Raw genomic sequence first — 280,568 nt, 5'->3', positions numbered from 1 at the left:
TAGTGGGACAGCAGGAGGCAGTGGTGAAGGCTGGTTGGCTGAGTTCCCAGCAGTGGTTCAAGAATGAAAGAAAAACGAGGCTAGTTTACAGGCAGGGCCGGATCCCCAGCTGGTGTGAACTGAGAGCAATGGAGCTATGACAGCGTCTACCGGCTGGGTATCTAACCAACCCATTTTTTAATCAGTTTAACTAAATCAGGGGGAAAAAATTGTGTTAAATCTATGCAAGCCCCAGTGTGTACCCAGTTACAAATGGTGTTTATTGGCATTGCTTGTACAGGAACAATATAACTAACCCCAATACATTTTAATTAGCTGCAAAGCCACGTGCCTACAAGGGGCTTACACTAACGTAACTAACTTGTCAAGTATCAGAGGGGTAGCCGTGTTAGTCTGGCTCTGTAGAAGCAGCAAAGAATCCTGTGGCACCTTATAGACTAACAGACGTTTTGCAGCTTGAGCTTTCGTGGGTGAATACCCACTTCTTCGGATGCAAGCAGTAACTAACTTGGTTTTGCTCGATCGGTGCAGAGATTGAGCTTAGATGAGCCCTGGGAGCCAGGAAGAATCCAGCTCATGCCATTCGGATCAGCAGTCAATTTGCCAGTTCAGATCCCCCTGTACCAGGTAGGTCAGGATTTTGCACTCTTCCCTCTCGCCGGTCGCTCCTTTGTGCTCCGGCCACGCTGCCTCGAATCAAAATCCAGCTGACAGTATACGATCCCATCCTGAATGGTGACAGTTAGTAAAATTAACCCCACTCCTGTATCGGTATCAGCTGTGGCAGGACTGACCATCAAAGTGAGCTTACCCTCCCCAGGCCTTATTAAAATTTCCTTCTTCCGCCTCTGCCTTCCCTATCGATGGTGTTTTGTCTAATTGGAAACCGTCCCTGGAGTCTGACTTTCAGAAGTTGGTTAGTGACAACCTTTGCTCTTACAGGGCCTTTCCTGTGCAAATTTCAAAGAGCTTTAAAATATCATTTCTCTCTCTTTATGGTCCTTATCTGCCCCCGCCCCTTTATTCTAGTATCTGAGCACCTGGATTATTAATGTCTTTATTCCTGCCCCCATGTGGGGCAGGGTTATTTCCCCCATTTTACAGAGGGGAACTGAGCCACACCGAGGCTAAGTGACTTGCCCAATGTCACATGGGGAATCTGTAGCAGAATTGACACCAACCGGGTCTCCCAAGTCCCAGGTTAGTACCCTAACCATTGGGCCATCTTTCCTCTCTCTGTTAAGGGCTAATGACCTGCTCATACCATGAGACAGACTCTGCCCTGAAGATCTTACAACTGCAACCAATGAATGAAACCTCCCAGAATTCCCCTGCTTCTCCCTATTTTGCAGATGGGGAAACTGAGGCATGGAGCCATTTGGGGACTTGCCCAACATCACACACAGAGTTGAGATAGAGCCCAGTTCCCTCCCCCACCCCCGTTCTGCTACTTTTGCCATTAAACCCACTTTATGGATCAATCCATCTAGGTCCCTAAGTGAATGGGAGCATTTGAAACGTCTGGGACGGACAGCGACAGAGAAAGTTGGTAAAGGGCCGTACCTGGTGCTCCTCTGGGGCTGGCGGTGCTGAGCTGCAGGCCTGGAACCCTGACACAGACAGAGACATTTGTAAGGCCCTGTTTCATTGGCATTTCCCCAAAAGGAGCATACAGACTAATGGGGCCCCCGCGCAGTGTGTGGGCATTGCTCCGCCGTGCCCAGCGCAGGGCAGACAGACAGATGGTTGTATTCAGAGATTTAGCACCCATAACTTGACAAAATATGGACCAGGAATAACTTGATCAAAAGCATCTAAGGGATCAGGGACCGGATCCTCAAAAAGATTTAGGTGCCTAACTCCCATGGGGACCTATGTCCTTTAGGTGCTTGTGAAAACGTTGCCCTGGGGAGAGCTGGTCTCACTGAAAGTCACTGGGACTTGGGCCAGGTCTCTACTACAGACTTCTGCCAGCCTCGCTGTCGTGCAGGGGTACGAAGAGGAGCAAGCCCTGCCTGACGCAGCTGTGCTGGCAGACGACCCAGTGTAGACTCAGTTGTATCAGCAAAACTGCACTTTTCCCGGTGTAGCTTTTCTCGCGTGGGGGAGCTGGAATAATCGGCCCTGGTAAAAGCACAGCTTTGCTGGTATCAGCTGTGTCCTCACGAGGGACCCTTTGCCATAGGGATGTGACTGCACCAGTGAAGCCTTCCAAGTGGAGACCTGGACAAAGTCTCATTGAAAGTCAGTGCTCACAAGGGCTAGATTTTCAAAGGTGTTTATGCAGATAGGCGCCTATTGGGATTTCTGAAAGCACCGCAGCAGGTGAAGTGCCAAACTCCCATGGGTGTCAATGGGATTTAGGTGCCTGGGTGCGTTTGCAAATCCCACGAGGTGCCTCTCTGTGTCTCTAGGTGCTTAAAGACCTTTGAAAATCTGGCCCTCGGTCACTTTTGAAAATGTTCCCCTCCACCCACAGCAGCTCCATGGGTCCATTGCTTCCCTTCATTGCCAAAATCAAACTTTTCTCCAGAGGCGGGAAACAAGTTACAGAGGTCAGGCCTGATTCGGTCTGCCCTGCACCGCGTGCAGACAGCGGCACCGATCGGAGTCAATCAGGACTGCTCTGATCCGGTAGCGTTTCGAACCCACCTTGCCCAGGGTTACATAACCATCCCAGGGGCCCAAACCCCCTCCCCGTTACACCAGTTTGGCACGCATGTAATTTCATTGACTTTAGCGGGGTTGCCCGGATTCACAGCAGGTGAGTGAGAGGAGAATCAGACATGCTGCAGGGCAGTGGAGAATCAGACCCTCGGAAAACAAAGCTACTGAGATCAGGCAGTGTGACAAATAGAATCACAGAACCGTAGGCCTGGAAGGGACCTCGAGGCAGGACTCAGTATCATCTAGACCATCCCTGACAGGTGTTTGTCTAATATACAGTGTGTTCAGTCATCCCAGGAGCGGCTAATGCCCTGGGGTGAAGCACAGGAATGGGATTTCACTCTGCAGGCGTTTCTGGGATGAGCTGTGTTCATTACCTCGAGTGGAAGGGCAGCAAATCCACACAAGGCTCAGAGACACCATCAACAGCACCAGGGCTCCCCCCACTGCCAGGGGAACGACGTACTGAAAGCATCCATTGTCAACGCCTGGGGAGGAAGCAGACACACCTGGCTCACTTGGGTAGAGACGGTCATGATTGCACAGCGTGTAAGGAGCTGGGCAGGACACGGTTTGCCAGTCCCCTGAATATTCTCCAGACACTGAAAAATGTTCCCGTCCCAAATCAGGAGAAAAAAGTCGATATCTCAAACTTCTGTGACCCAAAAATCCAAAACAAACAAAGGAACAAACACCGGGTTTGGGTCAATGAAAATATTTTGTTTCAATTTTGACCTTTTCTTCTTAACGTATTTTTAGTCTGAATTTACTAAAACGTCTCCGTGAAAAGGTTTCACCTGAAAAGCTGAAACTTTCCGGTTCAGCAACGTAGAAAGGGACATTTCCACGATTTTGAAGCTTTCCTCCAAAAGTTTGTCAAGTTTGTCCAGACTGACCCTGTCTCCTGAACTGTTTTGGTTTTGACAAATTGACACGTCTTGGCACAAGAAGGTTAATTGAAAAATTCCCCACCAGCTTTACCATGTAACATTTCACCCTGATTTTTTAGCTCTGCAGAACAAGCCAGCAGGAGCCTTCGATCCATTTCACTCTCCCTTTTCATTAGGCCAATGAATAATATTCCCCTGGGTCAGTGATTTAGCCTGTTACCAGGACCTACTCTGCAGCTTCTGCCACTCCTCTCCCTTCTGTACCCCATGAGAGCCCCTCTCCCAGGGATATTTGGTACTATTTCACCGTGGAACATACTTCACATATGGGCTTTTTGTGCACATTGGATCAGGCCAGTATAGTCTTTTTCCGACCTAACTATTCCCATCACGATGTGAAGAGGTGTGATCCCTCACTGACAGGTGCTCCTACTGTAGGCTTTTACCACTGCCGCCCGTTTCCCCCATGGGAGTGGCTTTGCTAAACCGGTACAAAGCACAGCTTTCCTGATGTAGCTGCATCCACACCGGAAGCACTTTGCCTGTAGAGCATACTGGGATTGCGACACCAGCAAAGCACTCCTAGTGTAGACATGGCCTCAGAAAGAAGAGTGCCTCTTCTTTCCCCTCTCAAAGTTCCTTGCACGTCTCTCTGCACCTAATTAACTAAGAGGTTCATACATTCCAGCTTTCTGTGATGACTATTTATTTTTTTAATTTATAATTTCAAAGCAGCCTTGACTGAGGGCGCTTCCTGTGGCTATAGCTTAGATCTTACTCCCCTGTAACTCCAGAAGCAAAGATAAAATCACTCACGTTCACTATACCTGGCACTTTTCTTAACACTGTTGCCAGAAGAGTTGAATTTGACTTCACAGGTGAGAATTTTCGCACTGGTCCAGGTGTCCTTCGGGATGCTAATGTGATTTATGAGTATTAAGGATCCATCCTTTGCTTTCAGTGATCGCATTAGTGCCTGTTCCTGCCGATCCCCAGAAATATTCCAGGAAATTTGGACTGGGTTGTAAACTCCATGGACAATGCAAGCCAGATCAACCGTCCAGGTGGAGATGAGACCGGGGAGAGATGGAGCAAGAAGCAAAACCCAGCTGCTGGTGGTGTAGCTGTCTGAGCAGAATAGAGCAGAGAATTTATTGTTCCATCCTGTGTCTGACTCACAACAGACCTGCCGGCTGTTTATTATCTAATTAAGGGCACCGATTTTACCTTGTTACAATTGTACACTTCCACTGAAGTCAATACAATTACATTGGTGTAACGGATGGGCTCTTAGGAATGTTAATATCGTGAGATGGGGATTGATTCAAAGTAAAAAAATGCTGCGAAAAGAAAAGCATAAATTTGGCTAAATGTATTCATGGCTGTTAGGTCAAAAACATCCCCAGTCTGGCAGCTATAAATAGTGATGAGAGTAAAACTAAAATGCTTTGAGATCTACTGGTGGAAAGCACTAGGTATGTGCTAGGTGGGTTTATTATTATTATTCAGGAGCTCTTTAAAATAAAGCCTGTCATCTTTGACCATTAATTAATTTTTAATTGAAAACCCCCAAAACTGCAAAATCAGCTGCTTAGCAGCTTTGTTTAGTTGTCGTTTTTCAGCTTAGTTTCCCCTTTTCAGCCATTTCAGCTTTGAAAATTGTACTAGGTTGTTCCATTTTCCTGTTGTTGTTTTTTTAACATCTCAGCGTTGTCGATCACTTTTCCCCTTGAGTTACACCATTATCTTTCCTTACCTCCAACAATCAGTGTGGATCCATTGTCAAAAATCAGATAGCTGCTGGATTTAACTGCACAGTAATAGTTACCAGAGTCCTTCTGCTGGACGTTGTAGATTTCCAGTGTCATGCCGTGTCTCTCGGGTTTGCAAGCAAACGTACTTACATTTTGATCATTTAAGCATTTCTTGATGCAGGTGGGCCCCTCACCTTCTCTTCTCCTGTACCAATAAACCGAAATGCCACCTCCTTCCAGTTTTTCTTTGGAAGAACAGGGGATCTTTGCCGTAGCACTAACTTCGACAAACAGGAATCGCTGAGTGGGGTACAGAGATAACTGTGCTCCCAACGCTGCAGAGATAAAACAGGGTACAGTGATTAACCTCCATTCGTCCTCGGCTACAAAATAAACTGGACACTTAGAATCCAAATGAATTAATCTTCATAACGTTCATGCTCTGTAACGGTGCCTTGTCAGAGATCATCCTAAAACTATATCAAAGCATGTGGATCTTTTAAGCTCTCTGAGCCTATAATAGCTGTTCCGTTTTCTCAATTCTAAATGTAAATGCTCTAAGAAATGCTGAAGGATTTTACCCATGGAAGACAAGAGCAGGTATCTGAGAAGCGGCATGTCTGTAGGAGTAAATAATGACCATCCTGCAACCCCAGCTCAAGGGCTGCTGTCTACTATACTGCAAAAGAGTCCAATAACATGAGCAGTGAACGCCTCCCTGGGGGATGGGCTGTGGCAGGTATTTGCACAGAAATCACGCTGGCCGGGGCATGTTCCAAGAGTAGATCGCCCCATTACTTGAAGGTGCTGGATTATTTCTGCTAGCCCCAAATTGCCCTCCTGGTTTTTGCTAACGATCACCAACAACTGGGACCTCGCTAGGGCGACCAGACAGCAAGCGTGAAAAATCAGGACAAGGTGGTGGGTAATAGGAACCCATATTAAAAAAAGCCCCAAATATCAGGACTGTCCCTATAAAATCGGGACATCTGGTCACCCTAGACCTAGCACACGACGTCTTTCTAACATTGCAGCATGTTGATTCTCCCAGACAGAGAGACGCACCACCCATTACAAATATGTCCTTTGCTCACATCAGATCTATACCTTCGAAGTGCCTAAAACTGAAACCGACTCTGGGAGGAGGCCGGCGGTGGGGGCTGCGGACCCAAAGAGACGGACTATCCCATTGGAACTGTCACCCACCTTGTCTGGTTCTCACTGGTGTTAAATGAGCAGAAGCCGTGATGGCCCCATGCTGCTGTCTGCTCATTTTAGGCCCTGAACCTGCACTGAGAGTTGCCTGGGTAAATCCCTGTTTGCACGGAACCCCATTAAAATCATGGGAGTCCACCTGGGTGCAGGAGTCTGACCAAGCAATTTTCAGGGCAGGATCAGGGCCTTAGCTTGTATGTCCAGCTACATACTATGTGAAGTTATTGCTTGTGTTATGCTGAAGTAAAGTCAGAGGATCCTGGTTCCTTCAGACTCATGGAAACAGCACAGGGGCGCTGAATGTCCATCACCGCACTGACTGACCTGCTCCCAGTGCCATCACTTATGCCAATGCAAAATGGTTTCCCCGCTTTATTTGACTGGAATGGTAGCATTGTGCACTCACGTCGCCTGGGGGCAAAGGACTGCACATGCTGGGAGTGAGGCCCAAGAGGGGGGTGTCGTGAGTCAGGCTGGGCGAAATTTTTCATCCAAAACGTCTGGCGGGTGAACAATGCTGATTCAGTGACACCGAACGTTTGGCAAATCTTTGCCAAATGGTTTTGATTGAAAAACAAAGAAAGACATTTGGAGAAACTCGAAACGTTTTGCTTTTTCGGTTCAAAAATGACTTTTCCTCCCTAACATTTGTGTGAATTTTATTTAAAAAAAAACACAAATAAAAAATGTATAAAAGTGGTCAGAAACAAAACATTTCATTCCACCCACAATGTTTTTTTTTAACTTTTTGATTCGCAGGAAATTTTGAAACATTTTGTGTTTAGTTTGGCTTGAAATAATTTTTTCCCCCATATTTGCCAGTGAACTAGGAAATCCATTAGACGTCCCACTCTGGTTCTGAGCTTATTCCACCAAGCGAATAGCTGAAAATGAACCGGCTTTGCAAAAGTGCCTAGCTCAGGCCCAGAATTGCTTGGGTTGCTTCGATTATGATATAGATGAAAAAAGGAACGACATTTTACTCATCCATCAAAAAATAATGACTGACTTCTGGTGAAAAGTGGGGTGGAATTTTGCCAGGCTGTAATAAACAAAGAAACAGCAGTGACTATTGTAGTAACACACAGGGGCTCCTATCGTGCCAGGCATAGCACAAACACACAGTGAAAGACGGTACCTGTCTTAGATATTCGTCTGGCCCCAATTGCCATAGTATCTGAGCAGCTCACAGTTCTTCATGGTATGGATCTTTACAACCTGCTTGTGAGGGAGGGCAGTGCTATTACCCCATTGTACAGATGGGGAAACTGAGGCATGGCACGACTAAGCGATTTTTCCAAGGACACCCAGCAGGTCAGTAGCAGAGCTTGGAATAGATCCCAGGTCTCCTGAGTCCTCATACAGTGCCTGGCCTACTAGACAATGCTGCTGCTCCATGTGACACTTTCTGAAGGAACAGAGGGACCAAGGAAGCATAGCCGTCCTTATCTGGTTCGTTTGCATCATCTGGCATTTTATGCCCCCAGTTCCACAGGCTGCATTATTTCAGAAGTGGAAATGGAAAGAATGCGTATTGGATTTCGGAAAGATTTGACGATGCAGGCTATAAAAAACCCTGACGGTGCAGTCGTGCTTTTTACTGGCCTCATTTTAAATAAAAATGCAACAAGCGAAGCCACATCACAGAGTCTGTGGTCTTGGACAAAAGGGTGAGTCAGAGACCCAGCAAGATGGTCAAGGTGAGAATTCAAAGAGCTCATGTCTCTGCACGCTGAATGGAAAAAGAGATGCGGCCAGTTCTGTATCATTTCCTTCCTGGTCTCGCCTTCAATGAGAACACAAAATAGGATGCCCAAAGTTGGGGGAGTTTTTGAAATACCGCAGGCTGGGTCTGCGCTGATGGGGGAACTTAAAGGAAATGCAAGAGTAAGAGTGAGCGCTGCAGAGCTGGGCTGATGTCACCTATACGACAGGATGCATTTGTATAGCATCTCTCAGCATGGTCTCAGAGGGCTTTGCAAAATGATCTCTCTACTGCAAATGAGAGCCAACGGGGAGTGTACTGTCTCAGAAGGCAGGGAACAGGCTCCAGAGCCTTTCCCTTCGAAGGCCTTGTCTAGCACCGGCTGGGGATTTTCCAACAAAAAGATTTTTCTATGGAAAATGCTGATTTGTCCCAACCGAAGCTGTTCACAGGAAAAGTTTGGTTTCAACGAATCTCCCAGTTAGAAACGTGGGAGGAAGGAACAGGTTTGAAATTGTCAGAACATTTTGACGTTTTCGAAATAAAGAGTTTCATTTTTCAGTTCAAAGTCACTTTTTGTTTCAAAATTTCAGTTGATTTATACGACAAAAAAGGTCAAAACGTGGGAAATAGGACAAAATTGAAATGTCTGGTGACCCAATATGAAAAAAAATTCAGCTATTAGTTTGCAATTTTTTTTTGAGATGTCAAGTTTTCATCCCAATTCCGGGTGGGAAAAAAATGTCAAAAATCTCAAAAACTCTCACAGAATGGGAAAACCATTTCCCACCCAGCTCTAACCTGGTCTACAAACCAAAGCTGTCTTGCTTTAACTACACCAGTATAGTTAGATCAGTACAACTCCCCTTGTCTCGATGTAGTTATACTGATAGAAAACTGCTGATCACACTACAGCTCCTTTCCATATGGAAAGGGAAATTAGCTATCCTATATAAGGCATCTTTATACTGGTATAACTGTATCCACACTGTACTGTACTGGCATAACTATTCTGGTAAGAAATCACACTGCTAACCAACATATTTATACCCGTGTAACTTTTCAGTGTAGATCAGGCCTACGTCACAGGTTCAAATCCAGTTGTCATTTTGATGGCCACCGTGAAATGTTGTAGGACTCAAACTAAAACTGCTCAGAGCCTGCACCTGTCCACTTGGCATTTACTTGTTTGTAGTCAGGGCAATGAAGCCAAGACATGGAAACAGAACTCCCATCTCCCCCCAGCTATGGGCCCTGCAGCTCAGGGTTGAGACTGAGGGGCGAGGCGGGGAATTTGCCATGCTGTTCTCTGGACTGACAATCAGAAGACTCCAGTCTCCAGGACTGTCAACTTCTCTCTTCTTAGCGTCAGTAAAGTCACTTTTTAAATTAAAAATGGAAAGCAGCAGAGAGTAAATGCACCTTGAATTCAATTCTAAAAGCTGCAATGCACTGACAGCTCAGAGGGAGCCGGCAACTGCAATGGCAAAGGTCTCCTGCAGCCCCATTGATCCATCCCAGTATAGAGTCGAGGCACATTAATGGCCAAAGACAGCCTCAGCTCTGGGCATGAAACTCCCTCTGACATGAATGGGATCCGGGTTATAGAAGTACAGGTATTTGATCCTACAGATACTAGGGCAAAGGTATTCCATTGAACTCAATGGTGTTAGACACCCTAAACCCTTTGGAGGAGCTGGGCCTACGAACATATAACGATGAATTGATAAACAAGGCTGTGAATATTAACAAAGGCTGATTTTTAGAAATGCTTTTCAGCTCACGTTCACTTCGTTTGGAGACGTGGATGCTCTGAAAATCAGGTCCTAAGGAGTTTAAAACCAGAAAGAACTAATACTTCCCTTTACTGCTCCTGGGGCTTTCATTTTTAAAGTTTATTCCCTTTCATCTTCTATTAGATTGTTTCACTTTTTGCCCCCTGCCTTTTACATATGTGTTGTTTTTTAATTCAGTAGGAAGGTTGCTAGCTCAGCTGATGTTTAAGCAAGGCTGGAGCTCAGCGCCCTGAAATGTTTGTTCATTTCAACCACAAGCTGTGATCAGTGTTGGGTTAGTTATTTTTTATTCAGAGGGTTAATTGGATTGCCAATTCTGGGCGCTGCAATGAAATGTGATTCTATCACAGTGACACCTTGTGGATGAATGGAAATTTAAGCTGGGCGACTGCTAACAAAAAATCCAGGGAGCCATACAGACCCCGTTAAAAATAGTATTGCCAATCCTGAGCATTCAAAAATCATGTCAGGTCAGGCCCCTCAAAATCATTCACTGGCTTACAAATCATGAGATTTTTAAAAAGAACCACTGTGGGGTTCTTTTCATTTGCTTTCTGGGGTCGTAGCCTTTAGGGGTCATATTTTCACAGTTTAGACATGAGAGTGAGAAACTTATTTTTGTAAAAAAAAAATGAAAGTTGAAATTCTCGCATAGTAACTTGACTCTAGGAGCTGGGGCTTTAAGAAAAGCACCCATTAGGCTCTGTAAGAAATATATGAAATAATCACACATTATTAGTTATTATTATTTGTGTAGTGGCAGCACCTAGGGGCTCCAATCTGGGGTCAGGAATCCACTGTGCTAGGTGCTGTACAAACACAGAACAGAAAAAAAGAGCCCCAGCAGGCTCATTAGAAGGATTTTGTCTCGCACCCATTTGTCTCCATGCTGTGCCTCGAGCTGGTGGATACTGTTTAAGGGTGTGTGGATTTTGGGGGGGGGGAGGAATGACTCCCCCCAAAACCCTGGACTTGTGGGGAGTTCAGCCCCAGATCCAAACTTTGCAACTTTAGTTTTCTGTGCATTTTTCATTAAGACATTAGCAAAAGCCCTGCCCAGTCCAGCCCTGCCCGGAGCAGGCAGCATTCTGGGGATGCACCTCCGCTCTGAGCATCCGCGCGCCCACGCGGCCTCTGGCTCCAGGCCGTGGCCCCGCCCAGAAAACTACAACTCCCGCCATGCCGTGGGGCGGGGCGGTTGAGCGATGCCGGCGACAACCTAGCCCGGGGGCACGCGTCCCGCCTCCGCCCCCGCCACGCCCATTGGCCAGCCAGGCCACGTCAATCCGCTGGAGGCGGGGCCCACTGCCGGGCTTTGTCGTCCCCTGCTCGGCTTCCGTAGCGGGAGGGAGCGCAGGTGCGGCAGCCGGCGGCTCTCAGCCAGGGGTAGCGGTGGGGCGGCCTGACCCCAGTCCCCCAACTCTCCCGGGCCCCAGAGCCTGATCCCCCACAGCCCCTCCCCCTCCCCTGGGCCCCAGAGACTGACCCCCCCCGCAGCCCCTCCCCCTCCCCTGGGCCCCAGAGACTGACCCCCCCCCCGCAACTCCTCCCCCCAATCCTGGGCCCCGGAGCCTGACCCCCCCCAGCCCCTCCCCCCAGTCCTGGGCCCCAGAGCCTGATCCCCCGTCCCTCCCCCTCCCCTGGGCCCCGGAGCCTGACCCCCCCACACACAGCCCCTCCCTCCAGTCCTGACCCACCCCCCCCACAGCCCCTCCCCCCAGTCCTGGGCCCCAGAGCCAGACCCCCCCGCAGCCCCTCCCCCCCCAGTCCTGACCCACCCCCCACAGCCCCTCCCCCTGTCCTGGGCTCCAGAGCCTGCCCGTCCCGCCCCCCTCCAGCCCCAAAGCCTGACCCCCCCTCGCTCTGAGCCTGCCCCCCCCAGCCCCAGATTTTGATCCCCCCCCACCCAGTCCTGGGCCCCAGAACCTGACGCCCACCCCCCTGCAGCCATGGGGGCCACCGTGTTCTTCGGCTGTACGTTCGTGGCCTTCGGCCCGGCCTTCTCCCTCTTCCTGCTCACTGTGGCTGGGGACCCGCTCCGGGTCATCATCCTGGTGGCGGGGTGAGTCTGGGGCTGGGGACAGCTTCCCCCCGGGGGAGAGCTGCCTGGGGGGCGGGGGGTTGGTAATGGGGACTTCTCGTGTGGCGTCTGGAGGGGCTGGGTACTGGGGGTGGAGCTGGGGGCTGAGGGGGCTCCCCCATGGAAGTCGTGCTAGGGCTGGGTACTGGGGGTGGAGCTGGGGACTCCCCCATGGAAGTCATGCTAGTGCTGGGTGAATCAAGGGGGGATCCTTGGTGAGGAGGTGCAGGGAACACTCTTCCCCCCCCCCCCCCGCGCATGCATGATCCACCTGGTGGTGGGGTGGGTCCATACTGGGTATCCTCTCTGGGGCAGGAGCTGGACTTGTCTAGGGTCCTAGTCAGGGTGTGTGTTGAGGTGGCGGTGCTAGAGACCCCTGTGGGGGAGCTGGAGGGGGAACCCTTGGATGATCATACTGGCAGCTGGGGGTGGGGACTCATTGGGATGGGGGGTTGCTAGGGACCCCGTCAGGTTGATCGTCACATGGGGGAGGTCTGGGATGAGATGAAGGTTGCCCCTGTCTCTGGGTGACACCTGGGCTAGGCTGAGTCTCCCCCATTCCAGGCAGAGTGAGACTTGAACTTTCTAGCACTGTTTGGAAAGTGGAAAACTAACCCTGCATTTCCTGGCTTCTCACCTTCTGTTTTCTGCCTTTCGGACATAACTCTGAACATTCTTGGGAGGATTAAGTTGCCCCCCACGTCTCCTGGTTTCCCAGCAATTGAGTTCCTGGACTTCAACTCTCGTGTTCCAGAAGGGACACAATGGCCACAGCCTTATCTGCACCTTAGCCATGTAATCTATGTACCAAGGGTACAGGCTGGGTGAGACATCTCCAACGGGTGCCAAACAGCAGCTCCTGAGCTACGGCGCAAGTGTGGTCTGGATTTAAACCACCTTTGCTACTCTGAAGTCCACCCAGTGCTCAGTGTTTGCACTGTCCTGTTGTGCAGGATCTCTTTGGGGTGGGGGTTCGGATTGGCTGCTTTAGCTGCTGTGCAGTGTTCTATGTTGTGCTCTTAAAGAGCCGGTTATGTGTGTCTCTTGGCTGCAGGCTGACCCTGTAATACAATATCCCTCAGTGAGTCTCTGGCAGCCGGGATTGAACATTGGACCTCTGGGTAGAAAACCATAAGGCTCTACTGCCTGAACTAAAAGACCCACATTGGAGCAGGCTCATGAATGGCCCTGTCACCACTATGGGGTGATAGAGCACCCCACCAAGTGGGCGGGGGTTACAGGCTCCTTGTGACAAATGGACATTTATTATTTGCAAAAAAACTATATTGAAACCTTTCGTAAGACCGCCCAGTATTTGCTCCTCTGTGTTGACTGTTGCAGGAGCTGCCAGTCAATCAGTAACAACACCTGGTGATGCCCGTGAGTCAGCAGCAGCGTGAGGTGTTTGCTGCTTATGGAAGGGAGTTGGAGCAGCCCAGATCAATGGTTGTAGTGGGCTGTTTCTCACCGCAGGGATGGGCCTGGGAAGGAGACCCATGTTCTTGAATCTTCCCCATTCTACGGAGAGGAAGTGCTTTGCCCCGAGTTGCTGAGTGAGTCAGTGTCAGCTCTAGGAGTGGAGCCTAGGCCAAACACTTCCTTCTTGCCCCCTGCCTGGGAGAAGCATGGCTCACACAAGCATGATCAAGTGTGGTATGAGATGATAAAAGTTCCCTTACTGAGCGCATGACCCACAGGGAAACTGCTGCAGTGACAACACACATCTTAGCTTGTTTCCCATGTCTCTCTCTTTCTCTCTGACAGGGCGTTTTTCTGGCTAGTTTCCCTGCTGCTGGCCTCTTTGATCTGGTTCATTTCAGTGCAGCTCAGCAATCGGGAGGACTCCAGGCTGCAGTACGGCCTCCTGGTCTTTGGGGCCGCGGTGTCGGTGCTGCTGCAGGAGGCGTTTCGATTTGCCTACTTCAAGCTACTCAAGTAAGAGCACCCCTCTAGGAGCAGCCTGTTTCCCCCTGTGTGAAGTGGGGCCCGTGAGGCTGCCCTCCTGGGGAAGGTGCTATGAGATCTGCCGATGAAAAGCACTAGATCAGAGCTAGGCATTATTATTAGAAACCGCGGGTGGCCCCTGATCGTCGAACCCGCTCCCAAGTGTGTTGCCCCCGTGTCTTGTAGATATGATCAATTAGCTGCTCTTTTTCTCTGCCACTTGCTTGATCAATACCACCTCCCCCTGTATGCGCCAGCCCCCCTCCCGGCGCCTGTCCTGCTTCAAACCCATCGGCCGTTCTCTTTCCTCTGACCCCCAGGAAAGCCGACGAAGGCTTGGCCACGCTCAGTGAGGATGGGCAGTCTCCCGTCTCCCTCAAGCAGATGGCCTATGGTGAGTAAGCTGCTGGGCAAGAGCCTGTGCTTCCCCTCCCCCCGCGTAAGTGACTGACCCCTCCACGCACCGCAGGTCTAGGGTGCCCAGATACCACGGTGATGGGGGTGGTATAAGAGTTGGGACAGAGCAGCCAGGCACTGCTGACTCTGCGTTGCAATCGCTGGCTGGCCGTCCTGCTTCCCTCTGGTAACTTCTGCCACTTGCCGGCAGCCTTGGCAGAAGTTGCATCTTCCTCCCCTTCCCCTCCCTGCCCCAGAACACATTGGACACAGCCCTGCGATGCACTGAATTCTCCAGGCATCTCCGGATGGTAAGTCTGGCTCCTCGCCTCCTGGGAGAGCAGGGGTAACGGGGAAGAGGCCGGGGAACTCCCCCGCGATTGTCAAAGTTATCCAAGTATCAGAGGGGGAGCCGTGTTAGTCTGGATCTGTAAAAGCAGCAAAGAATCCTGTGGCACCTTATAGACTAACAGACGTTTTGCAGCATGAGCTTTCGTGGGTGAATACCCACTTCGTCAGATGCAATACCCACTTCGTCTCTTGCATCCGACGAAGTGGGTATTCACCCACGAAAGCTCATGCTGCAAAACGTCTGTTAGTCTATAAGGTGCCACAGGATTCTTTGCAGCTTTTAAAGTTATCCAAAGCTCATTGTGGTGCTTTGCGCAGCCATTGGTAACTTCAATGCTGTTTGGTCAATATCCTCTTCCTCCTCCTAGTATCGGGGCTGTCCTTCGGGATCATCAGTGGGGTCTTCTCGGTCATTAACATCCTGGCGGACTCCATAGGGCCGGGCATCGTAGGGATCCACGGGGATTCGCCTTATTACTTCATCACGTCAGGTAAGGCAGAAGCCCCTGTGCGCTTGGGAATGATGGGGCTGTTCCCGCCCTGATGCCGTTTATTGGGCTGGGCTCAAAGCCCAGGTCAAATGCAGCAGGAGGAACCAGCTTTCCCTCCGGCTGCAGAAGATCAGGTACACCCAGAACCAGAGGAGACTGTTGGGGTGTGACGCAAGGCTGCCCCGTCCCTCCCTGTCAGCCAAGAGCTAAATATATCACCGCAGCAGCAGCCATCTTGGGAGGCAGTGCTGTCTACTGGTTAGAGCAGGAAACCGGGAGTCTAGGGAGCCATTGTTAATCCTGGCCCCGTTGATGTAAACGGTAAACCTCCTTTTTGATGTCAGTCGGGTTCCGGTCCCGGCTCTGCCACTGATTATTGTGTGACCTTGGGCCCTCACTAAAAAGGTGGCTCCCTGCTGGTGGGGCTCTGAATCTTGATGACTAGCACGTGTCTTGAGAGCCCGGGATGAAAGGGGCTAGAAGAGGGTTATCGTTACGTAGCCTGGAGGAACCGCTTTTGGCTACAGCTGTGAATCCTTCTTCCTAATGAGATGTGACACCTAGGCCCTCATTGTGTAGGGTCGCTAATGATCCCCATAAAGACCGGGATGTTAGCCTCAAATGTATCCCCTTTCCCAACTTCAGATTCCACTGGAGAAACGATTCCCACCTCCTCCTATAAAAGCTTATTGTGTGGGTTGGCTGCTGGGCTCCACTCCAGAGGTGGCTGCATTTCAGTAGCTATGCACAAACCTGTCTGCAAAATGCTTCGGGATCCTCCAGCTGGAAATGTGGCATAGAAGTGGGGAGACTGTGGTAACATGTTGCTGTTGTGAAGGTTTGGGGTGCTGACACCGCACTGGTCTGACCCCCCATCTCTCTCTCTCAGCATTCCTGACCATGGCCGTCGTTTTCCTACACACGTTCTGGGGGGTGATCTTCTTCGACGCCTGCGAGAGGCGGCGGTATTGGTCCCTGGCGCTGGTGGTGGCCAGTCACCTGGTCACGTCGGGGTTGGTGAGTGGGGCTGAAGTCGTTGCTGGATAGAGAGAGGTGATCGGCTCCGACGGGGATGACCGGCAGTGCGGGGATGGCGCTGCCCTGGGCTTTGGGGGGAGGATGGGAGCCGGGGGGAGTGGGAAATGGGATAGTCTGCGCTACTTGTACACTTGTCTTCTGTAATGTCACAAAAGCTCATTCAGGGCTAGTGACTCCCTGTTCTGCCCCTTCCCCTGCGGCAGCTGATCCTGACGTGCTTGTGAGGAGATGGGGCTGGAGGGGGCTTAAGCAGAGTTAATAAAGGATTTACGGATCCCGAAAGCCCCTTGCAAGGGGCTCTGTATTATCCACTAAGCTCCTCATGGTGCAGAAGTTGCAGCAGGGATCAGCATTGCTCTGCTCGGGGTGTGGGGGTTGGAGGGAATGCTGCCCGTCTCCCCCGCCCCCAAAGACTTAGATGTGACAGTGTGGAGCAGACTGCCTGGACCGGGGGCAGTCGCTGGGACCAGGTGCCAGGGCTCTGCAGGGAGACGGAAGGCAGCAGCACTTCTGACTCGCTCTCCCTCCATCTCTCCTAGACGTTCCTGAATCCCTGGTACCAGGCCAGCCTCATCCCCATTTACATCATCACCGTCTCCATGGGCGTCTGGGCCTTCTTCACGGCCGGAGGCTCCTTGCGCAGCGTCCTCGCCTGCCTCTCCTGTAAGGATCTAGCCGGCCCCCTCGGGCGGGTGGGGGGAGCAATACCACATTTGCTGAAAGTGCTCGATAGCGGCACTGATCCACTCAGGAGACTCCCTTGGCCTAAGGGTGCTGTGGGGGGCACTGGCACATGGACAGCGGCTGCCTAATGACACGCTCCAGAACGAGTGGCTCGAAATGATGCAAGCTAGGAAGCCCTCTGACCCTGATCCTACTTGGCCTGCAGGGGGAGGGGGAAGCGAGTGGGATGGGATTAGCCAGGGATTTCCACTAGATTGGGACTGCTCCACCCCTGATGTCTGGTGCGGGAGGGCTGTTCCCCCGGAGCGCAGGCTCTCCTGTGGTAAGACTCCCAGCCAGGCGCTGGGGCTGGGATTGCACAGACGCTGCTCCATCACCAACTGGCTGAACGCAGCGATGGGGAAACAGCCCTAGTGGGTCCTAGTCCTCTCCCAGCCCCACGAGCCGTAGCCCTGGCCCTGCGAGACGTTCGCTCGCCGTTGGCCTGTTCAGTCCTTGCTCTCGCAGCTGAGATCCCCAGCAAGGAGACTGGTGGGGGCCACGTAGTGCCGGTGACGTCCACCCTGGAGCAGCCTCCCCTGCTAGGGCACAGGCTGCGGCTGATCTCAAGCCTCCTGCGGAAGCTGGATTTGAACCTGTGAGCCAGAGGTAGAAGGGTATGAAACCTTTAAGCCACCCAGCTCAGCCAGGCCCCCGGCTGCCGGGGACTGCCTGAGCTACTGACCTTTGCCCTTCCCTTGCAGGTAAACAGGAGGAAGACAACCGAGTGATGGTGTACTCTGCGCTGCAGGTCCCCGTCGAGGACTGAGCGCCTCCTCAGGCCGCCGCCTGCCTGCCAGAGACAGCCAGGGAAGACCAGTACCCCAAGCGCCCTGTTCTCTGCAGCTGGGAGCAGCCTGGGACACCCCCTCCCCGTGGCAGGAGCTGGGGCGTGGGACTCTGAGCCTGTCAGAGCAGCTCGCCCTGCTCATGGGGCTGGGCCGCTGCGCTGGTGGAGACGTGGCTGGGATTGCGAGGCTGAGTCCTGTGGGGCCCTGGCGGTCTCTGTTCTGTGGATTCAGGGGCCTGGGGCACCGCCGGACTTTCTTTCCCTCCTGTCAGCTGCAAAGGACTGAAGCTCTGCTCGGGCCTCTTGGACTGAAACCTGCCCAGAATCGGGCTCATGGCGGGTCTTGCAAACTCCGGTGCCCCCTCCCCGTACGAACGCGCTGCCCGTTTTGGAGGCGAATTGTCCCGCGGCTCCTCTGTCTGACTGGGACTGCAGCAGAGGGTGCTGGAAAGTCCTGTCCGGTAGCACTGACGCCCGTCGCTTTTTAATTGGTCTTTGATTGGCATCTATTTCTCTGTATCTCTGCTGATACCATAGGGTCTGGGTTAGCGCCTCGGTTGGTGGAGCAGGGAGCCTGTCTGGCTGCCTGCCCCCTCCCCTGGGGCCACGAAGGAGCCTCTGAACTCTGAGCCTCGCCCCAGGGTTTGTGGTGGTGAGGGCAGCTGTGGCTTTTCTGTGTTTGCCGCGGTGCCAGTGTGACCGGCTCAGCTGGGAACTCACCCGCCGGCAAAGGGCCTGTTTTGGGGAGAGCTCAGCTGGAACGGAACTCTAAAAGGCTGGGGTTTGCCTTCCCCCTGAGGTGCAACCAACCCTGCTAACGTCCGTTAGCAGCTGGCTGAGGGCGCCCCCTGCAGGGTTAGTGAGCCCAAGATCCCTGGGTGATGGTCTAGAAACTCTACAGCATTCTGGCCTTGGGCTCCTCCCCAGCAACGCACGCATGTGTCTCAGCCTGCAGCTACATGTGGGAAGCATCTGGGGCAAAGGTAGGCATGCATCCTGTGTTGCTCCCAGGCACCCTGTACTGGGAGGTCATGCAGCAGCCATGGGGGGTGCAGCGTGCAAGTCATGCCCCAGAATGGAGGGGAAGGATCTGATTTAGGGTGCGCTGCTGCAGAACGGCTTGCAGGATTGCTGGCTCTGCAAGGGCTAATCTGCGGTAGCAGGCACTGCCCAGCTATCGGCAATACCACGCAGCAGCTCGTCTCCAGAAAACCAGATGCTTCCGGTGCTGTGGAAGAGGGCCGAGCGGTGCTGCTTTGTTCGGGAGCTAAAAGGGTTGCCTCGCAAACCTCATCCCGGAGACTCCCTGAGGGTGGAGAGCAGCGACAGGCCGGTCGCTGTCTGCTACAAGAAGGTGAAAATCTCTGTGTGTGTTTGTTTTTCCCCTAAGTTTGGGAGAAGATTCACTACATGTCTGTAAAATTGGGATTTTTTTAAAATATTTTTTTGATTCAGAGTAAAATCCTTTTAATAGAGACGCTGTGATGACTAATAAAGCCTTCTTTTGTAATGGGGCGGGAGTGAGACCTGGTGTTTCCTTCTGGCCACGTCTGGGGTAAATCCACTTATTTTAGGGGGGCAGGGGGAGATTGTATCCCTGCCTAGGGAATCTCCACTATGGGCCATGAGATATAGGGTGTCCTGATATTTTGCGGCACTCTGCTTTTTTTTTGGCTCTGCTGGTGACCCCCCCCGACCCCTCCCACCCACCCCCGTGTGTCCTGATATTTTCCTCCTCTCATCTGGTCACCCTAGTGAGATAGGCCCTGCCCTGAAGAGCTCCCAGTCTAGACACACTGGGGGAGGAGAGGAAACTGAGGCACAGAGTTCAAGTGACTTGCCCAGGGTCATGTGGCAGGTCAGTGGCAGAGTTGGGAATAGAACCCAACTCTCCTGCACCCCGTCTAGCACCCTCCCGCCTGGGCCATGCTGCGAGACCCCTTGCGACACGCTCGGCCAAGCCTCGGAGACTTGCGAAAACGCACTTTCATTGTGAAATCTCTCCCATCAGCCTGGCTACTTCTTCAGTGCAGTGTCTTGGAACCAGCCTACTTGTGATTCTTACCAAGTCCCTTCTCTCACCTCTTCCAGCTAAGCCTTACATGCTAAACTCCTTAACCCTTGCACCATCCCTGGGCAGAAAATATTCCAAATGTAGGTGCTGCTAAGTGAGCAGCCCAGCTAGCGATAGGGGGTGGGAGTAGAACTCTCTCTAACTAGCTTTCTGTGGCACAGACTTGCTCTTTATTCTCTCTTCCTGCTTTCCCAGCTTCCTGTGGTGCAGAACTTACCCCTCGATAGCCGAGAAGCAGGGTTTGGTGGTGCCCAGCCACCAGCAGGGGGAGCACGGGGCTTTGGCAAGTTCATGCCAATCCTGCAATGCAGGAGGCAGCTGCCTCTCCTAAGTAACAGGCCGTGGTTTGTCTATGCAGCAATGTTTCTGCCATGGTGACTGGGTTCTGGGCATCTGCCTCTAAATGTGCGTTCTGGGTCGTTGGCAGCTGTTAGCAAGAACTAATGGGTGACGTTTCCGTGCCTCTGTTTCCCTGTCACCGAAATCAAGACTCATCATGCTGGCAGGGTCGATGGGGGTTCAGATCTCGGGACTGAGGGTGCTAGAAAACCAGCAAGGCAATGAATGAGGGCTCGTCTGCACAGTGTGTTCATGAAACCAGGTGCGGCGTAAATTCTAGTGCGCACCAGCTTGTCCCGTGGGGCCCCTGCTGGCATGCGCTAAACATTCCCTAGAACGCGCTAATGTAGTCCCCTTTCAAACGGTCCTACCTTGACATGCACTAGGGAACTTTTAGTGTGCGGCAGCGCAGCCCAAACAGCCTGGTTTAGGGTGCAACATGCTGGTGTACGTTGGAATTTACACCCCAGCTGGGGTGGGTTAATGCACCGTATAGACAATTCCAGAGAGATGCAAAGCAGTCCTGGCTCCAGCTGGCGCTGCGGGGCGGGTGCAAGTTCCATTTCACAAATGATTTTTGAGATTTCTAAATCTGGCTTTGTGCCACGTTGGAACAAAAACTGAAAACTTCCAAATTCTCCAGGGAACATCGGTGCTCAAAACCTCTTGATTTTTGACTTCTTGATTTTGTGTTGGGTTAGAGAATATAAGGCAACATTTTAAAAAAACTATGGCAAGTTGTTTCCCAAAACAAAATTAAACGTTTTGTTCCCAAAATGTCACCCTGGGCCACTTCACTACCTACCTGCTTTGTCTGAAACAAAATTCTGGCAGAATGGCCGGATTTTGCAGAGGGTTCAGGTTTTGATAGAAGTGCATCTCCCCCTGCAATATGGTTTGTCACAGCTTGTCCAACTAGCTCAATGTCTGACCCTGTTTCCCTGGCTTAGCTGGGTCCTAGCAGCTCAGCGAGCGACCCCTCTGAGAAATCGGGACTGTGCGTTCTAGGGTGAGCTCTGTAGGTCTGCACCCGACAGCTCAGCTGTACCCAAAAACCTCCCTCAGAGGGGACTGGAGTGAGGGTGATGGAGAGTTGGCTGTGCCCCAGGCAGGGGAAGGGGGCTGCAAGGACCCCCTGGCCAAACACCCTGTGCTGCTGGACAGGGCAGCACTTAGGGACAATGGGTAAATAGGCAGGCCTGGCTGTGGGGCGGCTGGGAGGCCAGGGCAGGGAGAGGAGAAACTTCCCCGTTTGCTGAAAAGGGAGTAATTCCTCCTCCCTCCCTGGGGATCTCTAAGCACCTTGCAGCTTTAGGGGATGAACACTGGGATGTGGGTTAGTTTCTTGGAGAGGGGGAAGGTCTGACAGCAACAGCTGGAGCGACTTGGCCAGGCATTTTATTTCCAGTTAGAACCACTGTGTCCAGACCAGCATCAGGGGAACAACCCTGCCTGCCCCGAACTGCTGCGTTTGCTAGCAGCCTGCAAAGCACCAGAGATGCTACTTCTCCCCGGTGCATTGACAGCCCAGGGACATAGACGGGACTGGCGCAGGGCGAGGGCTGCTGCATTCACTCTTGCATCTTGGAGCTGTCTAGCCTGCCTCAACGCTGCAGGATGGCAACCAGGCCTTCACGGGAGACAGTGCCCGGAGGGAAGGGTCCCCTCAGCCTGGGGAGGTTAGATCCGCGCGCTGCAGTGTCAGGGAAGACAGCGTCCGTGTGCCATGCACCACACCCGCTCTGCAGTGCAACACGCCAGCATCAGGGAGCGCAGCAGTGTGTCATGCACCGTGCCCCCACGCCGCCTTGCTGCTTTGCCAGGCTGCCTGGGGGTTTCATTGCGGGCAAGAGATGTAGGGTTGACACCCAATTAAACCACAGAGCAGGTACAGCCCAGGTAAACAGCACAGCACACTTCCCCTCCCCGGCTCCCACTGCCCTGCTCGTGGGCCTTGGCCTTGAGGCGGAGGTGCACTGGGATGGGGGGGGGTTAGTATGCCAGAGCCCTGGGCTGCTGGCAGTACCAGCTCTGCTGGTGGGTTCATGTGATGGGGGCTGGGTTGAGACCCACTGGCTCGTCTCTCAGACGCCACCCAGCAGGCAGCCGATGGGAACGGCTATGAGCCACTCCCAGCCCCAGGCTGGAACGGCCCCAGTGCCTGCGGGGGGGGCAGCTCTGTGTGCCCTCCCCAGGCTGGGTGGGAGGTAACCCCCGAAGGGAACCTCCTGGGGCTGCATGGGCATTACTCCTACAGCTAGACTGCCTAGCGCGTCTCCAGGCCTGCCAGCCCCTGGGGTGTCTGTGTCGCTGCCCCACGGAGGCCAAGGCAGAGGAGTCGGGGCAAGTTGTGGGGTTCAGGGGCGGTGGCTGTCGCCTGACACTGCACGGCTGGAAGAGGATTTGAACACAACGTCCTTTTGCTCCCGGATCCTCTTCATTCTGGCTCTGAAGGAAGAGACAAGCAGAAATGGTAAGGTAACCCCCAAATCCTATAGGGGCTGTGTGCCCGTGCCACCCCCATAGCAACCCCAAATCCTATAGGGGCTGTGTGCCCTTGCCACCCCCATAGCAACCCCAAATCCTATAGGGGCTGTGTGCCCTTGCCACCCCCATAGCAACCCCAAATCCTATAAGGGCTGTGTGCCTGTGCCACCCCCCCATCGTGACCCCAGTTCCCCAGGGACTGTGTGCCCGCTCCACCTGTGGCTACCCTGTTCTTGCAGCTGGTCACCTAGGCTGTGCACTTGCTGCGATCAGCTCTGGTTAATAACTGGGGAGCTGGGTGGGAGGGGCTCCGAGTTGTGGGATGTCTGCACAGCGTGGGAACATAGGGTGCCAGACACCCCGCTAGTGTAAATCAGCATCACTGCATTGGCTCCAGTGGCGCTACAGCTGATTTGCACCAGCTGGGGCTCTGCCCCCATTGGTGCCAATGGAGTGGCACCCATTTACACCAGCTGGGGATCTGCCCCCATTGGCGCCAATGGAGTGGCACCCATTTACACCAGCTGGGGATCTGCCCCCATTGGTGCCAATGGAGTGGCACCCATTTACACCAGCTGGGGATCTGCCCCCATTGGTGCCAATGGAGTGGCACCCATTTACACCAGCTGGGGCTCTGGCTTGGGGTCTTTGCCAGGCACTGCCTGGCTCTGCTGACAGGCTGCTGGAGTCTGGCTGGGATCTGGAAGCTAGGGGTGTTCAAGGGTCTCTGCCCTTTGTCAGCTCCAGCCCCCTCCTCTCCCCACAGCCTGACACCCCCCCCCCATGTGGGGCAGGGGAGCTGAGACAGCAGAATCCGGGACAGGGCTATCACTGGGCTCAGGCCCCTCCACTCACCGTATTCTCTTCACCCCAAAGTGGATGGTGAGAAAGATGCTGAGGCAGCCCAAGAGGGTCCCAAAAACGATGGCAACGATTTCGCCTGCCCAAGGAAGGAAAGGGGAGGATAAGGGCTGCGCTCGGGGAGGGGGCTCTCTGAGGCAAGAGTGCGAGCAGGGAAGGGAGCGACGTGGCGGGGAGGGAGGGTCCCAGTCATTCCTGGTGACAGCAGACTCCAGTGGCTCCCAGCTGCTCTTTCCTGGATCCCCAGGCGTTTGCCCACCTGAGAGTCACTCTTCCCCATTGCTGATGAGTGGCAGACACGCTCTGCTGAGGACTGTGTTGGAATTGCATGCTATCCCTTTAAGAAAGGGGGGGGGTAGGGGTGTGTATGGGGAGGGGGCCCTTCAGGATGGAGCCAGCTTAAAGAGAGGGGTCGTCGCGCCTCAAGGAACAGCCTGTTTTCTCTCTCTCTGTTTTGGGGGTCTTGCGTGTTATCCAAAGTGTCTGTGCGTCTGCCATGAACATAACACCATGGGCCCCTCCTAGCCCCCCTGTGCAGAACAGAGAGGGCCATACCTGCAGAGTAGGCTGAGGGACCTGCAAGAGAAGAGAGAGGCAGATGTTGACAATCTCTAATGCCCCATGTGGGCCCAGGGCAGCCTCGGGCCCTGTGGTAGATTCTGACAAACACGTAGCCTCCTGGCGCCTGCCAGTTGTCATTCTGCTGCCACAGCATGGGGCTAGAACTCAGACCCTCCTGATCTAAAAGCCCAGCCCTGCTGTCTCTACGGGAGAGTCCCCAGTTGGTGTATGCAGTACAGGGCTCATGACATGCAGGTGAGCAACTCTAATTCTCTCCAGCAGAGGGCAGCGGTGCCACACAGCCAGTCCATTAGTGTGTTCTCCAGTGTTGCATAGTCTGGTCGAACGACTCTAGCCAGGAAGATAGAAGCCCTGATGCTACCACCAGCCCTTTGGCTCTGGGGTTAGAGCCCTGTGTGTTTGGAGCTGGATTCTACCTGGATATAGGTTGGGGCATCGCTCCATAAACTGGTTGCTGCATTTGGGCTGGGGTCTGTGGGGGTAGGTAGAAGCTGAAGGCTTAATGAAAAGGTGACGTCCTGTGGAGAGAAACAGGAGTCAGATCCCCCAGACCAGCTGAAATCTAATGGGGGGCCCTGTTCTCCCCTCGCCGGGCCCTGCAGCCACCCCCCACCTGTGCCAGCTGGGCCCAATGCACTCACCCTCGGGGAAGGAGGAGATCACCACCCTCTGGTTCAGCGGCTGAGGGGCTCGGTAATTGTCCACCAGAGGCACAGGCAAGGAGTTCGCAGCTGTGGTGGAGTACAGCCCCCGCTGCAGCCTCTCCAGCTGGAAGAGAATGGAGTTGTGAGGAGATGCCCCCCCACACACACACACACAAGTCCTGGGGTGCCCCCACACATGCACAGGATGGGGAGGAGATGCCCCCCAAGTCCTGGGTTGACTCCCCACATGCAGTAGGGTGAGACGCCCCCCAAGCCCTGGGACCACCTTTCACACTCTCCATAGCTCAGTGAAGAGACGAGCCCAACCCCCTTAGCCCTAGACCCTGGGATGTCCCTCCTTCCCCCCCTGCCCCAGCTGTCTGTGACTCATGGCACTGGGGCAATCTGAATGCTAACGGGGCAGCTGTCTTAGAACCCCCGAGCCCCACGGGCATCCTGCCCAAACGCCAGCGAGTACCTGGGAGCTGGAAATCTGCACCCGCTGGTGGAAGATGGTCCAGAGCACGTTTTGGGAACAGGGCGGCGTGGTCAGGGAGCCGTTATAGCGGAAATAGTGGCCCAGGTCCCTGGGCAGCAGCTCATGAACGTCAAAGGGCGGGATGGAGACTTTCTGACCTGCAGGGGGTGTCGGAGGGGGCAGTGTTAGGGACACACATTCGCGTCCACCGAGCCAGTCGGACTTTTTGCAGAGGAGCCGAGGTGAAGTAGGGAGCCCCTTGGGTCTGGCCACGAATGGGCCCTGGGCAATCAGCTGCTGTCTGCAGTTGCTCTCACACACGTTTCAGCCGGTCAGGAGCCAACATTGGGAGCTTTGTTCTCTGCTCCCCCGCCCTCCTCCCCCGCACCCACTTGGCACAGGTGCCAATGGCCACACGAGGATGGGGTCTCTTCTGGCCACCAAAGTCCCAAGGGGTCACAGCTGCTGCCTGAGTGAGTGCCTAGGATGCAGATCCTGGTGCTCACCGTCCATCCCCTGATCAGAACCCCGCCCAGCGTGCAGAGCGAATAACGAGGGGCGTTAAATCCCACCCAATTGCACACGCTGCTTTCGGCCAGAGCTCCTTCTCTGCAGCAGTAGCCCGGCGCTGGGTCTGGCGCAGGGGTCTGCAACCTTTCAGAAGTGCTGGGCCGAGTCTTCATTTATTCACTCTGATTTAAGGTTTCGCATAACGGTCATACATTTTAATGTTTTTAGAAGGTCTCTCTTGCTCTAAGTCTATAATATATAACTAAACTATTGTTGTCTGTAAACAAGGCTTTTAAAATGGTTAAGAAGCTTCATTTAAAATTAAATTAAAACGCAGATCTTGTCAGTTTAGTGCAGTGGTTCCTAACCTGGGGTGCACGCGCCCCCCCCGGGGGAGCAAGATGCCCTTTTTGGGGGGGCGAGATGTGCGAGATTTGTTTAGACGGTAAATCATCGAAAACACAAATTAAGCACAGGCATGTGAGTACAACTACTTTGTTTCATCAAGCCTATGTATTTATTAACATTATAGATTTTTTAACGATTGCTGTAATATACAAAGTTTTCAAGTTTTTAAGCTGATTGTGGTGTAATTTTTGAAAGGGGTGCGAGAACAGACTTTGAGAGCTCCAGACCGTCTGTGGGCTGAGCGGGGCCGGCTGTAGTGTATTAAATTGCTCCCCACAAGAATGTGCTACTTATGGTGTACTACTTACTGTTGCCAGGCCGGAGTGGCATGGTAAGGGGACGGGGAACAGGGGTGGTTGGATAGAGGTGGGAGTCCCGGGGGGCCTGTCGGGGGTGTGGATTGGGGTCGGGGCAGTGAGGGGACAGGGAGCAAGGGGGCTTGGATGGGGGGGTGGGATCCCGGGGGGGGCAGATAGAGGTGGGGGGTCCCGGGAGGGGGCGGTCAGGGGACAAGGAGCGGGGAGGGGGTTGGATGGGGCAGGGGTTATGAGGGGGGCAGTCAGCGGGGGGGAAGTGGGAGGGGGCGGGCTGTTTGGGGAGGCACAGCCTTCCCTACCCGGGTGTAGTGCATTAAATTTCTCCCCGTAGGAATGTGCTACTTAGGGCTGCCAGTCCTGGTGCTCCGCAAGCAGCACATTCCTATGGGGAAAAATTTAACACACTAAAACCTGCAGACAGAACCCGAGACTGGTGGCGGGGTGAGGGTCCATTCGCCGTCTCCTGCCGGCCAGGGTCCCGGCCTCTGGCCACCGGCCCCACTCAGCCCACTGCCAGCCTGGGGTTCCGTTCACCCAGACCGGCAGTGGGCTGAGTGGGGGCAGCAGCATGCCAGTAAAAAATTGGCTTCTGTGCCACCTTTGGCACGTGTGCCGCAGGTTGGGGACTCTGGGCTAGACCCACTCCTAGACTCAGGGTATTACCCTTAGAGCCGGGCAGCTGGTTAAAGCAGCAGCCACGTTTCAGTGCAGAGAACGTCCTGGGTAGGCCTGTTGGATTGTTCCCGATGGGGATATACAGACCCCCACGCTGGCTGGGAAAGGGTTAATGAGAGACTGTGAGTTTAGTCAGCCGCACCTGTTACATCTGGGCGAGGCGTCAAGCCTGGAGGGAGGGGTTGGAAGAGGAAAAACCCAGCCCAGGAATGGCTGACTGGAGCAGCATCTCTTGCACTCGCCCCTTGAAAGAAGACCTGGAGCTACCCAGAGGTTGCTAGACACCAGCAGGGCCTTCCTTGGGCAGGTAGGCCTGGCACGGGACTGCCAGTGTGCTTTGTTCCTGGTGACGGCTGCGTTTTCCTTTTGGGGTCTGCGGAGGGGCGTGCCCGGAGAGAGGCTGGGGGAAAGGCCGAGAGGCAGGCTGGGCTAGGACGTAGGCCAGGGAGGAAGCCAAGGGTCTGAGCAGACAGACCGTAGCTGTTTATTACAGGGTCCCTGGGCCGGAAGGGAACTGGGTGGAGAAGGAGGGCCTGGGTTTCCAAGGGAGATGGCATGGAGGCACTGGTGGGAAGGGGCGCAAAGGACTGTTAAGTCTGAAGACCCAACACACAGCAGCTGGACTATCTGTACGGTGAATCAGCTCACCCTGGAAAGGCTGGGACCATGTGCGACCAGGCCAGAGGGCCGAGTCAGGAGATGGTGGCCACCGCAGGGCTGGGGTGGTATCAGCTGGAGACGCCAGAGGAAAAGACTCTGCTATGCCATGCCCACCTGCGAGGGGGTGCGCTGGCAGCGAGTTACCCTGCTACACAGTTTGGGCTCTGGGACTCTGTCCGGTTTAGCCAAAAGCCCAGGGCTGGCATTATCAAAGGTGCCTAGAGGAGTTGGGCACCCAGCTCTCGTCCCACGGATCTCACGCCCTGTCCCAGGGGAGGCTATCTGCTTGTCAAAAACAAGCTGGAGAGGTGAATTATTATGACTTACAAAGTTACAGGTGCCTCTGTGGGGAGAAAATACCAGGCACCAGAGGGCTCTTTAATCTAGCAGAGAAAGGCGTCCTTGGCTGGAAACTGATGCCGGACAAATTCAAAGCCGAAATAAGGCACAAATCTTTAATAGTGCGGGTGGTTAACTGTTGGAACAAACTGCCCAGGGAAGCGGGGAATTCTCCATCTCTATGCTGCTGAAGACTAATTGCTCCTCTGCAGCAGACCAGAAGTGTGTTTAGCCCAATATCAGGGATAACACGGGGGAGATTCTCTGGCCTGTGTGATACAGGAACACAGCCTGGATGGTCTCATGGACCCTTCTGGTCATAAAATCTAGGAGTCTGTGCCAGGATCTAATGACTCTCACTGCTAGGAAATGTGCCCTGACATTTACCCTGTCCTGTCCTCTGCTCAGTCTCATCCCATCCTCTTAGCTTCACCCCCGGCCCCCCAAACAATTCCTCTTCCTGTACCACAGCCAGGCCCCACACCTCACCTGGGAACTGATGGCCTCACCTGCATACTGGATGTTCTTCAGCTGATTGAAGATGTTGTCATAGGCAGGGTTGGCCACGTCACCAACCTGATGGAGGGAATGGAGAACAAGAGGCTGTGGCTTAGCACTGAGCTCCTGGGGGAAGCTCACAATAGACGCCAAGGCTGGATGGCCCACTTATATGGCTGGTTGAGTGGGGGCCTACCCCGTTCTGTTCTATGTGGGGTCTTAGAACCCCCTCGGCACGGCAGTCTCTGAGCACCGTCCAGTCCTGCACTGAGCCACGTGACTGACATCTGTCCCCTGGGGTTCTTTCTCTCACACGCTCTGTCCAGGGGAAGAGGGGTATGTGCAGTGGAATGGTTTGATTTGGTAGGGTTGCTGTTTTAAATGGCCAGCGCTGGCTGCTGGGTGCCTACAGTACATCAGGTAGGAGGAGCGCACCTTGCACTTGGAGCAGGGGCTGGGGACGTTGGTGACGGTCCGTCGTCTCCAGGGGACCAGCCCCTGAGAAAGCTTGGCGGTCTCCTGCACAAGCTTTACCCCCTTCCCCCCAGGCTGGCTGCATTGTAGGACCCACCAGGGCTGCCCGCCTCAGTGGGTCAGGGGCAGGGCGCTCACCTCGATGAGGATGCCCAGCACGGCCAGGCCGTCCGCCTGCTGCTTGGCCTCGGTGACGTTGGCGTAGCTCTCCGAGTTGTAATGCACAATGTGCAGCTGCAGGGAGAGGGGGGGCAGTCTCTTAAAGGCGCAGTCTCTCGGGGCCCCCTTCCTTCTCACAGCCATTAGTGAATGTATCCACGCACCATCCGCTCACGGGGTGAACAGAGGCGCAGGCCTACGGTCGCCCCGGGGGGCTCAGTGGCAGATCTGGGAATACAATCCAGGGCTCCCCAGTGTTCTGCCCACTGGACCACGCTGCCCTTTGGCAAGTCAGGGCCAGCGGGAAATGGCTACTGGGTTTTACAACCCACCTTTTCAGGCCTAGCCTGCTAGTCAGCCTCCCCCTTCCCTTTTCCTACAGCCGACCTTTCACTCCCAATCCCGCTTCTCTCAGGCCCGTGCTGCTCTCTGCAAACCTGCCAGCCCCAACAGGCCTGATCCCGAGAGGGGACAAGCAGCCACACCTTCCGCTGCAGGAGCCATCAGCGCTCCGCCAGCTCCTGAGCCAGAAAGGCCTTGCTCACACTTTCCCTTCCTGGGACTCAGGACCCAGCCGGGTGAGGAACAGCTGCAGGATCGGGGCCCTCGCAGCACTGTTCTCTGTCACGGGGCTGGATCTCAGTGGGTGACCTTGGGGCCCCAGCGCAGGACTGACCCCACCCCTGGGTGGCTGCATTGATTGCTAAGACACGTGCTGGCCTGATCCCCACACGAGCATGGACTGCACCTGAGATGCAAACCCTCCCAGGGAGAGGAGGGTAGGGGGGAGCGGGGGTAAATGCACTGTGCTAGCCCCACCAGGACTGATCGTATTGGAGGCTGGATTCAGACTCGCGTTGCGTCAGACTCTCCCACAAGCGTTAAGCAGTTTAGTGCTGAGCACTGGTGGCTTCCAGGGGGTATAACAGGACCTTTCTTCTCCTCCTAATCCCCCCTCACCTCCACCGGCCCCTCTAATCCCCCAGCCCCAGTGCGGCATTTCCAGGTACAATCTCCCCTGCCACGGCTCCAACTGGAGACCTGGCGGGGCGGATTATCCACCAGATGGTACCAGCACGGAGGGAGTAACGGGTTCCTCCTCCATCCCCAATTAAAACCCTTTGGCTTTAGGGGAGGTCTCGTGGCCTGGGGGGAGGATGGGTCCCGGTAACCCCGTAGATTTCAGTGGAGCTGCACCCAGGGTAGCTTTGGCCCCAATTGCCCGGCTGGTCTGGCTAAGAAGGGAGAGGATAAGGTGCTGGCGGTTCCAAGGGCAATGAGAAAACTGCCCTCTGGCCCCCAACCCTGGGGCAGGAGCACACTCACCTCAGCAGGGAAACCCTCCCCGTTCACCTGATGCTCCGATCCTTCGTCCTGCTCCCCGCTGCCCCAGTGGAAGTGCAGCTGGACAGCCGCATAGGTCTGCGGAAGCCCCCGGAGGAACATGGATGGGGGCAGGGACATCACCACTGCGGGGACATATGCCAAGGGGGTGTTAGTACAAAGCACGGAGTCTCCCAATCCCATACATCCTAGGGCCCTTGCTGCCGATGCCTGTTGGGAGGCTCAGGCCCGGGCGTAACAGAGATGAGGCCGTGCTGGGCCGTCTGCCTCCCACTGGGAACGCTAGAAGGTGCGGTGCAGGGAAAGGCGTCCCTCATGGGGATCTGGGCAAGGAGCCAGAAGGTGCAGGAGAGGCCCCCCTCATGCATCTCGCATCGCCAGCCCCCAGCTTTCAAACAGGACTCGTCCTGGCCTCAGAGTGCTGAAGCCGGCCCCACAACAGCAAGAGATGTGACCCAAAGAATCAGGGGCAGGGTCTTTTCCTGCCTTCTGGTCCCTGGGAGCACTCGGGTCAGGTTTTCAAGCTGTTCTCCCGAACAAGGTGGGCTAGAAACTATTCTCCAAAGCTGAGAGTTTCGTGTCTCACCCTGCCTCCAATGCTAAATATCACAATACTTGCCAGACAGGTACAAGTGCTGGCAATGCTGTGACACCCCTTCCACCCTCCCTGACCCCCTGCACTGCTATGCCCCAGCACACCTCCCTACGCACACACAAACGCAGGGTGCAGTGCCAAAGCAATGGGGCAATCGTTGGCAGCTCCCCACCCGGTGCCATAGCAATGACGCAATGGCTGACCAGTCTGCGGTTCCATAGCAACAGGGCAATGGCTGACCAGTCTGTGGTGCCATAGCAACGGGGCATGGCTGACCAGTCTGTGGTGCCATAGCAACAGGGCAATCATTGGCAGCTCCCCACCCGGTGCCATAGCAACGGGGCAATGGCTGACCAGTCTGCGGTGCCATAGCAACGGGGCAATGGCTGACCAGTCTGCGGTGCCATAGCAACGGGGCAATCGTTGGCAGCTCCCCACCCGGTGCCATAGCAACGGGGCAATGGCTGACCAGTCTGCGGTGCCATAGCAACGGGGCAATGGCTGACCAGTCTGCGGTGCCATAGCAATGGGGCAGCTTCCCGGTGCCATGCAGGAAGCTGGGGGGTCAGAGTCAGCAGTGGGGCACTGCCTGCATTTCCTAGTGAGGTTTAACTGGATGAGTAGCTGCCGAGAGAGGGGGATACGGAGAGGCTGCCGCAGCAGGGGAACAGCAGAGGAGGGGGCTCTCGAGCCAGCAGCGGGGAGGGGGATGGAAAAGGCAGGCCTGGGGGTGCGACGGAGGAGACTGTTGCTCTGAGCGGTGAGATTTTGCGAAGGGGCACGGAGAAGGCACGGACAGTGCTCTCAAGGCTCCTAGATCGAAACAGGAGGGTCCCAGCTAGGGTGACCAGACAGCAAGTGTGAAAAATCGGGACACAGGGTGGGGGGGTAATAGGAGCCTATATAAGAAAAAGACCCAAAAATCGGGACTGTCCCTATAAAATCGGGACATCTGGTCACCCTAGTCCCAGCCCACCTGGAGGTGCTCCTCCATTCCTGGGGTAACGCCCGCCCCACCCCGACTGCAGCCTCACCGGTGTGCCCGTTGTTGCGGAGGGTGAAGGTCCCGTTCCCAGGGCTCCGGTATCCCTGGGGCTCAATAGGCGGCAGGGCCGGGTCGTGCTGCACAGACTTGGTCTCGATATCAATGGGGGACTGGGCCTGCCTCCCGCAGTCCGGGTAGTCATTTGACCAGTGTGTCTGGCCGTGGCGGCCTGAAAAAAGAAAGTGCAGGGGGAGAGGGTCAAGCCCCTTGGGGAGGGGGCGGGGAGGTGTCTCTGCCAGCTCGATTTGTGTGGGGGCCAGTTCTGGCCCCGGCAGTGCGATTTCACACCCCCGCCCTCAGTACAATGCGCCACACACAGCTGTGGCCATGACAATGCTCAGCATTTCGTCAGCGCCTCCCGGCTAGGGATCTCAAAGCCCCCCCAGGAGCTGCAGCTGGAAGGGACAATCCCTGTTCCATGGGGGAAGAACGAGGGCACGGAGAGGGGACGACGTGACTTGCCCCTTGGGTCACGCAGCAGCAGTAAGTTGGACACCCCAGCAGTCCTGACGCCCAGTCCCCTACTGTAATCACCAGATCCCTTTCCCACCACCGCCCCTGAGCTGGGCCTTGAAGCCAGGAGTCCTGGCTCCCATTTTCCTGCCGTAACCACTGGATCACGCAATCTCCCCTGTATAGCACCAAGCTTTTTACAGCTATGCCTCACTTCACTTGTGCAAGGACCAGTCCTATGTCAGGAGAAAGGCTGGGTTCAGTCCTGGCTGCCACAGAGCGTAACATGGGGAGAATGATGCTTTCCAAAGGGGGGTGCCATGAGGATCAATCTATAAATGCTTGGCAGGTGCTCAGACAGAAGACAGATAAAACCCTCAGTAGAGACAAGCTCTAGCCAGGGTTTCTAGAGGCAGTTTGGATTTAGATGTGAAACTCTTTGGTGCCTCTCTTTGGTTTGGCACCAAGACCATTTCTAGTGGCTGCATCAGTCACAATAATCAGCTTTGTATGGCTGCGTTTTTCCCGACGGGCCAGATTTTCCTAGGAGCTCCGGAGCAGAATTTCAGAACTGCTCAGCACCCTCCATTGGAGACGGATTTCCAGAAGCTTTCAGCTCCCACCGTGATATGCCCAGCTGGGTTTTTAAAGACCTCAACAGCTGATAAGCACCCTGATCACTTAGGAAAATCTGGTCTAATTATGGGTGCTGAGCACTTACAAATTCTGGCCTGTGTGGCAAAGTTACCTGGACTCAGCTATCTACCAGGGGAATTAGGCGCCTAAAGACCTTTGAGGAGCTGGACGCGAGAGCCCTTGTTAGAGGTTCTCTTTCTGTTCAGGAAAATGCCGGAAATCAAAATAACCGTGAATAAGTGGTTATAATAACGCACGTCACTGTCTAGGCTATGCCTGTTTCACTTTTCCCGTGAGTGTCCCTATCTGGCAGGGCTGGAACCAGCCTAATTATGCCGCTTTTAAAAGGCGACTCTGCCTCGCCAAGGCCACTACAAGGCAAATCGGGTTTTCTCCAACGCTGGCTGAATGAGGAGGCTTTTGTATGAAGGACCCAGCTTGGGAAGGGAGGCCAGAGCCCCGCAGTTATTTGCATCTGAATGTAATCTCTGCTATGGTAATTAGTTTGCTGGAAACATTTTCCAACCGGAGAAGCACAGATAAAGCTGTTTGCTTTTCCTGCCACTGTGCCATTGTTCTTCCACTGGCCCCGGACCTGAAGTTACCCAGAAAACAAAGATCCTCCAGATCAGATATACCCACAAAATACAGGCATTCTCGGTGCCCCGTCTGGCAGTTGCTAGGAGCTCCCAGAAGCCTCTGGGCCTAGGGCGCCCGACATCCATGTCTGCCACGTAAAAAACGCACAGGCGTCTCATATGTGGCTTGGGTCTGCTGGGGCAAATGGGTTTGTCTGCTGGGGCAAATGGGTTTGTCTGCTCAGCCAAAGTCCCCTCCCTACCTCCCTCCCCCCAGCGCCGGGTAACAGGCAGGCCTCTGAGCGCAGGTTCAAACGAGTTCCCGCTGCTGGCCTTTCCAAGTTCCTGCACAATGCTGTGCTTTCAGGGCCCGAGCTTAGGTGAGGATTACATCTGACCCCCGTGCAATGGTATCAGCCGTGCCCAGCTGGTGCTGGATTGCACTTTCAGATATGCGCTGCCTCTGTGCTAACTGGATTTGTTAGGCTTGCAGGCAGTTAGCTGGCGATCTGAATGGTGGATCTAGCATTGTTACATAAGGGCCCCGGGAACACAATGGGGCCATTCTAGCATGGGAACTAGTTGGGGGAGAATCCAGGAGGCCCAACACTCCCGCAAAGCCAGGGGCCAAGGGGTAAAGACTGGGGTTTGGGGTGCAGTGGTTAGAGCAGGGGACTAGGAGTCAGGACCCCTGGAAACCTGTCCTGCTGTGGAAGAGATGAATCACTCCCCTGCTGTAACTATGCGATACTCTTTTCTAAAGCCTGGGATACAGTCCAGGAGTTCTGAGTCACTGTGCACCTGCTCTAACCACTAGACCATATTGTCCTCCCAGTGCTGGGGACAGAACCTGGGAGTCCTGAAGCCCCAGGCCTCCCTGCTCCAACCCTCCCCTTCCCAATGCTGAGAAAAAAACCAAGGAATCCTGACTCCCAGCCACCCTGCTCTAACCACTAGACCACATTGTCCTCTCAGAACTGGGGACAGAACCCAGGAGGCCAGTTCTCCCTCTGCAGGACATGAGTAACACCCACAGGGGCCAGTAGAAATCAGACCGCTGAGTTCTGTTCCTGGGTCTGGGAAATGGTGAGGCCTATTGATTAGAGCAGGATCTAGGAGCCAGGACTCCTGAGTTCTTTTCTCAGCTGTGGAAGGGGGGTGGGGTCTAGTGGTTAGAGCACAAGACAGTGAGCCAGGATTCCTGAGCTCTAGTCTCTGCTCTGGAAGAAAGTGGTGTACAGTGGTTAGAGGAAAAGGCTGGGAGCAAGGATCTCTGGGTTCTATTCCTTGGTCTACCACTGTCATTCCCTTTCCCCCTGTGTAAATGGGAGTAATGTGTCCCCCCTGCATGGGGTGCTGGGTTTAATCACTGAGGCTTTGCAAAGCACTCGAAGCTCCTTGGCTGGAAAAGACCAGGGACAGGCCAAGAGCCGCTCTGCAGTGCCCCCTGAATGGCCAGGCCTCCTTGGTCTGAGCATCTCACGAGCAGGCGGCGTCTGTGGGGAGACCCCCAGCTCTCTGCCAGGCTGGCAGCAGCTGGAGCTGCTGCACAAATAGTGCACTCAGTCCCCAGTAGGAGGGGCAACATCAATCACCGTCCATTGCCACCTGCTAGCCAGCGTGGGCATGGTGCTGGCGGGAAGGCATTGCATCCTGCCCCGCTGAGCTAGCAGCAGGGAACTGGGGCCTGGGAGAGCAGGAACTGAATGGGAGAAAGCCCAGAATAAAATCCTCTTCCAGCCTTACCGCTATATGTCCAGTGGGAACCTGCAAAGCAAGCAAACAAAGCGCTTAGTCAGCATAACTAACACTGAGTCTGCCTCAATATCCCCTCCCACCTGTAAGCCTTAAAGACCCCCGAGCATTTCCCCCAGGGTCCACGACAAATCCAACCCCTTGCCCTTACATCCTGCCACCCTTGCGGTCTCAGTCAGTATCCTCCTTCACTCCCTCTCCTGAATGAGATTTCATGCGGCTGTTAAAGAGCTGCCAGGTTCCACCCCAGAAGTGGCTGCCTTTCCGTGTTGGGAAATAATTCCCCCAAAGAGCTTTGGGATCAAACGTGTTGAGCCAACGTCCATTGACATCAAAAGAGAGTGGCTTTCAGTGGGGCGATGGACCAGACCCTATTGTTGTTCAGGTTTTTTTGTCCTCTTCTCTTTGAAGTGCCCTGCCTTGCTGAACTGCTCCTCTAACAGCAGGCTGGGAAGAGGTCACCCTGCTCCCGGTGCAGGATGAGCAAACAGTCAAACCCTGGCTAGCACGTTCGGCCCTGCTGCTGTGACGGCTGCTCTTTTTGGCCAACGCGCCGGGGATCGAAAGGGGCACAGGCAGCGACTCCGTGGGCTGGAGCACCCACGGGGAAAAATTAGCAGGTGCTCCGCACCCTCCGGCAGCCAAGCTCCCCCCATCCTCGCCTCCTTCCCCCCCTGTAGCGCCGCATCCCCCTCCCAGCGCTTCCCACCCCCTGCCACCTAACAGCTCTTTGGCGGCACTTAGGACTTTCCAGGAGGGAGGGGGAGGAGCGGGGACATGGTACGCTCAGGAGAGGATGCTGAGAACCTTTCCTAGCTGGGGCTATAACCGAGTCCTGTCCTCTGGGGCTTGGTCACAGATCGGGCTCTCGTAAGACACACTCACCAGGGGCTTGCACTTGCCTTCAGTCCCATCTCTGCGCCGCTTTCTCCCACTACCCCTAAAACTCTTGCGCCCAAACGAAAGGACATGGGCAGAAAAGGAGAAACTGAAGCCGAGGCTGGGCCGGGGCGGGGCGAGATTAGCAGCTCTCTGTTAAAAAGGCAGCCGGTCTCGGTGGCAGAGACTTGAGCTCCACTGAGGCCTCCCTGACCCAAGCTAAAATTAACCCCCCAGCTTGGCAAACACATTTAAAGAGACATTTGGGGGCAGAAAGAACCATGGGCTCCTTTGTGCTTTTCCACCCCAGGGCCAAAGATTCAAAGGGACCTATTCTCTGCCTGCCCTGCACCTTGAGGCAGTCTCTGCCAGCAGCCCCCAGCTGCTCATTCTAATTCAGTAGCACTTTGCACTGGTGCAAAGGCCAATGTGAGGGGCAGGGCAATGGAGAACCGGGCTCAGCGCCTGCACTACACTCTGTAAGCTGCTTGTACTGGCCGCTGTTGGAAACAAACTTTATGGGGCTGATTCAATTCCTAATCCTCTCTTAATGCTAACCAGGGACAGCTGGGCCCCTTTGCCTCCCAGTCAAACCACACGCATGTCTTCTCGTTGGGGTGAATCTTCACCTCCCAGACAGAGGCCTCCCCCAGAAATACCCATGTAAATTATAAGGATCAGAGTCAGAAACTGTGAAGGCAGAAGGGCCCATTAGATCATCTGGTCTGACCTCCTGTGTAAGCCAGGCCGGAGAACTCCTCCCAGTTCTCCCAGTAACTTGTGTTTGACTCAAGGTCTTCCAGAGAGGCCTCCAGTTGTGCTATAAAGACCTCAAGACCTGGAGAATCCCCCACTTCCCTGGGCGATTTGTTCCACTGGTTAATCCCCCTCTCTGGTAAAAAAATAAGTCTGCCCTGCTCTGAATTGGAATTGGTCTGACTTCAGCTCCCAGCCACTGGTTCTTGGGCTGCGCTTCTCAGCTACATTAAGAGTATCCAGTGTTTTGTCCCCGTGAAAGTACTTATACACTGTAATCAAGGCACCTCTTGATTTTCTTTCTGGTACACTCAACAGATTGAGCTGCTGAAGTCTCTCGCTGTCAGACATTTTTTTCCAGCCCTCAAATTTTTTTGTGTGTGGCTCTTCTCTGCCCCTCCTCCAGTGTTTCAACATCCTTTCTAAAGTGCAGACCCCAGAGCTGGCCGCAGCGTTCCAGCATCGGTCTCACCAGGGCGGCGTAAAGCAGTGCAATCACCTCTCCTTCTCCCATCGTGACTAGCATTGCCTACTGCCTTACACCCCAAGCAGCCTGGCTGATTTCAGTGGGCTCGCTTGCGGGGTAAGGGAGCATTTGGTTCAAATAAGAGGGGCGCCGGCTGGCCTGGTACTAGCATGTGAGCTGATGAGCTGACATTTCTTTGCAGAAATTAGCGGGTTGCAGCCCTTTCAGGCCCAGCCGTGACGGTGCAGAGCGGACGTCCATGTGCGTCTCAAGCAGCGCTCAGCTGTTAGAGCGGCTTGTTTGCAGAGCCCAGCTCTGGGACTAGAGGTGGGAACGCTTCGCAAGCCTATTACTTTTGTTTGGTGCGTCTCCTTTTGTGCATGATGGGTTAAATTCGGCTCCTGTTTACCTGGGTGTAAATCCAGAGTGATGCTACTGAAGATGGTGGAGTAACTCCAGCTTCAAACCGGGGTAATTTAGAGCAGAACCTGGCCTAAGTTTTAAAGCAGTCAAATGAAACAAATGATACATCTCCGCTCTGTTAGGTGTTTTGCCTGTAATGTCAGTGAGAGCAGGATCGGGCCCTATGTGGCTCTCTATGTGACATTTATTTGCCTTATTACTATTTTGCTACAGACCTGTCAGGAGCGTTTCACTCCACAAACCCAACGCTCCCAAGGCTTAGAATCATAGTCAGGCCATTAGGGAAAGGGGTTCCCAGTCTGCTCCCAGGCTTGGGCTAATGAGACAGGTTTGGGGCCTGATCCAAAGCCCATGGAAATCTTTCCATTGGCTTGCAGCAAATTTTGGAACCGTGCAAATGAAAAACAGAGAGTCATAGGACACAGTCGCTGGGAACACTCCCATCCTCTGGGACTCGGCGAGTTACTTTTCATGCTAAAATCATGTTTAATTAAAGGTTTCGCTGAAAATTGGAGTTTGAGTAAATGAAAATGATTGTAGAGCGTGTCTGCTTTCCCTTGACATTTTTTTATTTTTCTTCGGAAAACTGAAAATATTTGGCCAAAACCCAATAGGTTGTTTTTTTTTCTCAGCGTTCCCCCCCCACACACACACACACACACTTACTTTTGAGGCAATTTTCAGCTGAAATTTTTCAACTAAAAATCAAAATTTTCCATGGAAAAATCCCAAGCATTTTCTGTCCAGCTGTCCTTATTATCTGTTTTCAGAAAGCCTACTATTCTGCCCACTTGCTGCATCTGCCCTGGCACCGTTTTAGCTACTGATCACTGGTGATCAAGGAATAGAATTCATCTACCCGACTTATCACTTCTACTTGCCATGCTATAATCACAGGGTTAGCTCCACCCAGCAGAGAAAAATCCTCAGGATCCAAATCCATTGAGATACAAAGAGATTTCAGCATTGACACCCCCAACGGCCTTCTATTTTTAAATAATATCTTAAAATCTTTACGCAGCCCACTGAGCTTTGCCTGAGTCAGGACAGCTGCACAGTGTTCGATGTTACCGTTTATGGCCCGCTTTGCTAAATAAATGAATAATCCAGATTGCAGATTGAAAGGTGAATTGGGGAGCCCATATCACGGCAATTTTGGATTCACACAGCTTCCCTTTAGGGTCAGTTTTCTAAATTCTCCACCATTTCGAACATCAAAGTGCAGCCCCCGAACGCCCATAAATCCAGGTGAATTACACATATAGTACACACTCAACCTCACTGGCACCAAAAAGAGTCACAGCCCTGGATGCATATTAATTACAGCGAACATCCCCTTGATCATGCAGAACTTCAGTCACCCCAAGTCCACGCAGCGTCCCCCCATGACATTTAGGCCCCGGTATCGACCACCGGCCCCAATCCTGGAAAGTGCTGAGTCCAGGATGCTCAGCTCTTATCCTGATGGGGATATGTCTGCTGGAATAAGGGACTGCGATTTCCTAAAGGGCCTGGGAGTGTATATATAAACATGTAGCCGATATTTACATTTTTGGTGGCATTTTACAGCTCACCGAGTCTGGGTTATATTTTTAAAGCACAATCAGCAGGGATCAATCAACGGGCTCCATGTAAGTCAACGGGAGTCAGGCACAACGGATTCAGGGGAGGCCTCAGATTCTGCCTGTAAAGAGATCTTTGGCATGCCAACGATTAGCCTGCTTGTTGAACACTTTCTCTCAACACCTTCTAGGCTTTAACCCCTGCTCTGAAGGCTACTCGCTTCAATTTAGCGCACAACTCAATCGGATCCCAGCGTAGGTGCTGGAACTAGGGGTGCTGTCGCACCCGCTGGCTTGCAGGGGTTTCCATTATATCCAGAGTTTACAGTTTGGTCTCAGCACCCCCATTATAAAAATTGCTCCAGCGCCCCTGATCCCAGTGTAATGTCTTTGGAGCAGGGAGCGGAGGGCTCAATCCTGCGCCCACTGATGTTGGCGATGCAGGATCAGGCCTGGAGGGAATAACTAGTAACCCAGGCTCTTTGCAGAAATTCTGCGGGGTACTTGTAAGCGGAGTTTGCTCACGTCTATGACTGGCTGGAAAGCATCACAACACATTTGATGTGCCATTTGTTTAGGAAATTGGTTTCTAAAGCAGACAAAAGAAAAGGCTGAGTGGCCCATGGGAGTTGGAACAGTAGCTCCATTGTGGACACAAGAAAGGAACCGAGTGCTACACTCTTTGGGGGTTCCAAAAAAAAAATCCAGCTCCCCCACACACACCCCCTCCGCAGTAGCACCCAGAGCCAGCCAGTAGCACCCAGAGCTGTGGCAAGGCTGAGCTGAGCCCGACATCCACATCTTTATAAGCAATGCAACTTACTATGATTTGCAGCCAGTTCATGGGAAAAACCCTGCAGGAGGAATAAAGCGAGAAGCATCTTCCAAAGCACAGAGTCGTGGCAGGTGATTTGCAGGGGGGAGTTGATTTTTGGGGGGATAATAAATATGCCCCAGAGAGGATCCCACCCTTCTCTTCCTCAGCTGGAGGGGAAAGGCACAGACTGCTGCCCCGGCAGCTCTGAAGTCTGGTGATCAATGGGATATTCTCCACTTTCCACTTGACTTCAGAACACAGACCTCATGCCACTCACGATTGCCATTCAGGCAGTGCGACAGGGGCGAGCAGTTTTTAAGGTGGCTCCGGGCAGCAGCTCCGTTCCAGCCCTGGGTGATGTTCTCAGCTCCTTAAATACTTTGTCCCAACAATGTTTGTGCTGTGGGACTTCACACGAGGAATCTGGCCCGGCTCAGAGCCCAGGCCAGGCAAATCGCTTTGCAAATTTGTTTTCCTTCAGCTGGATTAAAAACAAAACAAAACAACCCACCCCACGAATTCAGAAGCAGATTTATCAAGGCAGGAAGGGCACATGCAGCGTTGGGATACAAGTGGCTCCTATGTAAAAGATTCCAGCTAGGAAGGATCTTTACAGGGCATCCTGCAGCCAACACATTTTACAACCGACAGGCCCAGTTCTCCATTCTACAGCACCGAGTGGTCACACAGGGACAGGGATGTGCTCCTCTCTAGAAAGGAAAGCTGGAGCAGTGACTAGGATGCTAGTTTAGGGACTTGGAAAACCCAGGTCCAATTCCCTGGTCTGCTGCATTCTCCCTGGGTGACCTAGAGCAAGTCACAGAGTCATGCTGGGCCTCAGTTTCCCCACCTGTACAATGGGGATAGCAGCCCTGCCCTGCCTCCCAGGTGGCTAACAGCCTTATAAGATTGTGATGGGATCAGATCTTACAGTGATGGGGTGTAAGCCCCACCCATGTAAACAAAGGGTTAGCAAGAGTCTCTAAGATCAGTGAGCCCACCTGGCTGTCCAGGGAGGGTGTGGTAAGGCTGGATTTGTTATCGCAGCCAGCTGGGCCTTCTTCAGGATGGAAGAGAGTGAAAGCTCCAGAGGCAGGACTCTGAGGGGCTTAGGGTAGCTGGATGAGAGAACACAGGCCCTGGGAAAGGACCCAGGCTCCAGGGATGTTATCCTGTAACCGGAGCAGGGAGCTGAGGGGAGCCCAGCAGGACCCAGTGCTCAAGCCCGGACGGACAGAGGTTGGTTTGTTTTGTTTGGGGTTTTGACATGGGGAACCCGCTGCTCTGAGAGAAGGGTGGGATTGCAGAGGAGCCGAGGCCGGGCGGAAGGTGCAGCGTTGATAAGTGGAGTTGTGCGGGACACTGTTTGTACACGACATCAACACCCTGCAAGGGGTGTGAGACTTTAGAGAGATGGGCTGGAGGGCAGAGTCACAAGAAGAGGCAGAACACCACAGGGCTGGACTGGCTCGGGGGGCGGTGATAGGTGAGGAGAGCCTGCACCACAAGGAGGTGCACCAGCGGTGAGCCCACTCAATGCAGGGCCATATAAAGTACCAAACAGACAGATCAGTTACTTTACCCATCGCTGAAATGCAGCCTCCTCTGGGGTGGAGTGTTATAGTTTAACAGGACACAGCAGCTCAGGAGGCAAAGATTAGCTATAAGAAGCTGCCTGAGGGGAGTTTCAAGTGGGCAGGGTGGAATGACCAGAGTTAAACTAGTACAAAATTCTAGGTCATTTAAATCAATGCAGACTGAGCAGGTTGGACTGTCTGTGTGGGAAGCTGCACACTCCTGTGGGGCTCAATATCATCTGGAAGGGTAGGGTGCTGCGATGGCTGTGGGGGTGGGTTGTGACATTGCTCAAAGAGGGGCAGAGTTAAGGGCATGGGGTGGGGTGAACCTTACTTCTGAATTTCCTGGTTTTCAGTGGTTTGAGTGTAGGTGAACTCAGCATGCTAGGAGGACACAGTGCAGCAAGGGGCAGCCTTAACGCTGCATTAATGAATCCTTTCGGCAGTGAATTTTGAGTTCTCCTTCCACACTCAGCTCTGCAGTGAGGAAGAGGGGACAGGAGAGGACAATAGAAGGGAGCCCAGCCACTGAGGCCCTGGAACATGCCTGTTACTGAGCAATAGGTCAGGGGGCCCAGGCAAGGGCCCAGCCTTTCACTTCTGACTCTGGTCCCCAGTGGATTCACGCTAGAAAAAATAAGGTGTGCACACAGAAGTGTTGGTCCTATCCCCGCCTCTGCCCAGGCAGACCAGCAGGGGGCGCTGCAAGTCAGGATAAAGTAAGGAGCTGGCTGGCTAGAGGGACTGGGGATGGGAGCTGGAGCTTGTTCACTGAAACCAATTCTGCCCGTGAGTGACAGAAAGTCGATATTGTCTGATCTCTGTTCCGTGGCTCACGGGAAATGGTTCATTGGGCTCACTCCAGTTTCCTGCTGGATCGGGACCCACCTCTCACCAACTTCTGTCAGGGGTCAGAGAAGGAAACTGGGAGCCAGGACTGCTGGGTTATCTTCCCAGGGTAACCCCATGGCAGCCTCACTTTTCTGTGCCTCAGTGGACTAATCTCCTGAATGGGTCCACTCACAATACTAGGACTGCAAGGCGTCTCAATGAATTCACCTTTGCCAATCGCTGTTACAGCAATGGGTAACTGCAGCTTCCAGATAAGGTGAGGCTATTTTAGTAAGTAAAACCCTCGCTCCAGGGAATCAAGATGACGTCCCTAGGCACAAAGCAAAGGACACAGCGCGTGCTAGTATTACTGCCTGGCTTTATGCTCCTGTTCGCTTCCTGCTGAGTTCTCGGCCTGGCTGCAGCTCATAGAAACTCCGGCGTGCACAATCTGCTGGGGAGCTGATATTTTCTCAGGCCGTTTCAAGACGTCAGAAGTGAGGGCGTCATGCTCCTGTGTAATGCTGGCGCAGTACTTGCTCCTGGAGCACCGTGCCAATTTGGCTTAAGATTTACTGTGTGGTTCTTTGGGGAGCCATTGGGCAGGAGTCGCGGGGCAGCAGGGGGAGTGCTGCCTTGCTAAGCAGACCAGTAAAGAGTTCGCCAGGTAAAACTAGCTTAGGTACGTGCAGTCCTCCGAACGATTTAGTGCTGGAATGTGCGGACACAGCCATCCAGCCCCTAGGAGCCACAGTAGGGTGACCAGACAGCAAGTGTGAAAAATCAGGACAGGGATGGGGGATAATAGGAACCTATATAAGAAAAAGACTCAAAAATTGGGACTGTCCCTATAAAATCGGGACATCTGCTCACCCTAAGCCATGGTGCCTAGCGCTCAGGAGAGTGGGTGGGTGGATACAATAGACGTAGGGCTCCCAACCCTTTTCATCACATGGACCATATTCGAATAGCAAGATTATCTCTTGGGCACTCTCATTGGCCATCTGCCACCAGGAGACGGGCCCCTTCGAGAAGGAAGGGGACCAGTGCACCTGGGACTAGTTAATTGCCTCTTGATGGAGTCTGATAGAAGGCGCCCGGTAAGACCCAGGCAGTAGATGAGAACGGGAGCAGCCGGGAGCTGATGAGGGCTGCCGGAGTCCCGAGAGAGACCTAGCCCAGACAGCTGATGAGAGAGCGCTGTGGCAGCAGAAGAGAGTTCTTGGAGAGCTGTCCAGAGCGAGGCAGCCCTGGCAAGGAGACAGCTGGTGCAAAGGGGGAACCAGCGCAGGCTGAGCTCACGAACAAGAGGGTTGACTCTAGAGAGAGGTTCCCGTGAACAGGGCGGTGACCTGCAGGCAGAGGGACCCGGGGAGTGGAAGCCCCGAGTTGAGGGCTGCAGGAGGAGAGCAGCAAGAATCCCAGAGAATTGCCAGAGGCGTGGAGACCTCGGAGTAGGGGCACAGGAGCGGGAGAAGAGGGATTATGGGCTCTCGGGTGGGCAGCCTGGAGATGGGCCTTGGAGGACTGCTCCATCCTAACCTGCCTTATTCCTGAGGGGTTGGAGAATTGGCTTCCTGAAGGTCGAAACTGCAGTAATTATGCCTGGAAGGGCTTGAATTAGACTCTGCGAGGTCGGGGGATGGGGATGACCGTTGGTCTGATCCGCGGTGGAGAAAGTGGGCGACTCGGCCTCGAGGGGATGTAGGGGAAACTGAGGCAGAACTTGACCGGACTGCTGTGATCAGTCACAGGAAGGCACCTGATGGGATGAGCCCAGCCTTCCCACTGGCCATCACATGACCCCCACTTCCCCTCCCACTGGCCATCACATGACTCCACTTCCCACCCCATTGGTCTTTTTTTAGACACTTATTTGGGCCCTACCTGAGCCATCATAATACATTTATCCTCACAACCCCTCTGGGACGCAGGGCAGGGTTATCCCCACTGTACGGACGGGCAAGAAAGCTCCGGAGAGACCCTGCATGGGAGCGTAATTCCCAGCCCGGGTAGATGGATACGTGCCTAAAAATAGCACGGGCCACATTCAACCCCTGCCCAACCCCCTGGGTATGAAGCCCAAGCAGCTGCCCGAGCCACACTGCTGTCTTGCTAGGTCCAGCGGAGCTGGCACACGTCTGTCTACCCCTGCTGGGAATTACACCTCCTGATTGCTGTGTAGACGTACCACACGGGATCTTTGGGGAGAAGCAGGAGCTGAACCAGCGTCTCCATCTCCCATAGCCAAGCTTAGTGCTCTAACCACTAGAGCATGCTTCCTTTCCAAGAGCCTGTCTCCCCTTCTATTCACCACCCCGTGGACCCACCTCAGCCTGTCTCATTCCAACACATAGGAGACACTTTCCATCTAGAAAAGAAGATCAGACGTTTTAATCAGTGCCGAGGAGCAGCGGCCCTTAAGGATTTAAAAAAATAATAATAATAGAGTAGGAAAGAACATGTGGGTAGCCGCGGTGGATAATCGGCATGATGGCTGCTGAGATGTCATGAAATCACGGGGAACCATTTTTAAATCATATGTAAAATAGCCAATGAATCACCCCGGCTCTCCTCGCCAACTGTGTCTTAGGGAAGCAACTTTCCCAATCCCACGTTGATTGCAACAGCTGTGTTTTGATTTAAATTGGGCTGTACTGCCCCCTGTTGGTCAGCGGACTGGCCGTAGCAATACTAAAAGATGTCGGGGAGAAATGGGATTTGGAGTCTCAACACAACGGGGGCCAAATTCCTTTCCATGGCTTGTTAAGGGGGGAGAATATGGGCTTGTGGGCTAACGACAGGCGGAGGAGATAGAAGAGCGGGCCTGGACGTTCGGCCATGGACACAGTGCGGATGGGGCAGTGCTGGCCTGCACTTCCAAGGGGTTGTGAGGTCAACAGAACCGTGACTGCTCCGCCTCCCTGCAGGGCAGGCGCTGAGCCTAGGGAGACCAGATGTCCCAATTCTATAGGGACAGTCCCGATTTTTGGGTCTTTTTCTTATATAGGCTCCTATTACCCCCCCACCCCTTGTCCCGATTTTTCACACTTGCTGTCTAGTCACCCTAGCTGAGCCCCAGTTGCCCCTGCTGCAGAAGGGGGGATCAAACCCACTGCCCTGTTCAGCTGCTTGCAAAGTGCACTGAGATCTCCATTTGGAAGGGCTACTAGTTATACACCCGGTCACCTGGGTACTGCTTGTAAACGTGAAATTGCCATTGAATGGGTGTGTGTCTAGTGGCGTCCCTCAGGGACCAGTCCCTGGGGTTCTTGGCCCTCCGCTACTTCACATTTTCATTATTGACATAGAAGGAAACATAAAATCCTCCCTTATAAAGTTTGCAAATGACACCAACATTGGGGGAGCGGGGAATAATGAGGACAGGACAGGTCATTGATTCAGACGAGCGAGTGGTAAATTGGGCGCAAGTAAACGATACGCATTTGAATTCAGCTAAATGTAAACGCGTGCATGCAGGAACAAAGCATGCAACCCATACTTAGAGGCTGGGGGACTCTGTCCTGGGAAGCAGGGACTCTGAAAAGGATTCAGGGGTTGTGTGAGGGATAATCAGCTGAACGTGAGCTCCCAGTGAGACACTGTGGCCAAAGGACTAATGCTATTCTGGGATGTGTAAACGGGGGAATCTTGAGTAGGAGCAGAGAGGTTATTTTCCGGCTGTCTTGGCCGCTGGTGCGACTGCTGCTGGGATCCTGCGTCCAGTTCTGGTGCCTGCAGTTCAGGGAGAATGCTGCTACATTGGAGAGGGCTCAGAGAAGAGCCACGGGAATGCTTAAAGCATTAAAAATCCTGCCTTACATGATAGACTCAAAGAGCTCAATCTATCGAGCTTAGCAGAGAGACGGTTAAGGGGCGAGTTGACCACAGTCTAGAAGAATCTACATGAGGAACAGATATTTAGTAACGGGCTCATCAGTCTAGCAGAGAAAGGTCTGACACGAGCCAGTGGCCGGGAGCTGAAGCTTGACAGATTCAGACTGGAAATGAGGGGTACATTTTTAACACGCGGGGTAACTGACCACTGGAACAGTTTCCCAAGAGTCCCATCGGACTCTCCATCACGGGCCAATTTTAAATCAAGACTGGATGTTTTTCTACAAGACCTGCTCTAGGAATTCTTTTGGAGCAATCCTCTGGCCTGTGTTATAGGGGGGGGATGAGGGGTCAGACTAGATGATCCCAATGGTCCCTTCTGACCTTGGAATCTATGAATCTACTCCAGCTCTGCCACTGACCTGCTGAGTGACTTGGGCACGTCACTTCCTCTCCATGTTCCAGTTTCCCCCTCCCCCTCTTTGCCTGTCCTGTCTATTCAGGCTGGAAGCACTTTGGGGCAGGGCCTGCCTCTCACTCCGTGACTGTGCGGCGCCTGGCAGAACCAGTCTCAGGGCTTTGAAGGGCCAGCACAATAGTTATAAGAGCATTAATAGGCCATCTCCTGCTAGCACTGGCCAGGCTCAACCCTGCTTTGCTTTTTGCGTTGAGAAATCCCTTCTCTGGAACTAATGGAAAGCTGTATGTTCCCTGTTGGGGGAGGGGACTTCCTTCCCACTCTCTACCAGCCCCCACTGGGTGGGTCTAACCCCAGTTAGCACTACCTCAGGTGGCAATGGGACCTAGTGTTTAGAGCACTGGACTAAACAGACCACTTGGGTTCTGTCCCCAGCTCTGACACTAGCCTGCTAGGTGATCTCAGGCAAGTCACTTCCTCTGCCTCAGTTTCCTCATCTGTAAAATGGGGGTGATGATACTGACCTCCTTTGTAAAGCACTTTGAGATCTGCTGATGCAAAGAGGTGGCGTTACCACACATGTGCACAAAGTGGGCCATCACCTCCCTCAGCTTCTGGGATTCACTCACCTGTCCACCCTGCATTGACGTCATAACACGCCCAGCTGTAAACCTAGATTCCCCGCAGCCTGGCTCATGCTCCGAGCGTTCCCTCCTCCCTGCTGCAGAGGTGGCACTTTCACTAGCACCAGCTGCAGTCTCTCAGAGATGCTGATTTTTAATTTGGTTTCCACCCCTGTGAATTTAGTGCTGGAAAAAGCCGCTGGTTAAGATCCCCAGTGCCTGACAGCTTAGCCAGCCAGCAGGTACGGGTGCAGCTGCAGTCAGGCAAGAAACCCCTATCCGCTGCCCCTTCCCAATGGGACTCAACCCGCCTCTGGAGAGATGCCCTCTAGGGGTGAGGAGGAGAGCTCTATCTCATCGGCCTCTTTTCTGAGGCTGCCAATTAGAGCTAATTGTGGTGGCATCATTAAGAACTGGGTCGAGACCTACTAAACTCATTCCAGACAGATCACCAACCTGCTGCTACTGACAGGACCTTGGGTGTGAGCTGGGCACCCGGCATCCGTCTTGTTCATAGTCACCAAAGCTACCAGAGCCGCCACCCAGGGCTGAGGTCCCAATGCACTGGGGCACAGTCCCCACACAGCAAGCGACTGTCCCTGCCCCCAGAAAGCTCACAATTGAAATAGACAAAGAAGAGAGGCAGAGGGGAAGTGATTTGCCCAAGGTCCCCCAGTGGGTCAGTAGCAGAACCCAGGTTTCCCAGCTCCTAGTCCAGCGTCCTAGCCACTAGACCATGCTGTCTCCTGCCCACCTGTCCCCTTTCTCCCCAGTCATCTAGTCCCCATGTTCCACCTAATGGGCGTACCGCATGTTCCAGCCAAGGGATGGGGACACTACTACTCTGAGTCTGGGATGGGGGCCTCCTGGAAGACACTGTGGGTAAGCCAATGCCATGCTTCAGGGCCTACAGGGGTCAGGAAGGAATCTCCTCTCCTTGTGGCATGCCATGGCAGGAGGGAGTGGGATTCTTCGCTCTTTGGGGGCAGACACCATCTTTTTGCTCTGTTTGTGCAGCACCTAGCACATGGGGTTCTGGTCCGTAACTGGGGCTCCTGGGTGTTCTGGTAATACACATAATAAGGAAGTATCACGTACTGACCACTGTCAAAGCCAAAGTGTCAGGCTTAATGGACCACAGGTCTGCTCCAGTAGGGCAGATCCTACTGCCTTTTCATCTTCAATCAGATGCAGGATTCATCTTCACTTCCTGTCCTAAACTGTTGTGGGACATTGCTCTGAGCTGTTGAACAACTACCTGGGTTCCACCCCAGAGACAGCTGCATTTTGACCACCCATGGGATGCAGCAGCACGACTGTAGGTACAGACTGTCCAGGGCTTTGGGCGCCTTTAGAAAGGTACTTCATAAAAGGCAAGACTCTTCTTCGAGTCCTTGGCTTTGTTTCTACCCATTTGCTCCACACCTCTGAATATCCTTTTAAATTTGCAATCAAACCCAGCCAGCTCTGCCTCTGCCCCTCACCCGGCATCGGCCCTGGTTCCCAGTGACTCTGAGCCTGGGCTTGGGACGCCGTCATGCCTCCTTCGCAAGCTCCCTGCGTTTAGCAGTTCAGCAAGTTAGAGCAGCTTCAGGGCTGCTCTAATTTCCATTCCGCTCCCTATGCCCCCTGGGAGGCAGAGAACAGTGCAGAGCGCTCCAGCCACACCCCGCATCCCGGGTTGGGAGCAGGGCGGGTGCAGAGTGTAAAGAGGTCTTAGGGCATGTCTTCACTGGCAACGTTAACATGACTCCACGAGGGGCGTAGCTCCCAGCGCCGGGGCACTGTCTACACTGGTGCTTTACAGCGCTGAAACTTGCAGCGCTCAGGGGGGTGTTTTTTCACCCCTCCGGAGCGAGAAAGTTGCAGCGCGGTGAAGTGCCAGTGTAGACAAGCCCTTAGAATCGGGCCCTTTTCCTTAGCTGGGTTTGTTGTGCCCGAAGCACTGTCCGTGCTAAGCATAAGGAAATAATAACAATTAATAACATCACTAATGGCCAACGGTCCCCAGATCATCCCTTTATCACGCTGATGCCGAGTTAATCCAGTGCCCTAATGCCTAGGACCTGTCAGATCTGTGGTGCTTCCTTCCCCCTTCCAAACCCAGGGCCGCTAGGCAGAGCCGGGCACCCTAGGGTTCACCCAGTGTTTGACCTGGCCCCTTGCTCCTGCAGCAGCCAGGAGCTCCTCCACCCCCACCAGGGCCCATGGGTGACGTCAGAGCAGTGAGGATCCATGACCACAGCAGGCGGGAGGCGGCAGGCCCAGGGCTGAGCTAAACACGCTGGATTCTCTGTCACTTGGAGTCTTTACGCCCCGATTTGAGGCCGTCGGTAAGTCAGCTGGAGGCCAGGGGTCTGTTACAGGAGCTGGGCGGGGGAGGTTCTGCAGCCTGCGACGCGCAGGAGGTCAGACTAGATGATCACGATGGTCCCTTCCGGCCGGAAAGTCTATGTGAGCGGCACAGACCTGCCGCGGGGCGAGCCCAAGCGCGCCCACGCTCGCGCGCCCGCTCGCTGTTATGTAACCAGCAGGCCGGGCTGGCCGGGGGACAGAGCACACCGCTCCATCTGCCAATCACACGCCGCTGGAGGAGGCGTCTCCGCCGGGCCCCGCAGCCCTGTGGGCGGGGGCGAGAGCCCATTCAAGGCTTGCGCTCTGGTTACTCACGCTGTCTGCTGACAGCCCTGCCGCATGCCAGGCCATGTGAGCGCCCTGCCACTGCCTCCCCTCCCCCCAAGGCCTTCTTTGAAAAAATCTGCTCAGTGTTTGCTTTGAAAAAAACCACCCAGGCCTCAGACACTTCCCCCCCACTCACCCACACACGCTTTTTGCAGGGATTCCTGCCCTTGTCCCTGGGACAATCGCCACCTCGGCTCATCAGGACTGAGCTTGCCTGGAGTTTTCTCACCGAATGCGCTGCAGGGAGGGGGAGGGGAGCGCTGGCTCTGGGGAGAGGCACCACGGCTCAGGGGTGCTGCGAGGTCACCAGGAAAGAATCCTTAGGGAAAGGCTGGCAGCTGGGAGAAGCATCGGACCCTTTCATCCCCTCTGGGGCAGTTTGCTTTCAATTTCTTCCCTGGCAGGGTCTTTGTCTAACTCCTCTGGGGTCTGTGCAGAGGGTGCAAAGCGAGTGTAAAATCCTCCCGGTCTGATCTGCTCGGTGTAAAGGAAGGCGTCCGGTGAGAGGGAATTGGGATCCCGGGTGCTTGTGGTGTCTGGAAAAGAAGGGGATTTTTCCCGGCGATTTCCTTTGCTCTAGCAAGTCTCATCTGACCATCAATTGGACCTCTGAGAGGTGCCACTAACTGTTGGGGGTTTGGGGCACAGACACCCCCAAACTTATCTGCAGCAAACTCCATTAAACTCTGGTCAGGTTACTGGAGCCATAGTTCAGGCCTGATGAGAGCTGCTCAGCTCCTCAAACGTCAGCTGAAGTGAAGTGGAGCAGTTGGTGTTCATGAGCTGGTGAAGTGGTTACAGCACCAGTGCAGGAGTTAAGAGACCTTGTTTTAAATCCCTGCTCTGCCACAGGCTGCCTGGGTGACCCTGGGCAAATCACTTCGTCTTCCCGTGCCTCAGTTTCCCCCACAGAGACAATGGGGATAATAGCACTGCCCTGCCCCGCGGGCTGTGGTGAGGGTATACCTTAACGATTATGAAGTGCTCTGATACAACAGTGGTGGGGTAAGAAAAGACCCTCAGACAGAGAGAACCTGGAAAATCAGGCCTTTAGTAACTAACACACATGACTGAGTCAGGACTCCTGGGTTCCATGGGACCTGGGTAAGCTGCTAAGTCCTGCAGCCCTTGCTCCCCTAATTTAGTGCCATGGGAGTTGGGTGTGTGAAAAGCGCAGGATCACCTAGCAAGGCTCAGTGCCTCAGTTTCCCCATTTTGTAAACACGGAGAACGGTACCCACTGTTGGGAGGCTTCGCTGCTGTTCATAAAGGGCTCTGAGATCCTAATAGAAAGCAAAGGACTAGGCACTTCTGGGAGGATGGGGGCGACAACCCTCTTACCGTGACCCCCACACTTTAGAAGGTGGGGTGGGGCAGCCCTCCAGTTCTTTTCTGCCTCTCCTTCCCACGCACTCCTCCCCCACCCCCGAGCAGCCAGAAGTAGGGGGCTGTGACACAGGGCAGCAAGGCCCCAACTCAAAGCCTTGGGCTGGCTCAGAGCCAGCAGCCCCCCAAGAGACACCCAGGCTCTGCGTCCCGTTCCCAGCCCCTGCAAGCCCCCCGCTGCAAGCCACCCACTCAAAAAGGAGCCAGCTCCCCTGACGCAACAGCCCAGCCAGGCGTGCTCTTCCCCCAGTTGGCTGGCAGCCACCAACCTGGCTCTGTGTTTATTTATTTACGCCTGTGCTGACTAAACCACCTTGTTCCCAGCAGCTGGGGAGGGGCCGACGCAACAGAGCTGGGAGAACGCTATGTCCTCTTCTCAGATTTTTTGATTAAACTCGCAACTACCCCTTATGTAACAGACTCGAGGAGGGATCAGCGCACGTTTCCAGCACTGCTCACTTGGTGCAGATTTTCCTGGCATCCGTCTGCTGCTGGGGCTCAGATCCTTCTTCCCACTCTGGAGCCTGCCTGTCTGTCCTGGGTCAGCGACTGAGTGTTATTGGTGGTGCCTAGGGCAGGGTCAGCTCCCTTCATTACAAACAACTGCTAGCATGGGGGTGCGCTAGCTTCGTTCCTCTCCCCAGGAATGCAAGCCAAGAAGCAACTACTGTATTGACCCGAGAAGAATCATCCGGGTTACAAACTGTTCCAGTTCTTATGCTGCCAGCTTTGACATGGATCTGTTTCATAATACTCAGCACTTATATAGCACATTGGCCGGGCGTGTTGCCGTGCAGGCATCAACCCGACTTCCCAGCCTGCCTTGCTCCTTTGGGGTCATTCATTATTATACTCAGTTTATAGGTTGGGGAAACTGAGGCACAAAGACTTGAAGAGACTTTATCAAGGTCACATAGCTGTTCGTGGACAGAGTCGGGCCTAACACCCAGGAATCCTGACTTACAGTTTCCCCATTCTAACCAGTAGTCTGCACTCTCTTCCAGTGCCAGGAATAGAACCCAGGACAGCCATTCCCTTCCTCTAACCACATACCCTCTCGGGAATACTTGTTGTCTATAGTGTGCCCTTATATAACTACTCATATGTCTCCTTGGGTGTGGACTAGGTAACCCTTTGCTGACCAAAAACTGCAATGGCAACATTATTTATTTGGTGACAGGTTTCAGAGTGGTAGCCATGTTAGTCTGTATCAGCAAAAAGAACAAGGAGTCCTTGTGGGACCTTAGAGACTAACAAATTTATTTGGGCATAAGCTTTCGTGCGCTAAAACCCACTTCATCGGATGCATGGAGTGGAAAATACAGCAGCAGATATATATACACAGTACATGAAAAGATGGGCGTTGCCTTACCAAGTATGGGGGTCAGAAAAATCACTATTGTAGTGGTAATGAAGGTGGCCCATTTCAAACAGTTGACAAGAAGGTGTGAGTAACAGTATGGGGAAATTAGTTTTTGTAATGACCCATCCACTCCAAGTCTTTATTCAGGCCTAATTTGATGGTGTCCAGGTTGCAAATTAATTCCAGTTCTTCAGTTTCTCATTAGTCTGTTTTTGAAGTTGTTTTGTTGAAGAATTGCCACTTTTAAGTCTGTTATTGAGTGACCAGGGAGATTGAAGTGTTCTCCTACTGGTTTTTGAAGGTTATAATTCCTGATGTCAGATTTGTGTCCATTTATTCTTTTGCGTAGTGACTGTCCGGTCTGGCCAATGTACATGGCAGAGGGGCATTGCTGGCACATGATGGCAGATATCACATTGGTAGATGTGCAGGTGAACAAGTCCCTGATGGTGTGGCTGATAGGTTAGGTCCTATGATGGTGTCATAGATGCCGACTCTATGGGTGCTCCGAGGCTGGAGCACCCAGGGGGAAAAATTGGTGGGTGCTCTGCACCCACTGGCAGTGCCCTGCCTCACCCTCCCACCCCAGCTCACCTCTACCTCTGCTCCGCCTCCACCTCCTCCCCTGAGCGCACCGCGGTGTCCTGCTTCTCCCCACTCCCTCCCAGCACTTGCGCTGCGAAACAGCTGATTCACACAGCAAGCGCTGGGAGGGAGGGGGGAGGAGGAGGAACGTGGTGCCCTCAGGGAAGAGGCGGGGCCAGGGCAGGGATTTGGGGAGGGGTCCAATAGGGGCAGGGAGGGGACGGAGTCGGGGCGGGGCCGGGGGGCGTGAGCACCCACCGGAGCCAACGAAAGTTGGCACCTGTAGATGGTGTCCCTTGAACAGATATGCAGACAGAGTTGGCACCAGGTTTGTTGCAGGGTTTGGTTCCTGGGTTCTTGTGTGGTGTGTAGTTGCTGGTGAGTGTTTGTTTCAGGTTGGGGGGCTGCCTGTAAGCGAGGCCTGGCCTGAAGGACAATCCTTCACTCTCACAGAGCTTGGAAAGAGACAACCACTTATCAGTGCACAGACGCTGCATGACAGTTTGGGCTGGGAAGTAAAGAAAACCCCCATACCTGCAGAGGGAATCCACAGGGAGACTTAACCAGGGGGAACTCCAGGGGAACAGCCACAGCCCTTCCTTTGCTAAATGGAATCTTTAATGGCCAAAAGAACAGGAGTACTTGTGGTACCTTAGAGACTAACATGTCATGAACTCAGGTCCTTGTCTCACCTGAGATGAACAGAAAATGGTTTGCAAGGAGACGCCTTGTCTCTTGCTCTTGATAGCAGCTAGCCTCACTGCAGGCCTGTGTTTTTAAGATTTTGCCTGGATCTGTTTTGTGCTCAAGAGTCCATGTTATAAGAAAAAGCACAGGGTTAGTTCCCCTCTACTTAACAAGCTGTACCACAATAGCACCACAAGCTGCAGAAGTCATTGGCCAGGGTTTCACTCTCTTCAGCTTTCTGGACATGGATGGAGCATTGGTGACATCAGACCACGAGCAGTCACAGCACTGCCAGTGGATTTTAAACATGGAGGCTGCTGGAGAATCACGGTTCCACTGCGAAGGAACGGGCTGGAAACCCAGAGAGGAGGCTGAGTTTGCACAGTAAAAAGGAATTGAGACCTCCGACTCCGCTAGATTCTGCACAACCCTACAAGATGCTCAAGAGAGACACAAGCAGCACTAGATCCCACAGTGACAGGCACAGTATAAAAGATATCCAGATAGACAGATGGGTGTGTATGGCGATGGATGAATAGATACACAAAAGGGTATGAATGTGGATGGATGGATGGATTCATATGGTGAGGGAGTGAGAGAAATCAAATCAGATAGATGGAAAGTTTTTCTAATCTCTGTTGTTTTTCCTTTGATTTTAATCAGTTTAGTTTTCAGGGATGCTGTCGAGGTAACAGAAAAATTGTATATGTATATGTTCCAGGTTTTCACCTCATTGATCCTGGCTTTCCTCTGATGTAGTACACATTGGAGTTTATGAAGTTCTCCCTGGGGAACAGAATCAGACCCTTGCCTGTGTTATCACTAACTCCATCTTAGAGTCTTAAAAGAGAGTGGTTAAAGAAAATCCAGCTTGCTTTTGGCACCAATGAGGTTGGTTTCCTGTTTGCATTTCACTCAGGTTGGACAGGAAAGGTAAGCTGATCAATATCACTTGTTGGTTGCAGTCAGGTTCAGTGCAGGGCTCTAATGCACAAGGCTGCCATCACTGCCCGAGAAGCATGGAACGAACCAAGCTCTCATTGAATAAATCACAGCGACATCTCTATTCATGTTCAGTTTTGTAGCATCTCTCTCTCTCGCTCGCTTTTTGTGTGTGTTGGTTTTCATAAGTAAATCTCTGTTGGGGACCCTAAACAAGGCTGATGCTGTCCCTTTAATGTTGTGTGCATTGAATAAACATAGTGGACTATTTGAATCACTTACAGAGAATAATAATCAGAGAACAAATCCTACTCCAAAGAGGCTGCATGCATACTAATCAAAGCATCGAATTCGTCCATGGTGTAAATCCACAGAAGTGAGTAGATTCACCCTAGAGTGAATCTGACCCCCAAATCTACTTATGCCCAGAATATTCAAATTTCCCAGCATTGTACTTAGGTATGTATTTCAGTTTATAAATATCAAACACGGACTTCCAGCTGCAGTACAGGGAGAAAGAACAGCCATATTCCTCTTAGAATTGTTCTTTAATTGAAGATAGTTACAAAACACAAATGAACTCCCCTTCCATTCATATTACAGCAACAGCCAAGGGATCCACTCAGGATCGGGGCCGAACAGTGTCAGGCATCTTCTACTTTCCAGCTCTGGAGGAAAGTGAGGTCTGGTTTTTAGAGCAATGAGAACACCTGGGTTCTGTTCCCAGCTCTGCCACTGACTCACTGTGCGGTGAGATGCAAGTCACTTCCTGTATCTTTGGCTCAGTTTCTCCCTCTGGAAAGTGAGGACGGAGTAATTGATTACAAATTACTGGATGGGAACATTAATAGGAATTCAACCCAGAGATGGAACAGACCGGTTGGAACTGGATGTACGATCTCCCCTCCAGTGCAGGATCATTCCCTACAGCATGTTTTAGCACATTTAGGCCAGCTTAGTAAGTGCTGAGCATCACAGCCTGTAGAGGGGGAACAGATCGGCAGTGACAGATCACAGGTTACCTTTACATTATGTGCACAACTGATACTGATGTCAGCAGCCGGGAACATAGAATAATAGACCTCTGCCAACCCACAGCATATAACAGCACTTTAAAACAAAAGCCACTTTGCTGACGCTTTTGCCACATCCCAGGGCCATAAAAGAGTTGGCTATATGCCCCCGCATGCAGTCACAGTGGCATGACACTGGAGGTCATGAGCATGCACGCAGCAGTAAGGTTTATTATGCCCATTAAGGCCCTAATTCAGCAAAGCATTTAAGCACATACATTACCTTTAACTCCCCTCTGAAGTCAGGGGACTTAAGCATGCGCTTAAGGGCTTGGATATATAGAGACAAGCTCCAGGCTTTGCAGTGCTGTGTGCCCTTTATTCCTACTGACTCATTACCAGGACAATAGTATCTGCAGCGCCCAGCGCCTTACAGAGCTGAACTTGCGTGTGGGACGGCACTGGGCCCCTGGCCAGCACCCACCTTTACCACGTAACCTCAGCAGGAAGCACAAGAGGAGTCATTGTTCATTTAAAAAAGCCATCAGACCAAAGAGACTTTGGGGAGCGTCATCTTTTGAGGCAAATAGGTTCATGTGCCTAGCCTGGGTACAGGGAACGGGCTTCTTGTACCATCAGGCCGAGGCAGCTGCAGGGCAGGTTAAGGCTTCACCAGCTCCTCTCCACAACTCCCACCCCTCTCCTCCCCCATCTCTTCTGCTCTTCCCTTTCTTCCCTTCTCTTTCCTCATCCACCTGTCTCCTTCCCCTCATGCTCCTTGGCCCTGCTGCTGTCCCTTTAGCAGCCCCCATGCACATACCCTGCCATACCCCTCTCCCCATCTCCCTCCCACCCATGAACTTCTCCCATCCCATTTCTCTTGCTTCCCTGCAGCATCCCCTGGCCTCTCCACTGACTGTTTCCCCAGCCATAACCCCCTCCTATCCCTGCTGGGGATTGCAGCCCACCATCCCCTCTCCTGTCTCCCCAGTCCTTCCAGCCCCTCTCCTCTCTGTGTCCTCCAGCCGCTTCCTCTTCTGAGCCCCACCTCCACTGCCTCCAAACCCCCTGTGGTCCTCTAGTCCCGCCATTTCTCTCCTCCCCCTAGCCCCTATGGTCTCCTCTTGTGCCTTCACCAGCTTCCCCTCCTCTGCCCCATTTCCCTCTATGGATCCCCTATCACGCCCCCTCCTCTGAACCATTACCCCCCATGGATCCCCTATCACGCCCCCTCCTCTGCCCCATTACCCCCATGGATCCCCTATCACGCCCCCTCCTCTGTCACATTACCCCCCATGGATCCCCTATCACGCCCCCTCCTCTGCCCCATTACCCCCCATGGATCCCCTATCACGCCCCCTCCTCTGCCCCATTACCCCCATGGATCCCCTATCACGCCCCCTCCTCTGCCCCATTACCCCCCATGGATCCCCTATCACGCCCCCTCCTCTGCCCCATTACCCCCATGGATCCCCTATCACGCCCCCTCCTCTGCCCCATTACCCCCCATGGATCCGCTATCACGCCCCCTCCTCTGCCCCATTTCCCTCTATGGATCCCCTATCACGCCCCCTCCTCTGCCCCATTACCCCCCATGGATCCCCTATCACGCCCCCTCCTCTGCCCCATTGCCCCCCATGGATCCCCTATCACGCCCCCTCCTCTGCCCCATTACCCCCTACGGATCCCCTATCACGCCCCCTCCTCTGCCCCATTACCCCCCATGGATCCGCTATCACGCCCCCTCCTCTGCCCCATTACCCCCCATGGATCCCCTATCACACCTCCTCCTCTGCCCCAGTACCTCCTACGGATCCGCTATCACGCCCCCTCCTCTGCCCCATTACCCCCCATGGATCCCCTATCACGCCCCCTCCTCTGCCCCATTACCCCCCATGGATCCCCTATCACGCACTCTCCTCTGCCCATTGTCCATGAGTCCCGCATCACGTCCCCGCCCATCCTGCCCAGCCCCCTTCCATGCGGCAGGCTGACACAAAGGGGCGTGTCCTTTCCCATTGCCCCGCCCCCAGACCCCTGCGTCTAGCTCCCGCAGCCACATGTAGGGGCGTGGCCTCGAGCCAGCCCCACCCTCCCGGCCAATCGGTTCAGCGCCGCTCCGCCATTGGGCTGCGGGGGAGCAGCCGAGCTCCAATTAGGGGCACGGGGCGTGGCTCTAGGGCGGGGGCCGGCGACCCTGAGTGGGCTCGGGGAGCCAATGGGAGCGGGGCGGGCGGGGCCCAGCGGGAGGCACGTGCCGGGCCGCACGTGGCCGCGTGGCGCCCGCACTGAGCCGGGGGCGGGGACCGGGCGCCGGGCTGGGGACTGGGACGGGCAGGGTGTGGAGCGGAGCCGGAGCCGCCCCGGGGACAGAGCAGAGGGAGCGGAGCTGGGAACGAGATCAGGTGAGGAGCTGGAGGCTCGCTGGGATCTAGGGGGCCGGACGGACGCGGGGCTCGGGCGGGGAGCCGGGAGCCGCTGCGGTGTGAGAACCCCTGGCCGGGGGGCGGACACCAGGGATCGGGACCCCCCCGTTCGTCCCCGGCCGGGATCGGGCTCCTCCCCCCTCAGCCAGCCCAGGACCCGCCGGCACCAGGGATCGGGCTCCTCGCCCCCAGCCCGCGACCCGCCGGCACCAGGGATCGGGCTCCTCCCCCCCACCCCCAGCCCGCGACCCGCCGGCACCAGGGATCGGGCTCCTCCCCCCCCACCCCCAGCCCGCGACCCGCCGGCACCAGGGATCGGGCTCCTCCCCCCCCCCTCTCCCCCAGCCCGCGACCCGCCGGCACCAGGGATCGGGCTCCTCTCCCCCCCCCCCCCCAGCCTGCGACCCGCCGACACCAGGGATCGGGCTCCTCCCCCCCCAGCCCGCGACCCGCCGGCTCCTGGGATCGGGCTCCCCCCCCGCCCCCAGCCCGCGACCCGCCGGCATCAGGGATCGGGCTCCTCCTCCCCCCCCCCAGCCCAGGACCCGCCGGCATCAGGGATCGGGCTCCTCCCCCCCAGCCCGCGACCCGCCGGCATCAGGGATCGGGCTCCTCCCCCCCAGCCCGCGACCCGCCGGCATCAGGGATCGGGCTCCTCCCCCCCAGCCCGCGACCCGCCGGCATCAGGGATCGGGCTCCTCCCCCCCAGCCCGCGACCCGCCGGCATCAGGGATCGGGCTCCTCCCCCCCAGCCCGCGACCCGCCGGCATCAGGGATCGGGCTCCTCCCCCCCAGCCCGCGACCCGCCGGCATCAGGGATCGGGCTCCTCCCCCCCAGCCCGCGACCCGCCGGCATCAGGGATCGGGCTCCTCCCCCCCAGCCCGCGACCCGCCGGCATCAGGGATCGGGCTCCTCCCCCCCAGCCCGCGACCCGCCGGCATCAGGGATCGGGCTCCTCCCCCCCAGCCCGCGACCCGCCGGCATCAGGGATCGGGCTCCTCCCCCCCAGCCCGCGACCCGCCGGCATCAGGGATCGGGCTCCTCCCCCCCAGCCCGCGACCCGCCGGCATCAGGGATCGGGCTCCTCCCCCCCAGCCCGCGACCCGCCGGCATCAGGGATCGGGCTCCTCCCCCCCAGCCCGCGACCCGCCGGCATCAGGGATCGGGCTCCTCCCCCCAGCCCGCGACCCGCCGGCATCAGGGATCGGGCTCCTCCCCCCCAGCCCGCGACCCGCCGGCATCAGGGATCGGGCTCCTCCCCCCCAGCCCGCGACCCGCCGGCATCAGGGATCGGGCTCCTCCCCCCCAGCCCGCGACCCGCCGGCATCAGGGATCGGGCTCCTCCCCCCCAGCCCGCGACCCGCCGGCATCAGGGATCGGGCTCCTCCCCCCCAGCCCGCGACCCGCCGGCATCAGGGATCGGGCTCCTCCCCCCCAGCCCGCGACCCGCCGGCATCAGGGATCGGGCTCCTCCCCCCCAGCCCGCGACCCGCCGGCAACAGGGATCGGGCTCCTCCCCCCCAGCCCGGGACCCGCCGGCAACAGGGATCGGGCTCCTCTTCCCCCGCCCCCCCCAGCCCGTGACCCGCCGGCATCAGGGATCGGGCTCCTCTTCCCCCGCCCCCCCCCAGCCCGGGACCCGCCGGCATCAGGGATCGGGCTCCTCCCCCCCCCCCCCAGCCCGCGACCCGCCGGCAACAGGGATCGGGCTCCTCCCCCCCCACCCCCAGCCCGCGACCCGCCGGCAACAGGGTTCGGGCTCCTCCCCCCCCACCCCCAGCCCGTGACCCGCCGGCATCAGGGATCGGGCCCCTCCTCCCCCGCCCCCCCCAGCCCGGGACCCGCCGGCATCAGGGATCGGGCTCCTCCCCCGCCCCCCCCAGCCCGCGACCCGCCGGCATCAGGGATCGGGCCCCTCCTCCCCCGCCCCCCCCAGCCCGGGACCCGCCGGCATCAGGGATCGGGCTCCTCCCCCCAACTCGCTCAGCCTAGGACTCGCTGGTATCAGGGATCAGGCTCTTCCCCCCCCCCCCTCCCCGGCATCAGGGATCGGGCTCCTCCCCACCCCCCAGCCTGTGACCCGCTGGCATCAGGGATCGGGCTCCTCCCCTCTGCCCCTGGCCAGGATCAGGTGAAAGGAGCCTGCGCCCTTGGGGGGGGATCAGGATTTCTCCCCCCCCCACACCCGGCATGTGCGCCCCCTGGGAGGATTCTCTTTTCTGACCGGAATGTGGGGATCCAGACACGCACCCCTCTGCTTTTCTGTGGAGTGTCTGGATCCTGGCATTGTCCCTGGGCACAGAGGAGTCCAGTCCAGATCCCGGGGTGCAAGCATTGCAGCTCCCCACCGATCCCAGGAGCAGCCCTGACCCCTGGGAGCACGCATGGGGCTTAGAGCAATGGAGTGGGGAAGGGATTAACCTGCCCTGTGTCTGAACGGTGGTGACCTGAGTGTGGAAGGGAGGGGGGATATGGTGACCAGATGTCCTGATTTTATAGGGACAGACCTGATATTTGGGGCTTTGTCTTATATAGGTGCCTGTTACTCCCCCACCCCCAACCCGATTTTTCACATTTGCTGTCTGGTCGCCCTAGTGTGCAGGGCGTTCTGCACGAGGGGTGCAAGGACTGTGTGTGCCTGAATGGCAGGGAGGGGCGGGCTGTGAATGGCAGTGACTTGAGTGTGTAACACGTGAGTAGTGTGTGTGCTGGGATGAGTGCGTGAATGGCGGGGGAGGGGGGGCATGCAGGGCGTGCATGTGTGTGTGCGCGTTGGAGAGGGAAGGGCCAGGGAGAGTGTGTTCCTGCTTGCAGAAGGGGAGGCAGGGGCTGCGTGTGTGAGAATTTGACCAGCGTGCAGAGCTCATTGTGTCGCGTGGCATGGGGACAGCCGTGTCCATGATTGCAGCAGCCATCCAGACAGCACGACTCTTGGTGTCGGATGCGTGTTCAATCTAGGTCAGCAACGTGCGGTGGTGGCTGGATGTGTTGCAGGCAAGGTGCTTGCTAGGCTCTGGATCCAATACTGGGTGAAGGGAAGGAGGAATGACTCTGATTCTCAGGGTGGTGAACCTGGGCGGGTTTAGTGGAAGGTTTGCTGGGGAGGAAGGAACTGCCGTGTGGGCTCCTACTTGAGATCTCCTACTGAGTTCCAAGAATAACGGGTCGGTTTCTTTAGCAAAGGGACTGGAGGGTGTTGCTGACTCTGAAGTTAGACTAACACAGCTACCCCTCTGATGTTAGAGGGGTGTAACTGGTTTTGTCGAAGCGGGGATGCGGCTGAGGCTGGCGTGTGGCACCAGAGGGTTGATTACTTCGGGAAGAGACACGAGGTATAGGGAGAAGGGAATGTTCTGTAGCAAAGAGAGCGGGGACCCCCCACTCCTCCACTGAGTCACCGCCAAGTCACTCTGAACCGCAAAAACAGCTGATGGCAGTTTGTAGGTTAACTTGCCCCTGTCGCTCCCCAGCTGCCTTGGATAAAACACCTGCTGCGCTTGGAAACCTCTCCCTTTGCCTGTGCCGCTGCAGAGAGAGCCCAGCACCAGACCAGGAAACACCCAGGCAGATTGAATTCCCAGCAAGGTGGACACGGTCCTTCATCCGTTTATTGAGTCCCGGAGGGCTACCTGTGTAGGTGCGTTGGGCTAGACCTAAAAACCAACAAGACGTGTGTATACCAAAAATCCTGTGTGTGTGTGTGTGTGCAGGATGGCAGGGATCTTAGCGATGCTGTGTATCTTGTGGGTGGTTTGGGATCTTTGGGGGTGGAAGCCACTTGTGACTATTTCATGACATTGGCTCGGTGAAGCATGCCCTTAGAAACAGCCTCTCCAAGACTTCTCCCTGCCTGCCATTCTCTGTTGGCCAATTTTCGGGTGAAATGCCGCATTTCTCCCTTGGGGGTTGTTGATTTCTCTCCAGCCGTTTGGCTGGCAGCAGGGTAGCTGCTGTGGGTTGGCAGTTGGCATCTGTCTAAAACGGCAGGAGCATAAAGCGTAGAAGCTTCTTATCTTTGTCTCCATGCTTGAAAGGGTTACAGATTTTTGTCTGCCTGCAGTGATGGGGAGCGTGGGAAGGCTGGAGCCCTGCCTTCCCTACGTTTATGATCCTGTGTTGCCCAGTAGCTGGGGCCAGTGCTCTGTTACAGAGACTGCAGGTGCTGACTGCATTGAGTCAGCCAGATAGACCCTTTCGAATCAGACTGGCACACCCTGCTCTTATCTCTAGTGTCTTGGAGAAACCTTTTATCAGTTAGATGTGTGGTTTGTCCTCTGCTTATTTTACCTTCAAGGGCCGGGTTTAACTCTTCCATTGAACAGCTCCAAGATTCTCTGACTTCTTTAAATTCACTTGTTTCCTGTCTGGTGGGCACTTGTGTTTAAGTATATTGACTTATGAGCCGTTCATTTTATACCAGTCCAAATCGAAAGGACACGGACTAATATCACTCTAGTGTTACATTGTTATTGTTCATATTTGTACCCAAGGGTTGCTAACGTTTTCGCTTAGTGAACATTTTCTTGATGCACCACAGAAGTGGTTTAACGGGTCAATTTGGTTCTGCAGAAAAGAGGTCTTACTAAGAAGCTAAGACCGATCAGAGAGGGAGTGTGTGTGTTTAATGCCAGTTTTTGTTTTGTTTGAAACCTTTCCCCTCCTGTGTTTGCAACCCAAACCTTGCAGCACCTGTACAGGAGAGCCAGAAAATGAAACACCATGTTATATGTTTCAGTTTGTCCAAGTGGAAGCAACCCTTCTCCAAGGGGGAAGGTCCTGGTCCCTGAATAGGGTTCCTTCTGCTACCTTAATACACATAAGAATTGTGTTCCCCCTTCTTAATATTTAGCAGACTGTGCTGTAAAACCAGGCAGGAAATGTAGCTTTTTCCCAACTGATTTTGAAACTGCCTGTGTCCGTGGCAATGAGGTTGCTAGGAGATTTTTGTTGTCCATATCCTGTAATGCTTCTGCGTGGAGTAATGCCACCGATGGCGGCCAGGGAAGCCTGTTGTGAACTTTGCACCCTCACTAGTTCAGGCTCCGTGCATGTCACGCCGCCTCACGCGCCCATCAAGTGTCTGGGAGCTGACTTGGGCACCCACCCGCTGCATCCACCCACCCTTCTGGCTGCCCCAACAATGAAACCTAGTGGGTGCCTTGTCCGGGTGCAGCCCCTGATGGGAACAGATTGGTCACGTCTGGACCAGCTTCTGCTGGCAAGCTCTATCCAGGAACTGCACCTGCACAGGGTCCATATGGCTCCCTTTGTCTTTACCCCTTTGTTTTCAGCCACCTCCCCGCAGTGAACCAGCGGAGAGCTTGATTTTTAGCTGTCCCAGAGGAAATTATTCCAAAGCCTCCTATAAACTTGGCTCAGCAGCAGTGCTAAGAGATGCTGGGCTGCTGTAGGGTCTGGGGATGCCAGGGAGGCAAACGGTAGGATCTCGAAGGCATCTTTTGTTGCTGTTACTGGCAGCTTCTTCATTTGTTTGCCTGTTTTTGGTCCCTGACAGGTTCCCGCAGTCATGGAGTCCCCCAACAGCATGTCGTCCTGCGAGTCTCTGTATTCAGTCGACAGTGCCGCCAGCGACGAAGAGGACAAGTGTTACGACTTCGGCGTCTTCCTGTCGGACAGCGAGAGCGAGGTGGAGAAGGAGGCAGGCGGGTTGAGCCGCCGGAGAGACGCCCGCTCCAGAGGGGAGAGGAATCTCTTTTCTCCCAAGTCGGCATGGACTAGCCCCAGCCTGCCAGGTCGGGACTGCAAACGCAGGACAGCGAAACCCACTTTGCAGAGCTCTGCTAGACAACGGCCGTCGAGTCAGTGCGGCCGGTTTTCCGGGGCGTTGGAAGGCAGATACCCCTCCGCCTGCGCATACTTGATGGACGGGGATGGCAGCCTGGCCGGGAGGATTCTGAGCCAGAAGAGGGTGGAGAGCGGACGGAAGCATCTGATCCGTCCTGCGGGGGAGAGGGAATACCCCAAGTATGCTGAAAAGCCCGCTGTCCACGGGTTAAAACGGCAAAGGAACGGGGAAACGGAGATGAAGGAAGCTCCAACGTTGCCCTTGACCGACGGTGACCGGCTGTTTGCCCAGAAGGTGAGTTCCATGAGAATATCTGGGGGAAGCGGGTGTCAGCAGGGAGGGAGTTACCTGGGAAGGGCTGAAGCATGCGATCAAATGGGACATGAGGCCTGATCCAGGCTGCGATTCCTCACCTGCCGGCTTGATGCGCCAATGCCATTGGCAAAGCCTTGCCCTCTTTGGACCTTTGATGGCACCAAATAGCGAAGGCCCTGTACACACTGAAGCTGGTGGGTGGAATACGTGGTGTGAGCCTGCTGGACATCTGTCCGTCTGTGTTGTTAGTGTCAGGGTGGTCGTGCCTCAGTTTCCCATGTGCCATGGCCAGTGCAGACTCAGATATGAGCTGGGCACCCTGTGGACTGGAAAAAATTGAGGGCAGTGGGGAAGGACTAGCATGGGGAAGGAAAACAGGTGGTCAGCTTCATCGTAATAGTGAAAGGATGGAAATTGGAATTCTTGCCGTCACTTGCATTAGCACTATGAGCCCTTCAGGATTAGTGGTGTTAAGTATTGATACTGCAGCAACGTGTAAGAGCCCCAGTCGTGGACCATACCCTGGTGCTAGGGGCTATACAGACTCAGAACAAAGACTGTCTCTGCTCCCAAAAGCTTACAGTCTGAGGAGGGTCATGAACTAAGATGTAATAAGTGCATTACTGGGGATTAAAACGAGTGCTTTAGAGTCACACCTCGCCGCCCTGCACAGGGGTCCTGCATCAGGTGCAAATCTAGCCCCAGGGATGTGCCGGGGAGAGGTGCATGCGGAGGGCCTGGGGGGAGCCCAGAAGGGAGATTGTCCCGAACGGGCTGGCTCACTTTCTGTGCTCCTTCTCTGCAGTGCCGGGAACTCCAGGGCTTCATCAGGCCTCTCGCGGAGCTTCTGAATGGGCTGAAGAGAGGTCGCTACAAACGAGGTAAGTGCTGTTCCTCGCGCTTGTCCCTCCCCAGAGCGTCTGACGCCGCCACGCGGCTATTGAACCGCAGGGAATTATTTCCCCTCTCTCCCGGTTTTGATCCCTAAATCAGAGGCCAGTGGCCATCTCCTGGCTTCTTGCTGGAGTGGCGTTCAGAGAGTGGGAGAATTGGGGACCAGTGAGAAACAGCCGCTGCCTGGCTCCGGGAGTCGCCCGCTGCGCGGTTTCCCCTGTGTGAGCTCTTTGTGTGGCTGGTGCAGGGGTTTTTTTTTTCCCCTCACCTCCTTTTCTTCTTAATCTCGCCCTCTTTCAATCAGCCCTTTGTTCCTTCCGGAGCCCCAAAAGGAGCAGGGCAGACAGCTTTACCCAGCGCTCGTCTGTGCCGAGACATAAACGGCCTCAGGATGGGGCTGGGTTGGGAGCAAAGGAAGGCGTGGCGGGGACGGGTATGATCCTCCGGCCGGGGAGGGGGATGGGATTGGCAATTAGCTGCCCACGCGGCAGTTGCCACTTTAGAGAGAGAACAGAAAACCCCAAAGGGCTCGATCTGCTCCTGGCCCAGTGCCATGGTGAGAGACCGGGGCGGTTTGTAAGAGCTGAGCGCGTTGGGTGCTGAAAACCCAGCCGTAAGTGTCACATTGGGAGCGGAGCGCGTTGGGTGCTCTGGCCCCAGTTGTGCCGCTGCACGCTTGGCAGTCTGGTTCTGAGATCCCATCCCCGAGGAAAGCGGTGGCATCTCTCATTCGCTTTCCATGCTTCGCTGCGCATATAGATTAAGGACCTGTAATCACCACCCTGGGGAGGAAGAGGGGCTGCTGCCTCCTATAACGTGCATGTGTTGGACTGCAGAATTCCTCACTCTCTATAAGGGTGTATCCAGGGCTTTACCCCAGTGCTAAAGATGCCTTGTCCCAGGACCAGATTCTGAGCTCTGTTACGCTACGGTAACTCCTTTGACTTCCGTGAATTTACTCTTCGTTGATGGGATTGAGATCAGAATCTGGCCCTTCATTATGGATTCATTAACACTTGTAAAGTGCTCTGTAAGTGGTAAGGATCTTTCAGCCTGAATGTTGTTGAGATCCCCCGCTGGTATAAATCAGTGCTGCTCCGCTGAAGTCAGCAGATCTGTGCTGAGGATCTGGCCCAATCCCTCTGACTTTTTTCCCAGCGTGGGGTTGCCATTTCATCAGCTTTGCCCTATGGCTCAATCACCTGTTGTAATCAGATTAATATGTAAACACATCTGCTAGCAGGCGGCTGCCCTGCCCTGGAATGGGAAGGGATTTGAGGATCGAATGGGTGTCGCAGCTCTGAGATCCTATACATTCTAGGATACTAGCTACGGATGCTTTACCATTGCTCAGTACTTAAGAGGCTAGTGCGTTAGGTACCCGACACTCATTGTTTTCCCTTTATTCTCCTGCCCAATCTGCCCCCGAAAAGAATTGAAGGGCCAGATCTGGTCCAATGTGTAGTCGGTTGGCACTAGCTTATTCCCCTTACAAGATCTTCTTCCCTAAATTCCTTCTTTCCGTTTATAGCACTCTCCTGAGCCCTCATCTTAATTTCTGCTCCTGGGTTGACTGTGCTAAATTGCCTAGTAAAGAAGGCCATTGTAAGCTGCATTGATCGCAGCCTGAGCTGAGAAATTCCCAGGGCACTGCTTGCTCTTTGTATCGCTGCTTTCCTGCCCTAATAACACGCTGTTGGAAATATGAAAGAGCAGGCTTTCATTGACGCTCCCGCTCGGCGCTGGGAGCCTGCTCTCCTTTCTCTCTCAGCGGGCTGTGTACACGTGTCTCCGTGCGTGCGAGTTTCCATCAGCCGGACACGTGTCGTGCTGCCTGCTTGTGTCACGCCCACTCTTGGCTGTGAAGAAATGATTATGGCTCGGGATAAACGTGCAAGAAGGCAGCTGGTGTGGCGTGATACCTGCCCTTCAGAAAGTCATCACATGGTGCTCATAGGGCCCCGGGGGCACCTGCTTCTCCAGCATACAAACCTTTTCCATGCTGGCTCCTTTCCGGGGGTGACTTCTCCTAATACAACAGCCTCCGCTGCAAGGAGCAGAGGCTGCAATTCACTGTATCTGCAGTGGGAGGGCAAAGACATGACAATGTCTCAACCCCCCTGCATTGTGCTGGCCTTTTCCTCCAGCTAATCTGAGGGCTAGGTTCTCGTGTCTGTCCACGCTGCATGTAATTGGCGTGATCTCTCCATAATCTCCCCTGGGTAATCAGAGTCTGAGCAGTGTGGAGGCTGAATCAGCCTGGCCCTGGCTTCCCAAGCGACTGTCTTCTCTCCAGGCGCCCTAGCGCAGTAAAGTTGGGTCGGTTTGTCTGTAAACTAATAGCTGGGCCTTGCTCTGTTTCTCTCCCCCCTCAGGGTTAAGCAGCTTCCAGCGGAGCGTGGCCATGGACAGGATTCAGAGGATAGTTGGAGTCCTGCAAAAGCCAGAAATGGGGTAAGAGTCTCCTCCGCAAAATCATTCTAAGAGCTCAGCAGAGGTTGGTGTGTGACTGGCTGCGGGAGGGAGAGCCAGACAGTGCACAGACTCTGTCCAGTGTTTCTAGTGTCAGCAAACTTCCCGCTGAACTCCTGTGCTGTTTCATTGAGAACGTCGATGCCCCAGGTCGCTTGCAGTTTGACCTGCAGGTGCCCCAGGTTGAAGACCCCCGGGGCTGAGGTCTGCCTTGGATGTCAGTAAAGTAATAGCTGGACTCTTCCTGGCAATATCACTCTGCTACTCCTGGTGGTTGATTCCCCCACTGGCAGCAATCACTCATGACTGGTAGCGCTGGACTGCACCGTCGCACACAGCCTAGGAAATGCCTCTGGGCTTTCGAACTGAGCCAAGTCCTGGCACATGTTGAAACCGCAAATCACTTGCTACCCTCGTCTCTTTTCTTCACTGAAATCTCTAATCCCGTGGCAGAGGGAAGCCCTGGGGAGGAAGGGAGATGTTCCTTTTGGGCAAAGGGGGGGTGGGTGTCAAAGTACTGAATTTCTGCTATTCTGTAACTTGAAATTCAAAGCCCAGATCTTAAAAGTTGAGGCCCATCTTTTTGTTGGGGGAACTTGGCCTGTTTTGGAGGCGTCTCTGAAAGAGAGGCAGCCGTACGGAATAACAGGGCAGTCTCCTTGCTGCAGGATCCTGACTGTCTCTCCTATCTCACATTAATTGTGAGATACCCGCGCGAGGCGCCAGGCTGTGACCGATCCTGGGCTCAGCAGGGTAAAACGGCACAACGGTCTCTCCTGGCTTGAGAGGAACCCCCTGTTTCTTTTCTCATCTTGCAGGGAGCGATACCTGGGCACCCTGCTGCAGGTAGAAATGATGCTGAAAGTTTGGTTCCCTCACGTCGCCTTGAACAGTTCCTGTCCTGATTCCAATCCAGCCGAGCATGCGCGCAAGCTGGCGAAGGTAAGGGGGCTTCCTTGCTGGGTAACCGGACTATTCAATCCCCTCCATCTGTATATGGATTAAAGGCCACAGGTGAGGCTCCCCTAGGCCTGTTCTTGTCCGAGCGATGTGCTGTTTGGCAGGGTTGGAGGTACCGGCCCTTGTGGGAATTACTAGTAGAACTGCAGCATGTAACAGCTTTGGTCCAGCAGAATGGGGATGGAGCTGGGTCTGCGGCAGGCGGCATGCTGGCTGGGGGGAGGAACTTCTGTGGCACATGCTGCACTGGGGACAAGGGTGAAGTGGGTCCTATAGGGGCTTGACTGGGGTCTGTGAGGGCCATGTGTTGCCGAGAGGTCTGTCGGGTCTCCCCATGGGAGCTGTGGGTGCCTCCTCGCCTGCTCTTGCCACGTCTGTTGGCCTTGCAGGGAGCTCCGGCAGGTCGGCCATATTGGCTGTAGCAGTCAATACCCTCTCAGCCTGAGGTGCCCCCTTTCTCCCCTCTCCTCCAGCAGTCCCACCCCAAGCCTTCAGCAGTGGACAGCTACGGAGGAAAGCCCGCAGTGCCCAGCGAAGACTCTGCCCAAAACCCCGCCGTGGAGAAGCTGCACCACACGGACCCGGCCGCAGCCGACGGCAAAGCTGACGCGGTGTGGAGGGAGCAGGCCTGCTTTCTGGCCGACTGGTCTGCCATGAACTTGACCTGGATGCACACCTCACCCATCTGCAACCCGCCACTGGGGCTGGCGAACCTAGGGCACTTGAATGCTGCTTTCAGCCAGGCCCTGCTCGGACCAAACGCTTGCGGGGTCATTCTCTTCCTCCACAACAACCTGACGGCCCCTGCGCCCTTCTTCCGCTCCACCTCCGTCACTCCCGACAAGAGCTCGCCCGCCTTCTGCCACCCCAAGCAACCTCCGGGTACGGGAGACCCCCCGAGATGCCAGAGTCTGCCCGGGGCCATGGCAGCAGGGAGCTACATGCTTAGCCAGCATCCAGGCAGCCACTCCAAATCTTTGCCTCACTTGCCCATCTCCAGCAAGGAACCCAAGCCAGCAGCTGCTTGGACTGGGAATCGAGAGTCAGAACTGCTGGCTAGGAAAGGGCCCGTGTATTCCTCTTGATGCTCGGCTTGAGGCACTTCCCAAAATGTGTGAATTTTATTTCTTTTTTTATTTCTGCTTTTTTTGTTTTTTAAAGTAAAACATTTCACGCCTGTGTAAAAGTCTGATAAACTTCCAGGAGGGAAAAAATTAATGTTATTAAAAGGTTTAAACCAGAGGAGTTTCCAGATGAATGTGATCTTTGTTGATTAATGCTCGACGGTGGAAATACACTTCCCCTGCCCGCCCCTCCGTTAATACCTGGTCGGTCCTGCAGCACTAATGCTTTGTGCTTCTCTAGGGCCTTTCTGGTCAATGTGAACTCCCTTAACTAAGACTCGCAGCCTCCCCTGGGAGGTAGATAAATTGTCGTGCATATTTTGGGCGTAGGACTGAGAGCCCAAACTCCTGGGTTCTAATTTCAGTTCTTACACCCATGGCTGTGGGACAAGTCCACTCTCTTTGTGACTCAGTTTCTCCATCTGTAAAACAAGGAGAGTACTTGTGTACAACACAGTTAACCTAGCTAGTAGGTCCTGCTGACTGCAGAGTAAACTGAGACCCGTCCCACAGCTTGTAGCATCTCTTTCACCAATACATATCTAACTAGATGATACTGCACCTGGCACATCTCTAGAAGGCTGAGGGGAGAGACAGAAAGTGCAAACTGCTAACGGTGTGGCATGCCTAAGTATATTATTAACACCATCTCCCAGGAGAATGGGCTGCCCTTGTATAAGACAGGCGTGGCTGTGCATCGTTGGATCACGTTCCCTGGCATAACACACCCTCCTTGCACGTTTCTAAACCAGGGGCACACAATTCACATGCATAGTTGAACAAAGCCTTTGCCTTAACACCTTCTGTTATGGTGCCTTTTGGTCTGATGGATCCCGTGACATCAGGCAAACTGAAGGCTCTCCTCACCTGCTACCAAAGTGCACCTAGTTCTGGAGTGGAACATGTAGTCACTGTTGGCAGGCAGCAACACTACTAAAACGTGTTGCAGGGCAGGAAGTGGAAAAACAATGCCAGAAATGACAAGGGGATTGAGGCAGGCGAGGATGGGTATTTGGGTTGGATGCCAGAACTCTGGCAATAATTGGCATGGGATCTTTAGTGATGACAAGGGGTCAGATTATGTTTGTCTTGTCACCCAAGAAACCGACTGCAGCGGCAGCGCCTCCCATCCCCAAGCTACAGCACGGCCTCAGGACGGACTTGGAGGTGAGAGCCGCATTTTTTATTATTTGTGTTACCATAGCCCAGGAGTGCCTGGTGCTAGGAGCTGTACAAACACAGGACAAAAACAGTCCCTGCCCCCAAGGGACTTACTATGCAAGTACACAACTGAATTGCAAATGTGTTCTCCGGCATCTTGAATTTTCCATGTCTCCCACCTCAGTACTAACCCAGCCTAGGCCACATGAGAGAATGGGATTCCAGCAACGGATGCTGTAGTCGCAGTGGAGCGGGTAAGAACAGCATTTGCTGTTACACTGAAATCCTAAACCAGTTCAGCCTGAGTAAATGACAGATGCTCATTTACTTGCTAACCAATGGTCCTGATTACTTGGGTCTTGGGCTTCTATTGTCAAAGCAAAAAGCCGCCTTGTGTTTTGAAAGGCATCTGTGCTTGATCACCCAAAACACCTGTCCACACGAGGCAGAACACGCTGCAGGCTGGATGCTGCCCTTAAAGCTGTTTGATTTTAAGGGGCGGTGGGAAGGCTCAAAGCGACCTGCACTGTGCTTGAAGAACATGCTGCGATGTGGCTTTCTCAAGTGCTACACTGCATGACAATGTGCTGCTTGTGTTTTGTTGGGGTTTTTTTTTTTTAAGAGAGTTAAAGATGAAACCTTTAAAGTTGGCTTTAATCCTACCTTTTCTTATTTAAGCAGTGGCATGTGCTGATCGGTTAGCTGCCTTCCGATGTATGTTGACCATACAGGGGTAGGGTTTGAAACTCTAAACTAAGCCTTGATAAAATGGCCCTTCATATCTTTTTGGAATAAACTGTGGAAGAAAACATGGATTGGAACTCAGTAAACACAAGTCGGAGATTTTGTGAAAAAGAAAGATTCAGTTTGCATGGTGGGGCACTTTTTAAGAGGGTGAGTGGGAAATGCATGTTATTGGGCACTGGAAGGAAAAGCTGATGGCAGAAGAACATGAGGCAGAAAACGATGCTGGATGGCCATGTGGTAGCCTGGGTGGATCTAAAGGCCTATTCATCCACCAAGAGATTAGCAGAGGATCCTGCAGAATGGGCTGCCATGGTTGCAAACCTCCAGGAATGGAGAAGCCACCTAAGAAGACAGTAATCTGTCCATGTAAAGCAGGCAGTTATTCTCGCTAATAACAAGTTGGAAAGTTTTTTCATTAAACCCCAACCCGATTTTTTTTTTCCTACTGTCAGTTTTCCAAAAACACAAAAACCCTCGTGGATGATGGAAGCATCCGTTCCCGCCACAAAGCTGTGGGGTGAAAAAGCATTTTGAATGAAATTTCAGCCAGGTCTGCACACGAGCCTTCTGGATTAGATTGATTGATTGGATAAACAGGCACCATTCAGCCTTTGCACTGCAGTTGTGGCTGGTCACCCCAGTCATCGAGCAGGCAGCTGCTGTGCAAGGTGCTGTATGTTTCAGTGCTATTAGGGGTATTACGGTAGCACCTAGGCACCCCAGTCATGGATCAGGACCCCACTGAGCTCGGTGCTCTAGAAACAACTGAGAGAGGCCTCGCCCCAAAAAAGAGCAGATCATTTAAATGTGATAATGAGAGAAGGGAAAATGAGCCACTCCCACAAAACAGGGACGAGCCCACAAATCCCACAGGCTCCCCTGTAACACTTGGGTGTTGTCTCTGCACCCAATCTGCAGGGGTAGCAGCAGGCCTGGCCCCTGGGAAGGGAGCCTCACTGCAGCCTCAGTGCTCAGCTGTCTCTCCTGGGAAGGAGGGTATTAGCTACGCTGCTTTGAGGGAGAGGGCGCGAGCTGCCCAGAGGAGACATTGCCCCTACTTTGTTTGGCCAGCTGCCTCTGAAGCATAAAGAGGTGAAGGTGAGGGCTCCATTAGGATCAGCTGTTGGTCTCCTCTGCAATCTCCTTCCATTGTTTGTGCTTGGGGATTAAGCCTAGGCAGGCGCGTGGTATCACGTGGCAGAGGGCATGCAGCTGGGAAAGGATCCATGCCAGCACCACGGGCTGCGCTCTGCACTGATGCACCTGCACAACTGGTTCCTTGCACGGCGGCATGCTTTGCGCAATGTGGGAGAACTGGATTCAGCCGAGCGGTTGTGCTTTAGACACCCTGTCAATGGCCGGGCCTCGGCGTGTGCCCCAATTTGCAGAGCTAAGCAAATGCCTAGCCAGAGCACGGATCAAAGCTCCTACTTCTTTATTACCTCCAGGGAAGCCAAGCTCAGAAGTTTAGCCAGGGCTTGGCGTTATTTATGTCACTGGGGAGTGTGAAGAACAAGGGGACACTGACATTTGGGGTTTGCAGCACCCTCAAAACATCAGCAATGCCAGAAGCAGAGAGGCAAGGCTGAGTGCTCAAAACCTCTGAGCTGAAATACCAGACTCCAGAACCATTCAAGTCCCAGCAGGGGCCATTCTGCCCTTCCAAAATAGACCAGAAGAGTGCCATGCAGTTTACTCTCTATGGGTCCTTTGGACGAGACCTTAAGACACCTGCCCATGCGATATGTCTGTTAGTTGCTGCCCTCCGCTCAGAAGTGAGCTCCATTTCTTTGGCACTGTATGTACTATAAATTAAGTGCCGGTGAAAAGTGCCCGTCTAGGTGACCTCAGTACTAAAGGCCTCACAGGGTGAACGCTGAAGACTGAAATCCACTTTTCAGCTACAGAATGACGCAGGTTTGCATGGCAAGCTTCCTGCACCAACATGCTGCAGCCCTGCCAGGAAGGACAGCGATGGGAGGTAGGAAAGAGGCGCCATCATGACGCTCTGGGGTTGGGCCCATTCAAAATGTGTAGCTAGTTCAGTCTCGGTGCCAACTCAGCCTGTGGGCCTTTTGCTGAGCCAGCCACCCAGGGGCCAATCAGTGCCAAGTGTCGCGATGGTTTCTCTGACACTGACCCCTGTCCATCAACAAGCAATCAGACAGTAACGCCTTTCAACTAAAGCTAGATTCAAACTGGGCAACTAGAGGGAAAAGCCAGTCAGTCCCCCCGCTACCCGCAGCTACAGAATATTGCAATCCCTTTCCTCTTCTCGGCGGCCTCTCGTCAGTGCAGGGGGGTGGAAGGAAGAAAACCAATTCCTTTGAAGTGTGACCTTGGAATCAGATCTGTTCATGTCCAATGCCAATCACTGGCATGGCCATGTCCGCATCACCCCACCCCGCCAGCATGTATCATGAGCCAGTTGCTCTCTGCTATTAGGCAGGATTTTATTCTCCGTACAAGCTGTAGTTTTAGGCAAGACAACCCCACGTGGGCCTCGGCCTTCATTCCCCAAGAGGTGCTTGAAACAGCCGTGAAGGGTCCCAAGCAATCAACAACTGTCAAAGGCCCAGAATTTCTTCTGTTCAAGGGACTCCGAGACCTTTGCTGGCCCCTACCATGGTGGTCCTGCCATGGTTCTGTCACGCGGCTTGTCCGCTCTATATCAGGTGATTGCTGACTCGTTGAGTGCGTTGCAGAGTCTGGCCAAAGTCCCTGCGTGGATTTCACCTTGATTTTGGTCATGGGGGAATTCGGCCCTTTTGTCTTGGGCAATGATGGGTGAACCAAGGTTTAGATTAACGCCCAGACATTTGGCTGATGACATGAACGATCCAAACCACTTGGTTCAGAGCCAGTCATTGTCCAAGGAAGCTCTTGCCTATGCGATTTGTGCCACTCGTGATTCCCTGTTGGAACTGGGCAGTGCCAAAGGGTGGGGGGGAAATCGTTTTTAAATCATGAGTGAACTGGATGTTTCCAAGGTTTGGGGCCTGAGTTCGAGGGTTGGACAAAGAGTTCTTAAATAATACACATCCGTTCCTGCAAGCGTCCTGCGAGCTGCTCTATGCTGGCAAATCCCGGTGCTCATGCAGAGCCATGGGGCTGCATGTGGCCTCAGAGACTTGTTGGCATGGAGCAGCTGGGCATAGCATGGCCTACACATGATTGTATAGAAGGCCACTTGCTCCCTCCTCTTGGCCTTTTTCACCTTCCCTTGGCTTGTGATTAAGCTTGTCTTCAGATGCCCTGGTGCTGTCCTAAAGGTGAAGATCTAGGGGATGGGGGTGGGCCGGTAGGACACTGTCAGCGGACCGAATTAACCCCCAGTTCAAACCAGCTGAACGTCTGCTTTGCCCACAGCATTGGGGAGCTCGCTGGAGGCTGACTGCACAGAGCACCCTGCCTGGAGCCTTGACAGGGCATGACACTTTCCTGGTGCCGGATGCCAAGTCCGTACACACCTTCGCGTCAATGTAGCCTCGCCAGTCTCCAAGGCCACCAACCTCCATGAAGCGCCTGGGTGCTGTAGAAGGGACGGGAGCGTGTGATGGAACCAGGGCTGCCTTTGCTTAGCTACCGCTCCTCCAAAAATGAAGAAGACAACGTTGATCTGATCCTGCACCGAGCATCCCCACGTCTCAGGGAAATCCATGAGAGTTTCCAGTGCTCAGCACCCCCGAGCAAGCTGCACAAGAAAACATTCCCCCTGGAAAGGCAAGCAATTCCTTGACCACGGACGGCTTAAGAGGGACATGTTTGCATGGCCCCAGTCTCCAAAGGGTTGAATTAAGCCCATGGGCAGGTAAGTTTGTGGGAAGAGGAATGGAAACCGACAGCCCTCTTGGACTGAAGCTTTTTAAAAAAGGCTTTTCAAGTCCAAAGTGGAAAATAGAGTTGTTTTCCTTGTCGAGACACGACTTATGCACTGGCTAGGCTGCGTGGGGCTCTTTTCCCAACCCCCGTGCTGGGCTTGGGGACTGCTGATGTGAATTATTGCAGATGAATGCTCAGTGGAGCAAGGGAAAAGAGGAGGCAGGAATTAGACTGAATGGCCGTTGCCATGGAGACCCAGCAGGGGGGATGCTATCCTTCAAGGAACATCAAACTCTTCTGCTTTTAAGGAATACTACTGCCTGGCTTAGCCGCCCTGTCAGGGTGCCCTGGGCTAATGGGATGCAGAGATGGCAGGGTCAGAGTCCCTCTAGTACCCGGGAGCGGAGACCACCAAATGTTTACAGCTGTCTGGTCCAATTAGCCTCACAGCGGACTTAAAATCCTACATATGACCTCCACCAGAGTCCAGGATCACAATGAGAGAGGGAAGGTGCTTGGGAACAAGCGAGTGCGGTTGGTATGTGCATGGGGCCATGGGACGGGCGTGAGAGAGTGAGCGCAGGTGCTTGGGGTGGGCAGCACATGCGGGCAAGGCCAAATGGTGGCCCCCCCCCGTTTGTTAAACTTTTGAATACCTTATTTTTTTATGGCATTTGTAGTCCATTTCATGACTTTGCATGCATGATTTAGCCCTGTCATATAAGAGGATAAATTTGCACACCGGGATCTGTAAATGGGTATTTATTTGTGCCATATATAAGCAAATTTAAAAAAAATTCATTTCCTCTAAGCTTATAGAAACTTTTTAATGTTAATAAGAACTGAAATGTACTATCATCAATACCGGAAACATGTTACTTCCAACATTTGATTTTCCCTTTTGTTGCTAACAACAAAAACAGCACCCAGAGCCCCCCAAAGCCTGGCACCCCAGGTGGTCGCCTGCTCCTAAATCCAGTCCTGCATGTGGGCAAGGCTCCATGACATTGGTGCTAACTACGCCCTCCTTGGCCATCTTAGCAGAGCGGCCAAGGCATCAATGGGCTATGGACACAGCTCTCCTTGGCCTCCTGGTCAGGATTGAGACACGCTGATCAGCTCACAGTGGGCGTCTCACCTTGTTCTGCCGATACACAGAGGATTTGGGTCTCCAGGGCTGCGGGCATCACCTTAAATTCACACCCACACTCATAAAAATGTGGGTCTTCTCTGACAAATAACGTAAAACTGTCCCCTCCATACTCCCCAACTGTTCCCTGTGAGTTTGAGTCACTTCTGCCACCAGGACCTGCCTGAAAGAGCGCTTCACCCCGCTGGCTCTGTGAGAGCCGCCCAAGCTCCTGGCAAGCGAACTGGAGTCCATTCTGCCTGGCGCCTCCTCAGCTAAGTTCTGACTGAAGGATCTTTATTACTGCTGATGAGGTGAGAGGCAGAAAGATGCCCGGCTACCAATTCAGACCCCACAGGTTCGATTCGAAGAGCTGCCTGGCCAACTAGAAAAATATCTTTTGGCTTGTGAACTGAGCTGCTATGAGAAAAGATGGAGAAAGAATAAATGGGGGGAGCCCCATGAGGTCGCTTTCCTGGCTAGAATGTAAAGGTAAGTGATGACTGAGGTGAGACTGTGTCCTTTTAATGGGAGTTTTTAAAAAAGCCCCAAACCCAAAAGACCATTTATGGAAGGTTGTAAAGCACCAATTTTTTCACTCAAAGGCCCCCTACTGAGCTCTTCCGCTCTGCTGAGCAAATCTGGATGGAGGCGCTTTTTTAAAATGTGGATTTTAACCCAATAGAGTGGAATGCCTCATAGAGAGCCATTCTAATTGGTGTGTTGTGCAAACCCATCTTAGTCCATAGATTGTTGACCTGGTAATAATAGTAATACTTAGTATGTTGCCTTTCTGCAGTGCTGTGCAAGCATGACCCAATTTAATCCTAACTACCTCTGCTGCCAGACTGGGAAATGTTACCTTCTCCATCTTACACACTGTGCAGGGGAGACAGGGGGAAGTGAAGTGACTTGGCCTAGGTTACAGAGCAAGTCAATGGTAGAGCCAAGATTAGATCTCCAGAATCCTGGCTTCTACGCCTAGTCTCAGACCACGCACTGACTCCCACCATCATCCCTCTTCAGATATTGTTTCTAAATAATCACCCCTGGTAATATTCACCCCTGAGAGAATTTCTGTGTCAAATGTTATTGAATTTATACACCCCACTTGTAAACTCCCCTAGCAATAGGTCTGTAATCGAAAAGCTGCTATAGCATTAATGTGATATTGATCAGACTCAGCATGAATCTGAGAGCCAGCAGGAGATGTGACAAAAATCTTTGCCTGCTCTTTTCCCTTTCTCACCCACTCAGCAATGAACAGCTGTATGTTTAAAGTTCGCTTAAGTTTTAATAACTAAGGCCCTGATCCTGGAAGCCGCTCTGTCCTGGCAAACCCCTGCGTTCATGTACAACCATGGGGGTCTCCACGTGGCCTCAGAGATTTCTCTGCCTGGAGCAGCTGGGAATATTGGGGCCTGCAGATAGAGTCTGATCTACAGCCCATTGAAGTCATTGCTTTTCGAATGAATACGATTGGAAGGTCCTGAAATGTGTGATTAATCCATATCTTATTATGGCTCATTGCTGAGCCCCGGGATGGCTGGACCATAATGGGACACTGAAGCACCAGCGTATGGCCAAGCAAGTCTGTTTTCATGGTATCCATGGTCCCTTCTGATTCCAGAAATCTCATGTGTGAGCCTGACATCATGAGATTTCCAGCCCAATTTTACTGACACGAAGTTTTGGATCAGCCAGAGAACAGGGTGTTGATCTGAACCAAACCCAAACTAGGAACCTTTCTGAGGTTCATCCAACACTTTTAATGAAGTGGGATTGGAGAACAGAACCCTGAATGATTTAGGGTTTCACTACATGACAGGCTGCCTCTCTCCTGGTGTGAGCCAATGGCTGTTGTGATCAGTGGCAGTGCCTGAGGTGAAGTCTCCCTGGTTTAAACTGGAAAGGGGCTAGTGGCAGAGTTATTTCTGCAAAGGCAACTCTTTCCTTGCCTTGGTCCATCAGATCGTGGCCTTGTTAACCTCCTTTGCATATTACAAGGCTTATATTTTCTCCCAGGCATTTGATGAGGCTAGGAAGGCAGGTGGAAATCTGTGCAAACCAGGCTGACTGGGGGCGGGTGTGGGAGAGAAACAGTGACATCCTTTATTGTGGTTACACTGAAAACATGTAAGGGCTTGCCTACACAGGGAAACTGACTGGCATAGCTATTGCAGAATATGCTCAATAAGGCAAGGAGTGAACTCCTTTTTCGCCACAAGCAATGGGACTTCTAGGGTGTAGGTGACACCCACTGGTGAGACGGTGTATGGGTAACTTGCCCAGCATGCTGTATTGTTCCATGGATAAACAGAGGACTTCAGTTCCTGGGGGGTGTGGGGGAGTCTATCTGGAACATATCGCCAACGCTTGTTTTTCTACAGGTCCCTGTCAGTTTTGACACTTGTCCCTTAAAAGGGACATTTTGCTCCAGTGCTGCTCCATAGAACAATGACTTTCTCCATATGTTAATGTGCTATTGACCAAACTCCGCATGAGCTGACAGAGGAGCCCAAAGAGTATGTATGACAAACATTAGCCTCAGTGATGGCCTAGTGCTTCGGCTAGCCCTCCCCCAGTTTATAAAACACTGGTTGTTGAGCAGGGAGCAAGCTATCTCACAAGTAATGGTTTGGTGGAGTTTGATGAACAGACAGGGGCAGATAATGTGCCCTTTCAGAGCTTGCTCACCAGAAATGCATCTCTCATTGGAGGATCTCAAAGCATTTTACAAACCGTAATGGATTCAGTTCCTAGGCCCCAAGGTAGGGTTAGTACTATCTGCCCTATTTGACTCATAGCTCCAAAGAGAATAAGGCCAGAAGGGACCCCTATGTTCATCTAGGCTGACCTCCCGTATAACAGAGGCCACAGAACTTCCCCAAAATAATTCCTGTTTGAACTACAGCTGGTCTTTTAGAAAAACATACGATCTCGATTTAAACATCGCTAGTGATGGAGAGTCCACCATCACCCTCGGTCCTTTGTTCCAATGATGAATTGCCCTCAGTGTTAAAAGTGTGCACCTTATTTCCAGTCTGAATTTATCAATGGGAATACTGAGGCACAGAGCTATAAAGTGACTTGCCCCAGGGTCACACCGCGGCTCAGTGCCAGAATTGGGAATGGAACTTGTCACAGGAGATGGCAATTTTCTGCAATATCTTTAGGAGATCTCATTGAATGAAGCTGAAATGGTGTTGGAGTCCATTGTATTATAAATGCAAAGTTTATGTCATATTGTGGATTGTAACTTCTCTAAGGGGGAGATGTGACCACTCTAAACCCTGAGCAATGTTATGAGTTTTAAAGGAAGCTCTGAAACAATATGCCAGACAAGGATAAACTTTTGGGGCAACTTTTGGGTAAGAGGGTTTCCCAGGAAATCTTTAGAGGGTAGTGTATGCACATGTACCTTCTCTGGCTATGCAAGAACTCAGCCTTTTGAAGCTTTGTCCAGAGGAAGGGACCTTTGGCCAATGATCAGCTATTACATAAGGACAAGCTCAAAGGCCCTAACTGGGAAAAAAGGAAAGAACGAACCATTCGTGGGCATGCTTGTTCTGTGCTAACAGCTGTTATGAAGCTGTAACCACAGACAAATCCCTTGCTGGGGGTTGAAGAACTGATCACTGCCCATAGCCCTTACTGGAGTAGGGGGTGATCTCTGGTAAGCTTCTTAGCATGTGTAGGTTACTTTATTGTTTTAATATGTTTTCTCTGTAATGCTTTCACCTTAAAGAATAAATGTGCTTGCTTAAAAAGGGCTGTGCAGTAACAGCTTATACCTGTGGGCAATTGCACTGTTTATAGCCCCCAAGGAGAAAGCATAGTAGGCCTGCTTAGGCAGTCTGACTTGCTGGGGAACTCACAGAATAGGAAAGGAACTGTGCAGCCTGGAAAACCCTGGTCAGAAGGGAGGGAGATGTGGGTCTTTACCCAAGAAAGATGACAGCTGAGGAGCCTGGAGCGGGTGCCTTTGCTGGATCACAAAGGGGGAATACAAGTGCAGTTGCCATGAACTGTTACAGAACTCAGAAATCCTGGTTCCAGTCCCCTTTCCTAACCACAAACACTTCCTACTAGGGTGATCACCACTCCTGTGTTCCAAAGCATGCATTCATTCAGTGCCTAATGTCCTGCATCCCTTATCCATAAACACACTTCTATATCAACAAGGGATCATACGTTAGAGTACTGTTCTGTTTGATTTTGTACCACAAATTAAACATCTGGTAAGAAAGGGCTTGTCCCTTATAAATGAGCTTTGTTCCATATTTTGCACACATTCATTTTCTTGAACTCTAATTTATCCTTCTCTAGGGATTTCTCCTTGACATAGTGGAGAGGGTTGTGTGTTCCAGTGACCCTGAGAGCTATGCCAGTGGGAGTTTTAACTCCTTGTAGGGCCACCCAAGTCAGACAAGTCAAAGGGTATTGGTCTTCCAGGTTGGGGAACTGAACAATAGACCAGTCTAGCCTCATAAAAAAAATTAAGTTATAGAAACACAATAAATTAACCATTCTGCAAAACAGCAGGATTGACAGGGATGGCAGAACATTGTCCCTTAAGCTAGTGGTTCTCAACCTTTCCAGACTACAGTACCCCTTTCAGGAGTCTGATTTGTCTTGTGTACCTCAAGTTTCATTACCCTTAAAAACTACTTGCTTACAAATTCAGACATAAAAATACAAAAGTGTTACAGCCCACTATTACTGAAAAATTGCTTACCTTCTCATTTTATCTGTGTGAAATTTTAGTTTGCACTGACTTCAGTAGAGCTTTTTATGTGGCCTGTTGTAAAACTAGGCAAATATCTGGATGAGTTGATGTACTCCCTGGGAGACCTCTGCATAGCCCCAGGGCTACATGTACCCCTGGTTGAGAACCACTGCCCTAAGTGATGTCGGACATTATAGGAAGAATTCCGAATCTAATCTATTAATCACCTCTCTGTTTGTCTCTACCTAGCACGCTCATCGCTGTGTCACATTATCTACTTCTCTTTTCTTACTGTATCCATCTCTGTGACACTTCTAGCTAATTTATTTTATTTATGGCATTATAACCTTGGCACTGAAATATAGCTGGTTGCCTGACTTTCTCATAATAAGGGTTTGATTTAAACCAACACATTTTGAACTCTTGAGCAATAGTCAACATGGTTTCTGTAAAGGGAAATTGTGTCTTACTAATCTATTAGAATTCTTTGAAGGGGTCAACAAACATGTGGACAAGGGGGATCCGGTAGACATAGTGTACTTGGATTTCCAGAAAGCCTTTGACAAGGTCCCTCACCAAAGGCTCTTATGTAAATTAAGCTGTCATGGGATAAAAGGGAAGGTCCTTTCATGGATTGAGAACTGGTTAAAGGACAGGGAACAAAGGGTAGGAATTAATGGTAAATTCTCAGAATGGAGAGGGGTAACTAGTGGTGTTCCCCAAGGGTCAGTCCTCGGACCAATCCTATTCAATTTATTCATAAATGATCTGGAGAAAGGGGTAAACAGTGAGGTGGCCAAGTTTGCAGATGATACTAAACTTCTCAAGATAGTTAAGACCAAAGCAGATTGTGAAGAACTTCAAAAAGATCTCGCAAAACTAAGTGATTGGGCAACAAAATGGCAAATGAAATTTAATGTGGATAAATGTAATGTAATGCACATTGGAAAAAAAACCCCAACTATACATACAACATGATGGGGGCTAATTTAGCTACAACGAGTCAGGAAAAAGATCTTGGCGTCATCGTGGATAGTTCTCTGAAGATGTCCACGCAGTGTGCAGAGGCGGTCAAAAAAGCAAACAGGATGTTAGGAATCATTAAAAAGGGGATAGAGAATAAGACTGAGAATATATTATTGCCCTTATATAAATCCATGGTACGCCCACATCTCGAATACTGTGTACAGATGTGGTCTCCTCACCTCAAAAAAGATATTCGAGCACTAGAAAAGGTTCAGAAAAGGGCAACTAAAATGATTAGGGGTTTAGAGAGGGTCCCATACGAGGAAAGATTAAAGAGGCTAGGACTCTTCAGCTTGGAAAAGAGAAGACTAAGGGGGGACATGATAGAGGTATATAAAATCATGAGTGATGTTGAGAAAGTGGATAAGGAAAAGTTATTTACTTATTCCCATAATACAAGAACTAGGGGTCACCAAATGAAATTAATAGGCAGCAGGTTTAAAACAAATAAAAGGAAGTTCTTCTTCACGCAGCGCACAGTCAACTTGTGGAACTCCTTACCTGAGGAGGTTGTGAAGGCTAGGAGTATAACAATGTTTCTTATGTTCTTATGTTCGCTTAAATTTCTGTGGTATTGCTCATGTGCAACACTATGAGTTTTCCCAAGATCCCACCCCAAACCACACACCCATGAAATCCACAAGGTTTCTTGGGAGAATAAGTGGAGGAGAGGTCTGCCCTGAAAATATGGGAACTGCCTAACCGTGCCTTGTGCCCCAACATCCCCCTCCCCTGCACACCAATCTCTCCCTGCCTTGCGCCCCAATATCCCCCTGCCCTGCGCCCCAACACCTCCCTCTGCCCTGCACCCCAGCATCCCCCTGCCCTGAACCCCAACACCTCCTCCTACCCCCCCCAGTAGGCGGGCCTGGTTGCCATGGTTTCCCAGGCGGGATGGGGGGGCGGTGCTACGTTGCGGTTCCGGTTCCGGTGTCTGTGGCTGGCCGGCCCGCGGGGCGCTCGGGCGGGGTGAGTGTCTCGCAGGGCCTGGGCCCCCCGTGGGGGCGGCGACCAGGGCGCGGTTCGGGTGCTGCGGCCGGAGGCCGCTCGGGATCCCCGGGCTCGCGTGGAAGCTGGGCCCGGCGCCGTAGTCGGGCCCCTCCTGGGCAGGCTGGGCTCGGCCTGCCCGGGGCGAAGCGGGGCCCAAGCCCTGGAGGGGAATAGGGGGATGCACCCCCCCAGCCCGGGGAGGGGTGAGGGACGCCCCCTCCCCCCCGCCATGGGTTCCCCCTCCCAGCTATGCGGGGGTAGGGGTTTATGGCACCCCCAGCCCAGGGAGGGGCAGCAGAGGCGGGTGGGGGCATGACATCCCCCCCCAGCCGAGAAAGGGTGGGGGGCGGAGGAAGAGGGGATAGAAGGATCCCTCAATGAGAGGGTGTTGCTTGCACCTTGTGCAATTAATAGTACTTAATACGTGTGGGATTTTTGGCAAACGTTTTCACAAACGTTTCCTTGCCATTGGAGAGCAAATGCTCAAACTAGCCCAAATCCCCTACGCACTTTACAATTGTTATTTTTTAAAGCATGTCTTGAAAGGGATAGTAATTAAAAATGTGATCAGTGCAGCACAGGCCAAGCAAGGCCTGACCAGAGGGAATCTGGGCACATCTAGTAGCATTTTCAAGAATTCTGCTGGTGTGCAACAGTTTGCTGTTAATAGGGTCAAAAGAGATCTGGTTAAAAATTACTAAAGAAAAGGACCTTGGGCTAGAAACAAATCAATTGCTCTGCACCATACACATCAATTGGAAAAGGCACAAGAAGTGTCTGTTTAGAAATCTGTTATTTATGCTTAAGTTTTGGGGCTTCTTTTCCCCCCAGATCTCAGACTTCACTTCAGTGGCCTCCCCGAAGAGCAGGTTATCTGCGAGGCAGCCAAAAACACAGCACAGAGCGCTCTAACTCTGTGATTTAAGCTTCTTCAGGAACAGCTACGCCCAAAATGTCACATCACCTGAAATTTATTGCCAGAACGGTGATGGTCCAGAATGGGAATGTGGATGCTGCTTACAGGATACTAAACAGGTAAATGTTAACAGCTGTCAGACTCCACTCCTGAAGTGGCTGCATTTTACTGATGAGCACAGAGTCCTCTGTACTTGTTTGTGGCAAATACTGTTAGGTTTGTCTCTGGTTGGTTACTTCCATTCAGATAAATTGTGATTTGTATTTCTTTGCATACTGTTAGAGCAAAGAAACACTTGAGCAAATCGTATGCTCAACCCCTACTGGGGAAGAGAGATTTCTAACAAGTAGTAATAGTTTTAATTGTATGTGGTCTAGTGGTTAGAGCAGTGGCTTGGGGGGTCAGGAGTCTGGATTCTATTTTTGCTTCTGTCAATTGAATGATTGTGACCAAAGTGGATGGCGACACTTGAGAACACAGAAAAATCGGAGGTAGGGGCTTTAACAAGTACTGGTGAGTGTGCATTTTCTGTTCCCTGACTTTAAACTGCAGTGAAGAGAATCCTAAGTGGCTTTACAGGGCTATGATCCTGTTAGGCTGTTCTATCTAGTCTGAAACAAGTTGGCTGGTCCTGGGCCTGGCAAAAGGTCCAGGTCTCAAGTAAAGGGAAGAACTCGTTAATCCTAATTAATAATAACTGAGCTTCAGTGAAATGGAGTTCAGCAAACTTGGGTTCATCATGTATGTGAAATGCACAAGGCAACCACAGTCTCTCAGCTTCACTTAACATTTTCATTTTGTCACATGAAAATGAGTGTCCCAACACTGTGTTAATTAAAATCACTACATTTAAATCTGTATTACCTTTTCCCCTTGAAATGTAAAGTAACATTTAGCATAGATTAAAGCCAGTAAACCTGTGAAAGGATGAATATTTCACATTGATCATTTGAAGGGGGACGGACACAAAAACCATGTGCATGTATTTAAAAGGTGTAGATGCCAGTGAGTGGAAGGACTAGTTGAGAGCAGCACAAAAGGGTTATAACTAGAAAATTGGGGTGATAATTTAAGGAAAAGGAAAATATTGGCTGAGTACTAGGAAGTATTTGCTAATATCAAGATTTTGGACTGTGACATTCTATAGGATTTGAGTGAAGCTCATTCGCTTCAATTAGAAGGGACAGTCCACTAAAAACTGGACTGGAGAGAGTTATCCTGCATTGGCATTGGGGTGTACTAGATCAGGGTTTTTCAACAACCAGTCCCTGAGATCTCCCTGGCACAGTTTAGGAAGGCAGTAAGCCAGTCTCCTGGTATCAAAAAGGTTGAGAAACATTGTACTAAATGGCCCACTAAGCCTTTTCCATATTGTATGAAAGAAGGATGATTTTGTGGACTAGAAACACGGCTTCATTTTCCTAATCAGCTGCTGATATATCATCTGGATAAACCTGACCTGCCTGGCCTTGGTAAAATCACTTCTCTCTGCACCTCAGCTTCCCGCCTGGAAAATGAGAATAATGCCCACCTTGCAGATGTGTTGGGAAGCTTTGAGATCCTAAGATGGAAAGCGTCAGAGAAGGATAAAATATGATTGTTGTTCATGCCTATGAAGGATGGCACAGAGGTGGGAGGCTTAATTTAGAACAAAGAGAAATGAAGTGTGGAAATTCAGCTGAACTTTTAATTCTTGAGGAAATTGCTGTCATGAAAATTAAAATGATGTAACTTGCGTGATGGCTTACGGCTTGATCCTGCATTCCTTGTGCACCCCAAACTAACACTGACTGAATTCAAGACAAGACCTTCAGCTTGCAGTATCTGTGATAGAAACGAAGGTCTCCAGTGTGTAGGGATAGTAAACTTCTTGCTGTGTTATTAACCCCCTTTACTTGTTGCTCAGAAACAACAGACTAAAATGCTTCAGTGTTTTATCATACAATATTTGATCACTGGGCAGTGTCTGTATATTGGACTGTGACACTTGTTTTCTTATTCCGAATGATGCTGTGAAGGGACATTTGTGTGACCATGAGGTCTGGCATACATGTGGTAGGATGCCATTTGTTTGGAACACTCGAAGGCGTTAAGGATAATGCTCATCAGATCTGGATGAGGTCTTAGGTGAGTGGAGAACTCTGTCTTTGGGAAAGAAATATTAATTTATGCCAGGCCTTTTCATTTCAAGATAAATTGTCAAACCTCATGGCTGGACCCTGGTTAGAATGTAATGTCTTTTTCACTGCCTTTCCCTTATTGTTCTCTGGCCATCATTTGATTCTTCCAGGTTAATGTGAGTTCCTTGGGCAGTGCTCTACAGTGAGGGGGTGTAGATCTCCATCCATCAGAGAGGAGGCATAGCCTGGTGTATGTGATTTACCTTGTAAGCTGCTAGGGAATTTTCCTGTGTTTGTGCATTGCCAAGTATATCGTCAGAGCTCAGTAAATAATGGGCCTGAACATAGGAGCCAGGGTTCTGTGATCGATTTCTGGCTTTGACAAGAACTCTCTCACTGCTTGTGAGACAAGATCTGTGTTTCTCCATCCGCAAAATGTAAATACTGTACTTCCCTTCTGTAGATTAACCAATGTCTGCAAATGTAACATGCTGTATAATAATAATACTTTGTCTTTCTCTAGCACCTTGCATCTGAGGAACTAACATTAACTAAGTCCTACAGTTCTTTTCCTTGCCCCATGAGATGGGTGGTTTATCCCCATTTTACAGATGGGGAAACAGTGTGTGGGGTGTGTGTGAAGTGACTTGCTCGAGGAGAGAGTCAGAGGGTCAGTGGTGGAGCTGAGACTAGTATGAAGATTTGATGCCCAGTGATCTGCACTAACCACTACACCACTCTGCCTCTGGGGATTCCCCTGAGTCCATGTTTGTGTATTTGAGGGTCCCTCATTGTAGGCATATGGCTATATAGACTGCACTAGAATAATGGGACCAGGGCTCTTGATAGCATAGGCATTGTATCTTCTACTACGGTTGAGTGAGTGAGCCACAAATATAGCGAAGCTTGTCTAAAGCTTTGTCTACACTGCCAATTGAACGACAAAACTTTTGTGATTCATAGGTGCTTAAAAAAGCCCTCCATCCCGAAAGACACAACTATTATCGTGGCAAGTGGCAATGTAAATGGCTCGTTGTCGGCAGGAGTGCGCTCCTGTCCACAACGCGTTACCCCCTCGTAGGGAGTGGAAATATTTTGTCCACAAAAGTGCTGACAAACAGCGTTTACACTGCCTGACTTTTAGCGACATGGCCAAGCTGTGTAGTGTAGACAAATCCCTAATGTCCCATAAGCCCAGCACGTATATTTTAATATTGCCTTACTTTGGGATTTACCTCCTTTACTAGCATGTGTGTTTGTATCTTCATTCAGATATCTACTAATCTGCGGTAACTGGTAGACAATGTTTTGTGCTGTGTGCCAATGTTATACTTACTCTTCAGTCTCGTGATCATACTGACCTCTGCTGGCCTCAGTTCTAAAAATCCAGACGGGCAATATCTTTTCTTGGTTAGCTCTCAATTTCATTGTGACATTGATTCATACACTGTGAACAGGCTTCAGCGTCTGTTAAGTGCTTTGATCTCCTGGGCTAGTGTTTTGAGGCCAGGAGTTATGACTAAAACTGTGATTTCTTGCACATTGTTATGTGTGTGTTAGGGTCCTCTGTTTGCGTTATTCCCCTCCTGTCTGATAATGAGACTGTCTTTGGAAAAGATTGGACTTTGGGCCTGGGGTTTGTTTAGCATAAAACCTCTTTTCTGCCGTGTAAGGCAAATACTTCATTTACCTGGGGGTGGTTTTGAGATCAGCTCTGCATCGTCATAAAGAAGTTTAGAAGAGACAGCTGCTTTTATTTCAAAGGCAGAGTATAACCTTTATTCTCCCTTGCTATGCCCTGTTCTGCAGTATGCCATGTATCCGTTGGTCAGCCCCCTTCACCCCAGAGCTGGCTGCCTTTCAGCGGTGCTATATGCATGTAGTTTGCAATGTGCTTTTATATCCTGTGGATTTGAAAGGTGCTGTAAACATGTAAAAGGTTATTAATTATAGGATTATGTTCCTAAATATTAAAGCCTTTTATTTAAGTCTCCCCCATAGTCCTGATTTTCTATCTAGCTACTGCTCCCAGGTGATGTGAAACTGAGAACTTTGCTGAAGTGCGGAGCTGGATTACACTAGAGTCCAGGAAGTGGTGTTTAAGAACCTGGTATGGCTCTGCAAAGTCACGTATTTCTGTATCCAAAGGCTCCCTTTCTGTAACAAGTTTTGCAAAGCTATGCCCTGTACTTCAAACCAGTGTATACATGATGCCCTATAGGCTGGCTCCATGCTACACTGGGCTTCTTTGATTGCTGTGCTATTGCAGCACGGTGCATGCCAGGTCATAACCGGGTTGGAGCTGGCTGACCAGGGCTAGAGGGGTCTTAAGTACCAGCTGCAGTTGGAACCATTCAGCACTCATTAGCTCATTGAAAAAAAACGTATTTGCAGGTCAGTTTCTGGCCCTCAGATCCTTGACTGCATCCCTTTTTAACAGCAGTATACACAATGTGCGGCTTGGTATTTCTTCTCTCCTTTCTGTGCCCAGCAGATTTGCAGATCGTGGTTGTTGGTTTAAATATAGATTGGACTGCAATTACACCATAAGTATGTGTTCAGAACTGTACAAAGGGCAACACGTTTTAAAATGCCTGTGCAGCTGGTGAGCTGAACATGTGTATCGCTCAGCCCTTGCCCGTGGGACTAACTAAGCGCACGATGTTACATAACAAGCGCTTGATGCAGAAAAACTTGCTGCCTTCCGATTGGCTGCCCTTTTGTGACAAGGAGGGGAACCAGAGACAACTGAGCTGTATCTTATTGGATGCTGGACACTTGTGGGTGGGTTTTTCAGTCCATTGAAGACTATTTATCTTACACACGTTATCTGCTGACATACAGGCTGCGTGCATTGCCATGTGAATGCTTAGTCTCTAAAAAGGCTTCTATTCAAATCTGAACTTTGTTAAAGGGAAACTGTCAGATTAAAAAAATATTTTTTTAAAAAGCAGATTTCTTTATTTGTGATGCTAGCAGTACTTTACACTCTGTTACCTCAAGAATCAGGGGGTAGCTGTGTTAGTCTGTATCCACAAAAACAACAAGGAGTCCAGTGGCACCTTAAAGACTAACAGATTTATTTGGGCATAAGATTTCGTGAGTAAAAAATCCTCACTTCTTCAGATGCATGGAGTGAAAGTTACCCATGAAAGCTTATGCCCAAATAAATATGTTAGTCTTTAAGGTGCCACTGGACTCCTTGTTGTTTTTTGTTTCCTCGGGAGTAATGTTGTTTTAAAATCTAACTTATGTCATTATTTTTTTTACTGATGGGTTTTTTTATTGGGTTTATTTTGTTTGGGCGACGAAAACTAACTAACCAATTTCACGTTTTTCTGGTCAGTTCCATTTTCTGGTTCACATGCCCTGTCAGAGACCTTGCAGTGTTTGAGTTCCCAACACCAAAAGGAAATTTTTAAATCTCAACAAAAAACAGTTTTCATTGATTTTTTTTTTAAATAATGTAATTAAAACTCTGTTGTTAATAATCAGGTTTGTAAAACCTTTTCTTTCCATGCCTAAATTGCTGGCCTAAATGACTGTAATTGACATGCATCCGACGAAGTGGGTATTCACCCACGAAAGCTCATGCTCCGATATGTCTGTTAGTCTATAAGGTGCCACAGGACTCTTTGCTGCTGTAATTGACGGTGTCCCTTTAAAATCTGTAACAGGTTTGATCAAGGCTGTATTACTGGACAGGTCAAGCATCAGTACAGCAGGTTGCTAAATCTGTATAAGCTCTGTCTGAATTAGCCCTTGATGTGCTCTTGATAAGAGATTCACAAGTAGACGCATCAAGAACTTCATATGAAAGGAAGCTAAACAGCAGGTTTCTCTAGGTAGTGGTGAAATCCCCCTATTGTGCATTCTGATTTTCTTCAATCCTGAAGAATAAAGAGCAACAAAAGATGATCAGGCAGGTGGAGGGATCAATTTCAGAGGAAAGATTAAGGCCCTGTCTGTGCTTTTTAAAATAGCCATGTCTAAGCATGGCTGTCGGCAAACGGTGTTAGAACAGGATTTATTCTTGCCTGCGTAGATGAGAACATGTTGTCATATAGATGTTGGGAAACCATGTTTAAACTCTTTAAGATACTTAGGCTAAAACATGGTTCCTATACATGTCTTTTTCTGCCCACACAAGCAAGAGAAAAAGTTTCGTGTTTGTAGTGTAAGTGATCTTAAGTGTAGTTTGGCTAAAAGGGGAATAAGGTGTAAGTTGAAAGATGTAGGAGAGGAGTTAAGTAGGGTGGAATAACTAGAGGTAATGGTTTGAAATTAAGAAAAGGAAAATCCTGACTGAATTTCAAGGAAAACTTCCCAGTAGTGTGATATTAGGCTATGGATTCCTCTCCTTTGGGAAGTGGTATAAGCCTCCTTATGCAGTACATTGTAAAACTGAACATCACAAACCACAAGTGGTTGGGCCTCAGTGTAGTTTAATAGGTCCTTCTGGTTTAATAGGTCCTTCTCTTACTTCTGGGTGGTTTAATAGGTCCTTCTCTTACTTCTGTTATTCTATGACTGCTCTGACAGAGGAGGAAGGATGGTTTTGCACATGTGTGGGAGCTAGAAGGTCTGGGTTATCATCTTGGCTTTGCCAGATTTACTCTGTGACCTGTGGCAAGTCACTTCCCCGATCTCTCTGGTTCTGTTTCCCTTCTCTGTAAAATTCCTCTCCTTTGCAGGAGAAAGCAAAGGAAGCAACTATTCCTGATCTTGCTTTGGAAAAGCTGCAGTCTGATGTGACAAGACCTAAGCTTTGTCGTTGACTGACAGCTGTGACAGATAAATTCCTCTAGTGCCTGAAGGAGGAGATACACTCCTATGCTACAGTTATTGTCAGTGTCCTAAGCCACGGACAAAATGGATCTCAGGCAATTTTATGTGAACTGAATTCTTATGCAGCATGTGTATTTACACAGTTTAGCAGCTGGACTGGCTGAGATCCAAGGGTCTTGTTAAAGGTTATCCAATGAAGTCAGTAACTTGGCCTTTGCATCAAGGCCTTTCAGCAACCACTAAATCACCCTGCTCCTCATTTGAAGCTGTTAAATGTGCATGTAGTCTGACATGGCATATCAGAAAGCCCACTATAGTTCTGCAAGTGCAATCTGTGGTTAGGAGTTTTTCTCTGACTAGCAGGCAAGGGGTGAATGCATGAAACAACTCTTTCCACTTGTTGGTAGTTTGTTTCATGTAAACGTAGGGCTGGAAGGGACCTCGAGAAGTCATCCAGTCTAACCCTCTGTGCTGAGACAGAACCTGGTAAATCTAGACCATCCCTGACGGGTTTGTCCAACCTGTCTTAAAAACTGCCAGTGGTGGGATTCCACAACCTCCTTTGGACGCCTGTTCCAGAGCTTAGCTATCCTTATAGTTAAAAAGGTTTTTTTGAGTATCTCACCTCACTATCCTTTGCTGCAGATTAAGCCTATTACTTCTTGTCCCACCTTCAGTGGACATGGAGAACAACTGAACACGGTCCTCTTTATAACAGGTCTTAACACATTTGAAGATTATCATCAGGTCCTCCTCAGTAGTCTTTCTCTCAAGACTAAACGTCTCCCGTTTTTTTAACCTTTCCTCACAGATCAGGCTTTCTAAACCTTTTATCATTTTTGTTGCTCTCCTTTGGATTCTTTCCTAAAGAGTGGCACCCAGAACTGGACACTGTACTCCAACTGAGGTCTCACCAGCGCCAAGTAGAACAGGACAAGTATTTCCCATGTCTTACATATGACACGCCTGTTAATGATATTAGCCTTTTTTGCAACTTCATCACATTGTTGACTCTCATTCAGTATGTGATCCACTATAACCTCTAGATCCTTTTCAGCAGTACTACCACCCAGCCACTTATTCCCCGTTTTGTAGCTGTGTATTTGATTTTTCCTTCCTAAGTGAAGTACTTTGCACTTGTCTTTATTTAATTTCATCTTGTTGAATTCAGACCAATTCTCCAAATTGTCAAGGTCGTTTTGAATTCTAATCCTGGCCTCCAAAGTGCCTGCAACCCCTCCCAGCTTGGTGTCATCTGCAAATTTTACAAGCATACACTGCACTTCATTATCTAAGTTATTAATGAAAATATTGACTAATACCTGCCCCAGGATTGACCTTTGTGGTACCGCACTGGATATGCCTTCCCAGTTTGACAGTGAACAATTAACTATTCTTTGAGTACCGTCTTTCAAACTATTGTGCACCCACCTTATAGTAATTTCATCTACCGCGTGTTCTTAGTTTGCTTATGAGAATGTGATGTGGGACTATCAAAAGCCTTACTAAAATCAAGATATAGCACATCTATTGCTTCTCCCCTAGCTACTAGGCCAGTAACCCTGACAAAGAAGGAAATTAAGTAGGTTTGGCATGATTTGTTCTTGGCAAATTCATGCTGGCTGTTCCTTATAACTTGACTATCCTTCAGGTGCTTACAGATTGGTTGTTTAATAATTTGTTCCAATATCTTTCCAGGTATTGAAGTCCGTCTGACTGGTCTATAATTCCCCAGGTCCTCATTATTCCCCTTTTTAAAGACACTATGTTTCCCCTTCTCTAGTCTTCTGGGACTTCACCCATCCTCCATGTGTTCTCAAAGACAATTGCAAACAGTTCCAAGATTGTATATACTAAACAAAACTAAGAACAAAAGCTTAGGGAAACCAAGCTTAGCCTAGTCTGCTTGGAACTCAGAAAGTTTGATTAAAACCAAGTACAGCCTACTAATAGTAGTAGTCGTCGTAGATAGAGCACCCTAGCAAGGTGGATCACCTCTTTTATAGGGCACAAGTGCCTGAAATCCTTCCTCCTATGCCCAAACTTCATTCCTCACCCACAAAAAATGTTAGGGTACACTTACTCCATAGGCTAGTATGTTTGTACATGTTGAGGACATGTACATACATAGTAATGACATTAGATCATACACACCCACGTTATTTTTGTTCTTCGGTTATTTTGGTTCTTTCCTTGTGGTGTACCTGTTAAGTCTGTGGGTACACAGACTTGGAAACCCCCTATGCCATTCTTCCATTATTTATCTATCTAGGTGAAAGATCTCAGACAGATATGTGGGTGTTGACTTGCTATCTGGGTGAAAGGTCCCAGACATAGATATGCTAACTTTGCCTTAGTTCAACGTATAGAATATGGCCTGTAGGTCCCTTGCATTACAGCCAAACTTACTTTAATATAAATCTATAAACCTATTACAATAAACCAAATACTTAAACTATAAGAAAAGATATAAAATAAGCAAGCAGGTTAATCCTATAGGCTACACAGTCGGGAACCTTTTAGCTACAAATTCTTAACCCCTTATTCTGTTAAAATACATGGGAAATGGTTGAGAGCCACTACCCGAACTCTGGTAGCAGTCCTACTGTGAGAGAAGGGGAATGAGAGTTGACATGGCAAGGAAAACTTCGGTAGGGCAAGGCTCACTTGCTCAGTTACAGAATGGGGAAGGACACAGTCCTGCTTGCTTATAACGGATAGCTTGGCAGCAGTAATGCTGTTGAGACCATTTCCGTGAATAACTTAGCACAGGAATGCAGCTGAAACAGCCTTGTCGCATTCAGTGAAATGTATGTAAGCCAGCCTTATCGAGGAGGCCTTTGTGTAGCTGAGTCTGTTCTCTTACAAAATGTGTTGTGGATAAAAGGTTCCTCATCTCTGTGGTGATGCACAGCCTGATCCAAAGCCCCTTGAAGTCAATGGGAGTCTTTCTATTGCCTGCAGCAATGTCTGGGTCAGACTATATGTGGCCGCCTCTAATCTCTCTGCACCACTACCCTCTGCTGAATAGCACATGAATGAGCCTGCAGCCTAGAGAGAAAAGAGACTCTAAAATCTAACAATGGAGGTAGCTGCCACAGTCCCACTAATCCATGATTTTTTCACAGCTACCAGATAGTTTGATAACCAAGTTTTATAACAAGGTTTTAAAGAGATTTTATTTTCCTCCATACAGTTCTCAATGAGGCCAATGACCCCAAAATGAGGCCCAGGAAATATGGATTAATACAGGAGATTTGAAAATTGCATGGGGCCCTTTTCTCTAGCTGAAATCACCCTTTTTTTTCTGATTTCACATTTCTGATGTTAATAATTTAGAAACAGTTTAGAAAACATCAGGTTTGCGGACAAATTTGAATCTGCAAAACGGGATATCATTTGTAATGAGAGGCAGCTGGGAGGGTTCATTATTTTTGCTGCTTAATAAATTATGCCAGTTGTGCTGAAGTCGCCTGTTGGTGCCATTGACTGGGAGGGAGTGTGGATTGATGGTGAGAGCAGGGGGCTGAGAGATAGGACTTCTAGATTCCATTCCCCTGATTTACCGTGTGGACAACTGACTTCACTGTACTTTAGACTTAACGAATGTGCTTGTAAAGCTCTTTATTATGCTCAACTGTAAGGCCCTTGAGAAATGCAAAATCTGACACTTGATTAATTTCCTCAGAATTCTAACCGTGGATGGGATCATTGAGGATGCCAAACGACGCCGGTACTATGAGAAACCATGCCGCAAGAGGCAGCGGGAGACCTATGAGATGTGCCGGCGGATTTATAATTCAGAGATGGCCAGGAAGATTGCATTTCTAATGAGGAAGAATCGACAGGACCCCTGGCTAGGCTGTTAAATCCAAAGAATTACAATAGCTGGGGAAACAGCCCAGTGACTTTGGTTTAAAAAAACAAAACAAAACAACAACAAAAAAAAAAACCCAGAACACACCACTGTCAGATCTGATCGCCTCATTGCTAGTCTGAGCCGAGAGGCCAATGTCGGAGACTGATCTCCCTTCTCCACCAGGGCATGACTGAAGGACATCATACTATAGAATCTCTGTTTCTGAGCAGTTGCCATGTTGTGTCTATCTGTTAATAAAGTGACCATTTTAGCATGTTGTCCTGCTGTTCTTGGGTGACACAAACATAAGCAAACTATATTAATTCAGAGTTTAGAATTAGCTTTCCCTTTTATGAACAATTCCTTTAAATATTGCTTACTGCTCATTTTAATTAGAGCCCTGCAAATCCGTGGATATCGGCAGAAATCCACATCTGTGAATGCAGATAACAATGGACCATTTTTGCGGATAGCCGGTGGATGTGGATCCAAATTTTGTATCCGTGCCGGGCTCTAATTATAATCTCCTAGTTGGCAGTGCTTGTGAAAATAGGGAAAAACCTGAGTTTAGGTCTGATTTATTCCAGAATAAAGTTGCTGCTGCAAGTATTTTCATTCTCCTTCCCTTTATTTTACTCTGTTGATTGGCAGCAAAGGATGTGGATTATGAAATTCATATACATCATTTGCAGATTATTTTTAAAACAGTAGAGGTTGAGAACCTTATTCTCATTTATACTGTGGTCCCATTAAAGGGGCCTTAAAATGAGTGTAAACATATCTCCACCCACTTCCAAGCCTCTTTACGCTGAAAATAAGAGTAAAAAATAAAAAGTTCTCAGAGTCCTGGGAGAGTACAGCTGCTTCTGCTGTGTTTGCTGTGTCAAAAACTTAGGTTTTTTTGGATGGAGTTCTCATTTAATTTTCTCCAGTTTTTTTAAGGTTCCTCTTAAGCAATCATGTTGGGAAATGTAGAAGTTAAGTTTGCAGATATAATTTTCACACCCTCCTTTCCCTGCTTCTGTAAATGCTTACCTGAATATGATCAATCCTGGTTTTCACATAATTATACTTTTTCTGATAATCTTACACACATGTAGTATCTTGTAACACCCTTTATTGTGTGTTGCGTGCCAGAGTCCACAAAAGTGATTTGTATAAGAATACAGAGTAGTTGGACAACATAATATTGGCTGCCCCCAATGGAAAAATAAAATAAAATTTAGCACTCAGAGCAAAAAAACAAAACAAAAGGGTTGTTTCCAAGACCCCATCTCAGAGGTCCTCAAAATCTTTCAGTGGGGAAAGTATTTAGTGTATTTTTAGATATCTTCATGTGATTTGACAGCTAGAAATGAGCCAATCCCATGTGACTAGGAAGTCCTTTGTGACGAGCAGTGTGAGAACCTTTATACAAGGGGATGAGTTTGGATGGGTGTATACTATAACCCAGGGGTAGGCAACCTATGGCACATGTGCCAAAGGTGGCACACGAGTTGATTTTCAGTGGCACTCACACTGTCCGGGTCCTGGCCACCGGTCCAGGAGGCTCTGCATTTTAATTTTAAATGAAGCTTCTTAAACATTTTAAAAACCTTATTTACTTTACATACAACAATAGTTTAGTTATATATTATAGACTTATAGAAAGAGACCTAAAAATGTATTACTGGCACGCAAAACCTTAAATTAGAGTGAATAAATGAAGACTTGGCACACCGCTTCTGAAAGGTTGCTGACCCCTGCTATAACCTTAACATGCCTTGCTAACCTCATGAGCCACCATAACGAAACTCTGGCATAGTGTTGCAATGCTGTGACGCGGTAACTGCAGGTGTCAGCTTTACAGTGCATTGTATTGGCTTTCTTGCATGGTGCAATGACATTCTCACCTGCGGCTGCCTACAGAGCGGCATGGCCAAGACCATGGGAGGAACAAGAAGGTGATTTGATAGCATGACACAGTAAGGCATTGACATGATTTTACCATGGCCCATATATGACACGTCCCATGAGGGCAGGCACCTGCCAAGCAGACAGCCCTCTCTCCTATGCGCCTCCTGGGCCTCTGGGAAGCTGGGGACCAAGAACTCAGCCCAGCCCCGCTTCACATTGCCCCTCTCCCTTAGCCCTTGCGAAAGCTGGGTGCCAGCACCTGAGCCCCTCTGGGTCCCCTGCCCTCCAGCTCCTGAAATTGGCCCCTGTGCATGATGGGGCCATGACCCCAGCTCCCCTGCCCCCTGTAGGTGGTGGGGCCAGGACCCCCGCCCCCCTGGATCGCCTGGTCCCAAATCTCCCTTTCCACTCGCCAGCAGCAGCTCCAGGGATGGAACAGGAGGCGCTGGGCTCCGCCCCCGTCAGTCACGTGACTGACCTAGACGCGTTGGCCTCTTCATCGTCACGTGATAGGACAGCGCGCCGCAGCTCCTCCGTCACGTGACCATATTCCCCCCCACATTGAGGCTCTGGGCTCCTGCGTCACGTGCCGGTGCCTAATTCCCCCCGCCCACCCGCGAGCGCGCGGGGCGGCCTCACGCGGGCCGTTTCCGCTTCCGCCCTAACGTTCCGTCTCCGTCAGTCGCAGCGAGTCCTCGCTAGGCCGCCGCGGCGGGGAGCGGAAGTTTCGGGCTGGGGCAGGGCCGGGCGGCGCCGAGGTGAGGAGCGCGGGAGCCCGGGCTGGGGCGGCGGGTGATCCGGCCCCCGGGGCTCGAGGGCCGAGCTAGGCCGGCGCAGGCCTCGTGTGTGCGCGCGGCGCGCTGACCAAGGGCGGGGAGCCCCCCCCCGCCGCCTCCCCCTCGGCCCTGGTGCAGTGAGAGGAACCTCTGTTTGCTGGCCTGCTGCACCCCCAGGCCCTGGGGAAGGGCCAAGCCATATTACTGAGGCGATGACAGGGACCCCCATTTACTGGCCTGCAGCCCCCACCACGGCCCTGGGGAAGGGGGGAAGTCCTCAGTTCCCCCCTAGGTCCTGGGGAAGGGGGGAGCCCCCAGCCTGCTCCTCATATTACTGATGCGGTGACAGGAACCTCTGTTTACTCGCCTGCTGCACCCGCAGGCCCTGGGGAAGAGGGGAGGCCCCCAGCTCCGCCCCCCCGGCCTCGTGGAAGGGGGAAGGCCCCAGCCTGTCCCTCATACTCCTGAGGATTTGATAGTGACCCCCATGTCCTGGCTGGCCATCACCCCCATGTCCTGGTGCAGTGGGGAGTCTCCACTCTGTGTGCCAGAGTTGATAAATGATACTCTTGGTGATGGCATGGTACCTTCCTCTTCTGTCTTCACACTCCCCCTTCTTTTCCATTATCTGCTATACCTCAGACGTCTTCCCAGTCCTAAAGGGCTCCCTTGTTCAGGAGCATGAGCAACACACACTCTGGTGCCTCGGGTGTGTGGTGCTGAGCTGTGTGTGCTGTCTTCGACCTATCACTGGTACCCCTGTCTCATCACCTTGTCCCTCTGTGCTCCTGAATATAACTGATAAAGCACAAGTGAATTATTAGCTCAATGTTTGAAGTTAAACCGTCTTAGTGAATGATTCTGGGAATCTTGAAAGTCTCTGAGCAGACTCAAGTTTTGTGCATCTACCTCAAAACTAACGATCTCAAGCTCCTCTAGAAATGCTGCCTATATCATTTTGGCCCGGATCGGGGAGCGCTCCGATTTGCACTCGATTTCTGTTGCATACTCCCATTTTTTAGTGTTCGCACCTTTTTCGCACAAGAAGTGTGTGATTTGGGTACTAGGGCAGGCAACTGAGAGTTAGGGCTCCTGAGTTCTGATCTCAGCTTTGGTACTGACTTGCTGATGGTCTTGAGTCAAGTCCCTTAACTCTTCTGTGTCACTTAGAAAATTAGTAATATTAACTTGTCTTACAGGAGTATAGTGATGAAAAAAGCAGTGTGGTGCTTTGGAGAGAACATGCTATATAAACAGTTATTTTTCTCTAACATCTAGCCAAGAAGTGACTTGGAGGGGCAATCCCATCAATCTGCCACAGTGATGGTTTTGTCAAGAGGAATTTTTGCCCTTTGTATCTCCTGTTCTCTATGCATCATAGGCAAAAAGCATCCTCTTTAATGGTGTGTATTAGGTTTGATTCTAAACTTGGGTCTTCCTGATACTACTTGTAGCAGCAGTGCCTCTTTAGGGAGGATAATAGTACTTTGAGTACACAAGAACAAGGAGTCATCCAATAAAATTGAGAGGCAGCAGATGTATGAACAAGAAATTCCTTATTGTTTTACAACACACAGTTAACCATACATAATACTCAGGACTCCTGTCGCCCATGTTGCCTCTAACCACTAGACTACAGTGCCCCCTTTGCTGATTATTCAAAGGTACACACATAATGGTGGGGAGGGAATTGGCACATTTATTTCCATTCTGGATAAACAAACATTTTTATTAAATAAAATAAAATGGAACAACAGCAACAACCAAAAAAAGTCTGTGTGGGTTTTAACCTTTGCCAGTGCAAATGAGTTTTATAAGTAAGATTAGAATTGTCTGCCCATAAGCATGTTGCATTTGTGCTAGGTTGCTTCTCAGAAAGAAGTAATTGGGAATGGCGGGGACAACCCGATCTTCCTAAGTACACAATTTTCATTTGCAGAATTTGGTAAAATTTTCCGCAGATATAAGAACACTCTTATCCTATTAGAGTTAAATTTGTCTGATTCAAGGCATCTAGATTTCTAGCCTTAACATAGCCAGTACTCAGACCTTTAAAATAGTAGTCTTATTGGGGCAGTGCTGTGAGCAAAAGGGTTTCTATTGAAAGGAGGCATTGTACATCTCACTGTGCCTTTGGAAACTCTCATTAGAATTAGAATTTTTACTTAATTTTAGTCATACATGTTTTACAGAATGAAGCTAAATATGTTGCTTATCTGAAGGAGCCACAGTTGCTTTGACAACAGCTTTGTGAGAACATCAATTTCAGATTATCCGTTTACTGAGGAATAACATAGTGAAGAAGGTTAGTGGGTGTATACCTTAACATGAGATACATGTGTTGTGCAGTTTCACTATTGGACCACCTGGTAGAAATCTTCTATTATATTTTGGCTGTCAACTTTCTTAGACATGTTAAGACACACATTTGACCTTATATGCAAGGTTTAACTGTCTATAGAATACTTGCATGGCTGAAAGATAGTGTTCTCATTCTGTAGGTAGTACATAATGGAGAATGCTCATATATACTCTTCGCTCTTCAGATACTGAAATATCATGCTACCCTGCCTGAGGCTGAGTATTCTATTAGGTCTTATTGAATTACATAAATGAAGGTAAAATCTATCAAGGTGTAACTCGTTCTTATAACAATATTAACCTGTTTTTACAATATGCAAATGAGGATACTAACATGGCAACATGGTTTTTATGAAATGTAATAATGGCTCTTAACCTAGCTGAACTAATGATCGTGAGTATCAAACGTTAACATTTAACAGTCATCATCTGAAATGATGTCTTACTCAATAAGCAGCTATAACTGAAATGTAGCTATATGTAGCCCACAGGCATCCTCTGCTGTTGCTTTGTTTCCTTGCTCTTTGAAGTTAAGAAAATTTCTTGACTGTACAAACAGAAAATCTTGATTCTTATTTTCATATATAGCCATTTTTTGGAGAATAACTTTATTTTAAAACATTGACACTCACTTTCTGATTTTATGGACCAATTGTAACACTTTGTAATTATACAGTACAGAATTACCTATAGATTTTTTCTTGTAGGGAGGAAATGTCTTAGGCCGAGCATATTTCCTTAAGAAGACTGCCTCTTTCTAGGTAAAGGAGGCTTGATTTCCAAATCAAATCAGTGTCTGGGTGCATAATTAAACATTATTTCATTTGTAGAGTGTAACCCTCTTGACATAGTAGCTTCTATTTCAAACAGTTAGTGGAGAGAGATCTTGTCTCCAAAATCTGTAGCTCATGATTAGATTCAGAATGGTGGGGATGGGGAATATGGGCCTGTAGTTTGCAGAAGGGGTTCTCAGGCTTAAGTATGCCTGTGAATATTTCCAGGATGTGGGCCATGTGCACAGTGATACATGTATGTGTGCTTATGCCTGGTGAGGCAGGATGATCTTTTAGACTAAGATCATCCTATCTGGGTTGAAAGGAATTTTCCCCCAGGTCAGATTGGCAGAGACCCAGGTTTTTTTTGCCTTCCTCTGCAGCATGGGGCACAGGTCACTTGCTGATTTGAGCTAGAGTAAATGGAGGATTTTCTCTAACACAAAGTCTTTAAATCAAGAGTTGAGGACTTAAGTAACTCAGCCAGAGGTTGTGGGGCTTTTTGCAGGAGTGGGTGGGTGAGGTTCTGCGGCTTGCAATGCGCTTGAGGTCACACTAGTTGATCATGATGGTCTCTTCTGGCCTTAAAGTCTGAATCTATAGTGAGGTTGCGAGTCAGGAGACCTGGGAGATGTCCCCTTGCTGTGTGACCTTAGCCAAGTCAGCCTTAATTTCCTCTAATGTGGAAGGCTGCACATGCTTACCTCGTGTAGATGTTGTGAGGCTTAATGTCTGTAACATGATTTGAGATCTTCAGTCTATTTCATCCACATTGCCTAAGAGGGACTTGTCCCCTCTCAAAATATTGTAAAAACTATTCTAATGTATAAATTGCACGTACACCACTTGCACTAAGTTTGGATAGGTCTCAGTCCATTGACTAATGGACAAGGGTTCGCATCACAAATCTACCACCCTGATTGTCGCTAATTGGCTCCCTTTGGCACAAGTCAAAGATTGAATGAGCCACAAAGATGGAACCCCTCCTCTCTTTCCTGGGGGCATTTATGAGGCTGTAAGTCTGTAGGAGTTGGAAACTGTGTTGCTGGTACCTGATACCTGCCCTATGGTACCTCACTCACCTTGTCTCTCTCATATCCTGGGACCAACATGGCTATAACAACTCTGCATAGTCTCCAAGAGTGTCATTTTGACACCTTCCACAAGAGGAAGGTTGGCCTTGTAGTCGTGGCACTGGACTAGGGTTCAGGAGATCTCGAGTCAGTTCCTGGTTCTGCCATCAATTTCCTGTGTAACTTTGAGAAAGCCGCTCAGGGAACTAACGCACAGAGAGATTATCTCTAATAGGGGTCTAATACTTCCTTTGTCTTGTCTAGTTAGATTGTAAAGTCTTGAGGGCAGGGACTATTCCTTGTCTTATACAGCACTTAGAACAATAGCACCTCAACATTGGTTGGGGTCTCTAGGAAGAAATTCATTTAAAAAAAAATGCTTTGCACCTTCCACCAGTCTCTCATCTAAGTGATGCTTTTCCCACTCTTCATTTTTCTTATAGGTAAAATTCAAATAATTGAAGTCAGCTTGCTGGGGAAGATGTCGCTCTCTAAACGGGAATTGGATGAGCTGAAGCCATGGATCGAGAAGACAGTGAAGCGGGTCCTGGGTTTCTCAGAACCCACTGTGGTCACTGCAGCATTGAACTGTGTTGGGAAGGGAATGGACAAAAAGAAAGCAGCTGGTATGTCCTCGGCTTTTCATTATGACACTCTCAACACCCACATCCATTGCTGTGTATTTAGGAGTATTTAGAGATCCTTGACAAAAAGAGAGGGAGGTGTATGAAATAGGTGCTAAAAGCGACAACCTGTTGAATCTCTCAGGATTTCTATTTAGCAATACAATCCCTTTTTTTGGGAAGTATTTCATATAAACTATATCCTACCATGCCTTCAAGCTAAACAGTAGCAAAGCAGGGAAAGGAATAGAGGCATCACTCAGGAAAATGAAACTAATGATATAGACACTTTGTCTTGGTCTAGAAAGCAACCAAGTGAGTCTTTCAAATTTGTATCTGAAATAAATGAGTATTTGTTCCTGTGAGTAGCTGTGAGCTTTACAAATGGAACTGGAAGAGCTGCACTGCATTTGAAATGGTCTTTAAGTTAGATTTGAATTTATCTTCCTTATTCTTGGGCACTTCTTCACCTGACTTTAGTGGTGCTGAACTGTATGTGGCAAATAGTTTCTTCATTGCTAATTAAGGTTGTTACACTGTTTCCATTAGATGAACCCCCTTTTCATGCATGTGACATCCCTTTTGAGCTGAGAATGTCCTTGCTAATTCTTAGCTCAGAGCCAATTTTTATTTACTTAATATTTTCAGACTTACTTCACTAGCTGTATGTAGTAATAGAAACTTAGTTTGGACAGATTTTCTTGTATTCCCCTTTTCCTCATGGTAGAAGGTGGCATTGTCTAAGATGCTTCCAAACCACCTAAAGGGTGTTACAGAAACTGACAAGACAGGAAATGCAGTTGAAAGGTTCCATTGTTAAAGAAACTGAAGAAATTTGCTGTAGTCAGTATTAGAGACTACCTTAAAAAGAGGCTTGCATGGAATCTCAAAACCCATAGGTCATGTATTCTAGATGTCAGGGGGAATGGCAGTCTGAATTAAGAGGCTGAAGTATAATTTTTATCCACTTATTCCTGTCTCCAAAAACATTCATAGTCTAGTCACACAAATTTCTCTTCCTTGCCAGACCATCTGAAGCCTTTTCTTGATGATTCCACTCTGCGGTTTGTCGACAAGCTCTTTGAAGCTGTAGAGGAAGGACGAAGCTCCAGGCACTCAAAATCCAACAGTGACCGGAACCGAAAGAGAGAATTGAAGGTAAGCGAAGGACTAATTGTTGTATTGTTGGTTAAAGGCCATGAATGCAGTGCTGTTACTTTACCACATTCTCCTCTTCCAGAAAGGCACATCTTATAATGCTTAAAGTTCAAGAGAAAAGACCCTTCTCTACAATGAAGTGTGTGAGCCTTTACATTTCAGTTCTTTTTACTCTCTTCTGAGGTGCCATGAGGTACCAAAATACTTTCCCTGACCATGTCCTGACTTGGAAGCCTGAGCATCTGGTTTCTTTAACAATCTCCTAGTAGGTTTAATGGAACAGAAGAGATTAAATAGCAGAATTTGTGGCTCTCTGCTGTTTTTCATACTCCCGCACTGCAGTTTTGCCATGCTGCCGAGTCTTCATTAACTAGAGGTTAGGAGTCTGGGTTGGTCGGTCACAGCTTGTAGTAACTTTCCATTGCTCTTCCTTACTCAGACGTGTCATCATAAAATCTAAACTGATGATTTCACAACTGTCAGTGAATGAATGTTGGTGGGTTACCTTGTGGATTTTCACCTTGTGTCCATGCACTGAAGCTCATCTGGAACCCACAATATGCAACTTCTGGCAACCTCTTCCCCACCAAAGTTCAAGTTCCTGAAATACAGCAAGGATTTTCTAGTGTTCTGGTGGTTTTCCCATCTAACATTTGATTGGGATGGTGGAAATTCTCATGCATCCACAGTTGTCTTTTACTTCACCCCGCTATCTTGAAGATTTTGCTTTTGACCGTGAAATTACAATTTTTTTCATCATTTGCATACAGAATTTAAAAATGGCTACTCGACAAGCTGTTCCCTGGTCTTAAAGTAAGTTTCCTTTCACTTTTTTCCTGAGGTTCCTATTTTATGGCATTTTATATTTCTCTTTTTGAAGTTTTGCATTGTATCAGTTCCTGATTCATCAGTTACCTACCTGCCTCTGGAAATGTCCACCACATGCGTCTGATGAAGTGGGTATTCACCCATGCAAGCTTGTGCTCCATAATGTCTGTTAGTCTGTAAGGTGCCACAGGACTCTTTGTCGCTTTTTACAGTTCCAGTTACCTAGTATATTCCCTTACAGGGCTCTCAGCTATGCCTTTCCAGGTGTCTGTGGGAAAGTGCTTTGTAGTAGGAGAGGGACTGCCTGCACTTGTCAATATTTTTTGTCTGAAACTGTTACTTTTCTTCTCTGCCTGGCTGAGGCTTTAAAATGTGCTAGAGAAGGGTCTACTTACCTTTCCTCTTCCAGGTTCCAGTTACATTAACTGGTTAAATAGTCATGTGTAAAAAAGAGGTATTTATCCCCAGAACAGGTACAGCCTAGGTGGCAGCAGTGCAAGCTTCCCTGCCAATGTGCCTTAGTCTGATCTGGAGTGAGCCCCACCCCTCCCAGGGGGGAGAGGTGAGAAGTTCAATCTTCCATAGCTTGGGTCTGGTCTACACTACAGACTTATATTGGTATAATTATTGTTCTGGGGTGTGAAAAATCCACACCCCAAGCAACGTAGTTGTACTAACTTAACTCCCCAGGTGGACAGCGCTATGTCGGAAGGAGGGCTTCTCCCATGGACCTGCCTCCTCTCGGGGAGGTGAATTAACTGTGCTGACAGGAGAACTCTCTCCTGTCGGTGTAGAGTGTTTTCATTAAAGCGATGCAGTGCCTTCAGTGCCAATGTGCTTTCAGTCATTGGCACCCCAGAGACTGTCAAGAAGGGAGCCAACTAGTGTTACGAGGTGGCATCTTTGTGCTGTGGGCACATTTAATTAGGAACTAGACTGAAATTCACTAACTCATTTCACATAAGCCGCCAAGCTGTCCTCAGATTGAAAGCCAGTAAGCCATCATATTTTGTCCTGGCCAGATCTCTAGTCTCTTTCCTCTGGTATATTGGGGAGACAGAGAAGAAACTGGAATATCTGAACTATGCCATGCAGCCACTTGACATCTCATTGTAAAGCAGATGATTCAGCAGATGAATCCTTTGGCAGATGGATTGCAGTCTACACTTTGATTATCTTCTACTTCTGTAGCACTTCCAATGCAAATGGATCCCAAAGCTCTTCGGTTACAAATCATTTATAAGACAGTGCTTTACTCAACTGGAACATGCTTCCACATCATGTGAGAATGCTACTTAGCATCAAATAGGAACACTGTAAAACGTCATAGGGCAGGAAGGAAAGACCGTTACACTCTGTTGAAACGCTTTGGGGAATCTTATGGAGGTAGGTTAGATACCCAAGCTGGGATTTGGACTGGGCACTGGGGCTAATTCCCCATCTCTAGTGAAAAGTGCCCTGGGATCTTGAATGACCAAAAGTGTTCCAGGCCCTCAGTTTTGTATCTAATCTGAAATTCAGCCCTCCCAGTAGCACAGTATGCCCAAACACACACTGGTGGGGCACTGACTCAAAGAGAAGAGGTGAATCACCAGCTCCTCTTCCTGGAGTTAACTTCCTTAGAAGTGCCACATCCAGACACTGATCTGCCCTGACCCTGCTTAGCAGGAGATCTACTGGAATTGCAGCCCAAGGTGGTATAACAAGGGTAACTTTTTCTTTCTGGCTTTTCCCTTGAAAATATTAGCCCTGCTTTTACATATGCTCACAGAATTAGAATTGTAGTGGTGGACAGAGGAATGATAAAAACATTAGATAATACTCATGTTAGCTGTCTTTCAGCATTCTGTCTGGCCCTCTTTCTCCTCTCTCCCTTGTACCATTTCATGGGGTAGATCACTGCTTGGGAAGTTTCAGGAACTAAAACGTAATGGTCTACACACTTTATACTATGGGCAAGTACTTTCTCTTGAACTTGTAGGTATTCCAAGAAGTACCTGTGTCTGGCTGAGGAAGTGTCCTTGTAGAATATGAACCATAATAGTGAAGAGGGGATTTCAACTAACGCTTACAACCGGTTTGTATATCTTCTTTTCAAATAATGTTCACTTATAATACAGGATGTCTGTTGTATGGTAGATTAAGGGCTTGTTTCCTCACACAAATGGCATCCATTTAACTAAATCAGTTTAGTTAAATCAGTGCAATCTCCTTGTAGACACGCTCTTAAATCAGGTTTCAGAATGGTAGCTGTGTTAGTCTGTATCAGCAAAAACAACAAGGAGTCCTTGTGGCACCTTAGAGACTAACACATTTATTTGGGCATAAGCTTTTGTGAGCTAAAATCCACTTCATCAGATGCATGGAGTGAAAAATACAGTAAGCAGAATATATATATCATAGCACATGAAAAGGTGGGAGTTGCCTTACCAAGTGAGGGGATCAGGGCTAACAAGCCAGTTCAATTAAGGTGGAAGTGGCCTATTCTCAACAGTTGACAAGAAGGAGTGAATACCAAGGGAGGGGAAATTACTTTTGTAATGCTAATGAGGCCAATGCAATCAGGGTGGCCCATTTCAAACAGTTGACAAGAAGGTATGAGTCTCAGCAGAAGGAAAGTTACTTTTTGTAGTGACTCCTGAATCAGTTTGAGATTTAGAAACCAATTTAGTTAAATCAGGTCAGTTTGTAGATCAGATCTATTTCTGTGGATAGGTGTGTGAGAGAACACACAGGCTTACTGGGAAGAATGATGGATCTAGGAACTCTTTAACCCAAGCAGAAGGATGGTAATGCCTTTCACACAAGGATCTGGGTGCTTTGCAAACAATAGTTAACCTCCACATCACCACCATCCATTTAGATGGATCTCACTTACCATTGTACAGGTGAGAAAACGAGACATCGATTAAATTTGCTCCTGATCCCGCAGTGGGTAAAGGGCAGGGCTGAGAATCCAGCATAGGAGTTTTGGGTTCAAGCCCTTTGCTGTGACCGCTTAACCAAAATGTTTTTCAAATTCTAAATTGCTGGACTCAAGTGGTGGTTGCTTGTCTTCATCAGTAGCCTTGAGTAGCTTTGTTATATCATTGATCGTAAGCTGTCTTGTCTTGTTCCCGTTCTGTTAGGATGTGTTTGGTGATGACTCTGAGATCTCCAAGGAGTCTTCCGGTGTTAAGAAGCGGCGTATTCCACGTTTTGAGGAGGTAGAGGAGGAGCCGGAGGTTATCCCAGGCCCGCCTTCAGAGAGTCCTGGAATGCTGACCAAGCTACAGGTTTGTCTTATCAGGCTGTTCTCCTCCGCCACCTCCCAAAAAACAGAGATCTTGGATCTTACCATCTTAATATTTTCTGTGTGAGGGAATAACAAAAGTTTCAGGTATTTTATACTTCATATCATGATTAGAAATTTGAATGTCAGGGCCTAGCGCATCCTTCTTTTGAAAACTAATGGCAAGTGCTTTCCGCTGTGTCCTTTTCAGAGCTTGCTGCTACTATTGGCCAGTTTCAATAGAAGTTCCCAAATTCGTAAGCCTAATAGTCCTCTTTGCCATTTCTCGAAAACGGAGTGGCAGAGAGAGAGTGCCATGTTGATGCCTTGTGTTGCTAAAACTTGCTACTCATACAGAATCTACGTTTGATGAAATACTATGAAATGCTAATGAATACAACTAAACTATACTGTGAATAAATGGAGAGAATACATTTGTTATGCAGTATCCTTCATTTGTTTGGAGAAGTGTTGACTTGCACTGAAATGTGTTCACATGTAGTTATGTAGTATAAACTGTTCGTTAGCTGAATGCCATCTGTATGATCTGGCACATTTCATTATTTTTTTAAATTATACAGTACAATAAATGTACATGGAATTTTGCAGATTCAGAAAACATGCTTGGACTAAAGCTCTTAGTCTAAATTAGACTGACCAAACAGTTCAGACACATGAAATAGTTTACCAGTAATGGCTTAATCTCAAAGCACTGCAGATTTTTAATTAGTGGATTAATGTCACTTAGTTTAGTGGAAGATGTGTTCTAGAATTAGAGAGATTCTCCTGTATATCATCTTGAAACAGTGATTTCCACCAGGAAAAGGCAATTCAGTTCTTACAGTTTGCAGTGTTAGTGAGCAGACTGAATTGATTAAGAACAGTCTAGGAAATCATTTTGCAGGTCCTTTCACTTTTTTTGAACATGCAAAGCACTTGGTAACACTTGAATTCAGCCAAGAAAACAGTTAGAGAGGGGAAGACCCTCTTCACCAATGAAACAGGCAAACAAGGCTCCTTTTCTGTAGGGTGAGCTGAATAGGAAGGAACAGGTCATGGCAGTGGGCACTGACTACCCGGAGTTGCTGCTGCTGAATTGGAGGTCATTGGTTAGAATTGTCCCGGTTAGTAGCTGGGTTTGCACTCATTTGCCACTATGTGAGGAGCCTCTGAAGAGTGCCTTAGCCCTTCTGGCTTCTTGTGAGGAGGAGGAAACCTAACTTTCCAACTTTTATTTCTGCAGATCAAACAAATGATGGAGGCAGCAACACGTCAGATTGAGGAGAGGAAAAAGCAACTGAGTTTCATCAGTCCTCCTGCACCCCAGGTACAGCCTGGAAAGCAAAAGGGTAGATCCTTTGTCACGGGATTCAAATGGATGCATTGCCTTTCTCCTCAAACAGTGACTTGCATGATTGTTCTGACATGTATCTAACAGTGTATCTCTCTCCCCAGCCAAAAACTCCCTCTTCATCCCAGCCAGAGCGTCTCCCCATCGGCAATACCATCCAGCCCTCACAGGCAGCCACATTCATGAATGATGCTATCGAGAAAGCCAGGAAAGCTGCTGAACTGCAGGCCCGAATCCAGGCTCAGCTGGCCTTGAAACCTGGGCTCATTGGCAATGCCAACATGGTGGGGTTGGCCAACCTGCATGCAATGGGAATTGCACCTCCGTGAGTACAATCAACTTGCCAAGTACACTGCACCCCTGGTAACTTCCTGTAGGAAGAAGACAAATGTTAGGCGTGCATATTGTCAGCCTTCATCATTGCCTTTCCACCAAAATTCATGTGTATTGGCTTGGATTCATAAACTGGATAATTGGCGGCTCTGTGTCAATGATAGAAGCACCAGAGAGTGATGTTGGACAGGCGTTGCCCTTCTGGATGTTGTCTGTCTGCTGTTGTTCACCTCTACTGTAACATTTGTAGCTGACCCTGAAATGGACTGAACATTCAAAGGACAACTAAGAGTAGTCTAAACTACATCAGGTCCTTGTGGCCTTGTCTATACTAGGGGTTTTCTAGATTGCACAATGGTTAGAATGCAAGACCACTCTCCATCACTTTAACTCTACTGGTGCTTGCATCGTTGCAGCCATCAATGTAGCTAAACAAATGATAGCAACAGTGGGAAATCTTACCGGGGGCAATGCCTCAGGGCTGACATTGTTACACAATGCCATTCTGGCAGCATAACATTTACACCCGCTTTAGGACCCCTTTACGCTGCCAAAGAGGTGTAAGGAGATCTTGATGTAAATGAGAATTGGACCCCTAGTGTAAGCATACCCATATCATTCACGGTGTATGAAACTACCTCTGTTCCCTGAAGTATCAAGAAGAGAGAAGTGTTTAGATTATTGATGTTCTATGAGTGATCAAAATGTGGAAACCTCTGTGCTGATGCTTTGGTCAGACTTCTAATAGTTGAAGTTGCTCTAGGCTCTGGATCATAATACTGGCACCTGCTTTTTGATTACTGTTGCACTAAAATGGCTTCACATCTGTCTCCTTTATAAGATATTGACTAACAAGGCTTAGCGAAAACCACCAAAGAGCAGACCATACTCTTTTCAAGACCTATTTGGTGGTGGTCACAATACGCTCTATATTTCCTCTGAGTTTAATGCTGCATGACTGCATTTTAACAAAATGTTTCTTGCATCAGGAAAGTAGAGCTAAAGGACCAGACAAAGCCTACCCCGTTGATCCTGGACGAACAAGGCCGAACCGTTGATGCGACTGGTAAAGAGATTGAGTTGACTCATCGTATGCCGACCCTAAAAGCAAACATCAGGGCTGTGAAGAGGGAGCAGTTTAAACAGCAGCTCAAAGAGAAACCTTCTGAAGACATGGAATCCAACACTTACTTTGACCCCCGGGTCTCCATAGCCTCATCCCAACGTCAGAAACGCACCTTTAAGTTCCATGACAAAGGCAAATTTGAAAAAATTGCACAGAGGTTACGAACAAAGGTATTGTCTAGTTTTTGAGCGCTGGTGTTCATGAACTGCACTAGAAGCAGGGGGTGGCATGGGAACTGAACTCTTGTGTCCCGTTCAAGAACGATGGAGGCTTCAGGACAAGAAAGATTTCCAGTACAGATGGCTGAAAATTTTCCATCAAAACTGTGTTTCAGTGGAAAATTAGTTTTCAGTTTTTGTGGAAAGTCTTTCTGCATGCATTTTTGACTTTTTGTTGAAAACACAAAGAACTTAGTTCTCTTATGAAAAGCTGAAATTTTCCATGGAAAAATACACTTTTTTGACCTACTTTTAATAGAAACAAATGATTTGGGGGCTGGAAGAACTTAAAGGGAGAGAGAACTTGCCTACATTTTAACCATGCGCAAAACCATAAATGTACATAGCAGTAACTATTTAGTGCAGTTGTAAGGTATAATGAGGACTCTTGGAATGAAGAGCTGATTTAGGCTGGATATTGGGAAGACCCTTTCTGATACTGAGGTTTGTTACACCATGGAAGAGATTTCCCCCAAAGAAATAGTGAAGCGCTTTGAAATTTTCTGATAAAAAGTGCTATGCAAGAGCTAAGACATTTCTCAGTACGTTGCCCAGCCCAGTTTTAAAGTATCATCTAGGAGAACAATTGTGTGTTAGGGTTGTGTAACACCCACAAACCTCCACAAAACAACCCATTAGTCCCAGCCTCCAATCTGTGCTTCCTCTGTGACATGCCCTGATCAGCTTGTAAAAGAATATATCCAGTGTGCTTTGCTTTTTAAAGGCTACACTATTTCTGCGTGTGCCCATGTAAGTGACTTGCTTGTACCATCTCTCTCCTCTTTTCCTCAGGCTCAACTAGAAAAATTACAGGCAGAGATCTCTCAAGCTGCCAGAAAGACTGGGATCCACACCTCTACCAAACTAGCTCTTATTACCCCAAAAAAGGAGCTGAAAGAAGGGGAGATCCCTGAGATAGAGTGGTGGGATTCGTATATCATCCCTAATGGCTTTGACTTGTAAGCTATTACCTGGTGGGGTTGGTAATTTTATTGTAGAGAAGAAACTAATGGCCTGGCTTTTGAGAATTGCTGACCAGCCCCTGGTTCCATTGACATTTTTTGGGAGCTGCTGGCAGCTGAAATGCTCAGTGCTTTTGAAAATCGGGCCCTAAGCCTTTACTGCATCTTTTACAGAAGCAAGTGCATCTGCTTGAGTAACTGCATTCTGCCCCCCTGAATTCCCCGTGGGAGGTTCAGTTGTATTTTGTGTTCGCTCCCTGCTCCAGTGTGTGGTGTGGTGCCAAACAGCTGCCATATTCCATTCCAGAGCTGTCTTATTCCAGTGACTGAGAGAACAATTTCTGCGTGCAATCGATACAGCAGTTTGTTAGAGCGATTTTGGCTAAAAGCCATTGTGGGGTTTTCAAAAGCAGCTAAATGACTTTGGAGCACAAGCCCCATTGACTGTCAGCTAAGCATTTTTGAAAGTTCTGCCTCTAATGTCTAAATGTAAGATCAATATTTAGAATATTTGGGGCAATGGGAGGCACTTTAATATTAATGTAGGACCCATGCATCTCCCTGCTTCCCCTGAACTCTTGGCTTTAGAGTACCTCTCAGCAGCTTGTGTAAGTTTAATAGTTAGCATTGTGGTGGTTGTGTGTGGGGGCCAAATTGCTTTGTTCGCCAAATGCTGTGACTCGTGGAACATTGAAGGAAGTGAGGGAAGCCAGCCCTAAGATGACACATAGTGATACACGAATTCTCTCCTCTTTAGAACAGCTGGAGTCTACTCTAAAAGAGACAACTACTTTGGGATCACAAACCTTGTGGAACACCCAGCACAGCTAAGCCCACCAGGTACTATTATGTAGCAGTCTAGGTCAAGGCCTCTTTGTCGTCTTGATCAACTCATGGTACACAGGGAGTTTTGTAGCAAGACCCTTCAAGTGCTCCAAACCAGTGGCAGCAGGAGACCTGAACCAGGCTATGACCCTCCCTATTTGTAATACCACTGACTTCATTTCTCACCATGAGAGAAATCCTGCTAAGATAGAACGTAGAGCTCTGCTAGGGTGGTGAGACAGCTAAGACTAGGAGGTGAGTCTGCAAAAAGAGTGGAGGCAATCACATTTAAAAGCATAGTGACCAACTAGCTATTGGAAACTGGTAGACTCTCATGTGGTACAGGGGATGGCTACCGCTACTTGGACATTATGGGTGTCTACACAGCAACTAAACACCCGTGTCAGCTGAGTCGGGCTCGGGCTGCAGGGCTGTCTAATTGCTGTATGGACGTTTGGGTTTGGGGTGGAGCCTGGGCCCAAGCCTGAACATCTATGCCACAAATAAACAGCCCAAGCCCTGTGAGCCTGACTCAGCTGATGCAGGCTAGCCACAGGTGTTTAGTTGCAGTGTAGACATACCCCCAAATTCCTCCTGTGATTCGCATGGTAACACAGACCCAGACAAGGGACATAGGATAGTAAAAAAAAGATTTAGATGATTAGTGGTTAATCTTTTTAACATAAACCATATTGTAACCTCTGTTTTCTGGTTCAGCATTGATATAAACAATCTGGAGTAACTCAAGGATCACAGAGTGTAGCAGAGAGAAACTATGATGTAATATGGGATAGCGGAGAGGCAGACATACATGCTCAAAAAGAGGGGGGGGTTATAGGTTACAAGCAGACTGGAGGACAAAAATGGTTGTGTTGGGCTGCCTTAGCCTTAAGCATGATGAATTGGTTACAACTCCTAGACTGCAGCTATTTCCCTTTCCTTTTCCCAGTAATGATTGTAAACAGTATTTGGTCCTGTCCTTGTGAAATGGGGAAATGTAAAGTGACTGTTCATTGGTTTGCCTTCCTAGTGGACAGTGACACACCAGTGACTCTGGGCGTTTATCTAACTAAAAAAGAGCAGAAGAAGTTACGACGTCAGACGCGGAGAGAAGCACAGAAGGAACTGCAGGAGAAAGTCAGGCTGGGCCTAATGCCGCCTCCTGAACCAAAAGGTAGGTGACAACCTTGTGGAGAACAGGCTGAATGCAAAACGCCACATTAAAACATACACTATCTTTAAATGGTGACACATTGGCTAGTTAAAAACACCGTTTTGGTAAATTGCAGCAGACAAAGGAGTTTTGTGAGAAAAATCCTATAGATCTACTCTGTTCATGAATTTACATTCATGCATGTATATTAATAGAATTAAGTCCAGAAAGGGCTGTTATGATCTTCTGGTGTGACCTGCATAACACAGGCCATAGAATTTCACTGAGTAATTCCTGCTTCAAGCCCCATGTGCGTAGGGCAGCATTCTGGACACCCCATCCAACCCCACTGACTTAGGGTTCACAGAGGCAGAATGTGGTACAACAAATGTACATACTACATGGAATGCTCAGACGGAGGAACCGCTCTTTACTAAATTTCATGCATTGTTGCTGTGTCTTGTCTGTCAGTTGCCACACTGCACCTGGAAATACCTGCATTTCAGAGGCAAGTGATGTGTGTTTGTAGCTGGTAATTCTGTAAAGCATTTTGAGCCTGACAAAAGATGCTACAGAAAGCTGTTTTTAAATAATGCTGGGGAGCCTTTTGAAGCAAGCCTTAGAGAGGAGATCTGGTCTCACCTAGAAATTAACTTGTACCTTTCTTTCAGATGGTTTCCCCCAATGTTGTTTCACTCTTACAATCTTTGCTCAGTTTTATTTAAAGTAAAACTTCTATTCTGAAGATCTTCTCATTTTTAAGCTTATACTTATAGGAAGTAACAGATGTCATAATTTGTGTCAAAAATGCAAAAGGCAAGTTGGTACTTGATAGATGCCTTTAAAATGTTCCTCTCTCTATTTCCCTTGCAGTAAGAATTTCTAACCTGATGCGAGTACTGGGGACAGAAGCTGTTCAGGATCCGACAAAAGTGGAAGCTCACGTTAGAGCACAGATGGCAAAGAGACAGAAGTAGGTTGCATGTTCTAGAATAAGAAAACTTTATTTTAAAGTAGATTTGGTGGTGGTGGTGTCCTGACAGCCCTGGAGACTAAAGTTCTCTACTGAAGCACATATCAGATGCAGCAAAGGGAGAAGGAATGGCAAATTTTGCTCAAATGATGACCCTACAACGTATTTCAACACTGTCTTGAAAGGCTCTCCTCTAAGAGCTAGAAGAGGGTTGAGTATTCATGACCTATCCATTCTTGGCCCTTGTCCTGAAACTGTCAGCAAGAGGCCCAGTTGCAGTGGTGGCTTTTGAGTAGGGACAGCTATCTGCTGGGAACTGGACTGAGACCCTGACTCGCTTCACAGACCCTCCAACAACTGCTTGTGGAGTAATGACTTTGAAGCATGGTCCTCCTGAGCTTACTATGTTCAGTCACTTACACTGAGTAGCTTCCGGTTTAATACTAAGCAATTGACTGCTCCAGACAGCAACATTTCCACAGTAATATTAGGTGGTGCATGCACACATTCATTCTCGAGGGAAGCCATCTGGGAAATGCAAAGGTTTCACTGTAATAAATATGAACTGAGTAGGCTCTTTAAGAAACTAATCTAAAGCAAAGTACACGAATTAAAAGTTCATATGTGCAGTCTGAAACTACAAATAACCAGATGGCTGGATTTTTCAGGCTATGGTAATGATACAGGGCCTTATGCATCATCACCACTAGATCAAATGCAGCCTCTAGCAGCACTGACTGAAAGTTTGTACCATCTGATGGTGGTTTAGTGACCTATTTAAAATTAGTTGGTGGGTTTTGATCCAGTTCACACCACAAAATTCCACCATTACAGCTGGCACTAATGGCTCTTTCAGCAGAGGCCAAGGACTAAATGGATTGATCCCTCATCACTAGAGGCATTGAAAGCAAATCGGAGGGTCATGTTGCAGGAAGCTTCAGTACCACTGTTCATACTGGTTACAACCTGGTCCAGTTTCCCCCTGGATGGAAGCCAGTCTCTTGTGATCTAATGGGTTGGGACCACTCACATGCTTCTAAGCCAGCCGGGTCTGGGCAGAGCCTGGTTCACTGTTCCTAACTCTGGGTCTACAAGGCACACTCCAAGGCTCACTCCCCTTCCAGTTTTCTGAACAGACAACCAACAGGCTGCATTTCTGCTTATCTGTTGTCTCTTTCCTCCCACCCAGAGCTCATGAAGAGGCAAATGCTGCACGAAAACTAACAGCAGAACAGAGAAAAGCAAAGAAGGTTAAAAAACTTAAAGAAGATATTTCACAGGGAGTGCATATATCTGTGTACAGGTGAGTGCCTTCTCCCACAGACCCTAGAGGTGCTTTGTCTCAACAGATGTTTTTCCCACGTGACTTTTTATAAATACAGATGACAAACGCCTGTCTATAAATGAGTGCTAATATGGAGTGTTCCATAGCAAGGCTATTGTCATCTGACTCCCTGAACTCCATTAGAAACACTGAATGCTGTTCAAATTATTTTATGGTAGAGAGAGAAACAGTCCCACTTTCTCAAAAGTAAATAAATGAAAAGGTAACTCCATTCTTCACTCATTCTGTGGGAACATTCAAGGTGAATGTAGAAAGTCTCTTAATACTTTAGTGCTTCTATAGCACTTTCCATCCAAGGATCACAAAGCACTTTATGACTTTTAATCCTAATGACAGGGAACCTGACACACTGGGAGATGGAATGTCCAGTGTCACAAGCAAAGCTGGCAATAGAACCCGAGTCCGGACATCTGATAAAACACCATTCAAAAGTCAGATGAAAGCTGCTATTATAATGTAATATATGTAATAATGTATTCTAAACTAAGGATGGGACCCTGTGCTCCTAGGTGCTGTAAAAAAGTAGATATAGTCCCTGCTCCACACTGAATAAAACCCTGTTGAGCATAAGGTTTTTTGTATACCCCCACAGTGCCGGAGAGTTTAAAGTGAGAGTAATTACTGGACTGAATTGGAGGAGAGTAAGGGAACCCTTTTTCTCTGTTGTCCATTGTTCATAGTTCCTTTTTTGAATAGATAAACCTTTGCTTTTCTATCCTCAGAGTCAGAAATCTGGGGAACCCCGCAAAAAAATTCAAAATTGAAGCAAATGCTGGGCAACTGTACTTAACAGGAGTGGTGGTTTTACACAAAGATGTCAACGTGGTGGTAGTAGAAGGAGGTAAGGCTCGGGGGTGAACTTTCTGGTTAGAACATTAGATGTTCAAAAGCTTGTTTCTAACCAAGATACCAAATATTTAAATTGCCAATTACTGGGATTTATGGAAATAAAGGAAGATACTAAGCTGCTCTACTCAGGATGCTTCTTAGATTTACTCCGCACCAGCCCTTGGGTAGTCGAGTATGTTAGCTACTTAAGTATTTTAAATAATCCTCTAAATATTTAAACTGTAGCTTATATGTTTAAGAAACTCAGCATTATTAAATCTGCTAGATTTGAAGTCTCAGTGCTTTGACGGTGATAGCTTCTCAGGAAAAACTCTGCCAGCCCTGGTTGCATCTGCTACAATGCCTCCAATTTGCATGGTGCTTCATAAACAGTCTCAGAGCACATTTTGTGAGATACTATCCCCATTTTACAGCAAGGGAAGCTGAGATGGCACAGAGGTGAAGTGACTTGCCAAAGACCACAGGAGAGTTTCTGTCCCCAAGCCCTGTGCTTAGGTTAGAGATTATACTTCTTTGTCATTGATCTACAGTATTCTCTTTGCCAAGGGCTTGTAGCTGCTGGAACTGAGTGTGTGTTTGAGTGTTTAGTTTTTCCTCCGTGGTTTCAGGTGTCATTAGCTTTCACTGCTTTTTTGGAGGCAGAATGCAACTCTATTAGGACTCTTAAATTGAAGTTGTCAATGAGCAAGAACTGAGAGAAAATGATTATCATCATCTCTCTCTCCAGGCCCAAAAGCGCAGAAGAAATTCAAACGTCTTATGCTCCATCGAATAAAGTGGGACGAGCAGACATCGAACACAAAGGGAGATGGTGAGCATAGACCCATGTGGATGTATATGAAACGTGGCTAGAGTGACTGTACGGAAGTGGCAATAGGGTCATTTTGTTGCAGCCTGGCAGAGAAGCCATTACTATGCAAATCCTTCTGCAGAACATAATCGATCTGATCATCTGACTTGTAAATTTGAAGATCTCTGTAATGCTACTAAAGCAAACCAACACTGGGACTGTGATTTAGATGATACAAAGCCAAGAACTTCAGTGCTGGCTTATGCGCCTTACTGTTGTTTACATCAGTTTTCCAGACTGCCTTCTGCTGTGTCAGCCTCTCCTATTCAGCTGTATGTGTTCTAACACACAGTAGCGCTTGAGCTGGCTTTGCATTTGCGAGACTCCAGGTTTGAAAAAACACAAACTCGAGTCTGGGAAAGTGTGTGTACTGCTGAATGAAGCCCAGTCCTTGCAGACTGGGGAGGCAAATACTCTCAGGGTCTTAATTCTGTGAGGCACTCAGGGTGGTCCTCTAGAACCCAGTACAGGTATGTATATGTGAGACAGGAAGTGGGAGCCCAGAGCCCAAATCACATAGCCCTGGCTAATACTGGTACACAAACAGTGCTGGGAACCACTGCTTTATAAATGTAGTGCCTGTGTAAATGCCATTGGCCAACAGTTTTCTTAAATGGGTCAGCTCTCCAGGAAAGGCCTGTGCTTTTGTACATGTTCTGTGCATGCTCAGCCCCCTAGGGGAGCTGATCCTGATTGGATGACCCCTGGGTACTCCTGTAATAGATATTTTGTAATTGTGTAGCGTGTAATGTGAGAGACCAGTCCATGGCTGTAACTGTTGCCCTGGGGCAGTGATACTCAGACTGACATTCAGGAGCCACAAGTGGCTCTTTGCAGCACATGATATTAAAACACTGATTTAATTATTACCCAATCAGGATGCTTTTGCTGTGTTATTAACCAATTAAGTTATCAACTTGCACTAAGTTATTTTATTTGCTGTGGGAATAATATATATATAAACTTATTATTTCCCCTGTCATACTGTTTAAATATGAATACATGGTACTGTAGTCAGCTACTACTGTGGCTCTTTTAGGTAATGTTGGTTGCTAATTTGGCTCCTGAACCAGAGATCTGAGTATCACTGCTCTAGGCACATGATGGAGCCTGAAATGGGAATAAAAATGTGGTAGAGAGATGTACTCACTGCTGAATCTTCTGTGCAAGTAAGTTAGATCTTCCACAGTATTTGAATTCGATTTTGTGCTTGAAATGTCAGATTATGAAGTTAGGTATAACATTACTAATAGCTATGGAGGACTTTCCCCCCACAAACACAAGTAGAGAAAGGTGAAGGCGTGTGCATGCCCAAAATGAGGGAAATGTAAAAGTCTTAGTCTAAATAGCAGATATGTAATTTGGATTTAGAGGGGAGAAGTTCTCTGAGTGGAATGAGAATAGAAATATGGTAAGGACTGCCTCTGCTTAGAGCTCTGGGGTAGGAAAGACTTGTATTTTTAATACTGGTGCTTTCTTAGTGACTGCCTGGAATTCCTTATTGGCTGTAGGTCTAAAATCTGCTTTATTTTTTTTTTTTTCAGATGATGATGAATCTGATGAGGAGTCTGTTAAAAAGACAAACAAGTGCTCTCTGGTTTGGGAGGTAAGTTATGATCTTGAATTAAAGGAGCATTTGGGGGCCTTAGGCTCAAGTGCTTAATTTCTGGGTCACTTGGCTTTTCAGTACTGCCAATATTAAAACATGCATGCAAGCTATAAAGCCTTGTTACTTGCTGCATCCTTCTGTTTGCAAATCACTATGCACAAAGCATTTTACTACCAACTTGATGGCACTTGATATTTATTTTGATTGAATTAGGTTGGGGTTTCAGTATGAAATGTTCGCGGTTTATCTTTTTAAACCTCATTCAGATGGAGAAAACAATGTGGTGACTTCCTCTGTCTAGTCCACACAGGAATATTTTTGCATTTGGAAGGGTATAATGCTGGGAAATGCAGAGGATGCATGATCCTATTCAAATATCCAATCGCTATTCAAAGGAAACTTCCCTGGGCTAACTTATTGGCTGCTTTTTGCAATGCAGGAGAGCTGGGTTTCAGACTCTCTTGCTCTGGTGGAGGGAGGTAGTATACTCAGTCCTTGTGAAGCAGCAAAGAATCCTGTGGCACCTTATAGACTAACAGACGTTTTGCAGCATGAGCTTTCGTGGGTGAATACCCACTTCTTCGGATGCAAGTGCGAAGAAGTGGGTATTCACCCACGAAAGCTCATGCTGCAAAACGTCTGTTAGTCTATAAGGTGCCACAGGATTCTTTGCTGCTTCTACAGAACCAGACTAACACGGCTACCCCTCTGATACTCAGTCCTTGTGGTGGAGAAAGCAGTCAATGCTTTCTATGGCTAACTAGTGACAGGAAGCAAGTTGGCGGCTTTCAAGAGTCCTGGTCAGAAGTACTGTGGCTATATGTCTCCCTTGTGTTCCAAGCGTCTTGAGGTTGGGGCCCGCACCCTTCAGTTTTCATGATCACACCCTGTGAGATGCTATATAAAAATATTGGCATCTCCACAGTCTTTGGAGATAATCTTACATGGCATAATAAAGGACACTGGGTATGCCAAACAAAGATGGACACAGACTGGAATAAAACATGTAACTTCAGTTAAAGCCACTGAAGTGCTCTTAAACATTTCAGTTTGTTGCAGACTGTATCAAAGGAAAGTCTCTCTTCCTGGCAGTTCATTTAAAAGAAAACATTACTAAGTGACAGTGGAAATTGCCCTTATTTAAGCATGTTTCTACACAACTTTTCACCTCTGCACAAATAAAAATAGCACTAATTTAATTATGCAAATCATAGTTCCTCTCTGAACACTTGTTTAGAAACCTGAGAAATTACTTTTCAATTCTAAAAAGGTTTATTCTAGATTCCTCTTGTAATTGTGGTTGCATTTGCTTGTTGATGCATTTGCTTGGTGGTTTTTCTTGCCAGCAAGATGCATCAGAAAACTCTTACTCTTTCTGTCTATTCCAGGGTACAGCGAAGGATCGCAGCTTTGGTGAAATGAAATTTAAGCAGTGCCCCACTGAAAACATGGCACGGGAGCACTTTAAAAAACACGGAGCTGAGCACTACTGGGACCTGGCTCTGAGCGAGTCCGTGTTGGAATCCACAGACTGAGGGTGCTGCTGCCCCCAGCGTTCCCATTGTTAATTTGAGAACAATACCTGGCTGAAAACTTGGACAGAATTCCCTTCCTCCCCTCAAATCCCCACAGTATGTTGCATATGATTAAAGAAATATTTTTAAAACAACAATCACAGCTACACTGTTTTCTAGATTAAACCCAACTCTCGGAAATTGTGGTGCAAAACCGCTGTAAAGTGGTATCTGCCAGAGAATTCAGTTTTGAGATGGGAGGGGCAGAGAAAATTTTCAGTAGTCTCTTTAGTCCTTCACATACAGCTGTCTCAAATGGAGGTACAAACATTTCCTTGCTTTGTCAGCTGTTCTGTAGATGAGGTCTGACGTTGGACAAACTATATGGTGCAGACAATCTGAGATTGTTCCTTTGATGGGCAGGGAGGCAGTTTGGGAGCAGCCCCGAATGGTCTGAGGATGCAGTATGGAGCATTTGAATTTGTAAAGCAGAGTAGGAGATGGGGACTTAGCCCACATCCTATATTTACATAATAAACTTTTTTAAAAGAAAATCAAAGATGTGTTTCTTTACATGGGAGTTTCAATTAGCCTGCTGTTACTCACTGCAAACCACATTCTTCTGTACTTGGCTCTTGCATCAGTCTTGATAGCTTGGGTATATTTGGAAGGATTGTTTGACAGTAGCCTCAATCAGGGGCCCACAATGCTACAAACATGGAGGGAAGATGGTCCTTGCTCTCAGTTTTAAAATCTAAGAGAAGTAACAAAGTTTATGGGGAGAAGGATACAACCAAATACATGTTTTTGTAGACCCAGGCAGTTCTCTAATGATAAACAAAAGATGCCAGCTCAGCTAGCCATCATTAATTGGCTGATCTCTTAAAGGCATAACATAGGGTGGATCTTGAAGACGTACTTAATGAGGAAAATGGACTGGCCCTACTGATGAGTTGAGGGAGCATATTCCATGCATAAGAAACAAAGTGGAGGAAGAGTAAAATTGTTTTGTTGTGAAGCTGATGTGAGTAGCAGCAGTTGAGGGCTGATGTTTGGAGAGACGAGCAGACGAGAATGAAGAGGTAGAGTTGTGAAGCTTGAACTTTAATATTTAGGAGAATGTGGAACTCTTGTAATATCCTGTGCAGCATTATAAATTGCAGCAGTATGATCAGCGCTTGGAACTGTACTGCACATTGTATTATGGTTACTGAGGCAGTTATTGCCTCAGTTAAATTGGTTATTAGAAGGAAAATATGTTGAGTAGGTTTCTTCAATTAACATTAGCATGAGCTTCTACAGCCAGAGCTGGTTTGTCTTGTATTTCATGCAAGTAACTTCCCTCACTATGTGACAAGCTTTGAACCTGCTTTTAAATTCATGGAAATGTTTTGGTGTCATCCCACTTATTTCAGTTGGATGCTTATCCCAGCTCCTGCAGAGATGAAAAATAAATAGCAGCTGTCCAGTGTCTTTTTTTTTTTAAATGAAGTGGGAAAGGATTCCTATAAGCACATCTTGTTGTTTTTCACTCATCCCTAATTAGGTTAACAGCTTTTAAACAGGTTGACACATCACGGGAAATATAGAATATTTTTCAAAGTTGGAACACTAGGTCTGATCTTGTCCTTTCATCTTGTGCAGACAACTACATCAGTGCAAAGTGGATGTCAAATGCTATCAGACCAGCGTGGTAGCCTTTTACACTCATTTTATAGTGGTGGGAATGACTGTGCAGGACAATGGAGAATTAAACAGTATTTATGAATGCAGGATTTGTTTTAATCTGGTCCCATTGCTTCATTCCGTAGCTGGAGTCAAACTACTTCTGAGAATGTACTCAAGAGTCAGGACTTCAAGGGAGGAATAAGCAGCTCACCTAGTGTCTAGGGGCTGGGGTAGACAGTTGGAGATAGGTAGAATGCCATAATAAATGTTTGTTGCTAAACAGTATGGCCTGCATATTTGCGCTCCAGGTTTCTAGTAGGATTAGTCATTTTTTGGCTGTCTTTGGCACAACAGTGCTTCTGTTTATACTCTCAACTATTTATACTCTGATGTCGACACTACTTCCTGCTGTAGCTCATTCTAAACAATGAAAGGGACTTTGTATATTGGGTCCTGAATGTAGGAAAGACTCAATTGTATTAACATCTAATTCTAGATTTTCTTTAATTGTGCACTGTCAATTCTCAGAATAAGCCCAATTTGCTCAATTATAAGAGGAACAGGATTCAAGGCATGATCTTAGGATGTCTACCACAGGAGCAAAGTATTGTATGATGGGAACTAGAGGATGGCTGGTAGTAAAGAGACAGCTTCCTGTAACTTCCCAAAAATCATCTTACCTCCTGTGAGCTAAAGCCCAGGAACCAACCTCTCTTCCATCAGCCTGCCTTCTGCTAAAGCTGGTGTGAAGTACCACTTCCATGTTTATCTTGTTAGAGACCTTTAAAATATGCCTCTTTATTGTAAAAAGACAATCTTATTCACATTTTTTAAAAACCAAATATTGTTTCTTGAGCCATCTTAATTTAATAACAAAATGTTAACATTTAATTTAACTGTTTGTGCTGCTTGTTTTTTTTATTTTGGCTGAGGACAATACAGTATTAGGATCCTTTTCTCCTTTGGCTAAGGCTCTACTACTTTGGTTGTAAATCACTTAATAGTGTCTGTTAATTGTTGGGTTTTTTTAAAATGTATTGTAATGAAGCAATTGAGAGGGCTTATCTCTTGTAAGAGCTTGCTTTTTTTTCCCCCTACAAGTTTAGGTAGTTACTCACTACTGCTCCTTTAAAAGTGGTAATTGTTTCTCTATGTCCATCCTCTTTTTTTTCAATCTCTTCTATGGCAGGCTCTATTTGGAAAACAGCCTGTTGCTCTCTTCCCCATCCACCTGGTGCAGGTTCTACCATGGGTGTGGGGTGCCTTTGCAAAATGGCATTGGTGCAGAATGAGCTGGGCCAGTTGTTGGTGATGCTGCTCTTTGGGGCAGAAGAAGGGAGGGTGCCAGGTTTCCAGGCCAAAAAGGTGGTGGGGAGAACCAAAGAGCATAAGCATTCTTCCACGACTTGGGCCAGCAGGGCTTATGGCTATGTGCAAAGTACAACTCTAGTCAGTGCAGTGGGGTGAGTGCAAAGGCTGCTGGGAGAAAAAACATGAGGCTGGGAGGAAAGCCCCAAGGATGCTGGGACCATGGCCATAGTGTAGGGGAAGCACAAAGGATACTAGGAGTGTGACTAATGGGAGGGGGTGAAGGAGGCAGAACCACAATGAATGCTGGCAGCATCAGCAAGGGGTGTGTGGGGAGAAGAGCAAAGGATGCTGGGAGCATGGTCAAGGGGAGAAGCACAAAGGATGCTGGGAGGGAGCATGACCCTGCCCTTCATTGTACAGCCCCAAGGCAGCTACCTCCCTCCCCAGGTCGCGCTGGGACGCCCTGAGTGGACTGACACCTCTAAACCCCCCCCCAGGGGAAGGGAAAGGCCTCGGTCATTTGTTCGCGCTCCCTTCCCGCCTCAGGTCTGGCCCCTCCACTTTGCACATGCGCAGTGATTGGAAAGAGCGCCTCAGTTCACGGCGCACGCCCGGGGCTTGTTTAGAGAGAGCGGCCCGCATGCGCAGGAACGTGATTTCCTCAGGCTTGCGCACAATCCATGGGGAAGGATGCGGCGTTTGCGCGGTCACGTTTGCGCATGCCCAGTATGCTGCGCGACGCTGACGAGAAGTTTGGCACATGCGCAACCAGTGTGTGGCGCGTGCGCCGTGAACACCTCGCGCCTGGAGGGGCTCAGCGCGTGCGTAGTTGGTAGCGTCCCGAGAGGGGTTGGCGCATGCGTACTAGATGGCTGTGGTTCTGAGGGTAACTTGAGAAACCTAGTACAAAATGGCGGCAGATGGGCGGGCTCCGAGCTGTGTTGGGGATGGAGAGTAACCAGCCCCTGGCAGCCGCCTAACCGGTTAGCGGCTCAGCGAGCACAGGAGGGGCCCTTCAGGGGACGGGGGCCGTTAAAAGCCCCGTAGAAAGCGAGGGGGCGGGGCTGCGGCGCGTACCCGGGGAGGGAGAGTGAGGCGCGCGCTCCCGCGACCATTGGCGGCCGCGCCCACCGTTTCGCGCGAGGGCGCGCACTGCCCGGCCACTGTGTCTCGGGACCGGGAGGGGGCGCGTGCCCGTGAGAGAGGCCGGGCGGTGGGCTGTGGCCGGGCGACCCCTGGGTGCTATAGAGAGGAGGGGCGTAGCGGCCTCTCGCGCTCCGGCCCCCGGACAGCGTGACGGGGTTTCGCCTCTGTGCGTTGCGCCCGCTCTCGGGGGCGGGGAATCGAGCCGCTCCGTTGCAGGGGGGGCGCGTTTGCATTGCTTGCTGTTGCCTTGCGTGCGGTTGCGGGGTGGGGGACGAGACCCTCGCGCGCGCCGTAGGGAGGGTTGCGCGCGTGGATCGCGTGCAGGCCAGGGGGGGCTAGAGGCTAGGGTTGAACGAGTGTTTCGTTGGATCGTACGTCACGGGATGGAGGCAGCGGAGGGCGCCTAGTGCACAGATGCATTGCTGCTCATTGCGGTGTGTACCTTAGGGAGCTAGGGAACCCCCAGCACACAGGGCTTGCACTGCCGCATTGCACGCCCTTAGCCGGACTGCGAAGCCCTAGCACAAGGAGCAAAGGGCTGCAGCGGGTGCATTGTTACATGCATCCTTCTTTGGACGCTGCCCTGGTTAAATATAGCATACCCGTGCGGCAGCAAGCCCAGCCCATCTCTGCCCGGGCGCGCGCACAGGAGGCACGCTCCCCCCCCGGGCGAGGGGGGAGGGGAGGACGGCTGAGCGGTGCACGCGCTCCCGGCCGCGGCGGAGGGTAGCGGCGCTGCTGCTTGTGCGACCAGCGGAGGAAGATGGCGGCCGGCGGCGGAGGCAGCAGCAAGGCCTCCTCGTCGTCGTCCTCCTCGGCGGGGGCCCTGGAGGCGTCGCTGGACAGGAAGTTCCAGTCGGTCACCAACACGATGGAGTCCATCCAGGGCCTGTCGTCCTGGTGCCTGGAGAACAAGAGGCACCACAACACTATCGTGTATCACTGGATGAAGTGGCTGAGGAGATGTGAGTGGGGGGGATGGGAGCAGGACCTGGGGGCGGGGGGGGCTCCATGGCGGGAGGTGGAGATCGGGGGGAGGGGGGCTCTTGAGGAAAAAAAAACACGGTCTCATTATCTGTCCCTGGATGAGCGAAGAGGTCACCAGGAGGGAGATGTGGGGGGCGGGGCACCTAGGAAAGTAGCACCACAACCTCATAATTTTTTCATTGGAGGAAGAGAGAGAGGGAGGCAAATGTAATGACTCCCCATTCAACCGCTGAAACAGGTTAGCCAGGGTCATGGTGGATTCTCGGTTGCTAGCCATTTTTTAATCAAGATTGGGTGTTTTCCTAAAAAGTATGCTCTAGGAATTATTTTGGGGAAGTTCTCTGGCCTGCGTTATGCAGGAGGTCAAGCTAGATGATCACAGTGGTCCTGTCTTGACTTGGACTCTATGAATTGGGACAGTAAGGTTAGGATGGAGGCATTAGGGGCTGTGAGGGACTCTGGGGAAATAACCCCTTTCTTCCTTTCACTTGCCTTCCATGTCTAGTCCCTTCTCCCCATTTTCCAAACCCTGCTAATCCAGACACATCCCCTGATATGAATCCCTTTCTCCCCCACATTTATCCAAACCCTCTTGAGATATCTGTGTTTCTATGTCACTTATCCTATGATTCCCACCCTACAGGCTTTTTAATCCGCGTCTCATTTATTTTCCCTCACTGTGCATCAGGTTCTCAGTGGGTTCCCCTCGTTATTTAAACCATTTCCATTCCCACCCAAATGGTTCCTTTATTGTGTTTTAAATACTTTGGCGTCTATAAACAAAACTATCAGTCTGTGTACAGCTGGTACAATCAGAGATGTTTGCAAAATCGTTGGTTTTCTTAGCTTGAAATATGCCATTTCTTTCATTTATTGATAGATGATTTGTGGTGTTAATACGAAATAATAGAAGTGCATGGTACCTGTTGCATTGTACCTCTTTAAAATAGATCTGTTTCAGAATTTAAAAAATCTTGCTTATGAATTTGGGGACTCAGTGATGTGAATTTCTAAATTGTTTGAGATATTTCTTTATAGTTCAGGACAAGTCTGGGAAATCTGTTGCATTGCTTAGAATTTTTGTATGTGTGGTATTTGATTCACAATCGGAAGTGTTCATTTTGAAGTGGATGTGAGTGTATATCATTTACAGTAATAGACATTCTAAAACAACTTCATAAAAGTCCAAAAACTGTAGTGGGAATCAACAGAACATTTGTGGTAGGGAGAGAGGGAGTGTCTTGAGAGGATGAAGGGGAGATAACTACCTTTTTGTACCACAGGTTTCAAACATATATTTAATAATTGATAGCTAGTCGCCTTCCAGCTTTAGTTAACTTATTGAAGTTAAGGCTCTCTGGGGCATAATTATCCAGAGAAGAAAGTTTTGGAGCACATAACTTCTGGGCAAGCCATTCTAATCTTCACAGTTTTATCATATGGCATTATCATTGCTATACAGTGTTAACCAGTAGCTGAGGAGTCCTCTCCGGAGTCTCAGGTCTGCACTTATTTCTACTTGCATCTGAAAGATTTTCGTATACAATTCCAAGAAAAAAACAAGGATATAAATTAACCGCTTGAAACATCAGCTCTCATTTTTGGGTGCTAGCCACAGTCATCTTCCCCCACTCCCGAAATAGTAGTCTCTTTAGATGTGAGTAGGAGGAAGAGTATTGGATATTAAAATCAAATCTAGAGAGCATTGGCCGTAGTTGTATTGTGGATTTAACAGTGGAGAGATTAATCTTTTTCACTAGTCTAAACATGGTTTGATCATCTTTGCTGGAATTGCTCTTTCATATGTCCTTAAAACATTCAAATCTTGTACTGTCTCCGTGTAAGCTAAAGTAAGTTTTGCAGGAGCAAGAAGGTAACATTAAAGTGGCATTATAACTCTTTGTTATGCTTAAACATGTTTGAAATAGCTCATTTTCCATATTAAGAGATGATTCTTTAAGTTGCTGAGTGCCCTTTTTTCCCCGTTTACTTTGATTGTATTTGAGGGCTCTCCACAGGAGGAAAGCAGGATTGAGTCCTCATTCAGGAGCTGTGTCCTGCACTTGCATCACTTATTCTAATGTGTGCAGGCTGATAAATGCTGTGAATTAATTGGCAGAATAGATTGTAAATTGTTATGAATCTTGATACTTGTGAGGTACAGTTATTAAGTTATTAATTGCAGGTATTTATCTAGATGCAGAGATGATGGCGGGTAACTATTATACACTGCTTCAGTTAGTATAACTTTGTTTGCACACATCAATTCTTCCTAGCAGTCTGAAAGTCTCAAAAACAAGACTTGCTTGTCATTTGGAATAAACAGAGATGTATTTTGCAACAAATGTCAATGAAAATTAAGGTTTTGGAGCAGTCTGCAAGTAAAGGGGACATTTTGTGAGAGTGAGACATTTGCAACTCAGCTAGCATGCAGGTTCAAATATAAAATTAAGCTATTTTCCTTGCCTTTTAATTAGCATAAAAAACACTTCATTGTTGAAATTTTCAACAGTACAGTTGTCTGACTTACTAAAATTTTAAACTGTTAATATCAAAGGTTGTAATTAAACTTTATTTTCAGATATGTGAACTCAAATGAATATCTTAGTGAGAAGTGAATCTTCTAGGGCTGGGATTGCTGGGCAGAGCAAAATAGAGTAGTTCATAATTTTCTTTTGTTTTGCTAGCGTGACAAGTAGTTGAGTTGTTTTTTTTTAATGGTATTATGTAAGAATCAAAATATTAACTCTTAAGAAACTGCTTTTGTCAAAACCTCTAATGACCTCTTTTATAAAGCTCAGAACTAGTACTCCATCCTCATCCTCAATCTGTCATCTGCCTTTGACACCATTGATCATGCTCTTCTTTATATCCTGTCCTGTCACGGCTTCCATGACTGTGTCCTCTCCTGTTTCTCCTCTCACCTCTCTAATTGCTCCTTCAATGTGTCCTTTGGATCATCCTCTTCATCACCCTCACATTTCTGTGCAATTTCCACAGATCTCTGTCCTTGGGCCCCTTCTTTCTCTATACCTTACCTCTGGGTAATCTCACCTGCAAAGAAAATTTAGCTAGCGTTTCTCTCTGCTAAGGACTCACAGATCGATCTCTCTACTCTAGACTTGTCTTCTGTCCAAACTAAAATCTCGTTCTTTCTGATATCTTCTTGTGAATCCCTAGCCATCAGCTCCGTCTCAACATGGATAAAATAGAGCTCTTAATCCCCATCCCCCACAAACTTCCCTGTTACCTCCATTCCCGTTCACTGTGGACAACACCACCATCTTGCTTGTCATTCAGGCCTCTAACCAAGCATCATCTTTGACTCAGATCTCTCTCTAAATCCTCACATTTAGGCTATATTTAATTTTCCACATAGGGCCTTTCTTGTTCATCCTCTTCTAAAACTCTTGTCCGGGCTGCCCTCTCGCATCTTGATTACTGCAACACCCGTCTCTCTGTCCTTGACAAATGCAGTTTTGCCCCACTTGTATTCATTCAGAATGTCACAAAGATCATTTTCTTAGACCATGTCATCCCTCTCTTTGCATCCCTCCTCTGGCTCCCCCTTCTCTATCACATCAAACAAGCTGTTTACTTTCAGTTTGAAGGAGCTTCATGGCCTGTCTGCTCCCTACCTATCATCTCTTAAGGTTAAGATTTTGTCTCAGTTATTTTTAGTAAGTCATGAACAGGTCGCAGGCAGTAAACAAAAATTAATGGGAGCCTGTGACCTGTCTGTGACTTGTACTAAAAATAACTGGGGGTGTGGGGGGAGGGAAGGAAATCACAACCCAAGCCCCACTGTGTGAGGACTGGCAGCCTGAGCCCCACTGCAGGGGCTGGGGCACACAGCTACGGGAGGGCAGGGGGGCACACATCTGCCACTGATAGCTGAAGCCGAAGAAGTCACAAAAATGCAGTAAAGTCACAGAATCTGTGACTTGCATGACCTCTGCGACTAAATCATATTCTTACTTATGCACCATTGAGACATTGACTTCCTGCCTTCCCATCAGCCCAGGATGCATAGGGCCCTACCAAATTCACGGACATGAAAAACACGTCATGGGACGCGTAGGAGAGACCAGATTTCACCGAGTTGGGCAGCCAGAGTGTGGTAGCTGCTGGCTAGGAGCCCAGCTCTGAAGGCAGTGCCACCGCCAGCAGCAGCATAGACATGAGGGTGGCATGCCATGGTATTGATGATTACCTGTTCTGTTTATTCCCTTTGAAGCACCTGGCACTGGTCATTGTCAGAGGACAGGATACAGGGCTAAATATAGACCTTTGGTCTGACCCAGTATGGCCATTCTTATGTTACTGCCACCCTTACTTGTGTGCTGCTGTTGGCGGTGGTGCTGCCTTCAGAGCTGGGCACCCAGCCAGCAGCTGCCCACCGGCTGCCCAGCTCTGAAAGCAGCAGCACAGATGTAAGGTTGGCGGTATCACTACCACCCCCACAATAGCCTTGTGACCCCCCACTTACCCTGTTTTGGGTTGGGACCCCACGGTTACAATACCATTAAATTTCAGATTTAAATATCTGAAACTGAAATTTATTATTTTTAAAATCTTATGTCCATGAAATTGACCAAAATGATCCATGAATTTGTAAGGCCGTAATGATACAGCTTCAATCACCCACTTGATATGTTTTCCAACACCGTCATGCTTTCTTCTATGCTGAGAGGAATTCCCTATAAACAGCACAAAACTAATTATTCTCCTTCAGATTCCACCTTAAAACTCTCCTTTTCTATCATCCCTACAAAAACTTGACAATAGTTAGATGGCCGTTATACTGAGTCCACTACCTATCATGCTGAGCCAATTTATTTCATTATTTCCTCATACTCTCTTACCTGTCTCTGTATCCACCTGTTGTTCATTGCCTTATACTTAGGGTATGTCTACACTTACCAGGGATTGATGCAGCGATCTATCCATTGGGGGTTGATTTAGCAGGTCTAGTGAAGACCCACTAAATCGACCACAGATTGTGCTCCCGTCAACTCTGGGGTACTCCCCCAGAACAAGAAGCATAAGCTAAGTCAACAGGAGAGTTTCTCCCGTCGACCCGGTGCAGTGTAGACACCTCAGTAAATCGAACTAAGCTATGTTATTCACGTAGCTGGAGTTGCATAACTTAAGTCAACTTAACTCCGTAGTTTAGACCTGCCGTTAGGTTGTGAGCAGTTTGGGGCATGGACTGTCTTTTTGTTCCGTTTGTACAGCATCTAGCACAAAGGAGTCCTGATCCATGAATAGTAATGGTCCATGATAATACAAATAATAGCTGGTAATAATTAAGAAAATATGACTTGCTTTTATTTCTAATAGCTGTTATTTCCTGAGAGCCAATTGCAAAGGGTAGAATTAATAAGATGAGTGGCTTTTTGTCCCAGAATTCTTAAGAGTTTTTATAAGATTAAGATGAAGGTACAGTAGAACCCAGTTGTCTGACCCTCCATTAACCGGTTCTTCTTATTAACCAAACAACCAGCGCACACAGGTCCAAAAGAGGGCAATCTCTCCTGTGCCCTCTAGATGGCACTGCAGCCTTGCACTTTCCCATTCTCTGGGTTATATGAATTTTTGGTTATCCGATCTGGCCTGAGTCACAGATGCCGGTTTCTAATTTTCCCTGGGGGTGCTCATCCTCTGCTCAGTCCCAGGCCCTACCTCCACTCCACCCCTTCCCCTAAGCCCTCACCCCGCTTCTTCCCACCCCCACTTCACCCCTTCCCCCAAGACCCCACTCCTGCCCCGCCTCTTCCCCCCCCCGGTCCACCCCCACCCCGCCTCTTTCCACCTCCTACCCTGAGCGTGCCCTGTCTCCTTCCACCCCCCCCCCCCCAGCGCCTCCTGCACACTGCGAAACAGCTGTTCCGCAGTGTGCAGGAGGTGCTGGGAGGGAGGGGGAGGAGTTAATCGCTGGGGGCCACCGGTGGGTGTGGGGGGGGGAGCTGGCTGCCAGCCCGAGTCCCAGTTAGATTGGATAAATGGAGTTCTCCTTGTTAGATCCCTGTGTGGGACAATTTTTTAATCCCACCTCACAATTCCCATTTGCTCCTGCATTTTTTGTTGAATTGTTATCCTGCTATTAAGACAGCAAATCCTGTGGGACCTGCAGGATCCCAGTCCCACTGCAGACCTCTGCTGCTTGTACTTATATTGAACTGAAAAAAATAGCTTGGTGTTTACATCTCTTAGTAGGGTGACACTGTTAAAGAAAGCATTGTACAAAAATTAAATTGAGCAGTGTTATAGGTGGTATTTCTGAAATGATACTTGCCTTATACAGTATTTTTTCTGGTTTATAAATTCATTAAACATATGAATAAGAGAATTAGAAATTTTTCTATGAATTAGACTATCATCTGTGGTGACATTAGCAGCACTGTTAAAAAGATCATTGATTTTCATGCAAACTGGTCAGGAAGAAATCTCCCCACTTACACCCACCATCATATAGTCAGCCTTGCACACTTAGCTAGGTTCTTATCTAATGGTTTCTACCATCCTCTGGATACTGCTTGAAACAGAACATTTATTGATTTTTGTTTTTGGTATTTGAGTTATTTTCTTTAATTCCAAAGTTTTCTTCCTCTGTTTATATCATATAGTATGTATGTGTTGTCAAATCCTGTCAGATTTTTTTCCCTCTACGTTTTTCTACTTTAAGTCTCTTAACAGATAAGGTACTGTCTAATTCTTATACAAAAGATGTGATGCTATTAGAATGGAGCCATTCCTTTTTTAATGCAGAATTAGCACTGACATTTAGATATCTCTATCAGCACATGATTGAATTACCTCTTCACCAGTTTTTTTTTCTAGTAGTATAATCATAAGGACAATGACCACTTGCTTATGTGAAAACTGAAAGTTTCACTAAAATAGACAATATTTGCTCTATAGAAGTATAAGGTATTTAATGCTGTGAATCACTTTTTCTCCAAAACTCACTACTGTAAATCTATATTATAAAAAACTTTCTACAGGGCTATCTAATTTATTCAGTTCGCTTGCATAAATACTATTTAGCCACAAATTAAATATAACATCACTTTTTTTAAAAGTACAGGTAGTGCACTTGAAGAAGAATTTGAAAAACATTTTGGCTATTGGCAGTGTGAGATCAATAATGCAGTTTACTGTTTCATGAGAAGAACTGATGTCTCCTTTACAGTTTGTTGAGACATCATGATCGAATAAAAGGTCTCTTCATTCATTGATGTATAATAAGGATTTATTCAGGTACCTCCCAGTATGTTAACTGCATGCATTCCCAGCTTACCAGTTGCATAATGCAATGATATGATTGAAATTTGATTCTTTTTTGCATATGATTCTATGTTTCATAAAAGCAGTATGCAGTTAGTGTGTTCTTATTTTGATATTGTTTTTAATCACTAAAACACTGCATATTAAGACTTGTGTATAACTATAGATATAGCCTTATCAGCTCTGATTTATTTCAGAATTACTTTTTTGTAGTTTGTAATTTGGAAGGGTTAGAAGACCCAATTGACCCTAACTGGGGGGAAAAAAAGTCTTTCTGCCTTGGTTCATGTGTTAAAGTTCAACATCATGAAAACTACTGTGAGGTGTCAAGTGCTGGATTGTGGCATAATTAATTTAATTTAGCTGTTAGAACTAACTGACTGACTTGCCACTTGAAGAAATCTATAGGATGGTTGATTTAAAGAAGCCTAAAACTTGATTTAAAGGGGCGCTGGCAAAACCAAAACAAATTGATTTAAAATAAATCCTTAAATTATTATAATTGTCTTGAGGTCTAACTTTTGGCATTGTATAGAAGATTTGTCAGTCTATGTAGACAATACAACAGTGACAAAAATGCATCGAGTGACCAACGGGTGGATTTAACAAAGTTGTACAGAATTTTTAATAACATTATGGTAAACCTTCTTAATTTGGCAGAATAGTTGTCTAGATTAATACAACTGAATTTTAAAGTTTGACCTGCTCTTCACCATTTTGGCTGCTTGATTTAAATTTTTTTGTAATTGACTCATCTTAGATATCAGTCATGTATTACCGCACAATTCTGCTGTTTGTGTTTCACGGCACTGTAGAGGAAGGTTTAAATTCAAAATATGTTTTGGGGGAGGCAGCGGCCTGGTGGATGGAGCACTATTCCCAGCTCTGCCACTGGCCTGATGGATGATCTTGGACGAGTCATTTCCTCTCTGCCTCAGTTTCCTCATCTGTAAAATGAAGCGAAAGATACTGATCATTGTAAAAACATGTTAAGATCTATGGATGAAAAGCACTAAAGAGCTAAGAATTGTTTTTATTATTAAATAACAAATCTTAACTTTTTTTTCATATCGGGTTTTCTATTAAACATAAATTTGGGGCCTAAACTACTTGAGTGTCCTGTTTCATAACTGTTACCACAGTTAACACAGCATAATGAAAACGGCAAGAAATCTCTGTGTTAAATAATAGCAACAGTAATTGTCCATAAATACCTGGAAAATGTACTTTTCTGCTAGTCAGTAATGAGTGAAAAGACTTCCATCTGGGAACTGAAAAGTGAGCCTTGTAAATTTCACTTGGCTACTCCTGCTGGGGCCCTCCTGTGGGCAGGAGTAGTAGAGACAGTGGACTGTATTCTGTTGCTACTGGGTTGCTCTTGGAGAAGGAGGAAGATAAATATATCTAGCCCCACCATCCCATTAGCAGCCTTTGCTGTTTCTGGTCTTACACTTGGGGATGTGCAGTGTGTAGCAGTAGAAGAGTCTCTCATATGAACCTCTGCTGCTATTTGGGATGGGCTGGGAATGAAGAATAAAGAGCTTCTTCCTTCTCCTAAGAGATTGCAGAAGCAGCAGGCCAGTGCCTATGGCTTCTGCATGTTGCAGGTCTGCAAGAGGAGCAGCAGAGGGAAATTTACAAGATTATAATCAGTTTCACTTCACTGGCACAGCAGCTGGAGGGCCTCATCCTGCAGGGAGACCTCACCCGCCTTTCCCAAAAGGAGGCGTGTAGGTGGGCATGCTCTCACAAATGGAGAGGAAAAGCATCAGAAAAACTATGTAGAACAGGATAGAGAAAGGAAGGTCAAAGAAGCGGCATTTGTGCACACTCATCTTCTCCCCCAATACACCTATCTACCCTTGTCTTTTCTCTCCCTCATCCTCAGCACCAGAAATGACAGGGATGGGGAGAAGAGACTTCCTCCTGATTATGTACTGAACATAGCACTCCCCCATCATCTGCTAGCCAAAGCTAATACAAAAGACTAGAGGTGGGTGGGCAATAGCAGCTTAGATCACTACCTTGGGACTTCTTGGAGACAACTTGAGTTGGGAGGTGTAATCTTTCCTTTTTTCTTTTTTTTTAACTGGGCACTCGCCTGTTAGAGGCCAGTAAAATGTTCAGGTCATGAAGTTAGCTCTCCGGTGGATATCTTCCTAAATGACTATGTATAATCAGTGTCTTGAAGCAGATGTGACTTAACGCTTCAGAAAACACATTAATAAGTAATCATTGCATACATTCCCACACTAGATGCAAATTCTTTGCAACTCATGATCTCACACACACACCTTTAAAATAAGTTCACCATGGGCACTTGCCACAGGTAGTGCCAACAGCGCTAAACTAGCTTTGACTAACTCGTCCCATAGCTTTTTTCATTTGATAATTTTATGGCTAAGTGCTGAAAAGATGTTGTCATAACAGCTTTATTTTTAATTTTTGCTTTCTGAAGATAAGGTGTAGAGATGAAATTGTAGACTTTACCACTGTGAGAATTAACCACTGTATGGCATGGGCACATTTACAGAGTGGATTAAAAGCATAGATGCAACTACTGCCTACAACAGCTAATATAATAGGAATACGTCACTACCAGAACTGATGATAAAGAACTCCTCTCCTCAAGGAGTTTTGGTAGACTGGTAAAGGTAAAACATTCCAGAGTCCAAGACCATCCTCCCTCAGGAAAACACCTGCCTTTAATCCTCTGAAATTCAAATCTAGGCACATCAAGCTCTTCAGCTGTTGGTGTGTCGCAACCTGGCTCAGTTCCCCCTCTGTGGATGGACATCAGTCTGCTCTGATTGGACTCAGTTGCTGGATCCCATGTGCTTTTAAGCCTCCTGGCTCTGGGTGGTAACTGGTCACTGTTCCTCTTAGCTCTGGGTCTCTCAGGCACACTTCCAGGTGCAGTCCCCATGTCTGACACCCTTCTTGGGCAGTGGGACTCTACAATCTGGCCTCAGCCCTCCATTCCTCTTGGGGCCCTTGTACATTATCCCTTAGAGTTTCCCCTCATTGTGGGTGTTCTGATCTTCTAAATGAATCCCTTCAACAACCGTGTGACAGGCAAGCAAGGAATACAGGCTTAGCAAAGGAATTTTTTAATCACAGGTACTTTACTGTTAAACGGTGCTGGAGAGATGCAGATCTTTGGAAAATATCACAGTCCTGAATGCGCCCTCTTGTGTCTCATCTCACCCTCCTGTGAGTTCTGGTTTTGGTCCGTGTCCATAGGCTCAGGGGTTCTCAAACTTCATTGCACGGTGACCTCCTTCTGACAACAAAAATTACTACACGACCCCAGGAGAGGGGGCGGAGCCTGAGACCGCCTGACTCAAACTGAAGCCCAAGGGCTTCAGGCCCACTTCCTGGGGCTGAAGCCGAAGCCTGAGCCCTGCCACCCAGGGCCAAAGCCTGAGCTCTGCTGCCTGGGGCCAAAGCCGAGGCTTCAGTCCCGGGTAGTGGGGCTCAGGCTTCGGCCCCAGGCCCCAGCAAGTTTAACGCCAGCCCTGGCAACCCCATTAAAATGGGCTTACAATCCACTATGGGGTCATGACCCACAGTTTGAGAACTGCTGGGCTAGAGGCCTTCCTGACTTCCCTCTCCTTACTCTGGCCTTCTGGCATGAGGTCTTGGATGGCCTCTCCTCACAGACCATTATCCCTTATAGTTTCTGACTCCTCTAGGGAATGTGCCCAGGCTCAGGAACTCCAGCCCCCTCCCCAGACTAGACTTCGGTGTAAAGACTTACTTGTTTTTGTGGACAGGCTAGTAGTGGAGGGGTGAGAGCTGTTGACCCTAGTTTGATCTATGCCAGCTTCTCTCACTTAGTAATTCAACTAAATATCAAACCTCTACTACAAAATGGATGCTCTAATCCATAGTGGAGGTTGTAATACAGTGTAGCCCCTGAAAAGAAATGGTGGTTACTAAACATGATTGAGTTCATAATTTGACACAGACATACCCCAGTCTATCACACTGTGGCTCATAGAAAGAGACCTAGTCTGCTAGTTAGTCAGTGCCCATGCCATAATAGGATGTTAGCGATTATAGCTAACACTTTGCACACCTATAACTTTCCTTTCCAACCTTGGTTTAGAAGAGTATTTTCCCTCAACTCAGAGTGACAGTGACCTTGGGTTTTTTCATCTTCCTGTGCATCATGGGGTTCACATCATTCTCTAAGATCATCTGTCTATATCTCGATTAATCAACTCCTGCCATTGCAGGGGCCTCAGGCATTGGTTCGCCTCATCCCTTTTGCTCTCAGCCTGTGGCACACAATAGCTTAGTCTCCTGAGGGCAACTCTGTTTTGGTCTAATTCTTGTTCTTGGCTTGATGTGTGGGGGTGGTCGGGTGGTATTCAGTGGCAAGTGATATTCAGGAAGTCTGGATGATCTGGTGGTCCCTTCTCACCTTACATTCTGATTCTAGTAGAGCAGCTGTGATGTTGCCATGTGCTACAGCTTGCCAGTCATCCAACACAGACTTGTGAAATTAATTGAAAATGTTTCCAGCTTTGTACAAACTTATTTTAGCTGAGGGGGGGAGAGGGGGAGCTCATTTTGACAAATAAGACTTCTCACTGTATTTTCCCTTCACTGAAGCCATCATATTGTCACCAAACACAGCATATCCTTTGAGACCCATAAGTAGATTCCCCTCTCTAGATGTTCCATGCAGGCAAGCAGAGAGGTGATTGGTTTATTTGGTTACATCTCTTTTCCAGAGGTTCAATAACATCCCACAACTGTTTGCATTAAGCATCCTTAACTTCATTCCTTGGAAGAAATATAGGGTGTGGCCGATGGTGTTTCAGTAAATGAGGGGCAGCAAATATATAAGAAACTTGGCCACTGAGTGTTTAAATTTGCAACATGTGAGTGATCACATTTCTCAAATGGCTGCAACATATTTCCTCTAGTGTACATTTCTTGCCTGAACTACAAGCCTAGTATACATGGGAAAGATTTTTCGGTATAACCCAAGGCATGGATTTAAACCATTATGGTTATACTGGTATAACACCCGTGTGGTCATTTTTTCTAGTACAAGAGTGTCATTTTTCATTTAGCTTGTTGTTTGGGAAGGAGTGTAATCTAAAATGAAATCTAAAATTCAGTCTTTTGCCTGAATAAAAGTGTCCGTGTGTGGGTGTGTGTGTGGGGGGGGATTATACCAGTATAGAGTTAACTGATAAAACTTCCCCATGTAGACAAGGCCCTAGGTTCTATAGGATATATCTACACTGCAATATAACACCCACAGCTGGCTCATGTCAGCTGACTTGGGCTGCGGGGTTGTAAAATTGAGGTGGAGATGTTCAGTCTCAGGGACCCTCCACCTCATGGAGTTCAAGAGCTCAGGCTCCAGCCCAAGCATCTACACAGCAATTTTAAAGTCCCGGAGCCCGAGCCAGCTGACATGGGCCAGCAGTGAGTGTTTTATATCCCTATCCATAGAGGCCTATTGCCTGGTCCAGATCATGTTATCCAACATGTCAGAGACACTGTAAGTGAATACCTCTGAATTCCCAATAGGTAGATTAGAGGTACAGTAGAACCTCCGAGTTACGAACATCAGAGTTATGAACTGATCAGTCAACCACATGCCTCGTTTGGAACCAGAAATGCGCAATCAGGCAGCAGCAGACACAAAAGCGAGTACAGTACTGTGTTAAACAGTCTACTAAAAATATAAAGGGAAAGCAGTATTTTTCTTCTGCATAGTAAAGTTCCAAAGCTGTATTAAGTCAATGTTCAGTTGTAAACTTTTGAAAGAACAATGAACATAATGTTTTGTTCAGAATTACAAACATTTCAGAGTTATGAACAGCCTCCATTTCTGAGGTATTTGTAATTCTGAGGTTGTACTGTAACAGCTAGAAAAATCAGAACATAGATGACATGGCTTCAAGGAAATCTCTTTGGTCATCTGTTCAAGCAGGAGGTGCCCTGAGCTGCTTCCCATAAACTTTTTTTGTTACTATTATTTGACTGTTTACATGGTATGGAATGAGAGCAATGCAGTAAACGTTGAGTTATATCTCTTCTCATCTCAGCGAGCAATGCCATCAAATGAAAATCTATACATTTCTCCTAACACTCTTACTTTTGAAAGTTAAAATATTTAGCTACTGGGTCATGACTTGTTCAGGCCAGTTGCAGGGCACCAAAATAAAATAAGCTGCATCTAGCACTTCCTGTATAGCCAAAAAATAGTGACACAGCAGGGAACAACACAACAGCTAGGAGAGTGAGGGGCAGAAGAGACATTTCCTGTATCAGGAGATTATCTTAGTATTTTCTGTATTGCTAATAACCATAATATCTAAGTGTTGATATGAGATAGCTAGGGCTCTTCTCTGTTTAGGGCACAATACAGGATAGGCTTCTTTGCGTATGCTTTATAATTGAAGCTACAAAATTATGGGCAACATTTTTCCTTCTCATTGCTTTCCCCATTATGATAATAGAAATGTTTTAACTGAACACTATATGAACCATTCTGCCTCTGCTAAAGAAATGCATTGTAGAAATGTCATTATGCAGTTCTTTTAATATGCTTCCTGAATTTAGTTCACGTTTGGAGTATCAGTAATTTTGCTAAAACAGGTTTAGTGGAGTTATGGTTATATGAAAAATCATGCTCAGAACAATAGTCTGAAAGAAGTTTACAAGTGGGGAATTTTAAAAAAACCAACATTCCGTGTGCATGTTAGAGTACCATTGTATATGACCATGTACGATACCTTGTTGGAAGAGCATCAACAACTGAAGGAAAGGTTTCTTGAGGCTGCTGTAGTGGTGGTCCAGTGACTTTTAATGGGGTATATCCCGCTTCCCTCTGGAAGATGTTTGCTTTTCCTGCAGGAGAGGGTAGCAGCTATGCTACTGCTCTGATGCATGGTCCTTCTCTCAGTGGTGCTGGTAGGACCATAGTGAAATTAGGGAAGACCTAGTTGGAATTGTATTGCTTTGGCCGGACTGTAGGGGAAAGAGCTTTATATAAGTGCACCAAAGGCATAATCGTTTTGCTTTTCAGAAGTAGCAGAGGATTTACACCTGTTCTGTTTCAACACCATGCTTTTCCCATGGCCCAACGGGAGCAGCAGGATCACTGCAGTTCTGTTGCTGGGAAAGTGCTTTGTGCACAAGCAGCAATGCATGTATATTCCTTGGGGAAGAGGGAGGAAAGTGAGGCAGTAGTAAATGGACTAGGCACACAGAAGCAAAGCATCAGAGGACTGGCCTGCTTGGGTCGGTCAGCTTGTTCTTTGTGAGGAGGAGCTGGGAAGCAGTACACTTTACTACTTTGGTAAGGCTGAGCTTTTCTTTGCCATAACCACTCTGAGTTGAATGAAGGTAATAGTTTCCAGAGGGTGCCCTCCACAACCAGAGAAGTGCTTTGTTGTGTGACCTTTTGTGGAGGGAGTGAATGGGAAAGGAAGGTGGGGAGATTCTGGAAGCCCCCGGGAAAGAAAGAGTTTGAAACGGTGAGTGGGGCTAGGGCGATAGACGATGGTAAATTTGGATCTCATGCAATAACTCTGGCATTGAATATGTGGAAAGTGCTCTCATTCTGTGGTGATGGGCTGAAGTATAAAGTTCGAAATTAGATTAGTTTATACTGCTCTGTACTAACAATGGGTACTGTAGTGTCAGCTTGATTCAATTAAAAAATTCCATTTTTAAATCCCACATCTGTTAAAGCCCTCTTCAAATATATACTGAAAACTGAAAAAATCTTTTAATAACATTTTTGTGACTTTTCACTGCTTTCTGTTGGTTATAAGGATCTTTTCTTCAAGGGAGAAGCTGCTATACAAGGGAAAGCAAGTAAACTGATTATACACAAAGCACTCTCAACCACAAAGTGAGCAAATTGAAAAATGAGGAAAAACTAAATGTTAACAATTTAAATAATTGTAGGTGGTGTTTGTAGCTATTTTGGGTGCAAAACTTTCAGATAAACAAGCTTTCCAAATTGTCATTGATCCTTTATTGTAACTGCTTCCCATTTGCTAGTGTAATCCAATTACTCTTCAGGTTAAAATCTGTCAATTTGTTACTTTCCTTGGTAATGTTGTTGTTCCAGTCACTGCACTCCATGTGGCCATAGGCTAGCTGCCCAGCCAAAGAGACCCTACACGAGTGATTATTTTTTAGATATAGCAGGCTTCTTAATTATTTAATTAAATGTCTGTAAAAATATTTTTCATAACAGGGCAGCCAAAAACTGCAAGCTACAGTGCTTCTTCAAAAGCTGTAATGGCTGCATACCATGCAGATTTTCTGGGCCAAACTGGCCTTTTCTCCTTCTAAGATCACCATATAGTATTTATTTTGACCTTTTACCACCCCTTGATGTCAGTAGTCTTTCTGGTCATATGATCCCATGAGCTGAGTAAAGATTACAAAAGTTACAAGAAGTCAGTGACCCTTTGCTATTAATTTAGGTTCCTTATATGGCCAACTTTAGACTAGAGACTTGGTACTTGTAGGGAGAATGCTTTCATTTAGGGTATGTCTTCACTATCGGATCGGTGGGCGGTGATCGATCCAGCGGGAATCGATTTATCGCGTCTAGTCTAGGCACGATAAATCACCCCCTGAGCGCTCTCCTGTCGACTCCTGTACTCCAGCTCTGCGAGAGGCGCAGGCAGAGTCGACGGGGGAGCGGCAGCAGTCGACTCATCGCAGTGAAGACACCACGGTAAGTCAGTCTAAGTATGTCAACTTCAGCTACGTTATTTATGTAGCTGAAGTTGCATAACTTAGATGGCCTTGCCCACCCCACGCCTCCAGTGTAGATCAGGGCTTAGTTGCACCTTTCATTCAAGGATTTTGAACCAGTTCCCAAAATGAAGTTTCACAACATACCTGTGCTAAATTAGTATTGTACGTAATTTTCAGATGAGGAAATGGAGGCAGTGAAGTGATTGTCCAAAGTCACACAGCAAATCTTTGTCAGAGCGATGCATAGAATTTGAGTGTCCTGACTTCCAGTCCCGTGTGTTAACTCCTAGTCCTGTCTTGTTACCATTGCACTATTAATAGAAATATTGCTGAAAAAAATCATCTCATATTTATAAAATTTCATCAGAAATGCTAATGGTGCTCTTTGCTTTGCAGTAAAACTGAATTTCTTTTCATTTTGTCTTTAGCTGCTTTTCCTCATCGATTGAATCTATTTTACCTGGCCAATGATGTCATACAGAACTGTAAAAGAAAAAACGCAATTGTATTTCGGGATACATTTGCAGAAGTGCTTCCTGAAGCAGCTGCTTTAGTTAAGTAAGTGATACGTTTTGTTTATTTGTGGGTTAATAGCTTAAAAATGTGAATTAACTTGTGATTGCCCTAACAGATCTAGCTATATAAAACTGTTAGAAATATTTCAAAGGTGTTTTCTTATTTACTCAATAAATTGTCCCACTTTTTAAGATTATTAATGCACACATTGGTGATTTCACATTTGTAAAAAACAGAATCTCTTGCATTAGAACATTGTTTTTATTGATTAAAAAAAAAAATCTTCTGCTGGAGGGGATGTAAACACAACTATGCCAATTGAGGATCTTGATGTGGGACAGGAATAGAAAGGAGTGTATATTTGGCCTTATGTAAGTTCTTAAACCATGTGAAATATTTTTTAGTGTTATGAAGTGTCTGACTGGAGACATGGTGAAGTGAAACATGAAGAAATTATCTGTAAAGTACCTAATATTCTGTACGCGCTATGTAAATAAGGTATAATTGGAGGGCTTTGATTTGTCTGTCAGGGTTACTTTTTTATGCTCCCTTCCCTGTTTCAAAGAACATGCTTTCTAAAAAAAACCAAAAATGTTGTGAAGGAAGACTGATGGGGTTTTTTGTTTTGCTAGAGTCATATTAATTATGACACTTTCTCTTATTTTGCCTTCTATCTCCTTGATTTCTGTGCTTTCATCCTGCTCTTCACCTCCTTAGTTTCACATTTATCTTACTCTGTATATGCTATTGTACTTAAAGTGTTCTTAAGGGTTTAAAAGTCCTTCATAGAATCTTAGAAATGTAGGCTTGGAAGGGACCTCAAGAGGTCAATTTAGTCTACCCCCTCATGTTGAGGCAAGATCATGGATACCTAGACCATCAGTGACAGATGTTTGCTTAGTCTGTCCTGAAAAACCTCCAGTGTGGGCGATTCCAAAACTAGAATCCTGCAAGTCTCTGGTTATCCGCTTTAAATCCACGGACCATTTTTGCAGATTGGATGCGGATTCAAATTTTGTATCTGTGCAGGGCTCTATCCATAACCTCCCTTGGTAACCTGTTCCAGTATTTAACTATCCTTACAGTTAAAAAGATTTTTCTAAATCTTCCTTGCTGGAGATTAAGTACATGACTTCCTGTTTTACCTTCAGTGGACGTGGGGAACAATTAATCACTATCCTCTTCGTAACAGCCCCCCTCTCTCTCCTCCTCCAGTCTTTCCTCAGGACTAAATATGCCCAGGTTTTTTAACCTTTCCTCATAAAGTCAGGTTTTCTAAACTTTCCATCATTTTGTTGCTCTCCTCTGGACTCTCTCCAGCATGTTCACATCTTTCTTAAAGTGGGTTGCCCAAAGCAGGACACAGTACTCCAGCTAAGGTTTCACCAGTGCCGAGTAGAACAATTATCTCCTGTGTCTTACATAACACACTGCTGTTAATGCACCCCGGAATGTAAGTCTTTTTCGCAACTGCGTCATATTATTGGTTCATATTCAGTTTTTGATCCACTATAACCCCAGATCCTTTTCTGTAGTATTGCTGCCTAGCCAGTTATTCCTCATGTTATATTTGTACATTTGATTTTTTTTCCCTTCCTAAGTATAATTCTTTGCATTTGTCTTTTTAGAATTTCATCTTGTTGACTTCTGACCAATTTGTCAAGGTCATTTTGAATTCTAATCCTCTTCTCCAAAGTGTTTGCAATCTCTCCCATCTTGGTGTCCTCCACATATTTTATAAGCATACTGTCCAATCCATGTCTTTAATGAAAATATATAATAGTACAGACCCCACTAGATAGGTTGTCCCAGTTTGACAGTAAATCATTGAGTTACTCTTTGAGTATGGTTTTTCATCCGTTGTGCACCTGCTTCATCTATACAAGGTGGAAACTTTCTAAGGCTTCTGATCATATATTCATTTGTTGCTTGACACCCTAATTGCCGGGCTGGACTGTAATTTTACTTTAGGATCAAGCAGAAGGGCTGTGAAGCAGGCAGTGCCTATTCATTCATAAATACTAATGTTAAAGGATCTTTTGTTTCTTGAGAGTAGATGTACTCCTGCTGCTCATTTTCCAAGTGAAGTTCTAATCGTTTTGTGGCAGCTCAATAATTTTCACAGAAGATAGAGCTTTTAGAGTTGTTTTGTATCTATCAGAGGGCTAACCATGTTAGTCTGTATCCACAAAAACAATGAGGAGTCTGATGGCACTTTAAAGACTAACAGATTTATTTGGGCATAAGCTTTCGTGGGTAAAAAACACACAAAGAAGTGGGTTTTTACCCACAAAAATTTATGTCCAAATAAATCTGTTAGTCTTTAAGGTGCCACCAGACTCCTTGTTGTTTTAGAGTTGTTTTAACTTTTATTGGAGAGTTTCCATCTTGCTTTTAACTGCATCTTTTCATTAGTGTTTTATTTAATGGTACTCTATCTCTGTGAAGAAGCAAAGAAGTGCTGTCCTCATTTTTACAGATGTGAAAAGAAGTAAAGTGAGCTGAAGTGACTCGAATGCTAAGATCATACCAGATATCTGTTGTAGAGGCAAGAATAAAACTTGACCTCTGTGCTGCCAGTCCTGTGCCTTAACCGCAAGACTATCCTTTCTCTAGAGTGCCTTTCAGTTATGTTATAAACTCAAATGCTACGATTTTATGATTTAAAAAACATGACCAAGCTTTTGAGGATATTCTTGTGGTGCATTCACTTTGGGGAATGTGTTTTTAATCCACTTTTTTCTATTATAGCAGAGCACTAGCTTTCTACTTAGAATGACTATCCTAAATGTTCTAAAATCCATATGCTGACTTGAATTATCTTGAAATTTGTAATGCCTCAGGAGTGTTTGGTAGTGTTAGTGATCCAAATTTGAAGTCATCCAAGCAAGGGGTTTCCAAGATACAGCTCTTCTTCCCCCCCCCTCCTCCCCCCCCATAGCATTTTACAAAATCATCTTGTTCAAACGTGTGTGCGGCTCTAATCTCCTCCAACCTGATCTCAGTTGCTCAGGATTTACATCAGCTAGTGCACGGCTCTTGCTATCCCTTAGAAATATTGAAAGGGTTATTCAGGGTTAAGTTAGGTACGCCAGGTCAGCACATGCTTAAAAGAGTGAAATTAGTATGTTTAGCAAGATTAGGGGGTCTGTTGAAGGAAAAGGTTTTCCAGGCCACCTGTTGTAAAAGTAGCTGGGTGACATACTGTGGTCACTGAACCTGAGCTGTACCATGCGTTATGAGTATGAACTCTACCCTGGGCAGTTTTCAGAGAGTGTCTTATACACATTCTTTGCTCTCTGCCTGCATTCTGCAGGGGCAGCTTTTTGCACATTTTTGTCTTGAGACCAGAGATTCTGGTTTGAGTGATATTTTAAAATGCTCTAATATCTCTGCCTGCAAGAGGATATTAATTTATAAGCATTGGCAAGGAAATTAGCATCAAATAGAGGGAAGATAGACTCTAGAAAGCATTTAGGATAATGTGATCTTGTTTCCTGAACATTGGGACTGTGTGAGATCAAAGGAAAGCTAGTTGCTGCGTCATTTGGTTAAGGGGTTTCTGAACACAGCCCCTCCAGCATGGGCTGCTAGGGAATATGGGAGGGCGGTCAGATTAATGTTTCCGGGCGGGTGGAGGGTTAGAGCAGTGCAAGGGGTGTGGGGATTGTGTGTGCAAGGAGAGGATGGGGGGAACTAGGGGATGAAGATGGGACATCTGGAGCTGTGGCAAGGGGAGTAGGAGAAGTGGGAGTTGGGGGAGGCTTGGGTTGTGGGAGGGGAGAGGTGGGAGGCTGAGAAAAGGGCAACATGGGGGTGGATCACTGTAGAAGTCAGGGGACTGTCAGCCCCACATTTTCCCCATCCCATTTGAAGCTACCCTGCCCCCCCCCTCCCCCCAGGCTGGGTTGAGTGGTGGTGGGAGATTCATAGTCCCATCTCTCTGTGGCTGGGGGCTGGAGAAGGATGTGCCTCAAACAAAAGTGGGGGATGGGGCAGCAGGGCCCCCCAAGCCTCGGGCGGATAGCCCCTGTCCCCCCTTTGTGTGAGCAAGGATCTCAGTAGGGTCCTGTTTCCTGGGGAGATCTGAGCCCTCCTCCGTGCCTGAAGGTAAGCTGGGATCTGTGGAGTGGGGTCCTTGCCTCCCTGTGTGTGGATCTGGTATCAGGGGACCCTGCCCCCTATGAGAGTCAGTTTATCTGGAGCCCTTCCTCTCCTGGCAAGGTCTTAACCCCTCTTCCTGCCCCCTGTGTGTGAGCCTGGATACTACATGCCCAAGGGAGAGGGGATAAGAACATCCACTGAGATGAATGGGGTAACTCTCACTTCTCTGAGCTATTGTTTCAAGATGTATTCATCTCCATATATTCACCATTCTGTCAATGGAGTAATCAGTACCAAGGAGCCAGAGGCAGTGGATGGGGAGAGGTGAGCTGTTGTACATGGGGAGGGGACACACACGACAGAGATACTATTGAAAAACAAAACCCAAGGAAATATAAAAGGTGCCTCATGTCCTTCCCGAATGTGGAAAGTGGCTAAATTTAAACCTCTGAAAATCAGGAAGTATAAAGTTAGTGTATTCTCCATCCCCTATAATGCAGCCTAATTTAGGGTATGTCTACAGTACAGATGCTGCACTGATGCAGCAGCACCGTAGTGGAGACACTTGGTACAGAAGGGGGTTTTCCATCATTCTAATTAATCCACCCCCTCAAGAGGTGGCAGCTAAATCGATGGAAGAATTCTTCCGTAAATCTAGCAGTGTCTGTACCGGAGCTTAGGTCATCTTAACTGTGTGTCTTGGGGTGTGTGAATTTTTCACACCCCTGAACAATGTAGCTAGGGCGACCTAAGTTATAGGTGTAGACCAAGCCTTAACTCAGCCCTCTCTGAGCAATGTCCCAGTATCCCAGTAACAGGAGGACTAGCATTCTGCACTCTCAGATGCTACAGAATGCTTTGGGGACAGAGCAAATGAGCACTGTATGATGGTATTACAGCTTCTCTTTCTCAGGCAAATCTTGAATTAGGTCAGGCATAGCAAACAGGAGGCCCTGCATCAGGCGTGCACTTAAACACTGAACCTATTCCACACATTCCACTTCAGACTTACTAAAGGTTACTACTCCTTCACCCTTGCCTTGAGGATTCATTCTGGGACATCTCCTTCATTTGTCCCTCATTTAGCCATGCAGACCACTGTCATGTCTGCCACCAGACTGGTGACAATCCCCTGGCAAGAAGGCACTCTTGTGCAGTGCTACAGACACAGCCTACAAAATTATGTGCAGAAATGAGGCATACTTATTCTCTCAAGGTAACATGCAACTCTCCATGTTGCAGCCACAGCTGTGCCAATCTGCTTCAGATAATCTTCCCCCCTTCCCCCCCTCACTGTTCAGTACAGCTACACCTAATAAAGTGGGTGCAGCTGGAGTGCATGCGTTTAAATGCTGGCATTCAAATCTGTGGAAAACAAACAATTGCATGTTCTTTTAGTCCTTTCTCATACTGCAGGTTTTTTTGTATATTCATAGATTAAGTCCAGAAGGGACAATTATGTGATCTAATCTAACCTCCTGTGTAACACAGGCTGAAGAATTTCATCTAGTTAATCCTGTATTGAGCCTAATAGCTTATAATAGATTAAAGCATCTTCCAGTAAGCCAGCCAGTGTTGATTTGAAGACATCAAGAGATGGAGAATCCATCACTTCCATTGGTAATTTGATAACTGTTTCATCACTTACTGAAGCATTCCCAATGGTTATTGCCAGCTCTCAGGGGCAGTTAAGATTGCGTTGCAGGGTTAGCATGTACCTTAACTTTATATTTTCTGGGTTTTAGAGGTTTAAGTTTACTAACTTTCCACATTTTGGAAGGATATGAGGCACCAGTGGGTTACCTTAATTCTGCATAAACAGTGTTTTTTGGGGCATGTAATTTTAGTATTGATGGTTCGTTCTTATGATAGAAATGTATGTATTTACCAGCCCATGCACAAACTCCACTCTCCCACCTATACCACAATAATAGTTAGTTATATTTTAATCATCTATTTTAATTATATTTTAATAACAAAAATGTTATTCACTCTAGGCAATTTGGATGAGTAAAACTTTCAACAGACAGATATACCTGACTTTGTGGCAGTATAGAATTTTCAGAAATGATATTTTCTTTCAATAGGACACAAGTTTTATAGATTCAGAGCTTCAGAGGGACATGGTGGGTGAGGTAATATCTTTTACTGCACCAACTTCTATTGGTGAGGGAGACAAGCTTTTGAGCTACATAGGTCTGGGAAAGGTACTTCCAGTGTCACAGCAAAACACAAGGTGGAACAGATTGTTTAGCATAAAAGTTAACAAATTGTAACAGACAATTCAAAGTAGAGGCCTGTTAAAACCCCATAGTTCCATTAACACGCACAGTCAGGACAAAAAAGAGGGTAAGTGGATTATAGATTGTTGTTATAAACTATAAATCCAGTGTGTCTGTTCAATAAATGATTTTTAGTGTCTAGCAGAGTAATGAATTCAAGCTCCCAGGCTCGTCTTTTGAAGTGTTGTGCAGGTTTCCTTTGAGGATGAGGACTGGTAGATCAGATACAGAGTGGTTGCTTTGTGAAAAGTGTTCACCCACAGGTGATAATGTTTTTGTCTTTTATCGTCTTCCTGTGTGAATTCAATTTGAGAGCGTAATGAATGTCTGGTCACACCCACATAATTTTTATTGGGGCCTGTGATAAGCATGTGTAGGATCCATGGATCTTCAAAGGTGTCCTGTAGGGGGTTCTGATCATTGTAGCAGTGGCATAGTGTGTCCGTGTCCCTTTCGTTTATGCTGTTCCTACAACTCTGTTGGCTCTGTTAGTTTCCTGTGATCAAAAACAGTAAACTAATTTCATATTTCAGTAATGCCGTGTTTAACTTCAAAAAGTCCAATTTTACAGCTTTAACATATGTTGTATAGCAGAAGAACCCCAAAGAGAAATGAAAATGCAATAAAATAGATGCTATTTAACTTCTGCATCATAAAATGTATCTGTATTAAACACTTTTAGTAATATAGGTAGTATTTGTTGATAGCATGAAACTCTCAGACATTTAAAATTGGCACTTTGCCTGATGGTGCAAGCTTAACCCTATTTATCCTTCGAATAATCTTGTACTCAGTTAAGTGTAGCACCTTTTAGACATGTCAGTTGGAGAATCTACATGTAACAAAGTAGTTCTTAAGGAGGGTGGTTATAAAAATAGTAGCACCATAAGCTATTGCGTGGGTCTTCAGGGCAGAGTGGAAACTACCAGATGGCTAATCGTTAAGCACAACATGAGTTTGGGGACAGATCATAGTTAGGCTACTCATTCTCTTATAGCTGAATGTAGCTGGCCACAAGGGGAAGTTGAAACTAACAAAAATATTCATATACATCAACACTAAGGAAAATATTGAACTTCCAGGAACACTAATTATATAAGAAAATGAGGAAAAACATATATGGAAATTAATAAAAGATGGGGAAAAGACCCATAAAACCATCTACAAAGGCAATATCTAAATTAGGGAAATGAATTCACTCCTCAGTACTTCCATCCTCTCCCAGTGCTGTATGTCAGGGTAACTTGGTTTGTCCACTCCTTAATTTACCTATCTTGAGGTATGTCTATACTGCAGTAAAAGACCTGCAACTGACCTGAGTCAGCTGATTCAAACTTGTGGGACTCAGGTTGCAGATCTAAAAATTACAGTGTAGATTCCTGGGCTGGAGCCTGGTCTCTGAGACCCCATAAGGGGGGAGAGTCTTAGTCCAGGATTCAGCCCGAGACTGAACGTCTACACTGCTGTAGTCAGTTGAAGTGTGCTCTGAGACTTCATGCTGCATTTTTTTATTGCAGTGTAGATGTATGCTTGGGGATGTCTACACAGCAAAGAAAAACCCGTGGCTGGCCTGTGCCAGCTGATTTGAGCTGTGTGGCTTTTTTACTGGTGTGTAGACTTCTGGGCTCGGGCTGGAGACAAAGCTCTGGGACCATGGAAGCCTGAGCCTGGAAGCCTACACAGCAGTGAAACAACCCCGCAGCCCAAGCCTGAGTTTGCTGGCACAGGCCAGCCACAGGTTTGTCTTTGCTGCGTTGACGTACCCTTTGGAGACCTTTTCTCCATCTCTTGTATTTGGAAGAATGCAATTCTGTCTTTCTAGGTTTGATGTGTGATGAGATTCAACATATCACTCTACAAAGGTTTCTTTAGACTTCCAAGCCCCCAAGCACAATCCCATCATAACCTCTCAAACTGTAAACCAGCACTACCTGTCTCAAACTAGTCTGTTTCCAACCAGCTTCTCCTTGTCAGTTTAATACCCATCAAAAGATACTGAAAATGCATCATCCCATTACCTGAGGAACTTCCCACTATCACTAAGTTACAATGTCCAAGGACTCCTGTTCAGTTGCATAGACTGTGTCCCATGCTACTCCTTTCACCAGAGTTTTGCCTGGCAGAATATCTTAAAATATGAGGTGCCTTGACTTCTGTAATGAGTGTAGATTTAACCCACTTAAAGTGAGCTTTGAGAGATGCTGTGGTGCAAAGTGCCTCTAAGGTTCCTTTTATATTAGTTTGTACTTCCAATTAGACAGTTTATTCTCATCTCTCAAATTCTCTAGGGTAATTGCTTTTACGTAGGTGCTGAGCAGGCCCTAGGTTCGTATGCCTCCACTTGAGGTTTCTTGCTGTTTTGTCATTGGAGCCTGTGTACGTGATCTTAATTAAGGTTACTTTGAAAGGAATAGTACTCCCTATAGTGGCTAATGACTGATGACTAGGTGCTACTACTTGTTTTTCTTTTCCCTGTGTTGTTTCTGGAACTCTTTGTTTATCCTGCATTTTTGTATTGATTCAAGGAATCGGGGGGCGTGGAGAGGGATTTTTATTTCTGGCTGTGTTGTTTCAAGTTTGTCTGTATATAGCCCTAGAGAGTGCTGTCTAATCCCAGCCCACACCACAGCTTCAGGATGGATCTTGAAAAGCCATCAGTATTTAAAGGAAATTCCTATTTTTCTCTCTGCTGTAGAGAATTTGCAGAAAATAATTTCAGTATTGTTTGTGAGAGCAATTTTATACCTGTCACATGGTTTCAAGCTCCCAATTCTTGTCCCTCCTGTGCTCACAGAGGAGAGCACAGACCTCCTAAAACTTCTTATGGCCTTGACAAATCTATGACTTTATTTTTGTTAAATGTTAACATTGGATTCCTGGCCAGGTTAAGCCAGATCACATTGAGTCAATTGATAGTTCTTGATATCAATGTGGAATTTGTCACAATGTCATTGTTGAAGAAGCAGAGTCGATATATTGAGCCATCTCTAATAAGTTTTTCTGAAGTGTTCTTGCTGCTAAAAACTGTATTCTCTCGAAAACTGAAAATAATGTAAAGAAATCACTGTTCATGAATCTGAGAAAAAAGTGAAGTTCTTCTTTTTGTCTTTCAAAACCTGCTTAAAATGCCTCCTGTATATTTTCAGTCAGATATTCAATAAAATTAAGATAATCTCAGGTGCTTTTCCTTAAAGTGCAAATTCTGTCAGCATTGACCACCTTCCTCCTAGCTCTGTTTGGTCACTGAGAGGATGACTTTTAAGTTTAAGGTTTAAAAAAAATTATTCAGTACTTTAGCCAGAAGACTCACGGCTTGACTACATTACCCGCAGGATCCCCGGGCAGCGATCGATCCAGCGGGGGTTGATCTATTGTGTCTAGTCTAGACACGATAAATCAACTGTAGAGGGCTCTCCCGTCGACTCCGTACTCCACCAGAGCTAGAGGCACAGGCGGAGTCGACGGGGGAGTGTCATCTGTTGACTCACCCCAGTGAGTAGATCTAAGTATGTCAATTTCAGCTACGTTATTCACGTAGCTGAAGTTGCGTAACTTAAATCGATCTCTTCACACCACACCCCCCTTTTCCCCCCTCTCCATGTAGACCAGGCCTTAGCTTACTAGCCTTAGAGAAAAATGCCTAGGCCTCCAAGCTGTCTCTACTGTCATTGAAGGGAACATAACAGCTATGTGCTGTGTTTGTGTGCTGTATTTAATGGTAACATGTTAGTTTATTTAGTACATTTCTAAAAATGTAATTTACTCTATCTGTCTTTTGTGTTCCCTTCTTTCCCTTCCTAGCTTCACTCTAGTCTCTCCATCTTATAATAGATACTGGTGTAGCCTTTCTTCAGTTATTTAAAGGGTCTGTTTTCTGTCTTTCTCCACACACACCCCATATCTTTCTCTTTGCCTCAGTAGTTATTCTTTAACTCCCTCCCTGTATTTTGTCTGTCCTTTTTCTCTTACTATTTCTTAAATTTATCCCATCGATCTCACCCATCCATTCCTAGAAAAATTTACCAAATACAATAGCCAGATGATTAAACTGAAGGGCTCTAGTGTCCCATGTGGAAAACCAAGCCAATCCCCTCTCCCTGCAAAGCTGCTGGGAAAGAAGAGACTGCTTGGAGTATTTCTGTGACCTCTGACTAATAAGGTGTCTGAAATTTGAAGCCTACTCCTCCCAGCTCTCTTGCTGCTGGAAGGAAGAAGATGCATTTCTTCTTTGTCCTCTTCTCCCCTTTCCCTCCAGAACTCCTCTAGCTTTTGCAAGTGTGCTGGTGTGAATCTTTGTTAATCTTTTCCTCACCAGCCTTTGTATTTTAGTTCCTTCTCCCTAGTTAACAGCTCCAGGGCCTAAATATATTTACGCAGCTGCTCTAAACTCCCGCAAACAGCATCAGAAAGAAATGTAGCCAATACTTGACAATTTCACTATGGCCCAGTGTTTTGGAAAGCCTCTGTGAAACAGCTAATGTCCATCTGCTTGCAATTTGGGAAGGCCTGAGCAGTGGCAGAGACCTTGGAGGTGTGTGTCTGTTGATTTAGATTAATATTTTGTTCACATTTGGAAAGTTGTCTTTTCAACTGTAAGGGCCACAAAACTTAATTTAAAGAGAGAGAGAGAGAGCGCTGTTCTGCAGAAGTTGGTGGTACTCAGCTGTGATAGGTTTCCACTCACCCTGAGGGAGTAGATTTTTCAAGATCTGGATTAAGTGTCAACTTCAGCCCTTGGATACTCAAATGGGGCTTTTACTGAAGTAACAGGTGGCCCAGACATGCTTTTGACAGCAGAACTTGAACCTGAATCTTAAAAAGGTGACCTTTACATTTATGAGAAATGGGAAGGTGTCAGTTTTAAGGAACACTGAAAGCTCCCCAAAATCTTCTACTTGTCTATTTCACGATGTCTTTTATTTTTGTTTCAATTTGCATGGTAGAATTTTCTTACAATGTATATTGCAAAATACATTGAATCAAAAAGTAATTTTACATTTGACTGTATTTTTGCCCAGACTGATCTGAGCATGCTGCATGTACAAGAGATACCATGAGACATCTTAATTAGCGAGAATTGTGTGAATTTAACTCAGGTGTGGTATCTGTATACTTTGAGAGTAGTTATTTGTGGGTAGGCAGGTTATTTCACTTTCCTATCAATTTACCCTTGAATCAAGTTACCAAGATAAGACAGTTGGCTTGAGAAAGAATTGATCTAGTGAGATTGTGGTAAAATATGTCTACCCACCTACATCAGTGTTCCTCATGGGTGGAACTGCAAAATCTCCAAAACTGACTGGTTCTTAGAGGCACAGAAAGGAGGATATGTAATCAGAGACTAGAGTTCTCTGGAGTATAATAGTACCAAGCCGTGTCTACATTGAGGGAATTGACTGGCATAGCTGTTGCAGAATAACTATTCTGATGTAATGTAGCTATTCTGGAATAATTCCCGTGTGGACACTATTTTGGATTAAAAGTGATTTTATTCTGGAATTTTTACTCTTATTTTGTGAGCAGAGTAATTCATTATTCCATAAAAGTCACTTTTATTCCAGAATAGTGTGTCCTCATGGGAAACTATTCCATAATAGCTATATCAGGCAGTTTTCCCATGTGGACAATACCTTATCTTGTTCAGGATAGAATTACTAGTTTTCTGTGTGCTAACCTCTCTAGCCCAAATTCAGCACATACATAATTTTAAGCATAAGAATAGCTCCTTTGACTTAAATGGGACTACTCATGCGTAAAGTTACCTGTGTGCCTTGGTATCTTGTTGAATTGGGGCTTACCTACAGACAGACTGACACAGCTCAAAGATCTTTTAGAAATTCACTTTTCTTTAGCACTGGGATTACACTTCTAGCATATAGTTTTCCATTGCAGAATAATGGAAAATTATACTGTTAAAACGCACTAATATTTTATGCCCTTCTTTTCAGGGATCCATCAGTCTCTAAATCTATAGAAAGAATCTTTAAAATCTGGGAAGACAGAAATGTATACCCTGAAGAAACCATTGTGGCACTAAAAGAAGCTTTAAGTAAGTCCTTTATCTTTTGCCTTTCTTAACATATAAGCTAATTTAGTATGTGCTTGTAGTAGGTATCGTCTGAAGTCAATAAAATGAAACATTAATTAATCACTGTTTAAATGCATTCATTGCTTTTTCTGCATTTGCAGGAATTAATAAAAAGGAAAGTTAGTAGATTAATATGAATGAGCTTTGCAATAATTATTTTTTGGACAATTCCATTTAAATAAAGCTAATATTAAATCATTTAATTTTTAGCTATAGTGTAAATTGCAATTGTACTAGTTGATAGAAAATATATATTATGTTTAAGGTGACTCTTCATCCTAAAGGAGTTCTGAGCATCGTGTCTAAACCTCTTCCCTTTATCTTGAGGTTTTGGGACATTCCGACTTTACATCTACAACTTCAGTTGATCCTAAGAGTCCATCTGGGAAAAACAGGGCAGAGTAAAAATAATCTTTCCCATTTTCTCTCTATAGGTTATAGTAATAAGGTTGAATGTTATTGGTAAAATATCTACCATATTTGAAAAAACATATGGGCACACCAATTAGAGTGTGGAATAGTTTAAAAGTCCTCAGACACTCATGTAAATATATTTTTAAAGAATCCCGAGATTCCAAATATTAACTGAAAGCAGCACGCACATTAAAACTCAATAATGGAAAATCTGTTAGGTAAAAAAAAAAAAAGGTAATAATTGGAGATAAACCAATCTCCTAGAACTGGAAGGGACCTCGAAAGGTCATCGAGTCCAGCCCCCTGCCTTCACTAGCAGGGCCAAGTACTGATTTTTGTCCCAGATCCCTAAGTGGCCCCCTCAAGGATTGAACTCTCAACCCTGGGTTTAGCAGGCCAATGCTCAAACCACTGAGCTATCCCTCCTTTCTGATTGTGAAGGAGATGAATGCATGATTCTGTTTTCCCTGATTACGTTATTGACATTTAAAAGTGCTTTTCTGTTGCTGGTTTAGAGGTGGCTTTATGTGATTGTGGGTCAGTAATTGTTACTTGAGAAATATAAAACACTGTACGTGCTGCTTGGTGAATGAAAAGACTTTCAGTTAAACATTACAAATCTATAAAAGTGAAATCTATATATGTGTTCTGTTAATTATTTGGAATCTCATACAGGTTTTGTAATTAAAGAAAATTCAGCTCACTTCTAAATTTGATTTAGTAAATATTTTTTATTACACTGTTTCGCAAGAAACTTTTCAGTTGGATGCATATCTTTTTAATTTAGACTTTGGGTAAGTAAATGCTCATTTAAACTACCAAACAACATACCTTACTATTTCTCCTGAAATGTGTTGTGTGTTTTGTTTTTGTTTTTTTGGGGGGGGGAAGGGGGGAGGGGTCATAAATAAGTCATTGTCTAAGAGTTTAAAGAGCAAATTATGTCAATCTCTGTGATTGTTGAATCCTCTGTTCTTTTAAAGGCAAACAGAAATTTGCTTTAAAAATAGAATGACCATCATAGAAGTTGCTGTATTCCTGAGTAAACTTAGTTTGTCTTGGGCATTCAACAGCTCATCTAAGAAAGTTGGTTTGTGGATTTTAAAACAAATTTCTGTTAATCTTTTACCATGCAACCATATGACACCAAAACCAGAGACCTTTAAAGGAATCCCATAATGCCAGACTGCAAAAAATGAAATGTTTTCCAGGTACCACTTTCAAAACTCAGAAGCAGCTGAAAGAAACTCTGAACAAACAACCGAATAAACCGTGGAAGAAATCTCAAAGTAAGGAAACAATATGAACTATCTGAACTAATATTAAAAATGCCTTCTTGAGGAACAGAAGAAAGACTAGTGCAAAGCTGTCAAAGTACCTGGTCTAAAGTATGAGCAAGCATGTGTCTTCCAGACTTGTGAAGTTCCTTACTGACATGTGTAAAACACCAAGGAGTTGCTGCTAGAAAATCACTTTTTAAGGAATGAAATGTGAATAACATTTTAAAAGACAAAAGTTATGAACAGTAGAGAAAAGATCTGGTGGAACTTCTTGGAACCTGGCGTTAGAATATTCAGAGATGAAGAGAAGACAGACACGATAACCATGTACATTGGCAACAGTGAAACATGGACATTCCCTTCAAGTTCAGGAATACGTCTTCGACAGCAAACTAGATTATAGGATAAATGGAATACTTACAGTGAGGCAGTGCAGCTAATGAGTCATCATTCAAAACGATCAGGAGTACAGCTTGCTAGCTGGAACCACATTTATAATGTATCAGTCTCTAACCTTGCAATAACTGTAATATGGAAAATCCTTGAGTTGGCAAGAAAGCAAGATGATGGAACATTAGATGTAAAACTTGGCAATGCCACTCTGTATGAATGCTGAGACTACTGGGACTAGGACAATAAAAGGGGGCAGGAGGGTTGGAATCTTAGATTACCAGAAAGAATTCACCCACAAGATATGTATGGAAAACCATTTTCTAGAACAAAATTGGACAAGGGAGTTAGCATTTTTATGTGATCGTCTTATTGTACATTTCTTTGCTATTTTTTAGTAACAAATGGATTTAGATCTCATGAAATATGATTCCATATTTTTTTTCTCCTCAGTTTCTCAATCTCTAAATGAGATATTAGAACATAATTGTAAGGGCAGGGAAATCTTTAGGAGGGAGATGAGTTAGTCCAAGTAAAGGAGTAGGTGATCTATCATCCCAAGGAAATACTAAACTCAGAGGGTCAGTTCTCTGTGTCTAGAGTTCAGGAACTGTTCAGAGAATTATGAACTAGCACTTAAGGTTAGTGAATGAACCATTACAAGAACATTTATATACAATAGATCTGGAAAAGGTTTTCACAGTAACTGTTTATGTAGTGCACATATACAGGAACTCTACAGTCTAACTTGTTGACTTCTGAATCATAGCTCTCTGCTTTCTAACGTGTCTGAAAGTCAGATAGAACATTGAGTAACATCTGTGTGGAGGGGGAAATATAATAAAATGGCATCCTGTGTGTTTTGCATAGAAACGTGTTTAAAGGTTTTTGAAATAGAACAGTCTCTTCTGAATTTTGATTGCAGTCAGTACTGAGTGTTTGTTGTACTTAATCTTTGTAATTGATAGCTTAATTTCTTTACACGTTTTTATACCAACAGCATCCACAAATCCAAAAGTTGCTCTGAAGTCGAAGATTGTTGCTGAATTCAGAGTAAGTTTAGCAAGTGAAAACATCTTTTGCATTAACCTCTGCCCTTGGACTGTAGTTATGTTGACTAGTTTGTTTATATCCAAGAGTCATTGGGGCTTGTGTTGAAGCTGTGGCCCTCAGTGTTGATTTGTTCCTTATTGTATAGTGCCCACAGTGCCCTGAGGCTGCACTGTAAAGCATCATGTAGACTGGTTCTAGTTAAAAACAGGGCATGGAAATAGAGCTGGGGACTGGAGGTAGTTAGTAAAGGCAATTAATTCTTTCACACCATTTAGAATTATCTGCTGCAAGAAAGTAGTTTGCCTTCTTGCTAAGAGTGAACTGCTGTAGCTTTTGTAGCCAATGAGTATGATGATATGGTTTCCCACTGTTTTAATGTGTGTTTAAATATAGGAACACTTACTAGGGCCTTGTCTACACTTAAGCGTTTACTGGTAGAGTTATACTTGCAACTCCCGTAGGGGAGATGCAGCTTATACCAGCAAAATTTATTTTGCTGCTATAGCTTAAAACAGTTCCATGAATGGAATTAGCTACACTGGCAAATGGATTTTTTGCCAGTATAACTGGATTTGCACTAAGCTCTGTCAGTTGAGGGTGTAATTTTTTTCCCCCCCACACTCCTAACTGACATACTTCTGCTGGCAAACCTTTCCCCTGTTTACCAGACATAGAGTTCTGATCATCACCTTGTTCATTTCACTTCCATTTGTTATTAATTTAAACCATATGTTTCTCTGAATTAATTTATTCCAGCATCAGTGAAAAAGCATCTGCTTTGATACAGAGACAGCTTTTCAATGGAATATTTATTTCTGTTACTTAAAAACAGGTCCATGATGTTGTTATTGCAAAGTTAGGGCTTCTCTTCTGCAGAATGTGATGAGGATGCTGTTCTTGTTTTTCAGCCACAATCTCTTGTTGATGAATTGTTGTTATTTAAGCGTTCAGAGGACCAGATAGAACTGAAAGAGAAGCAGCTTTCCACCATGAGGGTGGATGTATGCAGCACTGAAACACTTAAATGCTTAAAAGGTACAAGTTGTGAATTCTGGCAGTCACATTTTTGTTTCCTTTGATAATATATCAGTAGTTTTAGTAATTCACGGGCTCTTTTACATCATAGGTTAGATTTCTGCCTTATTCTCTAATGAATTTCAGATTGTAGAATGCTAAATGATGTCAAAGCGCAATTAACACATTTTCAGAGGTATCAGCTCCTTTTATTTAAAAAATACAGTACTGCAGTATTCTACTTTAGTGATCCAGTACATTACAGCAATATTGATACTGCAAATTTTTTAGCTGTCACTGTAGTATTTCATAAATCACAGGACAGAAATGTTTTTGATTTCAGTCATGAGCACATCAACTGCCTCCTAATGTACATAGTCTCCCAATATCTTGTTTTCATATCTAGTAGATCTTGTGATCCTTCTACAGTTGTTTTTAATTAAAAAATGTAGTTCTTCCAATGCTTGTATTGAATGTTTTTATTTTTCAAATAACTTAAAAATGCACATTGTGCCCTTTCAGTCTGAAGTACAGAAATTCAGAGCACTTGTCCTCAAGATGTAGTAATAACTTCAGCTGTGAGATTGAACCTGGGAGCTTGAGCACCAAAAGCACATCTCTGCTGCTTGAGCTAAAGGAGTAACTGCAGATACCCGAAGTAGGCTGCCAACCTTTGTAGTCTGGCTAGGAGAATGGGATGGAACACTTCATCAGTTTAGTACATAGCCTGCATGGAGATAAGAGCCATGAGCCAGATTTACAAAGGGATTTATTTAAGTGTCCAAAGTTGCAGATAGGTGCTTAGTGAGATTTTCAAAAGTGCCCATCTGCACCTTTAGACACCTAATACCTATGTAAATCTGTCCCTATATGTACAACAGCTGCTGGCAAGTACAAAGTACAAACCATAAATGACCAGTATTTGGTTGTTACTCTGTTCTGAGGATAGCCCTGTATGTGTTTCAGAATGCATGGATTTCTTAATGTGTTCAGTAGTCCGTAACTTAACATTACAGATTTAATAATTAGCTGCTTAGTTCTTCAATAAAGCTATAATAATTTTAAGATTTAGGAAGCTATATAAACTTGATTGGAAGTAATGTTACAAGGGAGTAAACAAATTTAGTTTCATTGCCCAAATGAATAGGAAGTTTCATTGTAAAATTAGATTGCTTTAAAAGTACCTGGTATCCAGTTACTGCAGCTGGATACCACAATTTGCCATAAAAATGTAGCGGCCGTAAACATAGTCCTATCAATGTAATGGTGAAAGAAAACTGAATAATGTTTTCTTGCCCCCTAAACAGATCAAAACTACTGACTCCAGGTGATTGGAAGAGTAGAATTTCAAAAGGCTAACTCTAGTGGCCCCACATGCATATAGAATGTGGTTTTGTTCTTTTAAAAAAAAAAAAAACACAACAAAAAACCACGTTAGATGTTGTTACTAATCACTAGTTTGAAAACAAAGAATACAGACGGCTAGTTGCCTTGCCTTTACAATGACTTCATTACCAATTATTAAACTAATTATCTGCTAAAAACCATGAAGTGCACATACCAACTCACCAAATAGTGTGTGTGTGTGAGAGAAAGCGAAGAGCTCTGGTTATTCCAGGGGAGGTAATGTGCCTAATGTAATTTGTCTTTAATGTTATCTCTTTCAGACAAAACAGGAGGAAAAAAGTTCTCCAAGGAATTTGAAGAAGCGAGTTCAAAGTTAGAAGAATTTGTAAATGGTTTAGACAAGCAGGTGAAAAATGGCCCCTCACTAATTGAAGTGCTTGAGAATGCTGGTATCTTTTATGAAGCACAATATAAGGAAGTCAAGGTGGTAGCAAATGTAAGTGCAAAGTTTTCCCCAATAGCAAATATCTTATTGATACAGCATTACTAATAAGAGGACATCATGCAGAATACAAACTGATACGGTTGTATAGAAGTCTATTAAATCATCGAGCCATTTTAATGTTGTAATTCAGCTAATATTTGGGGATTTATATTAATGAAGATAAACTCTCAGATTATGTAGTCCGGATTTCCAAAATGTCTGAGTCATGCAGATTATCGAGGTTTATCTGCATTTGTTAAACTCTTTACTAGAAAAATAGTGATAAAATCTCAGTGTATTAATGAATGAAGTAGAAATTGTGTGAGATTATAACACAAATGGTTTAAAATGAGAGCAGAGATGAGGAGGTCAACTAATGAGATAATTAGATGCTGTTAAGGTCGGTAGGAGATAATAATTTAACCTACCATTTTTCTCATATGTTTTGCAAATTCTCTGCATGTGAAAAAAGAAAAGATTCATTTGTTATGCTGAGTGTAAAGTTAACTTTGAGAAGCTGAACACCTTTGTCTGTAATCTAGATCTGAAAGTGATCTTTGGGTACTGAAGTTTTTCCTCATTTCTTGAAGCATTGTATCAAACGTGATAGTTTATGGATTTGAAAAGATTATTCCAACAAAAGCATTAACTAAATGGAAAAAGTAGTCATGTGAATATCCCTTCTGAGGTTCTTGGTCTGTAAGCCATATTGAAAAGCGAAATACCTAATGCAGGGGCAGAGATGATTGGGAAGTTGAATATGCTGCTATTAATACTATAGAAATGGTTCAAAGGTAGGTTATTTTTCCTTCTTTATAAAGGACACTAAGCTAAATATCCTTTTTTTTCATATCTTAGGCTTATAAAACATTTGCCAATAGAGTGAGCAATCTAAAGAAAAAATTAGATCAATTGAAAGCAACTCTTCCTGATCCAGAAGAATCTCCTGTCCCTTCTCCAAGTATGGATGCTCCATCTCCAACTGGTTCTGAGTCCCCTTTCCAGGGAATGGGGGAAGAGGATGACATCCAGTCTCCAGCTGTGGAAAGCGAGAAGTCTGTATCTCCTGAACCTGTGGCAGATAATCGAGATGTGGAGGACATGGAACTGTCTGATGTGGAAGATGACACATCTAAAATTATTGGTACGTTCTGTGGAAGTAGCAGTAAAATGGGCTAATAGTCTTATACTATCCACAAAACTATCTAGGCAAACAGTTTTTCCAGACCTCATTTAGAATCAAGAGGGTGTTGAGAAACTTTCCTTGTTCTGGGAATACTGCAGCTCAGGTGCTATGCCAGTCCTCCAGCAAAAACAGGGGAGTCAGACCCAGATATTCCTAACTTAAAAAACAAGCATAAAAAAACCTCTCTTCATGAGGCTGTCCTTACACACCCTAACAGTTCAGTAAAGGGCATGAACAATTGCTTTTCCTCTGAGCCGTTACAGTAGTTTGTTTTAAACCTAGGGCACATTGAGAAGCCTGCAGCTCTTAGGCCAAAAGAATTCTGTGAGGCAGATTGAACATTCCATGTTTTCTCTCTCTATTTGAATTAGTGGAGGAGAGGAAGGAGAAACAGGTTGTTCCTCCTTCAGCACCTGCAAAGACTGAAAGTGTCCCAAAAGCAACACCCTCCACAGCGGTTGCTGCTACACCAGCAGTAACAACTCCTGCTCAGACTCCTCCAACTCCCAAGACAGTGAGCACAGTGCCTGTCCCTCCATCGCCGGCACTTGGTCTGCCAAACCTTGCCAACGTTGACCTAGCAAAGATCAGCTCCATTCTTAGCAGCTTAACTTCTGTTATGAAGAATACAGGTGAGTGTCTAAATTGCAGGTTGTGACTGAGTGGTGCTGTTCAGCAGAGACAGAATTCTGCACTGTACAAGCAATAGCTTGATTGGTCAGATCTTTTTTTGCTTCTGTAACATTTTAGAACTAAAACATTGAATTGTAATTCACTCTGTACTTCAGGAGAGCTGTGACATATTGGTACTAAACACCCTCTCAATATCAGTTTTAAACATGCTTCCTTTTAAATGATTTAAGGGCATCTGTAGTGTAGAGTTTCAAAGTAGGACATGGTGCTACCTAAATCTGTGCACCATAGTGATCTTAGGGTGTGTCTGTGCTAGGGTTCCTACTGTTGTTAACTCCTCACTGCAGTAGTGAAGGTGGCCATGCTGGTTGTAGACAAGGCTTCCACGGCTGCTGACATTTTTAACAGTGTCACGTAGGTCTGTGTGATGCTGTTAAATGCTGGTTGCCTCAGGAGCCTTGTCTACACTAGCCCCTTACTGCAACTCTACTGGTATTAGTAATAGTTGAAATTAGCGAGAAAGTAATCAGAAAACCCTACCTTAACAAAGCAGTATGTATGAGCAGTGTATTTATTGACTATTTTCATTGGTCTTCGAAAGTAGCATTTTGTGTTTCTGAGCAGCAAATGTTTTCACCTCAGGGGTCAGTCCTGCATCAAGACCTTCCCCAGGAACCCCAACGAGCCCCACGACTCTTACTAGTGGCCTGAAGACTCCTATTGTGGGGACTCCATCTGGTCCTCCAAATCCTTTAGCAAATATTCTTTCCAAAGTTGAAATAACTCCTGAAAGCATTTTGTCAGTTCTCTCCAAAACCCAGACCCAGACTGCACCAGCATTGCAAGGTAAGTATTTAAAATCCACTCCTTTTGCACAATATAAATAGTTAGCATCTATATTTGGATGGCAGCATCAATACTAAAGCATCCTGTTGTGTACTCCTGAAACAAGACTTTATCTGGGAGGAAATTAGCTTGTAGTATGTAACACTTTTTCCAAATGTAAGTTACATTTTGCAAGGTAGTGTATTTGGCCTGGGCAAGTCAATTTTGCAACAGATTCAGGGAGTGTTTCCTTATATGTTTAATCTTTTAAAAATCCTTTTAAAATCTGATGGTGTTGGATACCATCCTGGAACATTTTATATTTGCTTTATTAGTTGTAACTTTGACTAAATCTTGTTGTTGCACAGTAAGCAAATACTGTTAATATGTTTAATTGCTGGACTTCACCCTGGCTTTCCAGTTAGCCAAGTCATTATATTGTATGTGTTTACTAAAATCTTATGTTGCAGAGCAGGGGACCCACAAGTGAGTACCTCTTGGATTCTATTCCTAGCTCTGGGATGGGGTTTGTTTTAGTGGTTTGAGCAGGGGTTTAGGAGCGAAGGACTCTAGGATTCTGGGGGAAAGGTTCCCTCGACTGCTTGCTCGTATGAGGTTGGTTAATAACATCACTTCCATGCCTCTGCTTAACTAGCTGTAACATGGACATAATACCGACGTGGTTTAGATGTGTTATAATTTATATTGGTAAAACAATTTGAGATCAAATGCACTATGGAAATGCAAAGTATTTAGTATTTAATAGTACGTAGAGATGGCAAAGTCTAACCATTTTGTTGGCTCAGATGTCAGCTAGTTTCAAAAATTTAAGTGTGTAGCTTCTCTGCCTACAAAACCAATCGTGATGATGGCTTAGCATGAGTTTTCTGTTGAAATGGTTGTAGGTTACTCTGCCTCTTAAAATATGTAATTAAAATGTTTTGTTTTGTTTTTCTCCAGGTTTATCATCCTTATTTCAAAGTGTTGCTGGAAATACAGCCCAATCAAGTGAAACGGCATCTCAGAGCACTTCAGCATCACCAGCCAATACAACTGTTTCTTGCATGAAAGGGAGGAATGTTCCTTCCAATACTCAGTCTTTTATGTCCAAAAATGTTGGTTATTCTCCAAATTCTTCTACTGCTGAGGTTTCTTCAACTTCGGTTAACAAGGCTCCTATTGGACATAGCCCAGGGCTTTCAAGTTCTGGTTTTAAACCACCAACAAATTCCCTTGGATTTGCTAATACCCATCCTACTAGTCCTTCCCTTTTACCAACAGAAACCTCATTGAGTCAGTCCTCTGAGATTTCAAAAACAAAGCTGGAGTCAGAACCGACCTCTCCAAGCCTGGAAATGAAGATACACAATTTTTTAAAGGGAAACCCTGGTTTCAGTGGTCTAAACTTGAATATTCCAATTTTAAGCAGTTTAGGGTCCAACATCACATCAGAAAGCCATTCATCTGACTTTCAGCGTGGTCCTACTAGCACTTCTATGGACAATGTGGATGGGACGCCAGTCCGTGATGAACGAAGTGGAACGCCAACCCAAGATGAGATGATGGATAAACCAACATCAAGCAATGTTGACACTATGTCTTTATTATCAAAGATTATAAGCCCTGGATCATCTACTCCCAGTAGCACAAGGTCCCCTCCTCAGAGCAGAGATGATGGATATCCCCAAGAACTGTCTAATTCTGTGCCTGCCTATAGGCCTTTCAGTCTCGGCAGGGATTCTCCAGCCAGCATGTACAAGCAGTCGACCGATAATATGGAAATACCTTCTTCTTTAATGGATTCCCCTCAGGAGAAGTTTTACCCAGATACATCTTTTCAAGAAGATGAAGATTATCGTGACTTTGAATATTCTGGGCCACCACCATCTGCCATCATGAACCTGGAGAAGAAGCCTTCAAAATCCATTTTGAAAGCAAGTAAGCTTGCTGATGCTGCAGAGTACCAGCCAGTTCTCTCTAGTTACAGTCAAAGAGCGCAAGAGTTTAGTGTGAAGTCGTCTTTTCCTCAGTCTATGAGGTCTATTCTTGATCAGAATGAGAGCTGTGATCCTCTGTCGTCGTCTTCTGGAATGTATGGAAGTTACAGCCTACGAGCAAATGACTCTGGATCCGATGGTTCCCCTTCACCCAGTAAGAACGATGTGTTTTTCACACCAGACTCCAATCATAATAATTTATCAAAATCTGTGATACATTCTGGCCTGTCACAGAAACAGTATCCAGACTCTCCCCATTCACTTCCTCACAGATCACTCTTCTCTCCTCAAAACACACTTTCAAATCCTGCTGGTAGACCACCCACATCCAGTGTGGAGAAATCTTTAGGTTCTTCCATTTCTGCCACTTCAACAATTGAGTTTAAGAACATGCTTAAAAATGCATCTCGCAAGCCTTCCGAGGAAAAGCATTTTAGCCAGGTTCCTAAAGGTAGCTCCCATGAAGGGGTTAGCCTATCTAGTCTCAGCCAAGCAGGAACTTCTACAGGAGAGCAGCAGCAGCAGCAAGAGGAGCACTATCGTATAGAAACAAGGGTGTCGTCATCTTGCTTAGACTTGCCTGATAGCACTGAAGAAAAAGGAGCCCCCATAGAAACTCTGGGTTACCATAATGCATCCAATAGGGGAATGTCAGGAGAACCAATTCAGACAGTAGAATCTATAAGAGTTCTTGGGAAAGGAAATAGAGGACACGGGCGAGAGGCAACTAGAGTAGGCTGGTTTGAGCTAAGTAATACAGGTAGTGCTTTTGATAATGGGCCCTCAAGTGCCACTGAGCTGCCCACCATGGGTACTGGCAGTGGAATTGCCAGCTTTCAAACACAGTACAAAGAACACGTGCCACAATTTCAGGAGAGTGTAAACAATTTCAGAACAAATAATTTCAGCACTGCCTTTGAGCGTCACATACCACCTCCTCCCATAGAGCATGGAACTCCTTTTCAGAGGGAACAAGTTGGTGCACCTGCTGGGCCCCCATCTGCTCCGCCCAAGGATCATGGAAGCCTGTTTCCTAGGGATCACTCAGTTCCTTCACACATGTCATCAGTGGATCACACTAATCCTTTTTCAAAAGAAAAATCCTCTCCACTCTCATTGCCTCATACTGCCCCTCCTCCTTCTTCTGTGGAACATAGCGGGGTTCCATTTCCTACTCCTCCCCCTCCACCTCACTCCGTGGAACATGGTGGCGTTCCATTCCCTACCCCGCCGCCACCTTCTGGGGAACACGGTGGCATTCCATTTCCTGCCCCTCCCCTGACCGTGGAACATGGTGGTGTCACGTTTTCCAAGGATCACGGTACTATTCATCAAGGAACTATAAAAGAGCATTTTAATGTGCATTCAGGACCAAGGGACCATGTGGCCCCACCTCAGCGAGACCACAGTGGTCCACCCCTTGGTCGGGTTCGAGAAAACATAGGCCTAACTTCCCTTTCGAGAGATCAGCTTGGGCCATCCCATAGCGTTCCTCCCATTGGCCCATCTCATAGAGACAATGTAAACCGGAGTGGAATGATGATTAGGAACCCACGACCAGACTTTAGGCCTAGGGAACCTTTCATAAACAGAGACCCATTTCACAGCTTAAAAAGGCCTCGGCCACCTTTTGGAAGGGGCCCTCCATTCTTTGCACCAAAACGCCCGTTCTTTCCTCCCAGGTACTGAAACATACACGCGTCTCTGTAAGTGAAGGTATTTTGGATATTCTAGAGAGCAGTGGAAGTAGCGCTTTCACTTTTGTTTTTCCTTAAAGAGCCCCATAACATTTTTCTAAATTAAATATGTTCTGGTACTTTTTTTGGTTGTTTATTTTTTTAAGCCAACCAGTTGGCGTAAATCTAGCAAAATGTTTTAACAAAAAATAAGAATTTTCCGAAGAATATTGCCGTTGAAATAAAACTTCTAGTCGTAAAAAAATGATTGAATGTGCGATGTTGGGATGTTATTTTTAGCTGATTACCAAATTGTTTTGCTTCATGAGTCCTCCGAACCCATGTCAAAAAATAGAGGTGGGGGAAGGAACTCTGTTGCTACTATTGATTAAGGAAGATAAAGGGTCCAAGCTTTCAAATTCTTCCCTGTGGCAATAGAAATATTAACCCTTCCTTGTGCCTTTTGTTTAGGTTAATCAGTCACTTTTTTCACTGATGTCTGCTCAGTCGGTCCCTTGCTATGAAGCCTTGGAACGTCTTGCTGCTTGCTGTTTTCCATCTTGCTGATAGGAATAGGGAGAGGGCAGGCAATTAACATAGTCAGTTTTTCACCCCTTCTGTTTGCTTTTTCTGCCTTTTTCAAAATGCAAAGGGAAACACCCCCCCCTGCTTTTCACAGTTGACCGCTTTGCCGCTGAGGGTCTTGAACTTTTCTCCTAAGTTGGGTTTCAGAAAACAGTCTCTAAAGTATGTGCACTTCCTATCTCCAACTTGGCTTCCTTCCTCAACATGCTAAGAGGGTTATATTTTGCTGAATATAAATCAAGTAATGCATTTAAAATAAGTGAATGCAGGGAGGTAGCTAGTGGTAAAACTCAAATCTGTGCTTACACACACATTTAATGTACACAGTGTATATTTGAAACATGTGCCTGCATACACAAGTACAAGCTGCATCATTTTTTTTTCTTGTCTTGTCTTGTATCCCAGATTTAGGCCAGATCTAGTAAACTATCTTTACTTTTTTCCTGGAAGCATTGTTGACATACATGTATTCTTCACTTTTTGTAATCACACCTTTCCTTGTGCTTTGTTTGAAGTACCTAGTCCCATGTAAGATGAGAGAGAAACTGCATGCAGCAATGTGAAAACAATACCTAAACTCTCTTCCCACATGTTTTCATAAACTCACTTCTGCTGCCATGTGCATAGAGGACTTTGTGTGGAGTTGGAATTACTTTATTTGATTTTTTTTTTCTTTAAAGTGAGTAGAATACAACATACTAGTGTTTGATAAAGGTATGGGAAAATATCTATAAAAATAACTACAAAATGAGAAAATGGCAGAGCATTTGTTTGTGCTTGGGCTGTGTGTTTTATTTAATATATATAATATGTATAATTATATTTGCATACACAAGTAAGTGAATCGGAAGGTTGTATTGGGTGTATTTTATTGAATTGCCCTGGGTTTACAGAAAGACTGATGTTATAGTGCCAGTGCATAAAAACCTTCTCTGTTTTCTAATCTTAGGATAAAAATGTGCGTTCCACTTCATTTTGCAGTCAGCAGCAGATGTCACTGGTTTATAGGGGGGCTGTATTTAGGCAGCATCATGGAATGGTGCACCTTGTTGTGTGGACTATTTCAGTTAAACAGAATTCCTGAAAAAGTAACTGCATGTGTAATTCATGCAAACATTGAGTGTTTAAACTTTTGGGTTAAATTTAAACAGTATTTATTCCCTTTCTGTTTCTTCTGAGTTCTGTTCTCTTTGGACACCGCAGCTCCTTTCAGTGAACCTCCAATATGATTATTGAATGGGTAACACACCAAAGTACTACTGTGAGGGTAGCTCATGTAAGTTAAGCAAAATGTTCAGAAGGTAAAAACAAAGCAGTATAGATATAAAGCAAGAAAACTACGTAAGAAGATGTGAGAATTCACTTATCCTGTGATGTGAAGTAAGATGATACAACTCAGTTCCCTGTACACCAGCACTCAGAATGTCTGATCATATTTCTTAGTCTAGCCATACAGCTCTTAAAGTTTAGGACTTGTAGGACATGGATATATTTTAATATCTAATGTTAATGGCCAGCACGAAAACTGAAAACATTTCACAGCTTTTGATATATATTGGAAATGACGCAGAGCTTAGCCCAACTTCTTTGCTCTACTGGAACATTTGAAATGAAGCTTTCAGTAACAGCGTGGCATTCCATTTACCTCAAACCTAAACTACACAATCCCATTGCTTTAATATCTATCCTGGCTTGAAGGGACAGTTTCAGAGAAGTCATAGCTTAAAGAAACCAAGGGGGTGAAAAAACACAGGAGGTTCTGATGTAAGAATGGAACCAATATTGACTAGAAAAAAATTTCCCTCTAGAATAAAAGAATGTGAATTATTTCTGCTGCTCTTGCTTAAAGTGATTTCGAGGTAAAGAATTACTGAAATCAGATGATGACCATCTAAGAACTGCTCTCCATGCCATCTGACATGCCTGGCGAGTGGCTTCATTGCTCTTGGAGGTGGTTTTTTCGGTAACTTGAAAAGTAAAATGACTGATTTAAAAAAAAAAAACACAAAAACTTATTATAAAAAAAAAAAGGACTATTTTAATGATGAAAGCTCCATGTTTTTTGTTTGAGGTTTTTCATTTTATTCTGTGCTTGTTACTTTAAGCAAAATGTCTACAGTAACTGAAGACACGTGTACATATGTAGAAACCACACAACTTATTTCTGGACATGAAGGCGTTTTTTCCTGTGTCTGTGATTTAAACTCCCTAACCGTTCTTGAACTTTTGTATTTCACCTTATAAGAAAAAGAAATAAACATGTATTTTTTAAATAAAGCATGTAACTGTGTCTCATGAAGGACATAACTTCATAAAGAAGAAAATCAAATTGCAGACAGCCTTCAGTGTTCACTCCAGCTATTCTAGAAACAGAGAGGACAAACCAAACATTAACACTGGTGCAGCTTAATGACAGTCAATAGAATTAACATTTACTAGAGGTTATAAACACTTAAAATGTATCCCTGTTCTAGACATCTGCTAGTGTAGTACAGCTATTCTTGTCACCAGACTTATGAGTATGCACCATTTCCATTTCTGCTGTCCCCTCAGATACACAGTACGCATACCTGCCTCTTTGGTAAAATTCAACATATGCTATGGTGTGCGCTGTATATCAGAGAGGAGGGTCTACAGCTGTGGCTGACTTTGTGATCTAAATACATTTTAGAGACTCTTTACCTGTAAAACATTTGTTCAGGTGTGAGAAATCTGTTTAGATAATGTGAATAATGGTAATTTTTTAAAAAAACATGCAGAATAAATGATCATATCCTGAAATTAATTATTCAAAAATAAGCTGCAGTGCTGTTATTTCAAAACTGCTGTAAATATTGGCTGCTTTTTTTGTGTGCCTGTTAAGATTAATTGGATATGTTGGATTTATATTCTCAAGTGTTCCGTGTGGAGAAAGCAACATGCATTAGAGGAAGCGACAATAAAACTGCAGATCATTTTGAAATGTGTATTAATACATTTAATAAAATAACTAGTTCTAATGTTTTGATATTCTTTTTTAACTGGAATCTCTATTTAAGTGTACAGGGGGTGTAAGATTGCCTGATCTGTGAAAATGACCAAAATATTGGGCTGAAGCGAGAACATCAGTTTTTTGCTCAACATTTGCAGTCTAGAACAACAGCCAGGCTTTATTTCATCTTTGCTGAATTACAAGTTTAGGGTTAGTGTGGCCTAACCCATTTTTTTTCTTCTTTTTTTACTCTAATTAAAAAAAAAAAAAAGCCACCCACCCACACACACAAGGAAGAATCTGCCTGCAGCACAGACTCCGTGACCATTTTGGAGAAGACTAAAAGAAATTTAAAACTGTTGTTGGAAGATGGCTCTGTTTCTTTTAATTTTACATAGAAGCGGTGTTTGGAGGCAAATCTGAAATTACTGTTAACTTGCAGAGCAAAACACAGAAAATGGAATATTCTACCTATACTTGTGGGCTGAGACAAGTCACTTTCCCCTGCCCCCATTTATTTTTGTATTGCATATTAATAAAGTGTACTTTACTTGGTGTGGTTTCCTTTCAAAAGAGTAAGATCTTTGCACCAGTTTACTGACTTCTGGCCTCTTGTACATACTCTTCTGTTATATAATTTTGAAGGGTGATAATGTTGATTTTCAGAGTTGCCTTGGCTTCCTGTCCTTTTTTGTTGGCTGGGGGATGGGAACAGCTGGCTACACAGCCTTGAGAGAAGCTGGTCTCAGTGATTACTGCTAGAACCTCACTTTCAATCTGTATCTGCATAACGCAAGAAGCAATTATGTGAAGGAATTTAAAGAGTATAATTTTTAATAACTTCAGAGGTGCATGGTCATTATTTTTTAACAGATTGCTTTAGCTGGGATAACTTAAATTATCAAAATGGAAAGAATTTTAACAATGAATTTACTTTTTGCCATTTATGCTGATTGGCTACTTTTTGCATTTCACTTAACATGGACAATAAGAATAGCCTGCTAAGTTCTGCATTCTGGTACAGTAATAAAATGTAGTAGTAATTTGGCTTCCAGGTGCTTCAAAGTCATACATAAACGGAATTCTTACTTCAAATTGGTTCTAGAATAGAAAACCTATTTTATTTTCCAAGCTACAATTTTTGTATCTAAACTTATGTCCACGTCATTTTGTTAAAGATTATTTAGATAGTAGAATAATGATTCAGGGAACGTTATGAAACGTCTCAAGAGCAAGGCACTATTAAAGGAGGAACTTATGGGCCTCTAGGAATCAATACAAAAATAAGCCAAGAGGCTCCTTCTAATCCAGTATCTGTGAATCTAATGAATACTCGGCCCTATTTTTGGGAACATGCTGGTTACTATATTTAGTGCTGTCTTACATGTGGAACTCCAAGCCTTTCAAGCTTTTTGTGACAGAGGCTTACTGAATTCAGCAGTATTCTCCATTTATAGCTTTTTCAATATATCTCTAAAGTAGTAGACAAACTCTTAACTTAAATCTCCCTTTGTGTCTGAAATGTAAAAGTTCCTCTCGTTAGCTCAGGTGTCATGCAAAACTTGGTCAGATTAAAAATGTCATATCCTGCACAACACTCTCTACCCGCCAGGCTTAGTGGGAGTATAATTTGTCATTTTATTGTGATGTTGCATCCACTCACCCTTTAGCATCCAACCAAGGGCAATTACTCTCCTTGTCAGTCTCAAATGACCCATTTCCCCTCCCTCTTCATCTCATTGCTTTTGATACCATTTCTCATCTTGAGAGGATTTCACAAAGTCTTTTCCAAGGTTTTCAAGAGAGGTCACACTATGGATGTGTTACTATAGAGCAGGTCACCTGCTACCCTCCTCTAGCATGAGGGGCTTTGGTTCCTCCCCTGCTCAGTGAGTGTTCTGAATCTCTCTACCTGCTCTTGAGAGGAGTCCTGCCATATTTTCTATTTCTCTTCCCTCTATTCTGACCTACCCCAGACTAACTTTGGTAGGGTTCCATATTTGCACTTCAGTGACTTCAAGGTCTTTCTTATTTTCAAGTGAAGGTGGGCAGCCTTGAAAACTTCATCTTGGATCTGAAAGTCCGCCTGGTTTCTGCTGGACTGCTGCATCAGAACTATGAATGGCCAAATTCTGTAGGAGGCACAAGTGTAAAAGTCTTGTCCTGAATTGTTAACTACTCTCAGTTGCTGCATGAGCTTATAAATAAGAATAAAATCCAGCAGCTAGCCCCTATAGCTGTTTGCGCTCTGCAAGGTCATTAAGATGATGTATCGTGCTGAATATGGGGTGTGGGCAGACCTGTTCCATAAATATGCCCACTTAGCTGCAGTTTGAAGTATCACCGACACTGCATTCCTCTTCTGTACTGTTACTTATCCCTGATGCAGGCAGACCTGTAGAATCTATAACTGGAGGCCAATGTGTTGAGTGTGTCTGATGCAGATTGTTTTAACATTAGGCACTATCTTGGAGAATGCAGCATCAGAGTCTTCCAAGGGGATATGATCCCTTCAGCTCAGCCCAGCACTCTGAATGTGCACAGGGTAAAGAGAACTTTCCAGCATGAATAAAACTGGGCAGGGTATTTGAAAATTGCTTAAATTGCAGTTGGTGTTCCTTGAGTTTTGGTTGAGTGTGGGCTGCTATGTGTTACAAGTAATAAGGAAGCCTAGGGTAGAAGTGCCACAAAATTCTCCATCCTCTTTAATCCCATTTGAATCAACCAATTGTGATTAAATTTTTAAACCTGACAGATTTTCTTCTGTGAGCTTCCATTCACCTTATTTACGCATAGCTTGGCAAGTTAGCATCAGAAGTAATGCCATTTTCCACCAACTCGGCCACCCCCCCATTGCAAACTTGCAAAATAGAGATGTTATTTCCAGCTCCATTTCAGTCTGCTCGTGCAGTGAGGTGCTGCTTAGCCTATGCCAGGGCATCCAAACATATGCTAGCCGAAGGGCTGTTTTAGCAACTTGGCAGGAGCTTGAGAGATGCACTCTTAATTTGCTGAAAATGATGCAGGTACTTCCCGCCTCCTCCCACTTTACATCAGTGCAACCCCTGGGCATTGCTAATTATGTGCAATTCTCTACCGTCATTAGTGTGTGCCAAGACCACGTGCTGAGCCACCATACTGAAGACTGCACTGTAGAATGTTGAGAATGCATTTGTCCCGTGGGCTGAGCACTTGGTATCTTTGCTGTGTTCAGATGGGATTATAAAGCATTTAAGTGATTTGAAACCACCCACCCACCCTTCCTGCGTCGACTGCTGAGCTACAATAAATGGAGGGAGCTTGCCGTTTTGAGGTGACTGTGGCATGTCCCAAGATAGGATGTGGTAGGGCGATGACTGCCCTGTCTCTCACCCTTGTAAGAATGTGCTGAAAATTAGTGGTGTAGCTAGCTGAGCTTTGGGCATGGAACATGGCACAGGTGTGGTGTATCCCTCCTGCTAAATTAGTGGCGATTAGGAGAATAGCCACTCATCTAGCAACACTAATGTCCATCATTCCCTTGCCCACTTTGGACCTTGCAAAGCAAAGGGGCCCCTCGCTCAGGTGGAGTTGTGCAGCGCTTAGGTTGGAAGCTGATGGCGCCACTTTGAGATCAGCTGACAATGGCTGCTGTTCAGCAATATGTAACTTACTCCTACAGTTCAGAGGCCATAGGACGAAAAACCAGACCTGGTAGTCAAGCCCTTGTCCTGGGTAGCAGTGCCAAGCACAGCCATTGATCCAAAGCCATGCCATTGTGCCGCCACAGTGTATGGAGAATGCCAATTCTTTGGCTCAACCCTCTTTTCCCCTGTCAGCCATTGTTAACAGCCTGGGCTGTGCTTCCAAATGGACAGTGTCTCTTCTGAAAATCTTGGTTTCTGCTCCACAGAGGCTGGCAGGAATGAATAGCTTATTTGGGTTGGTTTTTTTTAAAAAGTAAATAATTCAAACATTTGCAAACTCTGTCATTCAGCAGGGTCTTACCTTTGCAGACCTGGCTGCTTTGCATTTAGGTACCAAGGCCTGTACACACTAAAGCTCTACATTGGTTTAGTTTTCATTGTGCTACTAGTTAACAAGCCAGTCGTGTTGACCAGTGGTTTGACTAGCTACCACCTCTCCCTTTTCCTTCCCCCCCAGGCCTTGGCTGGGGTTTCTATTTGACTTAATATCACACCTCCCACTTAAACTGTGATAAACGTCTAAGGCGTTTTAAAAGTGCTATCAGGGACAGGACTTTGGTGTCTGGGCTCCCAGTCTGACAGCGTGGGTTTAAGGCTGGGATTTGCAGAGGAGCCCAAGGGAGTTAGATGCCCAAATCCAATTTGAAATTAATGAGTTTGGCACCTAATTCTCTTAGACTCCTAGCCTTACATTGTTCATTTCTCCTCTTCCCCCCTCGAGTTTGCACAGCTCACATACGGTTGGCTTGGGGAGCAGCATCTTACATTATAGACGCTTTAGATCTTGGATAAAATTTTCAGACGTGTCGAAAGTCCCATGTTTTTAAGACTGGCCTAGGTGCAAAAAGAATGTATTTCAAACAACCCTGCTGGAGTATCACGTCCCAAGATAATTGCATTCTGTAGCACTGATGGGTCCTAATGTCACCTTGAGGCCTTTCTTCTCCACTTCTACGCTCTCCTCCCCCTCCCTGCTCTGCTGTACTGGATTTGTTTCTTGGTCCAAGTTTATCTGATATCAGCTATTCAAGTACTTTATATATTAAGCTCTCTGGGCAAGAACAGGGACAACCCTGGCCCTCCAATCTGGCAGCTAATAGCACATGCAGCAGGTGGTCAGTTCTGATCACGCCTTCATGGTCTCTTGCTGGGGAGTTGCAAAGGTTCGTACCCTTCATAGGGTCGTTGGGTTTTTTGTAAGGCCAGAAACTAGGGTCACTAGGATCGTCCAGTTGGAACTCCTGTGTCACCCAGGCCAAGTGCTCTTATGGTTAAGCTACAGCTGATGGTTTGGAAAAGCGTCCAATCTTGATTGCAAGAGACGATGTATAACTTCTATAATAAACCAACAACTTCTCACAACCTTTTGCTTGTGGGCATGAGGTTAGAAGATCCTGTAAGAGGTGGAGGCCCTCCTACCTTTAATGGGAGTTTTAGGGTATCTCGCTGGCAGGGCTTGACGTATGGAACAATAGTGCCTCTGTTTGCCTCCAGTCTTATTCCCATCAAAGCGAGGAGAATAAGCAACGGCTTTTGTTTCTCCACAGCACAAGTAGCTCTTGTAACACCTGTAGCTGAATAAAACAGCTTTTAGTTGTAGTTCTCTTTTATTCCCGTCTTGGCTTAGCCCCAGAGCTTGCTCTTCCACCACGTTTATATCTTCAGCCTCATGGTAATTAAATGGCAGCTCTCTTCTTTCTGCTGCTGAATTGACAGGCACCAAAGCACCAATACAAATAAGCAAGGAGAGTTGTTTTTTAATGGAAAACACTGAAGGTGGGATTTCTCCAAAGCACCCACCTCTGACCCATTGAAGTCAATGGGAGCAGAGTTTGGCCAGTGCTGGATTCTTCTAAAGATCCTGCTCTCGTAGTCCTTGAGGTTTGTTCTCACTAGAGGAGCAGATTGACCAGCGACGGTGCATTCAGTGAAGGACCCTGGCTGTAGCTTTAGTTGAAGTGTATTAGTAGTGGTGTTACCATAATGCATAAGCGATCCTAATCCATGTCCAGGCCTCAGTGTGCTAGGTGTTATACAAACTAAAGACCAGGCAATGGATGGGAGGAGAAACAGGCATAGGGAGGGGAAGTGACTTACCTAAAATCATGCAGTAGGCCGGAGATGAACACATCTCTTCAATCCCTGTGCAATACCCTAACCACTGGACCAATCTGCCTCTCTTGTCAAGGCAATAGGTGAAATTTACATGGGATTTAGTAATCTAGAAAATGTTATTCCTGAGGGAGGGGTGCAGACTGTTTTTTTTCTTTTTCTTTTTAAAGGAATACTTCTGCCAATTATGAGTGAACAAAATACAAGAAATACTTAGTGTCTGTCCATCTCATTTGTGAAGCTTTGTTGTATGGGAGAAGAAACAAGTAACATTTTCTGTGGGTGACAAAGTGGGTGTATGGAAACAGGAAGTCACTGAATTACGATGTCTAGTTGAAACACAAGCTACCATCCGATCACAGTAATACCAACCCCAGTCACTAGGGAAACGGAATGGTCCGATGGTGGGCTGTTTTGTTTGCCTGTGTGGCAAGAATCGGTGTGTGTTTGGGCCCCAAAAAATGTCTCTATCACCAAATACCCTCCCTCTCCAAAAACACCTCAATCCTTCATTGACGACACTTAATTGGCAGCCTTAGCAGAGCCACTAAGGATAGAATAGGCCATGGAGACTTAACTCTGCTCTCTACCCTCAGGAAGAGTAATCTGGGACAGGGCTGAGAGGCATTCACAGTGGGAGCATACACTCCCCTAAGAAGTGCCAGACCTGAGGCCTGTTTTGTCCAGGATCCTGTCTAGGATCATCTCTCTCCTCCCTTCTCCCTGCCCCATGAAGGTCTCAGCCTGATCTCTAAGACTTAGATTGGTTTAAACCCTGAGACATGAGTTTTAACATCCCTTACAAAAACTCTTGTCATCAATGATAATTCTGGAAGTTCTTGCTAGCTGTATAAATGTCCAGTCCCTGCTTGAATCTTAAGTTCTTGGCCTCACTGCCATGCTGTGGCAGTGAATTCTGCAGTCCAGTTACAATTTTTCCCCCCCACAGAATGTGTATCTTTGGATTTCTCATTTTTATTTTTCTGTGGCTGTCTGCTTGCTCTTGTGTTATGAGACAGGGAAAACAGTTGATCTCCTCTAGACCATTCAGTATTTATATACTTTTAATCTTGTCGCTTCTCATCCATCCCCTTTCCAAGGTTACAATCCCAGTCTTTTCAGTCTCTTCATAGGAGAGCTTTTCCATACCCTTGGGTCATTCTCATTACTCTTCTCTGAACCCTCTCTAGTTCTGCAAGATCCTCGTGAGATGGGGTGGCCACAGCATGTGGATGAGAGCACGCGATTTATATAAAACATAGCTCTGTATTATTCATCCCTTTTCTTATACATCCTACCATCTTGTTAGCTCTTTTGACTGTAGCTGCACATTGACTTATATACTATAACACCCAGGTCAACTTTTTGTGTTGATCATGCTGGAGGCAATACAACTACTAGAATTTAAGTCTAACTGTCAATATCTGTCCTTTTACAAAAATTCAGTTCCTAAGCACCTAAATCCCACTAAAATCAATGGAAGTTAGATGCCTAAATACCTTTGAGGAGCTGGGCCTAAATTAATTTTTTTTTAAGTTGTATGGTATTAAAACAGGTGAATCAAAAGACAGTGAACTGACCCAAACAATTAAACCCCCTCTTTTGTTCTGTTTTTTTGTGTGGTGTCTAGCATCCTAGGTCTTAGGTGCTATCGCAGTGAAAAACTAAATAATAAAATCATTTGCAGAATGTATGTTCAAACTTAGGGCTGGATTCTGCTCCCAAGAGTAATGGAGTCACTCCACTAATTGCCATGGCATGGCTGGATTTACTCCAGTGTAACAGATTGTTGAGTCAGGGCCGAAGTTCTGCTAAAGCACTTAAGATAGGCCTTGAATCAATGGGATGTGTACACAACTGAAATGTTTTGCTCAATCAGGGCTTTAGCCCTTAATTCCAAATACACTTTTTAGAACAAAAATATACTGTGTTCAGCAGGAGAGACAGTAACAGCTCCATGGAATAAGGAATTTAAAAAAAAAATTCTTAAAATGTCAGGAGTGAGAATGAAAGAAGTAACGTTAGGCTCCTAAGTCTATAAGCACAGGATGTGGTGAGCATTAAGGTTAATGGGAGCTGTGGGGTGCCAATGCTTATATATTAATTATTGGTCAAAGAGGTAGGATGTGGGGCTGGAAGAGTCTGTTTTGTATCATTGTATTTTTAAAATATATCAAAGAGTGCCTGGAGCAAAGGGTAGCTGTGCCTCTTTCTGAATGAATGTTTAAATCTGAATGAGTAGAGACCTACCAAATTCACAGCCATGAAAAACATCACGGACCGTGAATTCTGGTCTTTTGTGTGCTTTTCCCCTATACTATACAGATTTCATGGGGGGAGACCAGCATTTCTCAAATTGAGGATCCTGACCCAAAAGGGAGTTGCAGGGGGGTCACAAGGTTATTTTAGTGGGGTTGTGGTATTGCCACCCTCACGTCTGTGCTGACTTCAGAGCTGAGCGGCCGGAGATCAGCGGCTGCAGGCCAGGAGCCCAGCTCTGCAGGCAGAGCTGCCGCCAGCAGCAGCACAGAAGTAAGCATGGCATGGTATGGTATTGCCACCCTTACTTCTGCGCTGCTGCCATCAAAGCTTGGCAACTATTGACTGAGGGCCCAGCTCTGTGGCCAGCAGTGCAGAAGTAAGGGTGGCAATACCATACCAGGCCATCCTTCCTTCTGCTCTGCTGCTGGCAGCAGCTCAGCATTCAGAGATGGACTCCAGGCCTGCAGCTGCCGCTCTCCAGCTCTGAAGGCAGAGCTGCTGCCAGCAGCAGCACAGAAGGGTAGCAGTACCACAACCCCCTCTACAATAACCTTGAGACCCCCCACCCCAACTCCTTTTTGGGTCAGGACCCCTACAATTACAGCACCATGAAATTTCAGATAGCTGAAATCATGAAATTTATCCTACGGTCGTGAAATCGACCAAAATGGACTCAATTTGGTAGGGCCCTACGGATGAATGAATGAATAAAGTTGGGCTCTTGCTTGAGTCTCTTGGCCTTTTAGGCTTGTCTTGGTCCTGCAAACACTTTTAAGTGTGTAAATTGACTTGTGTGAGTAGTCCCATAAACGTGTGTAGGGTTGGTTCGATAGGCCCTAATCCTGCAATCACATCCATTGACGAGAACTCCACACCGATACAGAGCCCTGTTGACTCCAGTGTGCGCCCCCATGCGCATGGGGATTCGCTTTAGTGGCTCGGATTGTTGCAGGCTTGGGGACCTAAATGTGACAGACAAGGGAGGAGGGGGGCAGCACAGGATTGTTTTAAAGTCCTGTATGTCAAATCCAACTTTAGTTCTCCACCCTTTCTTTATCCAGGACCCTTTTAACACAAGCAGGGTCATATCCCTTGACATTTGGTGAATGCATCCCAAATCCCCTTGTTAGCCAAATGTATTCAATATTCAGTGATGCCAGGATAACCCAGGTTGTGCTTTAGTGTTACTACAGCTGCATGAAGAATGTGTGTCATCCACTTAAAGGTGCAATCTCTCTCTCTTGGAAGTCCGTACACAAAAGAACACGTTGGGTGTTTTGGGTTATGTTCCTTCAGCTTCCCGCTTGTAAAAGTTGGCCAAAAGTTTTTATTTTTCCACGTCCAGGCTGGTTTGTGCTTTTGTGTGAAATCTTTACCACTCACGTCGTAACCTGCCTAAAGCAGAGAGTCTGACCGATAGAGCTTTCAGAAGATCTTGTTAATCGTTGACAACACCTATGTGCATTTCCATTTGCTCAAAACAGTTAGAGGGTGGCTGATGTTTAGGCTGACCTGGGGGCGCTGGGGTGTCCTGGGCCCTTATGTTGAATACAATTTTGGATCCTCCAGTGCAGCAAGTCGGCATTTGAAAATGTGTAACAAAGACGAGAGGGAGATCGAGATGGTTTCAGCTGATAGTGGAAGTGCGATAGAGAGTTGGTGAGAGAGAGGCGCTGCAAAGAAGACGACTTGCACTAGCAGTAGTGAGAAGGTGCAAAGGGGGAGGAGAAAGAGGGGAAGCAAAGGTAGCATTCAGAGCTTCATGTGCATCTGCTCAGAGAGAAATGATGGTCCAGTGAGGTTAGGGCACTAGCTTAGGATTTGGGAGACTAGGGTTTGATTCCTTGGTCTACCATAGACTTCCTATGTGACCGTGGCCAAGTCACTCTAGGTGTGTCTACTCTGCAAAGCAAGGTGTGGCCTTAACTCAGGTTAGCCAGCTTGGGTTAAAATAGCACTGAAGACACCACAACTTGAGTTCAACCCCATCTGCTCTCTAGGCTTTAACTTGAGTGGTTAACCTGAATTAAAGGCAGAGTTGCTGTATCTTCACAGCTACTTTAACCAGAGTTAAGAACTCACTTTTTTTTGCTGTGTAAACCTACCCTTAAGTCTCTCTGACCCAGACCCACAAATGTATTTAGTATCCTGGAAATTAGGAGCCTAAATACCTTTGCAGATCTTGGCCTCAGTTCCCCTTCTGTACAATGGGGTCATAGCATTTCCCAGGCGTGTTGTAAGGATTGTGAAGTGCTCAGAGGCTATGGTGAGGGGGAGCCAGATAAGGACAAGGGATAGCTGGTCCCATGTTATAACTGCTGCGTAGTGTATAAAAGGTTCATCAATTACTGATATTTTAATAAATAGTTAATTCTTATAGTTTGTTATTGAGTCCAACAGGTCAGTAGCTTGGTTATAACCATTGCTGACCCCCTCTGCCGATGTACCTAAAACCATCCATAAAGCGTTTGGCTAACATCTGTCACAGGTCTACAACACCTCTTGTCAATGGAACCTTTTAACTAAAGTGCGATGAAGAAGTTTAGGTAGAAACTTGAGCTTGACGCGTCAAATCATTTTTAGAAATAAATTGGGTGGGTTTTAACCTGAAAAGCCCAAGAGGGGTTTGGACCTTTCTCCTGGAGGCCCTAATGCAGGAAAACACTGTAGTCAATGGGACTTAAGCACTTGCTTAACTGTGAGCACGTGTTTAAGTGCTTTGCTGAATCAGGGCCTGCTCCTGATGATCTGTTGCCACAGTTGCAATCAGGGGACCTGCCATACTTTAAAAAGAGGAGGGGCTAGGAATACAGTGTTCTGTCTAAGGGGATATGGAACATGCTACCCCCAATCTATGACCCAAAATAGCCCTGGTCTGTTGATCTTCAGGCCATGCTGCACGGTATCTATTTGCACATGCTGCTGCACAGAGTGGAGTCTGAAGGTTAGCTCTGCAGAGGGAAGAGAGTTTTTGTGTTCTGCTGCCTGTCTAACTTGAGTTTGTTTTTGTAATTTGTGACACAGGCAGCCGGAGCCTTGATTAGATTTGCACAAAAGTAAAAGGAGGCTTGAAGTTATAGATAATAAAAAGTAGGCCCCGATCACGCCATGGGCTCACAATGGGCAGACCTATGTGTTGCTCATGGCAGGATCAGGCTAGCAGAGGTGATCTAGTGTTAATGAACTGAAAGATCTTATTTATTCTTAGAACCTGCCTCTGCTAAAAACTCCTCCAAATCCTCCTTGCTTTCACTGGCTACTGGAATTTCTTCAGTCTCACTCATCCTTTTTATTAGTAATGCCATAGAGCTGTTCGGGAAATGGCAAGGATTTTCCGCAAACATTTTTTCAATGAAACAAACAACAAAATTGTGCGTACGGTTTGGGCTTTGTGTGCATGTGTGGTTTGGGGTTTGTTTTGTTGTTGTTGACGTTCATATTTTATGGGTAGAATTTTTTTAATAGTGTAAACCAAAACACTGCCATTTTTCAAAATCAAAAAGTGTTTTGACTCTTGATTTTCCCTTGAAAAACCATAGAACTTTGAACTAAATGAAAACTTTGCAAAAAAAGGCCATTTTCTGTTGCAAAAAGTTTCAATGGGAAATTGCCAGTCACTGTAATATGCCACAGAGCCATGTAGATCCCTGCTTAGTTTCTGAGGTTACTCGATATGTAATCCTATATGAGAAATTTGGACAAAACTGAAAGATTTGGGTGCCCAGTTGAATGATCCCTTTTGGCAGTATTGAAAATTTCAGGCTTGAAGCTTAAAGGAACGCTGTTCATTTGAAATCTAGCCAATCTACAAGTAATAGTATGAGTAATTTCCAGTAGCTTACAGTGTTGCCAATTGACAATATTTATCATTTTTTGTGATATTTGGTGTCTTTTCTTAATGCCACAGCTCCCGGATTCATGTGATTGTGTCAGAATCTCAGCTTTGGTTTGAAGAGGAATTTAAAAAAAAAGAAGTATCTAGCCTCCATGGTCGTGGAGAAAAGCTTGAAAACATGGCTCCTAAAGATTCAAAAACCCAAAGGTGAATAAAAAGCACCCCCAAATGTATCATTTTTGAAAATCCCATGACTTCTATAAGACAATATTGTGTTATTTGGGGAAAGGGGGAACTGAGTCACAATGTTTGAATTCTTAGGGTTGACAGTACTGGTAGGGAACCCCCACCCCATATTCCCTGCCCATTTTTGTAATATAATAACCACATTTCCCTTTTATGTTTTCTTTCTCTTACATTGCAGTGGAAGACCCACAAACCAAGGGAACTGACTAGACAAGTGCTGTCCTGTCTTCTCAAGAGAGCTGCTGAAGATGCAAGAATTGCTGCGAGGGGAGATACTTAAAGAAAAGCGGGAAAGGTGGTTTATTTCTCTGTCTGGTTATTCAGTATGGTGTAGGGCTTGGTACCTTTCTGTGCTTTGCTGTATTTTGAAGTATGTGTCAGAGTAGAGCATAGCAGAATAGATTGTAGTGTGTTCCATACAGGTGTTTTTTAAATCCTGGTTTATCCATCTAAAGAATAAATGCACAAAGTAAACTGCTGGGGGAGGGTCTCCCTCTAATCTTTCCCTTTATTGAATTAATCTCATATGAATATAAGAACGGCCACACTGGATGAGACCAAAGGTCCATCTAGCCCAGTATCCTGTCTTCTGACAGTGGCCAATGCCAGGTGCTTCAGGAGGAATGAACGGAACAGGTGATCATCAAGTGATCCATCCCCCGTCGCCCATTCCCAGCTTCTGGCAAACAGAGGCTAGGGACACCATCCCTAATAGCCATTGATGGACCTTATCCCCCATGAATTTATCTAGTTCTTTTTTGAACCCTAAAAGCAGCAAAGAATCCTGTGGCACCTTATAGACTAACAGACGTTTTGCAGCATGAGCTTTCGTGGGTGAATACCCACATCTTCGGATGCAAGTTTTGCACCCTGTTTCATAGATTCATAGACTCTAGGACTGGAAGGGACCTCGAGAGGTCATCGAATCCAGTCCCCTGCCCTCATGGCAGGACCAAATACTTAGTGTTAGTTTCGTGGCCTTCACAACACCCTCTGGCAAGGAGTTCCACAGGTTGATCTTTGTCGTTCTAACAAAGGTAGGCAAAATATATGTTCCAAGGTGATTATTTGTATGTAGATTGTTTTATGTAGATTGTTTTAACCGTTTTTTAAAGAGAGCAAATGCGAGGAAGTAGGGGGCTTGATTAGTGCTGATTACATGTTGATGATGCCGGAGGGAGCGATGAACCGATGGGGTTGTCCGATAACTCAGACATAGGCTAGGGGTTCGTTATAGAAGTGGATGGGTGGGATTCTGCCGCCTGCATTGTGCGGGAGGTCAGACTAGATGATCACACTGGTCCCTTCTGACCTTAAAGTCTATGAGTAGAGCGTGTGGATTTGAACAAGCCGATTGTTTCCTTTCTAGATGGCGAAGCTACACCCCTCCCCCCACCCCCGGGACCATGGGGGTGAGACAGGGCGCGCGCCTCCTTTGGGGAGCGACTGGTGCCCGGCAGCGGGTGAGTGACGGGGACCGGCTCTGCGCGGGCGCGCGCAGCGGGGGGCGGGCGCAGCTTGCCGCGCGCGGGGCCGCGCCGTGGCGCAGACGCAAGCGGCGGGCGCATCTCCGCCCTCCCCGGGGAAGGGCACCTCGCCGCGCGCCTGTTGCAGGACGGGCCGCTCGGGAAGCCCCGCCGGGAGCAGCCCCTGCCCGGCCCGGCCGGCGAGGCGACTGGCCCGCTTGCTGCGCGGCGCCGGGGGGGGCCATGCGGCTCCTCTCGCCCTGGGGGCGGATCCTGGCCGGGAGGGGCCCCGCCGTGAGCCGCCGGTGGCACCAGGTCCGTCCGGCTTTGCATTGCCGCGTGACGCCTCCCCGCTGCCCCCCGTCCCCCTGCGCAGGCCGGGGGGGCTGGCAGGGGACCCGGCTCGGCTCTGGGGCAGGCAGGGGAAGTGCCCCCTCCCCAGGCAGCTCCGTGGGGCCAGGCCGGGCCGGCTGCGGTTTGTTTAGCTTTTTGCAGCGGTGACCCCCGCAGACGCGGCTGGCCTGGGCCGGTGAACCGGGAGCGTGTTGTCCCCACAAGTGCCCCCTATGGGGCTGCGGGTATTTCAGGGGCACCAAGAGGCTCCAGCGGCGCTGGGGGCCCATTGTGCCCGGAGCTGTACAGAATGCCCCAGCCCCGACGTCCCTTTCATCCCCCCTCCCAACGCACAATATTTAGTTCTGCCGTGAGTGCAGGGGACTGGACCGGAAGACTCTCGAGATCCCTTCCAGTCCTATGAGTCGATGCACACCCTGCTCTAACCACTAAACAGCGCTCCTCCAACAAGAGCTGGGAGAGGAACCCCAGGAGTCCTGACTCCCAGCCCCCTCCAGCTCCACCCACTCTGTCTCGTTTCCTTGCCGGAGCTGGGAAGAAAGAACCCAGGAGTCCTGACTCCCAAGCCCATCCTCTACCCACTCCCGTCATGAGCTTCCTCCAGTCCCTCCGTGGCTCTTTTCCAGGCAGGCGCTTTCTTACCCCACCTCGCTGAGCGGCTCTGTTTGTACGAGAAGCTAAAGGCTGCCTACGACGAGCGATGTGCAGACCGGGCGCAGAAGGCGGGTGGGCCAATCCGGATCTCCCTGCCCGATGGCCAACAGGTGGAAGGAGAGTCCCTACGAACCACGCCGTATCACGTGGCGTCACAAATCGGGTACTGGGTGCCATTGCACGTTTTCTTCCTATGAACAGTTGTCTGCTTTCAAAACCTTTTAAACCCCTGGGTTCGCATTGAGTCCATTGCCCCTAGGGGTCCGGTTTGGCTACGCTCAGCTGGACTCTGTTCAATGGGATTTGGGCACCTGACTCCCTCCTTCGAACCCGCCTCCCACACCCCGAACGATGTTACTGTAACTCACACCTGCTCAGTGTGGCGCTCTGTCCCCCTCCAGTGATGGCTGGCCCACACGGAGCCCGCAACACCGGGTCTCCTGGCTCCTGCTGTAGAGGCAGCTCGCGCTTCTAAAACCAGAGGGCCCAGGTGCAATCTGCCGCTGCTGCCCGTGACCCGCCTGGGGAACTGCACGAGTGGTGGCCCATAAGCTGGGGGGACTTCCCCCTGCTGGGGTGCGTGGGCAGGCAGAGCACCTCACTGAGGAGTAGCGGCTCGACGAGAAGTGGGTTTGCCAGCTGTAGCTGGCGGGTGTCCTGGCTGCAGAGCCCATCCTCGGAGCTGGTGCTAACCGGCTCCTTGCTGGCAGCCTCAGCAGAGAGGGTCCAGATGTGAGTGGGTCTGGGAGGCATGATCCCTCTAGCGCCGGGTGTGGGGGTGCAGGGGGAGAACTCACTGCGCAGTTACCCTTATTCGCCCTGGGCTGTAATTGGGCCAGAGACCTGGCTCGAGGGCCCCTTCGCCGGTGCTAGATCCCCCGTCTGACTGGCCGGTCACGTGTCCTGTACTGAAGTGTGTTCTGTCACCTCCCTCCTTCCCAGACGAGGCCTGGCTGAGGGGGCAGTGGCCGCCCGGGTGAACGGGGCTCTGTACGACCTGGATCGCCCTCTGGAAAGCAGCGCCACCTTGGAATTCTTGGGCTTTGATTCTCCAGAGGGGCAGGCGGTGAGTGATACCTGGCACAGTGTTGCCATCTCCGCATAGCAGGAAGTCACCAGCCAGAGCTTGAAAAGTCACTCAATGGAGTGTTTAAGCACTCAGAAGGAGTCAAAAACGTCACTAAACAAAATTTCCAGGGAAGTCGACAGAGAATTATATACACCCACAAGTGCGCGTGCCCAGGCGAGTATAGTCACAAAATCGTTCACAAGCAGCTCAATAGTGTTGTTAAAATCCATTCTGGGCTCTTCTTACTACGTTCTGTTGGACACCAAGTCAATATTGCGCCTCAACTGAGCATGTCCTCGGAAGGAATCGCATTCCAGGGCTGCTTGGGCTGAGATCGCTATAATCTGCAGGCCAGGAAAAGAAGTTCATGGAGACTAATTAAATACTTTGCTAAAGCCAGGTGCACTTTGGTGAGAGTTGCACATTAGCCAAGGCTTGTTTTTATCCAAATGTTCTTGCTCGCTGCTCCGTAGGAGGTAGCACAGCCTGTGATGCAGGGTACGGTGGCTAATGAAGTGGACAGGGCAGGGGAGGCAGGTTAGCCAGCGAGGATGTTATACCAATATAATAAAAACCAGCAGGATCTTATTAAGAGGGATAAGGCAAAGATGCCACATTTATTGTAAATACCATAACAAAACAAAAGACAATGTTTTCCTACTTATTTCTATTACTACTTATTCCTTATACACACACACACACACACATATATTCATCCACACAATCATTCATTCAGGTTCTGTATAGATGTTATAGTTACCAGCCTAGATGTTGCTCATGCCAAGTTACTGGCCAGGTATCTTGGTCATGAGGATGGAGCCGAGTCTGTGTCAGATGCATCTGATGCTCCTGGAGGCTGGCAGCAGAACCATAGACTCAAAGTCCTCAGTCTTTAGAGTCCAGTTTTATAGGAATTTATTCCTATGTCAGTCCATGAGAGTTGCTTCATTTTGCTGTTGCTAAATCAATCAGCAGGTGGCTGGCTCCATGTTGTCAGATGTTTTGTTTTTCCTTCCTTTGAGGTGTGGTGGGTGGATTCCAGTTTGCCCTCCGGGGGTCTCTGGTTGATCCCACTTGACACCTTCTTCAGCCGACACTGAATTCTTCAGGCTGGTGACTCCCTAACCATTCATTCACATACATTCTCTATCTTAATCACATCTATTTCACTGTCTCTTTACCTTTTGGGGTGTTACCAATTTATGTGAGACTCCCTGTCTTTTACCAATCAAAGATAAAGTGAGATGAAAACTTACAGAGGGTGGGGGTCTCTATCTATACACTATCACAGCTACTGTTTTGGCTTACTTAGAGTTAATTAATGTTTAGCAAGTTTTATACCAAGTATCTCTTTGAGCAGGCTTCACACAGACACAGCTGGTGGCTTGCAGGTTAAGGCTAAATGTTGGGAATCTCAAATTTACTTCTAACATAAACCTTAAGTTATAAAGTATCAATTAACAATAAATCAATAAATCATTTCTCATATAAACCATGTTTAATATAAACCTTCTTTAATATCCCTACAAGGAGAGCCGCACGGATGAGACAGGGCCATGCGCCCCAATGGGCGAATGCCCTCTTCCCTCCAGCTCTGGGCCTTCCCTTTCACTAACCTGTCGGTTCAAATCCAGGCTGGCAAGAAAAGCCGAGGCTGGGCTGAAATTCACCAACCCCAGCCGACCTGGGCTGGAGCGGGATGAGGATATTTTGCAGGTTTAGGTAGGCCCAGTGCTTATTTTGTGATGAAGGAGGGGCCAGGGCTCAGCTGCCCTCAGTCCTGGCAAACCCCAGCACAAATTAAGCATTTCCCAGAGATGCTGGGGTTATGGTCTGCCAAATGTGTCCGATTGGTAGGAAGGACTCTCTGCTTTGGGGCTAATGAATATTTCCCCTTTAATCTTGTGAGTTTCATTTATAAAGCAACACCACGTTAGTGCAATTGGGGAGCAGGGGGTTGTTTTCTTGGGCTTTTAATTACGACAATTTGATCCCAAGGGGAAGCGGAGGAGGATTTACAAACCCCAGCCATAGGGACTTTGCTGTTTGTCTCATTGAGAGTCCAATCTCCACCCATTTAAAGGGGCTTGCCTGTGATGGCAGAACCTCCCCTGGCCCTGATTAAATGCTCTCCTCTTCTCCAAGCCTATTCAGCAGAGAGCTTAAGGTTTATATGTGAGCCGGTGCCCTCTGCTCATTGGGAAGGGTGCTCTGTGCACTGCAGCCCAGGTTGGTGAATTTCAGCCCAGCCTCGGCCTTTCTTGCACCTGGCTTTAGCAAAACATTTAATTAGCCTCCACGAACTTCTTTTCCTGGCCTGCAGATTGCAGTGATCTCAGCCCAAGCAGCCCTGGAATGCGATTCCTTCCGAGGACATGCTCAGTTGAGACATCATGACATGGACTTGGTGTCCACGAAAATGTACTAAGACGACCCCGGAATAGATTTTATTAACATTATCGAGCTGTTTGTGAATGATTTTGTGACTATACATAGTGGTGATTTCTTTCTCTGAATGTCACTGTCATTGGCAGTAAAAGTTGCTAGATTTGTCACTGGTCACTTTGACACGTATTTTCTCACTAGGGAAACCAAAACGTCTAGCGACAAAGTAGCTAAATTGGTGTTCAGTTATGGGGACGGAGCCCTCTGGTGGTAGCCAAAGGGAGCCTGGACAGTGGCTAATCTGGGCCGTTTCTGTGGCTTCTGGTTTCTGTCCCTTTAATGCCATGGTTCTCAACCTTTCCAGCCTACTGTACCCCTTTCAGGAGTCTCCTTTGTCTTGCGTACCCCCACGTTTCACCTCACTTAAAAGCTACTTGCTTCCCAATCAGACAGAAAAATAGAAAAGTGTCACATCACACTATTCCTGACAAATTGCTGGCTTTCATCATTGTTACCACGTAATTATAAAATAAATCAGTTGGAATATAAATATTTTACTTCCATTTCAGTGCATAAAATATAAAGTCATTGTATGAAATTTTAGTTTCTATTGACTTCGCTAGTGCTTTTTATGTGGCCTGTTTGTAAAACTAGGCAAATATCAAGATGAGTTGGTGTACCCCCCTCTGCGTACCCCCAGGGATACATGTACCCCTGGTTGAGAACCACTGCATTAATGCACCTGCTGGAGTGTGGGGGTCACCAAGGAAGTGGGGTTTGATAGGTGTTCTTCTTAACTGTTCTTTGCAAAACCATCTCTCCCAACCATGCTCTAAAACAGTGCTTCCCAGACTTGGTAAGCCCCTGGTGAGCCGCGAGATGCTTTGTTTATCTGAGCGTCCGCGGGTACGGCCGCTCGCAGCTCCCAGCGGCCGTGGTTCACCATTCCCGGCCAATGGGAGCTGCGGGAAGCGGTGGCCCGGCCGGCCCATTTTATACTCTTATGCATTGCAATTGCAGAGGATTGTCGCTGAGATGCCGGACTAGCAAATGTCTCCTGCACTTTGGTATCTGACTGGCATAAACTGCACTGGCAAAAGCACAGATGCAAAAGGCTGAAAAATCAGTTTTGGTTGACAGGAGTCAGCCAGGCCAGGGTTAAGGGCAAGGAATTGGGCAAAGCAGAAAGGCAAACAGTGGCTAAAGCTAACCAAAAGGGAAGGTACAGCGTGTACAATGAATATAATAGTCCCTAGCTCGTCTGTAGCATTTTTCATCCTTAATCTCAAAATGCTTTACAAAAGCAATCAGTATCATTGTCCTCATTTTACAGATGGGGAAACTGAGGCACAGAGCGGCTGAAGTGACTTGCCCAATATTACCTAGCAGTAGAGGTGGGAATAGAACACACGAGTCCAGTCCCCAGTCCAGTGCTCTATCCATTAGATAACACTGCCTCCTGGGAACAGGCAGGCCCCCTAAAGACAGCTAACGAGGGACTTTGGGCTCCCTCTCTGAACAAACAGGCACTCCATATGTGAGAGGCTGCAGGGTGTCTGGGTTAAGCCAGTGCTCTGAGTCTTCATTGGAGCTGGGAGTCCAACGGGCCAGAGCCATGTGGGGCACGGTGGGCCATCCACGTGACATTGGGTCTCTTCCCTCCCCAGGTTTTCTGGCACTCCAGTGCCCACATCCTTGGAGTGGCAGCGGAGCGATTCTACGGAGCCCTGCTGTGTCACGGGCCCAGCACAGAGAGCGGCTTCTTCTACGACATGTACCTGGTGGGCCGGTAAGAGGGGAACCTAGCTGGCCATCCCGGCGGAAGGCCTGATGGCGTCTGGATAGCGTCATATCGTATTTTCATTAAGGCAGAGTTAAGAATCATCCAGCTGGGTCACTGTAGATACATACTCGGGATTTCTGTATTACATTATAAAACTGAACTGTTTCCAGAACTGAAACAGGCTTTTAAATCAGTCATTTGGAAATGCAAGTTCAATTTTTAAATTTGTTTTTATGTTTTGAATCTTTACATCTTTAATACCTTGAACTGGAGTGTGTGTTCATTTCTGCTGGAGACGTATCAAACGCATTATATAAATAGATAACAGTATTTAAGACTTTATTTCTAATTACTGAGTAGCTTAATGGGAACAGAAAGCACACTGCCATTGGAAAGAAAGCACACTGCCATTTCTATCTACTGGAAATAGACCTTAATCACCTTAGAGCTGATAGGACACAAACAAAAGGAAGTATTTCTTCATGCAGCGCAGTCAGTCTGTGGAACTCACTGCCAGGGGATGCTGCGAATGTCAGAACTTTAATACCTCCATTGCCCCCATCACCACACAGTCATGGATAGATTTAGCCTAGGAGGCAGGGAAATATTAGTCCTATTTGGAAGGTGGGATCTAGGGCACCCAGAGGTGAAGTGACTTTCCCGAGGCTAAGTAGGGAGTCTGTGGCAGAGCAGGGAATCAAACCTGGAACACCTGAGCCCCAGGCCTGTGCCTTAACCACTAGGCAACCCTTCCTACCCTGAGGAGCAGGGCTTTGGAGCTGTGCTCCGGCTCCGGAGCAAACGCCAGGCAAAAACCTGCAGCTCCACTGCTTCGGAGCTGCTCCAGCTCCGGGCTCCGCTCCAAAGCCCTGCTGAGGATGGGGAACCTCCTCTGCCGCTTTGAGTGAGTGGGTGGGGGCGGGGGCTAGACAGAGTCACCAGGAAGGGGGAGCAGAGAGAGGCGGAGTGGGAATGGGGCCTCGGGGGAGGGGGCAGAGCCGTGTGGGGGGGCCCCCGCCAGCAAAAGCAAAAGTCAGCGCCTATGATCTCACCTCATCCATTCCCTGCCATTGCTGGGGCCTCTGGTGCTTCTGCCCCTTCTGTTCTCTCCCAGTGGCTCCGCTGAGTCTCCTGTGGCCTGAAACGCTTTAGCCGGGCTCAGTGCAGGGGCGTGTGGGTGAAGTCGCTGGCTGGTGTTGTGCAAGTGATCTGATTAGAGATGTAAAACATGAAAGGATTAACCGATAGGTATTAGTCTTACCATCAACATAGTGCAGTTAACGTTTAGAACAGATTGGTAAATCAGGTGCTGGCCCCGCCGCCAGCGGCTGCTGCTGCTGCTCCGGGCAGCAGGTACCTGGCGGAGGTGGTGGTGGTCACAGCTGGGACGCGTGCCGGGCAGCACGTGCCCAGCCAGGTATGGGGGAGCCACAGCTGGGCTGCTCCTGCTCTCGTCGAGTCTGTTCCAGTTGTTGCTGGGCCCTCAAATCCCTGCTGCCTTCCCCCCACTCGGTGGCGGCTTCTGCCCGCAGTGGGCTCATTGCGCAGGGCGCTGCAGACCCAAGTGGGGGTGGGGAGCATGAGACTGGGCAGAAGAGCCTCCCTCTCCCATGGCTCCCAGGACCTCACGCACGCCCCACTCGCGTGCAGCCAGTCTTCTCCGGTTGCGGACGGCGCTGCGCCCCCTTCTGCTGGCTGAACTGGTTACCGATTCAGCGGTGAGCCAATGTCATTTGAATAGTTGAAACGGTTACTTTTGTAAACAGTATTTACAGCCCGAGGTCTGATGGTCCCATCTGGCCTTAAACGATGAAGCCGAGTTGCAGTTGTCACGGGGGCGTGTTTGTTTTCCCTTCCACTAGGTGGCGCCCTGGGATAAACTAGCACGAAGTGCTCCAGGCTGCGTCGGCAGCACCGTACCTGCCTCTGCTTCCCCGGAGCCCCCCGGCCGTTACACCGACGTCTGGCCTTTGCCAAGCGGTGTCCCTGGCTCCCTTTCCTCCGGCAGTTAGTGTCGCCTGGGCAGTGCGTGGGGAACGGGTGCCAACGGGGGGGTGAAGACCCGCTGCTAAGGCCGCTCGCTTGCTCTGGCCACCTGCCAGGATCTGCAGTCAGGGCTCAGTTCTGTAACCGGGGCTTTTGAAAACCTCTCGCTCTCTCTGCAGAGCCGTGCTGGGCAGCGAGCTCCCCGCCTTGGAGGAGGCGTGCAGGTCCGTCGTCCGGGAGGCGCATCCCTTCGAGAGGCTGGAAGTGTCCCGAGAGGACCTGCTGGAGCTGTTTAAGGTGGACGGAGGTGTTTGTCTGTCACTGCTCTCAGCAGCCCCCCCTCCCTCCGGGGCCCCAGGATCAGCTTCGGGGCAGAAGTGGGAGTCCCACCGAACCCCAGGGCCAAGTAAACCGTCGTGCAAATAGTGTCGCTTGCTAGCCCCTGCAGGAGTCCCAGCAGCTCCTGTGCGAAGTGATGGGAGCCCCCATCCCTTGGGACGAGACCCGGCCCTGGCGAATGCACGGCCAGGAAGGCGCCGTCCTTCGTCCCCTGGGGTAGGTCGGTCCCCTCTGGAGCACACAGGGAGGCTTGCTTGGTTTCCAGAGCCACCCTATGAGCCGCCCAGGGGCTAATAACCTGCCTTCCTGCTGCCTGCCCCCGCTCAGTTCAGGGTATGTCTGTCATCCTCTCCAGCTCTTCTCAGTCCAACCAGCCCTGCCCTCTTGTGAGAGCTGGTGTTATCCGTATATCTAACCTATCTGGGACTGCAGTGCCTGAGCACCTCGCCATCTGCGCTACGCTTATCCTCATCCCTGTGAGGCAGGGCAGTGCTATCCCCATTTTACTGATGGGGAAACTGAGGCACGGAGACTGAGGCCTAGATTTTTAGCGGTATTTGGGCACTTAACTCCGATTGATTTCAGCTGCAGTTAGGAGCCAAAAAGACCTTTTAAAATCTGGCCACAGATGACTTGCCCGAGGTCACCCAGGGAGTCTGTGGCAGAGCAGGTACTCCCGAGTTCCAGGCTAGCACTCTAACCACTGGGCCCTCCTGCCTCTAGCTCCTGTGTCTAGCCCCACGTGCCTGCCTGGCATGCTGCATAGCAAGTGAAGAGCCAGTCTCTGACCTGAGGGGCGTGCTGGCTGCATTGACGGGCCAGGCAGCTTGCTGCGGGGAGATGGCAGGGGGGATGTGCGGCTCCTGTAAGTGGCATTTAGATTGGAAGCTCTTTGGGGCAGGGGCTGTCCGATACTCTCTCTGTACAGCACCTGGCGCGAGAGGGCCCCATTCTTGGGCACTGTCATAACAAACATGAATAGCATCAGCTCAGAGCAGATTAGCTGCTAGTTATCTGTGGGCTGCATCATTATCACTGGCCCTACGCGCTTCTCTTTTCCTTTCCCCAGTACAACAAGTTTAAACTGCAGGTGATCGAGGAGAAAGTGAAGTCACCGACTGCCACGGTGTACAGGTGAGCAAGGGCCCTGGAGTCCGTGTGACGGTCCCGGCGCACCCAGGGTGCTGGGCAGGGTGAGGTCTGTGACTCCTGTTCCTCCAGATGTGCAGCCCTGGGGTGAAAGTGCCCTGTTCCCCAGCCGTGTCCCAGTGCTTAACATGGTCAGGAAAACGTGTGTGTCCATCTGAATCCCACTTCATACAGACAACTGGCCATGCTGTGTGTACACTGATTACATGACTGTCACAGTCAGGCGTTAATGCATGGAACTATTTGTACTGATTTCCGGTGGTGGTTTTCAAACGAGCCGTTCTGCAGCAGCACTTCCACCGAGGCGCTCACCAGGGCAGATTGGTTTGTAACGTTCACGTACCGTCCTTTGCCACCAGTAGCGATTGTCCAACATAACTTAACACAACAACTTCCAACCCCCCCGGAAAGGCGAGATGGCACTTGTAGGGTGCCCCTCAGCGCCCCAGCTCCATTGAACACTTTTTTCCCCCATGCAGCTCCTCTCTCATTAAGCACGGCCACGCCCGGACGCTTCGCTGCAGTTGACACAGATCTAGGTGGCCGGGAAAATCCCAGCAACTAACGCACCGCCGGCTGGTACAGGCGTTCCCTGTGAAAGGCATATGCAGGGGCGGGGGCGACCATCACTGCTGGAAAACTAGAATGTTGCAGGGGCTTGGGCCCTGCCTCCCTGGGCTGGGCTGTGGGTCCGGGTACCATGATGGGAGGGCGTGCGACAGAACAGGCAAGACGTGCTAAGGGCCTGGTCCTGCCCTCGTGCCCGATTGCACAGCTGGGTGGGAGCGGGAGGTGTGAATCCACTCGCAGACGTTGGCCCAGGTTCTGATCCTGCACCCGTGGAGGTGACGTCCGAGTGCCCTTCACGTGAGCCAGTTGCATTGTGGTCGTGCCTAAGAGCCCGAGTCACGGACCATGACCCCGTTGTGCTAGGTGCTGTACAAGTGGAGCTTACATGCTAAGTCATCGGCTCCTTCGGACCACTTGGGGCATCTTCTGACTTTCCCCTCTGCTCTCTCATTCCAGCCTGGCATTTCTCACCTCACCCCTAGACTCTCTGTGCTCTGAACCCATGTCCTCTCCTTTCCCCAGGTGCGGGGGGTTAATCGACCTTTGCCGAGGTCCCCACGTCAGGCACACAGGGAAGATCCGAGCGCTGAAGATCCTGAAGGTCAGTGCTCACCCCAGCCGAGCTCAGCTGCTGGCACCGTTGGGAGGGAGCCTGGTCTAGTGAGCATGGCGTGCTGGGGGCATCGCTCTGCCACTGGGCAAGCGGCATGAATTTAGGGGAGCCAGTGCCTCAGTTTCCCCCAGCTGTAAAAAATCCAGCAGGAGGATGGCGCACTTTGATATTAAATGCCTGATATGGTCCTGCTTTGCACAGAACACGGGCTGTGCTTTGTCAGAGGATCTCCAAGTGCTTTGGAAAAGGAGTAGGTACCATCCCTGTTTTACAGGTGGGGAAATCAAGGCACGGAGCAGGTCACCCAGTGAGTCCGTTTCCGGTTCTGTTCTTGACTCTGGCTCCTCGTGTTTTATACCAAGCCCATCATCATAGCACCTAACCCAGGAGTCCTGACCCCCCAGCCCTAACCACTAGACCATGCTGTTCCGAGAGAAGCAGAAGCTTTTGCCTTTCTGCAGCAGTTGGAGGAGTAGGCGGTAGAGCTGCGTGTTGATCCCAGGTTACCCTGTCCCAGCCAGTGTGGCGCTCAGCCCTTTCCTCTGGTGGTAGCTCTCTTTCCCACTCCTCGACAGAGCTCCTCTGCCTTCTGGAAGGGAGACCCCGCTCTGGAGTGTCTGCAGCGGGTGTACGGGATCTCCTTCCCCAGCCCCGTGCGGCTGGAGGAGTGGGAGCAGCTTCAGGAGGAGGCAGCTAGCCGGGACCACCGGAGGATTGGCAAGGTAGGAGTCAGTGTCATCCCCCCCCAGGCAGGGCCGTTGCAGCTACGTCTGTGTTTGTACAACCCAACCCGCTGGCTAAACTGTCCCCGGTTCTGAACAGGCCTGGAGCCATCAGTACCTGCCCTGCTGATTGGAGACCCCTTGGGTAGGAGAGCTGCCCTGCAAGACCCCGCTGGGGCAAGCCATTGTCTTCCGTTACCGTGCCATGTCTCTCCCGCCTCAGCGAAGCCCGAGTCTCTGTCTCCACCTTATGGGTCCCATAAGAGGCTTCTGAACGTGCTGCTGTTTCCAGCTGCCGGGCTTAGTCCTTAGGAGCCTGGATCCAGTCCCCCATGTAGGGGGGTCATTGCGTGTCGTCACCCCGTGTCCTGCCTCCCCCTCGGTGCGGCGCTCAGGCGACCTTCTCTTATTCCCTCCCCAGGAGCAGGAATTGTTTTTCTTCCACGAGCTGAGTCCTGGGAGCTGCTTTTTCCTGCCCAGAGGAGCTCACATCTACAACACCCTGATCGACTTCATCAAGGTACGGGCAGCCGTTGTTTCGGGGTTCGCTTGGTCGCACAGGGGGCCGGACTCGGTGACTTCGAGGTCCCATCCAGCTGCTGCATTTCTGTGGTGTGGTGGCTTCTTCTCCGTGTCACATCCTGTAGATCTTCCTGTCCCAAATACCTCCGTGCAGCTGTGACCGTCAGCCCAGGCTCTGTGCATCCTGGGAGCAGACTCACACCAGTCCCTGCCGGGTCATAGCACAGTCGTTGTGTGCAGAGCTCCAGCACTGGCTCCCTGGTCAGCGTGGCCAGAGGGGTTTTAACCTGGCTGTGCTATAGATTTCCTTGGGGAGAGGGCGGAGTGCATGTCCCTAGCCACCTGGGTCAGGGAGCTGTGCTAGAGGCCGGCCAGGAGCGTGGCTGCACCTAGCTAGCCGGGTGAGGTTGGGTCCCCAATTCCCAGTGAGGTAGATTATCTTGGAGGTGTCTGTCTCTGGGACCCAGTTGTACAGGCTTCCAGGGGGTGTCCACACCCTGCTCCCATCTGGAAAAAACATGCTGGAAAAAAACATTGGGCCTGTCTATTGTAGGTCCTTATCTAGCGCCAGCGCTGTAGTGTCTGAGCTCTGCAGACCAGTTAATGTATTTATCCTCACCCATCCCTGTGAGGCAGGGCAGTGCTATTAGCCCATTATACGGATGGAGAAACTGAGGCACAGTTGGGGGTCGTGCTTTGTAAGCGCTTTGTCTCTGCTGCCCGGGAGACAGAATCTTCTAACACGTGATCTCAGCAACCCGGACAACCTAGAAAGGGCCAAAGTCGCCCCAGAAGGAAGCCCTCTGCATCCGCCCCCTGTCTGCCCTCCTTGTCCTCACGGCAGCAGATGTGGCTCCTTGGTCGGGAGGGGTTTGCAGATTTGTTGGGTCTTGCCAAAGCCCATCCTGGCTACTGTGTTTGGGGTGAGGAGGCTGCAGCGCTCAGATCCTTGACCTCTCTGGCGCACATCCTGGGCACAGGCTCGATGTCTGTTACCCCGTTGTGGAAATGGGGCTGCCCATCTCTCCCAGGACCAGTGCTGACCCCTTAACCTCCTCTGGAGCTTAAGCCCGGCCTCTCCCACGTGTACACTTGGCCTCTGCTGGGACGCAGGATAACACAGCAAACGGGCGCACGGTTCTCCATACAGGTTCCAGAGCCTCTAGCGCCCACGGGAACTGTACAGCTCAGACCAATCCGGGAACAGCCCCGTACGCGTTTCCCTGCCTCGGTTTCCTCACTGATCTTTAAGGAGTCCAGAATCCCTCTCCTACGCGTGGATTCTCCTCTGGCTCATGGAGTCTTTCTCTCTCCTGTGCAGCTGGTTTCCTGTCTTCCTCTTTCTTGCCCAATCTCCCTTTTGCTCCCTCCGTGCCTCACCCAGTCTCTGTGGTTTTAAAGACTTAACCTCACTCAACACCTTGGCTCTTTGTCCTGTTTGTGGACAAATTCCAAACCCCAGCCTGGCCGATAAATGCAGGCAGACTGGTTTTCCCCAAGCTTCAGCTGTCCCATTGTCCTAAGGTGTCCCCCCCTATGAATGGGAGCCTTCCGGGTTCACCAGCCCACCGTTGTTCCTGGTATGGGTGACGCGTGAGCTGACTACTCCTACCCGCGGCAGTCCAGCAGACAGTAATCGCATAAGATCAACCAGAATTCCTAAATTGCAAGTAGACAGATTCCCAAATCGTCTCTCACCGTAGATCCCCTCCATCTGGGAACTGAAGGGACTGGTGGAAGTCATAGAAGGGGTTATTCCATCCAGTTCCAGACTCTCTCCCTCCCCCTCGCTTTCCCTGACCGTTTTCTCAGGCCCTTCTCGCAGGAGTCAGAGGGGTAGCTGTGTTAGTCTGTATCAGCAAAAAGAACAAGGAGTCCTTGTGGCACCTTAGAGACAAATTTATTTGGGCATAAGCTTTCGTGGGCTAAAACCCACTTCATCGGATGCATGCGGTGGAAAATACAGTAGGAAGATATAGATAGATAGATACAGAGAACATGAAAAAACTGGGTGTTGCTATACCAGCTCTAACGAGAGTAATTGATTAAGGTGAGCTATTATCATTAGGAGAAAAAAAACTTTTGTAGTGACAATCAGGATGGCCCATTTCCAACAGCTGACAAGAAGGTGTGAGTAACAGGAGGGGAAAAATTAGCACGGGGAAACAGTCTTTACTTTGTGTAATGACCCATCCACTCCCAGTCTTTATTCAAGCCTAGACATGAATGGGTCATTACACAAAGTAAAGACTGTTTCCCGTGCTAATATTTCCCCTCCTGTTACTCACACCTTCTTGTCAGCTGTTGGAAATGGGCCATCCTGATTATCACTACAAAAGTTTTTTTTCTCCTAATGATAATAGCTCACCTTAATCAATTACTCTCGTTAGAGTTGGTATGGCAACCCCCATTTTTTTCATGTTCTCTGTATCTATCTATATCTTCCTACTGTATTTTCCACTGCATGCATCCGATGAAGTGGGTTTTAGCCCACAAAAGCTTATGCTTAAATAAATTTGTTAGTCTCTAAAGCGCCACAAGTACCCACTCCTGCGAGAAGAACGAGGAGTAACACTGGGAGGTGCAAGCACTTATGAACCTCTTGTGCAGTGGGAGAAGTACCTCAAGGGGCTTTAATAATCATCCCTAGTTCTTATCTAGCTCTTTTCATCAGTACTTCTCAAAGTGCTTTACAAAAGAGGGCAGTATCATTATCTCCATTTTACAGGTGGGGAAATTGAGGCACGGGGGTGGGACATGACTTGCCTGAGCAGCACAAGTGACGACATTTTACTCTCGTTATTTTCTGATTGCCAGAAAGAAAGGGGGCTGGGTCGGGGCAGCTGAATGTCTTTAGTTCACAAGCTCAAATTCAGGATGGTGCATCTGGCCTCTGCCACCCCAACCCTAGATCCATACGACTGGCACCTCGAAGTTGCCTTTTTCCAGATAGCGATTGGTGCTGCCCACAGACGGTATCTGAGATTTCAAGTGGACGAGTCCCATTACCAGCACAGGGAGCTGCTATTCGGCCCTTCTGCAGCCCCAAGAAGATTCTCAAAATGCAGCTTATTTCAAGAAACAAGGACAGACCAGTTTTTCCCATATTTAGACGACCGGCTCATTCATGGACAGACAAGTGACAGTCTCCGTTCAGCTTTTCCCCTCCCTAGGTCAACAGAGAAAAGTCACTGTTGCCTCTGACCCAAAGGACAGGGTTTATAGGAGCTACTTCACAACAGCAGTGGCTTATCTACTGGAGGAGAGATTTCAAGCCATGCTAGTCCTGTCATCCCAACGTGTCCCTGAGAACTCGGCTCAGGCTGCTTTCCCCCGGCCTCCTGCACTTACGTAGCTCAGCATGCTAGACTTTACCTTCGTTGTGTGCAAGGACGGCTGAAGTCTGTGTTGGCCAAGCAGGCAGCACCAGGTTCTGTCTGGATATTCCCCCCATGAAGAAGTCCTGTAATTAAACCGGTAGAGAGACCCTCTGAAAGACCCTCCTCCCACTCTTGGTGACAGATGCCTCCACAATGGGTTGGACGACCTTCAAATGTGAGGGGTGTGGAAGACTTCACGCAAATCCTGGAGCTAAGAACCATGCATCGGGCAGGCACAGCTTGTCTCCTGCTCCTAAAAGGTCTGACACATCAAATCGTGATGCACCATGCATTGCAAGGTTGATGTGTCCCCCTTTCAAGCCATTAGCTCCACGTTTCATCATTACATCAAACCCACCTTTCTGCTGGCAGTAACTTTGGCTGCAAGGGGAGGCGAGATACAAGGGCGGATGGCAGGGCCCCTGCACACAATTTATCATAGACTGGGTGTCTTTGAAATCTGACTGACAGCGATATCTGACGTTCCTTTAAATTGGGTTATCCACCTACCTGTGGGTTTTTTCCCCAAAACCACACCGTAGCCAAGGGAAGGCTAACCTCCCACACCCTCGATGTTCTCAGGACGCTCTCCTCCTACATAGAACCAAGTCATTGAGGGTGTCCTCTAGGCTGTTCATAGCTTATGGGGACGAGGCGGCAGGTCAGGCCATTTCCACATGGAGACTTTCTAGCTTGCTCTTTGCTTGTGTCAAGCTGTGCTCTGAATTGTCCAGTGTAGACCCTCCAAAGAGTGCACCAGCTCGCTCTCCAGGGTCTGGTGCTTCTTTGGGAAACGTTCCTGTACTGGAGATATGTAGGGTAGCTACCTGGGCTTTGGTGGGTGTGCTGATCTGGCGTTACAACGTAGGGGAAGAATCAAGATATGATGCTAATTTTGCTCGGGCTGTCGTGCAGCCACTGTGTAGGTAGACTACTGTGATCTAGGGTGCTGGTTGTGAGTCAGCAAAAGTGTGTGTGTGTGTGTATGTATGTATGTACACAAGACATTGAAGCTGCAATAGTTCTACCTTACGGTAACTGTGGTACTGGCAGATGTGTTGTCCATATATAGTCCATGATCCTTCCCCACTACTACAGAGTCTGCTTTCAGATGGATTCCGTATTAGCGAAGGAACTAAGGGGTGGTTGGGGTCACCCCCTATGTCCGCAGTTGGAAGCATGAGGACATTTGGGGTAGAGGCACAGCCCTCAACAGACACTGCTCGCTGGACAAATCTAAACTGGAGTGTACGGGGTTATAGGTGCACCAAGAGTGGAATGTGTACGTACACGTACACACAACCACAGTCGTCATAAGGCAAGTAGTAATTTCCTTTAATCCCACTTCTCACACCATCATTCTCTGTGGCCTTTAGGCACGTCATTTCTACCTCTCTGTCTTGGTTTCCCCTGGGAAAGGAGGATGGGCTGTGAGTGCGGGTGGTGCTCTGGAGATGTGACGCTCTATGTCGTTACTAAGTAGCATTCTCACTGTAAAAGGCCCAGTGTCTCTCAGGTCTGTGCTCCCGTGAAGAGGCCGCGTCTTGTGTTTTCTGCAGAGCGAGTATCGGAAACGTGGGTTCTCGGAGGTGGTCACCCCTAACATCTATAACGCCAAGCTGTGGGAGCTGTCTGGCCACTGGCAGCACTACAGCGACCACATGTTCTGCTTCCCGGTCGAGAACGAGACCTTCGCCCTCAAGCCAATGAACTGCCCTGCTCACTGGTGAGCGAGGCACCCGAGGTCTGCTGCAGGCTGGCTGTTCGGCTAGGGCAGCGGTTCTCAACCTGCAGCCCGAGCAGCAGAGAGCTGCGGCCCATGTGACCTCCTCAGGCCCGTACAGGCAGCATTGGATGCTGCCCACGTAACTCATTGTGGGCCACGTGTGCGGCCCACAGGGGTAAATAGGTTGAGAACCACTGGACTAGGGGGATCTGTGATAGAGGCTGGAGAGAATGGGGTCTAGTGGGTATTGGGGTGGGGCTGCGAGTCAGGACCCCTGGGTTCTATTCCCAGCTCTGGGAGGGGAGTGGGGTCTAGTGGGTAGAGCGGGGCTGACTGGGGATTGCCATTGGTTTTCGCTTAGCGCTGTAAAAGAGTTGCCTATCGTTAAACTCTCGTAACGCCATTCGGGTGGGAGGGGGAGGTGATACTTCCGAATTGAGGGCAGCCCAGCAACTCCCTTCCCTGCTGGGCCTGCTGCTGCCACAAAGGGTCCTCGGGGTGCTGCTCAGCGGGGCTTGGGCTGGCTCCGATTTCCCTTCTTCCTCCATTCTGCCCCATCAGCCTGATGTTCGCTCACCGGCCCCGCTCCTGGCGGGAGCTGCCCCTCCGCCTGGCCGACTTCGGGGTGCTGCACCGGAACGAGCCCTCGGGGACCCTGACCGGCCTGACTCGGGTGCGGCGTTTCCAGCAGGACGACGCTCACATCTTCTGCACCCTGGGCCAGGTGAGCGCGTGGAGCCAGGTACCCCGAGGGGGTGGGGTAGGGAGTAATTAACCAACCATCCCTTCCTAAATGCCCTCCCTCCCTGGGATCACCCCACTGCGCTGCCCTCCCTCCCATCCCCTCCCCCAAAGCTCCTTGTGTGGTGTGTTCCTTTCCCAGCTGGAAGGCGAGATCGGCGGATGCCTGGATTTCCTGCAGGCCGTGTACTCCATCTTCGGCTTCTCCTTCCGTTTCTACCTCTCCACGCGCCCGGCAGGGTTCCTGGGGGAAGCTCATGTGTGGGAGCAGGCCGAGCAGGTGGGGAACAGTCCTCCGCCCCCTTCCAGCGAATGCAGTGTGTGTCTAGCACTGCCCCAAGCACCTCCCGCACCCTGAGATGTGGGTGTCCTACGCTGAGCGCCCCTTGGTCGGGGTTTTAGAACCCGAGTGGCCTGGCGAAACTCCAGCCTGCGTTCTGGCACTCTGAGCTAAGCGCTGAGCAGAAGGGCGGCCTTGTGGCTAAGGCCCTGGATTGTGGTTCAGGAGACCTGGGCTCAATTCCCAGCTCTGCCACTGACTTTCCCTTGTGACCTTGGGCAAGTCACTTCATCTCTGTGTGCCTTAGTTCTCCCTGTCTGTAAGATGGGGATAACAGCACTTCCTTTGTCTGCCTGAGCTATTTAGAGACTCTCTCGCTCTGGGTTGGCGTGGCGCCCGGCACGGTGGGGTTCCTGGGCTTGGCTAGGCATCTGGCATGATGGGGCCCATATGTCAGCCAGGGCCTGTGCCCACCCGGTGCAGCAGGGGCCCTGATTTCAGTTTGGGATCTCTAATAAATCCCTCTGCCCGTTCATTTGGCCGTGATGTTTGCACCCCCGCCAGGCTGCTGGTGCACCGTGGCTGTTGCTTGCTTACCCTGGCAGGGGGTGAGAGGCTGATGTGGTTGGGTCTGAGTGATTTGACAGCTCTGTTTTCTGTGGCACAGAGCAGCACTTGGGGGAGTTGCCTGGTACAGACCCTTGTGATTGGATCCACATGCCACCTCTCACAGTACAGTGGCATTGAATAGACCCGTCTGCAATAGCATCATCCGCCGAGGCAGGGTCCACTTACCATGCAGAAGATGCCGCTCATGCGGCGGTCACAGCTGGTCGGCAGGGTAGATGCTGGTGGCTTCTTGTCTCCTGCAGTGACTTTCAATATTGAATCAACCCTGTGACTAGCTGGCAGCGACCATGTATCCAGGAGTGACCTGGGGCAAAAGGCATCAACTCACCTAACCCCTTTGTCTTCCAGCAACTGGAGAAAAGCCTCAATGATTTTGGGCAGCCTTGGGAGCTCAGTCCAGGCGACGGGGCATTTTATGGGCCAAAGGTTAGTGAGCGCTCGATCCACTGTCAGTGGTTGGAGCCAGGACTCCTGGGTCCCGAGCCTGCCACACTTGCTTTGCTTTCTTGGGCCAGTTGTGTCCCTGCTTTCTGCCTCAGTTTACCCACTTACAGCGTGAGAGTAATGACTTGGCTGTCAAGAGCAGGAGGGGCCATTTTGATTCTCTAGTCTGACTTCTGCCTCGCACAGGCCAGAGAACTCACCCAGTGATTCCTGCATCAACCCCAACGCGTGCGGCTGAGCGTAGAGCATCGGTGATCCTTGCCCTCCCTCGTGAGGCACAGCGAGCTAGGGATGAAAAGCACTGGGACTAGCTCGGCACCGTTGTTTTAGGAGGCTACACGAGTGTCTTGAAACAGACGGGCTCTAATTTTGATTAATTTACAAAACAGCTCAATTAGTAGAAGCTAATGCAGGGCCCGGAATTGGACCCATCTTGTTTATACCCATCCCCCCGCCCCGAGTTCTGGGATCAGCAAACTGAGCGGGTTTTAATCAAGGATGACTAAGGGCTTGGTCCTGCAAACGCAGACACACGTGAGTAACTTTACTCATGTGATTGGTGTGACTAACTTTACTGCTCATGTGAGCTGTCCAGGTAACTCACCTGTGCAGGAATCTATTGGCCCCTTGGGCTGGATTTACTCACGGGAGTAGTTATCTATGGAATGTGCAAGGAGCTGCAGGATTGGGCCCTGGGGCTGGGTCCACTCACGGGAGTAGTTATCTGTGGAATGTGCAAGGAGCTGCAGGATTGGGCCCTGGGGCTGGGTCCACTCACGGGAGTAGTTATCTGTGGAATGTGCAGGGCGCTGCAGGATTGGGCCCTGGGGCTGGGTCCACTCACGGGAGTAGTTATCTATGGAATGTGCAAGGAGCTGCAGGATTGGGCCCTGGGGCTGGGTTTACTCACGGGAGTAGTTATCTATGGAATGTGCAAGGTGCTGCAGGATTGGGCCCTGGGGCTGGGTCCACTCACGGGAGTAGTTATCTGTGGAATGTGCAAGGAGCTGCAGGATTGGGCCCTGGGGCTGGGTTTACTCACGGGAGTAGTTATCTATGGAATGTGCAAGGTGCTGCAGGATTGGGCCCTGGGGCTGGGTTTACTCACGGGAGTAGTTATCTGTGGAATGTGCAAGGAGCTGCAGGATTGGGCCCTGGGGCTGGGTTTACTCACGGGAGTAGTTATCTATGGAATGTGCAAGGCGCTGCAGGATTGGGCCCTGGGCGACTTCTGCCTCAGCCATGATTCCCAAGCTGCAAACACCGTGGCTTTTGGACTTTCCACCCTTGAAAGAGACCTTGGTCTCTGTCCCCCCTCCAGGATCAGCTCTTGCTGGGCAAGACTCCTCCGTGAGTCTCTGCAGACATGGCTCTCGAATGTGTAGTGTTGCAGGGTGCAGGTGTCCTAACAAACAGCCATGTGTCAGGTGTTTCCTGGGACTTAATCGGCAGCTGGAGCCGAGACTGTAGCCTGGGGTTTTTGTCTGGGCTTATCCCTTACTCCCCCCAGAGACCATTGCTGCTGCTGTAGCCATGAATAGCATGGAGAGGATGAAGGGTAATGACCCTTTTCCTGCACTGATAAGCTGAGTTGTATCACCATGGAGGCAGGGTTCTGTTTACAGTGCTGGCCCCTCGAGGGTCTGTTGGGAAATGAGTGACTCACCCGTCTCCCCGTGCTGTTTCAGATCGACATTCAGCTCAAGGACGCCCTGGGCCGATACCATCAATGTGCCACCATTCAGCTGGACTTCCAAATGCCCGTGAGGTTCGACCTGACGTACATCAGGTATAGCAAGATCTAGGTGCTGCTTGTCTATACAGACAGGTCGTTTGTAGCGAGCTGGGGGGGAAACCTACCCCAGGCTAGCCTGCTGCTCGCTAGCCGTCCGTGTAGATGGTGCTGCTGTGCACTAAAAAGTTTCAAAGCCGGGTATGTCAAAGCACAGTAGGAAACTTGTAGCGGACGGTAGCAGTGGCTGCATGGACGCTTAGTGCACAGCAGAGTGGCCCAAGGTAGATTTACGCTCCCAGTTTGGCGCAAGCGAAATGTTGTGTAGACGAGCCCTGAAACCCAACATCCTGGCCAGTAAGGATCATGGGGTGGGGGTAGCTTTTGAAAGGGTTGGGGTATTGATGTAGCCCCATGGTGAACATGTGTTCCGGCTCCCCCTCGGTGCCTGATCCCTAGAGGCTGAGAGTCTGGGGTGCCTTGGCTCATCAGATCAAGCTGTAGCAGCTCGTGCTTTTAAGAACATAAGAATGGCCAGACTGGGTCAGACCAGTGGTCCATCCAGCCCAGTATCCTGTCTTCCAGCAGTGGCCAGTGCCAGGTGCTTCACAGAGAATTAAAAGAACAGGGCAATTATTGAGTGAGCCATCCCCGGTTATCCTGTCCTAGCTTCCTGCAGTCAGAGGTTTAGGGACACCCAGATCGTGGGGTTGCATCTGTGACCATCTTGGCTAATAGCCATTGATGGACCTAGTCTCCAGGAACTTATCTAGTTCTTATACACTTTTGGCCTTCACAGCATCCCCTGGCTATGACTTCCCCAGGTTGACAGTGTGTTGTGTGAAGAAATACACCTCAACCTCGATATAACGCTGTCCTCGGGAGCCAGAAAATCGTACCGCCTTATAGTTGAAACTGTGTTATATCGAACTTGCTTTGATCCACTGGAGTGTGCAGCCCTGCCCCCTCCGGAGCACTGCTTTACTGCGTTATAGCCGAATTCGTGTTATATCGAGTCATGTTATATCGAGGAAGAGGTGTAATTTCTTTTGTTTGTTTTTAAACCTGCTGCCTGTTCATTTCATTTGATGACCCCTGGCTCTTGTGTTAGGAGGAGGAGTAAATGACACTTACTTTCTTCACACCAGTCATGATTGTATAGACCTCTATCGTATCCCCCCTCAGTCGTCTCTTTTCTAAGATGAACAGTCCCAGTCTTTCTTGACTGCTGGTGGATATTTTCAGCAAACTAAGCGCAATGACTCCAAGATCTCTTTCTTGAGTGGTAACAGCTAATTTAGACACCATCATTTTGTTTGTAGAGTTGAGATTATGTTTTTCTAATGTGCGTTACTTTGCATTTATCAACACTGAATTTCATCTGCCGTTTTGTCGCCCGGTTTTGTGAGATCCCTTTGTAACTCTTCAGTCTGCTTTGGATTTACCTAGCTTAAGTTCTTTTGTCTAGTCTGCAAACTTTGCCACCTCACTGTTTAGCCCTTTTTCCAGATCATTGATGAACATGTTGAACAGCCCTGGTCCAGTACAGGTCCCTGGGGGATCCTGCAATTTACTTCTCTCCACTGTAAAAACTGGCCCTTTATTCCTACCCTTTGTTTCCTAATTTTTAACCAGTTACTGATCCACGAGAGGACCTTGCCCCCTTATCCCATGACAGTTTACTTTGCATCAGAGCCTTTGGTGAAGGACTCTGTCAAAGGCTTTCTGAACATCTGGAGGTCCCGGTTCAATCCCTGGTGTGTCAGCCAAGATGCTGGCCATCACCTTAGCAAAACAAGCAATGAACTCTGGATTTCCCCGGGGCCTGAAGGAGATGGGAAGATATTTGTTGGGTTCCCAGTCTCCCTGAGCACCCGTCAATGAGTCCAGCTTGAGAGTTTTAATAACCCCCAGTGAATGATAGAACACTAGTCCCGGCCAAATCTTGCCAATAGAAGGTACATTCTGAATCCCCCCTGCGTTTTCCTCTGGTTCTGTTGTTGTTAGAAACATAGGACTGGGTCATTGAGTCCAGTCCTCTGCTGTCGCAGGCAACCCCCTCCTATCACCCTATTCACAAACAGGTCAAGCTCTAGCTTCCAACTAGTTAGGCTCTTTGTCGTTGTCGTCTCCTGCTCCCCCCCCCCCCCCGCCCCTGCCTCTTGTGGGAGACTGGTCTGGTCCCTCCCTCCCTCTCAAGGCTAGAAACCTTCCCCTCATTTCCAGCTTCACTTTATTCCTGGCTAGTTTCGTCCCCATTCTTTCTTCACTTCCCATCTAACACTCTGTTGCCATGTGCTGTTCAACAGCTGTCGTGTTCCGCCCCAGAGATGGCCGCATTTCAGTGGCCCTGTATGGCGTACCGTAGGTATATAAAGCCAAGTGGCTACAGTGCTGTGGGATCCTTGGGGTGAAAAGCACCCTATAAATACCGATTTTTTTCTTCCTGCAATTCCAGAGAACATGGCCGGGGTAGTTAGCAGAGAGGGGAAATTAGGCCAGGTGGTTTTCATAAACACTCAGTGTTGACCTCACCCTGCTCCTATTGACGTTAGTGAGAAAATTCCTGCTGACGGCTCCAGGAGCAGAGCTCAGCCAGCACTGGGAATTTAGGAGAGTCCCACTCCAGAAACCTTGAGCCCTTAACTGAAGATCTGACTGCACCTGGGACGTTTTGCAAGAGCTGAAGTGTTGACCCTGGTCTCCTGGCCACGTACCAGAAAAGCTGACACATTAGACCTGCCCCAGAACTTCATGTTTCACATTAGCTGGAGATTAATTCACTTCCTCTTTCGAACAAGGAACAAAACGATATTTGGCAAATTGTGGTGTAACCGTCTCGCCCTAGAGGTGGCTGCATTTCCGCGGTGGGCGAGTGGGTGATCTCATGTTTCCATGCCCTTTAGAGTGTTTAGAGGCACAGCTCCTGCTCACGTCAACGGGAACTGCCGCTGCAAAAACCTGAGGGGGAACAGGAACCTCATCCGCGTCTGGAGCCGCTTTGTTGCTGTCGCAACTTTGAGTGGCATCTCCATCAAATGTAAACACATTGCAGGCAGAATCAGCCCCCGACCTCTTACTTCCTTCTCCTCCTTTTCAGTCACGTCAGACCCTGGGACAGGAGCACGGGGAAGGGGCCTGCTTGTCACTCTACCTTCAGTCCCCATTGACCGCTTCCCATGATCCTTTTCACCCACAGCAAAGATGGCAGCACGTCCGAGAGGCCGGTGATGATCCACCGGGCGGTGCTGGGCTCCGTGGAGAGGATGCTGGCCGTCCTGGCTGAGAACTACGGCCGCAAGTGGTGAGGACAGTTGCACTGGCTCCTAACCCTGCATTGGGAATCCCTTGCCCTACGGTTCCTTCCCTGGTGTCCCCTTCCTCTGCGACTGTCCAGTAAAGATCTGCCGTGGGGAGCGGATGCATGGTTCTGGGTGGGCATTTACTGTTAAGAAACTGCAACGAGGAGTCAGGAAGAGAAGCCAGGTAGCCAGATGCCCAGGGCTCGCCCTCAGGGCTGCAGCATCGTCTTGTGCACAGAGCAATGGGCAGGAGTCCTAGGTTCTGCTCCCAGTGTGACGTTGGGCAAGTCGCTTAAGCATTAGAGGCCTGTGCTTTTAGATGCACTGGTGTCGGGCTCAGTCCCTGCAGACAAGCTGGCCAGGGCTGCCAGACCCATGCTGCGTTGGCCCCGGAAGATGGACAAAGCTCGGGTGAGTGGGAATGCCCTGCCGGGGGAGGAGGAGGAGGAGAGGGCTCTGGTGTAACGAAGCGAAGGGAACTCAGCCTCTCCCTCGCTTTGCAGGCCTCTGTGGCTGTCCCCGTGCCAAGTCATGGTGATCCCGGTCGGACCCGATGCGGAGGTTTATGCCCACGAGGTGAGTGGCGAGATACAGGCCTGATCTGCGCCGTCCGTGGCTGGGATCTCTGACGCGTGTCTGTCTGTGTCTCAGGTCCGCGAGACGTTCCACCAGGCGGGGTTCATGGCGGACGTCGATGCCGACTGGAGTGCCACGCTGAACCGGAAAATCCGGAAGGCTCAGCTGGCTCAGTACAACTTCCAGCTGGGTAAGAGCGAGGGTGTGAGGCAGGGCTTCCTAAAATAACCGCGTCCCACCTGTCCCTGGAGGCGCGCCCGGCCACAGCCAGACAGCCGCGCTCGGGGCGTAGGAAAGCTGGATTGCGCTTCCCCTGAACACCCGCTTCCTGGTGCATCGGGTGCTCGTCACAGGAGATGATTTCCGCCCCTCATCAGCCCTCTTGCCAAGGCACTGCTGCTAACAGCAGGACTGGGAACACTGGGCCACAGGGTGCCGCCTGTTTGAGCCGGGGTGGAGGGGCGCTCGTGCCGCAGATCCCTCCCTCGTGGGGCGGTGGAGGGGGATGCAGCCATTTCCACGGCAACATCTGTCACTCGCGCTCCCCCAGAATGCACTCACGTGCTTCCAGGATCCGGGCTGGAGGAGGCGGAGACTGGGGCCGCGGGGCAGGGAGCTCTCGACCTTCCCCTCCCATCAGCCCCGTGGCGAATCCACCAGAGGAGTAACAGCTCCGGGCTGGGTTCTCTCGTCCGCGGCGTCTCCCCCGGCTGGGTACGTTGACCTCGTGGGAGGGCCCGGCGCACAGGCTGCAGGTGCACGGCCCTGCCCTCAGAGGGAGCTGTGAGGAAGGGGGCAGACTGTACTGTGCCCCTGAGGGTCCTTTCCTTGCCCCCCAACATCCCTTGGGGAGTGGGGACAGCCGCAAAGGCTACTAAGCCAACCTCCCTCTAGTTCTGCAGAGGCAGCGACTAGCCCAGGTGGGGTGAGTTATAGGGTTTCCCACAGATCTTGGGCTAGGTGTATTACGGTAGCGCCTAGAGGCCCCAACTCAGAGCAACCCCTCGGCTGCTCGAACTCAGATCAAGGTTCCCCCTTGCTGGGCGCTGCACGTAGGGACAGACACAGTCCCTGCCCCAAAGAGCTCGTGGCCTTACTAGATAAAGGAAGGGTGATTCTCCCTGTTTTAGAAAGGAGGGAAATGAGGCCTGGAGAGATTAGGGGTATCTGTGGCAGAGCTGGGATTTGAACTCCTGACTCCCAAACCAGTGTTTTAGCCACCAGGCCACCCTTCCATTGCAGTGTGTGGAATGGCACAGGGCGCTTAGGGAGGCTGGCCGGGCTGGCTCTGGGGACACTGCTTAGTTCAGGTTCGGTTATTGTGCCTGGCTCTCCGGTGTCACCTGGTTACAGGCCTTTCCTCTGCCAGCCCCCTAGCCTCCCAAATCTGTCACCATGGCAACCGTCACCCCCAAATCCCTCCCTTCCTCCCATGTAAATCGCTCGAAGGCTTCTTGTTCCCTGCGACTGTGTGGAGCCGAGAAAGCTGCGGTTAAAATGAACCCGGATGCAGAAGAGATGTTGGGACCCTCTTGGCCAGTCTGTGCCGAGACGGGTTTGGGAAGCACTCATCCCATGGGTGTCAGGAACGCGCCTCGTTAGGTCTGTGCGGTCTCTTCCATCTCTGAACGAGTGCTTCACGTATATATGCCCTTCCCCGGCACTGGCTGGATTCTCCAGCCCTTCCCTGCTCGTCCGACCCCCTTTACGCTCTTTCAGCCCCAGTCTGTTACTCTGGCACCAACAGGCGCAGGTGAAGTGACTAATAGTGATCTTGAACTAGGTGTATTACGGTAGGGCCTACAAACCGTGCCCCTGAGGCTGCTCTAACTCATGCGCTGCTGCCCATCACCCTTGGGAAGCAGGGCCCTGGTTGTAGTCTAGCGCGCTCCAGCCGTGTTCCCGATCTGGCCCCTATATGGCAGCAGGATGGGTGCCAAGCCCTTACACCAGGTCCACACCAAGACAGCTTCTCAGGGGGTATTTCCACCCCCATTAAGGCCCCCTCACACAGCTCTGGTGGAACCCCAAACCCACCGTGACCTCTGTAAAGTTTCTCAGAGTCTGCTCCCTTGCTCAGCCGTGAGTGGCCGGCTGTCAGAGCCCCGGCTGTTAACTCAGCCAGTTCTCGGCGGGCACCCGGAGCTCTCTCCTAGCGTGTGTAGAAGTGCTTGTGGCGAGATGTGGGATGCTGGCATGCTTTGCTTGGCACAGCCTGGGGTGGCTGGGAGCTGGCCAAACCGCTTGCAGGAAGCCCCGTCCCAGCTCTCCGCACCCTGCTCATGTAACATATTTGTCTCCTGTAATGAGTGTGGCAGAGATGGGAATAGATCCCAGGAGTCCTGACTTGCCTCATCCCGGGCTGTGACTCTGAATAGTAGGGGAATTCAGATAGTATGGGGCTGGAGGGATTGAGGCTGGTGTCCGGTTAATGATAATCCCTAGCTCTTGTCATCTGGAGAGCGTGCAACGTGCTTTACAAAGGAGGTCGTATCATTAGCCTGTTTTACAGATGGGAAAACTGAGGCCCGGGAGGGGGGAGTGACTTGCTCAACAGGCCAGTGGCAGAGCTGGGCTGGAACCCAGCTCTCCTGAGGTCTGGTCACACTACAGGCCTATATCGGTATAAGTACGTCGCTCAGGGTCCACACCCCGTAGCGACGTAGGTATCCCACCTAGCCCCCCGTGGAGACAGCCCTCTGTTGGTGGGGAGCTTCTCCCGTTAACACAGCTACCGCCTCTCGGGGAGGTGGGTTAACTCCGCCGACAGGAGAGCTCTGTCCCGTCCGCGTAGAGCATCTTCATTCAAGTGCCACAGCAGCGCAGCTACACTTGTGCAGCGTGTGACGTGTAGACCTGTCCCGAGGCCTGTGCTCTCTCCACTAGGCCACTTAGACTCCAACCCCAAGGACCTTTAGGTTGTTACTGTCCGAGCTGTCTAAGGGGTTTGAACACCCAGCCAATGGGAGCCGAGTGTCCAAATCTTCATCTCCATCTAGTTCGCGCCTGATACTGCCGGTTTCCCCATTGCCCTTCGCTCAGCTGGGACCAGACAGGCTGACAGGGCAGTTTCTCTTTGGTTTCTAGTCAGTTTCACTTTGTCAAGGCTGCAGTGCTTGGGTTGCGGGGAGGGGGAATGTTTCAGATCCAGCCCTTGGCTCTGAATGGATCCAGATGCACCGTCCTGGCCCCGAAGGACCAAGAAAAATGGGGAACCTTTTGCTTAGTCAGAGCCGGTTGGGCTGCTTGTGACTTGTCGCGGTCCCATTAAAAATAGAAAGCTCTGCCTCCCCCTGCCCCATGTTAGTGACTCAGCGAACTCTGTCCAGCTCAGCTAATGCTTGAAAGGTAGGAACTCCTGAGGCCCAGGCTGTCTGGTTGGGGCGGCTTTGCCACGGCACAGCCAGGGGGTGCAGCCTGTGGACAATCACCCTCAGATAGGAGGATTCACCAGGCAGCAAGAAGAGTGGGGGAATGGCTAGGATTCACTGTGTGGATCTCTGGCTGGGGTCTCGTCCACCTCCGCCCCCCAGGGTGTTAGCAACTGGAGGGGGGCTGAGCGGCCCTGCAACCAGCCCCAGTCGGCGGAATCATAGAAACAGAGAATCTCAGGGTTGGAGGGGACCTCAGGAGGTATCTAGTCCAACCCCCTGCTCAAAGCAGGACCAAACCCAACTAAATCATCCCAGCCAGGGCTTTGTCAAGCCTGACCTTAAAAACCTCTAAGGAAGGAGATTCCACCACCTCCCTAGGGAACCCATTCCAGTGCTTCACCTCCTAGTGAAAAAGTTTTTCCTAATATCCAACCTAAACCTCCCCCTCTGCAACTTGAGACCATTGCTCCTTGTTCTGTCATCTGCTACCACTGAGAACAGTCTAGATCCATCCTCTTTGGAACCCCCTTTCAGGTAGTTGAAAGCAGCTATCAAATCCCCCCTCATTCTTCTCTTCTGCAGACTAAACAATCCCAGTTCCCTCAGCCTCTCCTCATAAGTCATGTGCTCCAGCCCCCTAATCATTTTTGTTGCCCTTTGCTGGACTCTTTCCAATTTTTCCACATCCTTCTTGTAGTGTGGGGCCCAAAACTGGACACAATATCCAGATGAGGCCTCACCAATGTCGAATAGAGGGGAATGATCACGTCCCTCGATCTGCTGACAATGCCCCTACTTATACAGCCCAAAATGCCGTTAGCCTTCTTGGCAACAAGGGCACGCTGTTGACTCATATCCAGCTTCTCGTTCACTGTAACCCCTAGGTCCTTTTCTGCAGAACTGCTGCCTAGCCACTCGGTCCCTAGTCTGTAGTAGTGCATGGGATTCTTCCGTCCTAAGTGCAGGACTCTGCACTTGTCCTTGTTGAACCTCATCAGGTTTCTTTTGGCCCAGTCCTCTAATTTGTCTAGGTCCCTCTGTATCCTATCCCTGCCTTCCAGCGCATCCACCATTCCTCCCAGTTTAGTGTCATCTGCAAACTTGCTGAGAGTGCAGCCCACGCCATCCTCCAGATCATTAATGAAGATATTGAACAAAACTGGCCCCAGGACCGACCCTTGGGGCACTCCACTGGATACCGGCTGCCAACTAGACATGGAGCCATTGATCACTACCCGTTGAGCCCGACGATCTAGCCAGCTTTCTATCTACCTAAGGGGATCTTCTATCCCAAAGGGGATCTTAATTCTGCCTTTGGACAGTGCGTGCTCTCCTAGCACCGAGGGGCTGCCTCTGGGGTCGAGGAGAGGGACCTCAGAAGAGGCTGAAGGAGATGGAAAATGGCTTGGCCTGGAAGCTGTCCAGGGCAGAGCTGTCTCTCCCTGGTTTGTAAAGGGCCTAGCAAGCTCTTGGGTGCTGCTAATTGCCGATGGAACAGTGTCCTGAGGGCAGGGACAGAAGCAGCGTGGCCTGGGCCATGTTACGAAAGCCCACGCAAACGCTGTGTGGAAAAGGGCCCTGTGCTGGCTTGGTGGTGAACTGGGATCAGCCAGGCTTCCTGTCCCAAAAGCTTGTGATTCAGCCCGTCTGTTAGCCTGGTGTTTTGGGGAAGTTAGGCTGAGCTCAGTGTCTGGGCTCGGTTAGGGTTTGCAAGCCCTTTGTGCGGTGGGACGGGGGTGGCTTTTCCCAGCCCTGGATTTGGGTGGGGGGTCGGGGTGACTCATGCCTGTAGTCTGAGACAGCAGTTCTTTCTTCCTCGGAGCTCAGCATCCCTCTCGCTGTCTAAACGAACCCAAACCGCTCTGTGTCCCAGCTGATCCTGCCGGGGCCTGGCTTCGGGTTGCACTCGAGTCCAGGAAACCCAGGCTGCTCCTGGTCACACCGAACTCGGCAGCTGCAGCCTTCTGCAGAGCCTGGCGGGAAGAGATAACGCGCCGGGCTCCCTTGTCGCTTGGGCTGCTCTGGGTCTGGGAGGAGCTCCAGGTAACGCTGGCTCAGCTCACCGCTTCCTCCATCTGCCATGGGCTGATTAGCAGCGGCCAAAGCAACGAGGACCTGGCTGCAGCCCTGGGGAGCGTGGGACGCCGCCCATTGCCCTGGAGCTGCTTCCCGCAGGGCTGGCTTGGCTCCCAGGTCCCGAAAGTGCTCCCACGTCAGCCCTGGTGCTTGGGATCCTCTGGCCACCAACGGGGTGCAGCGATTGGCCCCCCCACCCACACCTGTCCCCCCCCACCTGGCCACGTGCCTCAGCCCTGCCCTGCAGGGACCCCACTAGGGTAGAGGGGAGGGCAGGGGTCAGTCTCGGCCTCTCTGCTGGGGCTGCTGAGCTGAGGTGGGGGCGACAGGCGATGTAATTGGTGGCCTTTGAATGCACCCGCCCCCGTTCTTCATGCTCATGGCCAGGCTGTAGCACTGCTCTCCTCGGGGGCCGTTCCGCCGCGTAGCCAGAGCCCTCCTGCTTCGCTTCCTGGCGGGCGCTGGAGCAGAGCCGGAGCAGACCCAGTGCACGGGGGGCTGGCTCCCTGCCCTCCCCTGATCTCTGCTGCTGGGTCTCGCTGGGTGCCTTGATGCCCTCGCCACCCACTGTAGGGTCTTGCGTGGGGCTCTGCATGCCGGGGAGTTTCCCAAGGGTGCGCTGGGCTGGGGAGGAAGCGCCGTCCCCTGCTGCCGGCCCCGGTTCTCCCGCTTCGTAGTCTGCCCCACCTCAGCCTCACCATCTCTCTCTTGCAGTGGTTGGCAGGAAGGAGCTGTCCGGCCGCACGGTGAACGTCCGCACCCGCGACGCCAGGCAGCACGGGGAACGCGGCCTGCAGGAGGCGCTGCTCAGGCTGCGGGAGCTGCGGGATGCCCGGCTCAGGAACGCCGAGGAGCTGTTCTGAGCCGGTCCCCACGGCATGTCGTGGGCTCGCGTCTCCAGGGGAAGCAGGCGGTGATGAGCGGCCGCCTGTCCGAGTCGGTGATGGAGCAGGCGAGCCAGGCGCCGGCGGCCTGGTGCGTAGGATTGGGCTGGGGTTGCCAACGGGCGTCAGCCCTCTGACTTGCCCTTTGCACTGGTTCGGTGCCACTCCTGGCACAGGGAGGCTACACCAGCTGCTCTCCAGATGTTCGTCACCCTATGACGTCCCCAAGTGTGCGGCTTCCCAGCAGGGTCGGCACAGACCCTACACACTCCTGACATGGACTGGAGCTGCATCCGCACCCACAGACCAAGGGCAGGAGCCGCTTTAGGGGCTGGCGGCTATTGAGAGGCCCCCCCAGGCGAGAGGGGGCAGGAAATGCACGCTGATGCTGTAGCATGGCAGGGGCTGGACCCCCCTGTCCGGAGGAGGATGGTCCCTGGAACCCGCAGGCCCGGCCTCACTCACTCAGCCTCACTCTCGCGGACTCAGGTCCCCGGGCCTGAATAAAATGTGTTTTCAAGTCAAGGCAGCGTCACTAGTGGTGGCTACCGGCGCCGATCGTACCCTGGGCTCTAGCCCTGGGCACGGAGCTGAGCTGCTGGTGCCCCCCCGGGGGCGAGTGCAGCAGCTGGTGGCTGGCTCTCTGCAGCTGAAGCTCTGAGGTCCCTGTTACGTGAGGGTGGGAGCAGCTAGCGGCTTTTCGTTGGAGGATCTCCAGTCACCTCATGCACAGTCAGTTGCCAGCATCCCTGTTCCCCATGGGAGGCTGTGCTGTCTAGTGGGAGGTGCTAGAATTATTAGGGCTCAGGATGAAATCGCTGTGGGGAGCGGAGTCCCCCACATCTGCTACTGGAGGGGGGGAGGTTCTGCCCCTCCCTCTGCAGCATCTGGCGCTGGCCACTGTCCCAAGGCAGGACGCTTGGTAGGAGGGGCCTCAGTTCTCTTCCAGCCTGGCGAGTCGTGTGCTCCAATGAACTGGGAGGCAGGACACCTGGGTTCTCTTCCTAGCTTTGCTGCTGGGTGACTGGGCCAGTTGCTTCTCTTCTCTCTCCGCCTGCCTTTCCCTGCCACGCGTGAGCCCTTCAGAGCTGGGGCTCTCTAATGAGGTACGTGAGCAGCACCTGGTGCAGCGGGGGCCTGAGCAATAACAGATGGGGAAACCGAGGCACAGAGTTAACTGGCGGCTTTTTGCCCCCACGGCGCCCATTTGATGAGAGCACGGGAGCCTGTGCCAAGTCGGGAACAGAATCCCAGGCTCTGCGATAACCCCCTGCCCCTCTGCTAACCAGTGGGCAGTGCCCCCTGCCTTGCCCTCCTTTCGTTTCGAACGTGGGGTCATGCAGAGCGGGACCTTTGGAGGGGAGGGAAACGAACTCTCCTGCACATGCCACCCGTCAAAGGCTGGATTGTGCAACCCTGGGTAACGTGAATACTTCCTCGCCCGACTGTCCTCAGGAGCCGCTCACTGGCATGAGTAACGGTTGCACAACACTGCCCGGGGTAGGGTGATGCCTTCCCCCCTCTGTGGCTGCTGAGGGTGCACTTAAGTGTTTGCAAACGTGCATGGCTCCATTGAACCCCAAATAACGTCTGGTCTGGGAGCTAGCGAACCGTGGGACCTTCCCAAACGCCAGCAGAGCCAGGGTGGCCGAATGCGTAATGGAGCTGGGGGGCGGGGGCAGCCTTTGCTCTCCAGGCTGATGGGCGCATGGGTCTCTTGAACTAAGCAGGGTTAGGGTGGGGCAGGACTTGGAGGGGAGACCTCTCAGGAAATCATGGGGCAGGTACTGTCCCTTCATTGTGTTTGTACAGCCCGGCACCAGGGGCGTGGAGACTCTACGATAATACAAATAAATCATCATCCTAACGCATCGTCCATCCCAACAGGAGCTTTAAGTCACTTCACAAACCACCGATGCAGCCAGTTCTGGGGTGGAACATGGGATGCTATAGCCCACCTGCCGCGCAAGGTGGAGGAGGGGAATGTCCTTTACTGGACCAACTCCTGTTGGTGGGGGAGAGACGCTTAGGAGTGACACAGGGCTCTTCTTCCGGTCTGGGGAAGGTACTTAGTGTCATGCTAAATGCAAGATGGAAGGGATAGTTTAGCATAAGTAGTTAGCACATATCCTAAAGGACCATCCAAGGTAGAGTGGCCAGTTAACACCTCTGTAGTCGTAGGACAAAGAGGGGGGTTAGTGGGTTACAAATGGTTGTAATAAGCCATAAATCCAGTGTCTGTTCAGTCCATGATTTGTAGTGACTAGCAGAGTTATTTTGAAAGAGTTGTGCAGGGTTCCTTTCAGGATGGGGCCTGAGCGGTCGGATTTAGAGCGATCATTTTGTGACAACTTCACTCACGGGTGCTTTTGTCTTTTATCGTTTTCCCATGGGAGTTCATTCGAGAGCCACGTGACTGTCTGTCTGGTTTCACCCTGATAGCTGTTGTTGGGGCATTTAGTGCACTGGATGAGGCACACCACATGTTGTGATAGGCACGTGTGGGACCTATGGATCTTGACAGGTGTGTTGGGGGCGGGGGTATTGATTGATCACGGTAGCCGTGGAGATGTCTGCAGATTTTGCATCTGTTCTAGCACCGGCTGGGTGAACACCTGCAAGGAAAGAGCCGCTCATGGATCCCTCGACAACTGCTCAGAATCAGTGTTGGGGTCTGTTCTGGGGCCCGTCCCTGCAGTATCTGTAATAGATTTATCCTCACAGCCCCCGCCGTGGGGCAGGGCCATGCTGTTATTCCCAACTGAAGCACAGAGAGAGATGCCTGTGGTCGTGGCAGAACGGAGAACCGCATCCTAGACACATTCGGGCTGGAAATGAGGGTAATTAACCTCAGGAACCACTTCCCAAGGGTGGTGGTGGATTATCCATCAATGTGGCCGTGGAGATTGGAAAAGGATCTGCCCCAGTTCAAACAGGAATGAGTTGGGGGCAGGTCTCTGGCCTGGGTTCTGCAGGAGGTCAGACTAGACCATCACAATGCTCCCTTCTGGCCTTGGAGAAACCCCTCCACTAGGCCATGGTCCCCTCCAGGCCACCCTGCTTGTAGAGTGGGAGGCTGCGGTTGTGTTTTTTAAAAGGCCAAGCGTTCGCCCCACGCACGTGTTCGTTGCGACAGGGCCTGACCTATTTCAACACACCGGATTTAAAAAAAAGAAAAAAAAAAAACCCTGTTCGAGTTCTTTCAAAATCCAGAACTAAAGTCCTCCATGAGTCTCCTTAGTAACAGCCCTGGCCATTGTTGCTGCCAGTTTCCTGTAACCGTATCCCTGCCTCCTGAGGTGCCATGTTCTGGGTGAGGGGCGCGTACAAGTGCTTCTTTGTAAAGCTTAGAACATCCGATAAGTTTGAGTCACTTGCCAGGCCTGCCGTGACTCAGTCAAAACCTCTGTTGAAAGCCCTCCGAGCAACCTGAGCTTATCTTCCCCCTGCGTGGAGTGCATCTTGACAGAGTTTCTCACGGTGAATTGCCTTTCACAAGACACTGACGTACTGCAATTGGCACCTCGATACCGCTCGGGAACTTGACAGCTAGCAGTAACGGCGGTGCTGGTGAGCTCCTGTTCTGATACCAGGATGCTTTCCAAAACTGAGATGACCCCCACCCCAAAATGCAGCCACCTCTAGGGCGGAACGGGGTGGCTGTCTAACAGTGTTCAGAAACATTGGGCCTGGCTTTGACAGCGAAGGACCCCGACTGAAAATAGAGGGAAGCCGAGTGTAGGGAGCAGCATTTGAATTGGGCAGTGCCAGGGGATTTTTAATAACCTGGAGTGGTCAGCAACTAGGTTCTGGGCCCGGTTTTCATTTACACCACTCTGGCAGAGTACAGGGGCCTTCGTCTCATTGAGAATCGGGCCAAATTCCATGCAGCCACTTAAACTGCTCTCTCTTTTAGGTACACGTGTGGCCCCCATCACTGATGGGTTTATCCTCCCAACCCCCTGGCAGGCAGGGCAGGGCGGTTATCCCTGTGGGGCAGGTGGGAAACTGAGGCACAGAGACTAAGCGGCTTGTCCAGAGTCACACAGGGAGAGGGAATTGTTTCCAGAACAGAGAATTAAACGTGGGTCTCCCCCTTTTACTGCCTGTGCCTCCTTGTAGCACTGCCGTGTGCTGAAAAACAGCTGTCCCCGCCCTCCCCCGAGCTGGCCACGTTTCCGTGGAGGATGGAAGGAAGGGTGGGAATCGCTGGCTGCCATCCTGCCGATGCTTGGACGGTGGTGGCGTTGGGCTGGCTTGCAGCGAGGGTTGAATTTGGCCCTGTGCTGTAGGGTGGCAAGGGGCCGGGGAGACCTGAGCCGTTCCAACTATCCTGTTTCGGGCCCCGCACTTCTCCCATTGTTTGTTGTTGCTCGTGACACGCTCGGCTTCTTCCCGGCAGGGAGCCCAGACCCCCATGGCGCGGCCTCCCCTGCACTCATTCCACGGCAGACGTGCCATCGCTGTCAGCTTTGCCTCTGGCAGGAGGGCGGGTGGCGAGCGGGTCTGGGGCGGGTAGGCGGGTTGCGTGTTAAAGCCATTGGAGACTGGCCCAGGAGTGTACGGCGGAGGCATCACCCAAGCCTTGCTCAGCCCCGGCCTCCTGCGCCGGCGCTCTGGGCTGTAGGGTGCCGCTCGTGCCACCCCAGTGCTTAGCCCTGGGCAGCCTCTCTCCTTGGAGTGGGTACAGCACGGAGAGGCCCTGTGCCCGCTTCGCCCATCTTGTTAGCTGAGTCAGTGTCATTCCCCCACCGCCATCATCTTACCGATGGGCCCGGCTGGGAGCGCGAGCTTGGAGCACCCGGCCTCTAGTGCCCAGCCGCTCCCGCCCTGCCGGGGGAGAGAGGAGGTGGTGGTACAGGCAGCAGGGGTGGATGCCACACACTGGACTGGTGCCTGCCCCCATTTCCCCACCGAATCCCCGTCCCACTCGGTTTGCAAACTGCTTTCCCCAGCCTGGGCTCTAGGCTGCCGTCTGGGATCGGCGTAGTCCCTCACGCCTGCTTCGTGCCAGCCCGTTTCGTCGCGGGTAAACCCGGCTAACCCAGAGCTGACCCGCGTCTCCGTTGGAGAACGTGGCGTTTAAGCGCGTCTCCTTTAAGGACAGGTGTTTGCTCGCTTCTGCTCCCCTGGGAGAAGCTGATCCCGGCTGTGCACGGTCACTTCGTACATGGCAGCAAGTGCCAAAACTGTGTTGTAATGGCACTGCCTGTCCCCCCCCACCCTCCCTGGCGTCTTAGCCTCGGCCCACTTCCAAAGCAGGCCAACTCCACCCCCCTCTGTGCCCACCAGGCCCCTGCCTGGCCGGGATCAGCAAAAAGGTAAATGGGACCACTGCCCCCCCCCACCCCACTACATTGCTTAGGGCCCTGGGGGTCATTGATGGACGGGGCCTCTGACCAATGCAGCCAGCTGGAGGTGAGTGTTATGACGGGGGCACAGGGGACAGCAAGCCCCAGAGCGAGGAAGTGAGTCAGGGGCAGAGCGGGGAACTGAGCCCAGCTCTCCTGGGTTCCAGCCCAGGGCCTTCGCCATACCCGCCTGCAAAGAGCAACTCGGTTCAGCAGGTCTAACTGGGCTTGCCTGGCTTGAAGCCCCCAGCCCCTCTTCCTAATTCCCGGAACTATCCAGCCGCTGAGGGAATGGGGTTTCCTCGCCTGGGGTCGCAGATCCGGCAATGGCGGCAAATCCAGGCTGGGCTGACTCTGGCTGCAGGAATGAAAGAGGGGAAAACATTTCTGGAGCCAAGGCTGCTGGCTGGGCGTAACCTCCATTCCCACTGCGTTTCCCAGCTGGCCGGTTTGCCCTGAAGGCATGGGCTGGGCGTGCAGCCCTGCCATCCCCTTCCCGGCAGTTGCATTGCAATTATAGAGCGCTTGGAAAATAACTCTTCCCCCGAGCTAGATGGGTCCAAGCCAAATCCCTGTGCCGCTCAGCCCCAACCATTTCCCATCTCCACCTCCTCTGACAACACCCGTCTCTCTACGGGGCCCGCTTGGGTCCGTAATGCTTGGCAGGAGCGGTTAGAATCCCACTTTCCAGATTTGGGGGGGAAGGGAAACTGAGGTACAAAGAGGAGGAAGTGATCGGTCCCCAATCCGGTGGTGGAGCTGAAAATGCAGCCTGCGTCCTTCCCCCGGCACTCAGCCGAGAGGCCGCCCCAGGCTTTTCCAGCTGCGGGCTGTCCAGTGACTGTAGCCGCTGCGGTGAAGGCTGAGGGGGTGGTTTGGCTCACGGCTGACGGTTAAATGGGATTATAAAACCCAGCTGGTACTTTCCCAGGGTCGGCAACCACTTCCCTCCCTGATGGAGAAATAGTGGGTGACTCATGAGGGTCAGGCACCTTGCCGTGTCCCCCTCAGCGTGGGAGGGACAGCCCTTTGCACAGGTGTACCGACCCCGCAAGGTGCAGGCTGACGGAGAACCAGGCCCAATGGCTCTAGCTAAGTCCTGCTCTGTGGCCTAGCCGAGCAGACCCGCTTTAAGAGCTGATGATGTAAGAGCTAGATAGTATTAAAGTAAGCGTGACGGTGATGCCCACTCTCAGATCCCTTTGCGCTGCCAGAGTAGCGTAGAGGAGAATCAGGTTATGTTTGATTGCAAACAGGAGTAAAGTGCTTTGAGATCTACTAGCAAAAAGCCTGAGGTAAGAGCCAGGGATGATGATTTGATTAATGCTGGCCAATCAGTGTAATTGCAGGCATCGCAAACAATCCCAACAGCACTGTCTAGTTAGGCGAGTCAGCGTCACCATCGCTGGTTTGCAACTGGGGAAACTGAGGCCTGGAGTTGGGGAAGTGACATGGGAGGCAGAGGAAGACCTGGGCGTGCCTGGCTCCTAGTCTGGTAATGCTGCCGTGATTCAGGTGAGAGAGCCTGGCATCACCGCTGCTGGGACTAACTTCAGCCGGGCATACGTGTGGGGGGAGCTTTGAACCCGGGGCTGCCTCCAGGGCTTGCCTCCAGACGCAATACAAAGCGTAAGTCTGAACTTCTGGATCCCCCACCTACTTGCTGTCACCAAGCTGCTCTGTGCCTCAGTTTCCCCCAACTGTTAAACAGGGATAACCGTTATAAACAGAGCTGAGCTGTACTCGGTGTGAAGAAGCAATTGACAGAGAGGAGTCTGGGATATTCTGAGGAGTTCGTGGGGTTAGAGCTTGGGCTGGGACCTTGGGTTCTATTCCTGGCTCGGCCACTGACTTACTGAGTGACCGTGAAAAAGTCTCTTCCCTGTTCTGTGCCTCAGTTTCCTCACCTGTAACATGGAGGGTGATGAGCGTTGTGCATTGGGCGTAACAGCTCCAGTCAAGGACCAGGACTCCATTGTTGTGCTAGCCACTGTACAGACACAGAGCCACCTGGGGACCATTCAGTGCATGTTTGGTAAGGCCCTGTCTCTCCCTGGGTGGATGTACAGCTCCTGGCACATTGAGGCCTCCAAACGCGAATCATGGGAGGGCTAGCCGGATTCCTTTCCCTTTGCCATGCCCCGCAGGCCAGCAATGCAGGAGCCTTCGGTTGTTGCTGGGCCACCTTGGTTTCTCTGCGCTCACTTCATCCAGTTGGGGGGTATTTGCATTTAGACTTTCGGGAGCCTGCGACCAGCCGGAAGCAATTTATTTATGAAATTCCTGAGGTGGGAGCAGGAAGCGTGGGCAGGTTGTGGAGCTGCTGCCTGAGCTAAGGCGCAGAGATGTTTAGCAGGTGATCATGCAAACCGCAGACCAAGACGGGGAAACCTGGAGGGAGAGTGGGAGCAGATAAGTATCTGTGAGAGAGACGAGACCGCATCGCGGCAAAAGGAGGACTCAAGTATTTAGACACCGCACAGAATTCACCAACGCCCCTCAGTTGGTTATCAAAGGGAGTTGGGCACCTTGGAAATCCACTAGGCACCTTAGTACCCAGTTGGTGCCGTTTGTTGTGATGCTGGGCACTTAGGACACTGGAGAAGCTGGAGGCCGGCAGAGATGAAGGGAGGCTGCGGGGGTTGCAGGGCAAACCTGCTCCACAGTCACCCCGCAGCAGCAGCTCATGTCCCGGGGAACTGGGCCTGGTTCCCTGCTCCGGCCGTTGTGACCTGGCACACGTGTGTGTGTGTGTGTGTGTGTGTGTGTGTGTGTGTCAGTCACAGCCACACTTAGGTTTGGCTCAGCTGCCCCTCCATGACAGAGGTCACAACTCTGCTTGGTTTTGGGGGGGCCCCTCTCAAATAGGAGGGTGGAGCAAAGGCCCCCACCCACCACGTGTCCCGGGCAGTTAGTGATGGGCAAAGTCTTGTGGCTAGAGCACTGGACTGAGACTCAGGAGTCCTGAGCTCTGTTCTCAGCTCTGCCACTGTCTGACTGTGTGGCCATAGGAAAGTCACAACCCTGCTGTGTGCCTCAGTTTCCCCACCTGTATAATGGGGAATGACAGTCCTTATTTGTCTTGTGGTAGCCCCGTCAGAGCCTTGGTCGTGGCCCGGGACCCACTACTGTGTCAGGCACTGAACAAACGCAGAAACCCAAGGGGCTCATTTAATTCCTCTTTCCTATGGCCCTGCCTCTTCCTATGGATTCCAATGCACCCTTGGGTGCCTTTGTGGAAGGGGTGTTTGGATAAAACATGAGTGACTGGGCTCAGTACAAGACCTGAGGGGGGGGAACTCTCTGGCTTCTGCTGCACAGGAGTCAGACCAGATGATCTAATGGGCCCTTCTGGTCATAAACTCTGAAGAGGACTCAGCTGAAGGTTGTAAACTCTTTGGGGCAGGCCACAGGCACTGTCATTTTGTTCTGTGTCCTGCACCTCGCACCATGGGGTCCTGGGGCCGTCACTGGGGCTGGCAGGTGATATCGTAATGCACAGAACAGGTGACGCTGTGTCAGGAATGAGGATCATGAGGCCTGTCAGAATTCAAATGTTCATTTTTTATAATTTCAACGGCTACTATCAAGATTCATTTTTAACCCTTTTCTCATAGGTTTTTATCAGTTTAAATTTTCACTGTTGCAGGAAATTTATGGGGGGAGGGGGTTGTCAGGCTATTTTGTAATGACGGCAGGTGTTGTGCTTCAAAAAGTGAAAGCTTTATAAACTGTCAACAGAGCTTGCCAACATCCCCGGGCAAAACGGTTACAGTAAATATCCGTAAATCCACCCGTCGTGTCTGTCTTTACCGTTCACCTGCTGGCCCATTGGTAAGAACCTTAATGCAAAAATCGAAACCTCTGGGCTTTGACTGGTAAGTTCACAAACTGCATGTTTCTTACTTTGCCTGTCGATCATTATCCATGGAAACGTGGGTTTGTGTGTGTGCGGCGAAGTCCATCTTTACAGACATTTACCATTTAAAAAAAAAAAATGAAATCCTTCCAAGCTAAGTATCATTATGTACGGCCCCCCTAGTAGTTACAATCGCCCCTGGAATTTGCATGCCAGTGTGCTGGAACACGTGTTTGATAATGGGGATCACATATGAGCTAAGCATGACACACGCAGAGATGGGAGCTGAAGCATGTCAGTCATTTAGGCTTCTGCTCTTTCCATATGGGAGGATTGGCCGCTTGTTGGCACGTTGCCTTGTAAGATTATCTCAGATGGAAACCTCATTATGTTTTGGGGTATTTTCTTAGTGATTTAGGAAGCTGTGTACACTGCAGGGCGTGACTGCTGACGTCAAGCCCATGACTCAGCTCTGTCAGCCTGACAGTATATTAAAGGCTCCGAAGGGGAGGAAACGAACAGCAGCTCCACGGAGAAACCTCAGGCACAGAAATCACCAGGGCTGAGGGACGTGTCCTGAGCCACCTCGATCTTCGCCATGAGGGCTCCTGTGTTACTGCTCATCCCTTTGCTGTGCCTGGCCAGAGCGGCTCCGCAAGGTAAGTGCCCTGGTTCACGTGTGCAGTTTTGTTTACACTCGGCCTAGCTCCATCTGGGGCAGCTGTGTCTGGGCACAGCGGGGCTCAAGGTGGCAGATATAATAACCGTATTGCAAAGGAGGCATCTCTAGGGTAACGGCCTCTGCTTTAGGGGGAGATCCCTCCCCCCAGTTCCTCCAGCCACGCCATATGCTTCCAATTTACTGTCCACTTGTTTCGTTCCCAAGCTGCTGACTTGGGCGGAAAACTCCCAGTTACCGACCCGTCGCCTGTGGTTTTCTAGGACAGACTCTTCCGGAAAGGGACAATAGTGCAGAAAGCCAGGGAACAGCCAGTCCCGGCCGCTCCTTCCGTGTCTTTAGAGATAATGGTCTGATTTGGGGGGAGGTCACCGGTTTGAATCCAGCCCAGTAGGGATTGAATGTCTGTTGCCATTTGGTGGGTCTCAGCCCAGTTCCTGGGACAGTCCCAGTTCCTTTGTTGGGAACCTCAGCGGAAATGCCAGCTTGGCCTGGGCCCTAGAGGATGAACATTCCCCCTGCTCCAGGGAGACGGGGCCAGGCACGTGTAGGACAGGAAGCTTGCCCTGCTGGGACACTTGATCTGTGGTTAGTCACCAGCCTCTCGGTCGCCTTCCTAGAAATTCACGTGCAGGACAAGGCAGAGGAATCTCGTGCTTGTTATTCCAGGGCAGGTGCCCCTGCTGGCCCACATGGGGGACCGGTAGCCCCATGCAAGGCAGGAGCATGGGTTTCCTGGTGATGCTGGTCCCGTTTCCACGGAGATGTCACCTAGCAACACCAGAGAGACAGCATTGTCTCCCACCAGACCAGGATAGGTGGAGGGGGCGGCCGAGGCCTTCTCAGCCTGGGATGCCCGTTTAGCAAGTCTGTAGGCATAGGCAGAAGTGGCAACAAAAGTGACAAGATTTAGGGGGCCCCAAAATAACCTCCCCCCCAAATAGGTCGGGTTTTCCGAGGCGCACTCTGCACGGCTGGTCCCCCCTCTTTTCGTTGCCTCCCGTCAGACACCCAGAGCCAGGAGCTGCTCCTGAAAAGCCCAGGAAAATTCTGCCCTGCTTCGCTGTTAACCAGCTCCTATCATCTTGCAAATCTTTATCAGCTCTCTGGTGATCCCAGTGGCCCCTTCTGGCCTGGGAATCCAGGAATCCGTATTCGGACCTGGGCAGGTTTTGAATACGGAGCATGGTCGGCTGGCTCCAGAGGGAGGGGTCCAGGTCCCAGAGCGGGTGGACTGGGAGAGGCTAAGGCGCGTTGAGCAGGAGACCCGCTAAAAAGAGAACATGGTGCCAGGCGTCTCCGAGGGAGGTGGCACGTGGGGCAGTAGCCCCCACTCCTCCCCGGCACTGCGGCAGAACTCTGTTCTTAGCAGACTAGTTGGATTGGAGCTGGCGCGGGTACATCTCCCCCGGCTGGGATCGGGAGGGATGCGCTGCCAGCTTCCCTTCTCGGAGAAAGGAGCGGAAGGATTCCTGGCCGCCACTGTTATGTTTGCTCAGGTTAGATAAGACTTTAGTGGTTTTTCCAGCTGGTCCTTTGGTGGCGTTTGACGAGATCTGCAGAGGCCTTGGCACACAGCTCGGAAAAAGAGCCAGGATCCCCCGATGCTCACAGGCAGGGGAAGTTTAGAGGGGTAAAAGGGCTGTGCTGGTCAGCCCTGGGTCACAAGCTTTGTGCCCAGGCAGGGGCGGGTCGTGCCAGCCAGATTCCTGCCTGCTCCGGTTGTGACCCTGACTGGCCGAGCTCCTGTGCAAACGCAGCTGTTTATTTAGGTGCCTTGGCTTGCTTGAAGATTGACAAAGGTATTTAGGTGCCTAAAGATGCAGATGGGAGCCTATAAGATTTGTGAACGTACCCTGCTTTGGTGCCCTACTCCAGGGGAGTTAGGCACATAACTCATTCAGGGGCTATTGTAAATTCAAGTCCGTGCCTTTGGCCTCTAGTCCCGTTTTTGCCATGCTGGTCTCTCTCTCAGATACGTATCTGGCCCCATCACTGAGCATGTCACAGTCTTTAATGGATTTATCCTCACGTGCCCCTGTGGGGTAGCACTGGGCTATTATCCCCATTGAACAGGTGGGGAAACTGAGGCACAGAGCAACTAAGTGACTCGCCCAGGGTCAGACAAGGAGTCTGTGGCAGAGCAGGGAATGGCCCGCTGGGTTCCTAAGTCCAAGCTAGAGCCCACCCTCCCTCTCCTGACTGAAGCCAGGGGGAGCTAGCGGCACCTCAGTCCTACGTGGCTGGCCCCCATGTCATTGAAATTGTGACCTGAATGCCCCAGCCCAAGGCCTGGGTCCCTCCCTCTCATTATCGCCTGCTAAATATCTCAGGCAGCAGCTCCACAACCTTCCCGCGCTTCCTGCTCCTGCCTCAGGAATGTCATAAATAAATTGCTCCTGGGTTGTCGCAGTCTCCCAAAAGTCTAAGTGCAAATAACCCCCAGCTGAACGAACTGAGCGCAGGGAAACCAAGGCGGGCGGCCCAGCAACAGCCAGAGGCTCCCGCATTGCTGGCCTGCAGGGCATGAAAAAGGCAAAGGAACCTGGCTAGCTCTCCCATGATAATGTGTTAGGTGCTGTACGTGTACCCAGGAAGAGACAGGGCCTTATGAAACGTGCGCTGAATGGTCCCCGGGTGGTTCTGTGTGCAGCGCCTGACATAATAGTGAGGCCCTGGTCTGTGACTGGGGCGCTTAGGCGCTACTGCAATACAAATAAATAGCAATCAGGATCATTGTCCCCATGTTACCGATGGGGAAACTGAGGCACAGAGTAGGGAAGTGACTCTCCCAGGGTCACGCAGCGAGTCAATGACGGACCCAGGAATAGAACCCAGGAGTCCTGACTCTGGCTACAGTAACAGTTAGAAGAGAGGTAATTGCTACTCATGGTTGAGTGCCCGGTCAATCCCAACACCAAAGTGCTAAACTATGGGGAATGTAAGAAAACCCATCTCATGCTTCAGGGTATAAAACAATCACCGCTGGGGTCAGGAAGGCAGCCCGCTGCTCGGTGTATGCAGCATGGCACAGCTGGACCTGTGCATTGTGGTAGCTGTTACTGGCCCCTGCCAGGGACATGAGCCAGGGCTGGGTGCACCACGGGTGGTTCCCATGTCACTATAGTCACATTGTGCCCCAAGCCAACCAGTAACTAAGTCCAGAGCTTCCAGGCAGACTTCAGGCAGCCGTACACTATACGTACCCATCTCTCTAGGTTCGTCTCTGGTGCCCATCATTGCGGTATCTGTTCACCTGCTCAGCAGAATCATTAGTTAGGAATCAGCAAGTGGGGTTTGATTCTCTCCCTCCACAAGAAAAATTTCATCATCTGTGATCGTGAGCGTTTCCAAAGGGCCGGGTTACCTGCATGGGGACCTTGGCCAGAAGGTGACCATGGGGTGTCTCAGCATGTGTGTGGGTAAGAAATAGAAATAGGATAAACTTCAGGCTGAGTAGCAGGAGCCCTTTCCTAGCAGTGACGTCTCCGGTTGTGGGAGCCCCATTGCTTGGGTTATTTTGGAATGGACAGGACTGAGCCCCAGAGACTATAAGAGAGAATCAATCCCTGCCCTGTTGAGTTCACAGTCTAACTAGACAAAGGATGGGAGAAAGCAAGGGTTATTCTGCCCATTTTACAGATGATAATATCAATCTTTAGCTCTTACGTGACATTGCTCATCAGCAGATCTCAAAGTGCTTTACAAAGGAGGTCAGTGCCATCACCCAATCTTACATGGGAGAAACTGAGGCACGGGGAGGTGAAATGGCTTGCCCAGGGTCACCCAGTAGGCCAGTAGCAGGGCCAGGATAGATTGTAGGTCTCTTGAATCCTAGCCCAATGCGCTATCCGCTATGCCACACTTCCTCCCTATTAAGGAGAAACTGAGGCATACAGCGATCACATGACTCGCTCAAGGCCACATGGACAGTTGGTGGCAGAGTCAAGAATCCAGGTCTCCTGAGTCCCCACCCAGTGCTCTCCTCACAAGGCTTTTCCCATCACTAACTGCTGTGAATGTCCCCGACTCCCCCATGTCAATCTCTCCCCTCCACGCAGCACAGCTCGGCTCTGTTCGGAATCTCTGATTCAGACGGTCTCTAAAATGTTGATCCGCCGTTGGCGGTTGCCATATCTGCTTGTGTCAATAGGAGATTCCATCTCGTTAATTGTGGTTTGGCTTTGGGGCCCTAACGATGACACACCCCGAAGCTTTGTATTCAATAATGGTTTCTAACACAACAGGCCTTTTGGCATTTTTGCTTTTGGAAAAATCCTGGCAGGGTCTTTCGCCTAGTTCAGTGGTTTTCAGTCTGTGCTCGGTGGACTCCTGGCAATCCGCAGACCATGTCGAACTTTTTCAAAGGGGGCCCCTTCTAAATTTGAAACTTCTTAAGGGTCCGCAAATGATAAAAGGTTGAAAACCGCCGGCCTTGCTGATTTTCTTGCATCTGTTATCTCAGGCTCTGGTCCTGTGCTCTGGGGCTTCGAGCGTTTTGTGTCAGTGTAGCCTGCGGGATTGGACCCAAGTTCTGAAAACTCCTAGATTCCAAGGCCAGAAGGGACCAGTGTGATCATCTAGTCTGACCTGGATAACCCCCGCCAGAGAATTTCATCCAGTTACCCCTGTATTGATCCCAGTAACTTGCATTTAACTAAAGCATCTTGCAGAAAGGCAAGTCTGGATCTGGATCAATGTATCTATTTGCTGTATTGATGCACTATCGTTGCTTTCTGATCTCTGCACCACCTTGGATTTAAAAACACGCAGCTTTGCAGAGACTCCTCGACACGGCCGACACGGAGGTCATTGCACAAACCCTTATGCCCATGCTTAACTTTGCTCATGCGCGGAGTCTCACCAGGTTCCTGGCACCCCTGAGCTCAGTGGGATGACTCAGGAGTCAGGGGGCAGGCAGGATACGCCACGCTTAGGGAGGGGGCATGGCCATGGAGGAATCCATCCAAAGCCCCGGCCAGCTTGAGTGAGGTGCCAGCCTTCTCTTTCTGTACCTGTCTTCTGTGAACCCCATTTTCTCAGGACGCGGCCGATCCTCGCCATAAACTGCTTGGGAGAGGGAAGATCTAGGCCTCGTGTGCCTTTGAGACAAAGGGGAGAGGGGTGGGAAGCCAGCGCCCCCGGTTTGCAGCAGTGGGCGGTTCGGTGCAAATGTTAACACGGAGCCGGGAACGCCTGGGTTCTCATCCCCTGATTGACACTGGGCTTGGCTCCCTTTCCCCCTGTGTACCGGGAAGGATACTCACTGTTCCCAGCACAGGGGGAAGGAGGGTTAGGCAATATTTGCTCAGGGATTGGAAGAGGCTAATTGCTGTCTAAGTGCAGAGCATCTGGCGATCCCCCGGGGCAGGGCGGGTGCAGTAAGGCAAAGCAGGTTGGACCAGTCTGTTTGCAGAGACGGGCATGCTTGGATCCGTTATTGCACCTATAGTCTCTATAGGCCCAGCTGAGATTAGGGCCTTTGGGGCGCTGCACAGACCCAGCGTGATACATTGACAATCCAAGTAGACAACGGGTGAGAGGCAGAACAGAGCCAGCACACGACTTGCCTAGAATCGCGGCTCTGCCTCAGCGCAGGGGGCTGGACTTTGATGCCTTCGCAAGGTCCCTTCCAGCCCCACGTTTCTACAGTTCGATGCACCCATGCAGCAGGGGCGTGGCGGGGCCGGGAATCTGAACCCAGCTCTCTAGGTTGTTAGGCCATTTACCCTTTTGGCTCCTCACTAGCTATAGATCTGCTCTGTTATCAATTGAGTGAAAAGATGTGAGCGGTTGAGTAAGAGAGGCCTCTGGAGAGGAACAAAGGGGTTTGCCTCCCAGGATCAGAGCCCAGGTCCATCCAATCCAGTTCCCTCTGTCAGAGGTTAGTAGGGAGCTGAAAACTGCTGCACAGGAGGGATTCTCTCAGGCTTTAGGGCCTGCTCCTTTTGCAGTCGATGGGAGTTTTGCCACTGGCTTTCGTGGACCAGGCCCGTCAGGATGCGACTTTTAGAGCTGGCTGGAAAATGGGCTTTTTCCCCCCATAGAAAATCTCGACTTTTTGGTGCAAAGCTGCAAAAATTTTGATTTGAAAATGCTGCCCCAGTACCTCATGGGAGTTGTAGTTTTGGTGCCTCGGTCTCCTACTCCCAGCTGGACTACATCTCCCAGGATGCACCACAGTGCTGCCATGCTGAGCCACCCAGGATGCATCCTGGGAGTCCCCTGGCCACTGAACGGAAGGTGTAGTCCAGCTGGGGACCTGTCCCGTGGAGGAGGCAGGGGGCATTCAGTGCCCAGGCCACAAATCCCATGAGGTCCTGCAACAGCGTTTCCAAATGGAATTTTCTGCTGACTTTGCTGGTCTGGGGGGTTTGAATGCAAAAGTCACATTGCCGGCAGGAGGCAAATACGTGCTGTGAAAAACGCTGTTTGCTCAAATAGCCAATTTTCCCTCAAAAAACTGTGTGAAGAGAGAATCCACTCCCCCCGCGTTCAGTTACTCTCCACGCTGGTCCCTTCTCTCACATTCTACATCCTTATCTGGTGCTGTGTTTTTTCTTTTCTTTTCCTTTTTTCTTTTGTGTATTACCTGGGCTGGAGCTGCTCACTTCACTCATCTCCCAGGCCTAACCCTGGCACCCTGGGTATGAAACCTGCCAGGTCACTCGTTAGTTGCTCCTTTCACCCATCTGTGCCTCAGTTTCCCCTGTCTCTAATGGGGATAATGGTGCCAGCCTCACAAGGGAGGCTGTGACGCTGCCAGGAGTTTTCACCACTGCCAACCCCAAGCATTTAAAACTCATGACTCACGCCTCAAAAAACTCATGAGCACTAGTGCAAAGTGGGCGTGAAACACTGCCAGGTAGCACTTTGCATGGGCGTGAATGACGGCATGAGATGCAGGAAACCAGGGCTCTGGGTTCTGTACCTCTGTGGCGGAGCCGCCCTATTGCTAAGGGGATCTGAGTCCTGGTACTTCAGCTAAGCTCTAGCTCCCGGGGGTCAGCAGGGGACTTCCCCTGAGGGCAGAGCGTCCCATCGCTGCCTCCTGCAGGGTTTCTTGCACCTTCCTCTGGAGCTGCTGGCATCTGCTCCTGGCCAGCCAAGGGCTCCCTTCCACTGGAAGCAGCATCTCTCAGCTAATCAATGCTCTGCCCTGGCAGAGGCCTGGGGCATTGGCGTGACCTTGGGCTCTCCTGTGCACGGCCAGTTACTCTCCTGGGGACTGAATGTTTAGTTGAGCTGGAGTGGCTGGCGCAGTCGAGAGGTTGCAGGGTGAAACGTGCTGCACTATGGAACACGGGAAGTCAGGCGGGGTGCCGGTCCGGTCCCTTCTGACCGTACGCTCTGCGCAGTCCTGCCCTTGGCTTCTCCTTCTCCTTCCCCATCCTCCTGCTGCAGCTGCGTGAGCCTGAGTAAAGCTGAGCTGTCCCTGCGAGCAGCCGTTCTCGCCACGCTTTGCCCTGGTGCCGACCTAATGCACGAGTGGCCCAGTGGCACAACCCAGGCAGCTGGAGGCTGCAGATGCCGCTGTGCCCCAATCCCGATCTGCAGCCCCCTGCTATCCAAACCCTGGGCTCCCCACACACCCCTCTGCCGCTGCTCTTCAATCCTGACCCACAGCCCCCTGCTATCCAAACCCTGGGCTCCCCACACACCCCTCTGCCGCTGCTCTTCAATCCCGACCCACAGCCCCCTGCTATCCAAACCCTGCGCTTCCCACACACCCCTCTGCCGCTGTGCCCCAATCCCGACCCGCAGCCCCCTGCTATCCAGCCTGTGCCTGCTGCTCAGGGTGAGTGGGTGGTGTGTGGATTAACCTGTGACTAATGCAGACCTGGTTAAGGTTTCCCATCGCTGGGTTTATCTCCTCATCCTCTGTCTGACTATGCTGATTACCAGCCGCTTTTCCAGGAAAGGGGATTAACAGCATTTAAGTGGGGATGGGCCAAGAACTGGGGTGGGGGGAGGGCTGGCGTAGCACCATCACTCACTCTGAGGTCCCCCGGGTCCTGCCAGTGGGGCCAGTAGGGTGACCAGATACCAAGTGTGAAAAATCGGGACACTTTTTGTTTCTGGGTAGTGTGTGGGGGGGGTATAGTCGTGTATATGAGATAAAGCCCCTAATATGGGGACATCTGCTCGCCCTAGCTGCCAGTTCTGGCAGTTTGATCTCAAATGTCACAATCATTGGTGTTTCCCATAAAGCCCCAGTTCCCGGAGTCCTGGGATTATGGGACAGTCTCTGTTTTATTTTTTAAATTTTTTTAAATAAGAAAGTTTCTAACCCTGGCGGTTGGGAGAAAAGCAGGAAAACACGCCCCCCCAGCGGCTAACCTTTACAGCCAAAAGGGACAATCAGCTTGGCTGGCCCTTCCTGGCCTCAGTGTGAAATGCTGATGAGGGGACCTCAGTGTCTCAGGGCTGGCATCTCTCGAGAGCTGGAGATCTTCTCAAAGCCCAAGCTCCTGGAGTCAGGGGACTTTGGCGAGCGTTTCTGTATGGCTTAGGGCACTAGCTAGAACGTGGGAAACCCTGGGTCAGGTCCTTACTCGGCTACAGACCCTTGTGTGACCTTAGCCTCTGTGCCTCAGTTTCCCCAGCTGTACAATGAGGTAATAGCCCTGCCCTGCCCTGCATTGCGGGGCCACTGGGCAGGGCTCTGGGGACAAGGCTGTATAACCGCAAGGGACGACTCTTACTCAGCTTCTAGCTCTTGGGGGCACAGAGAAAAGCCACAGAACAGGACCCCCGAGGCCCCAGGCCGCCAAGAAAGGGATCCCCCCTCCCCTGTTAGATCTTGTGATTTCTGAGCCAGACCCCTGATCTCCTGGCATGGCGGCGCTGGGTCCAGCCGCTCACCGTGTCCTTTGTTCCTCTCCCAGATGGCCAAGAGGAGCTGCCCGACGCAACAGCCGAGGACCTGCTCCAGAGCGAAGTGATCCCGGAGCTGCCCCTGGACTTGGAGCAAAGTGAGTCGGGAGGAGGGCGCTGGCCTTGCCAACTTCTCCTGCCCTGCCGGGCGGGTTCCACTGGGTGACACCGGCCCCGGCTGGGGAATCCCGGGCGGAAGGGGCAAGCACTGGGGGTGGGGTGGGGGGAGCAGCATCCAGGGCGTGCCAAATGGTGCCCCCTCCCCGCGGATAACCTGGGGCCCTGGCTCTGTCCAAAGGGGCTGGGATCTGGCCGTGTTACCCTGCTCCGTGGCCTGGCTCACTCGCTCCCCTGCTTCATTAGGGGCAGTGGGTCCAGTCTGGGTCCAGTCCTGGCTCCGCCTAGCACCGGCCTGGCACGCTTCTTTGGGGCCAGAGCCGGGAGCAGCATCCCAGTGCGGCCGGCCCAGAGCCATACCAACCTCCCACCGCAGAGCGCGGCCGAGCTCCCGGCCACTCCCGCTGATGTGCAGCCCCCTCTGGGGTGGAGCTCAGCAGCTGTCGGCCAGGGATTTAGGGAGGCTGAAGGATGTGGCCCCAGGGGGTCAGGATGGAACTGGGGGGCGGGGGGACGAGCGCCCCCTGGAGGGTGGTCTCCCATCCTAGTTTAGCTTCCTCGCCTTTGCTCCCTCCCGGTGTGAGCCGGGAATGGGACGGGCTGACGGGACCCCCGGGAGGCCGGGCGGGGCCTGGCCCTGGCCTTGATTGCAGGCTTGTGAACTCGCTTTCCCTCCGCCGTAGGGCCCATCCTGGTCCGTGGGACCCCTCTGGCCGGGGCGGCCGTGCTGCAGACCAGAGTCGGAGGCTCCCGCGTCACCATCTGTGGCGATGGCCCCTCCTGCCGGGCCCAGCCCTGGGGTCACAAGCTGGACAACTTCCCGCCGGCCCGCCCCAGCGCCAGCAACATCGACAACATCTGCCTGGAGGGGAGGAAGAAGGTGTCGTACGAGCCCACGAGCCTGCCCCAGACGGGGTTCTCCCACCTCAGGCGCCAAGGCGATGCCATCAACCTCCTGGAGGCCGGCCTGGAGCGGTGCTGCCCGCAGGCCGAGCGCCTGGGCTGCGCGGAGAGCGCGGTGAGTCCCTGGGCTCCAGCTGCCCCGTGGAGCCGCTGTGTTACAGCAGCAGCCGGCTGAGCTCTGGGGGAGGAGGCGGGGGGGCACTGTACGTCCCTACACCTGCCCTGGGAGAGATGGTCCCTGCCCCTCAGGCCAACGAGACAAAGGGCGGGAGGGGAAACTGAGGCATGGGGGTGGGCGTGACGTGGCCAGAGTCTGTGGCAGAGCCAGCAAGTAAACCCAGCTCTCCGAAGTCCCGGCCTGTTGCCCTAATCATGAGGCCGCGCTGCCCCTCTCTCAAGGAAGGATGCTGTGAGGGATCACTAGGGTGGGAGAGAGGCTTCGGGATAGCGCAGGAAACAGCCCCACTGAGAGACCTGGAGCCATTCGCACGGCTGGTGATAGGGCCTGGAGAGCCCGGCCTGGGTCCCCAAGGTGGGCACAGCACGGGCACTGCGGGATTCCCTGGAGGGGGACCCCTCTCGCTATGCCAGGGGAGCGCCGTCTCCAGGGGCCATTCAGCCCTTGCCCTATGGGCTGCGGCTGCCAGCCAGGGGCCGATTGTGTTGGCTGGGAGCCGGACAGAGACCCGGCAAACGCATCCCAGCAGCCGCCCACCGCTGAGCTGCGGCTGCTCCCAGCTCGGGCGCGACGGAGGGGAAGCCGGCCACCTGGAGGGCAAAGTGCTCCTTGCCCCGAGCCGGGATGGGTTCTGGGGTGGGTGGAGGGCTCTGGGTGGGAGGTCTTGCCAAGGGTGAGGGGGGCTCTGGGGCGCTCTGGGCCCCCACTGGGACGTCCCACTGACTGCCTCCCTCCCGCCCTCCCTCCGGCAGTGGAAGGAAGCCCTGGAGAAGTTCTGTGACAACGAGTTCTCGGTGAAGACCAAGCACCACCACTGCTGCAAGCGGGAGGGCACCGACCGGGAGCTCTGCTTCGCCAGCGAGGCCCCGAACCCCAGCTACGACCCTACCGTCGCCAGCCTCGCGCCCCCCAGCGCCAGGCTGTGGCCCAGGCTGCCCGAGATCTCCTTCCCGCCCGGCGAGCCCACCGCCAGCAACATCAAGAACATCTGCAGGCTGCGCAAGTTCCGGCCCGTCTACCTGCCCAGCTCCATCCCCGCCACGGGCTACGGCTGGCTCCAGCGCCAGGCCCGCGCCATCACCCGCCTGGAGAACGACTTCAAGAAGTGCTGCAAGAACGAGGACGTCGGCTGCGCTCACGCCGCGGTGAGGGGGGGCTCGGCACGGGGCTGGGGGGGACAAGCCCGAGGGAGGGGGGCAGTGGGTGCCAATCCCAAGGGGCCATCGGCGAGGGGGGGAGGAGTTTCTCCCGGCCCGGCCTCCCTGGCGCTGTTGGTCTGTGTTCAGTCCCGGGGCCGGGGGGGGCGATGGGGTTTGTTACGTTGTGTTCTCTCCCCTCCCCCCCAGGCCGCATTTTCATATAAAGCCCGGAGGGGGCTCTGCCTGGCCCATTTCTGTTCAGGCAGGAGCAGGAATGATCGGGGGGCCAGGCTGGCTCCCCGGCTGGCTCTGCGCTGGGTACAGATCAGGTGCTAAACTAATGGGATCCCGGGGGCATTCCAGGAACCAGGAATATTCGGGGGCTTTCGGTCACACCTGGAAGGCCCCGACTTGAGCTCAGGGCTCAATGGTGCCGCTCAGCCACGGAGACGCTCCCCGCCCCAAAGCGTTCAGCCGGCGGCTAGACAAAGGCAGGGTTATTATCCGAGCCCAGGCTGACCCATGAGGGCAGCGGCAGAGCTGGGAATAGGACCCAGGCGTCCTGCGTCCCACGCTGCAGCCTCAGCCGCCCGTCCAGCCTCTGGCACTGGCAGAACTGTGGCCTGTTCCCTCTGTACATGGCTTCTCTTGCTCTCTCTAGTGGGAGAAGGCCCTGGCTCAGTTCTGCAAGCAGGAGCTGTCGGTGAAGACCAAGCCCCACCAGTGCTGCAAGGAGGCTGAAGACACGGCCAGGTTCAGCTGTTTCTCCAGCCAGGCCCCAAACCCGGCCTACGACAAGGAGATCCAGGCTGTCACCCTGGGGGTGGTGACCCCGGCGCTCCTGGACGTGCTGTGCGGGGAAATCAAGCTCTTCACCAAACAGTGAGTGTGACCCGCTCGGCCAGGGACCCGCAGACATTCACCAGGCCTCCTGGGGCATTAGCTTCCCCCGCTGGAGAATGGGGACGTCGAAACACAAGAGACTTGCCCAGGCTCACAAACGGAGCCAGCAGCAGAGCAGAGAAGCCAGGAGTTGTCCTGAGCTCCTAATCCCCATCCTCCCTTCCCAGAGCCGGGAGCAGAACCCAGGAGTCCTGACTCCCAGCCCCACCCCCGCTCTGCCCACTAGACCCCACTCCCTCCTAGCACTGGGACTAGAACCCAGGAGTCCTGACTCCCAGCCCCACCCCCGCTCTGCCCACTAGACCCCACTCCCTCCTAGCACTGGGACTAGAACCCAGGAGTCCTGACTCCTAGCCCCACCCCTGCTCTACCCACTAGACCCCACTCCCTCCTAGCACTGGGACTAGAACCCAGGAGTCCTGACTCCCAGCCCCACCCCCGCTCTGCCCACTAGACCCCACTCCCTCCTAGCACTGGGACTAGAACCCAGGAGTCCTGACTCCCAGCCCCACCCCCGCTCTGCCCACTAGACCCCACTCCTTCCTAGCACTGGGACTAGAACCCAGGAGTCCTGACTCCTAGCCCCACCCCCGCTCTACCCACTAGACACCACTCCCTCCTAGCACTGGAACTAGAACCCAGGAGTCCTGACTCCTAGCCCCACCCCCGCTCTACCCACTAGACCCCACTCCCTCCTTGCACTGGGACTAGAACCCAGGAGTCCTGACTCCTAGCCCCACCCCCGCTCTGCCCACTAGACCCTACTCCCTCCTAGCACTGGGACTAGAACCCAGGAGTCCTGACTCCCAGCCCCACCCCTGCTCTACCCACTAGACCCCACTCCCTCCTAGCACTGGGACTAGAACCCAGGAGTCCTGACTCCCAGCCCCACCCCCGCTCTGCCCACTAGACCCCACTCCCTCCTAGCACTGGGACTAGAACCCAGGAGTCCTGACTCCCAGCCCCACCCCCGCTCTGCCCACTAGACCCCACTCCCTCCTAGCACTGGGACTAGAACCCAGGAGTCCTGACTCCTAGCCCCACCCCCGCTCTACCCACTAGACCCCACTCCCTCCTAGCACTGGGACTAGAACCCAGGAGTCCTGACTCCCAGCCCCACCCCCGCTCTGCCCACTAGACCCGTCAGGTAGGCTCGCTGTGACTGTTGCCACCTGTAATGCCCGAGCAGCGCAGGGCAGTGGCCTATAGAAAGATAAAGCAGGGGCCTGGGAAGGAATTAATCCAGCCTGCCCCAGGTGGTGGCAAAACAGAGGCTTCATTTCTGGGTTAGCAGTTGGATTAGCGAGGCTGCAGCGCCGCCTTCTGGCCATGAGGAAAGATGCAAATCCCCCCATATGGGGTTTTTCCAGCCGGGGTTTGCTCTGATGACAGGCGGCTCGTTTTCGATCCAGCTTCGCTCCAGGCGAGCAGGCCAGGCACGAATTATTTAGCCAGAGTAGAATCCCATCCACACCTCTCACCCCTCCGCTCCCCACCACCATGCCCCAGGGCGAGCCTCACCGTGGGAATTGCTGGCAGTGGGGCTTTGCCGGGAGTGACGTCCGCAGGGACAGAGCCCAGGGTCTGTCCTGGCCCCGTGTCGCTGGGGCAGGGTCTTTGCCCTGTGTCCAAGGACCAGGCCAGACCCCTGGCTGATGTAGGTCAGCGCAGCCCCATTGACTCCACCTATTTTGCTCTCTCCACTGAACGTCCTGATGAGGAAACAGGCCAGGAAGATCCCACTTGCTGTCCAAGCCCAGGTGGCTTCTATGGAACAGCAGTGACCTGGCGAGCGAGGCCCAGGCCAGGGAGCCGAGAGACCCGGGACCTGGCTCTCTGTTGCATTTACACCAGTGTAAAGCGCTGATCTGGTTCGGTGGCATGTTACATGCACTTTGCATTCGCTTGGCAGGGGTGTAAATGACAAGCCCAGGTGCCGTGTGATGGAGAATCTATTCTGGTCTCTGCCACAGGCGTCCGTCTGCAACCTTGGGCAAATCACTTAAACTTTCCGGGCCAGATCTTCAGATGGGCTCAACTTGAAGCTGGTGGAGCGCCACTGAAATCTCCCCAGGCGCTTTACAGGGTTCACACACCTGCCGCCGAAATGCAGCCGCCTCTGGGGAGGAATGCTGCAGCTGTTTAACAGCGCACAGCAGCGTGATGCTGCGGTTTACAACGGGAAGTGCATAAGAATGCAGCATCCGATTGACTCCACCTGGAGGATTTAGGGAGGCAGGACATAATTCAGTGAGGTAGTATTTAAATGCGGATTCTCCGTGACTGCAAAAGAACAGTTTCATGTCTCCACCAATAGGGGGTCACCTCTGGCAGCGCAGCGCCCTCTAGAGCATGATGCTGGGTATATTCCAGTACTCGCCAAACAGGCTGCTGGTTAGCCCAAGCCCTAAGCTCCAGCCATGGGTACAAACTACTCTCTTCTTGTTACCAGGAAACCAATCCCAGACTTGATCCAGAGCATCACGGAGCCTTGCTGCAGCCTTCAGGGTGAGGAGAGGACTCAGTGTGCAGAGAAAGAGGTGAGTGCAAGGGAAGGGGGAGGGCTGTGGTTATCAAATAGACCCTGCTGTAGGCACGCAACGTGGTGATTAAAAGGCTGGGGAGCCGTGGCATTGCTGCCCTGGGCGGAGAGAGGAAGGATGGTGCAATGGTCAGGGCGGCTCCTCTGTGATGCCCAAGACCTGGGTTCAATTCCTGCCTTGCCAGACTCCCCGCGTGACCTTGGGATGTCACTTCACTCTCTGTCTCTCTGGGGCTCAGTGCGGGTAGTGGTGAGGCCCTGCCTCCCAGCGGGCCCGGCGGGGTAAATACCAAGAGGTGCTCAGATACTGGGAGCCAGGCAAGGACCTCGGCTAGAAGCAGTGTTAGTAACGGGAGCCGTGTCTACACACAAGTCCGCACCGCCGAGGTCAAGGACAGCTTAGACCAGCTGAGGGCTGCTGTCCCCCAGGAGCTCACTTCGGCCGTGGGGTGTGAAAAACCCACCCCAACGAGAGCCGGAGCGGTGCCGGCCTCAACCTGGTGCAGACGGTGCCGGGCCGACCACCTCTTGGTGTCTAGATCTGCCACTGGAGCGGTCTAGGTGTAGACGGACCCTGAGGCTTTGCCTGGTTTGTGCTCTGGGGGGGAACCCTCCTGTCTCAGTGGCTCGTTACCTGCAGGGCTGCTGGACAAATTCACACCTCTGTCATTTCTGCTAAACCAAACCATGCTAGAGTGAGGGCAGCCGGGTCCGGACCAGCATTGGTTTGATTCAGGTTGGCTTAGAAAGCACCTTACCTTCCCCCCCGTTAGAGATCTGGCAACCCAGGGGCGGTGCATGAATCGCCGCAGGCAGACCTGGGTATCTGGGCGACCTCATGTAACCTGGCGGCCTGTACCTCTTGCCAGTGCCCCCTGCCCCCTAGATCAAAGTGTTAAGGTCACAGCAGGCTGGCACCACTTACCCTTGGACTCGCATGGGCTTGGCAGGAGCCCCAGCCTGGCCGAGCAGCGCAGCCACCGTCTCCCCCGATCATAACACCTGGCTGTGAAACCCAGGCCTCCCCGGTTCTGCACGGCGCTCGGGATCGGAGCTTTGGTTTCCTCTGGCGCAGGGGGTTGAAAATGGGCGCTGGCTGGCTGGGGAAAGGGGGAGGTTGGAGGTGAGCTGCCCCGCGCACTGAATCGCTGCGGGCTTTTGTGTGCAAAGATGAGCCACTGCTTGTGTTATTTTGGAACGGGGAGGAGGGAAGGGGTGAAATGTGCTGTGAGGACTCCCCTGGGGTGAGGGTGCAGGGAGATGGTGTTTCAGAGCTCAGGACATGCCCATAACCGGGGAGGTGGAGGGAGTTTATCCCCATAGTACAGAGGCAGGAAACTGAGGCACAGAGATGGGAAATGGCTTGTTCAAGGTCGTGCAGAGAGACACTGGTGCCGCTGGAGGTAGAACCCAGGCGTCCTGACCCCTAGTGCCCTTGGGTGACTGACTTGCTGCGTGTCCCAGGCCTCGGCTCTAACCGCCTCTGCTCGCTGCTCTCCCCAGAAAGCCCGTTCCATCGCCGCCCTGTGCACCACCCAGAAGGACTCCTGGAAGGACCAGGATCAGTGCTGCTCCCAGGAGGAGGAGGAGGACAGAGCCGACTGCTTCAATGCCAGCTACTTGGCCAGCGTCTTCCTGGCCAGCACGGGCCTGGGGCAGGTCCCCAGCGAGCCGAGTGCGGCGCCCTAGAAGGACAGAAAGACCCAGAACTGTCTCCCTGGCGCGTTCGTGTATCACTGAGCCCCCTTCTCCCCCGCGCTCCCCCCAGCTGTTTCCAGCCCCGAGCTGGGCGGCCGCTGGCCGTCGCTGTCCTGGCCTTCGCTCTCCAAGAACGTGAGCACCGAGGAGATGCTTGAGGGATTCCGCCCCCGCTTGGCTCCCTTCTGGATTGTTTTAACGCCGATCCCCCGGGCCCTGTCGCTGCTCCAATCCCCATCCCCTGGGGTGGCAGCAACAGATGAGCCCAGGTTCTTGTGTCCCATCCCCCCAGCCCTGTATCCTGCCTGACCGCCCCCCTCACAATCCCCCGCGCCCCCCCCCCGTTGCAAGCTGTGGCCCTGTCTTCTGCAACACGTACGCAAAAGGCCCTTAACGCGGGTTGATTCCTTCACGGAGACGGGGGAGCGAGGAGGCTTTGAGATGGGAGCTGAGTGGGTGGGTTTGGCGGCACCTGACCGCCGGCGCCCCCTACTGGCCAGCTTGGAGCTTTCGGGCGGCGAGAGGCAGCCATCCAACCGGCCGGCTGGCGGCTCTCTGGGAGCGTGAGACGGAGCAGCAGGCTCCAGCCCCGGCTGGGATCTGCGCTCTGGGGTCCTTCTGGGAGCTGATTCCGAGCAGCGCGTCCAAGGGGAGCCGCGGTTTATGTGGATTCAGCCTGAACCAGCCGGTCGGTCTCCTGGGAGAGCCTGGGCTTGGGGTTTTGTACAGACTGAGGTGGGCGAGAGGCAGGGAGTTGGGGAGCGACGGAGGGGACTAAACACCCGAGCTGCTTCTCCCGTGAGCCGTCGGGCAGCTGGCCCTGTGGCCTCTGCCCCGGGGGCAGCGTAGCTGGGGAGAGCCCCTTTGCCCTTGATCCAATTTGCCAGCCCTGGGGGGAACCCATCACCCCCATTCTGTGCAGTGGGGGGGCCTTGCTCAGCATTCTCCGCTAGCGCCCGAGCTGGCTTTGGGGGCGCGCAGGGCAGCGGGATCCTGATCTCCCGGTGGCTCTGTGGTGTCCCCTTGCACTTGTAATCTGTGTTTGTACCTTAGCCCGGAGACTGTATCAAGTCTTCTCTGCCAAAGGCTCTAGGGAGATTCCTAATAAACCTTTTTGATGAATAACCCGGACTCTCTCCCGTCTGTTTCCAGCCGCCCTCGGGATTCCTGCTCTTTTCTAGCCCCTGTAGTGCGCCTGATGGACCTGCCTTTCCTCCCTGCTCCGGGAAATTTTCCTGGGTAGTTTTGCACAGTGGTGCAGGGGCTTTATTGGTGAATTGGCTACAAGAGACCCCCCTCTCCGCTATGGGCCTGCCACCAGCCCCGTAGGTGACGCGTGAGTGGGGCGGTCCCACGTTCTGATCCTCGGGGCTCGGCTTCTAAAGGAACGTGACGCCAATGCAAACCTCGAGCACCCAAGCGCCCCCTTTCTCCACCCTGCTACCAAGGTGGGGTCCTGTGTGTGGCCCATTCCGTTTGAGGGATTGGTCCTGTTTCTCTGCAGCATCCCAGCTGTGGGTGTCATTGTCCCTGACCTTCCTTAGCGTGAGCACCAGGATACAGCTGATGCGGGTGGCTGGAGCTGGGGATGAGCAGGGGCGTAACTACGGGCAGGGCTAGAGAGATCATGTTTGTACTAGGGTGGTGCCAGTTGAGAGCAGGGCCCAGGTGTGCTGGGTGCTGCCCGGACTCAGAGACAGTGTAAACAGACCGAGGGTGGGAGGGAAGAGAGTGGGGATGGGACTTGCCCAGGTCACCCAGTGGGTCACTGGCAGAGCTGCGATTAGAGCCCCTGGGTCCCAGTCCAGCGCTCCACCCACTGGACAGCGCTGCCTCCAACACCGTGCAGGAGGGGCGGAACGCCCTGGTGCAGGGAATTGTGGGGTAGCGGAGGACGAGCTAAACACAGGCTGGGTGCAAAGGGGGTGGGGGAGAGGGGTGGCTCTGCACGTGCTTTGCCCTGGCTCCCCGGCACGTGGGGCCGATATGCGCCCGGGCGCGCACTGTAGGGCTGGAGTGTGGCTGGTCGGGGGAGCTGGGTGACGTGCAGCCAGGCTGCCCTGCAGACAGACCCCGGGGCAGCTGGGCAGAAGAGAACTCCTGGGGGGAGGAGAGCCCGCTCTGCTTTAGCACCAGGTGGCGCCGGCCCCAGCTGGCAAGAGGCACATGCCAGGCTGCCGGGCTTGGCACTTGCCCTGTTCCCTGCTCCACACTGCAGCGCTCACCCGGCCAGCTGCCTGGCTCCATCTCGGAGTCGTCCTGCGAGACACCAGCTGCTCAGCCGAGGCCGCCTTGAACAGATTGCGGAGAGACGCCTGGGTCCAGCTGGGCCGGCAGCAAGCTCTGCCCTTCCATCCCCCCTTGCTCAGGGCTGGATTCTCTCCCACGCTTCTGCCCTGGGGCACCAGGGTCCCCCACCTGGCTTGACATTCAAACCTCTGTCCTGCTCCCCTGGGCTGTGGAAGATAAGACACCCAGGATATGGGGGTGGGAATGGGCAGGGGGGAGGGGTGAATGTTGTTTTTTCTAAATATAATGTCGAAATTGACACATTCCAACAGGAAATTTCAGTTTCACCAGAATGCTGTTTTCCGCTAGACAAAAGTCCCATCGGCAAATATTCCACCAGCTTTAATCATAATCCCCATGTTACTGATGGGGAAACTGAGGCACAGACTTTCACAAAGGCCCATCTCCCCCCCCCCCCCGATTTTTTGGCTGGATTCCCTGTGCACACATGTCCATGTGTACAGGTGCATGCTCCTCTTTCCTGGGCTCCCCCAAGGTGAATTAATCTCTTGTCTGGATCTCTCGGCCCTTTTCTGGATCCCTGGCTGGCTGCATGCGCCCTCAGTCTGAATCCCCTCCGTGGCTCTCCTTTTCTAGATCCAGCCTTTTCTGGAGCTGCCCCCCCATTTCCTTGCTACGTGCCCCCGGTGCTACAGGTCCCTCCCCCTACTGCCCCAGATGTACAGAAGCAAAAGTCCAGCTGTGGGGGCCCCTGTCCCCCCCATAGGTTGGGGATCGGCTGGTGGTGTGTGCACGGCTGGGTTCACTTCCAGTTCAGAGAGAGCTTTGCTCACTCCAGATGTGGGGGCTGCTAGTCCCCAGATGGGCTCTGTGTGTGTGTGTGTGTGTGTGTGTGTGACACACACACACAAGCACACAGCTGCGTCTCTTCAGCCGCTGACCCCCGCCGCGGAGGTGGGGAGCTCTGCAGGCCCCCCCGAGGTCATTGTTCGGGAGCGTCTGGTCCCTCCCCCCCAGACGCCCGCTGGTGTCTCTTTTCCCCTGTGACCCCTGCCTGCCATGCGTGTTGTTGGGAACCCGGCTCAGCGGCTGCATGTTTGCTTGGGCTGGCTGGCCTCCCCCCTCTGCCACCTCCCGCGTGCGGCCCAGGGGCCTGAGCCCGTTTGCTTTAAACAAAGCGGGTGCCAGGTTGTCGCCTCTGCGAGATGCCCCGGCCCCACAGCCCCGGCTCTCCGGTCACCCCTCCGCCAAGGGCAGGAACGGGCTGGGCTCGGGGGAGAGCTCTCTGCCTCCTGGGCGCTACTGGCCTTGTGGAGGAGCCGAGCGGGCCGTGGGCACGGGGCGTCTGCCTGCTCCCAGGCCAGGCTGGGTCACGCGGATGGAGCAGGACGAGGCCTGGCTCCGGGGAGCAGCAGCCTGGGGCTGGCGGCTCGGCTGGGCAGCAGGTTCTGTGGAGCAAATTCCCAGCTTGGGTGGCAGGGCCCAGCCGGCTCCGCTTCATGCTGAGGGGGCTTCTTTGCCCAGCTCTGGACTGCAGCTCCCCCCGCACCCCCAAGCAGGAGACTGGCTGCCCCTGTTTGAGTCACCTGCCACTAGTCACTACCCCCAGCGCTGGAGCAAAGCTCCCAGCGCTGAGAGATCAGTGGGGACGGAGCCTGGTATTTACCAGCACCAGATAAGCCATGGGGCAGTGCTGGGATTTCTCGGCCGTGGGTCACCTTCACCAAGGGCACTCAGCAGCCGCTCTGGCCCTGTGGCAGGCACATGCCGGGGCGAGGGACCAAGCCCTGGAGAAGGGACTGCGGGAGGCGATCCTGGCCTGGCATAGGGGCAGGATGCCGGCCGAGGGGCAAGGACACACTGGGGAAGCAGCCACAGAGCCGGTTACGCCGTGCCCCATTCGGGGGCTGCGCTCGGTTACAGCTGTGGGGTTGGGCCTGGCTAATAGGTTCAGCCAGCAGAGATTACACTGCCGAGCGTAACGGGAGGTGTGCGCCAGTCTCTGGCACAGGACAGTCAGGACGCCTGGGTTCTATTCCCAGCTTTGCTAGTGTGGCCATGGTCAAGTCCCTTAACCCTGCCCCATGCCTCAGTTTCCCCATGGCCCCGATAACACCTACCTCCCAAGGGGAGCTGCGAGCTCAGGGGGCTGCTGCTGTTAACAAACCCTGGCCCAACCTCCGTGGCACAAAGAGACCGTAGAGCCGAGCACAGAGTAAAATCCCAGCCAGAGCCACAGCAGGGCGTCTTCCGGAGCCTGGCCTCGCCTCCAGCCTGTTCAAAGGATGCACCTCTAGCATCCTGGGGGGGGTCGCTCCAGCCTGCCGGTCAGCTGGCGTCGGCCTAGCGCCCTGGTGCATGATGGGAAAACCCCCAGCCCTCTGCTAGGGTACCTGCTGCTCCACAGTGAAGCGGCCCCCCGAGGGCAGAGCCGTTAAACTGTGTCTCTGTTGGCGTCTCGCTGCCTCCCCCAGCCCTTTGTGGTGGGCGTCCTGGCCAGGAGACGAGGGGCAACGCTTATGTTTGTCTTTATAGGTGCCGGGGGCAGGGGGTGCGGAGTGACACATGGCTGGCTGGGCACGGATGGGCTAGTAGATGGCCCTGGATGGCAAGTGGTGGACTTGAGGGCTGGGTGTAGCGAGTAAAGGACTGGCTGGCCGTGTACAAGGCTAGATGTTCTGGTCGGGCATTGGCCAGGCCAACGAGGCGTCCGGTCAGCCATCGGCCAGGCCAGCCAGGCGAATGAGGCGTCTGGTCGGGGATTGGCCAGGCCAACGAGGCGTCCGGTCGGGCAGCAGCCGGGTGAACGAGGCGTCCGGTCGGACACGTCCTCCGTACCATCTGGAAGGGAAGCCCAAGAGTTGGCTGCAGATGTTAATTTGGTGCAGGTTATTTCCCGAGGTGGCCAAGCCCTGCCTGCCAGGACAGCGAGTCACGTGGACAGGCCCATTGCCCCGTGAGACCCCCCTGGTAAAATCCTGCTCCCCCGCAGCACGGGCCACCCCTGTTCATCACAGCCGCTGGCACTGCTGGGTTTCAGGCTCCTCCCCAGTCGGGCTGCTGCTGGGTTCCACTTGGGGGCTCTTGGGGGGGGAGGGGAGAGGGCCGGCCATGGGAAATAGATTTAAAGGGACAGGACTGAGTCGGCAGCTGCTTTCTCAAGTGGGGGGGGGGTCCTTTCCAGCAGGTCCAGCCTCCATCCCCCCAGACCGGTCCCCTCCAGGGCTTGGGCCCCTGATACCAGCACCAACGCCAGCCCTGTGCCGGGGAAGCAGTGAGGGGGGCTGCGGGTAAGTCCTATGGGGCGCTCAGGTTCCTGGCGCCCTCCCAGCCCCAGCTCGCCGGCCCCACACCAGGCCACGGAAAGGAGGGGCAAGTGGCTGGTGGGAATGGCTCAGCGCCTGGCTCGAGCGGCGAGGGAGTGAGTCGCTGATGAACAGTGGCAGGCGGGCGTGGAGGGCACGTGGGGTGTGTGTAGGGAGACCCTCCCTGCCCCGGGGAGAGTGCTCCCACCTCACTGCCGCTCAGCTGGGGCTATAAAGAGGTTGTCTGAGAGGCAGTAGGAGCTAGTGGTTAGAGTGGGAGGAAATGAGAGGGCTGGGAGTCAGGACGCCTGGGTTCTCGTCCTGGCCCTGGGAGCGGGGTTGGGGCTAGTGGGTAGAGCCATGAGCGTCAGGACGCCTGGGTTCTAGTCTCAGCTTTGTCGGCCTCTCTCCCTGGGAGGCCGCTCCAGCAGAAGTCGAGGGTGTTTCCCCTGCCTCTGGGAGGCCCACTTAGGGCTAGTAGCCGAGCTGGGGATGGCACCGATGCAGGATGGCTTCCTGCTGGGTAGGGCTGGGGCAGCTGCGGGGGGCTGGGGCAGCTGCAGGGGGCGGGAGGATGCAACGAGCCTGCAACTTCCTTCGTACAGGAAGGAAGACGAAATCTGTAACCCTGCCTGCCTAATGCCCGCTGGCATCTCTGGCGATCAGGGATTACGCCTATGCCCCAACCCTTCTCCCTGCAATCAGACGCCAGGTGGTCGCAGAGAGGTTTGGCTGCTGATCAACGGCCAAAGGAATCCGTCTGGAAGGCCCCAGGCCCAGCCGTGCCCTGCCAGCTCCCATCGCTGTGGGGAATGGACAGTGTGTGCCGGGCACGGCTCATCTGGCGAGAGACGCTGCGGAGGCAGCCCCCCCGTCCTCAGAGCCAGGCAAGCAACTATGATCCGGTGGGTCAGGCCCAGGGAACCGTGAGTCAGGAGCCCTGGCTCTGCTGTGGGACCACGGCTGAGTCACCTCCCCCGCCGTGTGCCTCAGTTTCCCTCCTGACCTGAAACAATGTTCTTTTACTTTTTGATTGGCAGAAAATTAAAAAAAAAATTGGCTTTCATTTGCCCTGAACTGATTTGATTTTTTTTGGACTTGGAAACCAAAACTCCCGTTAGTTTCAAAGCTCTGCCCCCGGCCCCATTGTGCCAGGTGCTGCCCAGACAGAGCGCGAGAGAGTCCCTGCTCCAAAGAGCTCACAAGGGTAGGCGGGAATCTCAGGCACAGGGTCAGTGGGAGAGCCAGGAATAGGACCCAGGCATCCTGCGTCTCCATCCAGCGCCATCGCGTGGGCAGCCCCGTTTGGCTGCTGCCTGTAGCTCATCCTGGCAACTCTCCCCTGCGTCTGGGCTCACGCCACACTTGTCTGAGAAGCAGTTGGCAGGACTGGCTGGAGCAAGCACTGCCAACCTGGACACCCCCCCCGCCCCACACGTGCTCCCTGGCTTGTGGGGCGTAACCCTATCCGAGAGCCTGGGCAGATGGGGACAGGCTCGGAGTGAAGGGGCCTCTTTGGGAGGCTCTGGGGATCCTGGAGCTGCCGTGACACGCCCAGCGTTGGGCGCCTGCCACCGCACGTGTTTTCTGGGGCTCTCTGGGGGCGGCTAGGCTGGCAAAAGGAAACTCAGCGCCTGGGCGTGGCCGGCTGCCGGGCGGAAGGAATCCACAGCCGTTAGGTGAAGGGTTTGTGCTGCGCTTTAACCACCCTTCCAGCAGGGCCCTGCCTGTTTTTCCGGTGGCGCCCGCCCAGGGGCGTGGGAGCCAGGACTCCTGGATTCTCATCCTAGCTCTGGCCAGAAGCGTTGGTGGGGATAGCTCAGTGGTTTAAGCACTGGCCTGCTCAACCCAGGGTTGTGAGTTCAATCCTTGAGGGGACCATTTAGGGAACTGGGGTAAAAATCTGCGCGGGGACTGGTCCTGCTTTGAGCAGGGGGTTGGACTAGGTGACCTCCTGAGGTCCCTTCCAACTCTAAGATTCTGTTACCTAGTGCTTACAGCAGGAGCTTGGGTGCCAGGACTCCTGGGTTCTAGTCCCAGCTCTGGGAGGGAGCGTTGCCTAGCAGTTACAGCAGGGGATTGGCAGCCAGGGCTCCTGGGCTCTATTTTCCCACCTCCATCGCTGACCCTCTGCATTACATTGGTCAAGTCACAGCCTTGCTCTGTGCCTCAGTTTCCCTCCCTTCTGTGACTAGAGCAGGATGAGCCGGAGTCTTTCTCCAGCCTCTGATGAGTTAAAAGGCCTTTGCAGTTTCTCCCCAGCTAGTGACCGTTGCGGGGGAGGTGTCTGTGCCCAAAGGCACCGGCGAGCTTGTTCTTGGCATGCGGCTGCAGCCTAGCTGTGGGGCGCTGCACACGCTGAAAGGGAGTAATTAGACCCTGGCTTTGGCACGCCGAGGAATAATTGCCATTCCCAAACTCCTGCGATCCGGCACGTATCAGCTGCAACCTGCAGTAATCGCCGGGAAGCTCTCCTGGGCTCCGGGGCGCACGCATCTCCTCCAGTTTGTTTAAGGCTGACGTTAATGAAGCGGTGAGAATCAAATGCCGTGGCTGGGTTGGAGAGCCAGGAGCCGGGCCACGCTGGGGTCACAGGCTACCTGAGCTGCCTGCGGTCATGGCGCTTTCATGCCCGGCCAGCGTGCTCACAGACTTGGAAGCAGGAGACAGCTTCAGTTCTGCGGCTTGGAAAGCCGAGAGTCTCAGGCGATCGCGATGGCTGTTAGGATTTATGGGGCCGGCTCTGAGTGGGGGTGAATCCGGAGCCAGGGGCAGATCCTGATCTCCGGGACGCCCGTGTAAATCTGGAGTCAACCCACTGATTGCAATCGAGTTAGGCCCTGGTTTTGATCGGTGGCACCTTGGTGTAGCTTTGGAGTCACTCCACTCACTGCAGTGGAGTTAGGGCCAAATCCAGATCTCGCCTGCACGAGTGTAAATGTCACCTCACTCCATTGACTGCCGCTGGATCCTTACTACACTAGTGTAAATCTGGAGTCACCTTACCAGCTTTGCTGGATCTGGGGTCTGATCCTAATCTATTACACCAGCATAAATCCAGAGTCACTCCATTGTCATCAGTAGCGTGACTCCAGATTTGCCTTGGTGTTACTCAGGGCAGAATCTCACCCTGTAGCTCACACCCTGGGCCAGATTTGCATCTGTCTTCAGCAGAATCGTGCTGAGTTTCCAGTTAGCGTCGGCCAAACGCTGACATGAAACCGAAGTGGAATTGGCCAATATTTGCACCAAGCAGTCGGCTATGAATGATTGTTATCGGGTCTGTAGTGCTGCCAATGTGCTTGCTGCTGCCCCCAAAGCAGCGAGGGGCTCAGACACCACGGTGATGGGCACCACGCCTGGCTCTAGCTAGTCTGTGCCCCAAAGAGTTTAAAATGGCCCAGTAGAATTTAGCTTGACCCTGCCTATTAGGTGCCTGGTTTTTTTGCTAGCCCTCGTGCGGGTCCCTGGAAATACGGCCGCGGCCAGGGACCCCATTGGCAGATGTGTCTGAGCTGCGAAGCGTCTGGGTTTAGGAGCGATTCCACCAGGAAGGACGTGAAGTTTGTGCTTCTTGGAGCTTCCCAAAAGCAAAGCGAAGCGTTTTCTAGGCTTGGGCCACACTGCACTCCTGGCTAGGGCCAGGCGCCTGCAACCCATTAGCGCTGTCTGCGCGGAGGCCTCTCCGGGCGGGGAGCTCAGGCCAGAAATGTGGAGGACTAAATAACCCTGCTCGGGCTGCTGCGCCGAGGCGAGCGGGGATGGATGGGAGGGCGTGAGAGCTGAGCCGCTGCTTCGCTGGGCGACCACGCAGGGCTTCGTGGCCAGCCACGGACAAGCCTGCTGCTCACCTGGTGCAACGTGCAGGGTGCAGCTCGGGGCCTGTGGGCTTGTCGTTCACGGGGTCCTGGCTTGGGGGATGCAGCTGCTACAGGCTGGTGGCTGAATGGACCCCTAGAAGGGGATGCCCCGAGCTGACCGCATGGCGACTGCAGATGTGCGTATGTGCAAGCACCTGCGTGTGCAAAGGGGCGCACACTCACACATGCGTATGCTCACTCATGCCTGTGCACAGGTGCCCGTGAATGCCTACATGGGCATGTGCACCCGCACGTGAGCGTGTGCCTAAACACAGGTACACAAGGATGCACAAGCACATGGGCTCACCTGCCCGCACGCACACAGGTACACGTGGCCGTGCACTCACGCACAAGTGTATGCACACATGCAGGGCGCACGTATGCACAAGTGCTCGTGCTCGCTTGTGTCCGCTGTTTACTTTGTTATTGATGCTAGCGCGGGTTGGCTTTGAGTGAGGGAGCAGATCAAAACAGCAATCCACCCCTGCTGGCTCGTTAGTGTCCGAACACAGAGCACTTCACTGCTGAACGAGGGCCTGGGCGTGTCCCTAAGGTGCCAGAGCCGTGAGGATCATGGTGCCAGCTAACATGGGCTCCATCGAGGGTGCTGTGCCAAGGGCGAAGTCTGCACGATGCTGCCTGGTGCACCCTACGGAAGGGTGCACCGGGTGCCGTTGCGGTTCTGTGCAATGCAGCAGCTGGAGATGGAGGGGTGGGGGCCTGGCCATTAAGGGGTTAATCTTAGCAGGCGGGGGCCTGAGAGCACCCCGCGGGGTGGAGGAGGCAGCTGGGAGGGCTCCAGGAGGCAGGAATGTTTACGCCTGGCTGGGATCCCCTGCCACTCGACCGGTGCTGGCTGGCCACCGTCCCCACTCTGCTGGCATCGCTGTGCTGCTGGGAGCCATGGCAGAGGTGTAAGCTCCTTAGTGATCGCTCACAGGAAGGAAAGCAGCACTTGAAGCCTGGCCATGATCCCCGGAGCCTTTCCAGGGCATCGAGCGCTGCGTTCCTTTGCGCAGGTCAAAGGCGCCAGGTGGGCGTTGGCCTCAGGCAAGGAGAACAAGGGGACTCTCTGTAAACCGGGGTAGCCAGGCTGTGAAACACACGGGCATCATGACGCAGGGTGATTGTGCAGTAGCTTCATGCAGCACAAGTGTGCAGGCTCCCGCAGTGAGTGTGAGACCTGCATGCACAGTGGGTGTGCCAACAGTACACTCCGTGAGTGTGCAGCTCTGGGCACCACTGATCGTGCCATCGGATGCAGCAAGGGTGCGATCGGCGTGCATGGTGAGCATGTGGTTTCATGCAGTCCAGATGCCTGCTGTATGGCTGGAGAGTGCGAAATCCCACACTGCCGGCGCACGAGTTGTGTGTGCTCTGGGCACAAAACCTTCGAGCACCACGAGCATGCAGTCTTGCTCAGGGTGTGTGCGAGATGTGTGCACCAGGAGTGTGAAATGCCCTGCAGCCTGTGTGCAAGCTGTGTGCACCAGGAGCACGCAGCTCGTGCACACCTGAGGCCGTACAACCCTCCACTGGGAGAGTGCTCTGTCTGTGCACTGGGAACGTGCAGTCTCACACCATGAGTGTGAACCTGCTGGCTGATGCGATGACCGTGCTGTAAACTAGCATGTGTGTGTGTGTGTGTGCGCGTGTGTCATGGCTGAGCAGTCTTGTCACAGCAGCTTCTCCTTCAGCGTTAATACAGGTGCTACTGACCTCCTGATCCCAGGGCTAATTAAACCCAGCAAGGGTATTAAGGCAGTGGCTGAGATTTCACACCTTTCTGGGGACAGGGATTCTATGATCTGTCTGGCCAGGGCTTAGCTGGATTGGACTCCCTCCCGCATCCCTATGAGCAGGGCCCAAATGCTTAATTCATGCCTTCACTGTTAACAGCATCTCTGAGTGCTTCACCAGCACTGAAATGCAGCCACCTCTGGGGTGCGGCGTGGCGCCTGTTGAAGAGCATGTGGCAATGCTGCATAGGAATCGCTCACCTACCATGGAAATGCAGCTGCCCAGGCGCAGGGCACAGCAGCTGTTTAGCGACAACACCTCAGAATCCCGTCTACAGCACTGGAATGCAGCCACCTCTGGGGTGAGGGCAGTGGCTGTTTAACAGCGCACAGGAACGCTGCACAGCAGGAAGGTATAAAGAACGCTGAATGCAGCGGGAAGGGGGTTTCAAGTAGTTCCAGTTTCTTTACACCAGAGACTGGCCTTTGAATGCAGACAAGGCCTCTTATATCATGGGGTGCTCCCCCCCCAATCTCCTGCCATCCTTTCCTAGGGGTTCAGGGCTAGATTAATCCCTGGCATAGCCCCTTTGGGGGTCAGTGGGCATCACAGTGTGTGTGGGGGGGTGCTGCTGGGAGCCGGAGCCCTCACAGAACCCTGCTCCCCGCAAGAATCACTGGGCTGTCTCGGCCACAGCTTAAATATTTGCACATGGCGAGGAGCAGAGGCGCCTGGAGCCAAGAGCTCTTGCTTGCCAGGGCCGGGAGCTGGCTAGGCTCTGGGGTGTGCGGTTACGGGAGCGCGGCAAGCGAACAAAGCGGGGCTGGGGGGTGAGGGAAGGCAGGGCTGGGATGTGTGGGAGACGCTTGCGGTCACTTTGTTGTGGGCTGTGAAGGCAGCCAGGGCAAGGCGCCTGCCCCGCTCTCCCTCCCTCGAGGAAGGAGCCGGTCTGTGCGAATGCTCTGGGGAGCAGCTCTATGGAGCGGAGACCCCCTGTCCCATGGGAGGGGGGACATGGAGCAGAGCCAAGCTGGCTGTCAGCAAGGCATCTCCAAGATCCCGCTCTGCGGATGATGGGGTATACAGCCCCCCTTTCCCTCACCCCCCTTTGTCTGGCTCTTCCACTCTCATTTCTTCCCTGCCTCATCCTCCTCTCCTGCCTTCATCCCTTCTGCATCCCGCTCCCTTGAGAACCCCCCACCCCGCACCACCACCACGTTGTTGGCGAGGGAGAATTGCCACCGCTGTGGGACCAGATCCCTCTGATCCACTGAGCCCGGCTGGGATACAGGCCGCCCCGAGGATCCCCAGCGGGAGTGTGTGTGAGTGGCCCGGCGAGGATGTCAACGATACATCCTCCCTTGATGCCCTCTGGTCCTGCTGCTCAGGTGCATTGTGGGATAGTCCCACCTCTCTGCCTGGTCTGTTTGCTTCCTCCAGAGATGAGGCAGTGCTGTGCAGCGGTTAGAGCACTGGCCTAATTAACGTTAGGGCCAAATGAAGGTTTCCAGCACAGAAAAACAAGCTGTTCCTCCTCCCCCAGCCTATTGCCTGCAACGAGAGCTCATGGATGCTGGGGCCCCTGCATGCAGACCCCCAGCTCTGCCTGTGAATTCACACTGGCTCCCCTTGGGGGCTCTGGAGTCACAGCTGGAAGAGCCTGGCCCAGTGCCTTGAGTGTAGGCCCAGATTCTAGCCCCGATTTGAACCCAGGAGTCCTGGTTTGCTGAGCTCGGGTGGGGGTGGGGGGTTCCAGGAAGTGTATTCAGTGCAGAGGCCGAATGCAGAGACAGGAAGATTGTTATTAGCCTGGTGTGCAATTTGCCCCCGCCTGGTTTTTGCGACGCCTCCCCGGGGAAGTCCAGGAGACCGATCGCTGTGTTCCCGTAGCCTTTCCCCATCTGCCCAGTAATCTCATCTGCTAATCTCACTCGCTGAGCCCGGGATTAGTTCCCAATAATCCTGTAAACTCCCCTCCCCCCCACACACACACCCCAGAGGTCTTAATTGCTAATGCAGGTCAGGGCAGCAAAATCCTGCCCCACTTCACCCAGCTCTGGAGGTGGGATGATGTATCGGGGACCGGTGTGATCCCCTGTATAACACAGGCCAGGGTTTGTACCAGTCTGCTCCCACCTCTCAGATGTCACTTGTTACTGAGGGGAGGGATAGCTCAGTGGTTTGAGCAGTGGCTTGTTAAACCCAGGGTTGGGAGTTCAATCTTTGAGAGGGCCACTTAGGGATCTGGGGTAAAAGTCTGCCTGGGGATTGGTCCTGCTTTGAGCAGCGGGTTGGACTAGATACCTCCTGAGGTCCCCTCCAACCCTGATATTCCAGGCTTCTACCTGACTGGGAGCTCCTGCCATAGAAACGCAAATTAGCCTTGTTTTAACAGATGGGGAAACTGAGGCACGGAGCTGGAAAAGAATTTGTCCAAAGTTGTGACTTGTCTCCTGCTTCTCAGCCCTGGGCTCAGTCTATAGCCTGCAGGCGCCCTTGCAACCTGCTGCTGGCTGGGTTAATACTGCGCATGAAGTTTGCGTGAGTCGGGAGCTTCGGGCTGGTGGAATAGCCCTGGAGACCAATGGCCTGTGTTTATCTACAGAGCCAGTACCGCAGGGGCGATGGCCCAGCAAGCCCCCCAGCCCTGGAAAAATGTCCCAGCGGCTGGGGAGGGGGTGAGGACACTTCCCTCCTGGGTTGAGGCTGCCACGTGCAGAGAGGCTTGTGGTCGCTTGCCTGGCAGGAACCTGCCTGAGACCCAGCAAACTCGGTTCATACAGGGCATCCATCGTGCTGTAACCACTTTCACGGCCCGGCCTGCCCTCCGTGCTCAGCCCCTGCAGTGAGGCACTTCCTGGTTCGCTGAGGCCAGGCTCAGGCTGCCCATGTCAGCGCCAGTGCCTGTGCCCTGAGCCAGCCTGAGCCAGTGCCCTGGGAGCCGCCTGTTCCCATCGGCGCCTGGCAGGGGGAGCAGGCTCTGCTGACAGCTCGCTGTCTGAGCTGCCCTCTCCCATCAGCGCATTAGCATCAGCGAGGCTGTGGAGCAAACTAACCCCTTGGCATCTGCCCCGTTAGCCTCACCAGCTTCAGCCGGGGGAACTCAGAAGCTGTCTGACCGGGATAATATCGTGTGCCCCTGGCGGGACTCCCCGCTTGGCGCTCCGTGGGCAGCGCGTCTTCGGGCAGCACGTTCAGAGAGGCTCCCCCCCACTCTCTGGTTCCCCATCCCGGGGGCACCTGGAATTCAAAACCCATCCGTTCTTTGCACCACGCAGAACAGCATCAATTCACAGGGATGGCCCCAGGAGAAGGGAAATGGGCTGGAGCAAATTTATGCCAGCCCTGCCCCTCGCATATGGAAGCAGCGTGGTCTAGTGGGTAAATCACTGCCAGCCAGCCTGGTTCTGCTCTTGCCTGTTCTGGGTGACGGCGGGCGAATCGCGTCGCCGCTCTGTGCCTCGGTTTCCCCTCCCACCCTGTGTCACTCTTGTCTGTTTAGAGTGCAAGCTCCTTTGGGGCAGGGATGGTGCCTGCCCCACGGGCTCTGGTCTTGCTGACTTTCCAGTAGCACGTAAAGGCCCCATCTGAGACGTGGGCCCCCACTGTGCTAGGAGCTGTACGGACACAGCGTGATAAACAGCCCTTGCGCCAAAGAATTTGCAACCTAAATGGACAAAGGTGGAGTGTGAAACTGAGGTGCCTCCAGGGGATGTAACTTACCCAAGCTCATCACCAGAGCCAGGAACAGAGCCCCAGGCTCCCGTGGGCCAGGTCTGAGGTTACCACCCCCGCTGGACCAGTGGCCTGAGACGTGTTTCTCGTTTACTTGTTGATCCTTAGCCGCTTTGACTCAAGGAGCTCTGAGACCAGAGGGAAGTGGCTGGTGTTTTCCACACCTGCCTGGCAGATTCCAGCGTTCTCCACCCCTGGGCTTCCTGCACCAGCCTTGTCAAAGGCAGAGCCAGGAGCGGGGTGGGTTTGAGGTTGGTTGTATGGGACCGAAGCAGCAGCTCTCTGTATCTGTGGCCAGACCCTAACACCCCCCTCTCGCCGGCCTCTCCTGGCAGGGATCAGGCGCTGGTGCTGCATACACACCGACTGGCCGAGGTGTTCCCGGGAAAGGGAGCTGGGGCAGGCTCTGGGCTTCCACCACGATTGGAAAAAGCTCTGAGCCGCTCCCAGGCTGAGTTCCCCCTGCAAGCGTTTGGCCCTGTGACCCAGCACATGGTTCCAGCCCGGGCCCCGCCAACACCTCTCTCCCCCCACACCCCTCCTCCAGCCCGTGCTAGGCCTCACCTGGGAACAGCTGCTTCCCTGGGTCCTGACCCCCTTCGCCTCAGCCAGTTCTGGGAAGCCACCCAGGAGGGGGCCCGCTCCCGCCCGAGTCTCCTGCTGCCCCGCCCCTCTGAGGAGCCATGAATGGGGTGTGTGCGGGGGTGGGGGCAGTTTGCACAGCAATCGCACTTAGCCTGGTGTTTTCCCCCCTTCCTTAGATTTCTGTTCTGCAGCAGGGGAAACTGAGGCACAGAGCGGTGAGAGCGACTTGCCTGAGGTCACACGGGGAGTCAGTAGCAGAGCCGGGGATAGAATCCAGGTGTTCTGCCCGGCCCCACACCGTCTGCACCGTTCAAGCTCCTAGAGCAGAGCTGCCCGTGGAACATGAGGGTTTTCCACAGAGCCGGACACCAGCGAAAGCCTTTGTCCTTATGGCCTGAGCCTGAATGCCGCGGAGCCGGGAGGCTGCAGGAGCTGGCTTGGGCGACAGGTTCTTGCAATATGTCCCCGTGGCGTGTCCCTGATGGGGACCACTGAGGCCGTCCAGTGTGAGCTCCTGCATTGCCCAGGCTGGGGAATGGCCCCAGGATAATTCCCTAGGCCAGGAAGCGAAGGAGGCCCCCATGGCCAGGTGAGAGGATTTAACCCGACTCCTGGGATGGTCTGTGAGGTTAATGGGTGGTTTTGTCCTGTGTTCATTAGCCAATGGGACCAGGGCAGAGTCGAGGGTAGAACCCCGACTCCCAGCCCCCTGCTCTAATCACTTACCCCCTCCCCACGCCGGGAGAAGAACTCAGCTGTCCTTACTCCCAGTCCCCGGCCCACTATACAAACTCTCCTCCCAGGCATCCCGATGCCCCCTGCTCTAACCACTAGCCCTCCCTGTCTCTGAAATAAGCAGTGCCAAGCTGACTGTCCCCTCGATCTGGGAGGGGAGTGATGTTTGCTCTGAGTTCCCCCGCTCTGTCTACATCCCAGGAGGTGGGGCCCTGAGACGGTCCCGGCACTGGGACCTCGGGGCTCTGTAACAGAGATGGAGGGTTCAGAGCACGTTGCTCTCGGATATGTCCCCTTGCAAATGCTTTGCATGGACAGTCGGGAAGCAGCAGGGCAGGGCCAAGAGACAACAGATCCCAGGCCCCGCCGCCAGGAGGGAAAGTGGACACTGAGTGATTCCAATTAGAAATGGACCCAGGGAGTTATTGGCTGGGGTATGGGCTGCTTAGTCCACCTAGGGAGCTGCGGTCCGGTAAATTCTGCGCCAGGTCACTGAGCTTAGCAGTCTGGCCTGTGCCGGCACCGTTCCTCTGAGAATCTCAAAGCTCTTTACACACCCGGCAGGGCAGTGACATCCTCCTCCTCGTACAGAGAGGGAAACTGAGGCACATAGTGACTTGCCTGACCTTAGACGATGGGTCAGGGGCAGAGCTGAGAATAGAAGCCAGGATTCCTAGCTCCTGCTGGCCCATGCTCCCGGCCAGAGCTAGGAACACAACCCAGCCGTCCTGACCCCACGCTCCCGCCCAGACCTGAGAACACAACCCCAGAGGCCTGAATTCTTGGCACCTGCTTTGGCCACTAGATTCTTCCACCCCCCACATGGGCCCTGCTCCACCCCTGCCATACGCCCTCCGGGTAGGTAACAGAGCACAGGAGTCCTGGCCCCACGCACCTCCCAGCGCTGGGGCTATAACTTTAACTCTCTCATAGGGGCAGAGTTAAGGTTATGGTACACACACACACACAGAGAGTCAGTGATGTAATGGAACAGCCTCCCCCCCCATACAGTCAGTGATGTTATGGAACAGCGCGTGCGCACACACACACACACACAGTCAGTGCTGTAATGCAACAGCCCCCCCCTCACCACACACACACACACAGAGTCAGTGCCGTAATGGAACAGCCCAAACACACACACACAGAGTGATGTAATGGAACAGCCCAACCTGCACTGGTGCTAAGAGGTCAATGCATTTCCTGTGCCCGCTGCCTTAGTTATGCTGCATGTTCTAGGTTCACCTGCTGCTTGGTGCTGCTGACCCCAGAGGTTGCTCAGATAGGTTGGGGTCCTTGTTGGACCTGCCGGGTGTTTCTTCGCCTGGCCCCTCTCTCTCCATTTCCCCTTGGTCTCTAGTCTAGCTGGTTTGCCGGGTCCTGACCCCCTGGAGGACACAGCTGAGCCTAGCTGAGAGTAGTCACTCCAGTCCCACCCCCATGGGGGCAGAGTTAAGGTTATGGTGCTTGAGTGGAGCCTGGCTTCTGTTCCTGGCTTGAACAGAGACTCCCCGTGTGGCCTTGGGTGAATCACATGGTCCCTCTGGGCCTGAGTTCCCCACCTGTAAAGTGAAGGTGACGATCCTTTGTCCAGTTAGACTCTGAATTCTTGGGGGCAGGGCCTGTCTCTCATTGTGGATGTGCAGTGCTAGGCACGGGGCGGCAGGGGTGGGGGGCTCAGTCGGGGTCTGTGCAGTGCTCAGCACATGCGGGGGAGGGCTGGGCTGGGTCAGGGTCTCTGCAAAGTTTGGCACAGTGTGGGGGGAGGGGACCTGGGGTGGTCCGGGGTCTGTGCAGCGCCTGGCACAGTGGGGAGGGGACCTGGGTGGGTGTGAGTATGCACAGCAGCTGGCCCAATGGGATCATAAGCAACTCCCTCAAGGCGCCTCTGGCCTTTCCAGGCTTCCCGGTTCCCCGCCCCCCACTAATCCCGTCATCTGCACCAGCACCCCCCTCCCCCGCAATGTGATTAGAGCCCTGGGACGATCCCCAGGCTGCTGCTCCGCCCACTAAGGTCCCGAACCTGGAGAGAGGCTCTGGTTCCAGTCCCCCCTCCCAGCTCCGTCCCACCCTTGGCACCCCTCAGCTGGCCAGCCCAGCCTCGTGGCTCTGGGCTTGGCGGCTGGCTTCCCATAGCTTTCCTATGACACGGCCTGGCCCGCCGCTGCTGCTGCATTAGCTAAGGCGCTCTCCGTCTGACCCCTCGCCACCCAGGCCCCAGGGGCGCCGCAATTCGTGTTGCTGTTGGCGAAGTCGCCCTTCTCTGCCTCGTCCTCCGCTCTTGGCCTGCAGCTCCAGCTGGGAGCTCTGCCAAGCAAGGCCTGATTTGCTTTTGGGTGGGAGACCCCAGGGGGAGGCCTGGACATGCCGAGAGCAGTGATACTTGGGGTGTGGGGGGGGGGGCTCCCATGCTGGAGTTGGGACTGGAAAAAGCTGGCAGTGCCGAAGGACGCTGTGCTGCAGGGAGGTACTGGTCCGAGTCCAACTCTCCAACCGGCTGAGGTTCTGATCCACCCTCGCTGCCCTGCGTCCTGGCACTGAGCCCCACAGTGCCCGGCATCCTGGCCTGGGGTGGCTGCCCCAGGGTTCCAGATCCTAATGAAACAACCCCGCACCTCCGTTCCCTCCCAGCACCAGGACCGCGGCTGTCAGCGCCGGGAGCAAGGGCCGGGGGCTGAGTCACTGGCGTGCGATCAGATCACGAGACGATGATTACAGAGTCACCCGCTTTGGCGGGGAAGTCATCGTGTGCCTGTTCTGCTTCGCTGGCTGGATTTCCTCCGCCCAGGGGCCTGGGTATGCTCGAGGCGGGGAGGTGTTCTGGGGTAAGGGGGCCGGGCTGGGGAGGAAGGAGAAGTGAGTCTGGAGAGACCCCAGTCCAGATGGGTGACTTCAGCACACTGGTTAATGAGGGGTTGTCCCAGCACCTGATCACAGCCACGTCCATCCCCATCCTGGGTGCGTGCCGTGGAGCTGAACAGCAGGCGAGGCGTGTGTGGCTAGTTGGAAGCGGTACCCAGGTACGGAGGCAACGCTGGGGCTGTTTTCTCGGGGATTCAATGGCGCAACTGGCGGCTGTGGGGCGTTTTCTCCAGCCCTCGAATCCTCTGGCGTTTTGATTTTTTTTCAACATCCTTTTAAAAATGCGGGCACGGGAGCTGGACATGCTGTTCCATGGCTGGCTCACCAGAAGGGCCGGCAAAGGGTGCTCCCTCACCGCTGTCTGTCCCGCGGATGAGGCTGGCTGGTGACGACCAGCTCGGTGCGTGGGGTGTCAGAGCAGCTACAGCGGGTGTGCTGGGAGCCAGGACTCCTGGGTTCTGGTCTCAGCTCTGGCCAAGAGTGTTGCCTAGTGGTTACAGCAGGGGGGCTGGGAGCTAGGACTCCTGAGTTCTGGTCTCAGCTCTGGGAGAAGGGTGTGGTCTAATCGTTAGTGCAAGTGGGCTGGGGGTCAGGACACCTGGGTTGTATTCACATCTCTGGGAAGAGGGGTTGTCTAGTGGTTTGAGAAGAGGGTGCTGGCTGCCAGGACGCCAGGGTTCTATTCCTGGCTCAGGGAGGGGCATATCATCAGCACATATCTGTAGCTCTAACGGCGAGTGCTGCATGGAGCAGCTGTGGCTGGCTGCCAGGACTCCTGGGTTCTCTCCCTGCCCATGCACCTTGGGACTGGCTGGTTTCCTGGCGGTTAATCGCTACATCTGGCGCACAGTGCTAATTCTGGAAACACTCGGGGAGGTGACTCCAGGGCAGGATCTTTGTTAGTGTTTATTGAAGACATTTAAAAAAGGCCCAAGAGATGCGGCTCCAGTGGGGTCTGGGACAGACGCAGCAATGCTCAGCCCCACCCGGCTCGGAGAGCCCCGGGCGCCCCGGTGTCCCGCTAAATTTGAAGCTACAATGGAATCAGACAAGCTGAGATAAGCGAGGGGGCAGAGGTGATGTTTCCTGTGTCATGTCCCCCCAGTGACCCTGGTCATCCCACTGCCAGGTGACTTGGGACGGTCAACATTTGGCCGGGCCACTGGGAGTCAGCAGTGGCGAGTCACCTGAGGCCACTTGCCCTCAATCCCTTCTCCAGACCTGGCTTACGTTCTGCTCAGTGCCCATAATACAATAGCCTGGAGAAGCTTGGAGGCACCTGGAGGCTCATGGGATTGTTACAGATGAAATATAGAGGCCCTCAGCTATGGGCTATATCACAGTATGGGCTTGTGGATAAGGCACTGGGCTGGCACTCAGGAGAGGGGGGGGTTAGTTCTTGCTACCAACTCAGTGCGAGACCTGGGGCAAATGACTCCTGCTTTCTGAGTGTTATATCCTCCATCCTGTGTGGGTTCTCGATCAGCTGGGTAGAGCAGGGTGTCGAAGATTTGCCAACACCGTTTTCCTTCAGAGAATGCTGCTTCGAGGAAAGGAATTGTTCTCGGGAGGTTGTAGAGATTTTTGGCTACATTTCATTTAGGAAAAAAACATTGAGGGGGGAAAAACATTTAGAAAATCTTGAAATGTCCCATTTTGACATTTGGGCAGGAAAAAGTTTGGATTTTTTGACCTGGAAACGACTTTTGGTTTGGAAATTGTCTTTATTTTTTACAGTGAGAGAGATGAGTGACCCACAACGGCGAACGTGTCTGAATTTCATTTCACAAAGTACCGGTAATTCATAGTTCTGTCCCAACTGAAGACAAGGGGTTTTTGGTTTTTTTTCTGAATCTCGAAACTTTTCATGAGATGAAAAATCCAATTTTCCGCCAAGCTTTAATTACAAGCTCTTGGGGAGCAGGGACTGTCTCTTGGGATACATCTACACTGGAGCTAGAAGGTGTCGTTCCCAGCTCCAGGAGCCGTACCTGCCACTAACTCGGCTTGAACTAGCATGCTACAAATAGAATGCAACACTGACAGCAAGCATGGCTAGCCACCCTGAGTACATACCTCATGGCTCAGCAGGGCTCATCCTCGGCTACCCCTCCTGCCATTCATATCACTGCAGCTACCCTTCTATTTTTAGCACACCAGCTCAATCAGAGCTAGCGCGGGTATGTCTCCTCGAGCTAGAAATTATCCCTTCAACGCCACTATGGACGTCCTCGCTCTGTCGGAGCATCCCTCAGCGCAACGGGACCCTGGTCTCAGCTGGGGCCTCTAAATTCTGCAGCAATAATTCTGATTCAAGCTGGCTGGAAAATTTGACGTTTTTTCCCACGAGTGCTTCCAAACAGACGATCTCCAAATGGCGTCGGTTTAAAAAAACCAGCAGTTTTCCTGGAGTTTTCCTGTTTTTCTGTCAAACAGATTCGAAATGAAAAATTATTTGTTTCAAATTGACATTTTGAACTGAAACAGCAATTTTCGTTTGGGTCTGACTTATAACAACAGGCTTGAAGGATAAGATTTTTATCAGTAAACGGTGAATTCACCGTAGTCTGCAGAAGAGAAGAATGAGGGGGGATTTGATAGCTGCTTTCAACTACCTGAAAGGTTCCAAGGAGGATGGATCTAGACTGTTCTCAGTGGTAGAAGATGACAGAACAAGGAGTAATGGTCTCAAGTTGCAGTGGGGGAAGTTTAGGTTGGATAGTAGGAAAAACTTTTTCCCTAGGAGGGTGGTGAAGCACTGGAATGGGTTACCTAGGGAGGTGGTGGAATCTCCTTCCTTAGAGGTTTTTAAGGCCCAGCTTGACCAAACCCTGGCTGGGATGATTTAGTTGGGGATTGGTCCTGCTTTGAGCAGGGGGTTGGACTAGATACCTCCTGAGGTCCCTTCCAACCCTGATATTCTATGATACTATACCAACAAAAAAACATGTCCATTGATAATAACTGACATTTATAGATAGGCAAAGTAAGAAAAATGCTGCTTGAGAACTCATTAGCGTCTTGCCTTAATGTGTATGAAGCATGTTGTAATGAACGCACCATAAAGCACAGGTGTGGGGGAGCCTTGGGGCTGCTCTATCTTACACTCTGCTCCCTTCTGCCCCCTATAGGGCTTGGGGAGCACAGAGTATGTGTAGCACAGCTCTGCTAAAACAGCTGGCTGCTAAAGCTTTAATCTCAATATCTACTGTGATAGACCCAGGCCAGTTGGCTACAGCAGAATAGCAGAAGGCAGATATACTGGCCACTGGATTAACAGTTTTCTGTTCCCTGACTGACCAGAGCAGGGGCTGCTCCAGGCTAATGAGAACACCTGATTAATTAACCTGCAAAGAGTCAGGTGAGGCCATTAAGCTAATGTGACACCTGACTCTAATTAAGGCCCCGCTGATACTATACAAAGGGCTCACTCCAGTCAGGCAGGGGAGTCAGGGAGCCAGAGGAGAGGAAGTGCGGCTGAAGGGCTGGTTAATGAAGACACCCTCAAACCATCGGTAAGGGAGCCCTGAGGGTGAAGAAGGGAGAAGCAGGAAAGCTGTGGGGAAGTGGCCCAGGGAAATGTAGCAACTCTGGCAGTGAAAGGTTGGCGGCCAACGGCAGCTACCCTTAGGGTCCCTGGGCCGGAGCCCGGAATAGAGGGCGGGCCCGGATTCCCCCCAACCCACCACTACAGGAACATCTCCTGGGAGGGGAAGACAGGCCCCTGTCAGGACAGGAGGCTGAACAGAGACTGTGGGAGTTCTCTCCCCAACCTCCTCGCTGGCGTATGATGAAAAGGGCTCAGTAGACTGTGACCCTGGCCCTAGACAGAGAAGGGCTACGTGGAGGGTCACAGTGAGCCACTGAGGCTGGCATAAACTGCCTAGAAGTGCAGACCCACGGGGGCAAGGTCAGAGCTCTGCCACACAACAGTAAATAATTATTGTCTGACCGCTGCACAACTGAACATTTAAACTGATTAAAAATGCTTAAAATAAACATTGAGATTAACGGTGGAAAATAATAAAACCATAAAAACCAAATTCTGCCAAACCTTTTTGTACGACTCGTGATCGCTAGCTCTTAGCTAGTATTCCTTCCCCGCAGATCCCGACGTGCTTTACAGGAGCACCACCCTCCTTTTCCAGAGGGGAGACGCGAGGCACAGAGCACTGAGGCAACTTTCCCGGTGTGACGCCACTTCAAATGTCCATTTACAAAAGAGGAACAAAGCGACAGTCTCGCTCCAAACACAAATGAAAACCGTTGCAAGTCGGTGCTGTGACGCAAGTGGAATCACAAAGTGGAAAGATGAGAATTTTCCTTTCCTCCGTTCCTGGGCGGGGGGGAAATCGACATGTTTCATTAGAATGGACATTTCCCTGCCAAAAAAATAGGTTTTGGAGGAAACTTGTCTTATTCTGGAGGCGGGGTGGGAACTTTCCACGAAAAACATTCGGACCGGCACTGCCGCGGGTACTGAGGGACGCTAGCTGAGAACGGCTAGAGGAAACCCGCTGCATCCGCACCTCAGTTTCGAAGGACCCAGAGATGTTTGCCTCTGGTCTGTTGGAGAAACAGGCCCCGCGGGTAGGTTTCAGATGCAGATCCCAGCTGGAGTTGGGCTCCAGCTGGGATCTGAGTTGACGATCAGAGGGCTCAGTGCTCAGAGATTTGGTGCAGACTCAGAGCCCTCTCTAGCTCTTGTTGGCCTGTGTGACATGAGTTTGAAAGGTCTCAGCTCCTTTCCCCGGTGGGTCCCCGGCTCAAACTGCCCCCTTACCATGAATTCACACTGGTCCCCTCACTGGAAGCTCAGTCGCAGGGCCTGTCGATGAATTGCAGTGCCTAGGAAGGCGAGCAGCAGCGTGTCTATGGGGAGGTGTGGGGGAGCCTTGGGGCTGCTCCAGCTTATGCTCTGCTCCCTGCTGCCCCCTATGAAGGCAGAATATGCTACTCCAGCCACACTCCTGGTCTGCCTCCCATGCCAGGGGCTGGGCACAGGGCCCTTTTGCCAGGTCCACACCAGCCAAGGGGGGCCCTGTTCAGAGGGATTCTCGGGGTCTGGTTCCCCCCACTTTCTGGCCTCTTTGCCTGCCTGGAGTGGCCTAGAGGGGCCAGTGTGTGACTGAGAATCAGGCCCGGTGTATTTCAAACCCGACGTTTAGCTTTCTGAGCCGTCCCCTCCAGTCGTGTTGCAGCCAGAGGGTGCCCAAGCTCTCAGTGCCCGAGCTGGAGAGGCAGCTGGTGGACATCAGGCCCAGAGCCTGCAGGCGCTGACAGAGCCTTCAGACATCACATCACGCGGACAAGCCGCCAGGCCCGATAGGAGCCGGATGGAACGAGGGGCTCCGATCTCCCGGGGGCTAATTTGGGCCTTGGGCCGACACAGCGACAGCTGCCGGGAGGGATGTTTCCCGGCGATAAGGGGACCCTGTTGTCTGGTGCTGGGGCGCCAGAGCAGCACTGCCCGCTTGGACTCGAACGCAGAACCCTGAAGTGGGGTGGGGGGCATCATCCAGGCCTCACTGCTGCCTCCGGGACGCCTCAGACATCCCCAAGCGCGTCCCAGGCTGCGGGCCAGATCCCGCTGCTGGTGAGGCCTGGCCCCAATCCGGAGTGACTCCGCTGAGGCCGAATCCGGCCCCGTGCAACTGTCAGCAGGTTCTAGCAGGGGACTGGGGCCCAGGACTCGGTTCTAGTCACAGCTCTGGGAGGGGGAGAGAGGCGTAGTGGTTAGAGCCGGGGAGGAGGAGGAGTCTGGACTCCTGGGTTCCCTTTCCTTCCCAATCTCAGGTGATGAATTTTAAAATCCAACAGGGCAGCTGCGAGAGGAGGAAACAAGCCAACGCCGAGTCTGTCCAGCCGTGGCTTCCCCTCTATTTTCCTTCCCGGGGAATTGTCAAGGGGCCGGGCAGGGAATGCGCTGGATCTGCTGCAACTTGCCAGAGGTGCCTTTGTGAGCACAAGGTCAGTGAAGCAGTGGCAGGAAAATGCCTCCTGCCGCAAAGTCCTGGGGGCCCTTCCTGGCACAAACCCGCCCCAATTATTAGTGATTAACATCAGGCCCTGTCTGCCCCCGCCCCCCGCCTGCGCTCACGCAGTGCAGTGACATGCCTGATGTCGAAGTGCCCTCGGTACATCGCTGTGTGTCCAGGGCCAGCCCAGGTGGCAGAGGCCCCCCCCACTTTTGGCCGACGCAGCGTAGGGTTGGGCTGGAACCGGCTTTCCCATTTCGTGGGAAATTCTGCCATTTCAACCGGTTTTTTCCCCCCTCTGTTTGGAAACGGAACGAAAACAAAATGTTTCCAAATCCCCCCCCCCCCCCCCCGAAATGAACTCGCCCGACAAGGCTGTTTAATAGCTGAATGGAATTGCCTGAAGGTCATCTAGGGTGCTCCTGACACCCTGAGCTGGGGGGGTGATTACGGAGGGGATGCTCTGAGGAGATGGCTTAGGATGGCCCGTAGCCGATCCGCGACTGCTAGAAGCAGCTATCTCCAATGGCCGGAGAGGGGACGCCAGCTGGGCCGGGCTACAGAGAATTCTGTCCCAGGTGTCTGCTGCTGGGGCTTGTCCACACGCTCAGCGTCTAACTGAGTGCCAGATGTGGGGTCAGGAAGGAATTTCCCCCGGGGTCAGATTGGCAGAGACCTTGGAGGGATTTTCGCCTTCCTCTGCAGCGTGGGGCACGGCTCACGTACAGGTTTAAACTAGAATAAATGGGGGATTCTCTGTCACTTGAAGTCTTTAAGCCACGATTTGAGGACGTCAGTAAGTCAGCCGGAGGCCAGGGGTCTGTTCCAGGAGTGTGTGTGTGGGGGAGGCTCTGTGGCCTTCAATGTGCAGGGGGTCAGACTAGATGATCATGATGGTCCCTTCTGACCTTAAAGTCTCTGAGACATTCCCATGCTAGCTCAGGGGCGGGGGGGTGGGGGTGGTTGTCTCCTCCACCGGTGGACCGCAGGGAGAACTTGCAGTGCACATGGGTGGAGGGAACCAGCACAGAGCATGGTGCCTGCCTGGGATCCTGGCCTGGAAAGGGAGGTCAGGAGAACCGGAAAGCTTCTCTCCACCTTGCTCGGTGCAACCCAGCCCTATGTCCACAGGCCCGTGCCTCCAACGCCGGCCCCAGCCCATGGGCTGTGTACTTTGGCCGAGCCCCTTCGGGCAGCTGGCAGCCCCTTGCTGAAGGAAGCCGCCGCCGGCACACAAGGGCGCACTGTTCCCAGCCCTGCACAAGCACAGGCCGTCCACGCCCGCGGACGCCGCCCGCGCTGCCCGCGGCATCGCCCCCCTCGGGGGATGAGGGGCTCAGGAAGCCGCTGGAGATAGACGAGACCGGCTGACCAACCAGGCTGGGTGCAAATCAAGGTGGCTCCCGCCGCTGCGCCATGGCCTAGTGGGTGGAGCGGTAGCCTGGGAGTCAAAAGACCAGGTTCAGAGGCAGATTACAGTTTTGTGGGGTCCTGGGCCAGAGCCAGTGGAAGCCCCTCCCCACCCCTTCCGCCTGCAGTCCCTCTTTGTCCCCTCCTGCCGAGGAGTGGGGTCAGGTGCTTCCCCTGCCAGGCGCTCTGACCCTGCTCCCCAGCAGGAGCACCGGGCAGGCGGAGTGGGTCGGGGCTCCTGTTTTTCCAGGGCCCCCCAATTGGCTGGGGCCCCTGGGCACAGGCCCATTAACCAGTGGTTAATCTGCCACTGGTTCTAGTCCTTCCCTGTGCCTCAGTTTCTCTTTAGATGGCAAGTTCACAGCGGCAGGGACTGTGTCCGTGCAGCACCCAGCCCCATGGGGCCCTGCTGCTACTATCTAATCAGCCCAAGAGACACAATCTGCCTTTTCTCCCCTCTGAGCCACCTGCTTACCACAGGGGAAAATACGCCAAAAGAGAGAAAAAAAAGCTAACCCCGGCTCCCTGCACGCCCAGACCACAGTGGCTAGAGGGTTTTACTCAACATAGCAATCCCAAGCCCTTTGCCACGTGCTACTGATTACACGCAGCCCCTGGCACCTGGCCGCAGCGCTGGCGAAGGCTCCCGAGTGCCAACGGGCGGGTTAGTCAGCCGCCCCTGCTACTTTGTGGCCTACCCCTAATCCCACCACTAATTCAATGACTGGAGTTGGCTGCCAGGATCCTGCTCTGCTAACCCCAACTATTCAATTGGGGGGGGGGAAGGGGAGGGGAGGAAACAGGGATGCTTCCTTAAAGGCGGGAAACCCAGAGGCCTCTTTAAAAAGCCCCAGTGCGGTGAGGGAGGGGGATCAGTTTGCCTGGATCAGTCAGCCCTTGGTCTCTCTCCTCAGGAGTCCAACGCCTAGGACACTGGGGCCTTGGTCTGTGATTGTGGCTCCCAGGTGTTACCATAATACACCTACTAGCAATAAAATGTACAGCGCCTTACCACATTGGGGTTCTGGTCCATGAGTGGGATGCCCAGGTGCTATTGTAATACACCTACTAGCAATAAAATGTACAGCTCCTAGCACAGTAGGGTGCTGCTACAATACAAATAGATAATAATGATGGTGAGTGCAGCCCCTCACCCCCAGGCAGACACCTTCCCACTGGGGAATGACCACTCAAGCCCCCAGTCCCAGGGGCCTGCAGGTGGGGATATTGTCATCAAGATTGTCAAAAGGGGGGCGGGGATTGGTGATGGGGGGAGCGGTGACTTCACCTGAGACGCCTTTAAAAGGGCCTGAGTTTTGGAAAGCGTGAAGCCACCACCCTCCGAGTGCCAGGCCCCTGGAGGGAGACACCCAGAGTCACTTCTGAATGGCCTGGCCTCGGCCGACAGTCAGCGGGGCTGGAGTTAAACCAAGCGGCCTGCTCTTGGTCTCCTGAGCCAGTCAGTCCCCTCACGCGCTGGCTGCCAAGGAACTTCTGCCTGGGCCTCCCGTGCGGCAAAAGCCCCTGGCGGGACCTGCTCTGAGATCTCCTCCCACACCCCCGGATCCCTAGCGCACTAAGCTCTGGGGTCTGTGGGGGTTGGCGCATTACGGATGTCGGAGGCCGGCAGATTCGTTAAGAACAGATCGGGCCCGCAAGGACAAGCAGTAGCTGGGGGACTCGGCTGCGGTCTCGGGGTTTTGTCTTCCCTAGAGAAATGTCCCCTCAGTGAGAGATCGACATTCGGGGTCTCAGGGAGGCCAACAGGGTAGAACAGTCCAGCTGCCCTTGGAAGAGTCTCTGTCTTTTTTATCCCACGTTCTCTGGCCCCAGATCAAAGCGCGATAAGCTCAGACTTCGTCAAATAATAAAAAATCCCCTTTTTTTCCTCAGGTCCCTGTGACTCACTCGCTTTCTATTTCCTCTGGATGGGCGCAGGAAACCAGCCCTGCCAGAAAAATGCTAATATTAGCCCTGCCGTGCGCACATCTTCGCTGAGGGAGCGTTATTTATACGCTGTGGCGATGCTAGTGTCTGTCTTATCAGTAGCACCCTATCTCCACCCTCTCCGCATGTCCGCTAGACCTCTGGGGTACCCTCTCCCTGCGCGTCAGACCCAATGACTCGGGGGCAGCAGGACACTCTCTAGAGAGGCAGAGTTGTCTAGTGGTTAGAACAACATGCTGGGAGTCAGGCGCCCTCGGTTCTATTCCCAGCTAAGTCACTTCCCTTCTGCGTACCTCAGTTTCCCCTCCCATTCTTTGTCTATTTAGCTTGCAAGCCTTTCGAAGCGGGGATTGTCCTGGCACAATGGGGTCCTGATCGCTGTTCGCGCTACTGTTAATGCAAATAGGCACCAGCAAACCGGGACACCTGCCCCATTTCATCCGGGACAGCTCCCTCGCAAAAGAGATGATGCTGGGAAAACCTGGGCAGATGGCAGCTCTCAATGCAAATCCTCCTCACTATAATGAGGTCAGCTGCAGCAAATACATTTGAGAAAGGGTCCTGCTAACGCATCAGCTAAAGGAGGGATCCTCCCATCAGGTTTGGATGCCTGCCGGGCCTGTCACACCTGTTTGCAGCAAATCTCCCAAGCAGAGCTGGGTGACATGGGCGTTCACTCTGCATGATCCGGTCTGTGCTGAGCCTGTCAGTTGGTGGCGGCTAGTCATGGGACCGAGCCCGGTCAGACCACTGCCCATCAGCTATCCGGTGATAACTGGAGACACTCACCCCACACCTGGGCTGGATTCGTACCTGTGGCTTTGGGTTCCACCACCACTGGTGAGGTCTCCATCTGGCTCTGGCTCAGCCAGCAGATTCCCATTAGACCAAAGCACCAAATTATGCTGGGCTTCTGGTTCCCACCTGTAACGGGACCCTTCCCTCCCTCCGTAACATGCCGTGAGACCCAGGAAGGGAAAAGAGTTGGCTAGTGTGATTAACCAAAGCCAGCTTGACTTTCAGATGCTGAGCACTCTCTCCACTGCTCTAGGGTGTCCGGGTCCATCCTGACCTGTGGCGAGGCAAAGCAGAGCTCCATAAATCAGGGATGAAATCTTCACTCTCTTCTTCCTCCCTACCGGGACAGGGGATGGACTGGCCGTGATCCAGTCCCAAATCCAGAGAGGACCAGGCAACACCTGGAATCCCATTTAGCGCCCTCCTCAGGGAGCAGCTCTACGGTGCTCTAGCAAAGCAGATGGCAGCAGCGGGGCTGGGTGTTAAGGACGAGGCCGGACTGGCTGCCATGACAGCCGTGCAGTTGGCCAGCTGTGGGGACGGGCTCGGACAGTCCCCAGCCAGGGGGAAAGCACATGGGCCTTCTTAGCAAGGAGGACATGCCAAGAGCAGCCCAGGCTGGATGGGTGGCGGCGCCTTCTTTGTGACCTAAAGCTTTGTGTTCCTTAGAAGAGCTCTGTGAAACTGGGGAATCCCTCCACCAGGAGCTCCAGCCCAGGGCACCACAATATGCCACCACCACAATGTGCATAGACACAGGGGTGCGTAGCATCGCATGACCATGACCACACTGCATGGCTTTATTCCAAGCATCTGAAAGCACCACAGGGTTATTGCTAAGCCGCTGCAGCCAGGTTAATCCCAGGTGACCGTGGGACCACTGCCAGTCCGTGACGAGGCAGCGTCTCCTCCTGACCTCAAGGCTGGCTTGACGTGTGGGCGCTTTGTGGCCGAGGCGGGCAACGTGACGCAAAAGAGAAGGCCGACAGCGGCCAGTGATGAGTTCCGTCCTCTTGAGGCCAGTTCTTAATGGTACGTCTCTATTCCTGACAACATCAGCCTGTCTCGTACTCAGCAGCCTCCTGATGGCTTGCTGAAGAAGGGTCCAGGTTGCAGACCCACGGAGCTGAGGCTGCTAAACCAGCTCCCCATAGGCTGTCTGGCAGCCAGCCCCGTTGGAGGACAGTTTCCTGCCTGGATAGATGAGGACATCCCCTGCTGCTGCGGTGCGGCCGGAAGCACCGACATCTGCATCACACCTTTTGTGCCGACGTCGTGCTGGGGTTTTGGTTTTGCCCAGAAACCTTTAGCCCCAAGGCAGCTGCCTTGTGCTGGAAGCTCTCTGAGATCGCCTTCATCCTGACCAAAGAGGACGCCACCGTCGCATAAGCCAGGCTGGTAAAAGAGGTCGAACCAACGGTTATCTCAATATTTGCAGGGATATGGTCAAGGAGCCAGTCCATTGCACAACGGGACCGGGCTGTGGCCAGGACATCCCTGCATCACCCTGGATCTAGCAGGAAACCTGTTGGTTCCCCAACGCACCCGTGTCCCTAGAGCTTGAATTAGTCTCAGCCAGCTCTCTCGACCAAATCGAAGGCTGCCTTTAGGTCTATGTATGCGGCTGTCAAAGACCAGTTAAATCCACAGTGGAGCACAGACAGGGCCCCAGCAGGGGAGAATTCCCCTTGGCTTTCCTGCCGGGATCACCACAAAGGCAGTGGCAGCACTGGCGAGGCAAACCCCTGTGCACAGAGGACAGAGCACCAACCACGTGGTCCTGCTGCCAGACGGCCACAGCAGGCTGAGCCCAGGTGGACGCAAACTACTGACGAGCGCCAGACGCTGGCCCAACTCCTGAGCCACAAGGCAATGTCGCCCCGAACTCTTCTTCCTGGAGTCATTGGGTCCCTGGCCTAGGGGCACCTCTCCCAGCCCTGAGTCCCCCGACCCCACTGGCCTGTATCCCACCTTTTAGCCTGGTGGGTGGAGGGCTCACGCCCGAGGCTCCGCTCTGAGCAGGTGAAGCAGCTGCCTGCCGGACGCGGAAGGCCCTCGGAAGTGCCAGGCAAAGTGTCTTCTGCTTCGCACAGCCCACAGCCATAGCAGCCCTGGGGCCAGGGGAAACCCCAGACTGCAGGCCCGGAGCCGAGAACCAGGGGACGGGGGGCAGCACAGACGGAAGGGGAGCGAACCTTCGGAGACCCTGACTCCCAGCGGGCGGGAGGGGGCTGGGAGCAGCCTGAGCCGGCGTTGGCAAATGCTTTTAATTGCTCTGTTCTATTTTTGGCACGGGAATTTGCTGGACAATGAGCGGCTCTGACTTGATGTGCAATTACCTGGGGCTGAGGGGGACCCACTGGTGCGAGAGACTCACCCTCCCTTAGCCCCCCCCCCAGTCCCCATCTACCCTCCTCTCTAAAACAGTGCTTGGGAGAGGAGTCCCATGCACAGCCCAGGCACAAGGGCTTTATTCGCCATCCCAAATGCTTCCTGGGAGTAAAAAAACCCCACTCGGTTCCAGGGAGAAATGGGGAGAAATTACAAGGCCCTGCCAGGGGGAGAGGATTACAGATGGGGCTGGGAAGGAGATGCAGAGAGGCCGGAGCTGGGAAAAGGCACAGACAGGCAGCAGCTGTTGCAGAGGAGAAGGCTCTTGTGCCAGCAGCGGTGAGCGGTGCAGAAGAAAGTGGCACTAGATGCTGTGAGAAGAGGAGAGAGAGCGAGAAACAAGGGGTCTGGTTTCCCAGTGCCCTGCACCTCGTGCGGTTAGTTACACTGCCAGCCCGATGGTTGCAGTGCACTGGAAGGGGGTGGTATCCCTTTAAATAGCTTGTGGACCCCTTGACAGCACTCACCGTGTTTATGTCTCCAAAGGCACCAGCCGCCCGGCAGAGCAGCAGCGTGTGTGCGGCGCTAGGCTCGGCACACTGCGGGTAGTCAGCAAACAGGGCCCTTGTCGTGCCGTGGGGTTCCTCCACATTATCATCATCATTGTGTACAAGAGCAAAAAGACACAACTATGTTGTAGGGACTCCATTCTCCACTGCCCTGCAGAGACGGTCATTGACAGCAGTGCCAAGCTGGGGGGGAGACACCCTGCCCACACTGAATGCACTCTCGTGGCACTGGTGCAATGCTGCCAGCCCTGAGCTTTTGAAAATCAGGAGTCAGGCCCCCAAAATCACAAGACTGACTTAAAATCATGGGATTTTTTTTTTAAAAGAAAGATACACGTTTTAGACTCTCTTATTTCCTTTCCGGGTTTAGGTTTCACATTTTAAAGTTTTTTTTTCCAGAACCACAAGGACTTAGACACTTGCTTTTTCTTTTTTAAAAGAAAATCAACATTCTCCCAAAATCACAGGAATCCAGGAGCTGGAGCTTTCCGAAAATTTTCACAAGAATGACGATCATTGTTCACCAACCACAGTGCCATAAAATGTGACCCAAGGGGCATGATTCTGCGTGGTCCTGATCCTGTGCTGAGGCTTTATAAGTTATTCAGGTAACGATATGTTTTCTAGTACAAGAGTTTTCCCTGGGAAGCAGCCCTTTAAAAGCAGAGGTGATTCCCAGCTGCTGCTTTAGGTCCTGCCTCTACTAAGCAAATTGGCGTTGGTATAACTGTGTTGAAGTGGCAAAGAGTCCTGTGGCACCTTATAGACTAACAGATGTATTGGAGCATGAGCTTTCGTGGGTGAATACCCACTGCATTGGATGTGTTGAAGTGGTAAGACCAGGCTAAAAGCCTCCAGCAGAGGGGGTGGGAAATTTTTCTCGGAAACCTATTTTTAGCCCAAACCACCATTTTTATCAAAATCAAGACATTGGGGTGGGGGTGGGGGGGGAGAAGTGTCAGTTTTAATCAAATTTAGTTTATAAAGAAAAACCCTGAAGCATTTCAATAACGTCAAAGCGTCCAGTTTCACCACTGCCTGGACAAAAAGTTGTGATTTTTTTTTGCTTAGAAACTAAAGCCATGGAGATTTTTTAAAAATCTAAATAAACATTTTTTAAAAAGGTTTAAAAGGCCAAAATCAAAATGAAATGTTTTGCCGGACCTGCAGGACGAAGCACATTCAAACAGGAGAGATTTGGGGGAAGACCTGTGGCCTGTATGATACGGGAGGTCAGGCTTGGTCGACCCCTTTGGTCTCAGGCAGTGCCCTGAACGTGTGGGGACTTGCTGCAGGGCCGGAGAGCTTGGATTTCCTTCCTTGCAAAGGATGCAGATCACGTCTCTGAAATGCAACTATTCTGCCTCCAGCGACACCCCGGTAGTGCCAGGGCTGAAGGGCTTTTCGACCCCAAATGAGGTCCCCTCCCTCCTGTTAACTCTGGTAGCATGGTCTGGTGGTTAGAGCAAGGGGGTGGCGCAGGAATCGGGTGCCTGGATTCTAGTCCTGTTACTGAGAGGAAGTGGAATCTGGTGGTTAGAGAAAGGGGAGGGAGTAGAGCCCGTGGGAATCAGGATTCCTGGGTTCTATTCCTGGCACTCAGAGGAAGTGGAGTCTGGTGGTTAGAGCAAGGGTGGGTGTGGGAATCCAGACTCCTGGGTTCTATTCCTGGCTCTGAGAGGAGATAGTGTCTGGTGGTAGATCGGGAGGGCTGGGAGCCAGGACGCCTGGGTTCTCTGCGTATCACTATATATAAAATGTGTGTGTACTGGTTATTTGTAGTATTCGGTTAGGATCCAGGGGTTCCTGGGATCAGGTCCTGCTCGACTGCATCTAGGCCAGACCCTGCCCGGTGCAAGCTTGTTCCATGCAAAGTACTGTCTGGTCTAGTTGTAAGTGGCTGGAGCAACGGGGCCTTTACCGCGTCCCTGCACAGAGCTCCCCACGAAGAAATATTTCCACATTCAGCCTCCTCCCATCCCATTCCCCTCCTGCCGGCAGGGGCCTGAGCTAAGCCCGCTGAAGTCAACGGAAAGAGTTCGACCGGGTTTGGATCTGGCCCCTTGGGCTGCGTCTCGGACCCCCTCCCAGGCTGCGACCGGAGAAAGCCCCAAGCGCGGAGGCGCAGGCCTGCGCTAGCAACCTGCCGGAGCGCGTTGCGTTCACTGGGTTCTGGGGCTGGAAGTCCTGTCAGGGCTCATTCGGGGCCCCCGGAGAGCTAGAGCAGCGGCGTCCAAATCCGTAAACATGGGGCAGCCAGTGACCCGCCTGGCAAAAGACTCAGTCGCGTCGGGGAGAGCGAGGGCGGCCGGGCGGGGGGGCTCTGTTTCCCTGCGGCATTTGTCAGACAGAATTGTCACCACGTCCGGGTGGCTCTTGCCCGCTCTGCAGCAAGGATTCTTGGCCAGCCGCTTTCTGCCCCAGTTGGCACTGGGGCACCCCCCCCCCTCGCCAATGTGCTGCTGCTGCTCCCTGACCCACTCCATCTGTCTAGCTCTGGGCCTGAACTGGGTCCCATCACCCGAATATCTGAGCTCCTCATAGACCTTAATGGATATAAAGGAAGCAGGGCAGTGCCATTACCCCCATTGTACAGATGGGAAAATTGAGGCCAGCTCCTCAGGCTCAGCCCCTAAATACCTCCGAGGATCTGGGCCCAAGAGATGAAGGGCTAGACTGTGAATGGGATTTCGAGTACTGGAGAGGGACGCTCGCCAGGGTTGCCGGCGTTATATTTGAAAACTACAGGGAAGTTTTCTTAGCATCATGATCCCCTTTGCCTCCCCTGGTGAGTGGCCCAGAGATCCTGCTGTGCCCACACACATCCCACCGCAAGCACCAGCGCTGGGCACACATGGGCCCATCTGGGGCAGGCACCCGTCACTCACCAGCCACCCTCTGTGCATGGGCGGGGGAGCGGGGGAAGGGAACAGCACGAGGCCCAAATGCAGGTGCCTCCTGTGTCATTCAGCCATGTCCTAGCCCCTCCAGTCCCCAGGAGCCAGGGCCACCGCGGCAGGTCCCGGAGCGGAGAGACCCCCTGCCGCCGAACTGCCACCGAAGACCTGGAGCAGAAGCAGCTGCCAGGAGCTCAGCGGCCAAAGGGGAGCGGTGAGAGCTGCAGAGCCCAAAGACATTCTGTGCCGCTTTAGGGTGAGGCAGGCGACGTTTTATTTATAGACAGGCTCTCCCTGGTAATCCGGGGCCGCCGGCACCCCTCAGCACCCCTGACCTCGTCAGAGCTGCAGTGCATCCCCTCTGGTGCCTAACTCCCCATGGCACCTACATTTCTGCTGGGCGGCAATTTGAAAGCAGCCTGAGTTCTGAGTTCACCCCCAGCTAAGGAGCAACTTGAAGCCAGCGGGGCCCAGCCCTGTGAACGCCCCTCCCCGCTGATACCTGCCAGCCCCCAGAGCAGGAGGGCCGGAGGCAGGCCACCGGTAGGTGCGGGGCATGGGGGTGGAGCACGGCACCCACAAAAAAGACAGCCGGGGGCATGTAAGGTGAGCTGGAGGGGCGGGACTCACCGCCCCCCCTCCTTGGGTCTGCTCAGAAGAAGAGTCAACCTGAACCTTTGCCAGCGTTTCATGATTCATCCATTCGAAGGCCAGAGGGGGACCCTAGAGACCCTCTAGTCCGACCCCTTGTATGACACAGGCCAGAGAACTGCCCTCAAATCGTTCCTAGAGCAGAGGCCAAAACCTGACAGTCCTTCTGCAATCTGGCAACCTTTGGTTTCATGTTCTCTCCCTGCTTGTGCCTCAAACCCGGATTTCCACGTGGCGGTTGGGACAGGAAGCAGGAGCAGAGAAAGCTGCTTTCCCAGCGCTCCCCGCCTGTTCACAAGCAGGTAATCCGCAAGGATGGCCAGGCCGGGGACCCGGGGCAGCCCAACTAAAATCAGAATCCCGTCCTTGACCATGTCCTGGAGCTGATGCTTTAGAAGGAGATGCAAGACATCCTCTTGCTAAGACACTGAGCTGCGCCTCGGTCTGAGTTCTGGGCTCTACTCCCAGCTCTGCCCCTGCTTTCCAGTATGACCTTGGGTGAGTCATTTAGGCCCAGATCTTCAAAGGCATCCCAATGAAATCAAGAGGAGTTGGGTGACCTAAACAGCTCCGAGGATCTGGGCCTTAATGGCTCTGGGCCTCAGTTCCCCAGCTGTAGAATGGAGCTAGTGATCTTCCTTTGCCCCTGCCTTTGTCTGGCCTGTTCAGACTGCGCGATAGGCACTCACTCTCACCATGTGGATGTGCAGCACCAAGCACCGGAGGGCGACTATGCCATGCCCTGGCCGCAGAGGAAGCGTTTTCCAAGGCCGCACCTGTTTGAGGTTCATTTGTGTCCTGAAGCCCAGATCTGCTGAGGGATTTTGTCTCTTTGCGAGGCTGATCCACTTCCTCGTGGTCAGTCAAAAGCAGCCAAGTTTCCAGGTGTTTTCAGCCCTACCTGGGGAATTCTGCTTGGCAAGAACGCATGGTCCAGCCTCTCGGGCGAGAGCTGCAGCCCTCGTAACTGCAAACCCCACAGGATGGGGCTGGGCGGGTGTTTGGAGGGGAGCCTGCCAGGTGCCGCTGGAAGTGTGTGGGTGTGACTCGCAGGTGGCGCTCCCCAGGGATGAATCATCTTTCCAGCCTGGGGCTGGGTTTGGGGGCTGGCTCTGGCTGGAAACATAAAACCCAGTCGCATGGCAGGTTTTATGGTGCTTCCCGCCAGAGCAGGATTTCCCTGTGCCACTCCCAAGTTGGGGATCTAGCAATTATCGCGCCTCTTCTCCTAGCCGTGTACGGCCAGGGCTGCGGGAGCCAAGGGTGAGACCAGCTTTCTGTTCAAAGAGCAACTCTTCTAATGGCTCTAAAATCCACACGGTTGCCTGGATTTCCTTGAATCGTGGGGGCACTGGCGAGGGTTAGTGAGCCGAGTCTGGGCTAATTGGAGCAAGGGGTTCCCGAGATACCGTTGTTGCTTTACAGCACCCGGAAGAGAGCTGAGTTCTCCCCAGAACAGCATGGTCCGATGTTAGGAGTTGAGGCGATCGGTGGGAAGGGGGCCGGGGGTGTGTGTGTGTTTGACGAAGGACGAGGGGTTCTAGCAAGAGGCTCCCGGGGATACTCGGCGTCTGCCTGTGGCCATCTTGTTGCCTCCAATGGGCTTTTTAGGGGTAAGATTTATTTGTGTGATGGTAGCTGCCCCAGAGACAGTCACAGGCTCCAGCTGGGGAGCTGAAGCCCAGAGAGAGAGACTAGTCCAGGGTCGCAAAGGGAGGCCGGGTCTCCACGGACACCTTTCCCAGACGGACAGTGGCCAGATCCTGTACGGCGCTTTTCAGCCACAGAGCACCAGGCGCCTTCCAAAGCGGGTCAGTGCCATTAGCTTGACGTTATTGGTGAGGAAACTGAGGCACAGAGGAGGGGGGAGGGACGTCCCCACGCTCATCCTGCAGGCCAGCGACAGAGCCAGGGATAGAACCAGGTCTCCCAGGCCAGTGCTCTATCCACTAGGCCAGGCTGCCTCCCTAACTATGAAGCTAGGCGCGTCCTCTAGCAATTAGCGCAGGGGCCTGCGAGTCCG

At 50.6% G+C, this 280,568-nt stretch overlaps 9 protein-coding genes across 24 annotated transcripts; 7 read left to right on the top strand and 2 right to left on the bottom strand.

Moving 5' to 3' along the window:
- Positions 1–301: 301 nt before the first annotated feature.
- On the bottom strand, positions 302–5,444 carry LOC123351405. The gene is made up of 5 exons (XM_044990722.1): positions 5,314–5,444; positions 4,374–4,685; positions 3,045–3,155; positions 1,564–1,610; positions 302–728 (listed from the first exon to the last, which is right to left on the bottom strand). Exons 1-5 carry the CDS (start codon positions 5,423–5,425, stop codon positions 633–635), a joined length of 678 nt encoding a protein of 225 aa, XP_044846657.1. The 5' UTR covers positions 5,426–5,444; the 3' UTR covers positions 302–632.
- Positions 5,445–11,830: 6,386 nt separating this feature from the next.
- APH1A (aph-1 homolog A, gamma-secretase subunit) lies at positions 11,831–19,318 on the top strand. The gene is made up of 7 exons (XM_044991975.1): positions 11,831–12,089; positions 13,872–14,042; positions 14,372–14,445; positions 15,167–15,289; positions 16,179–16,306; positions 16,867–16,990; positions 17,755–19,318. The coding sequence occupies exons 1-7, from the start codon at positions 11,977–11,979 to the stop codon at positions 17,817–17,819; spliced, it is 798 nt and encodes a 265-aa protein (XP_044847910.1). The 5' UTR covers positions 11,831–11,976; the 3' UTR covers positions 17,820–19,318.
- Positions 19,319–21,458: 2,140 nt separating this feature from the next.
- On the bottom strand, positions 21,459–45,010 carry CA14 (carbonic anhydrase 14). Of its 8 annotated transcripts, none has more exons than XM_044991397.1 (13): positions 44,950–45,010; positions 40,661–40,691; positions 35,743–35,763; positions 32,319–32,498; positions 30,699–30,814; positions 29,325–29,420; positions 28,724–28,790; positions 25,306–25,463; positions 24,825–24,951; positions 24,600–24,701; positions 24,157–24,177; positions 23,596–23,680; positions 21,459–22,701 (listed from the first exon to the last, which is right to left on the bottom strand). In XM_044991397.1, the coding sequence occupies exons 1-13, from the start codon at positions 44,959–44,961 to the stop codon at positions 22,611–22,613; spliced, it is 1,107 nt and encodes a 368-aa protein (XP_044847332.1). In that variant the 5' UTR covers positions 44,962–45,010; the 3' UTR covers positions 21,459–22,610. The 8 variants fall into 8 exon arrangements, with proteins under 8 accessions (XP_044847332.1, XP_044847329.1, XP_044847330.1 ...); XM_044991394.1 differs by having other exon boundaries at positions 21,462–22,701; positions 30,672–30,814; XM_044991395.1 differs by lacking the exon at positions 40,661–40,691 and having other exon boundaries at positions 21,462–22,701; positions 30,672–30,814; positions 44,950–45,009.
- Positions 45,011–58,894: 13,884 nt separating this feature from the next.
- Positions 58,895–70,714, top strand: CIART (circadian associated repressor of transcription). 3 transcript variants are annotated; one of them, XM_044991392.1, is made up of 7 exons: positions 58,895–59,003; positions 62,496–62,662; positions 64,541–65,125; positions 65,952–66,027; positions 68,416–68,494; positions 69,331–69,454; positions 69,946–70,714. In XM_044991392.1, the coding sequence occupies exons 3-7, from the start codon at positions 64,553–64,555 to the stop codon at positions 70,555–70,557; spliced, it is 1,464 nt and encodes a 487-aa protein (XP_044847327.1). In that variant the 5' UTR covers positions 58,895–59,003; positions 62,496–62,662; positions 64,541–64,552; the 3' UTR covers positions 70,558–70,714. The 3 variants fall into 3 exon arrangements, with proteins under 3 accessions (XP_044847327.1, XP_044847328.1, XP_044847326.1); XM_044991391.1 differs by lacking the exon at positions 58,895–59,003 and adding an exon at positions 61,252–61,983; XM_044991393.1 differs by lacking the exon at positions 62,496–62,662.
- Positions 70,715–84,080: 13,366 nt separating this feature from the next.
- On the top strand, positions 84,081–95,958 carry MRPS21 (mitochondrial ribosomal protein S21). Of its 2 annotated transcripts, none has more exons than XM_044990617.1 (3): positions 84,081–84,179; positions 85,032–85,235; positions 95,713–95,958. In XM_044990617.1, the coding sequence occupies exons 2-3, from the start codon at positions 85,153–85,155 to the stop codon at positions 95,891–95,893; spliced, it is 264 nt and encodes an 87-aa protein (XP_044846552.1). In that variant the 5' UTR covers positions 84,081–84,179; positions 85,032–85,152; the 3' UTR covers positions 95,894–95,958. The 2 variants fall into 2 exon arrangements, with proteins under 2 accessions (XP_044846552.1, XP_044846551.1); XM_044990616.1 differs by lacking the exon at positions 84,081–84,179 and adding an exon at positions 84,280–84,403.
- A 2,428-nt stretch (positions 95,959–98,386) lies between these two features.
- Positions 98,387–122,299, top strand: PRPF3 (pre-mRNA processing factor 3). 4 transcript variants are annotated; one of them, XM_044991506.1, is made up of 18 exons: positions 98,392–98,537; positions 100,748–100,860; positions 101,624–101,677; positions 103,206–103,388; positions 104,413–104,543; positions 108,500–108,646; positions 109,886–109,969; positions 110,098–110,318; positions 111,316–111,622; positions 112,463–112,629; positions 113,390–113,472; positions 114,488–114,631; positions 115,484–115,583; positions 116,773–116,886; positions 117,651–117,769; positions 118,505–118,588; positions 120,172–120,233; positions 121,625–122,299. In XM_044991506.1, the coding sequence occupies exons 4-18, from the start codon at positions 103,244–103,246 to the stop codon at positions 121,769–121,771; spliced, it is 2,055 nt and encodes a 684-aa protein (XP_044847441.1). In that variant the 5' UTR covers positions 98,392–98,537; positions 100,748–100,860; positions 101,624–101,677; positions 103,206–103,243; the 3' UTR covers positions 121,772–122,299. The 4 variants fall into 4 exon arrangements, with proteins under 4 accessions (XP_044847442.1, XP_044847441.1, XP_044847440.1 ...); XM_044991505.1 differs by lacking the exon at positions 101,624–101,677 and having other exon boundaries at positions 98,393–98,537; XM_044991507.1 differs by lacking the exons at positions 100,748–100,860; positions 101,624–101,677 and having other exon boundaries at positions 98,387–98,537.
- A 3,329-nt stretch (positions 122,300–125,628) lies between these two features.
- On the top strand, positions 125,629–170,794 carry RPRD2 (regulation of nuclear pre-mRNA domain containing 2). Of its 2 annotated transcripts, XM_044991225.1 has the most exons (11): positions 125,629–126,840; positions 143,332–143,461; positions 155,754–155,854; positions 157,519–157,596; positions 158,978–159,030; positions 159,939–160,065; positions 161,712–161,887; positions 162,734–163,019; positions 163,433–163,693; positions 164,337–164,540; positions 165,480–170,794. In XM_044991225.1, exons 1-11 carry the CDS (start codon positions 126,639–126,641, stop codon positions 168,203–168,205), a joined length of 4,344 nt encoding a protein of 1,447 aa, XP_044847160.1. In that variant the 5' UTR covers positions 125,629–126,638; the 3' UTR covers positions 168,206–170,794. The 2 variants fall into 2 exon arrangements, with proteins under 2 accessions (XP_044847160.1, XP_044847161.1); XM_044991226.1 differs by lacking the exon at positions 164,337–164,540.
- A 12,924-nt stretch (positions 170,795–183,718) lies between these two features.
- On the top strand, positions 183,719–217,171 carry TARS2 (threonyl-tRNA synthetase 2, mitochondrial). 2 transcript variants are annotated; one of them, XM_044991222.1, is made up of 20 exons: positions 183,719–183,850; positions 184,074–184,184; positions 185,259–185,352; positions 186,336–186,526; positions 187,306–187,429; positions 191,485–191,606; positions 193,766–193,883; positions 194,995–195,059; positions 196,167–196,245; positions 196,833–196,979; positions 197,401–197,499; positions 202,441–202,607; positions 203,169–203,331; positions 203,491–203,628; positions 204,607–204,684; positions 206,391–206,491; positions 209,634–209,738; positions 210,240–210,312; positions 210,388–210,502; positions 216,477–217,171. In XM_044991222.1, the coding sequence occupies exons 2-20, from the start codon at positions 184,138–184,140 to the stop codon at positions 216,623–216,625; spliced, it is 2,175 nt and encodes a 724-aa protein (XP_044847157.1). In that variant the 5' UTR covers positions 183,719–183,850; positions 184,074–184,137; the 3' UTR covers positions 216,626–217,171. The 2 variants fall into 2 exon arrangements, with proteins under 2 accessions (XP_044847157.1, XP_044847158.1); XM_044991223.1 differs by lacking the exons at positions 183,719–183,850; positions 184,074–184,184; positions 185,259–185,352 and adding an exon at positions 185,473–185,670.
- Positions 217,172–226,339: 9,168 nt separating this feature from the next.
- On the top strand, positions 226,340–244,017 carry ECM1 (extracellular matrix protein 1). Its single transcript, XM_044991482.1, has 7 exons — positions 226,340–226,515; positions 235,424–235,510; positions 236,213–236,547; positions 237,363–237,755; positions 238,411–238,631; positions 241,105–241,192; positions 242,698–244,017. The coding sequence occupies exons 1-7, from the start codon at positions 226,455–226,457 to the stop codon at positions 242,881–242,883; spliced, it is 1,371 nt and encodes a 456-aa protein (XP_044847417.1). The 5' UTR covers positions 226,340–226,454; the 3' UTR covers positions 242,884–244,017.
- Positions 244,018–280,568: the final 36,551 nt, after the last annotated feature.

The sequence above is a fragment of the Mauremys mutica genome, chromosome 17 (assembly GCF_020497125.1).
Source record: "Mauremys mutica isolate MM-2020 ecotype Southern chromosome 17, ASM2049712v1, whole genome shotgun sequence".
NCBI classification, from domain to species: Eukaryota; Metazoa; Chordata; order Testudines; family Geoemydidae; genus Mauremys; species Mauremys mutica.
The sequence above is the reverse complement of the archived record's forward strand: the minus strand, read 5'-3'. Positions and strand labels throughout refer to the sequence as shown.

Bases quoted from the DNA above. Each gene is read 5' to 3' on its own strand.
- LOC123351405 (XM_044990722.1), bottom strand. From the start codon at position 5,425: ATGACACTGGAAATCTACAACGTCCAGCAGAAGGACTCTGGTAACTAT. The intron at 1,611-3,044 runs GTAATGAACACA...TGTCTGTGTCAG, and splicing joins TTGCTGCCCTTCCACTCGAG to GGTTCCAGGCCTGCAGCTCA. The intron at 729-1,563 runs GTACGGCCCTTT...GTCACCATTCAG, and splicing joins CAGCCCCAGAGGAGCACCAG to GATGGGATCGTATACTGTCA.
- APH1A (XM_044991975.1), top strand. From the start codon at position 11,977: ATGGGGGCCACCGTGTTCTTCGGCTGTACGTTCGTGGCCTTCGGCCCG. The intron at 14,446-15,166 runs GTGAGTAAGCTG...TCCTCCTCCTAG, and splicing joins CCTCAAGCAGATGGCCTATG to TATCGGGGCTGTCCTTCGGG. The intron at 16,307-16,866 runs GTGAGTGGGGCT...CATCTCTCCTAG, and splicing joins ACCTGGTCACGTCGGGGTTG to ACGTTCCTGAATCCCTGGTA.
- CA14 (XM_044991394.1), bottom strand. The intron at 35,764-40,660 runs GTAAGTTGCATT...CTTGCTTTGCAG, and splicing joins TGAACTGGCTGCAAATCATA to GTTCCCACTGGACATATAGC. The intron at 23,681-24,156 runs GTATGGCCCTCT...TTCCTTGGGCAG, and splicing joins TCCCTCAGCCTACTCTGCAG to GCGAAATCGTTGCCATCGTT.
- CIART (XM_044991393.1), top strand. From the start codon at position 64,553: ATGGAGTCCCCCAACAGCATGTCGTCCTGCGAGTCTCTGTATTCAGTC. The intron at 66,028-68,415 runs GTAAGTGCTGTT...CTCCCCCCTCAG, and splicing joins GAGAGGTCGCTACAAACGAG to GGTTAAGCAGCTTCCAGCGG. The intron at 69,455-69,945 runs GTAAGGGGGCTT...CCTCTCCTCCAG, and splicing joins ATGCGCGCAAGCTGGCGAAG to CAGTCCCACCCCAAGCCTTC.
- MRPS21 (XM_044990617.1), top strand. From the start codon at position 85,153: ATGTCACATCACCTGAAATTTATTGCCAGAACGGTGATGGTCCAGAAT. The intron at 85,236-95,712 runs GTAAATGTTAAC...TAATTTCCTCAG, and splicing joins GCTTACAGGATACTAAACAG to AATTCTAACCGTGGATGGGA.
- PRPF3 (XM_044991507.1), top strand. From the start codon at position 103,244: ATGTCGCTCTCTAAACGGGAATTGGATGAGCTGAAGCCATGGATCGAG. The intron at 104,544-108,499 runs GTAAGCGAAGGA...CCGTTCTGTTAG, and splicing joins ACCGAAAGAGAGAATTGAAG to GATGTGTTTGGTGATGACTC. The intron at 109,970-110,097 runs GTACAGCCTGGA...CTCTCTCCCCAG, and splicing joins TCAGTCCTCCTGCACCCCAG to CCAAAAACTCCCTCTTCATC.
- RPRD2 (XM_044991225.1), top strand. From the start codon at position 126,639: ATGGCGGCCGGCGGCGGAGGCAGCAGCAAGGCCTCCTCGTCGTCGTCC. The intron at 126,841-143,331 runs GTGAGTGGGGGG...TTTTGTCTTTAG, and splicing joins GATGAAGTGGCTGAGGAGAT to CTGCTTTTCCTCATCGATTG. The intron at 163,020-163,432 runs GTACGTTCTGTG...TATTTGAATTAG, and splicing joins TGACACATCTAAAATTATTG to TGGAGGAGAGGAAGGAGAAA.
- TARS2 (XM_044991222.1), top strand. From the start codon at position 184,138: ATGCAAGAATTGCTGCGAGGGGAGATACTTAAAGAAAAGCGGGAAAG. The intron at 185,353-186,335 runs GTGAGTGACGGG...GCTCTTTTCCAG, and splicing joins CGACTGGTGCCCGGCAGCGG to GCAGGCGCTTTCTTACCCCA. The intron at 197,500-202,440 runs GTACGGGCAGCC...TGTTTTCTGCAG, and splicing joins CCCTGATCGACTTCATCAAG to AGCGAGTATCGGAAACGTGG.
- ECM1 (XM_044991482.1), top strand. From the start codon at position 226,455: ATGAGGGCTCCTGTGTTACTGCTCATCCCTTTGCTGTGCCTGGCCAGA. The intron at 226,516-235,423 runs GTAAGTGCCCTG...TTCCTCTCCCAG, and splicing joins GGCCAGAGCGGCTCCGCAAG to ATGGCCAAGAGGAGCTGCCC. The intron at 237,756-238,410 runs GTGAGGGGGGGC...TGCTCTCTCTAG, and splicing joins TCGGCTGCGCTCACGCCGCG to TGGGAGAAGGCCCTGGCTCA.